General features: G+C 35.7%; 2 protein-coding genes and 1 long non-coding RNA gene across 3 annotated transcripts; 2 read left to right on the top strand and 1 right to left on the bottom strand.

Moving 5' to 3' along the window:
• Positions 1-42,963: 42,963 nt before the first annotated feature.
• On the bottom strand, positions 42,964-44,073 carry LOC128092466 (uncharacterized). Its single transcript, XR_008211795.1, has 2 exons — positions 43,427-44,073; positions 42,964-43,357 (listed from the first exon to the last, which is right to left on the bottom strand). It is a non-coding gene; the product is annotated as an uncharacterized LOC128092466 (long non-coding RNA).
• A 39,207-nt stretch (positions 44,074-83,280) lies between these two features.
• On the top strand, positions 83,281-286,487 carry LOC120432507 (protein sidekick-2-like). The gene is made up of 11 exons (XM_039597728.2): positions 83,281-84,568; positions 231,800-231,966; positions 239,721-239,847; positions 239,925-240,048; positions 252,382-252,563; positions 255,604-255,791; positions 274,189-274,303; positions 279,108-279,314; positions 279,373-279,767; positions 279,839-279,981; positions 285,475-286,487. Exons 1-11 carry the CDS (start codon positions 84,427-84,429, stop codon positions 285,695-285,697), a joined length of 2,013 nt encoding a protein of 670 aa, XP_039453662.1. The 5' UTR covers positions 83,281-84,426; the 3' UTR covers positions 285,698-286,487.
• Positions 219,797-221,432, top strand: LOC120432506 (uncharacterized). The gene is made up of 2 exons (XM_039597726.2): positions 219,797-220,798; positions 220,850-221,432. The coding sequence occupies exons 1-2, from the start codon at positions 219,935-219,937 to the stop codon at positions 221,177-221,179; spliced, it is 1,194 nt and encodes a 397-aa protein (XP_039453660.1). The 5' UTR covers positions 219,797-219,934; the 3' UTR covers positions 221,180-221,432.
• Positions 286,488-288,358: the final 1,871 nt, after the last annotated feature.

Genomic DNA, 288,358 nt, shown 5'->3' with positions numbered 1-288,358 from the left:
AAAACACTAAGTTTGTTTCTAATTTCAAGCAAAACGACACATCACATTTCTTTAAATTGTTTTTTTATGTGTTTTGACACATTGATTGTCACAATTTAGTTAATTTGACTGATTTTTGCATTTACCTAAAGTGAATTTTCACCTTTTCACATACCTTAAAAACAGAAAGAAGCAATTCTGCATTCATGGTAAATAATTTTAAAGTCCGGAATTGAATTGAGATTCTCAAAACCACTGTAATTAACTCCCTAAACGTTGTTGTTTTCCTTTGCTGAAACAATTCCGACAATGTTCTGAAAATTTCTATTTCTGAATTCTCGAAAAAAAAAAAAACAAACAAACAAACAAACAACAATACGCATTTTCAACACAAAAACAATCCTCCCCCTCTTGCCTACCTTCGGGCGTTCCCACCAAAGGCAAGTAATTAAAACAACCCCCAAACGTGGTGCTGTTGACGTGCACTTTTGGGAGACTCAACAAACCCAAAAACAGATCACTGTAAGCGATTTAAATGTTTAGCAACTAACTTCTTCGTCTTTTGTACCAAAAAAAAAGAAAAAAAAATCGTTTTTTTTTTCATTTCATCCAATCACCCAGGAAAAAAGGGGAAAGTTTATTATTGAATGGGAATCGTGGGGGAGGATTCTTGTATCGACCCTTTTGAAAAATTCAGTGCATTTGAAAAGAAGGGTGGGGGAAAAGTGACACATTTACCCAGTGAGAGAAAAAGGCAAAGCGAATGGTGCGTGGAAGCAATAAAGTATCATGTTTCACTAAATAAACATTACAAGAGGTGAAAGTGTTCTGTGGGTTTCTTTTTTTTTGCTGAGTAGCGAAAAAAGAAAGCAATTCCTGAGGGGGAGTGTCAGTGCAAAACACAAAAAGAATAGAACCTTAAGGAAGAAGGGTATCATATCTCAAAACGAAAAAGGTAGCAATTTCTTGGGGTTTGTTGGTTTTTTTTAGGGGACAATAGGGGATCCTTTTTTGTTCGCTGGCTGACAATCCTTTCAGGGAGGTTACACTGTTTGAGAAGATTGAGTATTTTTTTTAACATTAGGCTGTAGCAAATATTTTTTGAAGTTTATGTCCCTTGACTCCGGCCAAAGTCAAGGGAGAAACAAAAAAATAAAAAGAAATGTAAAAAATTAAATAACAAGCTATGGTATTCACTTTATAACAAAAAAAAAAACGCTTTAAAATGCATTTTACACCTCCCCAATTGTATTGCAATCATCATTTTTCAATATATCTAAGTATGGACTAACCTTTTTTCAGCCGTAAAAAACGCAGGAAAATATCTTTCAATATGTTTTCAGTTAATTAGACTTTTATTTCTTTAAAATTGGAAGTTTTTTGAAATAATATTTTTTGTCCCTTGATTTTTCAGACTGATTTTAAGGGACGGGGGAAGGGGCAACAAAACCTTTAAAAATATTTGCAGCGGCGTTACTATTGACACTTTTATTAAAATGTTAGAACATATTTAAATTTCTCAAAAATCTTTTTTGATCATATTTTTCCAATTTTTAAATTTTTTAGAATTTATGCAATTTTTAATTTTTTTTTCAATTATTCTGTTTTCGGTCGTTGCAAATATTTTTCAAAGCTTATGTCACCCTACTTTTTTTACTTTGAACAAAATAAAGGGATATAAACTTCAAAAAATATTTGCAACGGCCTTTTTATTTTTTTTAATTTTTTTTTCCATTTTCTCCATTATTTTTAATTTTTCCAATATTTCCGATTTTTTAATTTTTCTTATTTTTATAATAATTCTAATTTGTCTTTTTTTCCAATTTTTCAATTTTTATTCATTTCCGATAATTCCAATTCTACAATTTTCAATCTTTTAATTTTTTCAATTTTTTTTTTCATTTTTTCCATTTTTTTTTATTTTTCAAATTTTTGAATTTTTTCCAATTTTTACCAAATTGACAAAAAATCAACAATGAAAAAATGAAAAAAATGAAAAATTGGAAAAAATAGATTTAATGGATCTATGGAAAAACTGAAATATTTGAAAAAAAAAAAACGAAAAATGGGAAAAATTGGAAAAATTAAAAAATGGAAAAATTGGAAAAATTGGAAAAATTGGAAAAATTTGAAAAATTTGAAAAATTTGAAAAATTTGAAAAATTTGAAAAATTGGAAAAATTGGAAAAATTGGAAAAATTGGAAAAATTGGAAAAATTGGAAAAATTGGAAAAATTGGAAAAATTGGAAAAATTGGAAAAATTGGAAAAATTGGAAAAATTGGAAAAATTGGAAAAATTGGAAAAATTGGAAAAATTGGAAAAATTGGAAAAATTGGAAAAAATTGAAAAATTGGAAAAAATTGAAAAATTGGAAAAAATGGAAAAATTGAAAAAAAAAAATAAAAAAATGGAAAAATTGGAAAAATTGAAAAAATTGGAAAAATTGGAAAAATTGGAAAAATTGGAAAAATTGGAAAAATTTGAAAAATTGGAAAAAATGGAAAAAATGATAAAAATGGAAAAATTGAACTGGAAAAACTGGAAAAATTGGAGAAATTGGAAAAATGGAAAATTGAACTGGAAAAACTGGAAAAATTGGAAAAAAATGGAAAAAATTGGAAAAATTGGAAAAAATGGAAAAATTGGAAAAAATGGAAAATTTTAAAAATTGGAAAAATTGAAAAAATTAAAAAAAATAAAAAATTTGGAAAAATTGCAGAAAATGGAAATTTGGAAAACTGGAAAAATTGGAAAAGTTGGAAAATTTATTGAACTGTTCTAAGCTTCATCCATTTGACCATCAATTTTAAAATTTGATTTATGCCTTTTTGAAATGTGATTGTACTTAATTCAACACTATAAAAATTATACAACTTTCATTGAGTTTTTTTACACCTCATCTATTAGATTCAGATATTTAAATTCTATCTTCAAATTCACAGTGTAAACACACTTTTTTGTAACGTTGGTGAAAAAATATTTCGATTCCTATTAAACTTTCCACTGCTTTTCCTCCCCGCAAAAAAAAGAGTGCAAATAAAAAACGGACGAGGGAAGCACCACCGCAAAGTTTTAAAAACAATCTGAAATTTGATTGACTGCGGTGGATTTAGCGTACTTAGTATCGTTTACGGTGTAACTGAGACCCGAACCGGGAAACACAAAAAATGCCAAATGCGTTCCTATTTTATGGATCAATTCCGGAAGCACGAGCGTTCAAATTTCAGAAGGGAAAACTGTGCAGGCATTCCGGCGAAATTCTGATTTAAACTTAAAAAAAAACAAAAAAACAATTCAAACAATTTCAATTTCACTAAAACATCTTTTTTTCTGCTCCCCTCCCAGCAAACAGAGAGCTCACCTCTGACGCGTAGCGATCCCAACCAAAAAAAAAAGCCAATAAAACATTCCCCACCCCTGCCATAAAAGCCACGCATTCAAATCGAGCCAAAGGCCGTCCAATTTCCGGGGAAAATAACTCAACGTTGTCTCTGCAAACTCTTTATGGTGTTCCGTCATGAAAAGTACTGCAACCGTACGACCAAACCAAACAACACGTGACGATACAATTTTTGGAGAAACCAGTTGCCAGTCGGTGACGACTGCTCATGTCGAAACTTTTCCTGCACAGCGAGTCTTTTGGTACCTTTTGAGTGGCGGGGTTTGGCACTGTTAAAAAACAAGATTGAAAATAAGTTGAGCTGTTGAGTTGTTGAGTTGTTGAGTTGTTGATTTGTTGAGTTGTTGAGTTGTTGAGTTGTTGAGATGCTGAGTTGTTGAGTTGTTGATTTGTTGAGTTGTTGAGTTGTTGAGTTGTTGAGATGCTGAGTTGCTGAGTTGCTGAGTTGTTGAGATGCTGAGTTGTTGAGTTGTTGAGTTGTTGAGTTGTTGAGTTGTTGAGTTGTTGAGTTGTTGAGTTGTTGAGTTGTTGAGTTGTTGAGTTGTTGAGTTGTTGAGTTGTTGAGTTGTTGAGTTGTTGAGTTGTTGAGTTGTTGAGTTGTTGAGTTGTTGAGTTGTTGAGTTGTTGAGTTGTTGAGTTGTTGAGTTGTTGAGTTGCTGAGTTGCTTAGATGCTGAGTTGCTGAGTTGCTGAATTGCTGAGTTGCTGAGTCGTTGAGTTTATTAAATAAATCTTCCGACCCCTAAATGAAGTTTTGTTGTTTGTTGGTAATACAGTAAAATACAATACAATAAGGTCAAGTAAGTTGTTGAGTTGTTAACATTTTTCAATTATGCTAGTATTTTTTTTAGCGTGCACATATGTTGGCAGGAAACGTTGAAGATATCGAAAACGAGGAGGCTTTCGGTAAGAACTTGAGCACTTCATTTGGTGAGACATTGACTCACGGTGGGAGGGGTCGCCCTTTGTTGCGCCAACGGAACCCAACGGAATTGTTTCGGCGTCTATCTGTTTTGCCCACTTTGGAGTGTTGGTACGGGCGGGAAGGGCAGCAGTTGGTGATGGTTATGTTTCCTGCGCTGCAGAGGGTGATAACGAAAAGTGCTGAGTATTGAAATTCAATTTTATGAGGATTTGTGACTTTGCAAAATAAAAATAAAAAATACAACCGAGTGACGGCAGCAATAACAACAAGTACCAAAAGTTTGCTACTTTGAGGAAGTGGGTTTGAGTTTAGAGGCTTATCTGTTGGCATGGTAGATAATGCTTTAATTCAACTTGGCCGGCAACTTTTGTGGGATTTTTGAACAGTTTTGTTGTAATGATGTTCAGTCTTTCTGAAATTGCATTAGGTACGCAATTTAACTTGGTCCAAGCTATAAAAGCTTCTTATAATTTCTAATCGAGCCTTTACCAACAAAAAAAATGGCCAAATATTCCTTGTCAAAATGGTCCTCTCTCCAGCTTGAGATTTAACAACTCTTCAAACAAATCCCTTCCATGCTGCCGGGTTGCTTGCAGTAATAAACTTACACCAGGGAAGAACGGTCCAGGGCTCAAAGTTTATGATTGCTGCAGTGTACTGTTCTCACCCACGTGGGTGGAGAAAGCTCATCCTTAAATCCGGGCTGCCTCCCTTACTACTAGCCCATGTGAGGTGCGAAAGGCCATAAATCAGCACTTTTGGTCAGTTGTTAGGGCCACTCGTCAGGGGGTTTGGAGATTTTACGAGCTTTTGGAGCTCGGAAGTTTCCCAATATGGGTCAAGCACAACCGCAAAAGTAAAGTTTAACAACACTTGGTACAAGAGATGCTTCTATCCAAACACTTAGGAATAAAACTGAATTATGAGTTTCGTTTAGGGCAGTGAATCTGGGCTTGTTCTGGTGGCGGGAGTCTTTCGGCATGAAGTATATGTGCGGTAGAGGTATTATGTCAGAAAGTTGGAGCCAAGTTTTACGGTGTCTTAATAAGTAAAAGAAAAGAACATTTATTTAACTGACTACAGGAATGCAAATGGTTCCGATTTAGAAGAGCTGATTTACACATTGACTAAATGCAACATTGAAGTTTAAAGTCAATCAAGACGAATAAAAAACACATTTTAATATAAAATCCAGAACCCTTCCCCAAATAGCGCACTGAAAAGCAACAGAGTACACAAACATTATGAAAAACTGAACCAAAATAAAGCAAACTTGGAAAAAGAAGAAATGGCTATATTTCCCGTCACGTACATCTCGTCAATGCGATATAGTGCGTGAGTGATACGGAGGAAATAGATTTGTTGGGATGCGGGACTGAAGTTGACTGACAGATAGATACTACTACACACCCAAAAAGTTCTGCTAAAATGAACAGAATAAATCAACTGAACAATTCTCTCAGATTTCGTTCATTTTTTAATCCGGCTGAAACTTTTATGGTGCTTTCGTTATACCCAAAGAAGCCATTTTGCATCATAAGTTCGACCATATAATTTTCCATACAAATTTGGCAGCTGTTCATACAAAAATTAAATATGAAAATTCAAAAATCTGTATCTTTTGAATGAATTTTTTGATCGATTTGGTGTCTTCGGCCAAGTAGTAGGCCACGGTGTGTTTCCTAGAACAAACTTAAGATAAAAAAAATTCGGCAAGTCTGAAAGGGGCTCTTTCCCGACACTTATATTGATCTTTTTTATGGAAATTGTTCAGAAAATTATTCTCTACAATTTGATTGATTCGAATTTTTTTTTAAATATTTTAGTGTTGTTTGGCAGAGCACTGACATTTTTTTTGGGAACCTTTTGGGTAATAATTAGCTTTTTAATGAAATACTCTAAGTTTAGCAATGGTTTAAGCTTGAATTTGTATCCGGGCAATCTGTTGCTGTATTTTTATGACAAATTGTACAAAGAAAAGATTTTTATTTGGTCGTTTTGAGGTATATAGCTTTGATGTTGGGGTTATTTCAAAGAAAATTGGAAATCTGGTAAATTTGGGTTGGAAATTTTTGATTTGAAGTCAAATATGTAATTAAGAGTCGCTTGAGGCACTTTCATAAGAATTTTGATGTATATGAACATGAACCTATCGATTTCCATCGATTTTTCTGAAGAAAAAGTTGCTCTAGAACCCCGTTGAAATATTTCGCCGGACCCCGCAAAATGTCGGAAAAAGCCCTTCTTTCATGGTGCCAAATATCAGACTTGCCAAATTTTTTATCTTAATGTTCTCGGAAAAAATCACCGTGTGGCATCGATAAGGACTACACTGAAAAAATGATAAACGGTAAAAAAAATTTGATTTTAAATTTAACTTTTTGGAACTAAAACTAGATTTTTAAAAATAAATATTTTTTGCTTATGTGTTTTAGGGGTCATCAAATGCCAACTTTTCAGAAATTTGCAGGTTGTGCAAAAAATCATTTTTTTCTGATTTTTTCTCAAAAAATCAAAATATTGGTCGCAACATTTTTTCAATCTAATTTTTTTCATAAAATTAAATCAAGTCTAACACCTCAAAAGGGCGTACTATTGAATGATTGACCCTTTTGAAATGTAAGTCTTGATTTAAATTTTTGAAAATATTGTTTTCAAAAAGCTCGGAAAAGCTCATATTTTGACATTGTAAATCGGACCATTATTTACTGAAACATCGACGTTAGAAATGGTGGGCTGTTTGGGTGAGATTTAGAAAACATATTTTTTTGTTTTTAAAACTTTGCAAAGTTCATAAAAGCAAAATATAGAGAATTTTCTCAATTTTTGTTTGTCAAAAGTGGGCAAACATGTGCACCTATTAAAAAAAATGAAAAACTGCGACCATTTTCAAAAAAGTTGCCTAGAAATTGCCTTAACTTGAAAACGGTGCACTGTATCAAAATTTCACTTAAATACTTTTTAATTGCGAATTTGGTTTCACATCAAAAAATGAAGTTGAAAAATTTTTGCGACCAATATTTCGATTTAAAAAACAAATCAGTATTGATTTAAAAATTTATAATTCTGTCAAAGATTTTTTGCACACTCTGAAAATTTCTGAAAAGTCGATATTTGCTGGTCCCTAAAACATATCAAAAAATATAAAAATGGGTCATTCCAGGTCAACTGAGTACACTTTTGGACTCGACCTTCACCGATTTGGATCAAACTTGGAGAAAACGTTCATTTATTGTTAGTAAACAGAAATCCCAAGTTAGGTGCTCATTGGACCATCCCTCTATTACTGGGAACGCCCTCTTTATTGACGATTTTCTAAAAAAAACTTTTTATTCTTTTAATCATAACTTTGCAACTATTTGAGCAAAAGACTTTCTACAAGTTGCATTTCATAGGAAACTATCCAAGGAATTAGATAAAAATAAAGTTTTAACCCTTAAATGCCCACTAATATTATATTCTAACGTTTTTACTTTTAAAATTCAGTTTTGGCCAATTCTTTATATTTTTATTTGTATTTTTTATCACCATTGTATTCCCCGGACAATTTTACATAATAATCAATGTAGACCTCAAACTAAAGTGAACTATTGACAATATACAGCGATTTTACTGAAAAAAGTTTGATTTTGCGCTGCACTCTGTCCTATGAATTCAAGCCTGAAATAAGTTTCTCACATATAAACCGAACTATCCCTTTTGTTGAAAAGTACATTACGAACTTCCGAGTGGTGCGTAAAAGCAAACTTTTTTTTTAGTAAAACCGCTGTAATTTGCCCATAGTTCATTTTAGTTTGAGGTCTACATTGATTGTTATGTAAAATTGTCCGGGGAACACGATGGTGATAAAATAAAACAAATAAAAATATAAGGAATTGGTCAAAACTGAATTTTAATACTTAAAACGTTAAAATATAATATTAGTGGGCATTTAGGGGTTTAAATTTTATTTTTATCAAATTCCTTGGAAAATTTTCTATAAAATGAATCCTGCAGAAAGTCTTAAGCTTAATTATTTGCAAAGTTATGATTAAAAGAATAAAAAAGTTTTTTTAGAAAATCGTTAAAAAAGAGGACGCTGCCAAAAATAGAGGGATGGTCCAATCAGCACCAAACATGGGATTTCTGTTTACTATCAATAGATGAACGTTCCCTTCAACGAAGTTGACTTTATAGCTGTCGGCCACCATTGCTAGTACCAACCACTACTAGTGTCTTCCTTTTATCTACAAGGACTTCGCCGCCCTGGGCTCCTAAGTGTATGAAAGTATGGCACGGAGCGACGGCGCCGAATACCCATATTTACACAAAGAATTTTAGAGCGCCCGCCGCGGGATACGAACCGGCGACCTCTGGATTGTGAGTCCAGTGCGCGGTCCGATTGATCCACACGGGCGGGACGACGACGTTCCCTCCAAGTTTGGTTTATATCGTTGAAGGTTGAGTCCAAAAGTATACTCAGTTGACCTGGAATGACCCAAATAGTGTTTTCTCCAAATCTTTTTAGTAATAAAAAGGGAAAATAAAGATCACAACTTTTTTACAGCGTGTAATGTTTTTTCAGTGTTGTCCTTATCTTTACCTACAACTTTGCCGAAGACACCAAATCGATCAAAAAATTTCTTCAAATTATCCAGATTTTTGCATTTTCATTTATCATTTTTCTATGAACGGCTGCCAAATTACAGTATGTAAAAAAAGTATTTACACCCCTTGGGCACTATGCACATTTTGTGATGAAACATGTAAAAAATTTAAAGTTTGACAGGAACCTAGTACTACGTTTTGTTCAAAAACTCATGCCAAACATTTTGCTGCAAAAAGCTCATGAAAAGATGATTTCTATAAAAAGTTATATAACAAATACTATTACGGAAATAAAAAAGGCGCAAAAAAAGTATGTACACCTTTCAAAAAATTAACATAAATAATGTTTTTTGTTGACAAATCACCATAAATCCAGTCTCCCAACTCCAAATAGGCATCCTTGACTGATTAAAAAAAGAATTTGGATTGAATATAAAGTTTACTAACTACTTAGTGTAAAAGTTTATATAACTCTGGAAATTCTATATAAAACTTATCTAAACTTAATTTTGCAAACTTTTAATTCAACTAAATGTCAATATATTACCATATAATTGCTAAATAAACATTTTGGAGTGGGTATAACACCGTTTTGGGGGTATTTGTATCGATAGAATAGATTTTTCGTTGGAATTTCGTACCAACCCGGAATTACGTCGTAGGAAAATCCGCCGGCATCCGGACCGGTCCACGATTCACAAGTCAACCTATGTGTAATCGGAAAGGGCATAAAATTTCCGATCTTTTGATACCCATACATCTAGGTTTTCTTTAAAACCTACGTTTTTAAATACCTGGGCAAAAAGTAAGTTTGATCCACGAGAACAAAAATTACGAAATTCCATACATTTTTGGCAGGTTGCTCAAACGAAACCATAACAACGTTTTTGCTTAGGTATTTAAAAACGTAGGTTTTAAAGAAAACCTAGATGTTTGGGTATCAAAAGATCGGAAATTTTATGCCCTTTCCGATTCCACATAGGTTAACTTGTGAATCGTGGACCGGTTCGGATGCCGGCGGATTTTCCTACGACGTAATTCCGGGTTGGTACGAAATTCCAACGAAAAATCTATTCTATCGATACAAATACCCCCAAAACGGTTTTATACCCACTCCAAAATGTTTATTTAGCAATTATATGGTAATATATTGACATTTAGTTGAATTAAAAGTTTGCAAAATTAAGTTTAGATAAGTTTTATATAGAATTTCCAGAGTTATATAAACTTTTATACTAAGTAGTTAGTAAACTTTATATTCAATCCAAATTCTTTTTTTAATCAGTCAAGGATGCCTATTTGGAGTTGGGAGACTGGATTTATGGTGATTTGTCAACAAATAACATTATTTATGTTAATTTTCGAAAGGTGTACAAACTTTTTTTGCACCTTTTTTATTTTCGTAATAGTATTTGTTATATAACTTTTTATAGAAATCATCTTTTCATGAGTTTTTTGTAGCAAAATGTTTGGCATGAGTTTCTGAACAAAACGTAGTACTAGGTTCCTGTCAAACTTTAAATTTTTTACATGTTTCATCACAAAATGTGCATAGTGCCCAAGGGGTGTAAATACTTTTTTTACATACTGTATATGTGGGTCATTCCACCTGAAGTGTGCAAGAAAAAATGCAAATTTGAAAATTACCATCTCCGATTCTGCTCAAATTTGGCAGAGCTCTTAAGACTATCAAAACATGCAAAAATCCCGAATTTCATCCAAATCGGAGCACCCCCTCCATTTTTGTACCCTCCCAAAAAATCGACATTTTGGCGATTTTTGAGCAAAACCACTATCTTCAAACGACGATAACTCAGGAACCACACATCTTAGAGGGTCGGTCTTAGACTCAATTTTGAAGGAAATTGGACGTAGAATCCATTTCTGTGATCAAAATTTAGATTAAAATATGTTTTCTACCTGTATTGCGCAATTGAAAACTTCCAGATGGCCGTATCTCAAAACAGCCCTATTTATTTTTTGAATTTGACCTCGCCATCGTATTCCCCGTCCGATTTTACATAAGAATCACTTATCGACAGAAAGGAATATGTTTCGTTCCAGATATATCGAATTTTAAAGTTTTGAGTATTTGAGATTATCTACATCTGCTACACTCGCCGCCTCTGCTAGATGCACTCGGGCGTGCTGATTAATAACTGTTACCTGTTTTATTGAAATAAGATTTCATCCCAAATAATCATTAACAAAATAGGCAAATATTGAATGTACACCACTGTAGGAAACTGCTGTATAATCTTAAATTTAAAAAAAAAGTATACAGTGAATTTGTGTGCTAGCCCAATCGATAGCCCAAGAATTGAATTCCTGCAGAGCTAGCAGGAAATTGCAATTGATCTTGTAAGAAACACTTAAGAAAAAGTGTACGATACATTATAGTGTTAAAAGTTATAAATTAACATGATTAAAACTCTCGTGAAGCATGATTAAGCAAGAGGATTTCCGGAAAGTATAAAACTGAAAAATGTAAGTAGATCACAAAGATTAATCTGATTTATTAACTGATTAAGATCAAATTCAGTTGTGTTGATTTCGACACCGTCCGAACAATATTCTTTTTTTTTGTTTGTCAATCATTTAGAAATCTTGAAAGACGATAAAACTGCTGTCAATTATTCAGATGAAACTGGCTCACAATATAAAAATCGGATTAATATGCCTTTCAAACCGTAAGGCAGATTTTTTGAAGTTATTGCTGAATGGCAATATTTTGCTACCGCACAGAGTTATTTCATCTACCACAGCCAGCTCTACATTTGTTCTCACTTCAAATAAAAGAAATAATTTGATAAAATGGGAAGAAATGAGGAATTAGGAAAAATATAAAAATAATAGAAAAATGATATTTTTTTGAAAATTGTATTGTTAAAAATCTGTAGCATTTGCAAATAAATATTCAAAGTTCAAATTTTACTTAATATGGTTCAATGACTCTGTGATCAGGAAAAACAGTGCATTGAAAATTACCCAATAAATATTCCTTAAACAAAAAATAGGTTGTTCAAGGTATTGATTATCTCAAAATCGTATAAAATTATAAAAATGATTCATCTTACAGAATACCAGGTAGTAATTATTCATCAGCGCGCCTGAGTGCTTCTAGCAGAGGCGGCGAGTGTAGCTAATCTCAAATACTCAAAACTTTAAAATTCGATATCTCTGGAACGAAACATATTCCTTTCTGTCGATAAGTGATTCTTATGTAAAATCGGACGGGGAATACGATGGTGAGGTCAAATTCAAAAAAAAAAATAGGGCTGTTTTGAGATAAGGACATTTAAAGTTTTCAATTGCGCAATACAGGTAGAAAACATATTTTAATCTAAATGGAATGGATTCTACGTCCAATTTCCTTCAAAATTGAGTCTAAGACCGACCCTCTAAGATTTGTGGTTCCTGAGTTATCGCCGTTATAAGATAGGGGTTTCGCTCAAAAATCGCCAAAAAGTCGATTTTTTGGGAGGGTACAAAAATGGAGGGGGTGCTCCGATTTGGATGAAATTCGGGATTTTTGCATGTTTTGATAGTCTTAAGAGCTCTGCCAAATTTGAGCAGAATCGGAGATGGTAATTTTCAAGTGCTGTTCCGCTTCAGATGGAATGACCCATGTACAAACTCATGATGCAAAATGGCTTCTTTGGGCATACCGAAAGCACCATAAATGTTTCAGCTGGATTAAAAAATACAAAAAATAAAGATTGATTTCACAGAGAAATGCTCAACTGTAATCCCAAAATGCCCAAATCATATTAAAAAAAACTCAGCAAATCAACAAAATAACAACTTGACCAACCAACAAATTTAAAAATCTAAAATCTAAAAGAAAGGAAGTTAACAACTCTATAAATAAACAAAAAACAAATAAAATAAGCAAAAGAACAAATCAACCAATCAACCAATCAATAAAATACATTTTTCATTCAACTCGTGCACCCTCTGTCCAAAAACTGTATCGCTGCGGTTGGCAGTTATGGCAGAACCATGTGTGCGTGCGGTGTTATGTGTGTGTGTTCGTGAGTGGTTGATTCGAATTTTAAATTGATGTAGGATACATATTGGAACGCGTCACCCCTGCTGCGGTTTTGCGGACCGAATGAAACTAGCCAAAAAAAAAAAAAAAATGGGGGCCATTGTTGCGTGTGTGGATGGAGGGAGGGGTTGAAAATTGTGCAAACTCACTTTCCACATTATTGGTTTTTTGGGATTTTGCCGGAGGGAGAATATCTTACAATGGGGAGCTTCCCGTTCAATTCTCTGTTTGATCCCGGCACTCTATAAATACAAATCAAATTGGATGATATCTGAGCGATGAAATTGGTATGTGGAAAAAATCAAGCAATGTTTGGGTTTCAAACCTTCGGAGTAGCGATGATATGGGAAGAATTGAAATAATCGAGTTTATTTTTAAAGGACTTAAAATAACAAAGTTCAAGGAGATAGTTGAGTTTAAATGATGGTACTTTGTGAAACTTTCAATATTAATTTATTGCAGAATGGTCACAGAATTTTTGACATAAGGTAATTTAGAAATCAAATATCATTTTATTTAAATTAAGTGTCTTCAATTTAGCCCCATGGCTTCTCATTCTTTTAATTTGAACAATGAAGTGTTTTAAAAGATGAGGTCGATTCAGAAAACTTTCAACCATAAAACCATCACGTCACGCGGTTTGATGGAAAAGTTGCCTCTTCTCGGAAGCTTCCCAAAAACCACAAAACGAAACCACTTGTTAGTGGAAAGTTTAGAAACGGCCTTCCTCGGCCAGGTTTAGCTTTTCTTGCTTTCTCATGATTTTAAATTCATCCGCATTCAAGGTGTTTGTTTCGATGTGAAGTTAAGATCTGCGCAATTTGAATTGAACATTTTCAAAATTCAATTTCTTTTATGAAAACCTACCACACATTTTCTGAAAACAATCTTCAAATCTAATTAATTTCCAACCTAATTAAACCGCAACCCTTGACTTACCTTTCGGAAATTGCAAATCCTACGTGACTTTTCACCGCCTCCAAGCAAATCAAGCACTTCTAATGAGTTGGGTCGAAATTCAAAGATGAATAAATTTCAGCACTTTGTGCATTGTGGTGCGGCGCCGAATCTCCGAAGGTGCTTTTCGGGAAGCATCTAAGCGAAACGATAAAGTTTTGCATAAGAAAAGGCAAGGGCTGGGGGAGGGGGGGGGGGGGTGGTCAAATTTCCACCTTTCAAAGCTGAGCGTTCAAAGTTGCTCAATTATGGCTCGATCAAAGGGTATAGTGCGCCACGATTGGAATCGAATTATCGACGTCAGATTAGTTATTCAAATTAGTGCCGAGATGTGCGTGGGTGTGCTTTTGAGAAATTTTGGCATGGAGGGCGTCGGTTTTCGGGGGTGAGTAGGCGAAATTCTAATTAGAGTTTTTAGAATGATGGAAATTGAGCTGGAATGCCGCAATTTGCACTGAAATGGTTTGATTGGGAGGCAGAGCGAAATTTCATTCATGAAGTAGTGAAACGTGGTGAAGAAAATTTCATCATAGCTTTCGAATGAAAACATCTAGGAGTAAACGATATTATCATGAATGTCTTTGATATTTCATAATTGTCTAGTCACTTTTTAGATATTCGAGTGTTTTTCTCATATTTGAAATAAATAATTTTGATAATAATTTTGACCTTCGCCAATTACATATTTTTAAAGTTACCTTAACCACCGAAAGTCTTCCTCACATTCATAAATTGGAAACATTTAGTAAACATATCATCATTCCCCTTTAACATGCAAGCCCTCGGGTAGTCATTTGACCCCTATTTTTTCTTGAAAATCTCTTTGAATTGACAATTTTGGATGATTGGGTATTGTTCTGTGAAAAAGATATTGTTATGATGATTCGAAACACAAATATGAGGGTCGAGGCACCCCAACGGAATCCGGAATATCTCCGGTAAAAGTGGACCATATTTGTCAACCATCTGACAGTTCAAAATATAGACAAATCTGGATCTTCCCGAGCAGGGGTAAATAACACGGGAATACCAAATTTTGGTATTACTTGGGCAAATAACAGCGACCAAAATGTGCCCTTGGTTGCCCAGTAATAGATGGTAAAATACCATGAAATCATACCAAAGTCTTGTATGTGGAAGGGCACAACAATACCAAACCATGTTATTCCAAGGGTAAAATAATACCACAAAAAAAAACCATTTAAATACCAAGTCTTCTGGATTTTTGAACATTGCTTGAATACCAAAACTTGGTTTTGCCATGGTTTAATTTTTAGGTATTCCCGCGCCCTTGGAAAATCAGATTTTGTTATTCCTGTGGTCTTCCACATACATGATTTTTGTATGATTTCATGGTATTTTACCATCTATTACTGGGCAACCAAGAGCACATTTTGGTACCTGTTATTGGAGCAAGAAATACCAAAATTTGATATTTTCATACCATTTTTAGTGCAACAGTTGCAGTTAGTGAAAAAACGGAAATGATCCATATGCAACAGTCAAATCTACTCACCTGATGATTCCTTGTTGTTCTTAGTGATATTCTTCACCACATCGAATGCATTTGTCGTTGATGAACGGCCTGTGCTTGAAGTTCTTGAAGCTTCTAAAAAATAACAAGATTGAAAAATAAGTGTTATTAAAATGAAACTGGATTGAAATTCACCAAAATTCAATAAAATGTCGATTAACTCGTTTTTCAAAGTATTTGGTTATCCCAACTTAGACAAATTTCAACGTTTTAAAAAAATCTTAGTGGGTATATAAAAAAAATGAAAATCAGCTTTAACATTTTTGGGTTTCAAGTCATTTTAGCGCAAAAGTAATTATCTCATAAAAATTTATAAAAAAAATTCCCATAGTTTCAGAGGAATTAATTGAAACCTTTCAATACCAAAAAAATACCAAAATGTGGCATCCTGACTTAGAAATTTTTCCACAATTTCAAGTCATTTCTTTAGCGGGTATATCAAAAATGTTTGCAATCAAGTTTAAAATTTCCGGTTTTCAATGAAAGCATTTACTTTGAGACATCATCTTAGCGCAAAATTAATTATTTTGTCAAAATTGGTCCAAATTTTCCCATAGTTTCAAAGGAATTTTATAAAACAATTTAATACCAAAATAATACCAAAATGTGCCATCCTGACTTAGAAAATTTTCCGCAATTTCAAATCATTTCTTTAGGGGGTATATCAAAAATGTTTAAAATCAAGTTTGAAATTTCCGGTTTCCAATGAAAGCATTCGCTTTGAGACATCATTTTAGCGCAAAATTAATTATTTTGTCAAAATTGGTCAAAATTTTCCCATAGTTTCAGAGGAATTTGATAAAATACTGTAATACCAAAATGTGGTGTTCGACCATTGACAAATTCTGCAATTTTGCAATATCAAAACAATACCTCCAATTGGTATGATAGCACATTTTGCTCTTGCATAATCCTTAAGACAAATTTTAAAGGGTCCAGGAATAACAAAATTTGGTATTGATACCAGAGAAAGGTATTATTACGCATTTCCCTTGTTATTTACCCATGCTCGGGTTTTGCAACCGGAAGCATCCAAATTGATCAATTCTACCAAATGTTATGAGATTTTCAAGAAAAAAAATAAGGGTCTAACGACTACCCAAGCGTTTGAGTGTTAACAAGTTTAACACGTTAAATTATCACACATTTCTTTAAATAGGGTTGTCAGATCATCAATCATGTTGGAAATGTCTTTTGATTAGAGGTGGGCAAAACCGCTCTTTTTTAGGAGCCGCTCATTTTCGTTCGCTCTTTAAAAAGAGCCGCTCTTTTGAACGGCTCTTTCGCTCTTTTTAAAAATTTCGATGAAATGGGATTTTCAAGAATCGTGTGATTTTATAAGTTATTTCACGTTGGACTTTTAAAAAATTGGGCCGTACCAAATATTTTTTTAATTTTATGTCCCTCAACTCTGATAAAAAAAAACAAGCCATGGTATAAACATTTTAATGATAAAAGAGTTTAAAAATGCATTTTACATATCTCAGCTGTATTGCAATCATTAGTTTTCAAAGTATCGATATATTGATGAACTTTTTTTTTATGTCGAAAAAATACGTTTTGCCTTATTGTGCAACGGAATTTCACAAAAAATATTTCTACAAGAACTGAACTTATGATTTAATCGATAAAGTCCATAACGCTAAAGTTTAATCGAACAAAATGATTATTTTTTTACAAAATCTCTCAAATATTCAGTTGATTTTTGGTAATATTTGACAGATTATGCTTTTTGAAATGCTCAAATTTGCACAGCTAAAAAAGTAGTAATCCAGCTGCGTGTAAAAGGCCTGGGTGTAAAATAAATATTGCATTATTTTATGCATTTTTATGTGATTTTACATCCTGAAATATGTAGCCCATCAGTATGGAAACCTACTTGACCGAAATGTCAAACTCATATATGCGTTTATCCTTTCGTCTTTTCATCGGTCTGATGGCTGAGTGGGCTAAGGCGCCAGCCCTTACTGTTGGTGCTGGGTTTGAATCCTGTCGGTTGCAACTTTTTTTTGTGTTTGCAAAAATTGTACATGCAGTGTGTAATATTAAGTGTTTATTTTGACGAAGGTGATGTGCATGATTTTGCATGCGATTTTACCATCGGATTTTTTGCTGTGTGTATTCCAGTATTACTTTAATGTGCACTCAGTTGTACAATGAAAAGTTTGCTTCATTTTGCTTAGAAAATCATTTACTTTTGGAATTAATTTTTATGAGCATTGAAATATTTGAAATTGCATTTTCAACTCTCAAAAACAAATTTAAAACTATTTTTTTGGAAATTCAATCAATTATATTTATGACAAAAATCATGCCGTAGTGAAACGGTTCTTTCAAAAGACCGGAGTTTAAAAAGAACCGCGGTTATTTTTTTGTGAGCCACGGTTCGTTCGCTCTTGTCAATGAACCGGCTCTTTGAGCGGTTCGCTCTTTTTTTGCCCACCTCTACTTTTGATTACCCATCCAACAATGGGTCGCATAATAGACCCGGACAACGTTTTCATCAACATATCTGAGATTCAGCCTCTAAATAGTGTATAAACAACACATAAGTGCTAATAGCTATTGATAAGGTTGTTAGATCTTCTATGTTTTAGACTCGTTGGAAAAGTCTTTCAAATACCTTTCTAAAAATATGTACCTTGCAGGGGTATCTTACAAAAAAAAAACACTCTTTTTAAAATCTTGCGAATTTTAGCCAAAATTGTTTTGAACAGCCAGTCCGGAGATAATCGAATGACAATTTTTCGATCAACATCGCTACACACGCACAGACATTTGATTCTGAGTCGATATGTATACGTGAAAGTGAGGTCAAATTAATAAGTTCAATTTTCAAGTGATTTTATAGCCTTTCCTAAGTAAAGTGAGGAAGGCAACAAATAGTATCATCAGACCCAACATTTTCAAAAAAAATGGAAGAATTCTTCATTCCAATACTTTTTGAAGATTCAAATTTGGGTTTCAAGTTGATTTTTGGCGAGTTTCTAGATTGAAACTCATCTATAATTAAAAAATAAAGAAGAGTTTCTATCGCTAAGAATCGGTCAATTTTTTTTTATGGGTGGAGAAAACATTTTTACCTGTCGATGTTTGTCGTTAAATCTTAATATTGTTTGTTCAAGGCTATCCAAAATAGGTATAGCAATTCGCTCAAGGTTAAAACGTCCAAGCATTTCTTATACCTTTATTCAAACTACTAAACATGACTTAAATAGCACATTATTCCGGATGCGTTCAACAATACCAAAACGGCGTTTGTTGAGCGACCAAGCAAATAATCGAGAATCCACCTATCAACGTCATCATGCAGAGCCAGCCTCAGTGGATCGAGGGTTACGCCAACCTGCCGTTGCACATCTACGAGCGAATCTTCTGTCGGTTGAGCGCAAGGGACAAGATCGCCGCTTCATACGTCTGCAAACAGTGGGAGGAGGTTATCTTCGGTTCGGAGCAGCTCCGGCACGATCTCGCGATGAAGGTCGTACGGTACGACGACGACGGTAAGGTCCAGCTGATCGACAAAGAGGTGGTTGAGGGCAGCACGCGGGTGTTGTCCAACATTGTGTTTATTCCGGACATGAACTGGAGACGGTTCGACTGGAAGGACGTGACGGCTGCGGTGAAGAAGCTCAACGACAGATGTCACTTTAGGTCGGCTAGGGTTGAGGGTTCGCAGAAGACCAACTTGAACGTTCCGAGGGCGATCCATCTGTTTGGGGCGCACTTGCCGGATGTTCAGCACTTGGAGCTGAAGATCGACCTGTCGTCGGTCAGTGACACGACTTGGTTGACCGTGTTCCAGACGTTTTCGAACCTGATCAGCCTGACGCTGTACCACGGGCATGGGAGAGCACTGGCTTCAGCACAAACCTATTGCCGTAAGCTGGTAAGTCTCAAGCTGGTCAAGTACGCCTTCACAAGCCACCTGGCGAATGTGCTATCCTTCCCAAAGCTTGAAGAACTCATCATTGACGAGATGGACGTTCCGGCCAAGCTGCAGTCCTACCAGTGGGGCTACGGAGAAGTGTTCCTGCCCAAGCTGAAGCACCTGACGCTCCAGATCACCGATCACTCCCACATGCTCGAACTCATCCGACCTCCCTCCAACCTGCGCCTCCTTTTCCTAACTCCATCCCTGGAGACCCTCGTAGCCACCGACATGGCCCGCCACTTTGCCATCGTCCTGGAAGCATCCCGCCTGGAAAACCTAACCCTCACCTACGACACCAGCGTGGCCCGAATCCTGACCGCTCCGATTCGCTTCTTCGCGTCTCTACGGCTCACCCACCTGCGCCAGCTGACCATCCAAGGGGACAACGCGTGGTCGCTGGTGCCCAAACTGCTTACCTTTGCCCGCACAAACTGTCCCAACCTGCTGGAACTGGTCATCGAGCAGCGCATCTCCGAGCACAAGTACGAACTGATCAAGGACTTTGCCAAGCTGAAGATCAAGCAGGACCTGACGGTGCTCATGAAGGACGAGGCACGGCCGGACCGCCAGTGGCGCCTGACCCAGGGCAATCGGATAAGGTCGATGGAGTTATGCGAAGGAATGACGGAATGATTTCTGACTTGTATACTTTTGTAATTGTGAATATTTTTAAAATAAATTGAGTTGTTTAATCTCCATTGAAGAATATAATGCCAAAAAGGCTTCTTAACACTGGAACGCACAGTGAGCGAAATGGAACCCAAAATCGGACATAGTTGAACGCGGCTGGTTCCCTGGTATGAAAAATAGTGTTTCTTATGTAAACAAATCCGGGAAATCGATTAGTGATTGTTTCATCCACCGCACGAAACGGCAAAGGGTCCATTTTGCCCCAATTCTCCATTATTTTACATTATTTCTTGAAAATCGGTCTGTATTTAGAACGGAAGCTTTATGCGGCCATCCAAAATGTACTTAACTTATGTGAAAATGTCCTAGAAATCCAGTAAAAATAATCACTAATTCCGCTATAAAGCATTTTTGGCCGTTTTCAAATGTTAGGTCAATACGACCTCTTTCATTTTTGAACATGAGCAGTTCTCTAGGATTTCGGTCATTCGATTTTTTTTGTATTTTTTAATCCGACTGAAACTTTTTTGGTGCCTTCGGTATGCCCAAAGAAGCCATTTTGCATCATTAGTTTGTCCATATAATTTTCCATACAAATTTGGCAGCTGTCCATACAAAAATGATGTATGAAAATTCAAAAATCTGTATCTTTTGAAGGAATTTTTTGATCGATTTGGTGTCTTCGGCAAAGTTGTAGGTATGGATACGGACTACACTAGAAAAAAATAATACACTGTAAAAAAAATTTGGTGATTTTTTTATTTAACTTTTTGTCACTAAAACTTGATTTACAAAAAAACACTATTTTTAATTTTTTTTATTTTTTGATATGTTTTAGAGGACATAAAATGCCAACTTTTCAGAAATTTCCAGGTTGTGCAAAAAATCATTGACCGAGTTATGAATTTTTTAATCAATACTGATTTTTTCAAAAAATCGAAATTTTGGTCGTAAAAATTTTTCAACTTCATTTTTCGATGTAAAATTAAATTTGCAATCAAAAAGTACTTTAGTGAAATTTTGATAAAGTGCACCGTTTTCAAGTTATAGCCATATTTAAGTGACTTTTTTGAAAATAGTCGCAGTTTTTCATTTTTTAAAATTAGTGCACATGTTTGCCCAGTTTTGAAAAAAATATTTTTGAAAAGCTGAGAAAATTTTCTATATTTTGCTTATTCGGACTTTGTTGATACGACCTTTAGTTGCTGAGATATTGCAATGCAAAGGTTTAAAAACAGGAAAATTGATGATTTCTAAGTCTCACCCAAACAACCCACCATTTTCTATCGTCAATATCTTAGCAACTAATGGTCCGATTTTCAATGTTAATATATGAAACATTTGTGAAATTTTCCGATCTTTTCGAAAAAAATATTTTCAAAATTTTCAAATCAAGACTAACATTTCAAAAAGGCCAAACATTCAATATTACGCCCTTTTAAAATGTTAGTCTTGATTTGAAAATTTTGAAAATATTTTTTTCGAAAAGATCGGAAAATTTCACAATTGTTTCATATATTAACATTGAAAATCGGACCATTAGTTGCTGAGATATTGACGATAGAAAATGGTGGGTTGTTTGGGTGAAACTCAGAAAACATCAATTTTCCTATTTTTAAACCTTTGCATTGCAATATCTCAGCAACTAAAGGTCGTATCAACAAAGTCCGAATAAGCAAAATATAGAGAATTTTCTCAGCTTTTCAAAAATATTTTTTTCAAAACTGGGCAAACATGTGCACTAATTTTAAAAAATAAAAAACTGCGACTATTTTCAAAAAAGTCACTTAAATATGGCTATAACTTGAAAACGGTGCACTTTATCAAAATTTCACTAAAGTACTTTTTGATTGCAAATTTGATTTTACATCGAAAAATGAAGTTGAAAAATTTTACGACCAAAATTTCGATTTTTTGAAAAAATCAGTATTGATTAAAAAATTCATAACTCGGTCAATGATTTTTTGCACAACCTGGAAATTTCTGAAAAGTTGGCATTTTATGTCCTCTAAAACATATCAAAAAATAAAAAAAATTAAAAATAGTGTTTTTTTGTAAATCAAGTTTTAGTGATAAAAAGTTAAATAAAAAAATCACCAAATTTTTTTTACCGTGTATTATTTTTTTCCTGTGTAGTCCGTATCCATACCTACAACTTTGCCGAAGACACCAAATCGATCAAAAAATTCCTTCAAAAGATACAGATTTTTGAATTTTCATACATCATTTTTGTATGGACAGCTGCCAAATTTGTATGGAAAATTATATGGACAAACTAATGATGCAAAATGGCTTCTTTGGGCATAGCGAAGGCACCAAAAAAGTTTCAGTCGGATTAAAAAATACAAAAATTAAAATTGAAGAAAAAAGACCGATTTCGTAGAGAATTGCTCACATGTGAAAAAATACTTGTTTTTCAATAATTTACAGCCTAAAACGGTGATGAGATTGAAATTTGATGTCAAAGGGACTTTTATGTAAAATTGGACGCCCGATTTGATGGCGTACTCAGAATTCTGAAAAACCCCTATTTTTAATTTAAAAAAAAAACACTTAAAATATAAAAACTCTCCCATTTTCCGTTACTCAACTGTAAAAAAAATGGAACATGTCATTTTACGGAAATTTAATGTTCTTTGGGTCATTCTCCGCCAACTTACACAGCAGTTGCCCCGACCCCTCTTCGATTTGCGTGAAACTTTGCTCTAAAGGGTTATTTTGGTTCCTGATCACGAATCCGAGGTCCATTTTTCGATATTTCATGACGGTGGGGCGGTACGACCCCTTTCATTTTTCTGGTTTTTTACTAAGACACGTTTTTCAGTGATTTGTAGCTCGCAACCGTGAAGAGATCAACATTTGGTGTCAAAAGGACTAAACTGCCCAAATTCGCATAAATGTCCCATATGCAAAAACAGCAAGCTGAGAAAAACGCATTTGAAGTTTGTCCCATACATAAGGCTACGTGTTAAGTTTTCGTGAAAAAACTGGATTTCCTCCTGATTTCTAGAACAAAGTACTGGATGTTATAGGCTTTTCTGAAAGAGCACACGATTTTGAACAAAACTGAATTACTAACTCAAAAACGATGAAAATGCATATGAGACATTTATGCGATCATGAGCAGTAAAGGAGTACTCAAAATTCCGAAAAAACGTATTTTTCATCAAAAAAGTAAAAAAAAATGTTTTAAAATCGCTGCCCTTTCCCGTTACTCAACTGTCAAAAATCGTGAGATATGTCATTTTATAGAAAATTTAATGTACTTTTCGAATCAGAAATAACCCAGGAGGGTCATTTCTTCATTTAGAGCAAAAATTTTCATTTTAAATTACGTGTTTTTTCTAACTTTGCAGGGTTACATTTTAGAGTGTAACAATGTTCTACAAAGTTGTAGAGCAGACAAAAACAAAAAAAAAATTTACAAATATAAGGAATTTGTATGAATTCTTCACGAGTTATCAGAATTTTACAAAATAGTTTCTTGAAAAAGTTATGATTTGATGGCGTATTCAAAATTCCGAAAAAACGTATTTTTCATCAAAAAAAGTAAAAAAATAGTTTTGAAATCGCTGCCCTTTTCCGTTACTCAGCTGTCAAAAATCGTGAGATTTGTCATTTTATGGAAAATTTAATGTACTTTTTGAATCTGAAATAACCCAGGAGGGTCATTTCTTCATTTAGAACAAAATTTTTCATTTAATAATAACGTGTTTTTTCAAATTTTGCAAGGTTACATTTTAGAGTGTAACAATGTTCTACAAGGTTGTAGAGCAGACAAAAACAAAAATATTGATATACAAACATAAGGGGTTTGCATGAATTCTTCACATGTTATCAGAATTTTAATAAAAAGTTTTTTGAAAGAGTTATGATTTTGACCATTTTTGACCAGCTTTTCGAATTTTTAACCCCAAAAACTTATGTTTGCTTTTGAAAGTATTTTTTTTCGGAAAGTTCAGTTTTTTTTATTTTCGAAAAATCCTCACATACAAGCAGTCAAGGGGTCATTCTTATGCAAAATTAGCTGAAATTTCCGAAAAAATACTTTCAAAAGCACACGATTGATTTTTTGGGGTTCAAAACACGAAAAACTGGTCAAAATCATAACTTTTTCAAAAAACTATTTATTAAAATTCTGATAACATGTGCAGAATTCATGCAATCATTGCATGCCCCTTATGTTTATATATCGATATTTTTGTTTTTGTCTGCTCTACAACTTTGTAGAACCTTGTTACACCCTAAGATGTAACCCTGCAAAGTTAAAAAACACGTAATTTTAAAATGATTTTTTTTCTAAATGAAAAATGACACTCTTTTGTTATTTCAGATTCGAAAAGCAAATTAAATTTCCCATAAAATGACATGTCTCACGATTTTTTACAGTTGAGTAACGGGAAAAAGCAGCGATTTTAAAACATTTTTTTTCCTTTTTTTGATGAAAAATATGTTTTTTCGGAATTTGGAGTACGCTATCCAATCGGGCGTCTAATTTTACACGAAAGTCCCTTTGACACCAAATTTCTATCTCTTCACGGTTGCGAGCTACAAATCACTGAAAAACGTGTCTTAGTAAAAAAACCAGAAAAATGAAAGGGGTCATACCGCCCCACCGTCACGAGATATCGAAAAATGAACCTGGGATTCGTGATCGGGGACCAAAGTTACCCCTAAGAGCAAAGTTTCATGAAAATCGAAGACGGGTCGGGGCAACTTTTTCTGATTTCGTGTGAAATGGTGGAGAATTGCCCCTTTTCGAATATACACCATGCTTCTATATCAAAAGTTTTGTAATTGTCTGTTCTACAAATTTGTAGAAGATTGTTACACTTTACAACAACAATCCTGCAAAGTTAAAAAATACGAAATTTTAAAATGAAAAAAATGTTCCTAGCGAAGAAATGACTTTTCTGGGCTAATGTGTATTCGAAAAGTACATAAAATTTCCCTTAAAATGTTCCATGTTCCTGAAAATTTTACAGAGTTTTTAAAGCTTTTTAAGTACTTTTTTTTTGATGAAAAATACGAGTTTTCAGAATATTGAGTACACAATCAAATCGGGCGCCCAATTTTACAAAAAAAGTTCCTTTTGTCACCAAATGTCTATCTCATCACCGTTTCTGTAAATTTCTGAAAACTTGGTATTTGATGTCCCATAAAACATATTAAAAAAATAAAAAAAAAAATGTATTTTTTTGCAAATCAAGTTTTAGCGAAAAAAAGGAAATTTAAATCAATTAAAAAAATTTAGGGTGCATCATTTTTTTCAGTGTAGTTTTGATCCATGGAAAATGGCTTCTTTTGGCATACCGAAGGAACCAATAAAGTTTCAGCCGGATTAAAAAATACATAAATTAAACTTTAAAACGACCGATTTCGTAGATCATTGCTCAAGTATAAATTAAGGTGGTTCTAGCAGGTCGAATTAAAAAGTTCATTTTCCGAATGATCTTCTGCCTCTCCTCAGTGTGGAAGGCAAAAAAATATTATTTTAAATCTCGATCAGAAATATCAAGAGATATTCAATGTATATTATTCATTTGACTGTTTGAAAAATTATCAGTAACCAGGGATGGAATAATCGCGAAAAAAAACCATTTCGCTTGCAATCTTTCTTGACCCTCGAAAGAGAGAGGAGCAATTCTCTACGAAATCGGTCTTTTTTCTTAAATTTAAATTTTTGTATTTTTTAATCCGACTGAAACTTTTTGGTGCCTTCGGTATGCCCAAAGAAGCCGTTTTGCATCATTAGTTTGTCCATATAATTTTCCATACAAATTTGGCTGCTGTCCATACAAAAATGATGCATGAAAATTCAAAAATCTTTATCTTTTGAAGGAATTTTTTTATCGATTTGGTGTCTTCGGCAAAGTTGTAGGTATAAATACGGACTACACTGGAAAAAACTGATACAAGGTAAAAAAAAATTGTGATTTTTTTAATTAACTTTTTATCACTAAAACTTGATTTGCAAAAAAAAAAACACTATTTTTATTTTTTATATGTTTTAGAGGACATAAAATGCCAACTTTTCAGAAATTTTCAGGTTGCGCAAAAAATCATTAACCGAGTTATGATTTTTTTAATTAATACTGATTTTTTTCAAAAAATCGAAATTTTGGTCGCAAAAATTTTTCAACTTTATTTTTCGATGTAAAATTAAATTTGCAATCAAAAAATACTTTTGTGAAATTTTGATAAAGTGCACCGTTTTCAAGTGAAAACCATTTTTATGTTACTTTTTTCGAAATAGTCGCAGTTTTTCATTTTTTAATATTAGTGCACATGTTTGCCCACTTTTGAAAAAAATATTTTTGAAAAGCTGAGCTCTATATTTTGCTTCTTCGGAAATTGTTGATACGACCATTAGTTGCTGAGATATTGCAATGCAAAGGTTTAAAAACAGGAAAATTGATGTTTTCTAAGTCTCACCCAAAAAACCCACCATTTTCTAACGTCGATATCTCAGCAACTAATCGTCCGATTTTCAATGTCAAAATATGAAACATTTGTGAAATTTTCCGATCTTTTCGAAAACAATATTTAAAAAAATTTCAAATCAAGACTAACATTTTAAAAGAGCGTAATATTGAATGTTTTTAAATCTTTGCATTGCAATATCTCAGCAACTAAAGGTCGTATCAACAAAGTCCGAAGAAGCAAAATATAGAGAATTTTCTCAGCTTTTCAAAAATATTTATTTCGAAAGTGGTCAAACATGTGCACTAATTTTAAAAAATGAAATACTGCGACTATTTCGAAAAAAGTTACATAAAAATGGCTATAACTTGAAAACGGTGCACTTTATCAAAATTTCACTAAACCCGAGCAGACGTTAATAACTTTGGAATAACATTTCTTGATATTTGAAAATACTAGGCCAATAACATTTTATGTTATTTATAACAAGTTTTGTTATTCGCCGTTATGATTTTTTTGTTATTGGACTGTTTTTGTAATTACAGACTTATAACATGTTTAGTTATTCTTCGAACAAATCTTTGTTATTATTTTTTGTTATTTTAACAACTAATCCGATCATCCCAATAACATTTGGAGTTATTCTTCCATAACAAAAAATGTTATTCCCAGGTTGTGTTTGCTTTCAATCAATATCAGACCAATAACAAATTTTGTTATGATAACATAAACTGTTATTCAACTCTTATGCAAAAATGATTTTTTCAAGAAGAATCCATAACACTTTTTGTTATTTTAACAGAATTTGTTATTGAAATGGCATGAATTTTGTTATTACCGTCTGCCCGGGAAGTACTTTTTGATTGCAAATTCAATTTTACATCGAAAAATAAAGTTGAAAAATTTTTGCGACCAAAATTTCGATTTTTTGAAAAAAATCAGTATTGATTAAAAAAATCATAACTCGGTCAATGATTTTTTGCACAACTTGGAAATTTCTGAAAAGTTGGCATTTTATGTCCTCTAAAACATATCAAAAAATAAAAAAAACAAAAATAGTTTTTTTTGCAAATCAAGTTTTAGTGATCAAAAAATAAATAAAAAAATCACAAATTTTTTTTACTGTGTATCATTTTTATCCAGTGTAGTCCGTATCCATACCTACAACTTTGCCGAAGACACCAAATCGATCAAAAAAATCCTTCAAAAGATACAGATTTTTGAATTTTCATACATAATTTTTGTATGGACAGCTGCCAAATTTGTATGGAAAATTAAATGGACAAACTAATGATGCAAAATGGCTTCTTTGGGCATACCGAAGGCACCAAAAAAGTTTCAGTCGGATTAAAAAATACAAAAAAATCGAATGACCGAAATCCTAGAGAACTGCTCAGAGGAGACAAAAAACGCAAAAGAAAATCGCTCCAGAGTTTCACCAAGAAAATCAATCTGCTGATGATTTTTATGAATTTCCTTGTCAGCACCACTCAAAAATATTTTTTTCACTTTGTTTACACACATTGCCCATCTACAAAATGTGACAGGTCGTTTTTCGACGTGTGGCGTTACACTTGCAAGTGTAGTAGTGAAAAAGATGTTCCGCAGAATAATCAAGATTACCGTTCTTTCGTACGCGAGAGAGGAGAGCCGTGCTCCCTTCGGATTTTTTCTCTTGATGAACATCCAAAGATTTTCTTTTGATGAAGATTATTCCATCGCTGCCAGTAACTTTTGAGAATGAACAATGTACAAAATATAGAAACCATTTTATTAAACTTATGCCGGGACCGTGGTGTAGGGGTAAGCGTGATTGCCTCTCACCCAGTCGGCCTGGGTTCGATCCCAGAAGGTCCCGGTGGCAAATTTCGAGACGAGATTTGTCTGATCACGCCTTCCGTCGGACGGGAAGTAAATGTTGGCCCCGGACTAACCTAAAAAGGTTAGGTCGTTAGCTCAGTCCAGGTGTAGGAGTCGTCTCCTTGGGTCCTGCTTCGGTGGAGTCGCTGGTAGGCAGTTGGACTCACAATCCAAAGGTCGTCAGTTCGAATCCCGGGGTGGATGGAAGCTAAGGTGTAAAAAGAGGTTTGCAATTGCCTCAACAATCAAGCCTTCGGACACCTAGTTTCGAGTAGGAATCTCGCAATCGAGAACGCCAAGGCAAAGCTGTAGAGCGAATAATTTGTTTTTTTTTTATTAAACTGGTTGAAAGATCAAAATTTATTCTGAAAATCGTTTGTTGAACTAAAGCATAGTCGAGATAGGAATCGTGACTCGGTTGACACTTTAATTGCATTTCAATTTGCAAGAAAGGTCCAAAATTATTCAAGTCAATCCTAAGTAATTTCATTCTGATAGGAAACCATTTCCGGAAACTGCCGAAGGTAAATTGACTCACATAAATAGCAAACGCCAATTTCGTACAACGACCATAATCGGTCATAACTCGACCTGACATCGGAAAATTGCAATCCAATCCCCCTCCGGAAAGACGTAATGCTCCCCGATCCCAGCGGATCCGATTGCCTTGCCAGTTTGATCGATGGAGAGGGAAAAAAGGTACACCTTCGGTGAATTGCAAGCAATTTTCTAATTTGTCCAAAACTCTCAAAACCGGTCTTCTTTGGAGAGCCCGGAGAGTTCCCATGAAACTGATCGTTCCGATAAAAATTTAGGCTTAACTCCCCTCAAACTCAGCTAAGAGGACTTCTTTCGACCTCCCGTCGTCGCACGCGGCTCGGTCCCGGCCGTCCTGAACCAGATGGATATGGCCATAATCGGATTAGAATTTTTCCTATGAATATAAATGAATCCGAGCCAACGGGGTTGTGGTGTGTGGTTGGAAGCGTAGTTTGCCGTTCCGATGTGATGCCAGAAGAGTCTTTTGTTTGTCCAGTTTTGGCAGGGAAAATCCGAAGCATGTGGACACCCCGTAGATGTCGTCCCCCGCAGAACTCCGGGCTCTTCCGGAAGGCTCAACATTTGGAGACACAGCCGACAGAGAAAAGATTTATTCCATTTAGGATAAATATCTCTTGGAATATTTTATTGAAATATTTTGAGCAAATAGGATAAAGTTCATGATTGCCCCCCAGACGGTTGCACTGGAAAGTGGTCCGATTCTAATGTCCAGAGGAGGATTTCTCCGGATGACAGTGCAGAAGAAACAGTTTCCAAAGCTGTGGGATTATATTTTTGAATGGAGTTGAGTCAGTTGTGTTTCCTGGTGAAGGTACTGAAATCAAAATGAGAAAACTTTTTTTTCTGTTGAACACAATCACAATCCAGAGGTCGCCGGTTCGAATCCCGGGGCGGACGCAAAAAATTCTAAGTGTAAATATAGGTATTCGGTGCCCTCTCCCCATGCCCATACCTTCACACTTAGGAGACCCGGGAGGCGGAGTCTAGTCGCAAAAAGAACGATACACGCCTGTGGATCCGTTGACGAAACCGCAAGGTTTAAGAGGGCCACATTATAAGGTGTTACGTCGATTCCGTCGATCTTTAACTTATCTTCTGTCCATTAAATTCCCATGAAATCTTATACCGCGTATGTAAATCACAAGGATAAGTATCCCTCAAACAATTTCAAATGCGCATCCTTCACAGCTGACATACTTTCATGTAAATATCCTTTTGAGCAAGCATCCTCGAAGAAAAAAAACGTAAAGCAGAAAACCTTTTGCTGCTGGACTTTCATCATCCGTTTAATCCGGCTGACCTTTTTTTTCCCAAACTCTTCCCACCATTTTTTTTTGTATTTGTGTCATAACTCAAGCTGAAAAGTAGCCTCCCCACCCACCCCCACGTGGACCAGCACCCGAAAAGCAGATCCGAAGATTAAACGTGCGTGTCCAATAAAATACGCACGCATATCTCTTGTGGAAAATTTTCCTGCTTCTTTTTTTTTAAACTTGCAAAAAGAAAAACGAAAAACTAACTTAATCCACCTATGTGGTTGGTGCCTTCCTCACTCTTTTCCAACAATGGGTGATATGTAATATGATGGGTTTGGACACAAATTTGATCCAAAAAAACACACATATCACTCAAGGGCTCATAAGTGGCATTATAAGTGGTCAGAACTCGAGACAGGGTTGCCAGATCTTTAATGTTTTGGACTCGTTGGAAAGGTCTTTCGATTACCTAACCAACGATGGGTCGGATGATGGGTCCGGACATCGTTTACATACATTTAAGTGAGATCCGGCTTCAAAAAATTACATAAATATCACTTAAGTGGTCAGAACTCGAGACAGGGTTGCCAGATCTTCAATGTTGTGGACTCGTTGAAAAGGTCTCTCGATTACCTAATCAACGATGGATCGGATGATGGATCCGGACATTGTTTACATACATTTAAATGAGATCCAGCTACAAAAAAAGTACATAAATATCACTTAAGTGGTTATAACTCGAGACAGGGTGGCCAGATCTTCAATGTTGTGGACTCGTTGGAAAGATCTCTCGATTACCTAATCAACGATGGGTCGGATGATGGATCCGGACATTGTTTACATACATTTAAGTGAGATCCGGCTACAAAAAAAGTACATAAATATCACTTAAGTGGTCAGAACTCGAGACAGGGTTGCCAGATCTTTAATGTTTTGGACTCGTTGGAAAGGACTTTCGATTACCTAACCAACAATTGGTCGCATGATGGATCCGGACATCGTTTACATACATTTAAGTGAGATCCGGCTTCAAAAAAGTACATAAATATCACTTAAGTGGTCAGAACTCGAGACAGGGTTGCCAGATCTTCAATGTTGTGGACTCATTGGAAAGGTCTTTCAATTACCTAACCAACGATGGGTCGGATGATGGCTCCGGACATTGTTTACATACATTTAAGTGAGATCCGGCTACAAACAAGTACATAAATATCGCTTAAGTGGTCAGAACTCGAGACATGGTTGTCAGATCTTCAATGTTTAATACTCGTTGGAAAGATCTTTTGATTACTTAACCAACGATGGGTCGGATGATGGATCCGGACATTGTTTACATACATTTAAGTGAGATCCGGCTACAAAAAAGTACATAAATATCACTTAAGTGGTCAGAACTCGAGACAGGGTTGCCAGATCTTTAATGTTTTGGACTCGTTGGAAAGGTCTTTCGATTACCTAACCAACGATGGGTCGGATGATGGATCCGGACATCGTTTACATACATTTAAGTGAGATCCGGCTTCAAAAAAGTACATAAATATCACTTAAGTGGTTATAACTCGAGACAGGGTTGCCAGATCTTCAATATTGTGGACTTGTTGGAAAGGTCTTTCAATTACCTAAATAACGATGTATAACATGATGATGTTTGGTTCAGTTTACTGCCATTTATTCATCTTCCGAAAATATGCGAAAACACATTTTTATACATAACTTTTGAACTACTTATCAAAACTACAAACAATTCAATAGCACCGTATGGGACCCTAAACCAAGTCAAATGCGACTGGTTTGGTCAAAATCGGTTCAGCCAGTGCTGAGAAAACTGAGTGACATTATTGGTCACATACACACACACATACACACACACATACACACACACATACACACACACATACACACACACATACACACACACATACACACACACATACACACAGACATTTGTTCAGTTTTCGATTCTGAGTCGATATGTATACATCAAGGTGGGTTTTCGAGCTTTTAATAAAAAGTTCAATTTTAGAGCAGGATTATAGCCTTACCTCAGAGAGGAAGGCAAAACGGCTCTTTGATTATCAGGAAGAATTGCCCACTGAACGATGGAATTTGCCATGGACATGGAACGAGCTTGGGCAAAAGTCAGCGAGTTTTACGCCACATTAGGGTTATTAGGTAAAATTTATTGAATTTGATGGGGAATTTATCGGCCGATTGAAATTTGGCGGCTCGGAAGTCGTTTCAAGAGGGCCTTTCCGAATTGAATTGCGTGTATAAAATGGTCAAGATTTGGAGTGATACTTTTCGCCATCTTGATATAATTAATATTATATAGGTGAGGTGATTTATTTATATAGAAATAACTTACAATTTACAAGCATTCCACGAAACATAAATTAGGATTCTAGCTAAACAGTTTACTTGGGCAAAAAAATGTACTTTTGTTATAATTCTAAGTATACAGTAATTCCATTTGAAAAGAGCCTAAACCGAAAAACAGTTTTCCGATCGGGCTCAACATTTTTGTGGTGGTTCTTTGGCCAAAATAATAAGACACGCATTTTTTTTGGCCTTTAGAGTGGCCTACACCGTACTAGGGTGGTCCCAAAAACGACCATTTTCGTAATTTTTTAGCAAAAACCACATTTTTCAAACAATCATAACTCCACGCCATTTCAAGGGATTTTAGAAAAGAATGATATACAGAGCTTTAAACAATAAAAAAAACATTCCATCACAATAATTCCTAATTCCTTCTTCATCAATCTACGCAGCATTGTCATACACCATTCCACCCACAAGTTCCAATCAATTCCAAACTATCGTTCTCTTTGGACTGCACCGTGCAAAGTGATGAAAAAAAAATAAGTGAAGTGTTCAGAAAAAGGATGATACCATTTTAATCGTGACTGAAGTTTACATTTTGCCCTTGGATAAAACAATCTATGGATTTTTTACCGTGGCACCCTGGAAAGGCCACACATCCCGTAGAGCACGAAACCAGCAGTCCTCTCTGTCCTGGGCCGCTTTATCGACATGTCCCATGTGTGATCGAGGGGCGCGCAAATTGGTTTCATTACCAGCCTCGATGAGCCCTGGCCGGCCAGCCAAGGCTGGTTACAGCCTGCAAGCAGGCTTGGGCCGGCGTTGAGAAATTTTAAATTGAAAATATTTGATAATGTTATTCCAAAATGTTACGTAGAGTCGATTGACCCAATGAATTTTCCAATAAAAATTATTTTAACTGTTTGTAGATAAAATTGTCATATTTCTAAATAACCACTTAACCATTAACTTTTAAATTCAAAAGGCCACAACCTCAAAGAAATCCCTGACCAAAAACTAATAACTTAAACTACGTAGTAAGACCAAATTTTGAAAAAAAAAAAATACGAAACACCTGGATCGTTCTTAAAGAAGTTGTGGTTTGAGAACGTTTTGCTTTACTTTTTTTTTTTTCATATTTTTACAATCACTTTTTCAATATTTTGCTTGTTTTCACATTTTCTGCTAGATGGTGGCACCATTTTCAAATAAATTGTAAAAAAGCGTAGTGGGATTGTCTGGGAAACTAGAAAAATAACTGCATACAGTCATGCCTCGGTTAAGATATGGGAAATATTGGCTATAGTCCAATGAAAAATCATGCAAACATCAAAAATTGTAGATGACAGCTATCCATTGCAATTATAGCTACATGAAAATTTTCACAAAAATACCTATTTTCCTGTATTTTGAAAATGCAATTATTTACTCTAAAAAACCTCAAGATATTTTTATTGCAATATGGATATCAAAGCATGGTGTATTTGTCATACATTTCGTAAGTCACGCATTTTTTATAGAAAAAAAATACTGAAATTTTTCACAAAACTACGAATTTTCGAAGAAATACTCGAAATTTCAGTGTTAGCAATATTGATATCAAATGATTGGGATTTTTTCAAAAATTTGGAATGTAATAACATCATTTTTTGAAAATACTCAAAATTTTCAAAAAACTGCTTAAGTTCGTAAAAAATACTAAGCATTTTCGCAAAAATACTCAAAATCTCAGTTTATGCTATACGGCTGATCAGAATATTTTTCATACATTTCGAATGCGACAACAAGTTGTTTTTAAAAACTGAAAATTTTCACAAAAATACGTATTTTTGAGAAATAAAAAACACTCGAAATTTCATTTGGGTAACACATGATTGGAATTTTTTCAAATATTTTGAATGTAATACATTTTGAAACTTTGAGTATTTTTTAGAACATGCGTAGTTTTGTGAAAATTTTGAGTATTTTCATAAAAAAATGTTATAGTTTTGGAAATTTATTTAAGTATTTCGATCATTTGATACTCTGATATTGTGAGAACATAAATTTTGACCATTTTTTTTCGGAAATATGTATTTTTTTTAAATTAGTATTTTCAAAAAATTAATTTACAATTCTCGTAAGGTATGAAAAAATCCCGATCGTTCGATATCCATACTGTAAGAAACTATTTTTTTTAATAATAATCATTTTGTGAAAAACGAAAATGTTGACATTTTTTCTTAAATACATAGTTTTTTGAAAAATTTCAGTATTTTCAAAAAATTATGTAACAATTTTCGAAATGTATGAAAAAAACCCGATCTATACTGCAAGAAACTAAAATTTTGAATGTATTTCAAAAAAAAATATAACATATTTGAATTGTATGGAAAATTCCCTATCATTTGATTCCATATTGAAAAAAATAAAACTTTGAGTATTTTTTATGATAATACGTAATTTTGTGACATTTTTTAGTATTTTCACAAAAAAATGATACCCTTATTGCAAAAACATGAAATTTTGGGTATTTTTTTTTTCAAAAATACGTAGTTTTGTGAAAAAATGAGTATTTTCATAAATTTGTGTTATAACTTCTGAAATGTATGAAAAAATTCTGATCGTTTCATACGCATATTTAAAAAAAAACTAAAATTTCGAGTATTTTTTTTTTTCAAAAATACGTGGTTTTTTTTTAATTGTATAGTATTCCTGAACATTTGATACCCATATTGCAATAACAATAATTTTGAGTATTTTGCGAGAATCATAGCATTTTTAAAATACAGGAAAAATACGTATTTTTGTGCAAATTTTCATGTAATTTAAAGTGTAATTTTAAGTGAAATCGATAGATTTCAAAACAATATAATTTTTTGATGTTAGTGTGATTTTTCATAAGATTATAGTTAATGTCTCCCATATAGCCAAAATTACAAAAGCTCTGTGCTTCAGTTTAGCACTAGGCCATGCTTAATAGAGGCAGCTGAACGAATCAAAACCGGGACAGTGCAAAACCGAGGCATGACTGTGCTTCTTTTTACTTAAATATAGGAAATATTAGTGAAAGCACAGCCAAAGTTGACCCCTAAAAATACTTTTTTCAAACATTGGCAAAGTCACATAAAACAAGGTTAAACTTTTAACTTGTGGTTTGGTTGAGCGTTTTAGCAGAATGCGTTACTATGAATACAAAGAGACGAGATGTTTCTTTTAATTCCGCTATATTTTTTTTCAATTTTTTTTAATATCTTGACATATACGTATTTCGTCTACTACTTGCAGACTTCATCAGTGTTCTGTTCTCGACTCGAGTCGAGAACAGAACACTGATGAAGTCTGCTAGTAGTAGACGAAATACGTATCTGTCAAGATATTAAAAAAAATAAAAAAAAAATATACAGCGGAATTAATAGGAACAACGCGTCTCTTTGTATTCACACACTTTTAACCCTAAAACAGGGGTGCCCAAAGTATGGCCCGTGGGCCAAACGTGGCCCGCGAGGTGATATTTTGTGGCCCTCGGACCCATTTTGAATGATCATGTAAAATGGCCCGTTGACCAATTGTAAAGTGATTTTATACTTTTTCATAATTAAGGTTTATTTTAAGCTTTTTTATGCTAATCTTTTTTATTTTTTTTGTTAATAAAAAATATCTTATGATTTATCAATATTTTGATCCTCACTTTAGGATTATAATTATATTATTTAGGAAATAATTTGTTCCAAATATTTTGTAATTAAAACAATTTCACACGTTTCAATGTGAGTGAAACTAGTAAATATCGTCAAAACTTTTATCAAACATTTTTAGAAATATCAAAAAAACGTTCAAGTTTGTCTTAGGTAGAATTCTGTAATAGTTGCAAAAATATAAGTTTTCTTTATTAATTTGCAAGTCATATTGACCCTTTTATGAACTGACCCTCAAACTTACATTGTACTTCCTTAGGGATTCGAACTCATTACAGTTAGATAAAGAATCTGATTGACTATCAACTGATTCAGGCAGACAAAATGGGGAAATCTGAGAATCAAGTTTGCAGCAAATATTTTACAAAGCTTTCGTCGATCAACCCTCCCCTCCACCATTATTAAAAAATTGGCTCGAAAGCCAGGAGCAAAAATATATTTTCAAAAAACTTTAAAAAAATGAAATTTAAGTGCATTTAGCTGAAATTAATTAAATATGCATTCCTTTGCATTTAAAATCATTTAAGCGTGTTTGGGTTTATTAAAAATAATTTGAATTTTAGTAAATTTTCGATGAAATAAATAAATGTTGTTTCGCTTTTTTTTTTTTGAAAATAATGATTGCAGGTTAACTATACGGAAGCTTCAATCATTTTCTAAAAGTTTTTTTTCATTGAAATGTTGAAATTCTGGATCTCAGCGATTTTTCATTAGCCACACTTAACTTATAGATGAATTGTTCAACATGTAATGTCACCACCATTTTCGAAATATAAAAACAAAACTAACTTTTTTTTTAAAACACAAGTACATTCAGCTTAAAACTTTTTTTTTTTTCAAATACCAGAAATAACAAAATCAACAATACCGATAGAAACCAGTTATTTTGTGGTTTCTATTATTTTGAATACACTTTTTTTTTAATAACAGAAATGTAATCTTTTACATTAAAATAACGTAATTTATTTTTTTAACAACCTTTTTTGTAAATTTGGCCCGCAAGCTCATTTGAGCTTTAAATTTGGCCCGGCCTCCAAAAACTTTGAGCACCCCTGCCCTAAAACTTTCTTTAATTTTGAGATTCTTGATCTTTAAGGATCAAAATTTGTTTGAAAAATTGAATTTTGGCGATTTTTTAATTCAAAGCCCGTCTAGAGGCGGGATTGGGTTGTAGAGGGTTAAAATTACTTGGGATAGCTGCCAACATTTATGTTTTGAAATCTTTGCAGGGCATCGATTGTTAAAATTCTGAATCTTCCAATCCGGAGTCTCGAGTTATAATTACAAATGTTAACTGGAGCCTGGCATGTAGGTGTGTCAAACACATTCTGACCTGAAATCCCTTTGGCTAGTTGTCGCACTCACAGCTATTTTCAGGATGTGTCAATATAGTACGACTGAAACTTCTTTTATATGAAGAGTGTCAACAATGCACTGAGATTTTTCGATTTCTATTGAATATCTCAGGATTGAAATCAACTTGCACATAGAGGGTGACGATTCTCGAGATTTTCAATTTCCCGGGAATCGAGAGTTGAATTTGGCCATTTCCCGGGAATTCCCGGGACCCGGGAGTTTTTTTACTATGCCAATAGTGCTAAAATTTAATAAAATGAAAAGTAATAAATTTGTTTTTGTTTTTTTAATAAATTCAGTTACAATTGATTCATACTAATTCTATGAGACGGTAATTTAAGCAGCCCCATAATTTTAAGGAACTATATGAAACTTTTTGATTTTTTTCTGAAATACAAAATCGTTTCCTGAGCTTTTTAAGACTCAAAATTATAGTTTAAAATGTTTACGAATCTTAATTCGCACTGAGTCATTTTTCAAAAGTTGCACAAAGTTGTTATTAGATTTTTGTAAAAAAAAAACTAATATAACTAATATATAATTTTCCAGTATCGGGAATTTTGCAATATGATAAACATCGACTGAAAACAACAAATTCAACTTTTTTTGTTATTTTTTAGGTCAACTCTAAAGTTTAATTGAAGAAATATTAGAGTTATCAGGAAAATTCATATGTTCACAAAAAACTAGATTATGAGGATTGCTATGCTCAAGAGAAGATTATAGAAATAAACTTAACTTGAAAAATCTTTTCCCTCTTAGAAATAATTAAAAAAAATATATTTGAAAATAAAACATTTGATTTCATGTCTGGGGTGTAACTGGTAAATATTTTTAAAGGTAAATTTTGGGGTCCAAATTTTTCTCAATTCTAGCGTTTGGAATTTTTGACAAGTTAAAGTTTAAACTTTCTGGATAAGAAGATTAGAGAAGCATTGGTTTTTTCGAAATTGAACATCGAACATCGAACATTGAACATTAAATGTTCAAAACAATTTTTTCAAAATGTTTTTCTTATTAGTTTATCTATGTTTGCTTCAATATTTATAAGTTAAAAAATTCCCGGGAGTCTCGACCGAATTTCCCGGGAATCGAGAGATCCAAAAATGGTCGATTTCCCGGGAAATTTTTCCCGGGAATTCCCGCTCGTCACCCTCTACTTGCACAACATTGCGTTCTTAACAACGGCGATTTCGTGCTACGATGCGCCAAAAATGAACAGGTATTAATGAGAGAACCCATCATTGCTTAAACGTACGAGCTTTTTTTGGTTTGAAGTTAAGGTTTCGCGTTCAGTGTTTGTCGTCGTAATTTGCGAATAAAAAAGCATTTTATTGCAAAAACATAGCACTATTTCATTGAAAGTAAAATTAAACTTGCACATCTCTGGTCGCCAAGGCCACAACCGTTTCTGACACTGAGCATTTCCAATTCCCAAGTGCAGTACTGCACACAGAACGCAGTTATTGTATCAAATATTCGCGAACACCCCGGGAATCTGCGCGCTAATTGATAGGAAAATCGAGAACGAACATTTGCGCCTGATTTAGCCCCATTTCAGTGCGTCTGTGTGTGAGTGTGAGTGAAAACAGCGATATTGTGCATTTAAGAGAGAGCCAATTTGAAACACTAGCCTGCTTCGATTGTGTAGGTGCGCGTGATAACGATCTGATTAGGGAAGGATTGCAAGCGTTGGCTGCACTGCCAGTGACGGGACGCGACAATTGCGAAATTTCGAATCAGTGGGAGTGGGCGCTGCAATTTTGCGAAAATTGTCATCTAGATTAATTCGTTGATTAATGCGAGTGGGCTTGATTGGGAAAGGTTATCGATATTTTTGCGTTAGAAGATGTTTTGTTCGAAATCAAAACACTTTCTAATTTTGATGGAGTTTTCAAATTTTTTTGTACTTTTTTTTCAATAAATGTATTATTTTTTAAACATATGTCTAGCTCTTCATCGTCACTTTTTTTTTGAATGGATAAAAAATGCATCATCGTTTCAACAAACAAAAACTTTTTTTTCGCATTACTAAATTCCTCCATTGCAGCAGTCGCAACCAACCACATTTTAAAATAACAGGTAATTAGCATTTTAATGAGCGTCACATTATTCGCACATTAAAATTTCAAACCACTTTGTTATTTATTTTTTCAAGCTCACATGTCCCACAACTAATAACCCCTCAATCCGTAAAACGCACAATTTGTTCGCCGGGCCGAAAGGAAAACTATTTAACAATCATTATTATTCCACGTGCGGCGGCGGTCTGCCACGACGCCCCATTGCGGTACGTGGCTTTGAACCCCGGAACCTGCGGGATTCGTTGGGGACTAACCACACAGTAGTGACTCACGGAAACCGAGAAATGCACGTCATGTACTTCCACACTTGTACCCGTATGAATGGAGTATTGAAATTTTAGGTTTAAAACTATTATTTCAATACAATAGTTTTTTAATAAAATTCAATTGCTTCGAAATTGGAATATCAATATTATAACAAACAACTGAAAACGATTATTTAGAAGTTACTACAACGAGTTGCATAAAAAAGATTTTTCAAGCACAAAACGGACATTTTAAATAGTTGGATAAATATGACGAGCGCTGAGAAAACCATATTTTGTAACAAGTTTTGCGCAATTCCGGAAAGGTTATTTTCCATCAAGATAAGTATAAAAGTCCAATTGCTGAAGAGTTGAACTTTTCCGCACTCCAATTGATACTGAAAAGTCCCAATTATTTCAGCCTGTTATTAGTGCACTTTGTCTAAACTGCCAATCCGCTTTTCGCCCAGAACCAACCAAATTTACACGAACCCGGGCCCTAGTTCCAAGTCCGTTGATTGAACCCCGAACGCCAGACCAGGCCCTGGAACACATTTTGATGGATGTCGCACTCGCAAATGAATTGTTTATAAACGTAGAACCGTCGGGCGCACCGCCACCGGTTGGTGAACCGACCACTGACGGTTGGCCCCACTGAAGGGGACGACCCCGGAAGTCGCTGCGCCTCCGGCCACCGGAATCGGTACGCAACAAATTGCAAGCTTCGGGCTTCTCCTCTTCCCTGGCTTTGGCCGTCGATGGATTCGTGATGAAATATTGACGAATAAATTACAAACTTTGCAACAGGATTTTGTGGTTGTTGGTGTGTGTTTTGTGTGCATGGGGTTGTATGTGTGCACGAGAGTGATGTAGATTGGTTCGTGTGGTTGGATCAATTCGCTGACAATTGAGGGAAGACAGCTCGTTACTTTGATAGTGCGCTCTAGGGGATGGTATTGTTAGCAATGCTGAATGGTTTATGTTGAAGGTCTTTTGGATATTTTTTTCTATTGATTGGCTTGATCAATTGAGACAGCGGTTTCCAATGTTTTCTTGGCGAGGTATTACTTAACGTTGATGTTTAGATTATGATATTCCTTAGCAAAGCTTGAAAAGGAATCTGTCACAAAATTTACTGCTCGATATTTGATAGAAGTTTCTATCAGCGATCATTTCCAAAACGAAATTTGATCGCTGACACACAACGCCTGTCATGATCGTCATTGCTTGGCAACGATTGGTGAACGTAAACACAAAGACGAAACGAACGAAACTCGAGCACCATTTAATCAGCCGCCCGAACGAGACAAAGTGCTCTTTCTTTTTCTTTTGTGTTTCGTCTCTCTCTGCCTGCTGTTTGCTGCGTGGTGAATCTTGGTAGAATTTCAAACGACCGTTCTCTAAGCAATGATTTTCCTGAGGAAAGTCAATGACTGTGAAAACGAACGAAAGAAGAATATCAAATTCAGGCTGTCGTGCTGTTCTGTCACCAATCAAATACAAGGCAGAAATTTCGTCAGCACAGCTCCTTAGTTTTAGTAATATATTGCCGTAAACCAAGTTATCCTTCAAATGGAATAATAGAAAGACCACTTGAAATATTTTATTCGGCAGTTTTCCGTTATATTACCAAGTCTACAAATTACAACTATATTCAATATTCATCAGAAAAAGGTTTAAATTCTGTTTCAATCACACTTATTTGTTATTAAGAATTAAATTTTATCTGTATTTTTTTTATTTTGGATGGAACACTTTTTTGTTTAAGTTTGAAAATTGTGCTATTTTGCACTAAAATGCCAATATCTCCCTTTTTATTTAACCAATTGAGATGCTTCACCCCGCATTTTGTTAGATTTTTATGCCCTTTCAGATGCATTTTAAATTTTACAATTTAATTAAGGTTCGCCTAAGTTACAGGACTTTTGAGATTTTTGACGTTTTTGAGCCTTCAAACTTTGTGTCCCGATTTGCCCCACTTCCCGTTGACCTAGAGGGCTCATATTTTGGCCAGATGCTAGTTTTATATGTAAAAAACAACCCCTGAAACTTTCAGGCAGATTGGTATATATATTAGGGTGTTTCAGCCAAACAAAAAAGTTCTCAGATTACGGTAAACCGAGGTTCCCCTTGTAGAGGGTACCCATAGGGACTCTCATGCCAAATATCAGCCCATTTGGTTAAGAATTGGCCTGTCCCCAGCGGTTTAAAGTTTACATGGAAATTACTATGGGATTTTTGTGCTTTTCGTTCAATCGATCCTACAGGCCAGGGGACAACATGGATTCACTCGGAATAAAGACAGGTGTGTAGGGGATGGTCCAATGAACACATTCCAGAAGGAAAAAGGGTTGTCCGTTCTGTCCCCAAGGTGCGCATTGGATCGACGTCCGGTGTCTCAAAAACTACGAATGCCGACGCCAATTGAGCTTTTATTTTCAATGGTTACTACGTAGTCGTGATGTGTTTTGAATGGTAAACATGAAACAAATGTCAGAACGTCTCAATGGAAGCAGAAAGCTTTAGTTTGCGGTCCTGGAACCAGGTTTTCCTGGTGGGAAAACTACTTCGTAAAGCGAGTTCATGTGGAAAAGTCCTGGCAGATGTATTGTGCTTTTGTTTTTTTGCATCTGGGTGCCTAGAATAATTAAGTGTTACCAACGGTTTAAGACTAGTGTTGGTTGTTGTTTTACTGACCGATATGCAGGATTCTTGCTGGCTCCGTTAGACTATAACAAATAGCAAATATTTTCTTCAACTAGCCTTCCCGCCCTCTCTCCAAAATCAGGCAGCGGATGACCAAAAGTCTTCAATAGGCGAACAACCACTGCCTCCCATCAATATTGTACCTTATAAAAATACGAGAGCAATCTGCTCATAACAATTTAAGTTACATTTCCATGTTTGTCATAGTGGGTTCATCAATTTTTTAAGACCACCCCTCAACCCCCTTGACCAAATTAACGATTGCTAACTAACGTGCAAACGTTATATACAATGAATTTTCCAAGATTTTTTCTATTAAATGTTATACTCTTGCTTGAAATTTGTTTTTTTTTTAATTGAAAATTGTAATTGAAAATTGTAATTGAATGCACTGAAAAGAAATGGATTTGAAGACAGTATTTTTTAAATTCTGTGTTTTAAAAGAAGTGATATTCAATAAAATAATGTTTTAATATACGGTTAATGTAAGAAATTGTTAATCTTCTTATGTATTTGTAATATGAAGTAAAAACAGAAACACAACAATAAGTAAATGAAATTTTTTATTTGAGGCTGCGCTGGGCAGGACCAAGTCGGATGACGATTTCGAAGAATCATGACTACGCTGAATGGTGACATCGGACTTGCACATGACGCCAGGACCACGCTCGATGACGGGCTGGCGAGATCGGACTTGTTGCTGGACGTTGACTTGGACAGGACTACGCTCGATGGCGAGCTGGCGAGATCGGACGGGATGGCGAGCAGGCGAGATCGGACGGGATGACGAGCAGGAGATAGTTCCGTCCTGAAATGAGTTCTATCCTCCTCCGATTTCGAAGTGGTTCGGGATTGTTGCTTGTAAATTCCTAAAATTACTTTAATTTAGTAAACTGGAACAAACCATTCTGATAAAACCATATTGTTAAAATTTATACCTCTCCAAGTGTCGTACAAATCTTGCAAATGGGCATTGATCTTTCTTCGTGGTACATTTAAAGCACTTTCCGCCAACCGGGAGATTTCCAAGGCGGCATTCTTGATCGAAAGCTTGTCGTATCGATTCCGGTGCAAAAGAGCGCTTAAAAGCTCTCTGTTCGTCGGGGTGCGATGCAGGGGCAGATTTCACTCCAGATTTCCCACCAGGATAGCCTGGTTCCAGGACCGCAAACTAAAGCTTTCTGCTTCCATTGAGACGTTCTGACATTTGTTTCATGTTTACCATTCAAAACACATCACGACTACGTAGTAACCATTGAAAATAAAAGCTCAATTGGCGTCGGCATTCGTAGTTTTTGAGACACCGGACGTCGATCCAATGCGCACCTTGGGGACAGAACGGACAACCCTTTTTCCTTCTGGAATGTGTTCATTGGACCATCCCCTACACACCTGTCTTTATTCCGAGTGAATCCATGTTGTCCCCTGGCCTGTAGGATCGATTGAACGAAAAGCACAAAAATCCCATAGTAATTTCCATGTAAACTTTAAACCGCTGGGGACAGGCCAATTCTTAACCAAATGGGCTGATATTTGGCATGAGAGTCCCTATGGGTACCCTCTACAAGGGGAACCTCGGTTTACCGTAATCTGAGAACTTTTTTGTTTGGCTGAAACACCCTAATATATATATATATAATTTTTTTTAAAGGCGACTCGATCATGAATTAGGGTAGGGTAGTCATCAATGAGACACTTTTGGTTTTCAACTTTCAACGATTTTACTAATTTTTTCATCAGCATGTTTTAATGAGGTTTTAGTTGCATTATCATTATTTTAATGTGTTCTGGGTTGACAAGAATTTGCGCTCCGCGTTTTTTGGTTTCTCTTCGTTTCGAATTTTTCATCGTGACGTTTTACGGTTCGCGATTTTTAGACTTTCCGGCGGGATAGTTCCGTGAGAAGTTTTTTCGGTAGTGTAGTGTTTTGAGTGGTACAAGAATTCAGGCGGATTTTTGCAGGTTTTCATGTGATTTGGGTGTTGTGAAGAAGTGACACTTTGAGTAGAAATCTCGGTCACCGAACGGAGTTTTTTGAATCCATTTGTTACATTTTGGTCAGAAATTTCTGCCGATACAGGAAGTGGCCTTCAAAAGAAAATGGGTGGATTTTCCAAGTTTGTATTGTTGTAAAGTTGTGAAAATTGCTGAGGAAAATTTTGAAGGAGTTGAGTAGTGACTGAAGGGGGCGGGAGTAGGCAACGTTTGCTGAGATTGGCGGCTCGATTTCCGAGCGGCTCAAAATGCAGGCGGCTCGAGAAGTCGCCGGATTCGTGACGAAATAGTGAATGTAATCGCTGCCGGTTTGACGGATGATGCTGCTTTTCGGGTGAGAAACTTCCAATCGGAAATATGGAGCAGCCGTGACTGACTGGTTACAGTGTTCGCTTTGTAAGCGAATGATCCTGGGTTCGATTCCCATCTGCTCCAAACGAGAACGATCAGGAAATATGAATTTTTGAAACTCTTAACATGAACGAAACATTAAAGTCGCTCGAACCGGGGTTCGATCCCCCGTCCTTTGGATTGGTAGAATTAGGAATACTACTACTACAAACTAAATACGTGCTGGGTCTTTGTCCATTTGACAAGGACTCGGAAGTGCTAAATAACGTTTGAATCCGATTGATGCAAACGTTCTTTAGGGCGGGGCTTGTCGATTCAAGCTGAAGTACCTCGCGCACGGCTAGCCTGCGTAGAAATGGGTCACCGAAGCTCGGCAGAGCTAACACCTACCAAATGCCTATGCGAGTTATTTGCATGTATAGAATTTAAAATCTAAAATACATGGAAACAACTCAATTTGTAAGAAGCGACCACGTGGTCCCGTTTGGTTGGTTGCACACACACACACACACACACACACACACACACACACACACACACACACACACACACACACACACACACACACACACACACACATTATCATTATTATAATGTGTTCTAACATTGACAAAAATATGAGATCGATCCGACATCTACAGCCAGAGATATTCAACTGTCTCATTGTAGACGCACTTGGCAGGAACAATGAGACAGGTGGGGAACAATGATGCACTCTACGTTAATCAACATTTTTCTAGCAAAACATCATGTTTTTGTATTGTTCCATTGCAGGTGACTTGCCTTGAACATTTTAGAGCAATTTTGCCAGCATGAATCTTTTAGTAACAAAAGTTACACTAAAAAGTATTTCAATTTTGTAAAATCCATATATTAATACCAAATAACTTTGTATTTTTGGTTAAATGAAGTTTAAACTCTATAAATATGCCAAAAATCACTTTTAATTCATGTTTTGAAAGATTTCCATCGATTTTGAAAAGTTTATTAATGAAAAATCAAAGTGTCTCATTGTTACCCATTGGCTGAAATGAGTGGGGAACAATGAGACAGCCCTGGATTCTGAGTTTATTCTAAATTTTGGCCAAATCTAATGAAAGGACATTGTAGCCCAACTTAATCCCTTTAGAACGTCGAAAGAAATTTTAAGAAATATTAGTTTTGGTGTAAATGGCAGCCTACGAGCGAAAAAGTATTTTTTGTCCATAATTTACTTTTACACCCCAGAATCAAACATTTATGAATTACTTTTCAAGGGAGCGTCCATAACCAAAGCCACTAATATTGCAGACGTGTATCCAGTAGACACACCTTTCCCCCAAATATAAGCCTGATTGGTTGAAACTACGACTTGTGAGAGCCATTTTATCATTGTTCCCCGTGTCTCATTGATGACTACTCTACCCTACAACTTTGCTGATATGTGTGTGTGTGTTTGTGCTACCAACCAAACGTAGCCACGCGACCGCTTCTTACAAATTGAGTTGTTTCCATGTATTTTAGATTTATATTCTATACATGCAAATAACTCGCATAGGCATTTGGAAGGTGTTAGCTCTGCCGAGCTTCGGTGACCCATTTCTACGCAGGCTAGCCGTGCGCGATGTACCTCAGCTTGAATCGACAAGCCCCGCCCTAAAGAACGTTTGCATCAATCGGATTCAAACGTTATTTAGAACTTCCGGATCTTTGTCAAATGGACAAAGACCCAGCACGTCTTCAATAATCAGATTTTTAATTTATGTTTTGGATGGATCTCATCAAATTTCAGCTGGCAGCTGACTCTTAACTAGCTCGTGTAAACATAAAACAACGCAGAATTATTTACCAGAAACCAGTTCTTTTCATTCCTCCTGTTCCTCTTCTTGGCGCATTTTCGTCACTTTCTTCTTGAGCCCCAAATAAATCTTCCGATTCTTCAACTTCATGACATCTCCCGGGCGTTTAATTCCACGGTCACCAGATCTGATCTAGCCACCGCGCATTTTCAACCCGGTGCCCCACCGAATGCGTGCCACCGGTCTGGGATTTTGTGCCGCATTAATCAGCACTCCAAAACGTCCCTCAGCTCTTCTCGTTGAAACATAATAAAACTACATTTTCAAATTTCTATTATTAAATTAAGCAAAAAAAAACAAGCAACAAAGACTTCAGATTTTCTTTTTCCTCTATCTTGTCAAAACCATTGGCAGAGTTCGTCATTCACCAATGTGCCCGTACACGCAGAAAAAAGAGTTCCCAAAATCGTGAACAAGCGTTCATGAAAAGCGGAACCACGAACAAAGTGTTCAAATTTCATGGTACGTTTTTCAAAATCGTACCATGGGATTTGAACACTTTGTTCGTGTTTCCGCTTTTCATGAACGCTTGTTCACGATTTTGGGAACTCTTTTTTCTCCGTGTAATGCTTAATATTCCTTATGATTTTTGAAACAAAACAAAAAATATACACGGGCAGTGATTTTGTAACTTTGGCGCAACGAAACAGCAATATTTTAAATGTGTAAAACAAATGTGAAAATCACGATCACTCGTTTGACAATTTAGCCCTCAAGAAACGTAGCACTCGCGTACCGCTGTCTTCGATCTATGGCTCTGCGTACCGCTATCAACAAACTGGCTTGCTTTTCCTGTCATGGCAACTAAAACATTTATCACAAGCCAACAGTATTTTTGCGATTTTCTACGCATATCACTTAATTTATATTTTAATTTAACTTTTCCTTGCTAGCAAAACTTTTTCTTCCAGTGCTCCATCGTTTTTTTTTTTCGATTTTTTTCGCCGTAGTTTACCGTGATTAGCCGCGAGTTTGCTCCTGCAGCATGCCAAAGGTCGGCCGTGGCCGTGGCAGTTCGAGTGCGGCCTCGAAAAACCCGCGAAGTTCGTCCACCGGCCGTGTGCAAAAAGGTAAACAAACCAACGCCGTGTCGGCCGCCAACGCGCAGGGGAGCGTGAGCGCAGATGGAATCGACAAAAAGTATCTACATCACCAGTGCGAACCCGTTCCGGTACTTCCGGTGCCACGACCAGTGGCACATCAACATCCGCCAACATCCCCAACAGGAACGAGTTCCAGATGCTGAGCGACGACGAAGAAAACAACAACAACAACACCGACGGTAGCAGCCCTACTGACGACGACGACGACGATGATGGTCGTGCACGGAAAAAAGTGCCGTCGTCAAAAAAGAACAATTCTCCAACGGAACGAAGACCACCCCCAATTTTTGTTTTGGGCACGTTGGCGGACGATGTTGACGAGTTGCTGGAAGGCCTCGGATATTGTCTGAAAATCGGCAAGTCGGCAGTGCAAATGATCACACTGAACAGAAAAGATTTCGACCTGGTGCTTGAAGAACTGAAGCGTAGCAACTTCAACTTTTACACATATGACCCAGAGAAGCCCCCTGTTAAGGTCGTCTTGCAGGGTTACCAAGACCGTCCGATCGCCGACCTGAAGCGACACCTCTCGAACGCCGGAATAAAACCGCGGGAGATAAAAGTGCTCTCGCGCAAGACAACGGTAACAGGTACTCACACACTGTACCTGTTGTACTTCGACCGCGGCACCGTCAAGATCCAAGACCTGCGGCGGACTAAGACGTTGGTCGGTTTTTGGGTAAACTGGCGGTTTTACACCAAAAACCCGACGGACGTAGCGCAATGCCACCGTTGCCAGAAATTCGGCCACGGCTCGCGGAACTGCAACCTCCGGCCCCGCTGCGTGAAGTGCGGTGAGTCACACCTCTCGGAGGCGTGCGCACTGCCACGAAAGGCGGACTTGGGTGACAAGGCAGAACAAACCAAACCGCGCGTAAAGTGCGCGAACTGTGACGGCAACCATACCGGCAATTACCGCGGATGCGTCGCGCGCAAGGCCTACCTCGAGGAGCAGGAAAAGAGGAAAAATAAAGCAGCAGCGTCCCACCCTCCTCAGCGAAGTACGAGCGCAGCCGTTCCTGCAGTTGGGCAGCGTACGGTTCCAGCGGACAACCCAGCGATCCCTCCTGGATGGGGGCGGTCGTTTGCAAGCGTGGTCGCTGCCGGTAGCGGCGATGCGGCCCAGCAAGGAGTCACCGGGGAAGATCTCTTTACCCTGCCGGAGTTCTTTGCTCTCGCGGGGGAGATGATGACGCGGTTTCGCAGCTGCCGTAACAAGGCGGAGCAATTTCTGGCCCTCGGGGAGCTGATGATCAAGCACATCTATAATTGATTATTTTTGTCTGTGATCTAGTTTTAAGCTTTCTCTTTTTCTATCGTTTTCCCATTGCACTTTCTGTAAGTTTTTTGAAAACTTTTTCTTACTCTTGTCACCAAGAAGAGAGCGACAATAACGACGGTAGCAAGAAGGTTAAGAGAGCGAAAAGAAGAACTAGATTAGAGGCGTGGTTGTGCGATCAAATCTACAGCTGAACACTACTTTGGTGTCTTGGGACAACTAGAATCCCAAGGATCACTTAAGGGAGATGGCTTAAGGGTAGAGTACCCCGCTAGAGACGTGGGTGGTACGGGTTCGAATCCCGTCTGTGATCTGGTGATTTTTTTCGCTTCTTAACCACTTGATACTATCAGTTGTCGTTTCTCTTCGAATATCGTCTTCCAAGTCTATTCCATAGTTATAGGTAATAAGTTTTCGATTGAATTACGATGTAAAACACAGCTGAAAGTAACGCCAAAACTCTGTTGTGTACCTAAAGGAACTCATTGTAACTTGATTAGTCACAAATAAAACCGAATTGAATTGAATTGAATTGACAAAACTTTTTCTTTAACAGATCCTGAAACATTTTCCTCAATTGAGGTTTTGCAGCACGACTGTGTTTCAAATGTAGGTGGCGCCAAAATGAGGTTACTTGCCAAAAATCGTATTCCTTTCAGCTAGATTGAAGAACAAAATCGCTTATTTCTCATGATTCCCTGCATCAATCTTAATGAAACTGATTGCAAAAGACGAGAAAAATTTTTTGCTTTAAAATAATGAACATCAAATTTTGGGCGCGCAAAAAATTGTGACCTTTTTCTTTAAAAAACATGTTTATGAACACGAAAAAATGAGTTTCCCTGTATATATCAAGGAAATAACCAGTTATATAGTTGATAACAGATGTGTTAACGTATATTCAACAATTTTTATTGATTTTTGACAGACTTTCTTGCCAATAGTCCAGATTACTATCTTTTTCTAAATTTACAGTTTTCTCATAGAAAAATCAAACAAATATTGGAAAGTTATACACCAAATTGTTGGAAATAATTTTTCTCATCCGAATCCGGCATAAGTTTTATAAAAATGTTGATTAGGAAGGAAAAAACACATTTTTTCTAAAAATCATAGGTTTACGCTATTTGTTCATAGGTGGCGACACGTGTCTTTTAGCTTTGCTGCAAATTCTCTATCCATAGCAAAATTCACCACCAATTCAATTAAAAATTCGGATTCCTGAATTACAACTTTGTTGATGACACTAAATTAATCCGAAAAATCTTTTCCTAAGACAGATATACGAAAACATTCATTGCACTTGGCTGTGACCATCCCTTATTTTGATTGGAGGAACCAATGATACAAAGCAGTTAAATGTTGAAAGGTACTACAATGCTTTGCCTCATCAATGCTTACACTTCTTGATGGATTGATTACTTTTTTTAAGAAACCCATATCAATACTTCCCTCAGATTCTCTTAGTTTAACTAAAAAAACATGAAAATTAATTAGAGTCTGCGATCAGCAGCGAAACGAGTCAGACGTGCGTCCCTAACAAACCAAAAAAGTGCTAAAAAGTGCTAAAAATGCCTCACGGCAAGAAAAAGAGGCGGTCCTCACCAGCAGGATCGGCAGATTTGAAGAAGCTAAAGAATGCCGAAGCGCTACCTGCAAAGCCAGGCAGTTTGAGCAAGGACGCTCAAAAATTGTCTGGAAACCAGTTCGCTACCCTCCCTGTGGACGTGAGCGAGAAGGAAGAATTTGAACGACGGGAAAAGTTGCCACCCATTTTTGTGAAAACATCGTCATCGGATTCGGTGCGAAAGTGGCTGACCGGATTTATCAAATCTGGTGCTTTGCGAGCTTCCATTCGCTTGTGTGCTGATGGACTCAAAATTCTGCTACCTACCAGAAAGGATTACAACTACGTTCGGGATTTCCTGAACAACACAAAGATTGAATACTACAGCCATGACGATCCAGGTAAACGCCCCATGAAACAGGTCCTCCGAGGCCTGTATGACATGGATGTGAGTGTGCTGAAAGAAGAGCTCAAAACTCTTAAGTTAAACGTGATCGAAGTCTTCAAAATGACGAGACACAACAAGGACATCAAGTATCGTGATCAGCTGTACCTGGTTCATCTCGAGAAAGGATCGACAACGCCGTCTGAGCTGAAGGCAGTTCGGGCAATTTTCAACATCATCGTGACTTGGGAACGTTATCGTCCAGTGCATCGTGACGTGACGCAATGTTCGAACTGCTTGCAGTTTGGACATGGTGGAAGGAACTGTTTCATCAAGAGTCGTTGTGCAACCTGCGGAGGAGAGCACAAAACTCAAGCTTGCGAAACAATCAACGAGAACATTGAAGCCAAATGCTTCAATTGCGGCGGCGACCATTCGACCAAGAATCGAAGCTGCCCAAAACGTGCTGAGTTTGTGAAAATTCGACAGCAAGCGACGACGAGGCACCAACCAAATCGTCGCAAAACACCACCAACTTTCACGGACGTGGATTTTCCTGCTTTGGCGTCACCTGGAGCGGGATCTGTTCGAGTGGTTCCAAATCTGCAGCCATTGCCGTTGAATCAGCGGCAAAAAGTTGCAGAGAATATAACACCTCCTGGCTTTAGTCAGCAACCGAGGGAAAACCAACCAGCATCAACGGATGAAGGCAGTAGTGACCTGTTTTCACCACAAGAACTTCTGAACATTTTCATCGAGATGACAACAACACTGCGTGGTTGCAAAACTCGTGCGGAACAAGTAAGAACGCTTGGAGGATTTATCTTAAAATACAGTTCGTAGTTTACTCGTTCTAATGATTTTGAATATTTCAATGAATTTGCTTTTTTAGTTTTAAGTTAGGATTAGTTGTTAAAATGATTTTTTTTTCTTTTTTACCCAAATGTATTCGATTCAATGCAAAAATGTAAAACAATTTGAAGTAAATAAATGAATGTGAACAGTTAATAAGAAAACGAAAAATACAACAAAGATGAAGAGCATGTAGCCATACCACTTAGAATGTAAATGAAATGTAATTATTATAAGAAAGTTCAATAAAGACATATTTAATTTCAAAAAAAAAAAAACATGAAAATTAAATTCCGAGAAAAATCAGTTCAACCAGTCAAAGTAAGCTAATCTTAAGGGGTGCACCACAACACACCGGCCAATACAAGTTATCTAGCATGTCAAAATGACAGGATATCGATTTACTTCCCCAGTCAGTTCGCAGGAACTTTTGCTAATCAGGTTACTGGTGGTGTTCGATGAAACCCAAGTCGAATGAGATAAGACTGAGGTGATGAAGGTGCAAGGATTCCCTCCGGGAAGAAGATACTTCAGCAAGCACGTACAAAACCAGACGCCTAATGATAGTTATTAGAACGTTCTGACCACTTTTCTGCCTGTCCCTTTCTTTGCCTCAGAATCGAGTCTTTTGCTGCACTGGTAGAGGAGCCGGAATCCAGGTCAAGTAGTGTCGTTAAGACTCGTCATACCGTTAAGGGATAGCTGTGTGTGGGTTCCGGAAGTGGCCATGAGAGGGCGATGACGACGGCCAAGACCGGGGAGTGTGCAATTAAAAACCGATGTTTTCTGCACCCATTATAGTAGTGGCATGTTATCCTTGAGAAAATGGCGAACTGAACCGAGGAGGAGATAACAACCACTATACTAGCAAACCTACTTTGGGGGGAGGGGGAGGTAGTAGTCGTAGAGCATAAAGGGTTATTAGGGGGAAACGGACGCCTTTCGTCGAGCAGAACACACGCAAATACTTTGCTTAAAGCAAAACGGAAGGTGGATTCTCTTGTTTAACAACCAATTACGGGGAGCTACTACGACTACTGGAAGGACCAGAGTCTTTCGAAGAGGATTTTGGATATTACTTTTGAGTTAAATAAAGACAGACCAAATTTATTTTAAGAGACAAAAAATATATTAATAATTTAACAACGTTTACCCATACTAATGATTGCAAATAAATGATGAAATTTTCCTACCATCCAATGATCAGGTGTTCATTACCTGAAAAAAAATGAATATTACATCATATTTTAGAAAATCATGAAAACTTGTTTAAAAAACATAACTCTAGCCACATTACCCTGCTCCAAGCTCTAAATCGAACTCTTCGCGACCAGAGTAGCGTCAAACAAAGAAACGACTCTTTCCCACCGGCCGTTTAGCCTGACGACGTAATTTTACAACTTTGGAAATGCATCATTCCAAGTTCCGCCTTCTTAAAATGGTGCCCCGAAAGCTCACCATCACCGCGCGCTCCTTGAATTGCAACGTTTTGGGATGGAAAATTTTATTGTACCCCTCCAAGGGGCGAAAGGAAAACTTTACACACGACGACGACGACGACGACGGAATTTCATTCCGTTCCATTCGAATAAATATGTTTTGACAGCTGCAAAACTTAACCATTTTCACACAGGGAATGTTTTACCTCCTCCACTTTTACTCCCACCCACTCGTTGCTTCCTCTTTTGCTTTGAGGCTTGAGCGATCCTTTGTTTTACGACTTTTGGCGAGCAAAAAAAAAAGCTCTTGAAGCTTTTTTTTCGGCGTTCACCCTCTTCTTCCACTTCTGTTTCTTTTTTTTCGTCAAAGGTAGTTTTCATCAAACGCAAGTTATGAAAAGTTGCACCCGCCCAGCCCACACAACTCCACTCGTCGTTGAACACACTAAAGAGTCTCGGCGAAAGTCGTAAAAATTTTCATCACCTCAAACAATTTTTGGGTCGTAAAAGAACGAAAAACTTGAACAGGGGGCCTTCAGTGGTTCTCCTTCCGGCCACACTTGCAGTGACTATTTCGGGCAGTGGTTCTCTTTGAAGCTTGTCCTTAATAAATTTAATAACTAAAGGTCTAAGATCCGTCCACTGACTTCCTCGATTTTCATGAAAATGAGTTACAATTTTTGGCAGTTTTCAAGAGAACGAGATTCCACATAACCTTATTGATGACATTTCAAAAGGACATTATATTAAATGTTTGGCCCTCTTAAAATGTTTTCTTCGATGCCTGTTAGACAATTTTATAACAAATTTTATTAACAATGATTTTATTTTCAAAAATTAAAAAGCTGCAAATATTTTTTCAGTAATCAAACTTTCAGCTAAATAACGGGGCCCTTTATTTTGAAAATCGTTGAAGTACTTTTCGATTGCAAACTCAATTTTACATAAAAAATGTAGGTTAAAAAAAATTGCGGAGTTTTGTCCTCTTAAACATATAAAAAAAATCACGAAAATCAATAAATAAGAATTTTGGAAATAAAAGTCCTCAACAATACCTACAACTTTGCCGAAGACTTGGACTTGATCCGAAAGTTCAGTGAAAAGTTGTAGATTTTCGAATATTTCGTACCATTTTTGTATGGACAGCAGCCAAAATTGAATGGAGACTTGTATGGGTGAACCAATGACACAAAACGGCTTCTTTAGACATAGGGAAGGCCCCCACAAAATTTGAGCCAAATAAAAAAAAATACAAAAAATAAAATAAATAAATTGTTTTAACTTTTTTTTCTTGTTTTTCCAGTTTCTGATTTTCTTATTATCCTATCAAAATGCCCGATGAAGACACGTGTCAAGGAAGTCGGAGTAGGATTCGTATTCGAAGTCAGTTAATCTTTAAAAGCCAGCGCTGATTGAATAAATTTTGTTAAAAAAATGTTTCGTTCAAAATTGTCTTATTATTTAAGATACAAATTTCGAACAATTTTCAATCATTTGCGTTTTCAATTCAGTTAAAAATGTAACAATTTGAAACAAAATAGATGTTGATGGTCTCTCAATAGAATTTTATAAGAAAAATCTTCTTTCATTCTACTTTAAGAAATATACACTCGATATAAGGTTTTCATTAAATTCTGTAAAGTTTATTTTAGCATACGAAAAGGTTCTGTAATCTTTTTGCAATTCCGTTTTGCAGAAAACGTTCTTTTCTTGTCATTATATATTATTGAAATGGCCGATTCTTCACCGAATTAAACAATCCAAATGTTTATTGAAGCACTCATTTGAATGCTGAAAAGTTTAATTAATAATATTTTTCAACACTGTTTAAGTTTTTGTGTTGACCAAACACTGAAAAATCATATTCAAAAGTTGTCGTGTGCAACTCGTGACAAAACCCTTATTTTCAGCACTCGTAGGAATTATTGAACCTACTTGAATGAATGTAGGAACCTCATTTCGATACATGGTTTACAAACTACTATTTCTTTAATTTATACTTTTTGAATGGCCTTGTCTCAATAATCGAATGTTAGATCAACAAAGAAAAAGAAATTTTTTAAAAGTTTTTGCCATCCTCACCTTACTGAGGAAAAGCTATAAAATCACTCGAAAAATGAACTTCTTAATTTGACCTCGTAGACCCTCCTTCACGTATACATATCGACTCAGAATCATGTTCTGAGCAAATGTCTGTGTGGATGTGTGTAGGTGGGTGGACAAAAAAATTGTCACTCGATTATTTCCGGACTGGATGAACGGATTTTGACCCTATTAGTCTCATTCGATCCGTCTTGGGGTCCCATAGGTCTCTATTTAAAATCAGCAAGTTTAGTTAAGTACTTCAAAAGTTATGCTAAAAAAAACGATTTTGGCGTATGTCCGGAAGATTGTAAAAAGGGTGGTTTTTGCAAGAAACTCAATAATGTTATACATTTTCAGAAAGGTATTAAAAAGACCTTTCCAATGAGCCCAAAACATTGAAGATCTGACAACCCTATCAAAAGTTATTAGCACTTAAGTGTTATTTATACACTTTTTGGAGGCCGGATCTCAGAAATTTCAGTAAAAATTAAGTCCGGGTCCATCATGCGACCCATCGTTAGTTAGATAATCAAAAGACCTTTCCAATGAGCCCAAAACATTGAAGATCTGACAACCCTATCAAAAGTTATTAGCACTTAAGTGTTATTTATACACTTTTTGGAGGCCGGATCTCAGAAATTTCATTAAAAATTACGTCCGGGTCCATCATGCGACCCATCGTTAGTTAGATAATCAAAAGACCTTTCAAATGAGCCTAAAACATCAAGGATCTGACAACCCTATCAAAAGTTCTTAGCACTTAAGTGTTATTTATACACTTCTTGGAGGCCGGATCTCAGATATTTCATTAAAAATTAAGTCCGGGTCCATCATGCGACCCATCGTTAGTTGGATAATTGAAAGACCTTTCAAATGAGCCTAAAACATCAAGGATCTGACAACCCTATCAAAAGTTATTAGCACTTAAGTGTTATTTATACACTTTTTGGAGGCCGGATCTCAGATATTTCAGTAAAAATTAAGTCCGGGTCCATCATGCGACCCATCGTTAGTAAGATAATTGAAAGACCTTTCAAATGAGCCTAAAATATCAAGGATCTGACAACCCTATCAAAAGTTATTAGCACTTAAGTATTATTTATACACTTTTTGGAGGCCGGATCTCAGATATTTCATTAAAAATTATGCCCGGGTCCATCATGCGACCCATCGTTGTTTGGATAATTGAAAGACCTTTCAAATGAGCCTAAAACATCAAGGATCTGACAACCCTATCAAAAGTTATTAGCACTTAAGTGTTATTTATACACTTTTTGGAGGCCGGATCTCAGATATTTCAGTAAAAATTATGTCCGGGTCCATCATGCGACCCATCGTTAGTTAGATAATTGAAAGACCTTTCAAATGAGCCTAAAACATCAAGGATCTGACAACCCTATCAAAAGTTATTAGCACTTAAGTGTTATTTATACACTTTTTGGAGGCCGGATCTCAGATATTTCATTAAAAATTAAGTCCGGGTCCATCATGCGACCCATCGTTAGTTGGATAATTGAAAGACCTTTCAAATGAGCCTAAAACATCAAGGATCTGACAACCCTATCAAAAGTTATTAGCACTTAAGTGTTATTTATACACTTTTTGGAGGCCGGATCTCAAATATTTCAGTAAAAATTAAGTCCGGGTCCATCATGCGACCCATCGTTAGTTAGATAATTGAAAGACCTTTCAAATGAGCCTAAAATATCAAGGATCTGACAACCCTATCAAAAGTTCTTAGCACTTAAGTATTATTTATACACTTTTTGGAGGCCGGATCTCAGATATTTCATTAAAAATTAAGTCCGGGTCCATCATGCGACCCATCGTTAGTTAGATAATCAAAAGACCTTTCAAATGAGCCTAAAACATCAAGGATCTGACAACCCTATCAAAAGTTCTTAGCACTTAAGTGTTATTTATACACTTTTTGGAGGCCGGATCTCAGATATTTCATTAAAAATTATGCCCGGGTCCATCATGCGACCCATCGTTGTTTGGATAATTGAAAGACCTTTCAAATGAGCCTAAAACATCAAGGATCTGACAACCCTATCAAAAGTTATTAGCACTTAAGTATTATTTATACACTTTTTGGAGGCCGGATCTCAGATATTTCAGTAAAAATTATGTCCGGGTCCATCATGCGACCCATCGTTAGTTAGATAATTGAAAGACCTTTCAAATGAGCCTAAAACATCAAGGATCTAACGACCCTATAAAAAGTTATTAGCACTTAAGTGTTATTTATACACTTTTTGGAGGCCGGATCTGAGATATTGTGATGAAAATATTGTCTGAATTTTCCATGTGAACTTTCGTTGAATAAGTTTCTTTACCAGACCTTGCCGATGAGACAGAAAAATTGAAGGTCTGCGAACCCTATCAAAAAAAATCAGTAATAAAATTGATTTGTAAAACATGTTAAGGGAATGTTGCTATTTTTACTGAATGTATTGACTTTATGAATGTAAGGAAGGCACCAACCACCTGAAGGTGGATTGAGTATCGTTTTTTTTCAATTTAATAAAAACAAACATTTTGACACAAAAATAAAAAAATATAACTCAAAGATGGTTTACTTTATGAACGTTTTACACGGTTCTTTTTATGGCAGATTAAATTTTAATATTTAAAGGTTCTTTGTAAAACGTGAATCTCACCTAAAAGGTCCTAATAAAAAAAAAGTTATCAATTAAACAAAAATCAAACTACCTACAGATTTTTTGTCAAGAATATACAGACACCGCCTTTGAAGAAAATGGCAACTCTCAACATGGCTTTCCCGTGGCGATCAGACCGGGCCATTTGAGGTTATGTTGAAAATCACTCTTAATCTAAATCTAAATCAAACTGTACAATTTTCAATACCAAGTTGTGGACCAAATCCGGACAAAATTCGTTCAGCCAAAGTCGAGAAAATCAAGTGTATATTTTTGATCAACAGAACAACAAGAAATTTGTTCAAATCAATTTTAATTGTAAAAAAAAATATTATTAAGAATGCAACCTGTATGCTCTGTTTTTCTGTACTGCTTATTGCCTTTAACTTTTTAGAAGAATCAAGAAATAAATTTATAATATTTTAAAAGTAGTTTTGTGTAGATTTCTCCTCAAAATGATTAGAGTTTTGTATAAAATTCTCAACCACAATGTGTCATTTTTTCAATTCTCAAAAAGAAAAATATGAACTGGAACCCCCGCCCCAAGAGGACCATTTTTATGAGGCGGAAAAGAAAAACTGCACTTTTGCAGACCGGACCGGCCCCGACCCGGAGGAGTTTTGATCTTTCGCACCCGGATGTTGTGACCTGCAGGAGTTGGTACTAGAAGTTAGGTCAGCAGATGTCATCTCGTTTTATTTCGCTGGCAAAGTTAGTTTTGCTCTCCGTGCCGTTTCCGTTCCCTCTAGCCAAGACTTCATTATGTCTAACTAGCGGAGGAGAGCGTTTAGAACCGGAATCATTGACTCTTCGGACTCGTTTGGCTTGAAAACTCGGGGAAAGGCAACCGGAAGATGTTGCTAAGAAGTTCCACGAGGACATTAAAAGTGAGCTGTTTTGTTGGAATTAGGATTCTACAGTTGACTCTCTGGTTGTCAATATCCAAGGGACCATCGAAGAAGAGAAGCATCAGTTTACATAACGATGCAAAATGAAGACTCGATTGAAACTTGTTTTTTCTTGCTAACCAGCTATGGGAGCGAATCATGGCAACGTGCAACAAACAAAAACAAAGAAATGTCAAACACCCTTCAAAGCTTCGATTCTCAAAGAAAAATGTCTATGCAAGCCATGAGAAAGTGAAATTATTGACAACCGGAATAGATGTTTAAAGCAAACAGAATCCAAGGGACCGTCGAGGAAGAGATCCTTCAAGCAAGAGAAAATATCGAGGAATAAAGACAATCGAAGTAGGGGAAATCTACCCATTTTAATCCTAATAAGCGGTCGTGTTTGAATGATACTGGATAATCTAGAGTCTCCCTTGAATTTTACTAAAACCAAGTAAACCAACGAGTAGAGCAAGTTTTTGTTAACATTTCTGTTTATTTTCACTTTCACTAAAAGTTATTCTATTTCTTTACCAAGCATTTAACAAAAAAAATTCCCAATGGTATTCTAATCAAGGCGAATGCATTGGGCCACGCCCATTTTTCTAATATCGGCTTAGTTCTTTTTTCTTCCAACACTCTGTCGAGTGTTGCCATTTGCGCTGACAGTTCAAACGAACACTCACGAAAAGTGGCATTTATAGGGAAAGTTTCCTGGCATCGCTGGCTGTGCTGCTGGTGGTGTTGACGGCCAGCCTTTGTTCTTTTTTGCCTTCGTCTCTCGCTCGGTTTTCTTCAGCCTTCGGTTGGAATGCAAAGTGAAAATTGAAACGTCAAACGACTTGGCGCGTTTGTTTTTTTGATGGCGCTTGCTAATTTATTACATTTTTCGGGATTATTCTTCAAGTGAGTGCCTTACTAATGATCAAAAGAACATGTTGCCGGTAGTTGGAAGCAATTTCATATCTTAAGCGCCGTGAAAAAGTAAGCGAAAGTGAAAAGTTAATTTTGGCGATATTCATTAAGCGTTTGAGGGATTCTCGTGTGTGTCACTGTGTGTGCCAACAAAATGATGAGAAGTGGTCTCGCAAAATACAAATTATGATCAAAAGTGCATTAAATGTGATCTTTTTGGCCAGTAAGTGGCATACATTTGCGTGCTTACTCGAGGCGGTGCTGTTGCTGGTAAGTTTATAGCCCAAATAGTATTTTTGGAGCTTTAATCGAGCATCAAACTCTCCATATGACGAAGATAGGTGTTTGATTGGAAAGGGTAGATTTCCTCTATGCAGTTTGAAGGGACTGAAGAATTCATCGGTACATGGGGTAAAATGATATCGAGAAGATCGACAGCCAGAGAGCCGACTGTATTTGAAAGATAATAAATTGAAAGATAACACCGACCAACAAAATTCCTGCGCAGGCTCAACTCGAGGGGAAGCATGAAGGTTGGGGTGGTAATTCAAGGTAAAAGTGTTTTTGAGGACCTAAAACTTCATGCTTCCCCTCGAGTTGAGCCTGTGTAATTTTTGTACATTTAGTCAGTCAGTATAATGTGTTTGTTTTTACAAGGATTTTCATCAAGTCATAGAAATTATTTTGGAAACCAATGAAAGGTAATCATGTACGCACTTTGATTTTTTTAACCGAATTCGGTAGTTGAAAATCGGAAAAAGTTTAAATCAGCAAACCAACTGTCAAAATGAACAAAATTTTACCGAATTTCATTTGTGCAATGAAAAATAATGAACCTAATTTCCGGATTCCGGTAAGTTTTTGCTGAATTCGGTAATTTTCAGTTTACCGAACTGCTCAGCAGTTGAAAATTCGGTAAACTTTACCGAATTCGGTAAAAAAACATCTAAATATGTATGTGAACAGCTTCATCACTTATTAACGGATAAACACGACAATCAACACAGCACTCTTGAATCAACTATTAAACAAAAGTTGAACGTGTTGCATCATGTGACAAGTAGCTGTTATGGGACACACAACACGCTTGAACAACTTGTTTCTACCTTTATGGTACTGCTTTACTGAAGTGGTGGCATTGCGTACAGCCGAACAGCAGCCCGATTGCATATTTATGATTATCTCGTTCACTCTCCAACACCAGCTCGTAACTTATGAACCTTTATGTGTATGTGTTTGTTGTATGTATGCATGGAGTGCATTCAAGCAGATGTTTCTAGCCACGTGTGAGTGTGTGTGTGTTCAAATTAAGTGTTCCGTGCGTGTTCGAACGAGGTGTAATCGGTACGGATTATTGTTTTAATATTTGATTTAGTAATTAATAACTTTTCGGGAGCGTGCACACACAAACACACAATACTAATGAAACCCACACACACACGTACCGGGCCTGCTCATGGGCTGATTGGAATTCCACAGATTTATGGATATGGGTTTTCACTGGAAGTTGTTATCGAGCAGGGTGGGCTTGGAGCTTGTACAGCGGGTGGTTTGGGGCTGGTAATCTAGTTATAAGTTTGATTTTTATGGGCGATGAAATTAGTTATTGTTCAAATGAAGTTAGGCTGCGTTATTGGATTCAGGTTAATCTGTATCATATTACCCATGTGTAGGATGGGCGTGAATGAAGCCAATTTATATGGTATTTCTGTGTATTCTAGAAAAATCTCGTAACTAAGTCATGCTTTGTAAAATTTTGGCCACTTTGTAGGGTTTCCCGCGGTTTCGTGAACCTGGTTCCGGATCCGGATTGATGAGTAACAAAAGAATGTATTTGGATGCAATTTGGATGAACGCGTTTTGTTTTTTTTTTTCAATCCAAAAAGGCTTCAAAGGTTTTTTTTTATAACTGAGCGACTCTCTACGAAATCGGCCGATTTCGACCATTTTTATTTTTGTATTTTTTGATTTGGCTTAAACTTTGTGGGGGCCTTCCCTATGACCAAATAAGCTATTTTGTGTCATTGATTCACCCATACAAGTCTCCATACATTTTTGGCAGCAGTCCATACAAAAATGGTATGTAAATATTCAAACAACTGTAACATTTGAGTGAATTTTCTGATCAATTTGGTGTCTTCGGCAAAGTTGTAGGTATTGTTGAGGACCTTTGAGAAACAAATAGGTACACGGAAAAAAAATTTGCAGATTTTTTAATCGACTTTTTTTTTCACTAAAACTCAATTTCCCAAAATATGTATTTTTTGATTTTCGAGATTTTTTGATATGTTTTAGGGGACAAAAATCCGCAACTTTTGAGCTATAGAGAAACATGGTCAAAAAATCTGCCGCCGAGTTATGATTTTTTGAAAAAATAGTGATTTTTGGAAAAAATCGAAGTTTCATGCAAAAACAAGTTTGACATTTTTTTTAATGCAAAATTGAATTTGCAATCGAAAAGTACTCTACAGATTTTTTGATAAAGGGCTCCGTTTTCAAGATATAGCCACCGAAAGTTTGATTTTAACGAAATACTTGCAGTTTTTCAATTTTTAAAAATAGTGACCATAAGTCACCATTTCTAAAAATAATTTTTTTGAGAGGTTCAGCAAATTTGCTATAAAATTGTCTAAGAGACATTGAAAATTGGACCTCGGGTTGCTGAGATAGAGCCGCTTCAAGAAAAAGAAACACGAAAATTGAAGTTTTTTCTTAATCTCATCAAAATAACCCACAATTTTCTAATGACGATTTCTCAGCAACAAATACATGCAACATTCGTGAAATTTTCCGATCATTTCGAAAAAAACATTTTGAAAATTTTTAAATCAAGACTGACATTTTAAAAGGGCCAAACATTGAATAATACGCCCATTTAAAATGTCAGTCTTGATCTAATCTAATTTAATCGAACACAAGCGCAGCCTGTCCGAAGAAAGCATCCTGGAAGAACTTGTGGTAAAAAAATGCTAGACTTGATTTAAAAAATTTCAAAATATTTTTTTCGAAAATATCGGAAAATTTCACGAATTTTTCATGTATTAAAATTGAAAATCGGACCATTATTTGCTGAGATATGGTCATTAGAAAATGGTGGGTTGTTTTGGTGAGAAAACTTTAATTTTCGTGTTTCTTTTTCTTAAAGCGGCTCTATCTCAGCAACCCGAGGTCCAATCTTCAATGTCTCTTAGACAATTTTATAGCAAATTTCCTGAACCTTTCAAAAAAATATTTTTAGAAATGGTCATTATTTTTGAAATGGCCACTATTTTTAAAAATTGAAAAACTGCAAATAATTCGCTAAAATCAAACTTTCAGTGGCTATATCTTGAAAACGGAGCCCTTTATCTAAAAATCTGTAAAGTACTTTTCGATTGCAAATTCAATTTTGCATTAAAAAATAATGTCAAACTTGTTTTTGCATGAAACTTCGATTTCTTCCAAAAATCACAGTTTTTTTCAGAAATTCATAACTCGGCGGTTGATTTTTTTTACTATGTTTCTGTATGGCTCAAAAGTTGCGGATTTTTGTCCCCCAAAACATATAAAAAAATCTCGAAAATCAAAAAATACATATTTTGGGAAATTGAGTTTTAGTGAAAAAAAAGTTGATTAAAAAATCTGCAATTTTTTTTTCCGTTTACCTATTTTTTCTCAAAAGTCCTCAACACTACCTACAATATTGCCGAAGACACCAAATTGACCAGAAAATTCACTCAAATGTTACAACTGTTTGAATATTTACATACTTTTTTTTGTATGGACAGCAGCCAAAATTGTATGGAGACTTGTATGGATGAACCAATCACACAAAATAGTTTATTTGGTCATAGGGAAGGCCCCCACAAAGTTTGAGCCAAAACCAAAAATACAAATAAAATCCATTTCCGGTTTTGGTAGAGAATTACTCAAGATGCAAAACTGTTTTTTTACATCGCAATGTTTATCAAATGAATAAGGCGTCATCCATAAAGTACGTACGCTCTTAGGGGGGAGGGGGGGGGGGGGGGGGGGTTACCGTAGGTGTGACAAGATGTGACGAGGGGGGGGAGGTTTGCAGGACTGTGACGTCACACTAGGTTTTTTTTATGATTGCATAATATTTATTCGAAATGTACACAATTAAATTGAATCCTCTTTTCTAAAATTGTTTGCTTACTTTTATTCAGAAGTATCACATAATAATTTATTATATAGGAGCAGTTCTCTAGGATTTCGGTCATTCGATTTTTTTGTATTTTTTAATCCGACTGAAACTTTTTTGGTGCCTTCGGTATGCCTAAAGAAGCCATTTTGCATCATTAGTTTGTCCATAAAATTTTCCATACAAATTTGGCAGCTGTCCATACAAAAATGATGTATGAAAATTCAAAAATCTGTATCTTTTGAAGGAATTTTTTGATCGATTTGGTGTCTTCGGCAAAGTTGTAGGTGTGAATACAGACTACACTGAAAAAAAATGATACACTGTAAAAAAAAATTGGTGATTTTTTTATTTAACTTTTTATCACTAAAACTTGATTTGCAAAAAAACACTATTTTTATTTTTTTTATTTTTTGATATGTTTTAGAGGACATAAAATGCCAACTTTTCAGAAATTTCCAGGTTGTGCAAAAAATCTTTGACCGAGTTATGATTTTTTTAATAAATACTGATTTTTTCAAAAAATCAAAATATTGGTCGCAAAAAAATTTCAAATTCATTTTTCGATGTAAAATCAAATTTGCAATCAAAAAGTACTTTAGTGAAATTTTGATAAAGTGCACCGTTTTCAAGTTATAGCCATTTTTAGGTAACTTTTTTGAAAATAGTCGCAGTTTTTCATTTTTTTTAAATAGTGCACATGTTTGCACACTTTTGGAAAAAATATTTTTGAAAAGCTGAGAAAATTCTCTATATTTTGCTTCTTCGGACTTTGTTGATACGACCTTTAGTTGCTGAGATATTGCAATGCAAAGGTTTAAAAACAGGAAAATTGATGTTTTCTAAGTCTCTCCCAAACAACCCACCATTTTTTACTGTCGATTTCTCAGCAAGTAATGGTCCGATTTTCAATGTTAATATATGAAACATTTGTTAAATTTTCCGATCTTTTCGAAAACATTTTTTTTTTCAAATTTTCTAAACCGAGACTAACATTTTTAATGGGCGTAATATTGAATGTTTGGCCCTTTTGAAATGTTAGTCTTGATTTGAAAATTTTGAAAATATTTTTTTTCAAAAAGATCGGAAAATTTCACAAATGGGTCATTCCATCTCAACTGTGCACGAAAAAGTGCAAATTTGAAAATTACCCTCTCCGATCCTGCTCAAATTTGGCAGAGCTGTTGATACTATCAAAACATGCAAGAATCCCGAATTTCATCCAAATCGGACCACCCCCTCCATTTTTGTACCTCCCCAAAAAATCGACTTTTTGGCGATTTTTGGCCAAACCTCCTAGTTTCAAACGGCGATAGCTCAGGAACCACAAATCTCAGAAGGTCGGTCTTAGACACAATTTTGAAGGAAATTGGACGTAGAATCCATTTCCGTGATCAAAATGTTGATTTATTTATTTTTTCTACCTGTATTGCGCAATTGAAACCTTTAAACGGCCGTATCTCAAAACACCCCAACTTATTTTTTTTATTTGACCTCACCATCGTGTTCCCCGGCCAATTTTACATAAGAATCACCTATCGACAGAAATGAATATGTTTCGTTCCAGAGATATAGAATTTTAAATTTTTGTGTTTTCGAGATTACCTGCATCAGCTTCATTCGCCGCATCTGCTAGAAGCACACAGGCGGGCTGATCAATAACTGCTACCTGGTGTTCTGAGAGATGAATAATTTAATTTATATTTTTACAATTTTACGCAAATATTTGTTCAAATGGCTAATAGGGGAAATTCTCGTATGTTTGGCAGGTTAAGTCCTCGCTCCTAGTTTCGTCTAATTTGCTAATTTTCACTATTTAAAAAACACATTTTTCAAAACTTTTGATAGAAACTTGATTGTTCACTTCTTATTGAGCTATTTATCACTCGATTTCAGTTGAAAACGCTTTTAATCAGCTGTAAGTGAATGCCAAATCGCTGATATGGCAACATTAGAGGAACGCTGGAATGAGATGCTGTTCCCCTACCTTGATCAATCTATTTTTGTGAAAGGAATATTTATTGGGTTAATTTGAATGCACCGTTTATTTATTCCTCAACAGGCACTTTTTGCCCAAATGAACCTAATACTAAAACTACCAACTAATACAATCGTCTCAACACTGATAAAAACTTAGACTTTAACACATCGCGGGACAAACTAACATCAAAAACAGTGGACACTTTATTGAAGGCTCGCTTCAGTCCGACTACAGCTCCATTGGCGCTGTAGTTTGTACGTCGAAAAGGGATCTGCACGATTGGCGTATGGCGTAGCTGGCGGGCAGGTGTTGTTACGTTGATCTTTTCGCGAAGAGAGGGGCAGTCAATTCTATCAGTTAGTACATCTGAGGCAGTCAATGCACGGGCCAGGTCACGACGCAGCTGAAGTGAGTCGAGGTGCATGAGCTGACAGCGGTCTTCGTATGGCGGAAGCTGCTGGGGATTTCTCCAGGGCAGTGATCTCAGGGCGTAGCGGACGAACCTTCTCTGGATACTCTCGAGCCGGTAAACAGCGTTGTTGTAGTGCGGAGTCCAGACCGCGGAACAGTATTCCAGCGGGGAGCGAACTATGGAGCAAAAAAGAGTTTTAAGGCAGTGGATGTCTGTAAAGTGGCGTGTCATGCGGATCACCAAACCGAGCTGACGCGATGCTTTGGCGGTGATGAGAGAGATGTGTTGCTTGAATGTCAGTTTTGAGTCCAGGATGACACCAAGATCCTTAATGTGATCAACTCTTTGCACCAGTGTGTCACCCAGATGGTAGTCGAACGGAATCGGGATGTGTTTCCGGCTAAACGTAATCACTTGGCATTTCCCGGGGTTGAGAACCATGTGGTTCACCGCACACCAGTCAGCGAATTTATCGAGTTCACGTTGTAAGGCTTTGGCGTCGTCTAAACAGTCGACCTTGGCGAATTTTGAATGCACCGTTATTTACGTGTTGCTAACCGTTTTAGAGTACCTCCGAGGTCATGACTAGGGCCTTTATCATGGGCGGTAGCAAAATAGTGCCATTCAGCAAAAACAGCAGCCGTATTGTGTTCCAAGAATACAAGAATGAAAGAAGAAAAAAAAAACATTGTTGATCGGACGGTATCGAAATCATTGCAACTATATTTTGGGGAATTAGCCGCTTTGCAGCAGATCAAACTTTGCAATTTTCTTACATTTTCAGTTTTATACTTTCCAGAAATCCTTTTCCTTTGTGATCGTGCTTTACTAGAGTACAACGTATCAACAAATTTTATTCATTTTAATTCATATTTTTTACTAAATAATGCGCTGCTCGCTCCGTCGGAATCCAATTCTGCCCTTTACTGTGTGTCGTTATTGCTCTGTCCTGTGGGTTAGCACAGAAATTCACTTCATTCAGATAAACGGATAAAGCAGATAAACATTCGTGATTAAACTCCAGTTTCCTACAGTGTTATACAATTAATGTTTGCCCAATTTGATAAAGATTATTTATGATGAAATATTATTTCAATAAATGGCCAGGTAGCAGTTATTGATCAGCCCGCCTGTGTGCTTCTAGCAGATGCGGCGAATGAAGCTGATGTAGGTAATCTCGAAAACACAAAACTTTAAAATTCGATATCTCTGGAACGAAACATATTCATTTCTGTCGATAGGTGGCCGGGGAACACGATGGTGAGGTCAAATAAAAAAAATAAGTTGGGGTGTTTCGAGATACGGCCGTTTAAAGTTTTCAATTGCGCAATACAGGTAGAAAAAATAAATTAATCAACATTTTGATCACGGAAATGGATTCTACGTCCAATTTCCTTCAAAATTGAGCCTAAGACCGACCTTCTATGATTTGTGGTTCCAGAGCTATCGCCGTTTGAAACTAGGAGGTTTGGTCAAAAATTGCCAAAAAGTCGATTTTTTGGGGAGGTACAAAAATGGAGGGAGTGGTCCGATTTGGATGAAATTCGGGATTCTTGCATGTTTTGATAGTATCAACAGCCCTGCCAAATTTGAGCAGGATCGGAGAGGGTAATTTTCAAATGCTGTTCCGCTTCAGATGGAATGACCCAAATGTTTCATATATTAACATTGAAAAACGGACCATTACTTGCTGAGATATCGACAATAAAAAATGGTGGGTTGTTTGGGTGAGACTTAGAAAACATCAATTTTCCTGTTTTTAAACCTTTGCATTAGCACTCTGTGGCGCGTTGCGAGGGCCATGCGTAGAGGTTCCGTTCCGAACGAGAGTGTGGAAAAATCGGACAAGTGGATATTGGATTTCGCCAAGAAGGTGTGCCCGGACTCGGTGCCGACACAACCATCATTCGACGTTGTTGATGGGAGTGATTCTAATCCTCCCTTCTCGATGGTAGAGCTCTCCATAGCACTATTGACGGGCAACAACACTGCTCCTGGTCCGGACAAGATCAAGTTCAGCTTGCTGAAGAATCTTCCGGACGTCGCCAAGCAGCGTCTGTTGAAACTGTTCAACACGTTGGTGGAGCAGAACGTAATTCCACACGAATGGCGACAGGTCCGGGTGGTTGCCATTCAAAAGCCCGGTAAGCCGGCGTCCGACCACAACTCGTATCGTCCAATCAGCTTGCTGTCGTGTCTACGCAAGTTGCTGGAGAAGATGATCCTCGACCGCCTCGAACCATGGATGGAACGAGAGCACTTGCTGTCTGACACGCAGTATGGCTTCCGGAGAGGCAAGGGAACAAGCGACTGTCTAGCCTTGCTGGCCACAGGGATCGACATAGCCCGTGGTAAGAAACAGCAAATGGCTTCTGTCTTTCTAGACATCAAGGGTGCATTCGATTCAGTCTCCATCGATGTGTTGGGAGTAAAGCTGCGGCGGAGCGGTCTCAATCCGACGATGTGCAACTTCCTCATCAACCTGTTGTCAGAAAAACACATGCACTTTGTGCAAGGTGATCTGGCAATCACCCGGATAAGTTACATGGGTTTGGCACAAGGCTCACGCCTTAGTCCATCCATGTATAACTTCTACGTCAGCGATATCGATGATTGCTTGACCGGAGACTGCTCCCTTATACAGTACGCAGATGACGCAGTGGTTTCAATCGCTGCCAAGAAGGAAGTCGATCTGCTAGAACCCTTGCAAGATACCCTGAACAACTTGGCCCATTGGGCAGTTGAAAAGGGTATTGAATTCTCTCCGGCGAAGACGGAACTGGTCGTTTTTACGGGGAAGCATGAACCGGCACAGCTCAATCTTTCTCTCTCGGGAAAGACTATCGAGCAGTCGGATCACTTCATGTACATGGGTACCAAAAGGGAACATGGGGGAAGCACATTAACTACCTGAAGCAAAAGTGCCTGCAAAGAACTAATTTTCTGCGCAGTGTCTCTGGCAACCGGTGGGGTGCTCATCCTTCTGACCTGCTCCGACTGTACAAGACAACGATTTTCTCGGTGCTGGAATATGGCAGTTTCTGCTTCCAGTCAGCTGCGAAATCACGCTTGTTGGTTCTCCAGCGGATACAGTACCGAAGTCTTCGCATTGTCTTGGGATGCATGCACTCAACTCACAACATGACCCTCGAGGTCTTGGCGGGAGTGTTGCCTATGCGAACTCGTTACTACGAACTGTCTTACCGGTTCCTGATCCGGTGTGATTACAGGAATAAACTGGTAATTGACAACTTTGAAACGTTGCTGAACCTTCACGTTGAGTCTCGGCGCATGCTTCTATATTATGACTTTATGTCATCGTGGGAGTGGAGCCCGAGCACAACGGTACAGCGCACGCCTCCGTTAACCAGCAGCACCCTGATTGGTTTCGACACGTCCATGAAAGCCGATACTCGCGGTATCCCAAACCATCTTCTGCGGGGGGTTGTACCGTCGATCTTCGCATCAAAGTACAACCATGTTCCTCCAAACAACAGATTCTTCACCGATGGCTCCAAGCTCGACGGCTGTACGGGCTTCGGTGTTTATCATGAATCTTATCAGCTGTTCTTTAAGCTGAAGGACCCGAGTTCGGTTTACGTCGCAGAGTTAGCCGCGGTTTACTGCGCACTGCGAATCATCGAGACCATGCCACCTGACCACTACTTCATCTTCACCGATAGCTTTAGCTCTGTTGAGGCTATCCGGTCTCTGAAGCCGACCAGGGAGTCTGCGTTTTTCCTCACGGAAATACGCAAGACTTTAAACAACCTGGCGGCTCAGTCCTTCAGCATCACGGTGGTGTGGGTCCGCGCTCATTGCTCGATTCCGGGTAATGAGAAAGCGGACTTGCTCGCCAAGAAGGGTGCTGAGAGTGGAGACATTTTTGAAAGGCCAATTAGCCTACAAGAATGCTACGGTTTGCCGAGGCAGCGTGCGCTTCTGGATTGGCAAAAACAATGGGACGACGACACCAAGGGACGTTGGATGTATTCCATACGACCTAAGGTGCAAAGAAAAGCCTGGTTCAAGGGAATGGACTTGACGCGTGGATTCATCAGAACGATGTCCCGCCTTATGTCGAACCATTACTCATCCAAGGCTCATCTGTACCGTATCAACATGAGTGATACAAACTTATGCGACTGTGGGCAGGGTTATCAGGACATCGACCATCTCGTATGGGCGTGTCCAGATCACCAGGCTCACAGAATTAAGTTGAAAGATACCCTCAGGGCCCGAGGAAGACCACCAGAAATCCCGATGCGAGACGCGTTATCTCAACTAGACCTTGATGTTCTCTATCCGATCTATCAATTCCTCGTAGATTCCAAAATATCCATTTAGTTTTCTTCCAGTTATTTTTCCTTCAGTTAGTTTTCCTTTTGTTAGTATAACTCGCCTTCGCACAAAGCCGTCGTTTCTGGATTGCACCGGAAGCAAAGCAAGAACGCCCCAGCAGCTGGACACCGAGTTGCGGCTGAGGACACAAGCAAAGGCCAGCAGAGCCATCCAAGACCCCTACACAATCCCCCTTCCCATCCCACGCCTTGTCTTTAACATCAATCCCTTCCCTACTAACCCCGAGTAGGCCGCGGGTAATCGGCTCCCCTCCCACTAACATTTACACACAAGATCCTCTGTAATTATTAAGTTTTTTGTAATTACAAAAGCCGACTCGGTCCTAACCAGGTCCCAGTACCGAAAAGGACCTAATAAAAATAATTTTATGAAAAAAAAAAACCTTTGCATTGCAATATCTCAGCAACAGGTCAGGTCGTATCAACAAAGTCCGAAGAAGCAAAATATAGAGAATTTTCTCAGCTTTTCAAAAATATTTTTTCCAAAAGTGTGCAAACAAGTGCACAATTTTAAAAAAATGAAAAACTGCGACAATTTTCAAAAAAGTTACCTGAAAATTATACGGTGCACTTTATCAAAATTTCACTAGAGTACTTTTTGATTGCAAATTTGATTTTACATCGAAAAATGAAGTTGAAATTTTTTTGCGACCAATATTTCGGTTTTTTGAAAAAATCAGTATTGATTAAAAAATTCATAACTTGGTCAAAGATTTTTTGCACAACTTGGAAATTTCTGAAAAGTTGGCATTTTATGTCCTCTAAAACATATCAAAAAATAAAAAAAATTAAAAATAGTGTTTTTTTTTTGCAAATCAAGTTTTAGTGATAAAAAGTTAAATAAAAAAATCACCAAATTTATTTACAGTGTATCATTTTTTTTAGTGTAGTCTGTATTCATACCTACAACTTTGCCAAAGACACCAAATCGATCAAAAAATTCCTTCAAAAGATACAGATTTTTGAATTTTCATACATCATTTTTGTATGGACAGCTGCCAAATTTGTATGGAAAATTTTATGGACAAACTAATGATGCAAAATGGCTTCTTTAGGCATACCGAAGGCACCAAAAAAGTTTCAGTCGGATTAAAAAATACAAAAATCAAAATTGAAGAAAAAAAACCGATTTCGTAGAGAACTGCTCATAGTCTATTTTTTTATTCAGCTGGAACTTCAATATTTTGCAAATTTTAGCTCGATAAAAATAAATGCTTTGAAAGCAGGGTGTTCATAAGAAAACTGCTATAAATGGTTTGAACTTATTCAAGATTTTTTAATACTTGAATTTATACCAGGTCTTCTAATTTTTAAATGATACAAAACTGTTTTTATATCGCAATGTTTGTTGTTTATTTGAATTAGACAATTTTTTTTTTTCCTATTAAAATTGGCAAAAATACCAAAATTTTGAGAGTTTAAGGGGTTATATACATGTATATCACCAAAAAAGTCAGAGGTTAATATGAGCACACACATCAACTTATTTTTAATTCTTTTTTCATGGCATTAAAATATACCTTTTCACCTACTTTCAAAACAAATTTGAAGATATTTGGTTGCATCGATGCCGGGATATAACAATTTCAAGTGAGCAGTTTCAAAAAACGGGTGCCACGATATCTTAATATTGTCTTAACTAAATCGGCTCAAAATTTTGGTGAAGACTCGTTAAACCGACTCAGTATGCATGACGAAGCCCGATTTTCAAAAAGTTTATTTTAAAAAAAAGAGAAAAAACGCCTACAAAGTTTGACAGCCCGCTTTGCGCATGGCAAAATTTTGAACTTAAATCGTCTCTTACTCAGTTTAATCATGAAATATCTTCATAAAACTTTCAGGAGTGATTAATAATCATCTTCTGAGTGGATTTATCAAATATTCTGTAATATATAATTTTGTGATTTTCTACATGTATGTAACCCTTTAAAGAAATAAAAACTATAAAAAACCCATATAAAAGGAGAGGGGGGGGGGGGTCTGGCATAATGTGACGTACTTTTTGAGGCGGGTTCAACTTTGTGTGACAAAGTGTGACATAGTGGGGAGGGGGGGGGGGGGTTAATTTTGGCCGATTTTTGCGTGACATACTTTATGGATGACGCCTAACCTAGAAACTTATTTTCAGTTTTGTGATTCGAACTGATTTTCCTTCAGAAAAATATGATTCTTAGAAAGTATTTAAATACCGTCATTTTGGGCGAATCGGGACACATGGGGCGAAATGGGACAGCAGTTTAAGCAATGTTGCAGTCTAATTTTTTGCTTTTTTGAAGTGGTTCTGGTTAGACCAGATTCAGAGTAACAAAATTTGTTCATTCATTCCCAAATTTCAGGCTTTTAAGTGCTCTAAAACACAGCCTATTCAAACTGTAGTCCCGATTTGCCCCAGGTGGGGAATAAAATCTAATTTTGGTTTTCTGAGAGGATCAAGAGGTGGCGTGATTCACAAAATGGCATTCTTAACTAAACTTGGCCCAAAATCGACGTGCGAACAGATAGCACGATCACGACAACTTTATAAAGTGTGATTACGCACCCGAACCGCCAGTTGACTCAAAAATGTGACTATTCGAAGGCACTTCACCGCACGGTTAAACACCCTAAATTTGTAATCCTCTAACGTTCGCTCAACACAAAACTCACCTTGTAGCGAAACCCATGTTCGGACGTCCGTTCCAAGATTCCCATCAGGACAGGCTCCACCCATCCAAAGCATCCATCGTCCTGCAGTGCGGTACGGCGATGGTCAGCCGAGCGGACTTTGTGTAGCCACGGCTTAAGCTACAAGTGACTTTGTCGATGTCCATCTAGGTGGCCGGATCCGGTCCATCGTGGTCACGTTCCCCGGCTGCCAGGAATGTTTGCGTTCGGTTTTACCCGACGCTGACTGGTTTGCATTAATGAGCACCATCATCTCAGCCGACCGTTCAGGACTCGTTTCGAGCGAGATGAGCCGCCAGGATGCAACTGGCAGTTAGTGTGGGAAGTGTGTGTGTGTGTGTGTGTACTTAGTTGTTAAATCTTGACTCACTCCTAGGACCACTGTTACCCCGAAAGTGGTTCCAGAAGAGTACATGCCGTCTTAGGAATCCGTTGAGTCCTGTGCAAACAGTAAATCTGCTGCTTGTAGGAAAGTTTAATCACTTAGCATGTGAAGAGCATTAGTCTGGAGCTGCAGTGTTGCCAGCAAAATAGCAGTTATACAAATTGATGGTTTGACAGCCATAATGCTAAATATACAGCTTAATAGATTGACATATTGGCTGAATGATAGATTGACAGATGGACAGATTGAAAAAAATCCAGAGTATTTTTATTTATTCAGCTCGTAGATCGAGATGGCCTAACCACACAAAGTTAAACCGATTCTAATAATCTGCTAACACTGACCACCTCCCAAAAGATAGAGCATTGTCTTGTCAACGAGTGTATAGAGACTGTTTGCCAATGTTCTCAACATACTGGAAAACACATGTCTTTCCATCAAGTGCTTGCTCACACTCACTTCAAAGCTCAGAAACACACAGCCTGCCATGATCTGATTGCCAACCAGATTTCGTCGTTCGAAGCAACAGTAGTCAGTCCGACGTTGGCGTGCTCTGTTTAAAAATGTACCCTCCTTCGAATAGACCTAACCTCAACCGGCCTACTGCGTGATTGAGTTGTCTCCTTCTCTGATGAATGTTTCATTACAGTTCCGATACGGCATCGGTTGCTTCGTCATCGAGAACCGGGGCTGCCAAAATTGTCGAACGTCCCACGCGTTCGTTCGTTATTTAACGTTAATTAATGCAAAATTCTCGATGTTTCACAATCACTGCTCCGTGCACCAGGATGGCAGCACGACAACGAATGACAATTAGCTCGCAGGAGTCACTCGCCGCAAGGCGACCTCTTTCGGTTCACTTGCGCGATATTGACGACCGACGCCGCGGCAAGATGATGTCCCCGGAACGCGCCATTATAATAATGATTGGTCACAGAACACTGGAGCGCGTACTCCTCGCTGCGCGACGCGCCACCAATGGCACGTTTTCGCAACTACCAACTGTCACTCCGCTTGTCCGTGGCCTACTCGTTGTGGCCGACCAGCCAGAGAAGATAACTTTGCCTCGGGAGGAATAAATATGCTCGCGTGATTCATTGGCCGTGGACCAGGTCCCGGAACGATTTCGGGGTTTTTGGTAGAACTTTCGATGACACAAACACACACGCAAGCGGTTGAGCTTCGCCGTCGTTGATGTTGTGGCTCTAGCTTGCGGCTTCTAGTCCGGGGCTTCGATTTGGTTATTGTTTCAAATTTCTCGCTAATTGATAGGAAAATATGTTTCGTCGTAGAGCGATGATGGCAGCACGGTTCGTGGGAAAACGATGACGACATAGAGTGGTTTCCCTTTTAAACCGTGTTTGGGCATTAAAAACTTCCGTTTCAGTTCAGTGCCGTACTTGGCGACTATCGGCATTTTGGCCTTGAGCAAAAGATAAAAATAAATCAATCTTATCAAAGTTATGAGGCCGCGGAAATTGGTAGCTCTTGAAGCAAATCCGACTACAGCTCTAAAAAAATGAATCCACTGACTCCAACTACAACAATAACTCCGACTCCAGCTACTGTGAATTCGCCGACACCGACTCCGGTATTTCAAAACTTTTGAACTTTAAAGTGCACTGGTTTTTGGGAACCTTAAACTTCATGCTTCCCCTAAAGTTGAGCCCGTGGAGAAATTTTGTTGGTCGGTGTTATCATACTGACAGGTTCACAAATTGACAGATTGGTATATTATTACATCACTCATTTGTATCATTCCCTAAACAGAACGTCAACAGACATTTTACGCTGAAACATTGACCTTACGTTTCCGTTCCCCGTTTTACTCGTCACGGCAAACATTTCAAAAATAGACACAGATACATCAATCCAAGCCAGCATTTTTCCTCCCCCGGCCAGACTTCCGCCACGCCGGAAACGGAATCATATCCATTACTCACCATTTGTCGCACCGCAAGCCGTAGCGAGAACACTCCTTGCTCGCGGTGGCTTGACTGTCCCCGGACCGGGATCCGGAACCGAGACAAGCCACCCGTTTTTTGATGAATATTCATGCCAAAAACCGCACCACGGTGAGGCTCCTCACGGTGCGATTTTAGAGAAGCCGTCATGAGCGATAAGGGTTGCTTGCAGGGACCCGGTTTAGGGACAGTGTACTTAGTTTGGTCCTATTTCCGTCTCAACAAAACAAACCATTAACAACTGTCGATGCGACACGACGTTCGGGTCGGTTTGAATCTTAGTAGGCCAAACATAACCTCACCGTCATTAGGTCGGAGTTTGTCAGAAAACGGCTTATGTAGATTATGAAAAAAAAAAAAACGGAAGAAAAATGGAATAACACTTTCCAGTACGTCAAAATTTGCTGCAGGGATGACATTCATCCCCTTCTTTCCCCCTAACCCTACTCCTCCCGTGATCCTTTCATCTTGCTTTCTGACAGTTCTTTTTTTTTCATCTCCAGCGGTCGTTGCTACCGGGGATCCGTATTCCGTGTCCCTTCTTAAAACTCCTGATGGTAATCTGGGCTGGTTTGTTTGTTGTTTTTGATGTTTTTTTTTTCTTCAACCTGCGAGTGCAGGTTTCTATGTCGGCAAGCGTACGGTGACTTTTTAACTTTTCTGCGGTGGAGGCGTGTGTGTGTGTCATTGTTTATTTTTTACGGTGTCGACGTCGTTGAAAATTAAAAACCCTTCTCACCGCAGAAAGGTGCGAAACTTTGCTGAGGATGGGAGATTTTCGTAAATCTTTTTCATAATATTTGATCAGACAAATAATTAATTTAAAATAAAAACATTTGTAAATACAATTAACTATGAGTAAAATAACAACCATTTATGTTATTTTTTAAGAGAAAAAAAATACAATTTCAATCTTTTTAAAAAAAGTTAAGGTGAACCGAATGATACGCCCCAATTGGGTATTAAAGCCCTGTGTCAATTTTTATGTACAACGGTAAAAAATAGGATTAACAACCATTTCTGATCACTTTTTTTCATTTTAATGCAAAAAAATAAATAACAACACAACATTTTTTCAAAGGATAAACTATGGTCCCCTTGGAACGAGCTGTCAAGTTGGAGCTTTTCTTTCAAAAAAGACCGCGAAGATAATTTTTCAAAATTGATTTAAAAATCCATTTCTTTTTTTAAATTTTTTGGTCATCGGGTCATTGTTCTCAGAAAAATAAGCTTTATAGCTGTGAACAATAACATCAGCAATCTATCTTTTTCTGATCATTGAGTTTTTTTTGTTAACCCTCTACTCTCCAATTTTTTTTCAAACATTTTTATTGTTCCCGTGTTCAGGTGATCATTTTGAGCCCCTTTTAACCTACGAAAAACTTTGCTTTTCATGTTTTATATTTTTCTTGTTTAATTTTTAGTACCTAAATTTGCATTTGCACTTTTCCATTTTTTTTTTGCATGTTTTTTACATTTTTTACTCTAGAATAATGAAACCGTTATGTTTTAAATTCTTAAACATTCTTAGAAGCATATAATAAAAAACGCAGCCAAAGTTGACCCAAGAAAAAATGTAATTTTTTTAAACATTGTAAAAGTCACATACAACTTGTCACACTTCCAACCCTTTTTTATGTTTTAAAAATTCCTTTTTCCAATTCATTTTAGAGATCGAAAATTGATTTGTGGCGAATTTTTATACAGCAATTCCATTTGAAAAGAGCCTAAACCGAAAAAAAGTTGCCGATCGGGCTAATAATATTTCTGGGGGTTGCTTGGCCAAAATAATTAGACCAGTATTTTTTTGTTTGGTTATTAGGGTGACCTACATCGTGCTAGGGTGGTTCAAAAATGGCAATTTTCGTCAGTCAAAGGTGATGAGTTTGGCTATTTGGAAAAAATAGTAAGAAGTTTCAAAAATCCAGCTTAACATTTGAAAAGCCGCATGAAAACTTAAAATGGCGTTCTGACCCTGTCTGGACCAAAGAGCCTATGTCTGAAAATAGTTTTATCGGATTCCTCCGAAAATTTCACATATCATATCAAAAAACAACTAACTGCTCTAAAACAACTAATATTCTTTGTCATCCATGTGAAAAAAATTCAATCAATCATGCGGGGCAAAATGCACCACAACATTGGGGCAAAAGATTGACACCTTAGGGAGGCGACCTATGGAATGTTAACATTAACCTTAACATGTTAACATTAAGTTGAGAATGAAACTGCCACTGAATCCGCTTTGTAAATGCCGGCCCCGATACTCTTCAAGGGTGTTCCCCTCAGGAACTGCACAGCAAAAAATCCGATGGTAAAATCGCATGCAAAAGCATGCACATCACCTTCGTCAAAATAAACACTTAATATTACACACTGCATGTACAATTTTTGCAAACACAAAAAAAAAGTTGCAACCGACGGGATTCAAACCCAGCACCAACAGTAAGGACTGGCGCCTTAGCCCACTCGGCCATCAGACCGATGAATAGCTGTAAGGACAAACGCATGAATGAGCTTGATATTTGGGTCAAGTGGGTTTCCCATACTGATGGGCTACATATTTCAGGGTGTAAAATCACATAAAATTGCATAAAATAATGCAATATTTATTTTACACCCAGGTCTTTTACACGCAGCTGGATTACTACTTTTTTAGCTGTGTGGGAAAGATTTACTTTTTTTACTATTGGGACAAAATGCAACGGGTAAAAGCATTTTTAACTAGTCACCACTAGATGACACCGCTGTTTTTACAAAAGAGCATCACAGCGGTGCAATTTGTCCCAGCCACGCTTTTTGCCTAACATTCATTTAATAATTCGCGATTAAAAGCTCAAAAATTCTGACAGATGGCGCAAAGCATCGAAGAATGACGATTCAAATTTTCGCTGTTCGGTTACATAGGAATGCAAACTAAAAATTGAATTTACAGCTCTTAGATCAACTTTTGAGAAAAAATTCAAGTATTACGAGTGTAAACTTTTTGCCCTCTATAAATTAACGCAATAAAAAAAATGGAAAAAAAATAATTTTGAAAAAATATTTTTCATTTTTTTTATTGCGTTAATTTATAGAGGATAAAAAGTTTACACTCGTACTACTTGAATTTTTTCTCAAAAGTTGTTCTAAGAGCTGTAAATTAAATTTTAAGTTTGCATTTCTACACAGCAAAAAAATCCGATGGTGAAATCGCATGCAAAAGCATGCACATCACCTTCATCAAAATAAACACTTAATATTACACACTGCATGTAAAATTTTTGCAAACACAAAAAAAAGTTGTATTCGTCGGGATTCAAACCCAGCACCAAAAGTAAGGACTGGCGCCTTATCCCACTCGGCCATTAAACCGATGAAAAGCTGTCAGGATAAACGCATATGTGAGCTTGGCATTTCGGTCAAGTAGGTTTCCCATACTGATGGACTACATATTTCAGGGTGTAAAATCACATAAAATTGCATAAAATAATGCAATATTTATATTACACCCAGGCCTTTTAAACGCAGCTCGATTACTACTTTTTTAGCTGTGTATGTAACCGAACAGCAAAAATTTGAATCGTCATTCTTCGATGCTTTACGCTATCGGTCGGAATTATGGAGCTTTTAATCGCGAATACTTTTTTAATGTTTTTGGACTCATCGATCTATAGAATAATGAAAATTATGGCAAAAACTACATAAATCAACACTTACAATATCAATAAATGCTGATTTTTGGACCATATGAAAGGTCCAAAAATCATATTGAAAGTTCAATGAATATTAGATCAAAACACAACATTTTAAAGTTTTGCAAATAACTTTGGCTGTTATTACCCAACGATGCTCATTTTTTTCCAGCATGGTTTAGCAAAGTTTAGCTTCCAATTAGCGAGAAAAGTAGGGGGTGCTTTTTGCCCTGGGGGTGCATATTACCCCCTTTCCCCTTTTTTTAAATAGATTTTTCTGCAATAAGCGTAAAAAAGTAAATCTTTCTCAGTTCCTGAGGGGAACACCCTTGAAGAGTATCGGGCCGGCATTTACAAAGCGGATTCAGTGGCAGTTTCATTCTCAACTTAATGTTAACATGTTAAGGTTAATGTTAACATTCCATGGGTCACCTCCCTAAGGTGTCGTGATAAGGTCCAGTTTGTGACGATACACTACCTTCCCTTTACTAAGCAATCGATTCAGGGACACGTCTTTTTTCGAATTTTCAAAAATGGAAGGGTCGTACCACCCCTCCGTAACGAGATATTGAAAAAAGAATCCCCGATCCTGACTTGGACACAGTACTCAAATGAACCTAAAAAATGAGAATTTTTATTCCAAACATTTGTTTGTTTTTTTCTCTTATATACTTTTTTCAGATTTTCCCTGATTGAGCAATAAACTGAATTTCCACTAAATGAGCAAGCAATATATCTTGTCATATTGAGCCCAAATAATGCAATCATATTGATATTGATATTCACAAAAAGGAAATATTTTTTGAATTTATATCAACTTACTCATTATTTCAATCAATTTGCATAATGAAATTTGCTCGATAAATTTCTGTCGATGGTTAAACCACCATTGAGAGTATTTTTTTATCTAATATCGTCACAACCTTTTAAAACCAATTTCCCGAATGACTCAGCTGCGACATAACGCGAGCGACTCATAAATATGCATCAAACCATCAGTCAAAATAGCTACCACCCAGCTTCACCACCACCCTTAGATTCGTCACACTTAAATCTTCCGCTCCAGGATGGCCGTGCAGTAATCCTGTTTCGCCTAAAAGTCTGCAATTTAGATAAATCCCTCCATAACACCCTCCCCTTTATCATATCAATCGCTAACGCGACATCATTTCAATTGCAAACCATTTGATTTTGTCCCCTCGTCTCTTAATTTTTTCGTGCTTGCAGTAAACCGAGGGGTCGAACAGGCCGGAAGTGTGTGACGTTGCATTTTGTCGATTAGTAACACTTGACGGAAATTCCGAGGCAGAGAGGAGGGTTGTTGATGGTTGGTCTGCGGTTGTCACCCACGATGCGACGGGACAGGCTGTTTCCGATTTGATTGTTTGATTTCTTTTGACGACGACGACGACGAGGGGTGACTCAACGGAGGGTGAATCCTTCCGAGGGATGATGGGGTGGAATGTTAGTAAGTGAGCCCGCTTGGAATTGAATTATTTCCGAGTCGTGACTCTAATCCACTTAGCAACGACTTGGGTGGGAGTCGCAGGGGAGAGGCAAACACAATCATGATACCAGTCGCAACGAGGGGAGATTGACTAGCGAAAAAGTAGAAGAAGACTGCCGAGGGGTAAGCCACCAGTCGTTATTGTTATTGTGGTCGTCGCCGCTGCCCAGTAACCAATTATGGCAGCGATTTAATTTTGATCGAGATCTGCTGATGCATCGCAAACGACATTTATTGTATTGGCGCGCTCGGCGTAATGACGTTATGCTTTGAGTGGTGATTACAACATGAGGACAGGGGAGCAGATAAGACGCCACGTGGCCCCGGAAAGAAACTTGTTATGTTCGGAGGACCATGACGATAGCGATTTTATGACAGGTCGTTACAGCGCGGACAGTGTTTTTTGTGTTTTGTTACTTTAATTAATGCGAAAATTGATGCCTAATTGAAATGGTGCTGTGGTGTTGGAAAAATATAATGAGTCATTCCCTATAGAAATAGATTAAAATACAAGGTAAAATTATGCTCTAAAATAATCTGTATAATTCAGTATTAATTCATTTGCTTTTGCTTTTGCTTTTGCTTTTGCTTTTGCTTTTGCTTTTGCTTTTGCTTTTGCTTTTGCTTTTGCTTTTGCTTTTGCTTTTGCTTTTGTTTTTGCTTTTGCTTTTGCTTTTGCTTTTGCTTTTGCTTTTGCTTTTGCTTTTGCTTTTGCTTTTGCTTTTGCTTTTGCTTTTGCTTTTGCTTTTGCTTTTGCTTTTGCTTTTGCTTTTGCTTTTGCTTTTGCTTTTGCTTTTGCTTTTGCTTTTGCTTTTGCTTTTGCTTTTGCTTTTGCTTTTGCTTTTGCTTTTGCTTTTGCTTTTGCTTTTGCTTTTGCTTTTGCTTTTGCTTTTGCTTTTGCTTTTGCTTTTGCTTTTGCTTTTGCTTTTGCTTTTGCTTTTGCTTTTGCTTTTGCTTTTGCTTTTGCTTTTGCTTTTGCTTTTGCTTTTGCTTTTGCTTTTGCTTTTGCTTTTGCTTTTGCTTTTGCTTTTGCTTTTGCTTTTGCTTTTGCTTTTGCTTTTGCTTTTGCTTTTGCTTTTGCTTTTGCTTTTGCTTTTGCTTTTGCTTTTGCTTTTGCTTTTGCTTTTGCTTTTGCTTTTGCTTTTGCTTTTGCTTTTGCTTTTGCTTTTGCTTTTGCTTTTGCTTTTGCTTTTGCTTTTGCTTTTGCTTTTGCTTTTGCTTTTGCTTTTGCTTTTGCTTTTGCTTTTGCTTTTGCTTTTGCTTTTGCTTTTGCTTTTGCTTTTGCTTTTGCTTTTGCTTTTGCTTTTGCTTTTGCTTTTGCTTTTGCTTTTGCTTTTGCTTTTGCTTTTGCTTTTGCTTTTGCTTTTGCTTTTGCTTTTGCTTTTGCTTTTGCTTTTGCTTTTGCTTTTGCTTTTGCTTTTGCTTTTGCTTTTGCTTTTGCTTTTGCTTTTGCTTTTGCTTTTGCTTTTGCTTTTGCTTTTGCTTTTGCTTTTGCTTTTGCTTTTGCTTTTGCTTTTGCTTTTGCTTTTGCTTTGCTAGATATTATTTTTCTTGAAAATAGTTTCGATTTTTGTTATAAGATCATCCCTAGTTTAGATTCGATGCCGCCATCATGCAACAACGTGCTCCGTTATGGTCAACAAAGCTGCAGCTGGATGGTGAGACGAAGGTAGGGGTGAGAGGTTTTGACATTTGCAATCCCGCATCTGACCCGCCGCCTATTTCGATGGTTGTTGGGTCGACGGTCGTTTCCAACGACCGAGTCCAATAAAGAACTGACCGTACAATAGTCAAATAATAAGACTTCTTTTGTTAAAAGTATCGTCAAGACAGTTAAGATCAGCGCTTGACGATTCATGTTTAAAAATATGCCTTTCCATTCTGCAACACTCAATGAACAACATTCTTCAAAAGCTCTGTATAACTCCATCGCTCTTCTTTCCCCACCATCCACCCACCACCGCCCAAGCTTATTACGTAATTCCGTCACCCGATAAGGATCAAAACAAAAGAGGGAAAAACACCCCACGTGGTAAAAAAGCTCCCCCATTCATACTCTCATTGACAAACTGCAAACAGAACTCAACCTGGGTGAGTTCTCCGCCTTTGTTTCCACGTGAACACCCCACAGTTTGACAGTTCGAGCAGTGTTCCCATGTGACACCACTTCAGGCGAGTGGGGCAGCTCCTGCGCACAAGGGCTCGCACTCGCGAGCGCGAGCATATTCGAGCAGTTGGGCTCGCTCTCTCACGGGAGAGCGCCAGGACCCGAGAGCGTGGCGCCGGAAGACGAGGTCGGGATTCCTAAAAAATCACGGCCAGCCACCGGACACATCTCAGTTCCGCGTTATCCTCGGTTCGTGTTCGGTGTGTACTGCCGGGCCAGCGCTGGAGAGGTCACACACTTTTGCACTCTGTGCTGCTGGTGGCCTACCTTCAAGGCGGAGTCGCGTTTGACGTTTGAAGAAGTTTTTTTTCCCGACACGGGAAAAAAGTGAGGATTTTGTGTGCTTTAACGAGATTATTGTGAAGGATCCGATCACAGGATGTCACGAGTTGTGCTGGAGTGCTAGATCCGGCGTGTGAGTGTGCCAGTGGGTCACATTGCAGGAGCGAACAAGGTCACCGGAGCAATATGACAGCAGCAGTCTACTATTGTGTGCGAGACGCCCGCTAGATCCATACTGTTTGTTTGTGTGCCGGAAGCTGTGACAGATTCGCCTCGTCCAACCTTGGTGGGGAACAGTGAATAAAGCAATTACACCCACCCCCGGACCGGTTCCAGGATCTGATGGGTTGAGTGAGTGATTGTACGTGTGTGTACGCCACACTCACACCGAGCGCATAAAAAATTAATGATGATGATGTGTGACGTGATTTAAAACACTGTTTTACGGCGACGACGGTCCAGTGGGTTGTTCTGACCGACCAACGAGAGAGTGTGGGGAAGGGTGGGGGTTTGTAATTGCATTTCCCGTCATTTAAATTCCACCGAGAGCCCACCACCGCAGCAGCGCACCGGAAGTCTACTTTTGGGCGAAAGGAGGGAAATATTTACATAATTGTGGCATGTGTGTTTGTGTGTAATTACGTGAAAAAAACCAACAAAAGAATTTCACAGAAAAGCGATTTACACGCCACACACACACACTGACCGTGCAGCAGAGAACAAAAGAAGAGGACGGAGCGCGCAAACAATAGAAGCCCGAGATTGGCCGACCGATCGAAGCAGGCGAAAAACACACACAATCGAAATTCATTAGTGGGAGCGCGAGAGGCGTTCTATTGTGTTTGAAAGGCGAAGAAGAACCGGTTCGTGAAATTCACAATCGAAGCAGGCCAGCAAAGGAAGAGATAAAGAATAAAAGAGGCGAAAAGTTTCTCAACGGAAGAAATCGTGTTTGTAGCTCTGTGTGTGTTGGTGAATAGTGCAGTGGAGTGCGGTAAAGTAGTTTGTGAAAAGAAAAAAGAGAAAGCAGCAACAATGAGCTTTTGTCGGGAGTCGCCGTTGGCGTCGTCGCGGGTGGGGTGGGCTGTGGGTGGCGGCAGTGGCGCTAATCTAGGATTCATTTTCTGTGGATTAATTTTCATCCTGCTCGACGGTTACTCGGCGACGAGGATTTTCGGTAAGTGGGGGAGTAATGAGTTTTTTTTTATTTGTTCTGGTTCTGTTTCCGACTGGCTTTAGCCGTCTTTCACTGCTTGTATGGCGGAGTGGTTTTGCGATGGAGTTAAACACGAAAATTGGCTGAACTTAGGCTGTGTTTACTACAGCTTTAAGGAAATGTTGTTGTTGTTTTTTTAACTGTTATAACTTATTCCAGTAACGGTGAAACCGTCCAATATTTTCAACTGATTGAACATCACTTTAAAATGCTCTGTATTTTGTTCAATAATTAATACCCCTGACTCGAGGCGGTTTCAAAAACACCCAAAAAGCAAAAACTGGAAATATGGTTTATTGGACCTTTTCAAAAAAACTCCAGAATTTAAAAAAAATTTCACAAAAACTAATAAAAATACACGGAAAAAAAATCAATTCTCGAAATCGTGAATTTAATTCACGAATGCGAGAACCACGAGGGAATATATTCACGTTCATAGTGCAAATGCATCATACTCATGAATAAATTCCTTCGCGGTTCTCACATTTGTGAACTTAATTCACGATTACGAGAATTGATTTTTTTCTGGGTATGCCGGTTAAACCCTTATTGAAGGCACTGAAGAAATTCTTGTTCAACAAAAACTAAATTTTCACTCGATTTTAATCAAAAAATAGACATTTTATTCATTTTCTTAGCTGTCAAAACTCAAAAAGGCCCCAAAAACTTTGAGCCAAATTAATTAATAAAAATGCACAAAATCATTCATAAGCTTTTTTGTCTTGTATATACAAACATTTTAGAGAAAATGTTTTTTTATTAACTAAGCATAAATTGCTTAAGGTGAAGGCCGTTGATCATTTTTGAAGAAAATTGATCTTCACTCTAAAAATTTCTGTATTGAATTCAATTTAACGAATTTCTGCAACAAAATGAATAAGCATGTGCCGGTTGTTGCCTTTTTGAAGCCACTGAAGGAATTTTTGATCTAAATCAATTGTGTTTCAAAATTTATATAATTTTGTGGTACAATCATCGACGTCCTAGTTGGCAATCATTGTTTAATGACGTTTTCCATAACTTAACAAGGAATGGGATAATCGTTACCAAAAAGTATCAGCATGTGTAAGGCACTCTTCTAAACAATTTGTAGAAGAAATGTTGTCAAAATATTGACAGGGACGCAAAATTTATATCTTTGAAAGAAAAATCATGACAATGATGGAAGTCTTCACGTTAAATCTAATTAAAGTTTAACTTTTAAGATAAAAATGTTTCAATACTAGCATAAATAATTTTTTAGGTTCAATTTTGACAAGTGAACGATTTTTGAAGCAAATTGGAATCAATTTACCACACATATTTTTTGTGAGTTTGATTACACTGACCTACAAAAGTAAACAAAACTGACTGCACAGTAGGGTGACAGTAAAAATCGAAAATTTCGCAAAATTGGCGCGATTCCTTAGGCAAAAATAAGCAACTGTGCAAATTTTGAGCCAAATCAGTAAAAAAAGCACCCCCTATTAAACGTTGAAGTTTATATGGAGAAAATTGCAAAAATGTATGGGGAAAACATTGTATCAGTATTTTTCTGATAGGTGGCGCAAATCTCGCCTAAAATTGTCCAAGTGTGAACTGAGATTTTCCAAAATTTTCAATTTTACTTGTCACTGTGCATTGGATGTTCGATGTTCAAGTTTGAATAAACCAATGCTTCTATAATGTTCTTATTCAGAAAATGAAAATTTTAACTTGTCAAAAATTCCAATATCTATATTTAAGAGTAGGAAAAAATGAAAAACTTGAGTTTTTTGTATTATTTTTATTTTTTATTTCTAAGAGGAAAAAGCCTTGGCTTGAAATTGTATGAGAAAATTTCAAAATTGACTAAATCAATCAGAACAGGCATTTTCTGGTTCCATTTGGGCCTCCAAACAACCCTCTAAAATTTGGGAGCGATTGGATTTGACCCGGCTTTCCGCAAAACGATTTAAATGTGTATGGGAAAACCCTCATTTTTACATTTTAATTTTTATCATTTTCATTGTTCACTCAATTTAAAATCTAACATCGTAGCAGTATAGTCCTGAATGTCCGCTTAAACTTTCCCCAAGAAAGTATGGTCCTATCTTGCTTCTGGAAAAGATACAGAGTTTTTTTTATTTTTGCAATTCCGTCGTGAAACTACTCACTTTTCCTGTCATTCTTGAACGACGAAATAGCCTACTTTTCTGTACCAAAAATAACAGAATCGAATATCAACACTTTTCAAAATAAATGCTGAAAAGTTCTACTCTACTGAAAAGTTGACCCTTTAAAAAAAACTTTGATTCACATTTATTAAAATCAAATTCGTTTCCAAGGATACTAGATGACACCAAAAAAAAAAGCAGCTTCTTAATTTTTTTTTATCTTCCATTTTTTAAAGTGTTAAAATGGATGATAATATACATTTTTAGGTATGTTTCTATTGTGAAATTGTCTCAGGAACACGAATATGATAAAATTATCACCATAAAATGGGATCTAAGGGGTCCCCCGAGCAAAAATTTACAACCAAAAAATTCACTAAAAGTAAAAGTGTCTATTCAATATGTTAAACTGCCTTACCCAACCCGGTCTCAGTCTCAGATGGTAGTTCCAGTTGTCCACTACAAGCTGCAGGTCGATCCAAGTTGATATCTGGAGGGAACACTTTTTTATTTGAGTTTGAAAATTATGCTATTTTTTCACTAAAATGCCAATAACTCCCTTTAGAATTAACCAATTGGGATGCTATATCCTGCATTTTGTTGCATTTTTAAAGCCCTTTAAGATGCATATTGAATTTTGAAATTAAATTGAATTTTGCCAAAGTTATAGCCTTTTTAAGATTTTTTACGTTTTTGAACCTTTAAACTTTGTGTCCCGATTTGCCCCACTTCCCATTGACCTAGAGTGCTCATATTTTGGCCAGATGCTAGTTTTATATGTACAAACAACCCCTGAAAATTTCAGGCAGATTGGTGAGGTCCAAACGACGTCCCATACAAAGGGGTATGCCCTGTTCGTGGACTCGCTCTTAATGTTTTTATCTCTTTGAAAAAGATTTTTTTGGAAAATTATGTTTCAATGAATTAATTCAATAAAACTTTAAGTTTCACCTACACAAATTTAATGTTTGTTATATGCCAAAATCCATTAAATTCGCACAAGCAACTTTGACCCCGAGCCTCATTAGTTTTCATTCAGAACCATTTTAGAAAACGCTCCGCTGACCGGGGCGAAATTCCACGACGAAACAACGGCAAATGTTGATTTTTTGAAAAAAACACTGAGATATTTTTTTCATGGAATGATTTGGACTTTGCTACAAAAAATGCATTTTTGATTTTTTTTATTTTTTCACACTTTGAAATTTGACATGGAATTCCTCAGCCGCCCAATCCGCTGAGCCCGAATTGACCAGTCCTGAACGCCGGAAACCAACGATATCCATTGTCAAAGCGTGATAAAAATTAATGAAAGCAATGAGTTTTGAGCTCGCATGCATGTATTTGAATGTGTGTTTGTGTACGTGTGCACACTCTCGGGAGCGCCATTTTAAATTGGAGGATGGTCCAAACGAAGTATGGTGAGGAGGGAGGTACTGGAGAGAAGTGGGCCGAGCTCTTAATCGACTGTGCTTATGCTAGCAATTTCCACGTGCTTAAATTACGCTGAATGACACTGGCCAGAGTAATTCGCCAACCGGAATGTGAATATTTTAGAGCGTCAACAACTAAACAACAACTAAGCTTTGGTCGAGCCATGTTACTGGAGTCCTGGAAGTAGACTCATTTGCATAAATTTCAGCAGAAACATTTGTTTAAAGAAAAAACTGTAACGATAAAATTAGAAGTTTTTAAAGCTGAAAACACCAAAAAAGGTAAAACTTTTGTAAACAGCCATCAGGAACGAAAGTGACAAGGCAAATAAAAAATAAATCATTTTGTCTTGTGTCCAAGACAATCCACGTAGCTGGACCGTTTGGCCAACCTTTGATTAATCTTAAAAGCTATCGTGCGACGTGTCAATCATCGTGGAATTAAAATTCCTGTCCAACTGTCGGGATAGTTACAACCTCATAGAGCAGCGTGTTGTGCATGTTTACTTGCAAATTAGATTTTGACTTAGATTTGACCAAAATGTATTTTTCGCGTCAGTTACAATGTTGGAAAGTGGTCAAAGTCCTAGAAACGATTAATAAGTGAACGGAATGTTCACCAATCTTTGTTGAAAAAGTGACTTTGCAATTCTCTGAGATTTTGGTCATTCGAGTTTTTTTAGTTTTTAATCGTGTTGAAACTTTTTTGGTATGCCCAAAGAAGCCATTTTGCATCATTAGTTTGTCCAAATGATGTTCCATACAAATTTGGCAGCTGCCCATACAAAAATGATTTATAAAAATCCAAAAATCTGTATCTTTGAAGAAATTTTTTTATCGATTTGGTGTTTTCGGCAAAGATGCAAAGGTATGGAAATAAGTGATACACGGTGAAAAAATATTTGGTGATTTTTAATTTCACTTTTTGTCACTTAAACTTGATTTGCAAAAAAACTCTAATTTGAATTTTTTATCAAATGCACATCAAATGCCAGCTTTTCAGAAATTTTTAGAATGGGCAAAAAATCTTTGATCGAATCATGAATGTTTATTGAAATATTGGTCGAAAAAAAAATTTCAACTTCATTTTTCGATGTAAAATAAAATTTGCAATCAAAAGGTACACAGCAAAAAATCCGATGGTAAAATCGCATGCAAAAGCATGCACATCACCTTCGTCAACATAATCACTTAATATTACACACTGCATGTACATTTTATGCAAACACAAAACAAAAAAGTTGCAACCAACGGGATTCAAACCCGGCACCAACAGTAAGGACTGGCGCCTTAACCCACTCGGCCATCAGACCGATGAAAAGTTGTAAGGATAAACGCATATATGAGCTTGACATTTCGGTCAAGTAGGTTTCCCATATTGATGGGCTACATATTTCAGGGTGTTAAATCACATAAAATTGCATAAAATAATGCAATATTTATTTTACACTTAGGCCTTCTACACGCAGCTGGATTACTACTTTTTTAGCTGTGTACTCTAGTGAATTTTTCATAAAGTGCCCCGTTTTCAAGTTATAGCAATTTTTATGTTACTTTTTTGAAATGTGAAAAGTTGTAAGTCGCAGTTATTCATTTTTAAAATAAGTGCCCATGTTTGCCCACCTTCGAAAAAATATTTTTGAAAAGCTGATTCTTTATATTGTGCTTTTTTGGACTTTTTTGATACGACCCTTCGTTGCTGAGATATTGCCATGCAAAGGTTTAAAAACAGGAAGAAATATAATTTTTAAGTCTCACCCAAACAACTTACAATTTTCTAATGTCAAAATATGAAAAATTCGTAAAATTTTCCGATCTTTTCGAAAAAAAATATTTCAATTTTTTTTAAATCAAGACTTACATTTCAAAAGGGCATCATATTCAATGTTTGGCCCTTTTGAAATGTTAGTCTTGATAAAAAAAATAAAACTATTGTTTTCGAAAAGATCGGAAAATTTCAGGAATGTTTCATATTTTGACATTGAAAATCGGACCATTAGTTGCTGAGATATCGACATTAGAAAATGGTGGGTTGTTTGAGTGAGACGTAGACTGCCCACCATTGAAAAAACGGCTAATATCCACTTTTGGCAAAAACGAGATATTAGCACCAGGTGGTAGAGGATGTTCCAACGCATCTTCTGGAATTGAATTTCACAGAAATAGTGTTTAGACTTGGCTGCCGATGAGAAAAACTAAACGGCTGATATGCCACTCTTATGGGAAATTGCCTTGGCGGAGATTTTGTGACAAACACTATTGCGTAATTCTCACTAACTTGGACTTCGCACTAAATTATTGCTATCGATCGCACTATTGCGACTTGTCAAGCTGGCTTGGGAAATTATAATTTTCTCAAAAAATGATCAAAGCGAGCCGATGTTGCTCACCTGTCAATCGCAATTTTAAAGTGCGAATGTCCAGTTGGGTGGAAACTGCGACTGGAAATGTAAATAAACAACTGCTGGTTGCCTAGTTTTTAGAAATTTTGTTGTCAAAAGTGCGAAATAAAAGTGCGGACCAAATCCAAGTTACAGTGCAAGGATCAATAAAACGCGTTTTTCTCGGAATACTTGATTTGGCATAATAGCCGAATTTTCAAATATGGGCAGTAAGAAAAGATCAATTTTCCTGTTTTTAAATCTTTGAATGGCAATATCTCAGCAACTAAGGGTCGTATCAAAAAAGTCCAAAAAAGCAAAATTAATTCAATTTTCTCAGCTTTTCAAAAACATTATTTTATAGGTGGGCAAATATGGGCACTGATTTCAAAAAGTTTATAACTGCGACTATTTTCAGAAAGTTACCTGAAAATGGCTTTAACATGAAAAAAAATCTATCAAAATTTCACGTAAGCATTTTTTGATTGCAAATTTGATTTTACATCGAAAAAGAAGTTGAAAGATTTTTGCGATCAACATTGATTCAAAAATTCATAAAACGGTAAAAAAATGATCAAAAAAATCAAAATGTCCACTAAAACATATCAGAAAATAAAAAAAAAATAAAAAAGTGTTTTTTGCTGATCAAGTTTTAGTGACAAAAAAAAATATAAAATTAAAAATCACCAAATTTTTCAACATCAATATTTTTTTTCAGTGTAGTCCTTATCCATACCTACAAATTTGCCGGAGCCACCAAATCGATGCTGCCAAATTGCATGGAAAATTATATGAATAAACTTATGATGCAAAATGGCTTCTTAGGGCATAGCAAAGGCACCAAAAAAGTTTCAACTGGACAAAAAATTCACAAATTTAAATTTAAAAAAGACCGATTCCGCATAGAATTGCTGTTCTCCAAAGCACAATGATTCCAACACATTTTCATTTTTCAAAAACGGCCATCAGGAGTGAAAGTAACAGCCGCCCCAAACTGAGCGCACAGCGCTCGGAGTGTCCACCGGGGCACAACCCGTGCGCCCCGGACCAGGTGGCCAACAGCAAACCCCGTCAAAGCCGTACCGTGCGACACATCAAACTTCATGAAATTCAATTCTCTGCCCAACCATTAGGTCGGCCTAAACACTACTAATCGTTGCATTTGTCGACCCCGGCCGAGCCCGAGCTGGCCAAGATCCAAAGCCGCCCCCCATAAACACCTTCATTATGGGTGTGGCTCAACCGGAGAGCTTTCCTCGGACCATCATGGCCGGATTACACAGCCGGGTGTCTCAAGAGAGACATTTTTCACAACGTAGTCGGGGTTGCTTCCTCTCAAATTGGCTCATCGAAAGGATGCCGGGCGTCGTGACGCCCAAGGTAGAAGCATCATCACAGAGCAGTTAGGTCCAATTAAGCCTGACCAAGCTGTTGATAATATGTGGAATATCAATTAGATTGGGGCTGGCTGGCCCGCAGGGGGCGATGAGCCAAAAGTGAATTAATTATGTTTTCTCTGATTAAAACAGAGATTCCAATTTCCCCGGGTCGATCTCGGTTCGCTCAATGCGAGCGCCGGTGGTTGCTTGATTTGGGCAGTCAGCACTGGCATAAAACCAATTAGTGGAAGAGAAGTTTCGGGGTTTTCCCTCCGCCCGCACAGTCGGAAAATCGATCCGACGGCGTGGCAGCTGTCGACCGTCAATTATCGTGGCTTTTATCTCTGAACCTTTTACTCGGACAAAGGGGGTTTGTGGCGTTCAGTGCTACTACCAAATTAATGCATTGATAGACAGCTGGTTTATACTGGACGCCGAGTCAAAAGGTTTAGGAAATGATATTTAATCATAAAGCTTTGCTTCAAATCTCGGTCAAAGTCAAAGTTTTTCTTGTTGAGGCCAAATTCACCCCCGCGTCCGGTGTCCCTCCCCGAACCAAAACGGGTTAATCGAGGTTGGAATTATTCATGTGGTCACATGTTTATTCACATAAAACTATCAAAATTGTTCCCAGTTTGGCTCACATAGTAGTAGCGGAAGTTTTGATCCGTCCATCGCACGGAGGGCCGACCTGCCGATGGGATTGCAAAAATGACCCAGTAGCCCCGGACATTCGGAGGATGATGGGTGCCGGAGGGGTAGCCTGTTTAATAAAACATAAGAGGGAAAACACATCGAGGCAGCTCCAATCAACCGGTTGGCGTTTTCTGGGGACTAGCCGGCGCCATCGATCGGCCAAAGATGAGTGCGTCCTTGCGTTTGAAGCAAAATTTGATAAAGAGATGGAAAAGCGCAGTGAGCTGAGACTATTTGATTCAATGTAATCATTGATCAATAATAATTTTGATATATTTAAACAGCTAAAAATAACAGTCTTCATAAGGTCTATCAACTCTTAGTTCTGAAAAATGCGTTTTTCTTCTACAAAAAAAAACATATTAACGGGTTTTCTCCGCCAACTCACACAGCAGTTGCCCCGACCCCTCTTCAATTTGCGTGAAACTTTGTCCTAAGGGGTAACTTTTGCCCCTGATCACAAATCCGAGGTCCATTTTTTGATATCTCGTGACGGAGGGGCGACCCCTTCCATTTTTGAACATGCGAAAAAAGAGGTGTTTTTCAATAATTTGCAGCCTGAAATGGTGATGAGATAGAAATTTGGTGTCAAAGGGACTTTTATGATGGCCGTATTTGACACCATTTGATTTGATGGCGTACTCAGAATTCTAAAAAAAACGTATTTTTCATCGGAAAAAATACTAAAAAAGTATTAAAAATTCTCCCATTTTCCGTTACTCGACTGTAAAACATTTTGGAATATGTCATTTTATGGGAAATTTAATGTACTTTTCGAATCGGCCATGATCGATGACGACCAACTTTTTCAAAACTTTTTTTCGTAAAATCGCGATAACTCGTGATGTTCATAAGCAAACCCCTTATGTCTATATATCATTTTTTTGTAATTGTCTGCTCTACAACTTTGTCAAAAAAATATCGTTTTTTTCGATGAAAAATACGTTTTTTCGGAATTCTAAGTATGCCATCAAATCGGGCGTCTAAATTTACTTTTAAGTCTAATTTTACATAAAAATCCCTTTGACACCAAATTTCTATCTCATCACCGTTTCAGGCTGCAAATTATTGAAAAACACCTATTTTTTCGCATGTTCACAAATGGAAGTGGTCGTACCGCCCCTCCGTCACGAGATATCAAAAAAACGGACCTCGGATTCGTGATCAGGGACAAAAGTTAACCCTTAGGACAAAGTTTCACGCAAATCGAAGAGGGGTCGGGGCAACTTTTCCCGATTTCGTGTGAGTTGAGAATTACCCTTAGAAAATAACTCCATCTTTAAAGATCCTCACAGATTACACTGGGCTTGAAGACAGGGCCGAATTATTTTTCTTTAAAGATTGTATGGAGAATTCGGTGGTTCGTCGCTGTTGCATAACATCCAAAAATTGCATGCATTATGTGGGAGTAGCGAACTGGAGACCCAAAACTTCATGCTTCCCTTCGAGTTTAGTTGTTGTTGGACGGTGATATTAAACTTTAGGACAGGGATGACCGATCAGGACACAGTTTACATACAGATATGTGAGATCCGCCTACTGCATTGGGGTCCTTTTTGGCCTTTTTGAAAATTAAATTTTTCAGTTTAAAAGCTATAGCCTTGAAATTTTCATACAATAAATTTATAGTATATAAATAAATTTAGCCTTGACTCAATTATCCGATGGCCTCCAAAAAATCTACTTTGGATAATCAAAACATCGGATAGTCGAATTGCAAAAAAAAGCTTTTTCGCTATCTTATTGTTCAGCCTTGGTATGACCCATAAACTACTCTAAAGTGATTACGAATTTTTAAATCCTTTTTTTAATTTAATAGGCAATCAACTATTTAAATATAACTAGAGGGTGACGATTCTCAAGATTTTCAATTTCCCGGGAATCGAGAGTAGAGTTTGGACATTTCCCGAGAATTCCCGGGACCCGGAGTTTTTTTTTGACTATGCCAATAGTGCCAAAAATTCAAAATGAAAAGTAATATTTTTTTTTGTTTTCAATGAATTCAATTACAATTAGTTCATACTAATTCTATAAAATGTTAATTGAAGTAGCATCATTATTTTGAGGAACTTTATAAAACATTTAGATTTTTTTTCTGAATCTGCAAATAAAAAATCGTTTCTTGAGCATTTTAAGGCTCGAAATTGTAGTTTAAAATATTTACAAATCTTAATTCGCACTAATGATTTTTAAAAATTTGCGCAAACTTGTTATTAGATTTTTATTAAAAAATAACTAATACAGCTTATACAGCCTATATTTCATTTCCCAGTATCGGGAATTCAGCAATATGATAACAGCGACTCAAAACAACAAATTAAACTGTTTTTTATGTAATTTTTAAGAGTAACCGAAATATTTATTGATGAAATATTTCAGTTGTCAGGAAACCCCAAATATTCACAAAAAAATAGATTATGAGAATCGATATTCTCGAGAGATGATATGGAAATCGAAGTTAACTTGAAAAAGCTTGTCCCTCTTAGAAATAACTTAAAAAAATAATATTTCAAAATAAAATATTTGATATCATTTCTGGGTGCAACTGCTTAATATTTTTAAGGTAAATTTTGGGCTCCACATTGTTTTTGGCTTCTCTCAATAATAGTTATTGGAATTTTTGACAAGTTAAAATTTACACTTTCTGAATAAGAAGATTAGAGAAGCATTGGTTTATTCGAACTTCAACATCAAACATTCAATGTTCTAAACAATTTTGATTTTTTCAAATGTTTTTCTGATTAGTTTATATAATTTTGCATCGATGTTTATATGTTTAAAATTTCCCGGGAGTCTCGACCGAATTTCCCGGGAATCGAGAGGTCCAAAAATGGTCGATTTCCCGGGAATTCCCGCTCGTCACCCTCTAAATATAACTAAAATGGGGTCGCAAAATGTAAATTCCACGTTGAATGAGAAATTTAAAAAAAATTTAATTATTCAAATAACCGAAGTCCCATATAAACCTTTGAATAATCGAACATTGGATATTCAAAACATTGGATAATTTAGGCTTCGGATCAGGGTTGCCAGGTTGCCAGATTTTTCATATGTCTGGCAGAATAAAGATTTACCATTATCAGTGTTTGACATTCAGACAGAGTTTTAATTTTTTGTCAATTTCGAACATCTTTTTGATTGCAATGAACGAGTTTAATTAAACATTGAATATTTAGCAAATTTGCATTTTAATATATATGAAATTCAATCTTTTTGAGACCAAAAACTAAATAAACCATCAGAATTTTATAAGCTTTAAAATTAATTCATATCCTCCCTCCTCTTCTTATCATACGATTTATTATCCTACGTGCGTCCCATCTCAAGTAGGAATAATTGAGTTTTATTAAAGTTGCCTATTTTGTTTTGGGCCGGGAACCGTGGTGTAGGGGTAAGCGTGGTTGCCTCTCCCCCAGTCGGCTTGGGTTCGATCCCAGATGGTCCCGGGTGGCATTTTTCGAGACGAGATTTGTCTGACCACGCCTTCCGTCGGACGGGGAAGTAAATGTTGGCCCCAGACTAACCTAAAAGGGTTAGATCGTTAGCTCAATCCAGGTGTAGGAGTCGTCTCCCTGAGTCCTGTCCTGGTGGAGTCGCTGGTAGGCAGTTCGACTAACAATCCAACGGTCGTCAGTTCGAGCCTGGGGTGAATGGAAGCTGAGGTTTAAAAAGAAGTTTGCAGTTGCCTCAACAACCAAACATTCGGACACTTAGTTTCGAGTAGGAATCTTGCAATCGAGAACGCCAAGGCAATGCTGTAGAGCGAGTAAATAGCGGGGCAATATGCACCGAAACATTGGGGCAAAATGCACTACAACAACGGAGCAAAGTGCACCACAACATGGGGTAAAATGCACTGGGTAAAAGCAGTTTTCACTAGTCACCACTAGATGACACCGCTGTTTTTATAAAGGAGCTTCACAGCGGTGCATTCTGCCCCGACTACGCTTTTTGTAGAAAATTGAATTAAAAAGGCTTTTTTGATGTTTTTGGACTCATCTATCTACAGAATAATGAAGGTTATGGCAAAAAATATATACCTAAACTCTTACAATATCAATAAATGATTTTTATATTGTCCAAAAATTATAATGAAAGTTCAATAAAAATTAGATAAAAACACAAAATTTTAATGTTTTGCAAATAACTTAAGCTGGTTTTATACTGCGAGTTTTACAGCTCTGGCATGTTCTACAAAATTGCAGAGCATTAAATTTCCAATGAGAATCTCACTTTTGGGAGTATTCGGTTGTAAGTAGCGCATCGTGCAGACCAAACCGTAAAAACATTGGGTTTTCCATACATTTTTGAGATTTTTCCCATACAAACTTCACCTTTGAGTATCAATGGGTAAATGTTGACCGATTTTGTTCATATTTGACAAAGAGTCCTAACAAAGCTCAAGGAACAATATTCAGCTTGTTCAAGGTTTTGAAAAATTTCCCATATTCTGGGCACCGTAGTGAGGAAACAATTATGTTTTCTTTTAAAATAATTTTTCAGTGTAATAGTTTCTATTTCTTTAAAATCAAAATATAAAAAATAAAGTCACATGGTTTCATTAAAATTTTATGAATAATTTTAGCAATCGATCATTTTATACAAATAAATTTGTTGCTCCTAATTTAAAATAAAATTAGGACCGTGTGGCAAAATTGTACGTTTCACAATTATGAGACCACAAAAAATTGATGATATTATTGTTCACAATGGTAAAGCTTATTTTTCTGAGTACATACCCCTTTGTGCGACCACGAAGGACTTAAAATTGATTTTTTATCAATTCATAGTCCATTATAAAATGCTGTCTTGTCAATATAATGTTTTTGCATCAAAATAATAGAAAGTGATCAGTGATGGTTTTGAGAATGTTTTTTACCGTTGTACACACAATTTCGCTACAAATTGTAGGTGTAGAGTGTACGGACACTTCGCATAGACGCCCTTGCTACCATCACGTCTCTAAGAATATGAAGTGACGAATCATCAGTTGAAATAATCCGGATTTCGGTTTCAAGCCCCTAAAATCGCACACAGTTTGATTAAAATTTAATGAATAAATTTATCCATTTTTTTTTTTTGACAAAATTGCAAACAAAACGATCCCAAACACACATTTTTAACCAAACGTCTTAATTTGCAAGAAAAAAAAACACAAAGGTCACCTAAGTCTGCACCACTCTACTAAAAGGCCATTCAAGATTGTTTACAGTTTGTGACTTTGAAAATTGAATAACCACGCGAGGAAACAAACCCCAACTAAACCGTGTAGGCAAATGAGCCAAAAAGGGAAACAACACAAAGTATTAAGTACAAGGCAAACAAACAAAAAAAAAGGCTAAGAAAAAATTGATCATAGGTAAAATGAAGATTGCCGCAAATATTTTTAAACAGATAAGAAATCGCATCATGAGTCAAGAAATCTGGGAGCAACACTGTATTCTTTTCATAAATTTTTAAATTCAAGGAATAACGAATTAAAAACTATTCAATGTATGAACAATTTTATTTTTATTTTTTTTTAATTATTGTGTGTTTTAAGGTAACTTTAAAATATTTTGTAAAATATTTGAGTAAAGATGCACAACAACGCATAACTGTGTTTTTTAAAGAAGATTTGCATCCTTATTTCGCTTAAATATTTTTTCCATTAATTGTTTTTTTACATTTTTGGGTTAAGGAAATTAAACTTTAAGAAACTTGCAACGACCAATTGAATTTGAATGTTTCTGAAAAGTTAATGGTATCAGGTTATTTAATTAAATTTAAAACAAATAAAAAAAAATAAACCAACACCAATTTTTGAAAGTTATCTTTTTTTCTTTCATTGAATCAAAATATATTAATCATATTTGCAACACTGTTTATTAATTTGTTCACCAAAAAATTATTCAAATAATTTTATGAGAAATAATTGTTTACTTTTTCAACTATTACCAAACATTACTTCCGGCCCGACACAGCTTCAGAAAAATCGGATACGGCCCGCAGGGCCCAAAAGGTTGGGCACACCTGGGCTTAACTTGTACGTGCGTCAAACGCGTTCTGACCTGAAATCCCTTTGGCAACTGGTCGCACTTACATCAATTTTCAGGGAGTGGCAGGATATCACGACCATATTGAAACTATTTTCAAATGTAAAGTTACAAAAATGCACGGAGTTATTTCGGATTTCGTTGAATATCTCAGGATTGAAATCGAATTTTGATGCATTGTGAGCTCCACAAAATGGCGTTCTTAACTCAATTTGGTCCAAAATGCACGTACGACAAGTTAGCACGACGGCGACGACATGGTTTTCTTCCCTGTGGCCACAAATCCACCCAACTTCACCGCTTCAATTGCCTCCCAAATCCGCAACTCATCCTTAAATCCACAAAAATCCCGAACCTTAAGTACAGAAAAAAATAACGCCCTCATAACTCTTTCCTCCCACCGTAACACGAAGAAACGCTGTCTGCCTAATTTGTCTTTCACTTGGCAGCCACCAACGCCGCCCAACTCTCCGCCAGGTTGGCGCCTCACCTTAACACACTGAACGCCGCCGGAATCCGACACCAACAAATTACGCCCTCCGCAGAGCACACTTCTTTGCTAAACCCATTAAAGGCCACCCTGTGGAAAGGGGACCGGTATTGGTTAAGGAGTGGACCGGGGGTGAGGCAGTTTCTTCCCACGACTTAACTTCACGTGTATACTTTCAGGCGTCGTCTGGCTTTCGCTCATTCACCAAGTCTAAAGATAAAAACATTTCCACATCCCCGCTTCACCGGGAGGGGGGGAAACCGGAAGCAAGGTTGGCCAACTTTGCGCTAAAGTTGTAATGAAAATTTAACGAGTACGCGAATTTTTATTAATTTCATTAAACATTCTGGCTAAAGTTGGGGGGCGGCTTCGTGTGTTCTCTCGCCGTGCCCCACCCACCCTCCACAAGGGCTCTTGGGGTTGGTGGTAGCAACGACGCAGACACTCGAAGGTGGTGACGCATTTTTCTTTCGGGAAAGAAAGGAAAGCTTTCGAAGTGAACGTGAGAAAAGCAATATTTTCTCGCGAAGCTGTCAGTTTACTTTTGTTTGCGCTGTGAGATGGAAAATTTGTAAGAGTTTGGTTGAAAGGATTGCAAATAAATTCTTTTTGTTGTGAACTTAACTTGATTTAAGTAAAATTAATGTTAAAAAGTTCACTCGTACACTCGAAAAATCCGATGGTAAATTCGCATGCAAAAGCATGCACATCACCTTCGTCAAAATAAACACTTTTAAAATATTACACACTGCATGTAAACACAAAAAAAAGTTGCAGCCGACGGGATTCAAACCCAGCACCAACAGTAAGGACTGGCGCCTTAGCTTACTCGGTCATCAGACTGATGAAAAGCTGTAAAGATAAAAGCAAGCTGATATAGCTTGACATTTCGGTCAAGTAGGTTTCCCATAGGGACGTGGCGTTACATCGTGCTGCCACCTGGTTTTTTTAAGCGCAAGAGTGTAAAAGTGCTGAGTCATCGTCTAAAAATAGACGGCGTCCTATCTCGCCCAGCAAAATGAAGTCGATAAAGTAGTCGGTTTCGATGAGAAAAAGTGGAAAATGTGGTCTAAAAATAGCGACGCCATCTCCCTATACTGATGGGCTACATATTTCAGGGTGTAAAATCACATAAAATTGCATAAAATAATGCAATATTTATTTTGCATCCAGGTCTTTTACACGCAGCTAAATATTACATTTTTAGCTTTAATAGATCAATATTTCTAAGGATGAGCAATACCCTGCTTGGGGGGGGAATGCGGATGCCATAAGAATCAAATGATCAAATGTTTTAAATTGTTTTCGTAAAAATTTAAATCTTACAAGAAAGTACCAGATTCTTTGAATGACTTATTACAAAACCTTTGGAATATCTTTGATAACTCATATTTCATATTTTAAGGGGTTAAAAATAGGTAAATCGGCAAAAATATAGGAGGTTGAGCACAAACTTAAACTTTTTTTAAATCTGCTTTCAGTATATAAAAATATGCATTTTCTACTTTCATCAAAATAAATTTGAAGACATTTGGTTGTATCTTTGCCGAGATACAGCGATATAAAGCATTTTCAAAAAAAACGAGTGCCTCGATATCTCAACACCGCCTTGATAAAATCGGCTCAAAATTTTGCTAAAGACTCGTTAGACTGGTCCTGTGTGCATGACGAAGGCTGATTTTCAAAAAACCTTTTTTTTAAGTTAAAAATATTTTTGTGTTTCTCATATAAAAAATCGTCAGTTTTTGATTTTTGTATTTTTTTAAAGCAAAATTTCATAATCGGGCATCATCATGCACACGGGATATGTCTTGAGAGTCTTCACCCCGAATTTCAGTCAATTTGGTCAATCCCATCTCGAGATATCGTGGCTCCCGTAAATCAACTTGGTGTTTCGAGAAAAACGCTCAGAAAGTTTGACAGTCCGCTTTGCGCACGGCAAAATTTTCAGTTTTAATCGTCTCTTACTTAGTTTAATCATGAAATATTTTCATGAAACTTTCAGGAGTGATTGAAAATCATCTTTTAAGTTGATTTAATAAATTTTCCGTAATATGAAATTTTGTAATTTTCTACATGTATGTAACCCCTTAATTTGTTTATAAATATACACAGCTAAAAAAGTAGTAATTTAGCTACGTGTAAAAGGCCTGGGTGTAAAATAAATATTGCATTATTTTATGCAATTTTATGTGATTTTACACCCTGAAATAAGTAGCCCATCAGTATGTGAAACCTACTCGACCGAAATGTCAAACTCATATATGCGTTTATCCTTGCAGCTTTTCATTTGTCTGATGGCCGAGTGGGCTAAGGTGCCAGGCCTTACTGTTGGTGCTGGGTTTGAATCCAGTCGGTTGCAACTTTTTTTGTGTTTGCGAAAAATGTACATGCAGTGTGTAATATTAAGTGTTTATTTTGACGAAGGTGATGTGCATGCTTTTGCATGCGATTTTACTATCGGATTTTTTGCTGTGCTGAAAATATAAAAATAAAATATTGAAACAAAATAAGAATTTCAGATGAATTTGAAATGGATACAAGTTTGTTTTATTATTAACATAAACAGTTCTATAAAAACAAACATGTTTTAAATATTGTTTACGACTTAGAGCAATCCAATAGGGAATCGATTGTACCCGACCCTCTCCGATTTCAATGAAACTTTGTAAACATGTTATCCTACGCTTATATAAGCCATTTTTGTGTGTGTTTTAAATATTTTTGTATTTCGTAATATAAATATTGCTGTATCTTGAAGCCGTTGCATCGTATCAAAAAGTGGTCAAAGACAAATTTGTAGGAAATTTGATGGGCTTTCCGAAAAAAAAGCACTGAAAGAAAAAAAAACACTCCACTTTTATGAGATTTTTGGATTTTTAAGTTTAAAGGTCAAATTTGGAGATGAGCCCATGATTTTTTTTTTCTTTCAAAATTTATGTGAAAATAGCCTGAGATGTTACAAAAAGACTCACTAAAAATGCGAAATGGATAAACTCACCTAAAAAAATAATAAAATCGTTTACTGGAACTGTTTTTTTAAAGTTCTCTAAACATCAATATTTTCAAAATCCGAACACAAGAGTCGATTCTCCAGACAATTTAACATAAAAGTCTCCATATTGACCATTGTCCTAAGTCCAATCCTTGTGAAGTTACAGCGGTAAAGCGGTTTTAGAAATAAAATTGTTGAGAAAAAAGCGTTTTTGATGGTTTTTGGGAATTTCTATATGGCAGACTTGATTTTTTAATCTCGAAAATATTTCTACCAGAAAGCTCGTCCAACTTCCCATAAGTTTGTCTTTGACCACATTTTTCAACAATTTTTTTTTCATTCCATTACAACAGGTAAAAAATTAGGTTAAAAGAATTTGATTATTTTTAAGGTGAAGCCGTTGATCATTTTCGAAGAAAATTGATCATCACTATAAAATATTCTGTATTAAATTCAATTTAAAGAATTTCAGCACCAAAAGGAATCAGCATGTGCCGGTTGTTGCCTTCTTGAAGCCGCTGAAAGAATTTTTGATCTAAATCAAATGTGCTTCAAAATTTATATAATATTGTGGCACAGTCATTGACGTCCTAGTTGGCCATTACAAGGAATGGTATTATCGTTACCAAAAGGAATCAGCATGTGTAAGGCCTTATTCTAAACAACTTGTTGAAGGAATTTTGTCAAAATATTGAAAGCGACGCAAAATTTATATCTTTGAACGAAAAATCATGACAATGATGGATGTCTTCACGTTAAATAGATGCGAAAGTACAAAAAACTTCTATAAACAGTACAGTTTTGATTTTGACAGGTGTGCATCGATACCAATTTGTTGAAAATTCGAAGGAGGTTGAGGTTCTTGAAAACTAGCCAAGGGGGAATGAATCGAATAAGGTTGAGAATCACTGGCAGTGTTGCCAATGAGTGATAAAGCAGCTATCAATTGATTATCTCTGCACCAAAAACATCCGAGAGTATAGCGATCATCACTATAGCTTGTGAGATCTCTTCTTGTGTCTCGTGATTCCCAGCGATGGCATTCTCTCTCTTTCACTGCTTCCCTTTTCCTCAACTCTGCGCTCTTACCGCTGAGTTTCTCAATCTCTCCGGCGACTAGGAGCCGACCACGCAAGACGTCCCGCTAAATTGCGTTTGCGAAATTGGTTTTGTGGCGGCTTTTGTGGTTAAACGCTGTTGCGGTAGGATGATTGTGGAAGCGGGAATGAGAGAGAAAAGGAAAAATGTCACTTGCGAGTGTGCAAACACGAACACGTGTTCGGCTTCGTTCGGCGCTGAGCGTTTCAATAAGGAGAGATGAGCAGTTGTAGTTGAGGCATGAACATTCAGGCGGGATAATTGTAGTTGCTGAGAGCTGATCACTGGGCTGGGTTATCACATTTAATATTTAAATAGTAAACATTTAAAATGAATGGGATTCTGTATTTTTATTATAGCTTTTATGTAATAAAATGTGTAATTAAATTAATATTGACGTTTGTATTTTCAAGATTTTTATTCTAAATTTTTGATAAAGAAAATATCACAAATTTCACATTAGCTTCTCACTTCTAATTGAACTCCGCAAACGAAGATTCGTCTGGTCCCAGATTTTTTCACGTGCTTCTCACTTTCCTCTCAAGATGCCGTGTAAATTTGCTGCCAGCCTTTTTCTTTCCAAAACCCACGCATCCGTGAACTTTTCCAAAGCTTCTCGAGACACTTCTTAACCGGAAGGCGGGGGGGGGGGGGAGTTCTAAATACTTATTCTTCTTCCTCTTGATCTGCCTTCTTCTTTTCCATCGGTCCCCGTTGGCTGGAAAGCCCCCCTCTTAAACTTTCGGCGTCGTAAACAGTGCATGTTTGTGGCGCAATCGATAAGCAAATTTAGTGGGACTTTAAGGCCCCTCCCCTAGTTGTTTTTATTGTACAGAAACAACAGGGTCGTTTCTCGGCTGTTGCTGAATTGCGACAACAGGCTGGAGAAATTTGGTGTGCAACCTACGTAGCGATCGGTGGGAAACGGGTCTTAGTTTGGACTTTGGAAACTAATTTCGCCCGAAAATTTATGCTCGGCCACCTTCGATCGATTTTCAAATATTTTGAAATGGCTCGAAAGTTCACTTGGTTCCATGATTTTAGGTTTTGTATTTTCCTGTAACAAATCAAACTACATTTCAATTAACTTTCAAATGTTACTCACATTTCAAGCCAAATTTGATTTATTTTGATGAAAATGTTTTTTATGAAACTTTGTCTCTATAACTTGAACATATGAAAAATTTCTAAAATTGAAAACTGGGAACTTTTAATTTTTTTTATGAAATAAAATTCATTTTTAAAACGTCAAGCATTTTTTTTTTCTGTACTTTTTTCACGATTCTTATCAGCATCTACAACTTTGCTGAAGGTACCAAATTGATCAGAAGATTCCTCCACATGATAAAGATTTTCAAATAATTACGTACTATTTTTGCATGGAAAGCTGCCAAAACTGTTTGTTGAGTTTGAAACTATAAGTTTTGAACCAAAAGGAGATTTTTTAATTGCTCCACGTTTTAAAGGGATATGGGAAATTCTCCAAAGCATCCAACAGTTAGTTTCGCTTGGAGTTGGATAACGCCTTGTTTTATCAGTTATTTTGGTATAAGTTCGCATAATTATTGTCAAAACTGTGTTTTCATTTCGAGTATGTTTGGAAGCTGCAGGTAATGCTAAAACAATTTAATCAAATTAAAAACATGAGTTTACCAAAACTGTGAAACATTTCAGTGAAATATTTCATAGGCGTTCGAAGCACCGGGAAGGCAAAGCAGAAATTTATGGTTTTGATTTCCTTAATTCTGGCGTTTTTTTTTTATAAAATATCGATTGTTTTGATGTTAACAGCTTATTTGAGATTTAACGAATGCCATTCACTCAGATTTCAGTTTTTGTGAAGGTGAATGGACCAAGGAGCAACTTTAAGCATGGGGTAACGACCGTTTGCATAGTTGTTCAAATTCTTCGTGTGGTGTTCTAGATTCGTCTAGGCATATTCCGCGATGTCATGAAGATTCATTACAATGCACTATAATGTTATGCGATCTTGCTCTCTTATTATTTAATTGCATTTAACTTGTATGCTAGAACGCCACAGACGCTAATCAATTCCATGACCATTTAAGTCTCTGATTTGACATAGCTTATTTAGAACAAAGTTGAAAACGTCTCTAAATTACCTTAAAGACCATCTATTCTTAAAAGCCCCTTTCGCGCTAAAAGCATTCAACTACATGACCACACTTTAGCTAATCCGGTAAATTCCCACACACTCCCAAAAGCTCCACCTCAAATCACCCCGAAATACTTTTCTCAATTGCGACACGTGCCACCTTTTATTATCTCTACTAATGCCCATTTCCCAAAAAGCACAGCGGACTCTCAGAAATTGAACGGACCTCTCGCCGTTTCAGCCCACGTACGTCCTGTCGAGTCGTGTCTTGTATCGAAACCAAGCATTGCATACATTGGGGCGCGCTGTGGTCTCTGCGCGCCATCTGTTGGTCGGTTGGATTCAGTTCGGTCCAAAACATGTTCACTAATGTCTTGCCCAAGATCCGGCGATCCGTCTGCTTGGTTCGGTAATTTTCTTTGAAGGATGCTTCTTCTTGTAGTTATTTTTCCTTCCTTGATGAGTGACAAGTTTGCTGGCCAAACTCCCCGGTGTGTGTCCTTCCCGGGAGATGCCGCCACACCCAGAGGCTTGGAACTGTCCCGGACACATTAAGCCGACCTTGCCGAATGACGAAAACGAGCACAGACAAAGAAGAAGGCTCGAATTTTGTTTGTGGAACTTCTAGGTGAGTGAGTGAGTGAGAAAAAAGTGAGTTAGTGAGTGAGTGAGTGAGTAAATGAATGATTGAGTGAGTGAGTGAATGAATGAATAAATTAATGAATGAATGAATGAATGAAAGGTGAGTGAGTGAATGAATTAATGAGTGATTGAGTGAAGTGAGTTTGATAGTTTTATGATTTGAACTATTTTTTTTTCTTCGACTGGACCAGCCTAGACGAGCATATCTGTTTATCTCTGACCCATAATTCGTTTCCACGGGAGACACCAATCTCCGTGCGTGGGCGTGACACGCCACACAAACACATTGACACATCACCCGTCGTGTGAGAGCACACTGTCACGTATCGTTTTGAAGGGCAGAACGAATGATACGTGGCAAAGTTTTGCTCGCCAAATAAATAGAAAAGTAGCGAGAAAACTTTCGTTTCTAGACGAGCTGTTCTTGAGCGGATCTTGGGCTCGGGCGCAAAGAGTGGGAAGACATGCGTGTGACAGAACGAGATTAAGTTGTGTTGTGGGGGCGTGTGTGTGAGTGTCCTTTTGATTCAGACTTGGCGACGAGTTTATTACATCCGAATGAGTTTGTTGGCCGAGTTTGCAGATTCCGAGAATTTAATCATTCCTCATTAAAGGTATCGGAAAAGTTGAAGATGAAGTGAGCAAATCATTGTTGAGCGTATTTTGAAGCATTGTCATCAAACGAAGTTTAACTTCGACATCACCACGTAAAAAACGATAAAAATAAAAAAAAGGAGACAAACAAAATGTACCAACCTTACATTTTAGCAACCTTGTCCATAGAAAGCACGAACATATCCTCCGACAGTTTGGCCGAACTTGTTTTGGCGAGAGATTTGCTTTGATGGCCAATTGATTGAGTTGTCGGCAGTTTTTTTTTTTCGTGTACGTTGCTGTTGCGAGACGTGTATTTACAGCCTCGCTGCTGTGAGTGGTAATTGGTTTCTTTTTTTCTGCTGATGTCACTTTTGTACCAAATCGGTCACGCGTTGAAGACGTTTTGCTAACACAATATTTGTTTTTGACAGTTTGGCAGCTTAAAAGAAGACCTGACAAATTTGGCAATTGCCAAATGAGTATATTTTTCAAATTAATGGCTAGAAAATCACAAATTTGCAAAGGGCAGATTGAAATTGTCACGAAGGCAGATTTGTAGATTGTCAAATTGACAGATAGACGGACTGGCAGTTAGACAGATTTTATAATAGGGCACACTTCCGAATTGGCAGATTCAAAATTGACAAATTGCAGATGGAAGATTAACAAATTAGCTGACAATCTGGCAGTCAGCTAATATGTTAATCTGCCGGACGGACTGACGGACTGGCAGTTAGGCAGATTTTTAAAAAGGGCAGACTTCCGAATTGGCCGATTCAAAATTGTCAATTGGCAGAAGGCAGATTAGCATTAGCAGACTGGCAAATTGGCAGACGACACATTGGCTAGTTGGCAGCTTAACATATTCTAGAGTTTTTTTAAAGGTCCAATAACAAAAATATGTTTTGCTTTCTGGGTGTTTTTGAATACTCCTGACTCAAGGCGGTTCTGAAAACACGCAAAATGCAAAAATTCAAAATTTTGTTTATAGGACCTTTAAAAAAACTCGAGAATTGATGGACTGGTAGTTTGGCAAATTGATTGAAAAATCGTCAGATTGAGTAGTTGACAAGTTGGTGAAAGTTCAAATTAAAAACAGGCAGATTGGCAGATAAAATAAAATAAATGGCAGATTAGCAGTTCATTTTATAAATTGGAAAACAGATTGACATTTTTACATTGGCAGATAACAAACTTTCAAATGGCAGATGTTAGATTGGCAAATTAAAATACGGCAGATTGGCAGATTTGAGGAAAGGCAAATCATCTGATGGGCAGCTTGTCGGTTGGTTGATAGATTTGCTGTTTTTTTTTTTTGGCAGATAGGCAGACTGGTTGAGTGTCAGTCTGCAGTATTGGCAGATTGCAAAATTGGCAGAATGGCAGATTGGATGATGGACAAATGACAAGTCCTAAACAAATCATTAATAAATTGACAGGAATATAAATTAATAAATAGCAGATTGGCAGATAACAAAATTTCAAATGCCGAGCTATCGTGGCCGAGAGGTTACGGATTTCGTCTTGTAAGCGGAAAGTGATGGGTTCGATTCCTGTCTGGCTCGGCAAGTCAGATCCTTTCAGATTCCTTCGAGCATTGAGCCTGTGCTAAAAAATCTGCAAATCTGGCATGCCTGCTTTAAAGAGTAAATCTGCCGCCTGGGAATACTGACCGGTAGGGGATGAGTTCGGTTCTCATACCGGGATGATGAGATTGACAAACTGGCACACGGTAGATAAGAAAGTTGCCAGATAGGTTGATTTGAGAATAGGCAGAATGGATGATTGTCAGTTTGTGATATTTCCAGAGAGAGCGAGATTGGCAGAATGGCAGATTTGTAGATAGGATGGCAGATTGGCAAATTTTCAGCTTAATAAATCATGGATAAATTGACAGAAACATAAATTAATAAATATCAGATTGGCAGATAACAAATTTTCAGATCGCAGACGGCAGTTTGACAAACTGCAGATGGTAGATTAGAAAGTTTCCTGTTGGTAGATTTGAGAACAGGCAGATCAAATGATTATCGGTTTGGAATATTTACAAATTGACATATTGAAAGATTGCGAGATTGGCAGAATGGCTGATTTGTAGATAGGCAGTATGACATATTTTTAGATAGATAAATGGCAGGTTGGCTACTTATCAGCTCAATAAATCATTGATAAATTGACAGGTACATAAATTTATAAATAGCAGATTCGTAGATAAATTTTCAAATCGCAGACGGCAGATTGAAAAATTGATAAACGGTAATTTGATAAATTGATGATGATTGTGAGTTTGGAATATTGGCAGATTGGCATATTGGTAGATTGCGAAATTGGCAGAATGGCAGATTGACAGTCTTGCAGATAGGCAGAATGGCAGATTAGGTAATTGGGTGCTTGAGAAATTATTGATGAGTTGACATTGTGATAGATGATTAAATTAATGAGTGGCAGATTGAGATGTGATCAGATTGGCAGTTTGGCAGATCGACAGATAAATAAATTGCCAGGTTGTCATATGGGCAGTTTGGAAGAACAACAGGTAGGCAGGTACGCGGATTGGCTGTTTGGTAGATAGGTAGACTCGTTGATTGGACGATTGGTTAATCTAAAAATTGAGGACTGATAACAATTAGACAAACAGTAATCAGAAAATTGGTGGAATGTCAGATGGGCAGAATGGCAAGCTGACAAATTTTCAGATTATCAAAATTGGCAAAAGAACTGCAATGGAGACAATTTAGTCACAAAATATCATGCCAATCCCATAATTTACGCAAATGCCATTCCCGATACCAACCTTCAGGGGCCACCGTCGTGTCAGTCAAAAACAGGAGAAAAAGGATCTGCCTTGAATTTGCGTTCCTTTTTTTGCGCCCAGTTTACCGTCACCGACCATGTGGCACCATTCACTGTCAGTCAGTCATTGGGTAATGTACCAGGCCGGGTTTTCCGAGTGGCTTCCCGCAGCGTGAATCTTAACCGGGCGGAAAAAAAAACTCCATCATTTCTGAGAGGATAAAGCGAGTAAAGGCTTGCAGAACAGCTTAACACCCTTTGGTTTTAACAATTATCCCTTGACTAGACAGTGTTTTTGCAGATTTTTCAAAACACCACTTTTAAAATTCAAGAAAAACAAGATAAAATAATTTTAAAATGCTTGAAAAATACTTTCTGGGAAAAATCAAACCAACTCCACTAAGGGTTAACCGAGCGTTCTCCAAGGGGATGAAAATGCTTCATCGAGCATTGCACTGGCGTGGCAGCTAGGGCGTTCTGGCGCTGACATCTGATGGAATTTGCTGGTGGAGCCACCATTTGTTCGCTCCCTTTTTTACTTCTTCGACGTTTGTCCGCCATTTAACTAGGTTTTCCGGTTTGGCGGGTCCACCGTCCAATGCTGCCCCGGATGGAGCAGCTTTCGAAAGAAGACCAACGGTTTGCCTGGGCCCGAAAGCACACAGTGAATGAATAGTTGATGAAATGTTAATTTTTTACAGACTACCAGAGACTGTAAGAGGGGCCTCTTTTCCACTTTTTTTTACCGAAACGCAACGAGAATAGACTGTTGGTTTTTGCAGGTTTTTTTAGAGCAGTTATCAAATTGGAAGAAATGCAATTGTTGATAATATAGAAAATAAGTGATTTTAGATATTAAACATGAGCTTTTTTTGGTGTTCTCAAGGTGCCAAAGATTTTTAAGTTTATTTTAGAGACAATGCCTTATAAATAATCATTTTTCATTTTTGAGAAATAAAATTGCAAAAACCATAGGAAAAGGATTGTGACATTTTATTATTTCTTTCTGGCAATTTTATTTTAAAAATTTACGACGTTTTCACAAAGAATACAAAAATATCAGACAGATTTTAATCAATAATTTGAATGATTGCAAAAATGTGATAAACCTGTTAAAAGTTACAAGCATTGCGTGATATTTACATGCATCAATTCATGACCAGATGTTGTTAATCTCGATTTAATAAAATAAGTTTTCTTGAGTCATTTAAGTTGAGTCGAGTCTTTTGAGTGAAATTTATTTAATTCTTCAAAGTTGGTTGCAGAAAATGGGATTATCAAAACTAACATTTCAAAAGGGCTAAACAGTTAATATTATGTCCTTTTGAAATGTTAGTCTTGATAAAAAAATTAAAATATTGTTTTCGGAAAGATCGAAAAATTTCTAGAAAATTCCATATTTTAACATTGAATATCCGACCATTAATTGCTGAGATATCGACATTAGAAAATTGTAGAATGTTTGAGTGAGACTAAGAAAATAAGAATTTTTCTGTTTTGAAACCTTTGCATGGCAAAATCTCACAAACTGAGGGTCGTGTCACCAAAGTTAAAAAATGAGAATTTTCTCAGCTTTTCAATTTTTTTTCTTCAAATATGGGCATACCAAAATTTCAATAAAATATTTTTTGGATTTCAAATTCAATTTTACATCGAAAAATGAAGAAGCAAATCCAGCTCAAATCGGGATTTCAATTAAACTTTGTAGACATGTTATCCTAGGCCTATACAAGCCATTTTGTGTATATGGAGCCAATTGTACTCGGAAATAACATTTGAGAAGGGTTTAAATTATTTAAACATTTTTTTTTTGTAATTTTAAAATTTCTGTACCTCGAAGCCGTTGCATCGTATCTAAAAGTAGTCAAAGACAAACTTGTAGGAAATTCGTCGGGCTTTCTGAAAAAATACAATGAACTAAAAATACATGCCTTTCTACGAGATTTTTAAATTTTTAGGTTTAAAACTTAAATTTAACGGTGATGTTACGATTTTATTTTCGTTTAAAATTTTTGAGGAAATAGCCTAAGATGTTACAAAAAGACTCAAGAAAAATGCAGGATGGTTTGTTTCTTCTGAAAAAAAAAAATACAAAAATCATTTACTAAAACTGTTTTTTTAAGTGGTCTAAATGTCAACATATTGACCATTGTCCTTTGTCCAATCCTTGGAAAACACAGCGGTTTTAAAAATAAAAAAAATGCTGAAAAAATAGGTTTTTTGATGGTTTTCGGCAATTTCTAAATGACAGGCTTGATTTTTTAAGCCTCGTAGGTATTTTTAACGGAAAGCTCGTCCATTTTTGTAGGAGAGACATACCATCCCGCATTTTTCATGATTCTTTTTGTAACATCTTAGGCTGTTTCCTCAAAAATTTTGAGCGAAAAAAATCGTGACATCACCTTAGAATTTAACTTTTAAACTTAAAAAAATTAAAAAATCTCGTAGAAGTGTTTTTTTTTACTTGAGTGTATTTTTTTTTTCAGAAAGCCCGTCCAATTTTCTACAAGTTTGTCATTGACTACTTTTTGATACGATGCAACGGCTTAAAATACAGAAATTTTTAATTTCAAGGTACAAAAAAAAAAAAAATATACCCTTCTCAAATGTTATTTTCGAGTACAATTGGCTCCATATACACAAAAATTGCTTATACAGGTCTAGGATAACATGTCTACAAAGATTCATTGAAATCGGAGAGGGTGGGTACAAAAGTACCAAAAATCCCGATTTGAGCTGGAATTAGAATGTTGAGACCAATATTTTGATTTTATGAAAAATCAGTATTTTTTCAAAAAATCATAACTTGGTCAAACAATTTTTGCACATTAATGAAATTTCTGAAAAGTTGATTTGATATCCCCTAACACATAAAAAAAGAAATAATGTTTTTTGCTAAAAAAGTTTTATTGGCAAAAAGGGAAACTAAAAATCATCTCTTTTTTTACCGTGAATCATTTTTTTTCAGTGTAATCCTTTTCCTTAAAAAAATCCTTCAAAAGATACTGGTATTTGAATTTTCATATTTCATTTTTGTATGGACAGCTGCCAAATTTGCACAGAAAATTATATGAACAAACTAATGATGCAAAATGGCTTCTTTGGGCATACCAAAAAAGTTTCAACCGGATTAAAAAATATTAAAAAAATCAAATCATCTCAGAGAATTGCTCCAGTGATGAAAGCCACAACACTTTAAGTGATTCGCTCACTGTTGCATCCACTTTGTTTCACGAAAAGCCATTTCTCGCCAATTCCCGCTGAAAATAAAACCATTGGAAATCAACGGAAGGTTCCCGGAGGTTCCATCAAACAGCGAGACGATCGTTCATTTTTGGAAGCTTTTTTGTTCCACCGTGGCCGCCACCAGTTAAGCCGGACCATTTTTTTTTTGACTTTTGCAAAGCCTTGTTACCGCAGAAGGGGGATGGAGGGAGTTGGTGGTCCAATTTTTCCAAGCCAGCTTTGACCTTTTTTGCCTGTCATCTTTTTTTCTTCCACATTGCCTTTGTTTACACGTGTGAGCTTTTGTGGGGAGTGGGAGGAGGGAGGGGAGGCGTTTTTCACGAACAAAGGCACCAGAGAACGGGCCCGGTTGTCACGGGAGAATAAACTGTTATTGAACTTGATGGAAAGCTGGCTTTCCCGCCTGGGATGGCGGCGGGCTTAACTTTTGAGCCCGATGAAATCAATGAGGGATTTGCGCTGTCAGGCCCCGTTTCAATAAAGTTATGAAACGGAGACCCGCGGAGACCGGATCATTTGCGATGCGAACAAAGTGAAGCTTATTGAAAAGTTTAAGTTTACTGCTTTCAGAGCTGTTTCAATTAAAAAATAATTAACATGTCGTAAAAGTTCATCGAGGAAACAACTTTCTATTTAAAGCTTGTCTGGTTTGCATTTATTTGGAATTTATATATTTTATCAACACTCACGGTGCACAAAACTGCAAAACTTTCTGGCTTCTCTAATTGGGTTGAGTTTAGAATACAACGATAAACCATGAAAAACTTTGTTTCGTGTTGTGCTGCAGCCATTTGGATAAACCATTTACGTAGCGCAAATTCAATTCAAATTGGGTTCTCTGGTCATTTTCATCCGCAAAGTCCTAAGTTATAATTAGGCCTACTTAGAAAAATCAGTAATTTCTGAATGATGAATCACTCTTATCAAAATTCGAAAATCTCATGTTCACGTTTTCAAAACTTCGCCACACTTCCCATCCTTCTTGATTGTTCATCAAACAGTGAAAGCCATAGCTTCCATCAGCGTAGTCCAATTTCACTCATTTCCGGTATACTCACATGTGCTACAGTGTCTGTACTTCATGGAGCTTCACAAAGTTCCAGCGCACTGCAGCATTGGATCCACTTCCAGTTTTCTAAACATGTGTTCTCTCCTCAAGATTGCACAAACACAAAAACTCCCACTCTGGAAGATTTTCCTCCAACTCAAGAGCTCACTTGTGCCTGAACAACAACAACGGCAACCTCTTTTTTTCGCTCGTAGATTGTAGATCTCGTCGTCGACTTTGTCAACGATGCTGTTGTTGTCGTCCACGAAGGAGCACCATACAAGGTACTTCCTTCCACCAGTGTGGAATAGCCGGAAGCTCCAACCCCCCTCTCGTGGGAGATTCGTTTGATCTGATCTTATCTAAACTTGCGCTTGCAAAGCTGCTTTCGTCGGTTGAGTTGTGTACTACGGCTGATGGTATCACAACCCTGGAGCAGCAGCAGCAGCAGCAGCGAGGCTTCCAGGCATCGTTTCCTTAAACAAAGACAGCGGCATCTCTGCGACGAGAGGAGTTGTGGGGAGGAAAAAAAAGGTTTTTGAAGTAACCACCAGTCCCACCAAGGATAAGTGATTTCCTCAAGTTGTTACGGAAAGAAAAAAATTGAAAATTTGAAACATAGAGAATCTATCAATCACTAGGTCCAGACTGTCGAGGGATCTTTTGTTTAACTTTTCATGATTTCTAGTCTAAATAAATGATTTAAGAAATGTGCAAAATACGAAAGCTAAAATTTTAACCAAAGCAAATTAGATCAAAGAATATATTAGAATGTAAAAATTCACAAATGTTTAGTTCTCTTGTCGATTTTTTTATTTTTCCAAAATCTTATACATTCCAAGCAACAACCCACTACTTCTACAGCTAATTTTAAAAACATTTTAATATTCTCGTGTTTATGGGTCATTTATTGGCAACAGTTGTCATGAGAAAAAAAAATAGTTTACATTTATCTGGTTTAGTTTGAACCTTAGAAATGAATCATAAAAGGAATGCTTTAGTTAAAAGTTATCGATTATAATTATCGATAATTATGGATAATAATTTACTCAATAAGATCAAATCAAATAGTTGAATTCTCAAAGCAAAAACCTTTAAAACAAGCACAAAAAATCATTGAAAATATATAGAAAATCACAAAGTAGGCAAAAGAAATGATCAGTGGTCAGTGGTCCAGATCGCAAAATTAAGTGGAAAACGGATTTTCCGAAAAATGGTGAAGTTTTGGAGCTTTGGTGTCTTTAGAAGAGTTATTGCAAATGGAAAGTAGCAACTTTTGGTTTGGTTGAAAGTTAGGGTGGTTCACGATTAAGGTGATTTTGAAAATTTAGCTTTACAGGATTTTTTTTGGGATTTTTTTTTGGTCTTCTAGAAAGTTGTTTGGCTTGCGTCTGAACAAAACTTCAAAAATCAGTTTTTTGAACGTGGCAATTCAGGGTGAAGTTTTAGAGAAAAGTGATATAAAGTATCGCAAAATCGATTTTTGGTCATATTTTGGGTTTCCATGTAAAATAATCATTTAAACCCAAATTATTACCAAAAATCGATTTTTCGATACTTTGGCTCAGTTCGGAAGGCAGATTCAGATTTAGCGGGCAAAGTTACATGGAAAAACATATATTTGGTAAATCTTCGAATTTCGTTAGGGTGGTCCCATATGGTTTTCCCTTGAAAAATAGAATTTTTCAAATGAAGATTTCTCGAGTTTAAAAAAAAACCTTTGAGATTTTTCAGCATTTGAAGTGCTAGTGCTTTCCCTAAAACATAACCCTGAATTGCCACGTTAAAAAAACTTATTTTTGTAGTTTTTCTCAGATGCTTTCTATAAATTTAGTCAAAGAAGGCGATTACGAGATAAAATTTTGTTGTCTTCGAAAAAGTTGCTTGAATTTGCAAGCCCAACAACTTTCTAGAAGACCAAAAAAAAAAATCCTGTACAGTTAGATTTTCAAAATCACCTTAATCGTGAACCACCCTAATTTTCAACCAAACCAAAAGTTGTCCCTTTCCATTTGCAACAACTTTTCTCAAGACAACAAAGCTACAAAACGTCACCATTTTTCGGAAAAAAAATTTGCAATCTGGACTATTGTGGTTGTTAAAACTAGCTAAGTTTAAACATGAATAAAATCAAGATAAAGGCATATCAAAAAAATAAAATTAAAATAAAGAGAAACATTAAGTATGCAACACAACGAATAATGGTTTCAACATTTGAGAGAAAAAAGTGTTTCAAATGCAATGCAATCCCGAACAGACGGTAATAACTAAATTCATGCCATTTCAATAACAAATACTGTTAAAATAACAGAAAGTGTTATGGAATATTCTTGCAAAACCCATTTTAGCATAAGAGTTGAATAACAGTTTATGTTATCATAACAAAATTTATTATTGGTCTGATATTGATTGAAAGCAAAAACAACTTGGGAATAACATTTTTTGTTATGGAAGAATACCGCCAACTGTTATTGGGATGATCAGATTAGTTGTTAAAATAACAAAAAATAATAACCAAAATTTGTTCGAAAAATTACTTAAAATGTTATTAGTCTGTTGCAGCGACCTCAAATTTAAATCATTAAATTTGTCCATTTTTCGAACCACACCACAGTTCTGACCATGCGCGCTTACGCAAGCATAAATAATTTTACCCGTCGACTCGCGTTGCGCGACAAATAATTAAGCTTATGTACAGGTGTGGATCATGAGTCATCCTCACCTGAAAAGCCCTTTATTAAATTTCGCCAACTGTTAGGCAATCAATAAAATGGTTAAGCTTTCAATTATGAATGTGCGATGTTATTTCACAGGGGAAATTGAAGGTGTGGCATGTTTGTTCAATGGAGAATTCGACCTTCTCATTATTGACCAACATTTTTGAGAATGTTTGAGGAACATAATTTTGATATTCCAATAACATAATTTAAAGTTTCACGACAATGGTTCGAACCCATGACTTCCGATTTTGAGGTGTACTCACTACACCATACGGAAAGTCATGAAGAATTGCAGAGGTCTGCACAATTTAATTCATGAGGTTCATCGATGCTTCTCATCGGAACGGACAACTTTTAGTAGAACAAAATTTAGTAGAGTTTTCGGGGACTGACTATAAAAACCCCAAAATTCTTGAGGAGGGCAGTTCTAGTTCCAGAATTAGTTCCAGTCAGTTCCAGCCAGCTCAACTCCAGTCCAGTTCCAGTTCCAGAAGACGCCCCTGACCAGCCAGACCCGCCAGCAGCCACCAGTAGCAGAGGCCCCAGTCCAGCCGGACTTAGCGGTGGAGGTCGCAGTCCGCCGGGACTTAGCCGCCGTGAAGAGTCCACCCGGGACTTAGGAGTTCGGGGTCTGGCATGGCTCGGCGAAGAGGTCTGGAGGACAAGTCTGGCTTCAACGTAGAGAATTGGCTCGACGAAAGTCTTAATGAAATTAGCAACAAAAGGTTGAGTGATGTGATCGTGCGCGTAAAAGTCAAGAGTGTTACCGGAAAAAAAATTAATCTTTAAAAAGTGTAATATACAAATAAGTGAAGTTTACTGATCTGTTTTGACTATACAAGTAAATATCACAAAAATCCTGAAAGCCTAAACCGCTCGGGCCGTTCACTGTTATTACAATAACAATCCAATAACAAAAAAATCATAACGGTGAATAACAAATCTAGTTATAAATAACACAAAATGTTATTGGCCTGGTATTTTCAAATATCAAAAAATGTTATTCCCACGTTATTTCCGTCTGCTCGGGATGTTTTTCAATCATTTGTTTTCAAAATACTTAAATATCGACGGAAAGAAAAACTTCAGAAACTTTTAATTTTTTTCCAAAATATTTAAAGTTTAGAATTTGATTCTGAGTCGATAGGTATACGTGAAGGAGGAGGAGGAGGTGTATTTAAGAAGTTCATTTTTTGAGTGATTTAATAGCCTTGCCTCAGTGAGGTGAGGAAGGCAAAAAAAGTGTTTTTTTAGAAAATCGTCAAAAAAGAGGGCGGTGAAAAAAATCCCAAAATAGTTCAAAATTTTATGAAAAAAAAGACTTCTTTTTTCATAAAATTTTGAACTATTTTGGGATTTTTTTCACCGCCCTCTTTTTTGACGATTTTCTAAAAAACCTTTTTTTTTTGCCTTCCTCACCTCACTGAGGCAAGGCTATAAAATCACTCGAAAAATGAACTTTTTAAATACACCTCCTAGATATACCTTCACGTATACCTATCGACTCAGAATCAAATTCTGAACAAATGTCTGTGGGGATGTGTGTACACGGAGAAAAAAGAGTTCCCAAAATCGTGAACAAGCGTTCATGAAAATGAGAACCTCGAACAAAGTGTTCCAATCCCATGGTACGATTTCGAAAAACGTACCATGAAATTTGAACACTTTGTTCGTGGTTCTCATTTTCATGAACGCTTGTTCACGATTTTGGGAACCCTTTTTTCTCCGTGTAGACATGATTTTTTGGCCACACGATTATCTCAGATCTGGCTGAACCAATTTTGGCCGGATCCGCCAATTTTAATCTCAAACTAAAATGAACTATTGGCGAGATACAGCGTTTTTTCTGAAAAAAGTTTGAATTTGCGCAGCACCCGGAAGTGCATGCTGTACTTTTCATCAAAAAGGGTGGAATACCGCATAATTCGGTTTTTATATGGACAAAGTGCTACACAAAATCAAACTTTTTCAGTAAAATCGCTGTTTTCGACAATAGTTCATTTTAGTTTGAGATTGACATTGAATATAATGTAAAATTGTCCGGAGAACACGATGGTGATAAAATAAAACAAATAAAAGTATAAGGAATTGGTCAAAACTGAATTTTAATACTTAAAACGTTAAAATATAATATAAGGGGGCACTTAAGGGTTAACATTTTATTTTTATCAAATTCTTTGGACAATTTTTTATAATATACAACATTTAGAAAGACTTTTGCTCAAATAGTTGCAAAGTTATGATTAAAAGAAAAAAAAAAGTTTTTTTGAAAATCGCCAAAAAGAGGGTGGTGTCAAAAATAGAGGGATGGTCCAATCAGCACCAAACTTAGGACTTCAGTTAATTATCGTTAGATGAACGTTCCCTCCTAGTTTGGTCCAAATCGGTGAAGGTCAAGTCCAAAAGTGTACCCTGTTGACCTGGAATGACTCACATAGATTATTAACGAAAAGAAAAATTTACTATTTTATTTATTAAACTTTTCTTACCGTCATCAGGGGGTACATTGGATTTGGGGGGTGAGATTGGGTCATGCAAATTTCAGAATTTTTGTATGACCCAATTTCACCCCCCAGACCCAATGTTTAAGATGTCCACGACAAGCTTCAGGTCAAATCGAGTTGATATCCAGTTGGACACATTTTATTTGATGCCTTTAAAGTGCTTTTTGAATTTTGTAATTTATATAACCCGAGCAGGGGTAAATAACACGGGAATACCAAATTTTGGTATTACTTGAGCAAATAACAGCAACCAAAATGTGCCCTTGGTTGCCCAGTAATAGATGGTAAAATACCATGAAATCATACCAAAGTCTTGTATGTGGAAGGGCACAACAATACCAAACCATGTTATTCCAAGGGTAAAATAATACCTCAAAATAGAACCATTTCAATACCAAGTTGAGGTCTTCTGGATTTTTGAACATTGCTTGAATACCAAAACTTGGTATTGCCATGGTTTTATTTTTAGGTATTCCCGCGCCCTTGGAAAACCATATTTTGGTATTCCTGTGGTCTTCCACATACATGATTTTGGTATGATTTGATGGTATTTTACCATCTATTACTGGGCAACCAAGATCACATTTTGGTCGCTGATATTTGCACAAGTAATACCAAAATTTGGTATTTTCATACCATTTTTAGTGCAACAGTTGCAGTTAGTGAAAAAACGGAAATGATCCATATGCAACAGTCAAATCTACTCACCTGATGATTCAATGTTGTTCTTAGTGATATTCTTCACCACACCGAATGCATTTGTCATTGATGAACGGCCTGTGCATGAAGTTCTTGAAGATTCTGAAACATAACAAGATTGAAAAATAAGTGTTATTAAAATAAAACTGGATTGAAATTCACCAAAATTCAATAATCTTTCGATTGACTCGTTTTTCAAAGTATTTGTTTTTTTTTTTCAAGTCATTTTAGCGCAAAATTTATTATCTTGTCCAAATTGGTAAAAAAAATCCCATAGTTTTAGAAAAAATTGATGAAACCTTTCAATACCAAAATAATACCAAAATGTGCCATCCTGACTTAGAAAATTTTCCACAATTTCAAGTCATTTCTGTAGGGGGTATATCAAAAATGTTTAAAATCATGTTCGAAATTTCCGATTTTCAATGAAAGCATTCGCTTTGAGACATCATTTTAGCGCAAAATTAATTATTTTGTCAAAATTGGTCAAAATTTTCCCATAATTTCAGAGCAATTTGATAAAACACTTTAATACCAAAATAATACCAAAATGTGCCATCCTGACTTAGAAAATTTTCCACAATTTCAAGTCATTTCTGTAGGGGGTGTATCAAAAATGTTTAAAATCAAGTTTGAAGTTTCCGGTTTTCAATGAAAGCATTTGCTTTGAGACATCATTTTAGCGCAAAATTAATTATTTTGTCAAAATTGGTCAAAATTTTCCCATAGTTTCAGAGGAATTTGACAAAACACTGTAATACCAAAAGAATACCAATATGTGGTGTTCGACCATTGACAAATTCTGCAATTTTGCAATATCAAAACAATACCTTAAATTGGTATGATATCACATTTTGCTCTTGCATAATCCTCAAGACAAATTTTAAAGGGTCCAGGAATACCAAAATTTGGTATTGATACCAGAGAAAGGTATTATTACGCATTTCCATTGTTATTTACCCATGCTCGGGAAATTGGCTGTTGTTACGCAGTGTTTGAGCTGTAAGAAACACAGTGTTTATCAAAATCATCCGGTTTTTTAAATAACAATTTTCAACAAAAAAAAATTTAAGGCTCTATTAAAAAACTTTATTGAAAATACTCACATGGAAATGGTTTACGTGAACAATGGCATGCGCCATTTCACTTTTTTTTTCAAATCGAAACGCAATATCATTTTATAAACTTCCACAGCTTAAAACCATTCTCCTAACTCCTTAAAAATAATGAGACTGTTCTCCTTATCCAGTGCTCAGCTTAAGAACTGCTTTACGATTTGCTTCAAGACATACTTTCGCTAAACTTCTTCAAGTACATTTCCCTCTCCGCTTAAGAAACCCATTGAAGTAGTGTTCCTAACAGCTCAATTTCGCAGCAAATCTTCCTCTCTCTCTCTCCCACTGTCTGATCCACTCAGATGTGTAACCTTGAGCTGTTGATCCTTCCACTTGAGAGAGCTGCAAACGTGGAAAACTCGGAAAACTCCTCTAAAGTGCCTTATTTGGCCACGTGTGCCGAGCCATGACTGACAGACCCTCGTTATATGTTTGTGTCATTATCATTTCACGTATCACGACGACGACGACGACGTTTGCCTGCCTTGAAGCCATCACAAGGGCCAAAAAAGAGGCGCTTTCGACGAAACTTCTGTCAAGCCCCCACCACTTTTTTTTGCGAGCTTTTGATTGTTCAGTCGTTCGTGTAATCGCAACCCCGTCCGTGAGATGGCGACCCTCCTCCAAATTTAACTGTTTTTTTTCAGTGTGCGACGAAGACAGCCCATGCAAATATGTGCTTTTTGCTGGAAAATTCTCATTTTCCCACCGTACATTTTGTTAAATATTTATTTTCGCGGACCTTCTTTAATATAAAACAATGTACACTTGTTCCGTTGTACTTCAACTCTGCTCGTCCAAGAACGAGCTCACCTTTATTACGTATTTCCATGTCGGTAGATCAACTACCTCCCTAGTATTATAATTGACTACCTATCGACTTAACTTCTATTAACCTCCTAGATTTAGTCATTGCGTTTACCTGTTGACGTATATAAGTTTTATTGTCTTATATCGCCAAACAGAGATGGTAAATATGGGTAAAAGGGCGTGTTGTGGTTCAGGCCACAACATCACTATCCCCCTCGGAAAAGGTTTTTTATTATCTAAGAGATATTTTTTTATCTTATCATTTAATGTTGTCAATAGTGCTACAATACTTTGAAACCTATTTATGTGACATTTATAGATGTGTTGTCTGAATTTGTAGAGGTTTTGTTTTATGTAGATTGTTGTCATTTGTTTCATACGTTTTCATGATGTTTTTGATTTTTTCTGAAATACGGTATTGTTTTGTTTGGTACATATTGTTTACAAAATTTACTTAAACTAATGTTAGTTGATGGAACCGATTACCCGCGGTTTACTCGGGATTAGTAGGATACAATAAAAGTAGTAAATCAGTGATAATTCTTATGGCTAAATAATATTTTTTTTTTATGTTTACTGATTTTGAATGGATTCGTTTCATATTTTTGTTTACTGTGCTATTATTAATTTTACTTTTAATTTAATATGTTTTTTTCTAGACAGCAAAAATAATGTTTTACAATTGAAAGACGCGAAAATTATGCTAGTTACATTGATTACATTTCCTAAAATTTGAAAGATTTCAATAAAATATATTTGAAATGTGAAATGTGCAGGATGACTGTAGGCGTTGAAAATGTGTGAATACACTTTGTGATGATGGTGCTGAAGATGTCTTGATGTTGTTGTTTTGGAACCGTTTCGATTATTAACGATTTCGTTTTCGTGAATCTTTTGATGACGACCACGATCTCGACGACGATTAGATGAAGATGAAGATGAAGATGGCAAACAAATAGAATTGTTTGGTTCTGAAGATTTGAACGTGGGGGTCTCCTTCCCCCTACAAAAATAAGTTTTGTCTTATGCAGATTTTACTTATTTACTTTGTATTTATTTTACTTAACTACAAATGTATTTTATAAAATTTCAAAACTATGTTTAATGATAATCAAGATATTTGTTTGTGTGTTTTAGTGTATTTATGTATTTTATAATTATGTTGTATGTTGAATTGTGTTTATAATGCATGTATTTTTGTGAATAATTATTTTTGAACATTTTTTTTGTTATTCAGTTGGTACATCTATAATGTTTATATTTTCATGGATAATAACTGATTTTTCCCTTTTATACATTTTTGGTTACGTTTTTTAAGGGATCTATATATTCATATGTATCTACGAAATTGTTTGTTGTTCCTTTTTTAATACTATCATTCAAATCATGTTCATTGAGTATAAAGTCACAATTTGTAATCTCCTTATTTTGTTATGAATTAACTTACAGTAAAATAAGTAAAATAAGAGAAATTGCTATAAAAAATACTTCAAACTAGTTATTATACTAAATGAAGTGAAATTATGATGTTTGTGTTATGACAGCAATTAGTAAACCTATTTGAAAAGATTTCGATGTATATTGTTCGCTTGATTTTTTTTAACTTTAAGATTATTTCTTGTGTCTGAATTGAAAGTGTAAAATATGAATCAATCTTGTGTGATTTTTTTTGATTAGTACATTACATTATATTGCAGTGTTCTTAATTGAAATTTATTCAATATATGATGGTTGGTTTTTTTTAAGTTTTAAAATTAAGATATGAAATTGATTTTTACAAACCAAATTAAATCAATCAAACTTAAATCATATTTACAATATCGATTGATTAAATTTAAAGTATTAAAAGGTTGATTTCGATATCTTTGATTGCTCGTCTGTTTTTTTCGACATACTATGATTTTAAATTAGGAAACTATGTTGCTAGTTTTGAATTATTTGTAATATTTGTATAATATATATAATGAATTGATTTACTTTTAGCTTTTTGCATTGCATTTTTCTTTGTTTAATCTGTTATATGTTCTGAACCATTTATTTTTATTTTTTACGAATAATTTGTTTTGAAAATGATTTTGTATTTAGCAAAAATATTTGCTTTGTTTCATTGATTTTGTATTTAGCATAAATATTTGCTTTGGTTCATTTTTGTGCACGCTGAATGCTTTTCTTAGATTTTTGCTTGATAGAATTTTTATTATACTTTCGCTGAACATATATTTAAATCAGATGTATTCTCCGGCAAAATATATATGATTTAAAATAATTTGCTTTTTCGATCAAGGTAGAGTAAATCATTAACATTCATTGATATTTGATATTGGCCAGATATCAACATAATTGATTGTTAAATATTTAAATATTTCTATCATGATTGTGTGTGTGTGTTTTTTTTTTTTTTTTGTTTATCAGTAAGAATACTGATTACTTAGATCATCTAAGTATTCTATAAATTGTTGGTAGAAGTGATCATTTTTATTTAAGAAAATATTTTTCTCGTTTTCAATGAAATAATTTTTAAATTTGTTTTGTTGGTAATCTAGTTTTTGACATTGTTTTTTATCTTCATTTTTTATAATCTTAATTTGCTCATTATGTTTTTCGTTAAGCTCGAAAATTTTTGAATTATTTTTGATTTCCCCATAATTTTCATATTCTGCTGTTTTTTGATTTTTATGTAGAATTGGATTTTCAGTATTGTCACAAAGGTTTTCACTGATATTTGGATTGTTGAAATTTTCAGCTTGAATATACGAGATTTCATCATTTGAATTGTTTTTCGCTAAATAATTTTTATTTTTTGGCATACTGTTTTGCCAGTAATGATTATTCTTTGTGTTATAGCTGTGGCAATTATTTGTGTTATTATAACCATTGTTGCGAGAGTTGTTATTTTGAAAATTACCATTTGTCATATTATTATTATTGTTGTTATCGTAATTGTTTATAAAATAAGGTCTATTGTTTTTAAAAAATGGAACGAAAGTTTTACCCTTATAATCAGGGTTAATTTTTGTATCTTTATAATGAATGTTTTCCCTTTTAGGAGCAAAATTTTTCCAATTATATTTACCGTGATAGTAATTCATGTTATTTTGTTGTCGGATTCTATAAATATTTTCTTGTTTTGCATCATTATTGTTATTGTGCAATGGATTAAAATTGTTACCCTTATACCTGGGATTGAAGTTTTGGGGACCTGTTTTCCCAGAATTTAAACATGGTTGAAAATGGTTTTTGAATTTAAAATATTGAACTCCGTTGTTTTGAGCTGTAGATTGTTCTAAATTTCCTGCTCTGTCAATTAATGGTAGAAATTTACCATACATTTTTTTGTCACCTAAATTTAATTTTTCCAAAGTAATTTTGATTTCGTCTAAAGTAGACGCTTGGCCTAAAATAATAATTGTGTCGATGGACAACAAATCTTTTATTTTCCATACAGCTTTACCCATGGCATGCTGATGGAATAATTCAAATTCGGAGCCACAATTGTTTTTTATTTTTGTCAGAATATAATTAAGTCTAGCAATGAAATCAGTTAAGGTTTCATTTTGCTTGATTGATGATGCATTCTTTTCGTCTAATAATTCCAACATTAATTTTAAACTTGGTTTAAATCTATCTTGCAAAAAAGATTTAAGTTGGTCCCAAGTATCAATTTTTTTGTTTTTGAATTCGTATTGTACATTTTCCGAAAGTTTACAGTATTTAATCACTGTAAGAAAATGTTTCTCATTTATATTTTTTGTTTTATAGATTTCGTGAAAAAGATCCACAATTTCTATAAAGGATTTTAATTTTTGCACCGAACCGTCAAATAGTTCGATGTGTTCAAATTTCAACCAATTTTCCATGTTTGTTAAAGTATTTTTTATTATATGTTACCAATCGTGTCCGTGTTTACTGCAGGGTTCCTGGCCGATGATCCTTTTTTTAATCACTTTACTTCAGCTACATTTTTGACTTCTGACACCAAATGTTAAATATTTATTTTCGCGGACCTTCTTTAATATAAAACAATGTACACTTGTTCCGTTGTACTTCAACTCTGCTCGTCCAAGAACGAGCTCACCTTTATTACGTATTTCCATGTCGGTAGATCAACTACCTCCCTAGTATTATAATTGACTACCTATCGACTTAACTTCTATTAACCTCCTAGATTTAGTCATTGCGTTTACCTGTTGACGTATATAAGTTTTATTGTCTTATATCGCCAAACAGAGATGGTAAATATGGGTAAAAGGGCGTGTTGTGGTTCAGGCCACAACAATTTTTGGTCGGCGAAATTTCCTCTCACCAAAAAAAAAGAAGGAAAGAGGAATGAAATGTGAACAAATTTCGACAAATTTAACCTTCTTTCGTTGCACACATAAGACACTCACAACTCGCTGTGATGATAATGATACTGCGGGTTTTGTGTCAGGAAAAAAAATACGAGCGGCAAAAAGTGAGGAAACAAAAGGAAAAATCGCTACGTTTTGTGTTTGATCCTCTCTCTGCTTATTAAAGTCAGCATTTAAAGCCACCGGGATTTCCCCCGCGGGAGGGAGAGGGAAGATGCTGAATAAAAAAGTTGGAAAAACAACCGAGCCAACTGTTACCACCTAAGGAAAAACAACAGAAAAAAAACAGTGGATCCCGACTTGACCTATTTTTTGGATTCTACCGTGGTAATCTGGAAGAGGGGGAAAAAGACAGGGTGGCCAACATAAACAATTTTTAGAGTGGATCGAATTTGAACTTTTGCTGACTGTTACAGGACGGAATGGTTTGGTTATAAACGAAATTGACTTTATAGCTGTGAGTGTAACAATAATCTACAAAATTGTAGGAGCAGACTATTACAAAAATTTTGATAAATAAACATAAGGGGTTTGCTTTAAAATATCGCGAGTTATCACAATTTTAAGAAAACAAGGTTATAGAATAGTTACTTTTTCGTTGCTCTTCGTGCAATTTGAATCAGCGAAACATCCAGAAATAGTTGTTGGGAGTTGCCATATTCGGTGCTAAAGGAACGCTTCCACTTCATCCTACCGGTCTGTGTCCTGTCAAGATCCTAGGGTCAGACTATCAGGAAACCAACTTGCTGTGTTTGAAGATTTGCTTTTTCTTGGTGAAAGCTTTCCATCATTATTTGATTATATTCCCCTATATTATAAAATTATAAATTAAATAAAATCTCCTCTCCTTTTCCCCCTTTTCCATTCCCCAATCCCGATTTTCCAACCCCAATTTTTCCATTTCCCCTTCCCCCATAAAAATATAATAATCAACCAATTTACACTTACACACCACACCTAACTGATTCGGAGCGTTTGGTACGGTATGTCCACGCATCCTTCCTCCCCTGATTATTCTGTGAAATGTGATCCGTTCACAGAATCTGTCTCTGTGGTTAATGCAACGCAGTAGGCCTGGCCACTTTAATTTTTGCTATGCATTTTCGGGGGTAACTCGGATGTACTGCAATTATTAATATTGACAAAAAAGGACTTGGGGCGTAATCTAACCGCAAGTTCTTCCAGGATGCTTTCTTCGGACTGGCTGCGCTTGTGTTCGATTAGATTAGATTAGATTATTATTCTTATTCATTATTTCTAAGAGGGAAAGTCTTTTCAAGATAAGTTCAATTTTTGTATCCTCTCTCAAGCAAAGCAATCCTCATAAAGAATTTGCAGGAAAGCTAAAAGATACATGTCGCCACCTATGAACAAATAACGTAAACTCATGATTTTTTGAAAAAATATGCTTTTTCCTTCATAATCAACATTTTTATAAAACTTATGCTAGATTCGGATGAGAAAAATTATTTCCAACAATTTGGTGTACAACTTTCCAATATTTGTTTGATTTTTCTATGAGAAAACTGTTAATTTAGAAAAAGATAGTAATTTGGACTATTTGGCAAGAAAGTCTATAAAAAATCAATAAAAGTTGTTGAATATACGTTAACACATCTGTTATCAACTATATAACTGTTGATATCATTGATATATACCGGGGAACTAATTTTTTTCGTGTTTCAAAACAGGTTTTTTAAAGAAAAAGTTCACAAATGTTTGCGCGCCCAAAAAATGATGTTCATTATTTTAAAGCAAAAAAAAATTCTCGTCCTTTATAACCAGTTTCATTAAGATTGATACAGGGAATCATGAGAAACAAGCGATTTTGTTCTTCAATTCAGCAGAAAGGAATACAATTTTAGGCAAGTAACCTCATTTTGGCGCCACCTACATATGAAACACAGTCGCGCTGCAAAACCTCAATAATCTAGTATTTTTTTTTTAAATTTTAAGTAAGTTAATTTCGCTGTATCAAAAAAAATAATATTTTGATGACAGTAAGTAATTTTTCCTCAACCTCAATATTAAATTAAATTTTGGAAAAAAAACTCTGACAATCTTTGTAAAGTTATGGTTCGCCAATTGTGATCATTCGGATTTTCCTGATAACTGTAAATATTTCTTCAATAATTATGTACAGTTCGCTTGAAGGAGTAAAAAACAATTTTAAATAATTCTGATTAGTTTTTATCTTATTACAAAAAATCCGAGACTAGGAAATTATATATTAGCTATTTTTTTACTTCAAAAAAATCTAATAACAAGTTCATGCAACAAATTTGTGCCACTTTCAAAAAATCACTCATTATGAATACAGATTCGTAAACATTTTAAACTTCAATTAAAAGTCCCAAAAAGCTTAAGAAACCATCTTTTCTTTGCAGATTTAGAAAAAAAAAATCAAAAGGTAGAAATAGTTATTTAAAATAATCAGGCTACTTAAATTAACGTTTCATTGAATAAGTATGAATTAATTGTAACTAAATTCATTGAAAAGGAACAAAGGAATTATTGGCACTATTGGCACAGTAAAAAAATCCCGGGTCCCGGGAAATTGTCAAATTCAACTCTCGATTCCCGGAAATTAGAAAATCTCGAGAATCGTCACCCTCTAGTCGCGACTGACCATGAACGGCCATGATCAAAGACGACGAACTTTTTCAAAGTTTTTTTTTCCGTAAAAATGCGATAACTAGTGATGTTTAAAAGCAAACCCTTGCAAAACATTGTAACACTCTAAAAAAACCCTGCAATGTTAGAAAAACACGAAATTTTGAAATGAAATATTTTGTTCTAAATAAAAAAATGACCCTTTTGGGTGACAAAGGTTCGAAAAGTACCTTAAATTTCCCTAAAAATGACGTGTTCCAAAATATTTCACAGTTGAGTAATGAAAAATGGCAGAGTTTTTAAAACTTTTTGAATGTTTTTTTTTCGACGAAAATTACGTTTTTTTTTCGGAATTCTGAGTACGCCATTAAATCGGGCGTATAATTTTACATAAAAATCCCTTTGACACCAAATTTCTATCTCATAACCGTTTCAGACTGCAAATTACTGAAAAACACCTGAAAATTGAAGGGGTCGTATCGCCCCTCCGTCACGAGAAATCAAAAATTGGACCTCGGATTCATGATAAAAAGTTTCACGCAAATCGAAGAGGGGTCGGGCAACTTTTCCCGATTTCGTTTTAGTTGGTATAGAATTACCCGTACTCTATATAAATAAATCTGGAGTTTTTTTTTAAATGGTTCAATAAACCAAATTTTCGGTTTTTGCTTTTTGGGTGTTTTTAAATACCCCTGACTCAAGGCGGTTTCAAAAACACCCAAAAAGCAAAAACTGAAAATTTATTTTATTGGACCTTTTAGAAAAAAAAAACTCCACAAAAGTACTTTTTAAACATCGTTTTTGTTTTCCCCTCCTTTCTGTGGTGTCACATTTTTTTCATGGGTAGATTGAAAATCATTTTCAAATTGTTGCTTTACAAAAGAATATTGTTATCACAATGTTTTCCAACGGACCACCCTAGCAATCCCAATCGCCTCCCTAGGCACCTACTTTTCTTCAATCATCGTGACGAGGGAGGACAGCACCAAGGTAAAAAAAACCCTCACCCACACTGGACTGGACCCAAAAGCTCAACCGGGAATCAGTGTCAACCAGCAACAACACCAAAAATACGCTTAAAAGAAGAGGAAGAAAGCATCCAATCTCATTACCACCCTCGACAACGGCAGTGTGACCCCTCGGAGGAACGCTGAGACGAGGGTTACAACGATCACGGTTGTCAACTGGGGGGGTCACGCGACGACACGAAAAAGCTCTCGTTCATCCTTCCTGTATATTTGTGGTTTTCTCTGTCAGGGTGGCGTGGCGTTTGTTACCTGGGACCAGATTTAATAACACCTGGATGACTTCTGAAGTTTGCTCTCGAGATAGTTGGGAAACTTTGGTCACTTAGCAGTGTCACAAAGAATATTTTTGAAATCTTTAAGAACAAAGACAACCCAGGATTGACATTTTCTCCCCCGACAAACAACACAAGCTTTTGCTCACTTGGCTCAAACTTTCGAAGGAGTTCGTCAAACTTTTACTCCTTGAACACAGTGACGTGCAAGTAACGTTGAGAGGTTATGAATATGGTGATGAAAGTCTGCAGCACACTGTCTTGGGATCTTCTTCAGGACCTGATTACATCGGCACGCCATCCTGTGGGAATCTCTCAACGAGTCGAGGTGCTGATTGAATTTTGAAACCAAGCTACTACCGATTGCGTTCTTGTGCTCGCTCGGAATCGAGGGAAGCCAGAGATTGATTTTTTCATCACTCATTCTGGTGGGAGAAAATGTGATTTTTATGTCACACTGACATGACATGCGTTCATAAAATGTTGTCACAAAAAAGAACGTGAGCGAACGAAAGACACAGCTGGAGATTGTTCGTCGTGTGTGAGAATGATGACACCTGAATAAATTAAGTCAACCAGGCAGAACGTCATGAAGCTTGGATGTGTATTTCGAGATTAAAGCTGTTGCATAAGATTTTATGAAGTTTAGTTCCAAAATCTAAAATTTTAGTTGTTTCACCATTTTTGGTATGTTCAAGGGAACTGAGAACCTGCCATTAAAGAGTACAAGCAAAAATGTATTATCAGGTTTTGAGTTTTGACAAAAAAGTGAAAATCCGAATTCTACATCCAACTTTTTTTAAATCAAAACTGAATTTTATATGTCTTGCTGGGTAACAAATAATTAAGCTTTGAAATATTTATTACTGAATAAGTTTGAAATTTCAAATATTTTTAAACATGCAATGCAAACTTCACTGCGGAACGCATCAACTGCATCCGGCGCATTCTGCGACACGAACTTTCCCCCTATCCCATGGGACACAGCGTTACTCCCCACTAATTGGATCACGTTTCGGTGGAAAAACGCATTTTGGCCACTCCTCCGTGATGGGACTGGCCCAAAAGTGCACAAATTTGTGCACTCCACGGGGGCTAAGAACAAACGGGCAAAAAAACGTTGCTTTCCACCAAAAAACTGTATACACAGTAGAGTGCCCAGAATATGGGACTTTTCCTCAAAACCTCGCTCCACAAGCTGAATATTGTTTCTTGGGCTATTTTAGAACTCTCGGCCAGATATGAGCAAAATCGGTCAACATTTACTCATTGATTCTCGAAGGTGAAGTTTGTTTGGGAAAAATCTGTAAAACTCGATCCTGAAAAGTTATTAGCGATTTAAAAAAGTCATTTTTGTATGAAAAACATTTTTTTCACCAACTGTAGGCTCGATACTAACTCATTGATACGGGTTAATTTCAACCACTTTCGCTCAAAATTTGCACAGATGCTTAAAATAACCCAAAAAACCAATTTTGACTTGTGGAGCAGAGGGTCATTTTTTTCTGGGCACCCTAATACACAGTGGTACATGTCAACCTAACTTTGACTGCCAGTCTGCGGCAGGTATGACAGATCTGTTTTATCTTTTTTTTTGTTGGTTTTCACGATGCCAAGTAAAACAACAACAAAAAACGAAATTCTGTCGGAATATGGACAGCGTCATGGCCCCACGGGGCTTTCACGTTTACTGGGAAAATGCGTTTCGGTTTTTTGTGCTGTAAAACAGTGGAGTGTACCGGGAAATTTATATGACTAGCGTTGGAACTGCAGTGGAGGGTGTTGCGGATTGTTGTTCTAATTAACTGCAACATGAGCAGATTAATGAATATGCTAACGAGGGTTTTGCATAGTTGTGCTGGTCATTTGCACTTAATTGAAACATGAGCTGTTAATTGATTTTCTGAATTGGCACTTGCCGTAGTTTACGAGTTTCTGATTTCAAGCATTATGGGTGATGAATGATTTTACTGTAATTTTTATAAAGGAAGATGTTTTTTTTTTACAAAATTTCAACAACAATATAGTTTTTCAAAAATTCAAAAATACAAAAATACAAAAATACAAAAATACAAAAATACAAAAATACAAAAATACAAAAATACAAAAATACAAAAATACAAAAATACAAAAATACAAAAATACAAAAATACAAAAATACAAAAATACAAAAATACAAAAATACAAAAATACAAAAATACAAAAATACAAAAATACAAAAATACAAAAATACAAAAATACAAAAATACAAAAATACAAAAATACAAAAATACAAAAATACAAAAATACAAAAATACAAAAATACAAAAATACAAAAATACAAAAATACAAAAATACAAAAATACAAAAATACAAAAATACAAAAATACAAAAATACAAAAATACAAAAATACAAAAATATAAAAATACAAAAATACTATTCTTTTGAAGTTTGTACTTGAAGCATCGTTTACCACAAAAGTAACAACATTCAAAATGTATAAACTTACCCTTACCACCTGACCTCGTGTCACTTGCCCTGCCACTTAATCCATTAGAAAGTCAATCCAGCAAGGCATCACTCACAGCCTTCGCCCAGCTAAAACCGTCCTAATTTTGACATCACAAGATGATGATAAAGATCCCATCTCTCCGTCGTTCCGTCCCTCGGAATGTGGTCCCGACAAAATGAAATTCCTCCGCTCGCACCCAGCATCCGCCGTGTTGCGTCAATTTTTGACATTTATTTTTAGAGCCGTCTTGAGCTCGAGAGGGTGTCAAGCCCATATCACTTACGACACATCAAATTGCATTGTGCCCCCCTCTCGTTTGGAGCATATCATCTTAGTTTCGAACAAAATTTGCTCTTTTTTGTTCGCAACAAGCAGCGTTCTATTACGGTTGCTCGTGTTGGTTCCAAATCGGTCCCGACGAGTTTAATCAACTTTTGTGCTGCCCGCCCACGTGGTGCTTGCTTGGGAGTCGTGACAAATATCGTGACGAGTGAAAGGAGCGCACACGTGGCTGCCTCCACCACGAAACGGTTTCATCACGCATCCAATTGAAGTTTGGTTTTGTTTGATGGCGCACGACACGGCGGCGTTGAAATTTGCGTGAATTTCTATTCCTATCCGTGTCGAATTGAACCCAGTCACGTGGGATTTACTCGTTAGAACGATGCCGGCAGCAACAGCGGCGCGTGTGCGGTGTTGGTGCCGATTATGCAATCACATTTGCAGTTTGTCGAATTTCGATGCTAGAAGAATTGCTTTTTGTTGCCTGCAATAGACCGAGGAAGCCAGGGGTGTGACGTGATACAATCAAACCTATGTTATAACAGATTTATTTTTTTTTCTTTTTTTCAGGTACGTACAACCACAGGAAGCTAAATCCTATCATAAGTTAAGTGAATCTTCGAAATCAAACATCAAATCGCTATACTTCAACCCTGTCCAAACGGAAGCACCCGAGCTTTGCCAAGTGTGTCGTAAAATCAATTCAATACTCACGGCGAGGCTTCACCCGGCTTCTATGGAGGACTACCGGAACGATCTACCTAGCTCCTGATACTACAGGAACCGTGTGGCAACAGCCGGCGAAAATGGCAGCTCGATGTGGCCATTACCAAGTCAAACCACGATCCGAACGCACCGGCGGGTGCCATAGAGAGCCCATCCATTCACACTGCGAGAGCGATATTTTGTACCGTTCTATCGTGGGCTCGTGGCACGTGAACGGACGAGCTCGGGAAAAAATGGAGCAATCAGCAGAGTTCAGCGAAACTAGCTGAATTCTGAAGATTTTCAGCTCTAGTTTGACAGAACTGACAGAAACTGCTTCGCAGGAACCACTTCTTAAGATGGACTGGAACTCTGGATCTAACTTACCTTATTCATTTTTTTTACTGATTATTTCATTTACAATCTACAGCACACACTTACCTGCGTACGAAGTTTACCACGACCGTGATTTTATGATTTACTTTTTGAAGTCCGTACTTGAAGGCTCATCCACTAACACATTCCAATTTTTGTTTGAAATCTTCGCTTTGAAGTCCGTATTTGAAGCCAGCAAACTTCCCATGGACCTTTAAGTGTTGCCAATCCGCAGTACACGCTACAGCTTTCCACCGGGTTCTGCGTGCGATGTTTTCTATGATTCCCACCTTCACCACCATCGACGGCACTTCCCTAGTTTGGCGCCCACCCTAAAAAAAGAGGCGTAAAATGCTTTCGCCAATAAACACGCACACGCAATCGTTGCTCGGGAAAGCTCACTGAAAGTTAGCTTTTTTTAGCTGTTTCGTTCGTTCGCTCTCTCTCTCTCTCTCTCGAAAAACCATTTCTTTGAGTGCATAAACACGCGGCGGCACTGAAGTTCACTGTACTGGTAGTGCTAGTGGTAGTGTGGTGTTGTTTTTATTGTTATTATTTTTAGCAGAACATAAAATGAAACAAAATGGTCGTTGACGTTGTGGTTCTCGCGGCAGTAAAAATCTAACTTGAGGGTTTGGGTGTTGGAGTTCAAGTTGAAATATTTTCTCTTTTTTTAAATAGTTTGAAAGTTTTGCCTTCCTCACTGAGGTAAGGCTATAATCCTGCTCTAAAACTGAACTTCGTATAAAAACGTCGTAGACCCATCTTCATGTATACCTATCGACTCAGAATCGAAAACTGAACAAATGTCTGTGTGTATGTGTGTGTGTATGTATGTATGTGACCAACAAACTAGCTCATGTTTATCGGCACTGGCTGAACCGATTTGACCCTAACTTGTTGCATTCGACTTGATTTAGGGTCACATAGATCGAGTTTTATACAGATTGAAGTTTCGATAAGTAGTTCAAAAGTTATGTATAAAAATGTGTTTTCACATATATCCGGATCTCACTTAACTGTATGTTAACTATGTCTGGGTCCATCATCCGACCCATCATTGGTTAGGTTATCAAAATACCTTTCCAACGAGTCTAGAACATTGAAGATCTGGCAACCTTGTCTCGAGATATGGCCACTTAAGTGATATTGATGTACTTTTTGGAAGCCGGAACTCACTTAAATGTATGTAAACTATGTCCGGATCCACCATCCGACCTATTGTTGGTTAGGTTATCAAAAGACCTTTCCAACTAGTCCAAAACATTGAAGATCTGGCTACCCTGTCTCGAGATATGGCCTCTTAAGTGATATTGGTGTACTTTTTTGAAACCGGATCTCACTTAAATGTATGTAAACTATGTCCGGGTCCATCATCCGACCCATCGTTGGTTAGATTATCAAAAGACCTTTCCAACGAGTCCAAAACATTGAAGATCTGGCAACCCTGTCTCGAGATATGGCCACTTATTGACATTTATGTACTTTTCTGAAGCCGGATCTAACTTAAATGTATGTAAACTTTGCCCGGATCCATTATCCGAACCATCGTTGGTTAGGTTATCAAAAAACCTTTCCAACGAGCCCAAAACATTGAAGATCTGGCAACCCTGTTTCGAGACATGGCCACTTAAGTGATATCGATGTACTTTTTGGAAGCCGGATCTAAAAAATAGATGAAACTTGTGTACAGCCATTGTTGTGAGGAAGGCCCAACCACATAGGTGGATTAAGTTAGTTTTTTTTTTTGAAAAATGGATTATTCTCGCTAGCTTTGTTCCTTGTTCAGAGAAAATCCCCTAATTATATTTGATGTTGATTTTAATTTGCAAAATTTGGCAATCAAATGACATCCAACTTCAATTTATTCTTTTTTAAGACTTGTGAAATAGTTTTCTTTTGTACATTAACACATTTACGTCCATGGTAACATCAGTGCTTTACGTTAAAAATACATCAAATTGAAATTTATCGAAAACTATTAAATGAATGAACTTATTTATCTAGCCCAGTTCTATTAAGGGGTTACATACATGTAAATTGGCTAAAATGTCAGAAATTGATATGAGCAGACATTTCAACTTTAAAAAAAACCTGAAGGTTTCAAAATATGCATTTTCATCTATTAACAAAATAAATATGACGACATTTGGATGTACCATTGCCGAGATATAGCTATTTTAAGTTAGCAGTTTCAAAAAACCAAATCAGCTCAAAATTTTGGTGAAGACTGATTGTCAAAAAGTTTATTTTAAAAAAAGATAAAAATATTTCTCTGTTTTTCATATAAAAAATTAACAGTTTTAGATTTTTGTAATTTTTTAAAAACCTGAATTTCTAAATCGGGCTTCGAGAGTCCTCACTCCAAATTTCAGCCAATTTGGTCCATCCCATCTCGAGATATCGTGGCACCCGCAAATCAACTCGGTGTTCGTCGTCTTCGACTCACTTAAATCATGAAATATCTTTATGAAACTTTTAGGAGTGATTGTAAATCATCTTTGGAAAGGATTTAATAAATAATCGGGAATATGATTTTTTTTTAGAATTTTTAACCCCTTAAGAATGTTACTGCACATATAAAGAAAATCATGCAAATATATTTTTTAATGTGCAATATTGTACGATCAGTACCTTGCTGGACTCGGTCGTTGCAAACGACCGTCGCACTATGGTACATTGGGTGGCCAAGTTTCAAAAAAGTGACCTTCTCCAAATATTTTTTGGTATTTTTTTCTCGAAAGTAAACATTCTAACTAAGAAAAATCCAAATTTTCAAAGCTCTAAGTTTGTTCATTACGGAGATACGCAAGCTGAAAGTCAAAAAATGGAGTAAAAAACTAGCGTTTTTCGTAAAAAAGGCTGATTGTTTAATTTTAACATAGCTCAGCCATTTTAAATGTTTTATTAGGACAAATATACATCGTTGGAAAGGTAATGAGATATGCTTTGAAACTATTAATAGATAAAATGTTGTTTCCAAACCAAAAACTGAAGTTTTCATCGAATAACTGGAGCATTTTTTTGACAAATCATATTTTTTTTGTGTTTGTTAATCGAGTACTTTTTTTGCTAACCGATGCTAAACATGAAAGATTGGATTATAATCTAACATTGCTGAAATTTCCAGCCTGCGATTTTTTGCGTTTTCGGAGATATGCCATTTTGAACATTTACGTTTTATCAAAATTTGCTGCAATCTACATATCGATAGCGGTGTGCTCTCTTATACTAACTGACATTTTGGTAGTTGCGAGAAAATCGATTTTTAAACTTTGAATTACTGTTTCTGGAAAACTATTCGACAAACAATTGTTCTAACAATGTTAAAGTATGCACCTGACATTACTTAAAGACATTGTGAAATATAAAAACTTTTGAAATGCTAGAAAAATTTTGGCAGAGAAAATACGAAAAAAAATCATGCTTGCAATTGGCACAAGTGTGTTTTGGGAGGTAATTTGTATGAGTTAGCACAAACGTGCACAGGGCTTTGGTACAAAAGCGTGCAAAGTAATTTTATTGTTAAAATAGTTCAAATTAGTTGTTTCAATGTTATTTTTTCACGAGTTGGTTAATTTAAGCGTAAGAAAAACATTTTATATCAAAACTTTTTTCAAACACTTATTTTAGTTTGAATTTGGTAGGAAAATTAACCTTTTGAAAAAAATAGCATTTAAATCAAAAATTTTGTATGAAAAAAATAGTGAAATTATATTTTTTATGAATATAATTGTAAAACCATCCATAATACATCAACTATGACGAATACTAGGTTGATGTATTCCTAAAAACATAAGAAAATGATGTTGTAAAAACTTTTAGCTAGTTTATTTTATTTCAATTATATCATACGACCTTTCAAAAACGAATGGTATCCAAGGCACAAACCGTTAGATTTATGGTGAATTGCAGTTGGAACAAGTGTGTCTCATGCAATGGAATCGATGAATGTATTGCATAGAACAAATGTGCCCTAAATAAATTAAATACGTAATATTTTTATGTATGGACGACCCATACAGTTGTGCCAAGTGTGCACATCAACTATGGGAGATGTTGTTACGTAGTTTTTTGCATGGACGACCCCTGCAGTGGAGCTAGGAGTGCACAACGACTTGAATAATATTAAATTGGACTTTTGGGTTGGGCTAAGTGGGTAATGGGTTGGGGGAAAATGTTGTTACGTCGTTTTTTTTGCGTGGACGACCCCTGCAGTTGTGCTAGAGTGCACAACGACTTGAAGAATGTTTCAAACTGGGCTTTTGGGTTAGGCTAATTGGGAAATGGGTTGGGGAAAATTGTTGTTACGTCGTTTTTTTTGCATGGACGACCCCTGCAGTTGTGCTAGAGTGCACAACGACTTGAAGAATGTTAAAATTTGACTTTTAGGTTGGGCTAAGTGGGTAATGGGTTGGGGAAAAATGTTGTTACGTCATTTTTTTTTGCATGGACGACCCCTGCAGTTGAGCTAGGAGTGCACAACGACTTGAAGAATGTTAAAATTTGACTTTTAAGTTGGGCTAAGTGGGTAATGGGTTGGGGAAAATTGTTGTTACGTCGTTTTTTTTTGCATGGACGACCCCTTCAGTTGTGCTAGGAGTGCACAACGACATGAAGAAAGTTTCAAACTGGGCTTTTGGGTTAGGCTAATTGGGAAATGGGTTGGGGAAAATTGTTGTTACGTCATTTTTTTTGCATGGACGACCCCTTCAGTTGTGCTAGGAGTGCACAACGACTTGAAGAATGTTTCAAACTGGGCTTTTGAGTTAGGCTTATTGGGAAATGGGTTGGGGAAAATTGTTGTTACGTTGTTTTTTTTTGCCTGGACGACCCATTCTGTTGAACTAAGAGTGCATAACGACTTGAAGAATATTAAATTGGATTTTGGGTTGGGCTCAGTGGGTCGTGAATTTTTTTTAATCTTTTTAAGTGCTTTGTATGGGATTTTGTATGAGCTTTATTGTGCAGGAAACATGTAAGCAAAGTTTCGGCTACGTAACAACATTTTACAAGTGGGTTCCTACCCAAAAGACCAAATTGAAAACATTCTTTAAGTCGTTGTCCACTCTGCAGCGTTCGATTATGCAAAAAAATACAACGTACCGTTAGTGGGGGTGACACTGGGTCTGGGGGGTGAGATTGAGTCATTATTCATGTCGTTGTGCACGCTTAGCTCAACTGTAGGGGTCGTCCATGCAAAAAAAAAACGACGTAACAACAATTTTCCCCAACTCATTGTCCGCTTAGCCCAACCCAAAAGTCCAATTTGAAACATTCTTCATGTCGTTGTGCACTCCTAGCTCACCTACAAGGGTCGTCTATGCAAAAAAAATGACGTAACAACATTTTTCCCCAACCCATTTCCCAATTAGCCCAACCCAAAAGCCCAATTTTATATTCTTCAAGTGGTTGTGCACTCCTAGCACAACTGCAGGGGTCGTCCATGCAAAAAAAAACGACGTAACAACATTTTTCCCCAACCCATTTCCCACTTAGCCTAACCCAAAAGTCCAATTTTAAACATTCTTCAAATCGATGTGCACTCCTAACACAACTGAAGGGGTCGTCCATGAAAAAAAAACGACGTAACAATAATTTTCCCCAACCCAATGCCAACTTAGCCCAACCCAAAAGTCTAGTTTGAAATATTCTTCAAGTCATTGTGCACTCCTAGCACAACTGAAGGGGTCGTCCAGGCAAGAAAAAACGACGTAACAACAATTTTCCCCAACCCGTTTCCCAATTAGCCTAACCCAAAAGTCCAGTTTGAAACATTCTTCAAGTCGTTGTGCACTCCTAGCACAACTGAAGGGGTCGTCCATGCAAAAAAAAACGACGTAACAACAATTTTCCCCAACCCAATGCTAACTTAGCCCAACCCAAAAGTCCAGTTTGAAATATTCTTCAAGTCGTTGTGCACTCCTAGCACAACTGAAGGGGTCGTCCAGGCAAAAAACGACGTAACAACATTTTTCCCCAACCCATTTCCCACTTAGCCTAACCCAAAAGTCCAATTTGAAACATTCTTCAAATCGTTGTGCACTCCTATCACAACTGAAGGGGTCGTCCATGAAAAAAAAACGACGTAACAATAATTTTCCCCAACCCATTGCCCACTTAGCCCAACCCAAAAGGCCAATTTGAAACATTCTTCAAGTCGTTGTGCACTCCTAGCTCAACTGAAGGGGTCGTACATGCAAAAAAAAAACGACGTAACAACATTTTTCCCCAACCTATTACTCACTTAGCCCAACCCAAAAGTCCAATTTGAAACATTCTTCAAGTCGTTGTGCACTCTTAGTACAACTGCAGGGGTCATCCATGCAAAGAAAACTACGTAACAACATTTTAAACTAACCTACTGAACCTAAATACACTAATCCTAATCAATGGGTCGTCCAAACAAAAAAAAAAACTACTCCGCTAAACCATTTTAACACACTACACCTAACTGATAATTCCTTCTCGCTTCCAAATGTGCACACTTGTGCTATTTGCCTTCCAAAATAGTACTCCATAATATTGCTCAAACTAGTAAGGACACCTGGCAATTTACCATAATATTATAGTATAATCGTATTTTTATGGATTTGCGTGTTTTCAAAAGGTCAAGCCATGATGGAAAATAAGAGAGCACATCCATGATGCGTTCGAAAACGTCAGTTAGTACAAATGGTTGCAGGGCGATATCTCCGCGTAGGAAACGAATTTTTCAGATCTGTTAGAAGCGTTTTGTAGGGAATTTAATTAGCTAAAAGATGGCATCATTAACTCATTTTGGCCCAATTTTCAGTTAGAACATTAGAGCACACCGCTATCGATATGCGCCCGTTTATTTCACTTACTTTGCTACCTACTTCGTGGGCATCGTCGCTTCAAAAATCAATACCTGGTTTCAAGAAGTTCGAAATGACTTTATTGGAATTTTCTGTTGCCTACATTTAAAATTGAGTACCTTAGTCAAAATAAGGTATTCGTACCGAAGTTTCTCAAGCGAAACTGGAGAATCTCAGTTTGATACCGAAAAAAGTGTTCATCAAAATGTTGACTTAGCATGATGAATTTCTGCGATCAATCCTTGAAACTGATCCACATTTAAGTTCTATGTTGGTTAGTACAAAACATCATAAAAAGTACCTTTAACATATCCTGAAGCTGTCACAAACTCTATAATCAAATGAATTTTAAGAATATGGTTTGTATTTTATCGATTTACTTCATAATTAATATTTTGAATAAAATTATTTTTTCTGTTATTAGATTTAACAATTAAAATTTTCGCATTTTATGCCCGTAAGGGTGGGGGGGGGGGTCTCAAGTTATATGGCATGGACTCACAAAAAGAAACACACAGCAGTAAATAATAAATATTTGACTTAAAATGATTTTATTACGCTTAACAAAATTTTGTTGGAGGGAAGGAGGAGAGGGGGGGGGGGGGTGAAAGAAAGAGGAGGGAGGGGTTGTGTCCTTAAAGTGGGGATGTATTAGATTATCCATAATTTAATAATATAAACTTGCAATACAATATATATGCAATTCTGTTGCACTTGCAAATGTATGAAAAGACTATTTATTATAAACAATCAACTATTGCAAAACATGAAAAGTCATAAAAATCGACGTATATCATTTCAATACCATACAATTACCCAAATTTGTATGAAAAAACATTTAAAAAGCAAAAAAATAATTTGGCCGCCTGTTTGTATGGAGATGGCCCATAGTGCGTCGGCTCAACGGCCGACAAAATAAGCGGCGAGCCAGATGCGGGCATATAAATGTCAAAACCTCTCCCCTTCTCAATTCGTCTCACCATCCAGCTGCAGCTTTGTTGACAAACAAACAGAGCACGCGGTCGCGTGATGGCAGCATCGAGCCAGAATTAGGGGTGATCATGTGGTTTAAAATGAAACTTTTTTCGACAAAAATAATATTTTTCCGTCTGTTTGAAAAATTTGCAAGCATGTTCAAACAATTATTCTTAATGTCGGAGAAGTGGTTGAAAATCAAAATTTTAATCCATATTTTTTCTATAACTTGAACTTTTTCACTCTAATTGAGAACCCCTAGGTCTATCCACGACCGTTTCCAATTACCGTGAGAAGATGCCAGAAAATCCAGCTACCAATCAAATCCACAATATTTACTTGTCAGGATGAGACTCAATGAGACAGTTGAATAAGTCTGGCTGTAGACGTAAGATCGATCTCATATTTTTTTCAATGTTAGAACACATAAAAATGTATAAAATGCAACAAAAAAAACATGCTGGTAAAAAAAATACAATTTCGTTGAAAGTTAAAAACCAAAAGTGTCTCATTGATGACTACTCTACCCTACCGCACAAGAGTATAACTACCTGTCTCTCAACGATTTGTTCCCCAGTGAAAACAAGTGTTCATTCTCAATTTAGACGCCATAATCAAATAGTGCTCCCAGAGATCTGCAAACAAAGTGCCACTTCTCCTGGCTCTATCTACCTTTCTTTGCCAATCAAAACCAGTCAATTTGTCAACTTCATCTTCTCTCAAATCTCCGAATCTCAATTCCGCAGAAACTCCCGGGGCAAAATTTAGGATTAACGGAGGTAGGCAAAACTGCTTCAATCCTCAAAAGGAGTCATCGTCGCCGTGCAGTAGAACTCTGAAGAAGGTGCTCCTCTGCCGGATTGCTCCGAGCATTTCAATTTTAATTGAACGACATCCAATCGCTCGCAAACAGCTTGCTGCTTAAGCTGGCAACACTGACTGCTGCTACGATTACCCGGTGGTGGTGCTGGAAGAACTGGCGAGGGGCCTAAAAATAATTGTAATTGGATTGGCTGCCGGAACAACTACTACTGCTGCCGCTGCTAGTTCGATCGGTGGTGGTTCTGGACGGCCATTAGACTTGGCCAAATATTCCCAGCTCGGCAATAAAAAGTCGTAAAGTGCTCTCTGATGGCGCTGGCTGTACAGTGCTGGCTTTGGGCCACAATTTCGTAAGTCGAACGACCGATGGCCATCAAAAGCCGCTCCGAAGCGAGGTTCCGGGAGGAATCGAATCGTTTATTGCATTTTGCAGCACGGAAAAGTGTAGGACACACTGTACGTACAGAGACACGGAGCACCACAAGTACCTGCTCTTCTACAACTAGTGCCGGAATAAACTGCTTGCGGCCACCGGGAGTGCGCCCGGAGCAAATTGTCTTTGGATGGAAGGATTTGGCCTAGCAGGGTGGCTACCCTGCACGGAGAAAGGTCGATTCGTAAAATCGTAAACAAACGTGAGCAATTCTCTATCAAAACCGAAAATGTATTTTATTTATATTTTTTATTTGGCTCAAACGTTGTGGGGGCCTTCTATATGGCCAATTAAGCTATTTTGTGTCATTGATTCAACCGTACAAGTCTCCAAACATTTTTGGCAGCCGTCCATACAAAAATAGTACGTAAAACTTCAAACATTTGTAACTTTTGAGAAAATTTTCTGACCAATTTGGTGTCTTCGGTAAAGTTGTAGGTATTGTTGAGGACTATTGAGAATTAAAGGTACACGGAAAAAATTGAAGATTTTTTAAATGACATTTTTTTTCAAAAATTCAATTTCCCTAAATACGTATTTTTGATTTTCGAGATTTTTTTTATGTGTTTTAGGGGACAAAAACTCGCAACTTTTAAGTCATAGTAAAAAATATTTGAGCCTTGGTAAAAAAATTTGCCACCGAGTTATGATTTTTTGAAAAAATAGTGATTTTTGGAAAAAATCAAAATTCCAAGCAAAAACAAATTTGACGTAATTTTTTTATGTAAAATTCCAATCGAAAAGTACTTTACAGATTTTTTGATAAAAGGGCACTGTTTTCAAGATATAGCCACAGAAAGTTTGATTTTAGCGAAATATTTGCAGTTTTTCAATTTCAAAAAAATGGTGACCCTGAGTGACCATTTCTAATAATATTTTTTTAAAGTTCAGAAAAATTGCTATAAAATTGTCTAAGAGACATTGAAGATTGGATCTCGGGTTGCTGAGATACAACCGCTTTAAGGAAAAAAACACGGAAATTGAAGTTTTCTAAGTCTCACAAAAAAAAATACTTAAAGCGGCTGTATCTCAGCAACCCGAGGTCCTATCTTCAATGTCTCTTAGACAATTTTATATCAAGTTTTCTGAACTCTTTGAAAAAAATATTTTTAGAAAAGGTTACTCATGGTCACTATTTTTAAAAATCGAAAAACTGCAAATATTTCGCTAAAATCAAACTTTCGGTAGCTATATCTTGAAAACACAGCCCTTTATCAAAAAATCTGTTAAGTTCTTTTCGCACGGTGGGTAAGAAGGGGATTATTATGCAACTTGCATGCACCTCGGAAATTCCTTCTGGAGGTTGTTGGGGGGACTATTCTGAGTCAGAAAAATCGATTCCCAAAATATTCTGTCGGTGAAAACTGGTTTTATCTCGATTTGAAGTTAAAAAACCTGATATATCACCTAAAACCTTAAAAATACGTCTAAAATCCCGGTCTAACTCTGGACAAAGATGCACATTTTCATCAAGATATCAATTCTTAGTTCCCAAAATATATTCCTGATATAGTACACCTTAAATCGATCCATTACTTGAGTCCCAGCGTCATCAGGAGGTGTAAAATAGTGTTATTTCTAAAAAAATATTTTCAATTTGCTCTGGTAAATAAACTGTCATGTCTGAATTCAAAAACTAATGTTGTAGCATTGTTGCAAACAAAATGAAGAACAATTTTGCAGAAAAAAGTATGACATTTTATCCATTTTCAGTAAAGTTATGTCTATTTTAGTGGGAAAATTGTTGCCAATTTTCAAAATTCATCGATATTTAACTCATTTCTGTTATAAACAGCTACTACGATCATACTCAGTACGATGTAACAAAAATTACATTTTGGCGGTCATTCAGGGGCTGGTTACGGTGGGCATACTGAGCTCAAATCCCAAATATGAGCTTGATTGAACTTAACAGGAGCTGGCGTTTTGCATTTGAATTTTTAATGGGATTTAACCCGTAGAAAACATTTTTTTTTTCAAAAATGAAGATTTTAAAATCATTTTGGCCACTGAAGCGTTTATTTTCAACATCATTGGCGTGTAGGACAGATCCTTGCGCATGTTTTGGTATATATAACATTGAAGTTTTGAGCAAAATGAAATGGCGCGACGCCTATCTTTTCTGCTGAGACGTTTTTTCGAAAAATTTCAAAACTTTGAAGGCCTGTACAGAGCTCCAGAGTGCTTCAATTCAATGTTATATATACATAAACATGCGCAACGATCTGTCCTACACGCCAATGATGTTGAAAATAAACGCTTCAGTGACCAAAATGATTTTAAAATCTTCATTTTTGAAAAAAAAAAAAAATGTTTTCTACGGGTTAAATCCCATTAAAAATTCAAATGCAAAACGCCAGCTCATGTTGAGTTCAATCAAGCTCATATTTGGGATTTGAGCTCAGTATGCCCACCGTAACCAGCCCCTGAATGACCGCCAAAATGTAATTTTTGTTACATCGTACTGAGTATGATCGTAGTAGCTGTTTATAACAGAAATGAGTTAAATATCGATGAATTTTGAAAATTGGCAACAATTTTCCCACTAAAATAGACATAACTTTACTGAAAATGGATAAAATTTCATACTTTTTTCTGCAAAATTGTTCTTCATTTTGTTTGCAACAATGCTACAACATTAGTTTTTGAATTCAGACATGACAGTTTATTTACCAGAGCACATTGAGAATATTTTTTTAGAAATAACACTATTTTACACCTCCTGATGACGCTGGGACTCAAGTAATGGATCGATTTTAGATGTACTATATCAGGAATATATTTTGGGAACTAAGAATTGATATCTTGATGAAAATGTGCATCTTTGTCCAGAGTTAGACCGGGATTTTAGACGTATTTTTAAGGTTTTAGGTGATACATCAGGTTTTTTAACTTCAAATCGAGATAAAACCAGTTTTCACCGACAGAATATTTTGGGAATCGATTTTTCTGACTCAGAATAGTCCCCCCAACAATCTCCAGAAGGAATTTCCGAGGTGCATGCAAGTTGCATAATAATCCCCTTCTTACCCACCGTGTTTCGTTTTCAAATTCAAGTTTTATAACAATTCCTGTAATTGTTTTTGTAAAATATCGTTTTTTCCCGAAAATCTCTTTTTTTTTCAAAAAATATAACTCGGCGGCAGATTTTTTGACCATAGTTCTGTATGGCTCAAAAGTTGCGGGTTTTTGGTCCCTAAAACATATAAAAAATCTAGAAAATAAAAAAATATGTTTATTGGGAAATTTAGTTTTTGTAAAACAAGTTAATAAAACAATCGGATTTTTTCACAATACAATACCTTCAACTTTGCCGAAGACACATTGATCAGAAAATTCATTCAAAAGTTACAGCTGTTAGAATATTTACGTACCATTTTTGTATGAACAGCTGCCAACATTGTATGGAGACTTGTATCGGTGAACCAATGACACAAAATAGCGTCATTGGTCATAGGGAAGGCCCCCACAAAGTTTGAGCCAAATCAAAAAATACAAATAAAATCCATTTCCGGTTTTGGTAAATAATTGCTCATGGGTCAAATCACGATACACCGCTCGAAATTTCTAAATACAAAAAAAAGCAGTTTGAACAATACCAATGAACTATTTACGAGGAAATCTCGGGTGAGTTTTCAAAAAGCCGTAAGAGCCATCGCACTATGGGGTATTTCCATATAAGCGAGCGGCCAAAAATATTTTTTTGCTTTTTTGTGACTTTTTTGTGTTGTTTGTACTTAGTATAATGAAAACAAATGAAATTTGATATTTTTCCAAAAAAAAGTTTAATTTTCGATTTTTTCATATATTTGAGGCCACATGCATTAAAGTGGTGAATTTTAATATTCTTGCTCTGTCTATTTGATGCACGGAATGGCGGTTTATGCTATGTTAAAGTTTCTGATTTACGTTCAATCTCCCTCCCCTTTTTCTTGAGTTAAAATCCACCTCTCTTTGAAGACACCCCCTCCCCCCCCCTCCCCTTCCAATTAAAATTTGATTTTTGCGGTGTTTTAAAATTTTAGACGGTTTATTTTATGGAACATTGTATGGATTCTCGTCCACGTTTTTGGTTGATCCACTTGCAAAATTCACGTTTTCCACGTAACCTATTGTCGTTAGATTACTTAAAATATGAACTTCTTCTATGGGCTTTTGTATACCTCGTTTTGAAGCTACAGAACAACGTGCGTAGTTTTTCCTCTGTGGTTTTTCCCTGAGTTGATCATGTGATGGTTCTGCAATGTTGTAATTCTTACAAATATACTCGAAAGCAGTTCTCACGTTTTCAGAATAGTGCTTCGTTATATCGTACAGGGACACTACGGTATTATTATCCATATATGAAAAATAATCATTTTTTTGTCAAAAAACATGTTTTTTCTTACCATTTTCGCCTTTGAAGGTCTGCAATTCAGTGAATTTTGAACCTACAACTTTCAAACTCCGGATTTTTCTTAGTTAGAATGTTTATTTTCGAAAAAAATACCAAAAAAATAATTAGAGTATGTCGGTTTTTCGATTTATGGCCGCCTGAAACCCCATAGTGCATCGTGACCTCTGACACTAGTTTTCGTTTTTCTCCAAAATTAAACAAAATTGCATTCATTTTTAGTTTGGGGCACTTGAAGGACGTGTAGATGAGCAAAAATCCGTACGATATTACTGCATGGTATAACAAAAAATGTCAAGGAATTATTTATATAAATGAAATTAAATAAATTTGAGAAATTCGAGAAACTGAGTTGTTTTTATAGCTAACAAATTCACAAAATTCTATCAGAGTGCTTATGACTTGCACGTTTAAAAATATTCATGAAATAAATCGTGGTTTGGATCAAAACATTATGTTCTTAATTTTTTTAAGTTTAATTCAAATCAATTCATTTTATTTACCGAAATAACAATTTTACAATTTGAGTGAATAACTGGTTCATAGAGATTTCGTGTTCCTTGCAACTATTTCCTTTTCAATAACCGTTTGGTAACAGAAGGTTCTTCAAATGCAATTAAACAAAAACTAGGGAAAATTTGGCCAAAAAATCTAGTGAGATCGAAACTTGGGGTTTCTTAGAACTAATATCACAGACGAGTGGATTTTTTTTAGTTTAAAAGTTTACGAAATGTCAAGTTTGCTTTAAAGAATAGTATCGTTCCCAGTGTTTTCACGAACACATTTTCAAAAAAATAAAATGAAAAGGTCCTATATCATGTGAAACACAACAGCACCTTTAAAAAAACTCTAGATTTGTTAATTCAAATGTTCAAAGGTTTTCACAAGTATGGCCTTTGGATCTTTTAATGGATAAATATATTTAGTAAGGAATTTCTAAAAGAACAATTCGATTTTTTTTAAAACATCCTATCAACATATGAAAGACAATAGTTTATAGGACCTTTAAAAAAAACTCTAGACTTATTGATAATCAAGTTTGAATTGAGGAAACCCGAAAACTTTCCCTTTTTTAAATCAAACTCACAGTAAAATAAAAATTAAAATGTCTAGTTAACAAAAGCTTTGACCAAATAAAAAAAGCAATTCAATGTTCAAAAAGTTGTTAAAATTCCATACAAATCCGTGTTATGCGTGAAATTCCCTACAAAAATTCCGCCCTGTTAAAAATCTGCGAAGAGGGTCGAAAATCCGTATGGTAAGGAAAAAATCCGTACAGTTGGTAGCCTTAGTCATAGGGAAGGCCCCCACAAAGTTTGAGTGATTTCAAAAAGTCATTTTTGTATGAAAAACATTTAACTTTAGTCTCGCTCAAAATTTTTTGCGCTCAAAATTTGCACAGATGCTTAAAATAACTCAAAAAACTGTTTTTCGCTTGTGGAGCAGGGGTCATATTATCTGTGCACCTTACTGTCGCTCTAATCTGGTCCGTCCCATATGTAAAAAAAAAGTGCTGAGATAACGCTGTGAGAAACTCAAAAAAAGTTTCACCATTTTTCCCATTCTAAACTAAATATTTCTATATAATTATTAATACAGTTATTTCAATAACAGTCTTAAAAACGCAACTACCACAAATTGGATTAAAAAAAAATAACAATTTGGAGGTAAATTTGAGAAATTTCCAGCAAGAGACCAACTTGACTTTATTTGTCCATAAATAAAGGCAAGTCAGTTATGATATCAAGGTAGGCTTGAACATTTACAACACAGTTTCAACCTGGTTCAACTGTCATTTCTAGGTTTGTTTTGGTAGTTTTCTAATTAAATAATTATAACCAAATAATAAAAAAAAAATTATTTCAGATTTATTTGCTTTAAATAATGTATTTAATAAAGTTCTTGGATATAAAAACATGATCTGCAACGACACCATAAATTGTCAATATATTAAAGAGGCAAATTCTCAACTGCTGAGCTCTTGAAAATAATTTTAAAAAACTACGCTTATCGTTGGTGGAGTCTCTCCCAGAATCAGGATCAACCTTATTCATTCAAGAAAAAATATAACTAATTTTATGGTTTAGATATTAGCCGTAACGGTATGTATTTTATATTTTCTTTCCGTGGTTGTACATTTCAAAAGAAAAAAGTCTCTAAAGGATGGAGTATCTTGTTTTTAAATTTTTGAAATAATTCTTCAGAAATGAACAATTAATGATATTTTTAAGTTATACGTACTCTTAAAAACATACTCTGTTGATTTCAAATAATTTCGTAGTCATTTAAACGATTTGCGAGACATTTCTATATGAGGTACTGACTTGCCTTTATTTTGCATATGGGACAGCACGAAAGTCATATTTATTTTGGATTTTTAGAACAAACACTACTTTTTTATTCAATAGGCTGTAAAATTAAATCTTTTGTCAAGTTTATCTCTATTTTGACAAAAATACATATGGGACGGACTTGATTAGAGCGGCAGCTTAATCTCTATACAAATTTGGCAGCTGTAAAAACAATGGAGGAATTGCTTGATCAGTTTTATGTCTACAGTAAAGTTGTAAAATGGCACACGAAAAAAATCAGATTCTTTTTTGTTTACAAAAAAAAAATATCTCAAATTCGTTTTTTTATATTTGTTTTTTTTTTTTTATGTTTTAGTGAACAAAACAGGCATCTTTCGAGCCATAGAAAAGCACGGGCAATATTTTTTAGTTGGAAAAAATCAAAACTTTTCAAAAAATATGCTTTTGGAAATAGTCACCCTCTACGCAACCCACACCGGCACTGCTCAATATTCTCAAAACGTTCCGGTACGTTTCGCACTATAGTTTTGATTCTCGAGAAAGTGCCGTGCCACGTTTATACTGCTGGGGCTGCTATCGTGCAAATCTGTCAACCCCTGGAGCTGATTTATGGCTCCGGGACCTGCCGCTGCTTCGACCGAACTTCGACTTTGTGACCAAAGTGAGACAAACTAGTTTTCAATTTGTCCTGCTGCTATTTCTCTCTCTCTCTCTCTGCACTCGCAAAACAATCCGCGATAAACCCGGTTATCGCCCCTACGCTTATGCAATCTGCAATGCTCCTACTCATCCCGAAAGGTAGGCAACCCCCTCGCTCACACTCTGTGTTTGTGCTGCGAGGTTTGCCTACCTTTCGGGGGCAATAAAATTTCAAACGACTCACACATAACGGCTTCGGGTTTATCGAGAGCAGTGAAAGAAGGAAAGTTTTGTGGCGGCGTGTGACCGAAAAGGGGCGACAAATTTTCGGAGCGGAAAAGTAACGGCGACGTCGATTTGAAATAAGGAAACAACCACGAAAATGGTGACGGTCACGTCCTGCAGAATGGCTTTTCGTCGTCGTCGTCGTCGTCGTCCCCGAAATTGGAACTGCCGGAATGGGCCCGGTGTGACTGGAATTAGAATTTTTAGCAATCGTGAAGACTTGAGTTTGCAACTTTCGTGCGATAAATTTTTAATTTGTATCGTGCTTTATTTTGGCAAAGTGTCAAATAAAAGTAAATTGAAGACAAGCAACAGTTCTGTGGGGGGAAATTTCAACTGACTGGGAAGTGGATCATGGTTCATTCAGGAGCAAATGTCGTAGAGGTTAATACAATCTTCTTTGAAAGGGTAAGAAAATTCCACAAATATTTCTTTCTGTTCAATTTTGATCCCGCAGTTATATTCGATTTCCCCTCAAAGACAAATATGGTACATTATAACATTAACTTTGGTCCTAAATTTCCCTTGCAGCAAAACGCAGGATGGTTCAATATTTAAAAATCAATTACTTGCCAAAAAATCTCTATCCAACCGTTGAAAAATTTGTATCTTGAGAAGAGATTTTATGATCGAACTGACGGCTGCTGCAAAGTTGTAGGTGGAAAAAAAATCTTGGTTTTTATTTGACTTTTTATTACTCAATGTTGAATTCCCAAGATACTTATTTTCATTTTAATTTTTTTTTTTGCTTTTTTTGTTTTAAGGGAACTCAAAAAGACGCTGGTGTTAAGGCGCAAAATCTGGTACCGGAGATATGAATTTTTAATTTTTTAAATTTTCAAAGATCATTGCATTATGTACATTTTTGTTTAAGTGCATGGTTTTTAAATGATTTCCTTTTAAAGGTATTTTTTGCTATTTAAAAATACTTGATGAACAAAAGCACCCCGGCAAAACATGTTTTCGAAGAGCTGAGGAAATTTCCTACAATTTTCCTTTGTTGTTATTGTTCATTGGACTGCTAGTGTCACCATCGTTCAACTAATGGTTTGTTTTAAAATGTTAAAAAATAAAAATGTTGTGGAATTTTCGGACCTTTTCGATTACAATGATTTTTTGTCATAGATCTAAGGTTTTTCTCAAAATTTATTTTCCCCAAAAAAGAGCACTCGACTAGCAAAATCTAAACTTCGAAACATGGCACCCTCCACGTAAAGGCTTATGAATTGATCTCAGTTGAAAGGTTCTCCAAATCTCTGAATTGCAAATGTAACATCTTGGAGCAGAACTGTCAAATTCTAATGAACACTAATTGAATTGGAAGAAAAAAATGATTTGAAAATTTTGACAAAGAACTTTGTCCTAAGGGCTCTATTCTGGTGAGGTGTCAATCCAGAAAAACGAAAAATGTCGCGCGTTACGAAAATGTTGCATGCTTGGTACTGGGGAAGGGGTCTGCAACGCAACAAGGCACTGTTGCGTGGAATTTTCCACACAGTTGCAACAAAAAGCGAATGATGAGGCCAATATAAACCCCGCTCGATCAGCCCAGGGAAATCATTCTATCGTTGGACGCCGAGGAGTAAACAACAACCTGGACCTGGAAGCAGATGGCCTGGAGGCCCAGAAGCAGTTGGCCGAAAAGCAGCTGGCCTGGAGCAAGGAGCAGCCCAAGCGGAGGCAGGCAGTCGGAATATTCTGGCCACAAGACCCGGAGTGGCCAGAACCCACAGGGGTGTTCCGATGGAAGGCCATATGAGACTGGACAATATGGGTATCAAATTTCTTGGATTTTGATACTGGAGATGAAAATGGCCATTTCGCCAGTATTGGCCACAACCTGGAGTGGTCGGTGCCCTCAGGGAGGTTGTCACGGGTGGACATTCAACGAACTAAACGATTTTGGGCAATATGGGTATCAATACTGGTAATGCAAATGGCCATTTTGACAGTATTGGCCACAACCTGGAGTGGCCGGTGCCCCCAGGGAGGTTCTCCCGGGAGGACATTTACCGAACCATACGATTTTGAGCAATATGGGTATCAAAATTCATGGGTTTTAATACTGGAAATGATAATGGCCATTTTGACAGTATTGGCCACAACCTGGAGTGGCCGGTGCCCTCAGGAAGGTTCTCCCGGCAGGACATTTACCGAACCATACGATTTTGAACAATATGGGTATCAAAATTCATGGGTTTTAATACTGGAAATAATAATGGCCATTTTGACAGTGTTGGCCACAACCTGGAGTGGCCGGTGCCCTCAGGGCGGTTCTCCCGGGAGGGCATTTACCAAACCATACGATTTTGAGCAATTGTTCAAGGCCAACTGCGATCGTTTGACGTTTGAAACTTGCAAGCGAAAATTGTTAATATTCGTTCAATTTTTTTAAAATGAAAATTTTGGGGGAAATATTTAAATTAATTTAAAGCCAGGCGTAAAAAGCTTCAAAAATGCACCAAAAGGAGTGCATGAATCATTTGAAATCGTGATTTTTTCGTTGGCCCTGAAAAGCGCCATTTTGTTCAATTGCAGCAGAAGTTGATTCTTGTGGCCATCTTCTCGAGCGTCCATCCAAGTAGGCCTTGTTTTTCTCCTTCAACGTCATCTTGGCAGCATTCTCACGCACACACTGGCGTGTTTCTTCTTCTAAGCTTGCTCTTGATTTCCTCCAGTTGTTGTTTTTTCCGCTGCTGCTGCTGCTGCTGCTACGATGTTGTCGGTTCGAACGATGACGACGAAATGAAAATCGTTGGCAAAAATGCTGCCTCACGACTGCACGGCAAAACAAAACAGCCAATCAGAGAGCGGAAAGATTTTTTGCGTGGGTCAAAGCACGCGCTTGCTTGTTCAAGGCCAACTGCGATCGTTTGACGTTTGAAACTAGCAAGTGAAAATTGTTAATATTCGTTAAATTTTTTTATAATGAAAATTTTGGGGGAAATATTTAAATTAATTTAAAAGCCAAGCGTCAAAAGCTTTAAAAATGCACCAGAAGCGTTGCATGAATCATTTGAAATAATAACTCTTTCGTGAATTTTTTGTTGGCCCTGAAAAGCACCATTTTGTTTAATTGCAGCAGAAGTTGATTCTTGTGGCCATCTTCTCGAGCGTCCATCCAAGTAGGCCTTGTTTTTCTCCTTTAACGTCATTTTGGCTGCAATTTCGTGCACACGCTGGCGCTGGCGTGTTTCTTCAATATGGGTATCAAAATTCATGATTGTCAATACTGGTAATTGGTAATGCAAATGGCCATTTTGACAGTATTGGCCACAACCTTCTCCCGGGAGGACATTTACCGAACCATACGATTTTGGGCAATATTGGTATCAATAATCATGGTTTTTGATATTGGTAATTAAAATGGCAATTAAGAAAAAGTTGGCCAAAAGCTGCAGTGGCCGGTGCCCTAAAGAATAGTTTTCCCGGGAAGACATCTATTGAACCAACGAGTTTTGGCACTATGGGCATCACAACTCATGGTTTACAATACTGGCCATTTCGAAAAAGGTGGCAACAATCTGGAGAGGCCGCTACCTCACGATTGTTCCGATTGGGGGACAAACATCAAACCATAGAGATATCATGGTTTTTTATACGGAGCTTAAAGAGAATTTGAGCGAAAAACTAAATCCAATAATGTTTTGATTTTATCTGACGCATAATTCAACAAAATGGCTTAATTTTAAAAGCTTTTCTTCTAAGTTCTTTGTCATACTGGTCATGTGTAACATAACCACCTGCACCTTTTTTAAAACGAGAAATAACATTTTGAAAGAGTCTAATAAAGTAGTTTATGCAACAAGTGGCGAAAACAAGATTTTTCAGCATGGGTTATACATACGACGAGTGCTGAAAAAATAAAATTTTGCAACGAGTTGCTTACAATATTTTTTGCAATACCGAAAGGCACCTTTTGAATGAAATTTTGTGTCAAACATTCATGTGTTAGGTAAATTTACCGTTCAAAACAAAACAATATTGAAAAATGTTACTTTTCGACACGAGTGTTGAAAAGTTCAACTTTTCAGCACACATTTCGATGCTGAAAAGTAGGACTTTTCGGCACTGTTACTAGATATTAATTTTCAAATCTGTTTTTTTTGTAGTTAAAAGTAAGCCGTATCGTTTCTCCAGAAGGACAGCAAAATTTTCAGTTTCACAGCGGGATTGCCAAAATATCGTTGCAGTGCTGGATTATAGAAATTTGAAATGTTTTTTATTGAAATATGCAAAAAATGGTACAAATTTGAAAATTAAGTCGGTTGGTTAATTTTTTTTCACATTAAGTTTAGTATACAAAATACCTCATAAAATCAATGTTTTCGCATTAAATTTGAGAAATTGGTTAAAGTTTAAATGCGATTAATCGCTATTCAAATGAATGAAATTTTTCTCGCAATCAGCTTGTAAATTGTGTTGAATTATCTTGTAGGTAAATATTATGAAACACTGAGTCAACATTGAGCAATAAAAAAAGTTTATTTTTTGGTGGGTGAAGAAAAAATGCATGAATATTACCTCCTCCCCATCAAAGTCGACCGAAAAATCAGGGGGCAATTTTTTTCTCAAAATAAATCAAATTTGAATACAAATTCAAGTGCCAACAACTGATATCAATTTAAAATGCATTCCCCTGTTTCTAGAATAAATTTTAGTATGTTTTGGTTAATTCAAAAACATTTTGAGTTTTCGTAAATTTTCGATGCCGGTACCGCAAAAAGTTTTTTTCTTCAGCTCAAATTTATGTTTTTGTCAATTCTTTCATATTTAGCAAACTTATGTTTGCTAATCAATGGAACTTGTATTGAATATATTTGAAACATTCTTTTCATGCAAATATTTTCTTTTTTGATTAACTTTACCTAACCAAAAAATGAGATGTGAGCAGGTTAAACTTTATATTTTATCTTAGAATATGGCCAGAATTTGTGTCAGAAAAAAAAGAAAAAAAAACGAATTTTCTGATCGATTCGATTTTTAAAGTTAGTTGTTAGTGATACTTTAAGTATTACATTTTTGGTGAGAAAATCGTTATTGATGAAAATATTTATGAAATTAGGGGAATTATACCCTTTCTCAGCCTATTTCTATTATCGGCCTATCAGCACTTTGATCACGAATAACAGCTTAAATAAAGTGTTTTTGACTGTTCCAAAGTAATAAATAGCTCAAATAAAAGTGAGCAAGCAACTCTCCATTGTTGATACATTTGAAAATGTTGATATAATAGCGGAAAATGGCAAAAGAGATGAGAATTGGTCGAACGGCTTAGTGTGATTAAAATGGGTATATTTCCCGTATATCTTAAATAATTTTTTATGAAAAATTTTCAAAACATAACCAAATTTGCCAAATAAACATCTGAAATAATAGCCATATATTTTTTTTAATTTCAGATATTTTTTATTAATACTGTCTTTGTGTGTCCATTTTAGAACAAATATTTTTTTAAGGCAACAAAAATTCATCCTTATACCTAGCTGGGTGCTGAATAGTCGTTCGCAAAACGGCCTTAATTTTGAACTGTCAAAGAGGAACCACAAGTAGATAGTATTGTTATCGATCATTAAAAATTGTGTGTTTTTTTTTTTGCAAGAGTGAAAAATGTGTGGTTTGAAGGTTGTAGGCGAGATCATCATTTTTTTTAATAATTATTAGGCCGTTGCAAATATTTTTAAAAGTTTATGTCCATGGACTCTGGCCAAAGCTTGTATCCATCCAGAAGCTGTCTTTATTGTTTGATTCCATTTGAAACCCTGCTGATTTAGTGAAAATCTGCTATGTTTGTTGGATAAGCTTCGCTAGAATTAGCGAACTTTTTTCGCTGGACCAGGAAGAACTGCAGGATTCCAAAATTAGCCAGGGAATTTATCCACGACTTCGCAGAATGACCGCAGTTCTTGTCACCCGTTAAAAAGAAAAAAATCTTCAAACCGATCGAAACCTGAAAACACACACAATTTTCAAGAAAAAGATGACAAAAACTAGACAAAATAGAACACATACTTCTGATTTACTACAGCTCATTTGCCAGTAAGAAAAAAGTCATTCTTGTGCTTGTACAGCCTCCTACTTTGTAGATGTAAACAAAGTGGGATCATTCGAAAATCACGTTACACATTCTCTCTATTCATCACTTCGATTTTGAATGTTGGAATATGAACTCTGTGTCGATATTTCAAATTTCAAAATCATGTTTGATGACGGTGCTTGATTTGAGTAAAAAGCCTAAATAATTCCAAATTCATTATTTCTATAAAATGTCAGTCTTCTAAATTTGTTGATATCTTGAAAATTCTTTTGTAAATTTTAGGAATAAGTTTGATTGAATCCAAATATTGATCAAAAATATTTTCCTTTTATTCACGGTAAACACACTTCGAAAAAATCGTGTAATTTTCTGTCTTATTGATGCACATAACTGGAGCGTCAAATAAGACAGAAAATTATATCTGATTTGGAAATTACACGTCCCAAACTATCAACCGATTCGGTCGTGTAAAATTACACTGAACGCATTTCAGTTGGAATATTTCCTGTTGGAATTGGATATTAGGGTGGGTACGTTTTTCAAAAAGTTCTCGGATCAAGTTTTAGTATGGTTCCCCTTGTAGGGCATGCCCATAGGGACTTTCATGCCAAATATCAGCTCATTTGATTGTAAACTGGCTGCGCGCATCAGGGTTAAAGTTTACATGGGAATTACTATGGGAAATTGGAACTTTTTGTTCAAACGCTCCTACAGGTCTGGGAAAATCACGCGCCAACTTCTGGTATTGTCAGGCCTATGGGGAATGGTCTGGAGAACACTTTTCCCGAAGAGAGCATATGGATTCGTTGTCCCTAGACCTGGCGCATTGACAAACAATCCGATGTCTCCGGAATCAACGGTTTTCCCTCAAAAAGCATCACATTTTCCTTAGCATGCTATGAAAGCTTGATGAACACCGCGACGCCATATGTCAGACAGCTACCACGTGGTTGAAATATTTGCAAAAAAATACAAATTTGCTAAGCAAACATTTTGAATTCGACTAAATAATATCAGGATTACTCGAAATGATCATTTTCTAGTTAAAAGAAGGTTTGCAATTAAATATTCCAGCCGTTTCTCACCCACGTGGTAGCTGTCTGACATATGGCGTCGCGGTGTTCATCAAGCTTTCATAGCATGCTAAGGAAAATGTGATGCTTTTTGAGGGAAAACCGTTGATTCCGGAGACATCGGATTGTTTGTCGATGCGCCAGGTCTAGGGACAACGAATCCATATGCTATCTTCGGGAAAAGTGTTCTCCAGACCATTCCCCATAGGCCTGACCATACCAGAAGTTGGCGCGTGATTTTCCCAGACCTGTAGGAGCGTTTGAACAAAAAGTTCCAATTTCCCATAGTAATTCCCATGTAAACTTTAACCCTGATGCGCGCAGCCAGTTTACAACCAAATGAGCTGATATTTGGCATGAAAGTCCCTATGGGCATGCCCAACAAGGGGAACCATACTAAAACTTGATCCGAGAACTTTTTGAAAAACGTACCCACCCTATTGGATATTCTTATTAGATAGGAAAAACACACATTTTGATGAAATCATTGAAATTTTTTAGTTTTTATTTCCATTTCAACACAATATACAAAGTTTTCTCTTCATGTCACTTTTTATCAATTTGCCTCTTCGTTTGCGGGTCTGTTTGCACTGAGCTTACTTTGCCGGAAGATTTTCTCAACTCGTTTACTTCCCCCGGATCTTTCATAAACTAGTTCACCTACGGAATGCTCTCAGTCGCTGTTTCTGGCTGGACTCTGACCGGAAAACTTGCTTGGCCACCGGAATCGATTAGACGACTGGTTCTGCACACGGTGTCTGGCTCCCGGTGATGTGTGGGCGAACATTCTCCACCAGATCTTTTGTTTTTGTTGTGGTGCATTTCTCCAATGTCCATCGGAACTGCGATTGTCGATGGTGGTTTGAGCTCCGTACGGTATTTCTTCTTCCGAAAGGGGAACCTATGACCAGCGTAAACATCCGGAACCGGATCGGATAACAGAATAATCTGCATGTTGGAAACTTGAGCACCTGCAATGAACAGTCAAAACAGTTCGATTACTTTGGATTTCAGTGGAAAATCAATCAACTTACCTTTACTAAACGCTTTTCAATGTTCTGCTGGTTCTTCCCATAGATTTCTTCTATTTTCTGCAAAGATCAAGAGAAAATAAAAACTTTTCGCACAAACAAAACATCCGTCTGCTGATTCCAACATGGCTGACGTTTCACTGCACGCTCAAGTGATAAAGCTGAATACCCTTAAAATTCGGTCTAAATTGCAGTAAAATTACATCAAAGAACACGCTCTAGATATGTGCATCAAGGATGATTGAATATTACGATTCGTAAGACGTAACATTCTGTTTTGTTTTATTAATTTGAAAATGTATGCAATTGCGTTGAAAACACATAATTTTACGCTTTATTTTAAATTACATGGATATATTTTGAGTTAGATTTGCAATTACGTCTAATGTAATTTTAATTATTTTTTAGTGTGAAGGTTTAACAAATCAGTCACGCAAGATTTGATCAAAAGATCGATACGATATCGAAAGCGATTCAATAAATTCTAAACAAAACTTAACCAAGCTTACAATCTGCCTCCCTTTTCTAGGTCAAGCGATCAAATCATCGTTTCAATCAATCCATTTCTAATCCTTTTATAAATTTCCCCTCCCAAAAGCACGCGTATTCGGACGCGCAAGTCGGACAAATTGCAACACTCCAAATCAATCCAGAGACGAAATGGCGCGATGCGCTTTTCACGACCAGCGGTTAAAACATCCTCTCTTTTTTAGCGATACAAATGTTTGTTGAAATATAATTTGCATGTTCTTTTTTTCATTTTTGATGGAAAGAAGTTTATTATTTTAAACAACTCTACACATGAAACAGAACCTCAAAAACATCAAAAACTATAATTTGGACAGTAAAGGGTTAAAATGACGCCAGTTTGCATTGCTAACGTAAATCCCATCCAAAATTGATGTCCTTCAGAAAGCGCCAACCCCGGACAACCGGACGGATTGATTACCCGGAAAGACTGCGCTGGATTGTGCCATAAAACTCATTACCGGGGGCACGTTTTTGCGGAGGACACTGGACGAGTCTGTGGCAGGAACCTCCTGAAACGAGGTGCCAAGCCCATTTGCTCATTATTTCCGGAACGTGCCAGTCCGGGCCAGTTGGCAGGCAGATCAGATCCGGACAACAATGACGTGCCGGACGGGTCCGTTCTGGATGCCATGGTACAGGCTGGTTGGGGCTTAGTTCTTGTTGCGAGTCGTAATCGATGCACCAGCAGTGCACTGTTCGAAAATGTTCGAGACGATAATTTCAGCGGTTCGCATACTGGATTTCGTCATGTAATGATTATCCGAGTTGGCCAGGGATTGAGAATTGGTAGAGTCCCTTGATCCGTCCAACCTCCACCGGGACCAGGACTGGGGATTTGGAAGACGGAAATTGTTGATGCTCTTATGAATTTCAGTCATTTCAGAAAAAAATTCAAATATATTGTAACAGTGTCCTCCCAGTAGTCACTGTTACGACCTCGGCTAGTTCGCGGTAGCCAGTTCGTCAGAGAATAAGCGTGAATATGTAAATTGTTACCCGCGAGAGCCCATTCCAGTTTTAATCCGAGCACCGGGGCTGCGGTCGCTGGCCATGCAATTCCAGCAACGAGCCCATGCATTCCGTTGCCTTGGCCTGCGTTCACAACGGGTAATCTACGCACTACGAGTGTACACCGAAAGCATGTGTGGACTCAAACTGGGCTAAACCAATATGTGAATTTGGTCAGGGGTTCCAAACCAAGTTATGAAGGCTCAAGTCTTTTCTTTTTTTCAATTTGAATTGACGATTTTTGAAGTTTCTCCCAAATTAAACGCCCTTTGGAAAAATGTGTCTTTAAAATTTACCAAAAATCAAGGGGAAATACTGTAACTGAAACCACTGCCCCGAATCTCGCAGCCACTGCGCAGCTGGTCGAGCCTGGTGAACGAGCCCCGTAAGGACAGGGCTGCGTCCGCGTACGGAATGATATGTGTAACCCAAGTTTCAATTACTGAGCTGGGATTAGCGTGTTTGTGGCACGCACTCACACAATTCACAGCGGACGGAGGCCCTGCTGGCCGGGTCTGGGCATTTTGCTGGGATATTTGCATAGATTGCATTTTGTGACAATAAGTTGCCCTCGGTCGGTCGATGGAGGGACGCGTGCATCGTTTCATCTTCCAGCGGAGGATTTCGCTCTACACCGGGAGCAGATTAGGAGGCACCAGGTTCGTCGTGGGTTTGGTTTAGGTTAGGTTTGGCGTTTTGCGATGGTTTGCGGAAGATTAGAGAGCCTGCGCCTCATGAATGCAAACCGGTGATGGATTCCGGCAAGGTTGAGCAGGACCCGGAGTGGATAACTGGCAACTTTACTGTGCCTTGTGGATCGAGGTGGAACATCAAAATATACACATTATAGTAAGATATCACGCAAAACAAGAGGAGAATCAACGTGGTTTGGTGGTTTTGTGGTCATGGATAAATAAACGAGCTTGGGATTGTTAATTACTGTTGTGGTCATTTCAGGGTAAACACACAGTACTTTTATTTGAATTTCAGCTGACTGATTCTGTATCGAAATAAAGCGTTTTTCAGAAAAAAAATATAATATAGACAATTAGAGCGAGTTTTGGCGCCATAACTACGGCAAATAGTATCAAAGGAATTAGAGTTTCAAATTATTTTTATAACCTGCAATACATACATATTATGTACTTCATCATCGCCGGAATAAAACCTGGCAAAAGACGTTTTTTTATTCATAACTTATTTTTATTAGGTCATTTTAGGTGCTGTTGGGACCGAGGATGAAACTGACGAGAGTTACTTGGTCCAAGCGGGTCTTGCAGGTCTTGAACCTGCAGATGAACTCGGAGAAAATGCCCCACAGCTCAGCCGAACTGAAGAGTACCTCCCCGGCTTCCTCCTCCGTTGCTCCACCGTCTCGGGAGCCACCTTGGCTGCTTCCTGCGGCTCGAGGGCGATCCTTCGATTTTCCATCTGGAACTGAGCCCGGCATCGGAGGGGACTCCGCCAAAGGTGGTTCCTTTTGTTTACCTGCCGACTGGCCGGGTGCTAGAACCGCCGGGGCGTCTCCTCCTTCTGTTGGGCTGGCAATGTTGTTGTTTTTGTTTTCCGCTAGCGGGCTGAACTTGTTGTTGAGCAGATTCTGCTCCACTTTGCCTTCTCCAACGACAGCTCCGGTGACCTCAGGGGACTTCTTCCGCTTACGATTTCCGGGGATGAGTTGGAAATCATCCGTCTCGGAGGTCTCTTCCACCTCCATCCGTCAAACAACTCAAGGCAAGCAACGTTGCCTTTAGCGCGCACGTCACAACACGTCTACCCTCTCGAAGCTGTCGTAGCCAAGTGTGTTGGCAAACAGACGAACCCTAAGATGACAGTTATTCGTGAGTTACGCGTATTCGCCGACAGATGGCCAGTGGGCCTCGTCGGAGTCCGCCCATTGAATGCGCAACTCAAAGTGTTAAGGCGCAGGTCAAATGTGACCAACCAGATTTTCTCGTGTCCAACAAATCGATCAATGATCGCGATCACGCACACACTAGTTAGCACACATTAGCCTACATAATTGGCCTGCAGCCCCTTTGTCTTAAGATTTCTATCATACCTATAAAGCCTATCGAGGAGAGTACATCGAGAACTCTATCGCGAACAATAAAGTCAAGTGCACATCTCGTCGCGCCTTTTTTGTACTACCCAAGCCGTACTTTTTTCGTAGTTTTTGATCGCGACTAGAACCGCGGAAAGAAATGGAACGATCACTTTAAGCCACCTACAATCCGGCGAATCAGTGCACAAACATTTTTATGGTGATTATTATTTATGCTTAACTATTTTTTCGTGACGGGTTTCGCGGCACGCTCACTTCAGCTGTTCTAGACTAATATTTTAACTTGGTGTATCTCTAAACAAGTTTTTTAAGAAAATGATTCCAGACTGCTTATTTTTTCGTTTTAAGCAGAAACAAAGCAAAAACTTTATTTAATTAAAATATTCGCCATTTTCAAAAAAATTGCGAGATAATATCGAAGGCCGCCATCTTAAGCCCACTAATTACAAATTTCCCGGGAAATGGGAAATATTTTTTTCCGGGAAATCCCGGGAATTCCCGGGAATTTTTTTCCCGGGACGGGAAATTGGACGCTCTAGCTGATTTTCACTATTAAAACATCTAATTTTGCAAAACTTTTGATAGAAACTTGCTTGCTCACTTATTATTGAACTATTATCACTCGATTTCAGTTGAAAACGCTTTTAATTAGCTTTAATTGAATGTCAAAGTTCTGACCTGCCAACATTAGAGGCACGCTGGAATTATATGCTGTTCCCCTACTCACTTTTATTGTCAGTCTTGAACGACGAAATAGCCTACTTTTCTGTACCAAAAATAACAGAATCGAATAGCAACACTTTTCAAAATAAATGCTGAAAAGTTCTACTTTTCAGCACTCAAATGGGTGCTGAAAAGTTAAACTTTTCAGCACTTGTTTCGAAAAGTAACGCTTTTCAACATTTTTTTGATTTAAACGATTTATTGACAAAATACATGAAAATTTGACATAAAATTTCACTCAGTGTGTGTTTTTTGGAATTGCAAAAAATGTTGTATGGAACTCGTTGCAAAACTTGAATTTTTCAGCACTCTTCGTATTTATCCAACTCGGTGAACCTCGTTGGATAAATGTACGACTCGTGCTGAAAAAATCCTCTTTTTGCCACTTGTTGCATAAACTACTATTTCAATTTGTCTCAGTGACCATAAAGTTAAAATAAAAAAAAACAAGAAAATTCAACTTATGAAAAAATATATTATCATTGAATTTACCTTAAAAATCTTTTTTCTAGCGCTTTTTAACTTGAAACACTATTTTTTAACTTGAAAATTTGATACGAAGCTGTTTTTTAATGGTTTTTCATGGTTTTATGATATGACTTTAGTTATATGGTATTCAGCCTAATAAATCAATTAGATTAAAATTATTTTGAGCATTTAAAAGTGGTTGAAATTCAACAATATTTTTTCATATATAACCCTCTTACGCCCTTGGTAGCTCACGCGCTTCATAAATTTATAACTTCAATCTGTAATTTCTCGAATACTTAGAAACAAATTATTCTTACACAAACCTTTTTTAAAAATTTAATTATATCAATTCAATTTCCATCCAACATGTTCAAGGTAAAAAAAAGTCAAACAAATCTCAATGTTGATCTTGGTCGGAAGATGTAAATATCTTATTTTCAAATGATACTACAAAAAAAAAAAAACATTAAAAAAGGTTGTCAAAAATAAAATAGTTTATATTCATTCCATAAAAGCGTAAGTATTGTTGTCCAACATATAAGCATACAATATTCCTAGTGGTGAATGTTTCACAAATAAATATTATCTGACTTAAACCTTGACATGAAATTTACAGACAAGCTGATTAGAAATAAAAAAATCAAATCTCCAATTATTATTTTTTGTATGATTTCAAAACATTGGTGCCAAAAAGGTAGGAAAATGTCAAGGAAAATGTATAATTCTGCTTGTATTTCGGGAATTCCCGGGAAATATTTTTTTCCGGGAAATCCCGGGAATTCCCAGAATTTTTTTTTCCCAGGACGGGAAATTGGACACTCTAAATACTGCTCAAAGTATCAAAAGACAAAAATGATTGAAAATATGATTTAAAAAAAAGTTCAAGTTAAATAAAACAATCTTATTCTAAGTCATTGTCTTGAAATAATCAGGAGTCATCCAGGACCGTGGTGTAGGGGTAAGCGTGGTTGCCTCTCAGACGGCTTGAGTTCGATCCCAGACGGTCCCGGTGGCATTTTTCGAGACGAGATTTGTCTGACCACGCCTTCCGTTGGACGGGGAAGTAAATGTTGGCCCCGGTCTAACCTAGAGGTTTAGGTCGATAGCTCAGTCCAGGTGTAGGAGTCGTCTCCCTGGGTCCTGCCTCGGTGGAGTCGCTGGCAGGCAGTTGGACTAACAATCCAAAGGTCGTCAGTTCGAATGCCGGGGTGGATGGACGCTTAGGTGTAAAAAGAGGTTTGCAATTGCATCAACAATCAAGCCTTCGGACACCTAGTTTCGAGTAGGAATCTCGCAATCGAGAACGCCAAGGAAATGCTGTAGAGCGAATAATTTTTTTTTGTCTTAACATAAAATAAATAATATAACATTAAAAACAACTGCTTTGCTCCGCATGATCCAAAGAAACGTCACCTTTCATGGCAGTCACATAAACACGCTTTCAATGAAAACTTTCGGCAAACGACCTTCAGCCCCGGAACAAAGCTCCCGAAACTAAAACAAACAAAACTCACTCACTCAGCGTCAACGTCTGCGCGAGGGTTTTGTGTGCAGAGAGTCTCAACGGACAATCAACGGTCTACACTCTGACAGCAGCAAAAGACAGAGGAGGTCTTTCCTTTCCAAAGGTGGTGGCGGTGGCAGTACACTCTAATTGAAACTTGGCATTAATTTAAGTTTATTTCTATTTGCCTTTGGATAAAGTTTTTCGGCATGCCGTTCCCCTTAAAACTTGGGCTTTTCCCCTTATAAAGAGAGCCGAGCCGTGAGTTTGTATGGGTGAGATGTTGTCGTGCTGCCGAAAGTTTTTCTTACATTTTTTTCTTCTCTTAAATTTTTTGCAGAGAAACTTTCAATGAGTACAGAAAAGCCCCCCTTCAACAACAACAGCAAAAAATGGACTATTTTCGAGTGCATTAATTTTTGTTGACATTGCCGAAATGGCGCCTCGGTCTCGGCTTTTCATGCGGCATGTTTTGAGCAATTCGAGCCAAACATTTCATTAGGGCACAAAACCAAAAACCGCGATTCGAGAAAATCGCTTGCAAAAAGTGGACAACTTGTTTCAATTCCTATTTAAAAAAGAAGCTTGACTGATAGTATTTTTACTGATGGTACGATAAAACACATCATTATCCTCAACTCTGCTTAAATGCTTCTTAATTTTTGTTGATTTTCGCAATTAAATTCATAATTTAAAAAAAAATCGTTTTTGGGCCCTTTTAACTTTCCAACTGTTGTTCATAATGGGCCCTTTCTAAATGCAATTTCGAAGAGAGCTGAAAGGGCACTAAAACGCTGCCACCGGATTGTTGTTTTGAATGATGTTTACGGGCCCTTTTGTTTAGTTAGAAATAATGAGTAATTCAGTAGAAATTTTGATTATTGGTGAAGTTTTGTGATTGAATGATGTAGATAAGGTATGTGAAACATAAAAATTCTTCAAAAGTGTACTGAACAGCAGCCGCGGGACCGTTTTAAGTATTGTTTTTTGACGAAGTTTTTCTCTGCAGAAATCCTTGGGGAAAAGTAAACCAAACTTTTTTTTGAAGTGAATTAGTGTTAAGAATGTATGAAAAGTTCACTTTATAACACAAAAAGTTCCTCAAGTACGAGAACTTAACGAAAAATAAAAGGGCACATTTGAACTTTTTTTTTTTGGTTTGCAGTGAACATGGTTATGTGCCCTTTTGTGTTTTTTATTTTTTCAATAGGAAATTGTTTGTTATTAATCTGATTCTTGGAGGGCATGTAGGGAGTGTACTAATGAATGGAATAGTGGAATAATCCCGAATGTTTACGTTTTGGTTTTGTGCCCTAATGAAATGTTTGGCTCGAATTGTGATTTTTAGTGGACTTTTTTGGCAAAAGTTTGAAACTGTTTATGGGAGGGAGAGTGCTTTTTCCTTATAGTGCTTTGTCCAAATCGTTGGAAGTGGGCCTTTTGATGGAATAGAAGGTTGAGCAACCAGTAAGCAGTTTTTGAGTTTGAGGGAAAGCGATTATGGAAAAAGTTTCTGAGAGTCGTTACAAAGTGTTTTGTTTTGCAGTTAGAACGGTTTATAAAAAGAATAACAACGTTGGCACGTTGGTCGACATTTTAGCGCATTGTATGTTTTTGTCTTCGAAAACATTTTTTTTGCATGGCAGCTTTCCCACTTTTTTTTAAATTGGAAAAAAACTGGACATTTTTGGAAAAACTCAACCTTCTAATACCTTGAATTATGAAACAAAGCACACGTAAATTATATTTTTAGCGATATTCCAGATGTTTTCCGAAAATCACCATTTATTCAAAAATGAATAGCATTGGTACCTGATTTTGCATCATTCTTGACCGTAACGCAAAAAATGCTTGTTTTGAGAATTCAACTTTAAATGATATAAAGTAAAATAAAAAAGAAGGGGTTTGCAATTCCTGCAATTATTATCACTTAAACTCAATTCAATGTCCGATAAGTTTAAAAGCTTTTCAATGTTGAGGAACGTTTTTGGCCAAAAACTACCAAATACCAACAATATTGGCCGATTTTATCATGACGGATGAATGGATGGATGAATTCTTACTGGGGTAGCACACACGATGTCCATATCCTTTTTTTCATAAAATGTGTTTTTAATGTTACTTTAAAAAATTGTTAAGCTTAAATTTTAAATTTTGGGTCACTGTGTTACTGACTAATTGAAAACTAATAAAAACCTGTTAAAATTTAATTGATTACGCCAACCCGAGCAGACGGAAATAACTTGGGAATAACATTTTTTGATATTTGAAAATACTTTTCCAATAACATTTTATGTTAATTTTAACAAGATTTGTTAGTCGTCGTTATGATTTTTTTGTTATTGGATAGTTTTTGTAACAGCAGACTAATAATATTTTTAGTTATTCTCCGAACAAATCTTAGTAATAAGTTTTTGTTATTTTGACAACTAATTCGATCATCCCAACATCAGTTGGAGGTATTCTTCCATAACAAAAAATGTTGTTCCAAAGTTGCTTTGGATTTCAATCAATATCAGACTAACGACAAATTTTGTTTATCTGTTATTAAACTTTTATGCAAAAATTGATTTTTCAAGAAGATTTCATAACAGTTTCTGTTATTTTAACAGAATTTGAAATGGTATAAATTTTTTTATTACCGTCTGCCGGGAATTGAACCATTGCCAAGGCTGCTCATTCGATCCATCTAAAAAAATTACAGCTGAATTTGTTCAGTTTATTTTAAATCCTTAAAAAAATTGGATTGGGTAAATAAACATTCAAAAAATTCAAGAAAAAACAATAGAAACATATTTTTTCTTGAAATTATCGCCACAAAAATCGAGATTTCTCTTATTTTGGATTGTTTATCAAATATGGCCCGTAAAATGCTATGAAGTGCTTTGGAAATTCTAAGTCGAAACTAACAGATTTGGTATAATAAAACATGAAATTGATAGCAAAATTACCCACGCAGACAAAATTCATGCCATTTCAATAACAAATTCTGTAAAATTAACAAAAACTGTTATGGAATCCTCCTGAAAAGTCCATTTTTGCATAAGGATTTAAGATCAGTTTACATTATCATAACAAAATTTGTTATTGCTTTGATATTGGTTGAAAGCCAAAACCCCTTTGGAATCCCGGGCAGACTGTAATAACAAAATTCATGCCATTTCAATAACAAATACTGTTAAAATAACAAAAAGTGTTGTGGAATTTTCCTGCAAAATCTATTCTTGCATAAGAGTTTGATAAAAGTTTGTGTAATCATAACAAAATTTGTTATTGGTCTGATATTGGTTGAGAGCCAAAACAACTTTTGAAAAACATTTTTTGTTATGGAAGAATACCTATAACTGTTATTGGGATGATCGGATTAGTTGTTAAAATAACAAAAAATAATAACAAAGATTTGTTCGAAAAATAACTAAAAATGTTATTTGTCTGTTATTACAATAACGATCCAATAACAAAAAATCATAACGACGAATAACAAATCTTGTTATAAATAACATAAAATGTTATTGGCTTAGTATTTTCAAATAACAAAAAATGTTATTCCCAAGTTATTTTCGTCTGCTCGGAATAACATTTTTTTGTAATGGAAGAACACCTCCAACTGTTATTGGGATGATCGAATTAGTTGTTAAAATAACAAAAAATAATAACAAAGATTTGTTCGACTTTAAATTTTATGAGTCTGTTATTATAATAACAATCCAATAACAAAAAAATCATAACGACGAATAACAAATATTGTTATAAATAACACAATATGTTATTAGCCTAGTATTTTCAATTATCAAAAAATGTTATTCGCAAGGTATTTCCGTTCGCTCTGGTAAGAATTTTTTTTTTCCATGATTCGATGGATCATCAAAGCTTGGATAATCGAAACTTCGGATAATGGAGGGTGGAATAAGCCACGGCTGAAAATTTCAAATTTGAAGACCACGTAGTAAATGCTGGATCCCACGATATCTCGCGATTTGGCTGAAAATAGGAGTAAAGACTTTCAAGATATATCTGGTGTGCATAACGAAGGTCGATTTTGAAATATTTCTTTTGGAAAAAATACATAATTCTAAAAACAGATGACTTTTTTTAAGGTAAATTTTAAAATATGCTTATTTTTATTTTCAAATGAACATTTTTTTTTTAAATCTGCTTTTGTCATGCACAAGGGACGGGTTTAACGAATCTTCACTAATTTTTGAGCCGATTTTTTCGAAGCAGTGTTGAGAAATCTTGGCACACATTTTTTAAAATTGCAATCTTCAAATAGCTTTATCATTGTCAGCATAAAACCAAGTGTCTTCTGTTTTGTCCATTTTATTTTTTGAAAATGTATATTTTATTATCCTGAAACAGCTGAAAAAAGTAAGTGTGTGCCCATACCAACTCTTGGCATTTTTGCCGATTTACATGTAATTATATTTACATTTTGAGGTTTACAAGTTTCATTTGAAAATGACTTGAAAACTTTTTAAATTACAAGCCAGAATTTCAACACTTCAATGAAACACTGTTGTAAAATGCATTTTACACTCGTACAGTTGATATGCAATCCTTTATTTTCAAAAAAATGAAAAATTATTCGAAAATTTGTTAAAATTGAATTGAATTTTTGAACTAACCCAAAGATATTAAACATGATTCTAAACGCAGGGGAATGCATTTGAAATAGATTTCAGGTGATATTACTTAAATTTCCATTGAAAATTTTACATTTTTCAGGAAAAACACTTTATTTCTGTCCCCTACTTTTATCGACAAACACTTAAATTGTTATCAGGTTTATCGTTTATTGAAAATAAAACATTGTTTTGTAAATTATTCGCCTAATTCTTGAATTGATACACAAAAATATGCTAACTGAACTTATTTTTTTTTCTTTTCAGGTAAGACGAAAAGCATAACCCGGCTTAAGGTGACTTAGATTTAAGAATAACAAAAATAAAAAAAACCGTGTCAAAAATCTTCATATCACAAGTACCCTACAAGTTATAAAAGTTTTGAAAAAATAAAAGGTATAGGTATCTACGGCCAAAAACGATATAATCGTCAATGTGTTAGCCAAGTTATATAAGATAAGCTTCTTAACCACACATTCTACTGCTCTTTAAGTGCCACTTCCAAATCCTTCTATTTCACCGTTTTGATTGAATTCCCCTCTCCCTTGCCTTTTCCACTTCACGCAGCAACACCTCTCTATTTCCGCTGCCTTTCTAAACGAACCTGGGCTTCCACTTCCGCTCCGAAACCTGTCAGTGTCATCAATTCGTAACGAGGTTGTGTGGGTGTGACACATACAGCCGCACACACACACACACGCCGAAGACAACGTGTCATCCACACACATTTGGGACGCAATCTATGACGGGAGGGTGGGTGGTGTGACATAACTTCCTGTTCCTGTTTTCTCTTTTCCTCTCTTTGTGGGCTTACTTTATCACCACTTTGTCACACTGCAAAAAAATGGACTTTGGGTGCGGATTTTTTGGTTTCACTTTGGCTACTATCTTCGATAACCCCTTAAACATTTTAAAACTAAAAATTTATACATTAAATTATAATTTCGCTTGAAAATTCATGAAAACTTCCATAAACATGTGTCAAGATTCAAGTTCCTTTTTTTTAAAAAGCAATCTTTGGACTTTTGAAGCGTTTACACCCTTTAACCGAGAATTTATGAAGGAAAATTGATAAAATTTTATTACCTCGTTTGGTCCCCTCACCAACCATGCATAGCGCCATCTTCCCCTCAAAGTCTCAAAGCATGCATTCAGGCGCAACTTGTCTTGTCTCGCCCTGGTTGACGTTTTCGGTCCCACACAAACACACACGACAGATCGTCACTGGAGCGTGTGTGTGTGTGTGTGTGTGTTGCTTGGGGATGCCATCAGCCGGCAGCGCCTAAAAGTAGACATGCACTCGATGGACTGGAAGACGTTGGATGGCAATATGTATTTCGCATAGATGGTGCTCAACATTTTTGCACGGGGAAACAGAACGGAACCGAAGCAGGGTGTCAAATTGGTTCGTATTTCCGGTTATTTGCTTCTAAAAGTGGGGTTTGGATCGATAAACTGCAATGTATGGAAGTTTGTGATGAATGTTGCAAATAGTTTGCCAGTGATGTATGATCAGGTTTTGAGAAAGAAAAGACTTTCACTTTTTCCACTCTTGGAAATTACGTAATTTGCAATCAAACAAATTGAACGAATTAAAAAAAATCACTGTTCAAATAGTTATGTTTCAAACAAAACTTAAATGACAAAGATCGGAAAATTTCACGAATGTTTCATGATTAAACATTGAAAATCGGACAATTATTTGCTGAGATATTGTCATTAGAAATGGTGGGTTGATTTGGTGAGATTTAGAAAAGTTCAATTTTCGTGTTTCTTTTTCTTAAAGCGGTTCTATCTCAGCAACCCGAGGTCCAATCTCCAATGTCTTTTAGACAAGTTTATAGCAAATTTTCAGAATTAAAAAAAATAGAAATGGTCACTCATGGTCACTATTTTTAAAAATCGAAAAACTGCAAATATATCGTTATAATCAAACTTTCGGTGGCTATGTATTGAAAATGGAGCCCTTTATCAAAAAATCTGTAAAGAACTTTTCGATTGCAAATTCAATTTTGCATTAAAAAATTATGTCAAACTTGTTTTTGCATGAAACAAAATTGTATGGAGACTTGTATGGGTGAACCAATGACACAAAATAGAATCTACATTGACTCAGAAGGGTAATTTTTTCATTTAGAACATTTTTTTTTCCTTTTTAGAATTTGGTGTTTTTTCTAACATTGCACTATGGGGTATTTCCATATAAGCGAGCGGCCAAAAATATTTTTTTTGCTTTTTTGTGCCTTTTTTGTGTTGTTTGTACTTAGTATAATAAAAACAAATTAATTTTGATATTTTTCAAAAAAAAAAAGTTTATTTTTTGATTTTTTCATATATTTGAGGCCACATGCATTAAAGTGGTGAATTTTAATAATCTTGCTCTGTCTATTTGATGCACGGAATGGCTGTTTATGCTATGTTAAAGTTTCTGATTTACGTTCAATCTCCCCCCCCCCCCCTTCCTCTTGAGTTTAAATCCACCTCTCTTTGAAGACCCCCCCCCCCATCCCCCTCCAATTAAAATTTGATTTTTGCGGTGTTTTAGAATTTTAGACGGTTTATTTTATGGAACATTGTATATATTCTCGTCCACGTTTTTTGTTGATCCACTTGCAAAATCCACGTTTTCCACGATAAATTCTTCTAAATCAAAATCACAATGTAACCGATTGTCGTTAGATTACTCAAAATATGAACTTCTTCTATGGGCTTTTGTATACCTCGTTTTGAAGCTACAGAACAACATCGGTAGTTTTTCCTCTGTGGTTTTTCCCTGAGTTGATCATGTGATGGTTCTGCAATGTTGTAATTCTTACAAATATACTCGAAAGCAGTTCTCACGTTTTCAGAATAGTGCTTCTGCTTCGTTATATCGTACAGGGACACTACGGTATTATTATCCATATTTTCAAAAGAACACAACAACGAACTGATATGAATATTCGACGAATCGTTTCTGTAAAATACTTAGAATAGGAATTTTTAATTTTATTAAACGTACCTAAGTACCAACAAAGTCATGAATATCAAATCAATTTCAAAACATGCATAGCAGGTACGTCATTTCTGCCTCCGCAGGTAAATAATGCGATTTTAACCAAGCGTATACGCGAAATCATTAATTTTCTTGCATGAATCAAAATGTTCAAAATGGCATAACTCAAAAAATGCATATAAGTGCACTTTGAAATTTAGAGACAAGTTAGGACATCGTTCAAATTTTAAGCTGCAAAATTTTCAGATCGCACAAATGCACACAAAAAAAGTACTCCATTAACAAAGTTGAAAAAAACTAAATTTTGAATAAAAATCCATCGTTTTTGATTTTTATTATTTTTTTAGCCTGTAAAAGTGTGTTTTGTAAAATGTTATTGAAAAGTTGAATCAATTACCTTTCTGAATATATTTAATGATGCAGGAAAAAATACATAAACAGCTACAAAGTACAACTATGAAAAATAATCATTTTTTTTGTCAAAAAACATGTTTTTTCTTACCATTTTGGCCTTTGAAAGTCTGCAATTCAGTGAATTTTGAACCTACAACTTTCAAACTCCGGATTTTTCTTAGTTAGAATGTTTATTTTCGAAAAAAAAAAATACCAAAAAAATAATTAGAGTATGTCGGTTTTTCGATTTATGGCCGCCCGAAACCACATAGTGCATTGCAGGGTTATTTTTTTAGAGTGTAATAATGTTCTACAAAGTTGCAGAGCAGACAATTACAAAAAATGTGATGTTTAAACATAAGGGATTTGCTTATAAACGTCACGATTTATCGCGATTTTACGAAGCAATGTTTCGAAAAAGTTACTTTTTGCGTTTCTCTTTGTTTCGTCGTCCGTGTCTGTCGCGGGTACGATGAACGGGATGACGATGTATAAACATAGAGTTTATACATAATTTTTTTCTAATTGTCTGCTCTACAACTTTGTAGAACATTTTTTAAAACTTCATCATTCCGGTACGAGAATCGAACTCACGACCTCTGGATTGGAAACCCAGCACGCCGCTAGTCGAAACCCATCCCCTACCGGTCAGTATTCCCAGTGAGCATATTCACTCTTTTAAGGGATCTGACTTTGCCGAGCCAGACAGGAATCGAACCCATCACCTTCCACTTACAAGGCGAAACCCGTAACCTCACGGCCACGGAAGCTCTACACTCTAAAAAATAACCCTGCAGAGTTAGAAAAAACACGGAATTTTAAAATGAATAATTTTGTCCATAGATCTAGGGTTTTTTCTCAAAAATTATTTTCCCTAAAAGAACACCCAGTTAGCAAAATCTAAACGTAGAAATATGTATCCTCCCTGCAAAGGCTTATGAATTGATCTCAGTCGAAAGGTTCTCCAAATCTCTGAATTGCAAATGTAACATCCTGGAGCAGAACAGTTAAATTCTAATAAAAACACTATTGAAAATTGAAATAATTTTGATCTAGGTAAACAAATGACCCTTCTAGGTTAATGTTAATTCGAAAAGAACATAAAATTTTCCTTAAATGACATGTGGGTAATTCTCTACCAACTCACACGAAATCTGGAAAAGTTGCCCCGACCCCTCTTCGATTTGCGTGAAACTTTGTCCTAAGGGGTAACTTTTGTCCCTGATCACGAATCCGAGGTTCGTTTTTTGATATCTCGTGACGGAAGGGCGGTACGACCCCTTCTATTTTTGAACATGCGAAAAAAGAGGTGTTTTTCAATAATTTGCAGCCTGAAACGGTGATGAGATAGAAATTTGGTGTCAAAGGGAATTTTATGTAAAATTAGACGCACGATTTGATGGCGTACTCAGAATTCCGAAAAAATGTATTTTTCATCGAAAAAAACACTTAAAAAGTTTTAAAAATTCTCCCATTTTCCGTTACTTGACTGTAAAATTTTTTGGAACATGTCATTTTATGGGAAATTTAATGTACTTTTCGAATCTACATTGACCCAGAAGGGTCATTTTTTCATTTAGAACAAAATTTTTCATTTTAAAATTTTGTGTTTTTTCTAACTTTTCAGGGTTTTACGGAAAAAAGTTTGGAAAAAATTGGTCGTCGTCGATCATGGCTGTTCATCGCCACCCGCGTCAGACACGGACGACTAAACAAAGAGAAACGCAAAAAGTACCTTTTTCAAACTTTTTTACGTAAAATCGCGATAACTCGTCATGTTTATAAGCAAACCCCTTATGTCTATATATTTTTGAAATTGTCTGCTCTACAACTTTGTAGAACATTGCTACACTCTAAAAAATAACCCTGAAAAGTTAGAAAAAACACGAAATTTTAAAATGAAAAATTTTGTTTTGAATGAAAAAATGACCCTTCTGGGTCAATGAAGATTTGAAAAGTACATTAAATTTCCCATAAAATGACATGTTCCAAAATTTTTAACAGTTGAGTAACGGAAAATGGGAGAATTTTTAAAACTTTTTTAGTGTTTTTTTTCGATGAAAAATACGTTTTTTTCGGAATTCTGAGTATGCCATCAAATCGGGCGTTTAATTTTACATAAAAGTTCCTTTGACACCAAATTTCTATCTCATCACCGTTTCAGGCTGCAAATTATTGAAAAACACCTCTTTTTTCGCATGTTCAAAAATGGAAGGGATCGTACCGCCCCTCCGTCACGAGATATCAAAAACGTACCTCGAATCCGTGATCAGGGACAAAAGTTACCCCTTAGGACAAAATTTCACGCAAATCGAAGAGGGATCGGGGCAACTATTCCCGATTTCGTGTGAGTTGGTAGAGAAATGCCCATGTATTTTTTTTTTTTTGAAAATAGAATGTTCTTTTTGAATCTGCAATAACTTAGATTGGTATTTGTGCATTAAAATCAAACTTTTTCATTTTAAAATTACGTGTTTTTGTGACTTTGCAGGGCTATTTATCAGGGTGTAACATTAATCTACAAAGTTAAAGAGCAAAAAAAAAACAGAATTCAAAAGTGGCAATTTCGACTATTTTTTACTAGTATTTCGAATTTTAACCCAGTAACCTCAACCGTGTGCTTTTGAAACTATATTTTTGAAAGTTCAGCAAATTTTGCATAAGAATGACCCTATGGACGATTTTTGTGGCTCTTTTTTTTTTTTTTTTTTTAAACTTATTTTTATTAGGTCCTTTTAGGTGCTGTGACCAGGTTGGGACCGAGGATCGTTAAATAACTTATATATAACAAAAAAAAAACAACTCCTTAAACTCCATACTTGGAGATCATTTAACTGATCGGGGTTACTTGGTCCAAGCGGGTCTTACAGGTCTTGAACCTGCATTTTTGTGGCTCGTAAATTACTAGAATCAGACTTTTCCCGAAAAACGAGAAATAACAGTTATTTTAAAACTATTTGGTAACTTTTGGCAAAGAACTTTGTCCTAAGGGCACTATCTACGGGTGGCAATCCAAAATTTCGCGAAGCGAAAGTATAACGAAATTGTGTAATCGTTCAAATGCTTATATCTCCCCTCCATTGAAGCGAAAGGGGAAGCCTTAAATTACAAGTAGATTACCTCATAAAGTTGGTAAAACTTTGGTAAAGTACTTAGAAGTTTTGATGAAAAAATAAAAAAATGCCGGGAAATTACGGAAATGATAATTTTTATTGCCACAGTGGAATTATTAAAAGATTAAAAAATAAAATTTATTATTGATGAAATATCAGCTAAGATTAAAAAATAAATAATGTTAACTTTTTTAAGAGCTTTGCTTTGTTTTTACTTTTTCATGGGTTATTTGATGTACAACCCTTTTTTTAATCGGTTAACGTAACTTTTGTAGTTATTAACCATTTTTATTATTTTTGAAAAGGATCGAATGACACTGAATCCGACAAGCTAGGTCAAACTAGTTTCGAGACACACACACAGACAATGGCTCAGAATTTTATTCGGAGTCGATAAGTATACGTGAAGGGTGATAGATATTTTTTTTAGTAGTTCCTTTGAAAGTGTAACATTAAAGCTCCTTTGTTTTCGCTCTCGTTGAATGCGACGCATAATTTACTCCTCCCAAAATGACTGCTGTCAAAAGTGTCAAACCCCGACCATTGTGGCGGGCCTGAACAATCTAAGATGATTATCGTTTATTAATTTTCCAGCAATTGTGTAAAACTCCGTTTCAAAAGTGACTTTGAAAAGCCTTAACCAACTTCCTGCAAGCTGTTCATCACGCAGCTTTTCATCGATCGTGCCCTGGGAGCTGTTGTCCCCCCTGAAAAACCCGAGACCACCTCGGATCTGGAACAAAACAACCGCACAGCATGTTTCGTTTGCGTTAGAAAGAGAGCTTTGGGCAAATGGTCGCTCTCTCGGTGTGAATGCCATTAGCCATTAACATCTGGTGCGGGAACCATTAATAAATCGTTTAGATCGCCGTCTTTCATCGCCGCAAGGTTTTTCATGGTCGAAATTCAAGGAAAAGCGGAGGGGGGTGGGGGGTGTTACCCATTATTCATCAAAGTCAGGTTCAGCCCCCAGCTCGGAACAGTGGCCAAAAGTAACACTCCCCCACTCACACATCCGTTCCGACGGCGACTTTTGTTCTCGAAGATTTTTTCCGGACTCAAGGGCACCGGGGCCTTTTCCACATCCGTCGCAGGATGGTTTCCCGAATAACAATTGATACTTTATGTTCTAAAAAGAGATTGCTCGGGAACCATTTGTTGGCTTTTCAATGTTAAAAAAAGAAAAAAATGTGAAATTTTAAAATCATTCTCAGACAAAAAAAAAAACGATTTTTTTAACTAACTAGTTATCGTACCCACTTAAACCACAATTTCAAAATAATTAACTAATTTGTAGTCAAACAATTCAAAAAGTCTTTTAAAATTAAACAGTAGCAGGATTTAAAAACCTTGAAAAATCTTTTTAAAGGTCCGGAAAACTAAACTCCCATTCGATTTTTTTTGTATTTCTTAATCCAGCTGAAACTTTTTTGGTGCCTTCGGTATGCCCAAAGAAGCCATTTTGCATCATTAGTTTATCCATATACTTTTCCATACAAATTTGGCAGCTGTCCATACAAAAATAATATGTGAAAATTCAAAAATCTGTATCTTTTGAAGGATTTTTTTTTATAAATTTGGTGTCTTCGGCAAAGTTGTAGGTATGGATATTAGGGTGTTTCAACCGAACAAAAAAGTTCTCAGAATCAGGCAAACCGAGGTTCCCCTAGTAGAGGATACCCATAGGGACTCTCATGCCAAATACCAGCCCATTTGGTTGAGAATTGGCCAGTCCCCTGCGGTTCAAAGTTTACATGTAAATTACTATGGGATTTTTATGCTTTTCGTTCAATCGTTCCTACAGGTCTGGGGACAACATGGATTCACTCGGAATAAAGACAGGTGTGTAAGGGATAGTCCAAGGAACAAATTCCAGAAGGAATTAGGTTTGTCCATTCTGTCCCCAAGGTGCGCAATGGATCGACGTCCGGTGTCTCTAGAATCAACGATTCACCCTTCAAATGTACGCATTGTCCTTAGTATGCTATGACGGCTTGCTGAAAATTACGACGCCCCATGGCAGACGGTGAACACGTGGCAAAGCAGCCACCCAAGTTTTGGCTCAGAAACATACAGTAATAAAATTATAATTTTTGATGTTCCTGTAACAATTTGAACTATTCCAAATAACGTAACATTATGATTTTGTAATAATAATGCAATCGATGCTTCCCCACGTGTTCATCGTTTGACATGGGGCGTCATAATTTTCAGCTAGCCATCATAGCATACTAAGGACAATACGTACATTTGAAGGGTGAATCGTTGATTCTGGAGACACCGGACGTCGATCCAATGCGCACCTTGGGGACAGAATGGACAAACCTAATTCCTTATGGAATTTGTTCCTTGGACCATCCCCTACACACCTGTCTTTATTCCGAGTGAATCCATGTCTTCACCAGATTTGTAGGAACGATTGAACGAAAATCATAAAAATCCCATAGTAATTTACATGTAAACTTTGAACCGCAGGGGACTGGCCAATTCTCAACCAAATGGGCTGGTATTTGGCATGAGAGTCCCTATGGGTATCCTCTACTAGGGGAACCTCGGTTTGCCTGATTCTGAGAACTTTTTTGTTTGGATGAAACACCCTAATGGATATGGACTACAATGAAAAAATGTTACACGGTTAAAAAAATTGGTGATTTTTAATTTTACTTTTTGTCACTAAAACTTGATTTGCAAAGAACACTATTTTTATTTTTTTATTTTTTGATATGTTTTAGGAGACATCAAATTCCAACCTATCAAAAATTTCCAGGACCTGCAAAAAAAATCTTGGACCGAGTTATGAACTTTTGAACCAATACTGATTTTTTTCAAAAAATCGAAATATTGGTCGCAAACATTTTTCAACTTCATTTTTCGATTTGAATTCAAATTTGCAATCAAAAGTGCATCGTTTTCAAGTTAAATCCATTTTTCGGCAACTTTTTTGAAAATAGTCGCAGTTTTTCATTTTTTTTTTATTTAGTACACACGTTTGACCACTTTAAAAAAAGAAGATATTTTTGAAAAGCTGAGAAAATATCTATATTTTGCTTTTTTGAATTTTGTTGAAATTAGTTGCTGAGATATCGCCATGCAAAGGTTTAAACACAGAAAAATTGATGTTATTTAAGTCTCACCCAAACAACCCACCATTTTCTAACGTCGATATCTCAGCAACTAATTTACAATATTAAAATATGAAACATTCGTGAAATTTTCTGATCTTTTCGAAAACATTATTTTCAAATCAAAACTAACGTTTTAAAAGGGCCGAACATTCAATATTACACCCTTTTGAAATTTTAGTATTGATTTTTTTTCAATTTGTTCAAAAATTGCAATTTTTCTATTCAATTCAATTCGGTTTTATTGGTGAAAAATTAAGTTACATATGTACTTTTGAAATACAAAACAGAGTTTTGAAGTTCCTTTTAACTGTGTTTAACATCATAATCTTTTTGAAACAATTATTACTGCTAACTAAGGTAATTTTCCAATAGTACGAAAAAATGTTTTAAAAAACGTGCTAAAACTGCAAAAAATAGAGATAGGAAAAGAGAAAGCTTCAAATAAATTGTTTTTTTTTGTACTCTAACCTATCGATATTTGTTTTTCAATTAAGTAATGTGAACTTTGAGAAAATAATATTTTGTGAAAAAATAATTTTTGAAAAATGGGCAATTGATTTGTTAGAATACTTACAACTTTGCCGAAGACACGAAATCGATCAGAAAAATCTTTCTTAAGGTACAAATTCTCGAATATTTACGTACCAATTTGAATGGACAGCTGTCAAAACTGTATGGAGACTTGTATGAGTGAATCAATGACACAAAATGGCTTCTTAGGTCTTAGGGAAGACCCCTACACAGTTTGAGCCAAATAAAAAAATAGATTGTTGAAATTTGACGAAACAATTTTTCAAAGTTGTAAATATCTGAAATCACCAACTTTTTTTTCTCTGCCGAAACCTTCATCCTTTTCCGTCAAAAACCTACCCAACTTTTGCAAAGGCATATTGGTTCAGGGTGCGAGGGAGCTCCGCAAAAAAAAAGGGTCTCTCCCCCTTCGTGGCAAAAAAGAAGAAATAACCCGGTTATGGCACCCGCAAATATTCGTGTTATTTATGTTACGTGCCTCGCCCGCCAAATCCCCACCGACTTGCACCCATTCAAATCATCACCGGCCACCATTTTCCGTAACTTTGAGGGGGGTCTTTTTTTTTGCTGCTGTTAAGATTTCAAAGCATAGTTTTGGGATTTTTTTTTGGGTCAAATAGGGTTTTGGTTGTTTTATTTTTAAATTTATTCAAGGAAGCTTCTCTTAAAATTTTCCTTGTTTTGTTCGAAAATATTTAAAATATTCCATAAATCTCTGTAAAAAAATGTGTTACAAGAAATGCAAACGTCTCAACATGTTGAAAGGACTTCATTACGGTTTGCGGCCAGGTATTGCTCCGTAATAAAGAAATTTATGACTTGCACAAGAGAAATGTTTCTGGCTGGCTGATTTGTTTTTTTCTTTCTTTCAGTAGGAATAACCTTAGTAGATCGTTATGTGTTATGACTGCGTTCTGGATTTATGGCTGACCTTTGGTGGGAGTGTCAGGCTTGATGGTGTGCTTTTGTGCTAGATTGTAGTAAACTAACCAAATATTCCAAAATTTATTCTGTCAGAATCTTTTCCATAAAAAAAAAACTTATAAATTACTCTTTCATTTAAACAAAATATTTGGAGAATAAATGTTTAAATTTGCTGTGTGTGCGACAGTAGGCTCGCCCGTCACCAAACCAAACTAGCCAACGCAGCTGTATTCGTGAGTAGCCCCTGTCTGAAACTGGTCCATGCGTTAGTTTTTGTGAGTAGCCCCTGTCGAAATTTTCTGGTGTTTAGTAGTGTTGGTAATGTTTTGGTTTCATTAAAATGGAGCACCCGCAGTCGAGCAGTTTTTGCTTTTTTCTACAATGTATTTCTTATGGAGCGAACTGTCAAAAACTGCTCGACTGCGGGTGCTCTATTATTGACAATACAGACTGCTGTTAGCTGGTATTGAGAAACAAAATCTTAACAGAACGAGGATTGACCCATTAACTTTTTGGTTGTTGTTCCGTCACGCTACCACCGCGCCATGGACGCTTGATGAATTACAAGTGTTTGAGCACCAACATATCCTTCTCTCTGAAATGACGCGCCAGCATAGGGACGTAGCACATCGTGCTGCCATCTATTTTTTTTAAGTGCAAAAGTGGAAAAGTGCTGAGTCATCGTCTAAAAATAGATGGCGTCCTATCTCGCCCAGCAAAATAAAGTCGACTAAGTGGTCGGTTTCGATGGAGAAAAAGTGGAAAACGTGGTCTAAAAAAAGCAACGCCATCCCACTATGTTAACACACGGGCAAAAAATGTTACAAAATGTAACGTTTTCTGCAGAAAATCCACTGCTGCAGATTTTGATATATATTTCTCCTTTGGGTGTTGGGTGTAGGGGAAATATACCCATTTTAAGCCTAATAAGCGGTCGTGTTCGAATGATGCTGTATAATCTGGAGTGTTACTTGAAATTTACTAAAACCAAGTAAACCAACGAGTAGAGCAACTTTTTGTGAACATTTTTGTTTATTTTCACTTTTATTAAAACTTATGCTATTCCTTTTACAAGCATTTGAAAAAAGAAATTCACAAATGTATTCCAATCAGACGAGAATCCATTGGGCCACGCCCATTTTACTATTTTCAGCTTAGTCATTTTTTTTCAGCGCTCTTTTGGGTCTGCTAAGTGCTGCCAATTATGATGAAATTTTAAGTGAAAAGCATTTGTGGAGAATGTTTCCTGGCATCACTGGCTCACTCCAACAGGCACTGCTGGTGGTGTTGGTGGCCACCCTTTGTTCTTTATTTGCCTACGCTCGGTTTTCTTCAGCCTTCGATTGTAATGGGTCGTCAAAAGTCAAATGTTAAAAGACTTGGCGCGTTTGTTTTTTTTTTATGGCGCTTGCTAATTTTTTACATGTTTCGGAAATATTTTTCAAGTGGGTGACTAACGAATGTTAAAATGAACATGTTGCCAGTAGTTGGAAGCAATTGCATATCTTAAGCGCTTTGAAAACGCAAGTAAAAAGATATTGATGGCGACATGGGCTAGCAAAATAGAAATTATGATCAAAAGTGCATTCAATTTGATCTTTTTGGCCAGTAAGTGGCATAAATTTCCGTGCTTACTGGTAAGTTTATAGCCTAATTTTTTTGAGCTTTAATCGAGCATCAAACTCTCCATATGACGAAGATAGGTGTTTGATTGGAAAGGGTATATTTCCCCTAGAAATCCCCATTTCGAAATTTCCCATTCACAATGACAATGAAGTCGTAACTCACTTGTTCGAAAGAGTTGTTTTCAATCTGACTTGTAAAAATTACGAATCAGTGTATATTTCCAGGGAATTGATATCTGTTTTTGCTTAAAAGCTTTTAGTATCGAGACGATTCAATTATGGAACCAATGTTGCCCTCCATTCTTGATTGGCCAAACAATAGAATTCCATCAAGCCATTTACTACTGCACCATTCTTCTGTGTTCTGAAGTTGCAGCAGGTATTGGAATTCATTGCTTCTTGGATTCCATCATCCATCCAACCATTAACAACAACCAATTGAGTTTGAGTCAGTATCCCGCTAGCAATTTAATTCGAATCGGATAGAGTGGCCCTCCCCGCCATAACCACATATTTCATGCATACTTGAGCTTGCTCAAGCCTCAACCAATCTCGACCATCGCCGAGACGAGAAATCGAAGATTTTGCCCTTTCGTTCAACAGGCGACTCAAGAAAGTCTGTCCGATGTCAACCCTCCCCCATCCCACATTTCCAATGGTAAGAAAGGATGTAACTTCAACCTGGGAAAAAGGTACAAAAGTACCCAAGAAAGAAATGCAGTACAGTAAGTCTCATAAATCTGAACCCCAGAGCCGAGGGCCAGACTGGTTTGAATGTAAAACAGTACCGAGAACGAGGACCTATTGCTCGAACTGGCCTCAGCACCACAGTGCAGCACAAGATTTGCATTTTCTTTCTGCGAAATCCTTACCTGATGGCACGTGCACCCTTTTCAAGGTGGATTGCAAATGTATCGGATTACGAGGTTTGTTTTGCAGGGAAATGGATTGCAGGGCAGAAATGAATGATGTTTAAAAAAAATGAATTTTTTGAATCATTTCAATTGGTTCAAATTCTAATACTATTCTGATTCTGAGCTCAAACGTAGCAAGAGGTATTGTTTCTGTGACTAATTTATTCGGAAAAATCGCAACATCTGGACCTTTTACAAATTGCATCCCATGAATAAAACAATCAACATGCTTTAGAATAACCTCTTCTGTTGACATTCGATTTGCAAGCACAACTCGTTCACAAATCAAAGATGGTCCTTCTCCCTAGAAACGGATCACAAACTACAATTAATTTTCAAATTGGCCTTCCAGAGTTTGGAGCTCACTTTTGAAGGATTCGATTTCCAATCAATACGGACTGTGCCAATTTGTGGCAAAAAAAACTTCAAAGAAGGGTCATTCATCAATCACAATCTCCCAGCCAGTAACTTCACTGCCCTGTTAAGGCCAAAATCTCAAAAGAGTAGCCCCTTTCCCTGTTGCGGCAAAAAGTGTCTGCCAAACTCACCATCTGGCAGAGTTGAGATACAATTTCAAACATGTATCTCAATTAAAGAAAATGGAATAAATTTCCCCTCCCATTCCGCTGTTTTTCCCCTGACACCCCAACTGGTGCGGTGGGTACCCTTATTTCATCGTGCACTCGAAAGGAAACGGAAATTTATGGAAATATTTGCCGTGTTCCATGTCCTTGCCGATTGGCAGTTTCCATTTGGCTTTCAAAACCCAGCATGACATTCCCCCACAGTCGTGTGGTGACATATGGGGCGAAATGCACTTTTCATCTCTCCAGCTGGGAGGTGGTTTGCAAAAGTGGAATTGTTTATAAGAATGCTGAAATGAAAAAAAAAAACAATTTATCAATTTGTTCTAGTCAATCGTATGAAAAATGGTAATCTAAACAGGGTTTTCCTTGAGTTCTACAATAGATAAATCAAGCACCCGCTTGTTAAGTTCTATATAATTAGGCAGGGATGGACAGTGCCCAATGACCTCTGAGTCATGACCATACAGTTCCCTGACATTCCGAAATGAGGAATTGGAAGCAGCGCTTAGCAGCGGGACTAAGATAGGCTGCATCTGTATCAGCAGTATAAAGCAAGTCTGATGCAGATTATATACTTTCCCATAACATAACATTCAATATTACGCCGTTTTAAAATTTTAGTCTTGATTTGAAAATTTTGAAATTATTGTTATAGAAAAGATCGGGAAATTTCACAAATGTTTCATATTTTAACATTGAAAATCGGACGATTCGTTACTGAGATATCGACATTGAAAAAAGGTGGGCTGTTTGGGTGAGACTTAGAAAACATCAATTTTTCTGTTTCTAAACCTTTGCATTGCAATATCTCAACAACTAAAGGTCGTATCAATTAAGTCCGAAGAAGCAAAATATAGAGAATTTTCTCAGCTCTTCAATAATATTTTCTTTCAAAAGTGGGCAAACATGTGCACTAATTTAAAAAAAAATTAAAAACTTCGACTATTTTCAAAAAAGTCACCTAAATATGGATTAAACCTGAAAACGGTTCCCTTTATCAAAATTTCACTACAGTACTTTTTGATTGCAAATTTGATTTTACATCGAAAAATGAAGTTGACAAACTTTTGCGACCAAAATTTCGATTTTTTGAAAAAATCAGTATTGATTCAAAAATTCATAACTCGCTCAAAGATTTATTGCACAACCTGGAAATTTCTGAAAAGTTGGCATTTGATGTCCTCTAAAACATATAAAAAAATAAAAATAGTGTTTTTTTGCATATTGAGTTTTAGTGATAAAAAGTTAAATAAAAAAGTCACCAAATTTTTTTTACCGTGTATCATTTTTTTCCAGTGTAGTCCGTATCTATACCTACAACTTTGCCGAAGAGCAATTGTCTACCAAAACTGGACATGGATTTAATTTGTATTTTTTGATTTGGCTCAAACTTTGTGGGGGCCTTCCCTATGACCAAATAAACTATTTTGTGTGATTGGTTCATCCATACAAGTCTTCATACAATTTTGGCTGCTGTTCATACAAAAATGGTATGTAAACAGCTGTAACTTTTGAGTGAATTTTCTGATCAATTTGGTGTCTTCGGCAAAGTTGTAGGTATTATTGAGGACTTTTGAGAAAAAATAGGTACACGGAAGAAAAGAATTGCAGATATTTTTTATCAACTTTTTTTTCACTAAAACTGAATTTCCCAAAATACGTATTTTTTGATTTTCGAGATTTTTTTGATATGTTCTAGGGGAAAAAATCCGCAACTTTTGAGCCATAGAGAAACATGGTCAAAAAATCTGCCGCCGAGTTATGAATTTTTGAAAAAACAGTGATTTTTTGAAAAAATCGAAGTTTCATGCAAAAACAAGTTTGACATTATTTTTTAATGCAAAATTGAATTTGCAATCGGAAAGTACTCTACAGATTTTTTGATAAAGGGCTCCGTTTTCAAGATATAGCCACCGAATGTTTGATTTTAGCGAAATATTTGCAGTTTTTCAATTTTTAAAAATAGTGACCATGAGTGACCATTTCTAAATTTTTTTTTTTGGAAAAGTTCAGAAAATTTGCTATAAAATTGTCTAAGAGACATTGAAGATTGTACCTCTGGTTGCTGAGATAGAGCCGTTTTAAGAAAAAGAAACACGAAAATTGAAGTTTTCTCAATGTCACCAAAACAATCCACCATTTTCTAATGATGGTCCGATTTTCAGTTTTAACACATGAAAAAATCATGAAATTTTTGGATCTTTTCGATAAAAATATTCCGAAATTTTTTAAATCAAGACTAGCATTTTAAATGGGAGTAATATTCAATGTTTGGCCCTTTTAAAATGTTAGTCTTGATTTAAAAAAAATATTTTTTATTTTTTTCAAAATATTTTTTTCGAAGAGTTCGGAAAATTTCACGAATGTTTCTTGCATTAACATTGATAATCGGACCATTAGCTGCTGAGATATCGTCATTAGAAAATGGTGGGTTATTTTGGTGAGATTAAGAAAACTTCAATTTTCGTGTTTCTTTTTCTTAAAGCGGCTCTATCTCAGCAACCCGAGGCCCAATCTTCAATGTCTCTGAACTTTTCAAAAAAAATATTTTTAGAAATGGTCACTCATGGTCACTATTTCTAAAAATTGAAAAACTGCAAATATTTCGCTAAAATCAAACTTTCGGTGGCTATATCTTGAAAACGGAGCCCTTTATCAAAAAATCTGTATTGTACTTTTCGATTGCAAATTCAATCTTGCATTAAAAAATAATGTCAAAATTGTTTTTGCATGAAACTTCGATTTTTTCAAAAAATCACTGTTTTTTTCAAAAATTCATAACCCGGCGGCAGATTTTTTGACCATATTTCTCTATGGCTCAAAAGTTGCGGATTTTTGTCCCCTAAAACATATCAAAAAATCTCGAAAATCAAAAAACACGTATTTTGGGAAATTGAGTTTAGTGAATAAAACGTTGATTAAAAATGCATTTTTTTTCCGTGTACCTATTTTTTTCTCAAAAGTTCTCAACAATACCTACAACTTTGCCGAAGACACCAAATTGATCAGAAAATTCACTCAAAAGTTACAGCTGTTTGAATATTTACATTCCACAGACAGCAGCCAAAATTGTATGGAGACTTGTATGGGTGAACCAATGACGCAAAATAGCTTATTTGGTCATAGGGAAGGCCCACACAAAGTTTAAGTTAAATCAAAAAATACAAAAAATAAAAATGGTCGAAATCGGCCAATTTCGTAGAGAGTAGCTCCGAAGACACCAAATCTATAAAAAAAATCCTTCAAAAGATACAGATTTTTGAATTTTCATGCATCATTTTGCCTTCCTCACTGAGGTAAGGCTATAATCCTGCTCTAAAGTTGAACTTTTTATTAAAAGCTCGAAAACCCACCTTGATGTATACATATCGACTCAGAATCGAAAACTGAACAAATGTCTGTGTGTATGTGTGTGTGTATGTGTGTGTGTATGTGTGTGTGTATGTGTGTGTGTATGTGACCAATAATGTCACTCAGTTTTCTCAGCACTGGCTGAACCGATTTTGACCAAACCAGTCGCATTCGACTTGGTTTAGGGTCCCATACGGTGTTATTGAATTGTTTGAAGTTTCGATAAGTAGTTCAAAAGTTATGTATAAAAATGTGTTTTCGCATATTTTCGGAAGATAAATAAATGGCAGTAAACTGAACCAAACATCATCATGTTATACATCGTTATTTAGGTAATTAAAAGACCTTTCCAACGAGTCCACAACATTGAAGATCTGGCAACCCTGTCTCGAGTTATAACCACTTAAGTGATATTTATGTACTTTTTTGTAGCCGGATCTCATTTAAATGTATGTAAACAATGTCCGGATCCATCATCCGACCCATCGTTGGTTAGGTAATCAAAAGAACTTTCCAACGAATCTACAACATTGAAGATCTGGCAACCCTGTCTCGAGTTCTGACCACTTAAGTGATATTTATGTACTTTTTTGTAGCCGGATCTCACTTAAATGTATGTAAACAATGTCCGGATCCATCATACGACCCATCGTTGGTTAGGTAATCAAAAGAACTTTCCAACGAATCTACAACATTGAAGATCTGGCAACCCTGTCTCGAGTTATGACCACTTAAGGGATATTTATGTACTTTTTTGTAGCCGGATCTCACTCAAATGTATGTAAACAATGTCCGGATCCATCATCCAACCCATCGTTGGTTAGGTAATTAAAAGATCTTTCCAACGAGTCTTAAACATTGAAGATCTGGCAACCCTGTCTCGAGTTCTGACCACTTAAGTGATATTTATGTACTTTTTTTGTAGCCGGATCTCACTTAAATGTATGTAAACAATATCCGGATCCATCATCCGACCCATCGTTGGGTAGGTAATTAAAAAACCTTTCCAACGAGTCTTAAACATTGAAGATCTGGCAACCCTGTCTCGAGTTCTGACCACTTAAGTGATATTTATGTACTTTTTTTGTAGCCGGATCTCACTTAAATGTATGTAAACAATGTCCGGATCCATCATCCGACCCATCGTTGGTTCGGTAATTAAAAGATCTTTTCAACGAGTCTTAAACATTGAAGATCTGGCAACCCTGTCTCGAGTTCTGACCACTTAAGTGATATTTATGTACTTTTTTGTAGCCGGATCTCACTTAAATGTATGTAAACAATATCCGGATCCATCATCCGACCCATTGTTGGTTAGGTAATTAAAAGACCTTTCCAACGATTCTCAAACATTGAAGATCTGGCATCCCTGTCTCGAGTTCTGACCACTTAAGTGATATTTATGTACTTTTTTTGTAGCCGGATCTTACTTAAATGTATGTAAACAATATCCGGATCCATCATCCGACCCATTGTTGGTTAGGTAATTAAAAGACCTTTCCAACGAGTCTTAAACATTGAAGATCTGGCAACCCTGCCTCGAGTTCTGACCACTTATGAGCCCTTGAGTGATATGTGTGTTTTTTTGGATCAAATTTGTGTCCAAATCCATCATATTACATATCACCCATTGTTGGAAAAGAGTGAGGAAGGCACCAACCACATAGGTGGATTAAGTTAGTTTTTGTATGGACAGCTGCCAAATTTGTATGGAAAATTATATGGACAAACTAATGATGCAAAATGGCTTCTTTGGGCATACTGAAGGCACCAAAAAAATTTCAGTATGATTAAAAAATACACAAATTAAAATTGAAGAAAAATGATCGATTTCGTAGATAATTGCTCAGATGATTTTTTATTGAATAATTTATAAAATATATTTGAAAGAATGAAAAAACTCACAAAACAAAACGACAGTCATGGAAAGGTTGCTTAATAAAAATAAACTTAGAATATATTATAGAAGTCAACCTTTTTTCAAAGAACTGTAATAATATTTCGTAATAATGGAAGTTATCCTGTTTGAATCCTATTTGAAAAAAAAACGATCTTATTTAAAGGATGGATAAGCTCTCACTAAAAAAAGCAAATTTGCAGGTAAGACAATATTTTTTAAGAACATTTAGTTTAATTTTTCACATTAGACCTTTTGTTCTTTCAACGTTTTGTCCATTCGACCTTTTGTCCACTTTCGACCTTTGTGTCCATTTAACCTTATGTCTTTCGACCTTTTGTGCATTCGACCTTTTGTCTTTCGACCTTTTGCGATTCGACCTTATGTCTTTCGACCTTTTGTCGCACATGCCACGTATACATGTCGTCTCAGAATCAAAATATGAGCAAAAGTCTGTGTGTGTGTGGTGGGATGTTGATCAAAAAATTGTCACTCGATTATCTCCGCACTGGCTGCCCAAGTAACATTTTTTCCAGGAGTTCTACAAGAGCTCTTCAAGATAGCTACAGCATAGCAGTTTGGACCGCGGTAGGATAAAATTCCCTTCAAAACTTCTTCAGGAGTTTGAAAGAGTACTTCAAGAGAGTTTTATCCTACCGCGGTCCAAACTGCTATGCTGTAGCTATCTTGAAGAGCTCTTGTAGAACTCCTGGAAAAAATGTTACTTGGGTGAACTGATTTGGATCGTCTTGGTCTCATTCGATCTGTCTTAAGATCTCATAAGATCTGACAAACCTATCAAAAGTTATAAGCACCTAAGTGTAATTTATACACTTTTTTGAGGCCGGATCTTGAATATTTTGATGAAAGTGATGTCCGGATCTTTCATGCAAGCCATCGTTAGATGGGTAATAAAAAGATCTTTCCATCGAGTTCAATAGATCTGACCACCCTATCAAAACTTATAAACAAATAAGTGTTGGCTGGATCTCAAATATAATGATGAATGAATGTCAGGAAGGCACCAACCACCTAAAGCTGGATTAAGTAACGTTTTTGATAAAAAGTTATTAGCTGCCGAAAAAGTCCGCTTTGTACGGTCGGTTAAAAGGGGCAACGTAATAGGTGCAATGACAGGTAGGCAATCTAACACACACGTGATTTGAAAAAAAAATGTTTCTAGGTAGCCCCTTAGAGTTGTCTACGCAAAAGTTGTCATTTTTAGAAGCTAATAATTTTCCTCAAAAAACCCTAACAACACGGTGTCTTCGCAAAAGTTGTTCTAGATTTAATGAAGTTCCTACATCTGAGAGTTGATAAAGTTTGAACGAAAATTGCGCCCTCCACAGGTAAAAAGCTGAATCAGATGCTTTTCCCCAAACATTTTGTCGATTTTTCTCATACAAACTTCAAGCGATTAGAGGGAGAGGGTATCCCCGAGAAAACGCGGATTTGGATCACCCTAATCACACTTTGTAATGACACTTGTATTCGTAGCCAAAACACTTGACTTCCGAAAGGTTAAGGCTAAACATAACTTAAGGCTGAGGTGCAGATTATTTCAATTTGTCATTGAAATTTAAAAAAATCCACTTGAGTCGAAGAATGATAATTTTTTACTACATTCAACAGGACAATTCAACACAACACCAACAGTTCAACACATAAGCTTTAGTGTGGGCACAAACATTACACAGAATCATCAAACGATTTGCAAAGGTCCTTTCAAATCGATAGATTTCTCTTCGACGTTACCTTCCCAACAACAGTATCTTGTTTTCCCCAGAACACGCGCACGCAACAAAATGCAACAACTTTCCACCCGAGAGTCCCTTCTCCCCATATCGTAATGGAAAACGAGACGAGGCGCCAAGTGACAAATAATTCAATGAACCGGAAATCCAATCGATTGATCATCGTTCCAAGTCTTCTGACGGCGTCGTCGTCACCGTCCTAGGTCGCCTTCGTCCTGTTCTGCCTGACTAGGTCTGGACCTAACCTCGTACAGTGCCCTCCTCTGCTCTAAGTAAGTAGGAAAATACCCTGAAGAACGTCGTCGAAGAAGAGGACACGACATGCCTAGACCTTAGACACAGCTTTTGGTCTTCTCCAGTTCAATTGGAAAGAGTGTCGTCCTGTGTCGTCTTCTGGTTTTTAGTGTGTGTGTGAGTGAATGTAAAATGGCGAAGGTCTTTCTAGGTTGTTTAAACGTAAGGTTGGTACAATTTTTGAAGAAATTTTCCTTAAAACTATTCAAAAATTGCAAAAAAAAGATCTTATTCATTTCTGCAAAGATGTTCAACAGAAGGTTGCCATATCATCTTTTCCAAAAATGTTCGCTTATTAAATCATCAACAACACTCGTTCCTTCCAACCTTCCTAAAGTCCAAGCTCCTAGAAGATTCCGAACGCAAACCCGGATGTCGACGGCACGTCGATGATGCCGCCAAGTCGTCCCAGCGTGGATGGCTGGCCCGTAGAGTTGGAATAATTGATTTTTACGGTCTATCGGCAACGATTTTCAAGCGATTTAGCTGACGGTTGGCTCTGGTCCTGGTCCAGGGTTCTCGTTCCACCGGGTTGGGGCCAAACTGGCGTGTTTACTTTTCACAGCACAACCAACAAACCAACGGGGAGGTGGAACACTGAGTGAGTGTTGACCCGGTTCACCTCTGATGCCGTTCAGCTATACGGCGGCGGGTGTGACTGTTGATTGGAACGTGATTCTTTCTTTTTTTGTTGTGACGAGGTTTGTGTGTGTGTGTGAGTGGTTGGGTTAGATTGGGTCTTTAAAGCCATTAAGCAGATACTTTCGTGGAATTGAGGTTAGGTTAGGTCGAGGTAAGCTTTTCAAGGGGAAAAAAGAAATTTTTTGATATTTTTGCTTGTTTTCCCCAAAAAACTGGCCAGCACTCGGACGAGAGAACAATGGCCTCGAGTCGGAAAAATGATGATACCCTTCACGGTTATTCCCTCGAGGTTCAGTTTATTGCAAAAAAAGTTCATCTGTCAAGACAAAACAAAAAACCAAAAGTGTCTACTACGGGAATCGAACCAAAGACCTTTGACAGCCTAACCCAATGACTTAACCGCCTCGGCCACCACAGCTTCCCGAAAAATAAGTGGCAGTTTACATTTTTTTTTAACTTTTTGGTATCATTTTTTTAAGATGCTTTGAAAAAAATCAATAAATTCAACATAATTTTGAACAATTCAATGTATTTTTAAGTTTCAGGTGCTCAGAAAATTTGATATCAAGATTAATTTCAGATAATATAAATTTCTGAAGCATCAGGAAATAGATCTAGCCTCATGAAAACAAACAATTTCAATTAAGGTTAGCTTTCTAAAGAATAACTGAAGATCATTTTTTGATCCATAACGATTTAAGCTTATATAATTAACAAAAATATACATTTACTTGTGGTTGTATGATTTTAAACATGTAGTCAAGCTATTAATTGTTCTTCACACTTCGAAGTCGCTATCCTATACAGTTATGTTGCATCGGAGCTAAGATCAGAACAATTATAATTATCAATAAATTTGATTCGCTTAAAACCAGCGAATGAAGGAAAAAAAAACGAGAAAATTTGACTTTGATCTGTCATCTCGCGCAGCATAATCGATATACAGTCGTGCCTCGGTTAAGCACCGCATATGGGGGATGCAAAACTGAGGCGTGCATAACCGAGGCACAGAGCTTATGGGATTTTGGCTATATGAGAGACATTGGCTTTAATCGTACGAAAAATCATGCAAACATAAAAAAATAGTGTTTTGGAATCGGGATGATGTCAGCTATCAATTAAAATTATTATTTCATGAAAGTTTTGAAAAAAATACATAATTTTCCTGTATTTCAAAAATGCATATTTTTTTCTATAAAGAAACCAAAAATATATTGTTATTGCAATATGCAATAACATTTTTAGAAAATACTCCCAATTTTAACAAAACTACGTATTTTCGAAAAAAATTCTCAAAATTTAAATTTTTACAATATGGGTATCAAACGATCGGGATTTTTTCATACATTTCGAATATAATAACAACATTTCTAGAAAATACTCAAAATTTTCACAAAACTACGTATTTTCGAAAAATCATACATTTTCATACATTTCGAATGTAATAACAACATTTTTAGAAAATACTCAAAATTTTCTTAAAACTACGCATTTTCGAAAAAAATACTCAAAATTTAAATTTTTACAATATTGATATCGAACGATCGGGATTTTTTTTATACATTTCAAATGTAATAACGACATTTTTTGAAAATACTCAAAATTTTCACAAAACTACCTATTTTAAAAAAATACTCAAAATTTCAATTTATCCAATATGGGTATCAAACGAACGGGATTTTTTCATACATTTCGAATGTAATTACAACTTTTTTTTAAAGTACTCCAAATATTCACAAAACTACGTATTTAAAAAAAAAAACTCAAAATTTCCGTTTTTACAATGTGGGTATCAAACGATCGGGATTTTTCATACATTTCGAATGTAATATAACAAAATTTTTAGAAAATACTGCAAATTTTCACAAAACTACGTTTTTTCGAAAAAATACTCAAAATTTCCGTTTTTACAATGTGGGTATCAAACGATCGGGATTTTTTCATACATTTCGAAAGTTATTAAAAAAATGAAAATGCTCAAAGTTTTCACAAAACGACGTATTTTTGAAAAAATACTCAAAATTTCCGTTTTTCACAAGAGGTATCAAATCCAGAGCAACATTTGAAAGGGGCGGTACGACATTGCTCTTACGGCCTTTCATTACACGCGTTTAAATGGGACGAAAGGCCGTAAGAGCAATGTCGTACCGCCCCTTTCAAATGTTGCTCCAGAAATGTTCGGGTTTTTTTTTATACATTTCAAAAGTTATAAAACAAATTTGTGGAAATATCCAAATTTTCACAAAACTACGTATTTTTCGAAAAAAATACCCCAATTTTCAGTATTTTTCAATATGAGTATCACATGGTTAAGATTTTTAATTAATTGTTACTTTGTATCGTCATGTGTCCGATTTTTCTAAGGGACGATGGGACTTGAACCCGCAACCACCTCATTAGTACTGAGACGCACCGCCAATTATACCACTGAGGCCCTTGAGATTTTAGATGTCTCAAACCACCGTAGTGCTACGTGTGACAGTTTGTAATCTATTCAAGCCTGAAAACAGTATATTTAGATCGCTTTGTGTTCATTTGGTATCGTGATCATCGACGTCTCCTTCTGGCGAAATCCGCTGAGCAGGAAGATTGAATTTTGAATTTTGAATTAAATTTTGAGTATTTTCTAAAAATGTTGTTATTACATTCGAAATGTATGAAAAAATCCCGATGATACCCATATTGTAAAAATTGAAATTTTGAGTATTTTTTTCGAAAATATGTAGTTTTGTGAATTTTTTTAGTATTTTCTAAAAATATTGTTATTACATTCGAAATGTATGAACAAATGCCGATCGTTTGATACCCATAATGTAAAAAATTAAATTTTGAGTATTTTTTTTTCGAAAATACGTAGTTTTGTGAAAATTTTGAGTATTATCAAAAAATGTAGTTATTACATTCAAAATGTATGAAAAAATCTCGATCGTTTGATACCCATATTGTAAAAATTGAAATTTTGAGTATTTTTTGTATGAAAAAACCTGATCATTTGATACCCTTATTGCAATAGCAATATATTTTTGGATTTTTTAGAGAAAAAAATGCATTTTCATAATACAGGAAAAATACGTAATTTTGTGAATATGTTCATGAAATAATAATTTTAATGGATAACTGACATCATCCCGATTCCAAAACACTATAACTTCTTGATGTTTATGATTATTCATAGAATTATAGCCAATGTCTCCCAAACAGCCAAAATCCCATAAGCTCTGTGCTTCAGTTAAGCACTGGGCCGTGCTTAACCGAGGCAGCTGAACGGTGCAAAACCGGGGCAGTGCAAAACCGAGGCATGACTGTAAACAATAGCATAACAAGAATAATCTCAAGTGAAATACGAACAATCGCGAGATTCAGTTCACGTTACAGACTAACATTTCAAAAGGGCGTAATATTGAATGATTTTCTCTTTTTAAATGTTAGTCTTGATTTGAAAAAAAAATATCGTTTTCGAAAAGATTGAAAAATTTTAATGTAAGACAATAGGTCGAAAGACACAAAGTCGAATGGACAAAGGTCGAATGCCAAAATGTCGAATTTGAACAAAAGGTCGAATGGACAAATCGTTGAAAGGTTTAAAGGTCGATTGTAAAAATTACGAACTTTTTTTTGGAAGAACTGCTCATGTTTGAAAGAATGGAAAAACTCACAAAAATATGTTGACAATCAAGAATAGGTTTGTTATTAAAAATAAAAATAAAATTTCAAAATATATCAGAAGTCGAACATTTTTTTATAGAACTGGTCATGTTTGAAAGAATGAAAATCTTCTCAAAAACTGGTTTGGAAATTATTCTGTTTTTAAAAAAAGGTCATTACTAAAAGAAAGGATAAACCAAGGATTCAATCACAAAAAAATCAGACTTGTTTGCGAGAACATATTTTTTTCAAGTTTTTTTTAGAAGTTTATAATTATTATTAATTTGTTTCATTTTTTAACATTCGACCTTTTGTCCACTTTTGACCTTTTGTCCATTCGACCTAATGTCTTTCGACCTTTTGGCATTCGACCTTATGTCTTTCGACCTTTTGTCGCATATCCGAAAAAAATCACGAACGTTTCGTTTTTTAATATTGAGCAGTTCTCTACGGAATCGGTCGTTTTTCTTTAATTTTAATTTTTGAATTTTTTAATCCGGCTGAAACTTTTTTGGTGCCTTCGGTATGCCCAAAGAAGCCATTTTGCATCATTAGTTTTTCCACATAATTTTCCATACAAATTTGGCAGCTGTCCATACAAAAATGATATGTGAAAATTCAAAATTTTTAAAAAGACCAAAACTGCAATATTACGCCCTTTTGATATGTTAGTCTTGATTTAAAATTTTTGAAAGTATGTTTTTCGAAAAGATTGGAAAATTTCACGAATGTTTCATATTTTTACATTGAAAATCGGACCATTAGTTGCTGAGATATCGACATTAAAAAATTGTGGGATGTTTGGGTAAGACTTAGAAAACATCAATTTTCTTGTTTTTAAACCTTTGCATGGCAATATCTCAGCAACTAAGGGTCGTATCAAAAAAGTCCGAAAAAGCAAAATATAGAAAATTATCTCAACTTTTCAAAATTATTTTTTTCAAAGGTGGGCAAACATGGGCACTTAATTTTAAAAATGAAAAACTGCGACTATTTTCAAAAAAAAAAATACCTAAAAATGGTTATAACTTGAAAACGGTGCACTTTATCAAAAATTCACTTTAGAACTTTTTGATTGCAAATTCGATTTTACATCGAAAAATGAAGTTGAAAAAATTTTGTGACCAATATTTCAAATTTTTGAAAAAATCTGTATTGATTCAAAAAATCATAACTCGGTCAAAGATTTTTTGCCCATCCTGGAAATTTCTGAAAAGTTGGCATTTGATGTCCTCTAAAACATATCAAAAAATTAAAAAAATTTAAAAATAGTGTTTTTTGCAAATCAAGTTTTAGTGACAAAAAGTTAAATAAAAAATCACCAAAATTTTTTTTACCGTGTATGATTTTTTTTCAGTGTAGTCCATATCCATACCTACAAAAAAATCCTTCACCAAATCGATCAAAAAAATCCTTCAAAAGATACAGATTTTTGAATTTTCACATATCATTTTTGTATGGACAGCTGCCAAATTTGTATGGAAAATTATGTTGACAAACTTATGATGCAAAATGGCTTCTTTGGGCATACCGAAGGCACCAAAAAAGTTTCAGTCGGATTAAAAAATACAGAAAAAATCGAATGACCGAAATCTCAGAGAATTGTTCTATTGAAAATCGGACCCCATTAGTCGCTTAGAAAACATCAGTTTTCTTGTTTTTAAATCTTTGCATGACAATATTTCAGGTACTAATGATGGTATCAACAAAGTTCTTTAAAGCAAAATATTCAAAATTTTCTCAGTTTTTCAAAAATATTGTTTTCAAAAGTGGGCAAACATGGACACTTATTCAAAAAAATTAAAAACTGCGACTATTTTTGAAAAATACCTAAATAAAACTTGAAAACGGTGCACGTTATTAACATTTCAATTAGGTACATTTTGATTGCAAATTTGATTTTACTTCAAAAATAAAGTGAAAAAATTAAAAAAATCAGAAAACGGAAAAATTAAAAATTGTTTTTTTTTGCAAATCAAATTTTAGTGACAAAAAGTGAAATTAAAAACCACCAAAAAAATTACCGTGTATTTTTTTTTTTTTCAGTATAGACTTTATCCAAACTTAAAATTTGCCGAAGACATACCGAAGGCACGAAAAAAGTTTCAGCTTGATTAAAAAATACAAAAAAAATCGAAGGGCCGAAATCTTAGAGACTTGTACACAAATGAAAATAACCAAAGGGTGATTTCATCATTCAAATTCCCATAAAAAATTAAATGCATTGTGGAAACCCACGTCTACACCGAATGCTCTCAAATTTTAGGGGGTTGATTTGAGGCTAATTTACGATCTGAAAATAGCTGTTCTGATTGAATAGGAAGATTTTTGAAGATTTTCCATACAAGATAAATTTTCTAGTGTTTTCATTTGTTCATTTATTTCCGAAAATTCAAAAGTGCTTTAGATGTGCTACAAATTGCTACTAATTTGTTTGCTATTTTTTTTTTCAAATAACATTTTAATAATTTCGTAATAGTTTTTGGCTTGTTTTCCATAATTAGTTCATGCTTTTTTAGAGCTGAGAAAAAACTCAAAAACATAATGCTATTTCTAAAAGGCATATTATCCTGCATCCTGGCTTATTCTTCTCAACTCACCAAAGAGCAGAGACGTTCCTATCATGTACTCACTATCGGCCATGTTTGTCACACAATTAAAACTCTCCGCTTGAGCAAACTTGTTCGTTCCGAGGTCTGGTTGGTGGTCACCAGGCAAGCGTGAATGCGTGAAGGTTAAACGGGTCGGAACTTTTACCTGTTTGAGGGAAAACTCCTCCTCCTCCATTCCAGTTTGCCACCAGTTTTTTCCCCTGGACTCGTTTAAAGTTCGATGCAGCAATCAATTGGTGAGGGAGAGGAAGGCGGTGCACCGGGGGCAGAGGCGGAGGTACTTGAGGGTGAGAACTTGGTTGGTTGTGTTTGCAATCAACCAGCGTGAAACGAGTTGAGAATTTTTCTTCTATTGAACTTTACGATTAGCAAACAAGCGTGGAAAAATCCAAGAAGAGAGGAAGTAGGGTGAGTGAGAGGGAAAATCGGAACGTTTAGCCATCGGAAAGCAGGGATGGATTTAACAAAAAACGAAAAAAATGTAAATTTATGAACCTGCCGATTTTAAATTAAAACGACTAATTTTAATTTGAAACATAACGTTAAATTCACCTCAAAACAGCCCTTTTAAATAATAAGAATATTCGCTTCAACCCTGCACACAACCTTATCCCTTTCTCGTACCTTCTGGACTTCCCAACCCGGTTCCAATCGCCAATCTTCGCCACCGTATCGACGACACGCTTCGGTTAAAGTTCCACAATCACGAGTTCTTCTACTCTTTTTCTTGCTCGCCCTGCATTCCCTGACACCACTCGCAGGATTTGCTTTGAAATGAGAAAAAAAATCGGAGTGCACTTCAGGTCCTGCCTGTTTTACCTGGACCCCGAATCCAACGGGGACTCCGCTTCAGAATGTAATCAGTGGCACAAAATGGCGCTGGCTCCACCACTACGAAGAAAAGTGGCAAGAGTTCTGAAATACGGGGTTTGAAAGTTTTTCACCAAGCGAAAATCTCCTTATGCTTGATCTGAAGTTTGCCTGGTGAAAAAAAATACGAATCCCAATCAAGAACTTTCGCGAAAGAAAAAAGTTTAAATTTGCTTCGACACGAAGATCTTTGAAGTTGCGCTGACAAATTAACACGTATGACCAAGAGGTAGGGAAAAAGTTATAAATTGGAACGGCAAGTGATCGGCATACTGATTTGGCACTTTTTCAACGATGGATGAATTTATTTGATCTTGGGTGCAAACCCTTTTATCTCACAAAAGCAGTAAGGAATTTTCATTTTATTTTTATGTTTCAATAAGTTAAATTTCTATAAGCCCATTTTCCTTTCATCAATCAATCAAAGCTGTTTCATGTTTCATGTTTCATGTTTCATGTTTCATGTTTCATGTTTCATGTTTCATGTTTCATGTTTCATGTTTCATGTTTCATGTTTCATGTTTCATGTTTCATGTTTCATGTTTCATGTTTCATGTTTCATGTTTCATGTTTCATGTTTCATGTTTCATGTTTCATGTTTCATGTTTCATGTTTCATGTTTCATGTTTCATGTTTCATGTTTCATGTTTCATGTTTCATGTTTCATGTTTCATGTTTCATGTTTCATGTTTCATGTTTCATGTTTCATGTTTCATGTTTCATGTTTCATGTTTCATGTTTCATGTTTCATGTTTCATGTTTCATGTTTCATGTTTCATGTTTCATGTTTCATGTTTCATGTTTCATGTTTCATGTTTCATGTTTCATGTTTTTTGTTTTTTGTTTTTTGTTTTTTGTTTTTTGTTTTTTGTTTTTTGTTTTTTGTTTTTTGTTTTTTGTTTTTTGTTTTTTGTTTTTTGTTTTTTGTTTTTTGTTTTTTGTTTTTTGTTTTTTGTTTTTTGTTTTTTGTTTTTTGTTTTTTGTTTTTTGTTTTTTGTTTTTTGTTTTTTGTTTTTTGTTTTTTGTTTTTTGTTTTTTGTTTTTTGTTTTTTGTTTTTTGTTTTTTGTTTTTTGTTTTTTGTTTTTTGTTTTTTGTTTTTTGTTTTTTGTTTTTTGTTTTTTGTTTTTTGTTTTTTGTTTTTTGTTTTTTGTTTTTTGTTTTTTGTTTTTTGTTTTTTGTTTTTTGTTTTTTGTTTTTTGTTTTTTGTTTTTTGTTTTTTGTTTTTTGTTTTTTGTTTTTTGTTTTTTGTTTTTTGTTTTTTGTTTTTTGTTTTGTGTTTTTTGTTTTTTGTTTTTTGTTTTTTGTTTTTTGTTTTTTGTTTTTTGTTTTTTGTTTTTTGTTTTTTGTTTTTTGTTTTTTGTTTTTTGTTTTTTGTTTTTTGTTTTTTGTTTTTTGTTTTTTGTTTTTTGTTTTTTGTTTTTTGTTTTTTGTTTTTTGTTTTTTGTTTTTTGTTTTTTGTTTTTTGTTTTTTGTTTTTTTGTTTTTTGTTTTTTGTTTTTTGTTTTTTTGTTTTTTGTTTTTTGTTTTTTGTTTTTTGTTTTTTGTTTTTTGTTTTTTGTTTTTTTGTTTTTTGTTTTTTGTTTTTTGTTTTTTGTTTTTTGTTTTTTGTTTTTTGTTTTTTGTTTTTTGTTTTTTTGTTTTTTGTTTTTTGTTTTTTGTTTTTTGTTTTTTGTTTTTTGTTTTTTGTTTTTTGTTTTTTGTTTTTTGTTTTTTGTTTTTTTGTTTTTTGTTTTTTGTTTTTTGTTTTTTGTTTTTTGTTTTTTGTTTTTTGTTTTTTGTTTTTTGTTTTTTGTTTTTTGTTTTTTGTTTTTTGTTTTTTGTTTTTTGTTTTTTGTTTTTTGTTTTTTGTTTTTTGTTTTTTGTTTTTTTGTTTTTTGTTCTTTGTTTTTTGTTTTTTGTTATTTGTTTTTTGTTTTTTGTTTTTTGTTATTTGTTTTTTGTTTTTTGTTTTTTGTTTTTGTTTTTGTTTTTTGTTTTTTGTTTTTGTTTTTGTTTTGTCGATTTTAATTCAAACCCATATCAATATGTTCCCTTCGAGGTCATTGCTGGCGCAGCTGTTTGCCAGAATTACGGCCCAATCCGTCACCACCGTTACCAAAAGAACTCAAAGGCCAACCAAATGGGAGTACCTTTTCCCTCAGTTTTGTCCTGCCAACTCCACAAAATGGCCTATTACGCACGACCATGTGACCTGCAGAAAAAAACACCCTCTGACGCCACAAAGCCATAAAAATCAACGCAACAAAACAAAAGCTTTGGTAGGTATATTTGCCAGTGCTTTCATCATTTCCGGAGAAAGGTGATTGACATATCCACCACCCCCAGGTTTTGGGATGGTCAAGGAAGGAAGAAACGCCTGAGGTTCGGAAAATAAATAAAACTTCCATTTTCTTTTATGCCGTCGTTGAAATGCGCAACGTTTGGATTTTTCAGGACAAAGAATTTCAGATTTATCCACTTATCTGATTTAAGATTTTCTGTACTTAAAAAGAAGTAACATATTTTGTTCGTGTTTCATGAAATTTAATACCTGAAACTTACTAAAAGTATAGCTTTTTCGTTATTTTTATCTTTTGCTGAAACAAGAAAAAAAATCCCATCAAAATCATCTGAAAAAAAAACACAATCGTAAAAATTGAGCCCGTTAGCAAAGACACATTGCCACGGGGGACACATCACCACACACTGCGCCCCCTTTCCCGAACGACAATCAACGTCATCACCATCATCATCGGTGTGCGGTGTCGTCGTCATCAGGAAAATTGCTTCGAGGAAGAAGATTCGCTTTCGACACCTCGTAATGTGTTCACTTTGGCAGTCTGGGAGAGTCCCTCTTTTTTCTTCCGAGAAAAAAAAACAGGAGGAAAGTAATGTGCAATTTTCGGTTGAATTTAGGTTATGTTTGGGAGTCCCTAAATGCAATAACCGTCCGTGTTAGGGGCAGCCGGGCATCTTTTGGGGGAGGTGAGCCATTATGACCGACTTCTCATCTTTCGACAGACGGACGGACAGTTTTCCTGACAGTGTGTATGTGCTCATAGATCAGTTTGGGGTCGTAACAAATAACTGAAAAGCAACTTTGCTAAAAGTCTCTGGACATTACGGCGAAGGGGAGTGTCGTCCATGATTTTTAAGTTTTATAACTTTTAAGTTTCACAAGTTTCTTTCAAACGTAGAAAGATAAGCTAACAAAAAGGCAAAGCAGCTTTTACGACCCCCGGGTCTTTTGTGGTATCTGTTGCAAGTTTCTGCTCATTTCTATGCGTCCGAAGGTTATGTGTGGTGAGTCACCCAAAACCTCTTTAATTCAAATGGACCGACGTTTGACTTCCCCATCCGATAGAAGGCCAGACCCGAGCATGGGTAAATAACAAGGGAAATGCGTAATAATACCTTTCTCTGGTATCAATACCAAATTTTGGTATTCCTGGACCCTTTAAAATTTGTCTTAAGGATTATGCAAGAGCAAAATGTGGTATCATACCAATTTAAGGTATTGTTTTAATATTGCAAAATTGCAGAATTTGTCAATGATCGAACACCACATTTTGGTATTCTTTTGGTATTACAGTATTTTATCAAATTCCTCTGAAACTTTGGGAAAATGTTGACCAATTTTGACAAAATAATTAATTTTGCGCTAAAATGATGTCTCAAAGCGAATGCTTTCATTCAAAACCGGAAATTTCAAACTTTATTTTAAACATTTTTGATAAACCCCCTACAGAAATGACTTGAAATTGTGGAAAATTTTCTAAGTCAGGATGGCACATTTTGGTATTATTTTGGTATTTAAGTGTTTTATCAAATTCCTCTGAAACTATGGGAAAATTTTGACCAATTTTGACAAAATAATTAATTTTGCGCTAAAATCATGTCTCAAAGCGAATGCTTTCATTCAAAACCGGAAATTTCAAACTTTATTTTAAACATTTTTGATATACCCCCTATAGAAATGACTTGAAATTGTGGAAAATTTTCTAAGTCAGGATGGCACATTTTGGTATTCTTTTGGTATTACAGTGTTTTATCAAATTCCTCTGAAACTATGGGAAAATTTTGAACAATTTTGACAAAATAATTAATTTTGCGCTATAATGATGTCTCAAAGCGAATGCTTTCATTCAAAACCGGAAATTTCAAACATGATTTTAAACATTTTTGATATACCCCCTATAGAAATGACTTGAAATTGTGGAAAATTTTCTAAGTCAGGATGGCACATTTTGGTATTCTTTTGGTATTACAGTGTTTTATCAAATTCCTCTGAAACTATGGGAAAATTTTGAACAATTTTGACAAAATAATTAATTTTGCGCTATAATGATGTCTCAAAGCGAATGCTTTCATTCAAAACCGGAAATTTCAAACATGATTTTAAACATTTTTGATATACCCCCTATAGAAATGACTTGAAATTGTGGAAAATTTTCTAAGTCAGGATGGCACATTTTGGTATTCTTTTGGTATTACAGTGTTTTATCAAATTCCTCTGAAACTATGGGAAAATTTTGACCAATTTTGACAAAATAATTAATTTTGCGCTAAAATCATGTCTCAAAGCGAATGCTTTCATTCAAAACCGGAAATTTCAAACTTTATTTTAAACATTTTTGATATACCCCCTATAGAAATGACTTGAAATTGTGGAAAATTTTCTAAGTCAGGATGGCACATTTTGGTATTCTTTTGGTATTACAGTGTTTTATCAAATTCCTCTGAAACTATGGGAAAATTTTGAACAATTTTGACAAAATAATTAATTTTGCGCTATAATGATGTCTCAAAGCGAATGCTTTCATTCAAAACCGGAAATTTCAAACATGATTTTAAACATTTTTGATATACCCCCTACAGAAATGACTTGAAATTGTGGAAAATTTTCTAAGTCAGGATGGCACATTTTGGTATTATTTTGGTATTTAAGTGTTTTATCAAATTCCTCTGAAACTATGGGAAAATTTTGACCAATTTTGACAAAATAATTAATTTTGCGCTAAAATCATGTCTCAAAGCGAATGCTTTCATTCAAAACCGGAAATTTCAAACTTTATTTTAAACATTTTTGATATACCCCCTATAGAAATGACTTGAAATTTTGGAAAATTTTCTAAGTCAGGATGGCACATTTTGGTATTCTTTTGGTATTACAGTGTTTTATCAAATTCCTCTGAAACTATGGGAAAATTTTGAACAATTTTGACAAAATAATTAATTTTGCGCTATAATGATGTCTCAAAGCGAATGCTTTCATTCAAAACCGGAAATTTCAAACATGATTTTAAACATTTTTGATATACCCCCTATAGAAATGACTTGAAATTGTGGAAAATTTTCTAAGTCAGGATGGCACATTTTGGTATTCTTTTGGTATTACAGTGTTTTATCAAATTCCTCTGAAACTATGGGAAAATTTTGAACAATTTTGACAAAATAATTAATTTTGCGCTAAAATGATGTCTCAAAGCGAATGCTTTCATTCAAAACCGGAAATTTCAAACTTTATTTTAAACATTTTTGATAAACCCCCGAAATTTGTTTAAAAAAAAACTTTACGAGTTAATTAATTTAGCGCTAAAATGACTTGAAACCCAAAAATGTTAAAGATGATTTTAAAAATAAGTGTGATATACCCACTAATATTTTTTTTCAAAAACGTTGAAATATCTGTGTCAGTGCGTGGCCGAATGGTTACGCTGTCCGCTTTGTAAGTGGATGATTCTGGGTTCGATTCCCATCTGCTGCAACCTTCCATCGGATGGGGAAGTAAAATGTCGGTCCCGGCCTTGGTTGTTAGGCCGTTAAGTCATTCCAGGTGTAGGAGTTGTCTCCATGCCATAAGTACAAACAACACACCAAACCAAGCCTACTCCGGTGGAATCGCTGGCGGCGGTTGGACTCACAATCCAAAGGTCGTCAGTTCAAACACTGGGGTGGAAGGTTCCTTGGAGTAAAAGAAGTTTGGGTGCTCTCCCCATTCAAGCCTTCGGAGTCCTAGGTTCGAGCAGAAACTTGCAATAGAGACCACAAAAGACCCGGGGGTCGTTAATGTGGATGGTTTGATTTTTTCATTGAGGTGAGGAAGGCAAAATGATTTTTTGCCAATTTCGTCATTCTCCGGTTTTTGCGCACGGCGCGTCGAAAAACACGAATTTTATTTTCAAAAAATCATATCTCGGAATCCTGTTAATGAACTCTTCCCATTTTCTAGTAAATTATGTAAAAATGTCCGGGGAATCCGATAAAAATATTTTCAGACATAGGCTCTTTGGTCCAGACACCGTCAAAACGGCATTTTAAAGTTTCATACGCCCTTTTCATATGTTAAGCTAGATTTTTGAAACTTCTTACTATTTTTCTGTGAAATGCCAACTTATCACCTTTCATTTGCGTATAAGACAATTGAAATCGGTTAAAATGGCGAGGAGTTATGATTTTTCGAAAAAAGTGGTTTTTGCGAAAATCGACGAAAATGGCCATTTTTCAGACCACCCTAACACTGCGTAGGTCACCCTAATGGCCAAACAAAAAAATACGGGTCTAGTTATTTCGGCCAGGGAACCCCCAGAAAATTTTTGAGCCCGATCCGAGCACTTTTGTTTTTTTTTCATGCTGTTTTCGTGGGGAATTGCTGTATACGTAAATAGAATACCCAGTTTCTTAAAAATATAAAGTAAATTGATAAAATTTAAAGCGCTAGGCATTTTGTTGAACTGTAAACTAACATTTTAACTATATTCCCTGATTTGCCAAATTAATTGATAAGCCAAATTAATTAATTGATATCTGGAGTTTCCTATTAACAAAGTGTTGAATGTTTGATGGGTGTTTTTAAAACCGCCTTGAGTCAAAAATTAAAAAAAAAACACGCAAAAAACTATTTTTTTAAATTTTGTTTGTAGGAACTTAAAAAAAGCTCCAAATATTTTTATGTGTTTAAACATTCTTATCGTTTACTAAATACGCAACTTATCATCTATTTCCACAATAAAATCTGAATTTGCAAAACAATTTTTTTTCAAGTTCGGGAATTCCCGGGACAAATTATTAAAAATTCCGGGATTCGGGGATTCCTGGAATTGGAAAAATCCCGGGAATTCCCGGAAAGGACGCGCTACTATTCATCTTTGTTTTACTTGTCGTTTTATTATTAGAGCAATTCAAGCCCAAAACAAGAATTTTTTATGTACTTTTTTCTCGACTCTCTCTGATTTCAATGAAACTTTTGATACATGTTATCCTAGGCCTATATAAGCCATTTTTGTGTATATGGAGCCAATTGTACTCGAAAATTACATTTGAGAAGGGCGTTAGGATTTTAAATATTTTTGTATTTCGTAATTTAAATATTGTTGCATCTCAAAGCCGTTGCATCGTATCAAAAAGTGGTCAAAAACAAACTTTTAGGAAATTTGACGGGCTTTTACACTGAAAGAAAAAAACACGCCATTTTCGTGGATTTTTTTTATGTTTAAGTTTAAAAGTCAAATTTAAAGGTGAGCCCTCGAATTTTTTTTCGTTCAAAATTTTTGTGAAAATAGCCTAAGATGTTACAAAAAGATTCACGAAAAATGCAGGATGGAGTAACTCACCTTAAAAATTCAAATATCATTTACTAAAACTGTGTTTTTTTTTTCAAAAGTGCTCTAAATATCAAAATTTTCATACAACCGAACACGAGAGTCAATTCTCCAGAAGTTGCAGCGGTTTTAAAATTAAAAATGTTGAAAAAATAGGTTTTTTATGGTTTTTGACAATTTTTATATGACAAACTTAATTTTTCATTCTCGAAAATATTTTTACCGGAAAGCTCGTCCAATTTCCCATAAGTATGTCTTTGACCACATTTCAGCTTCATTCAGGAGCTAATATCGAAGAGTAGGTACCTCCCTCGTTGTTTTTTATTCATAACTTTTTTTTATTATGTCCTTTTAGGTGCTGTGACCAGGTTGGGACCGAGGATCGATAAATAACTAATATATAACAAAAAAAAACAACCCCTTAAACTCCATACTTGGAGATCATGTAACTGACGAGGGTTACTTGGTCCAAGCGGAACCTGCAGGGTTGAACCTGCCGAAAATCTCTCGTTGTTGGTTCCCAGAGGAATTTTCTTCCATTTGCATTGGAGTTTACTCAAAATAGTACTGTTTCTGCCCCCTGATTTTTCAAGCCAATATTGATTAGTAACCTTCACTTTTTTGATGAAATGATTTATTCAGAGTGAAAAATATGTTTTATTTTGTTAAACAGGAAAATTTTCTCACCTCTTAAAATTCAATATCAAACGAATCATTTCAATAGAAACGAAATTTGTGTTCCAAGCTACAAAATTACAACATTCTATGAAATGAAATGGAATGCAGAAATTTTACTTTTTCTAAAACATTTTTCTTTTTCTTTACATTTTATTGACCACTTTCCCCTACAAAATTCCAAAACCATAACCAAACCGTTCAACCACAAAACCGGAAGGTCCGGTCCCCGGGTCCCATGTTCCGACATTTCGGATACGATAGATGTCACTAGCAGCAGCAGCAGCGGTGCTCTCCAGTGCACATAAACTCCAAGCCAGCCAGCGAAAAGAGGATAAAGATTTTGGCCTGGGACAGAACTTCCGGTGGGATCTAATCTGGACGGGGATTTGATATTTCCACCTGGTTAGATGACGGACGACGACTACGAGCTGAAACGACGACGTCCGGACAGTTTTCGAGATTTGTGCCGGGTTCTCTGGAGGGAAACCCAGCTTTGTGAGAGCCTCGTTGACCAAGGGGCTGGTTCGGAGGGTTGAAAACTTTGAGCCTCTTCGGTGATGACACCAGCAAAAGGACGACCCAGGCCAGGTGGATGGGAAAACTTTTGACAGTCGTGTGTCCCTTTCTTGGGTCGGTCGTCGTCTTCGATGGCATCCTCATCTAATGGGCACCCGGGGATCCGATATCGTGCCCGAGAGTTGGACATTTTTCAAGAGTGATTTTCCTGGGGACCAACTTTTGGTAAATGTTGTCGGTAGTTTAACGACAGTTTGCGTCATTTGCACGTAGCTGCTGGGTGGAGGTGGCGACCAGGTTGGGGAGAGCAGCTTGAGTTTGTGGGTGCTTTAATGTTCTCGAGTTGTAAATTTGGATGATTTAAAACGTGAAGTTATGACTTGGGGTTGGTCAAATTTTAAGAACATTACATTTGTTAACGAATCAACGAATAGACTCTCCTTCTGGTCTTTTTGGAAAGCTTTAGTCGGATTCAGAGTTGAAGTCTCCGGGAGAAGTAACTCGACTCAACAGCCCTTAGGAATAATAGCTTAAACTTAAAAGTTCCGTCAAAGGTGAAACCGTTCCAAAACTTTAGCAATTACTGGTCATTCAACCAGTCGACTAACAAATTACAGACAAACTACCTGGTTGAATCCTCCTCTTTCGTGGCTCCTTCAACTTGTGAAAGTCGCTTCCGAACCACCGCCAACCACGGCCACCAAATTATCCGTGTTGGGAAAATTACTATCCGGACACGAAAAGTTCAAGTTCCGTTCATGTTCGAAGCCATTCGAACATGCCCTCCTCCTCCTCCTTCTTAATTTTTGGCGAGGTGGTAATTTTCTTCCACCACTCAAGACTTTGGCAACGAGTTTCAGCGCGCCGACATTCAGACAGACAAACCGGCTGGTCGGAACACGTGGCATTAGTGACCTAATAAGGTCTCTTTTCCTTTTCTTGTTTTGATCTTCAGGATAATTTATGGCTGCGGTGGCCTGGATAAAGAAGAAGCCAACTCGGAGAAGAAAATATAATAAAACGAGGGCGGATCCATAAATTTTTGGGCCGACCCTGAGGGAGGTCGGTGGAGAGTGGTGGGTGACCAGGGGAATTCCTGAACGGAAGGGGGAAGGGGTCTGCTACGGCCTTTTGCAAACTCAAGACCGTGTAACCAATCGATTTGGCCGTAACCAAGGTTGACCGATGAGAGTTGAGTAAGTGGATTTTGGGGATTTTTTTTTAAGAGATGTTTTGTGGTTGAATCCGGGATTTCTTGGAGCAAAATAAAAAGAAAATAATAATATATAAAAAATACTAAGCAAATGGATAGAGATATAAGCGAGAAGAAACGGAAAATGAAAGAAGTCATTTGATTTTTTTTTGTATTTTTTAATCTGGCTGAAACTTTTTTGGTGCATTTGTCCATATAATTTTCCATACAAATTTGACAGCTGTCCATTAGGGTGCCCAGAATACGGGACTTTTTCTCAAAACCTCGCTCCACAAGCTGAATATTGATCCTTGAGCTATTTTAGGACTCTGGGCCAAATATGAGCAAAATCGGTTAACATTTACCCATTGATACTCGGGGGTGAAGTTTGTATGGGAAAAAACGAAAAAATGTATGGAAAACCCAATTTTCTTACAATTTGGTCTACACGGTGCGCTATTTTAATCCAAATATTCTCAAAAGTGAGATTCTCATTGGAAATTTAATGCTCTACAACTTTGTAGAACATACCAAAGCTGTAAAACTTAATCCTGAAAAGTTATTAGCGATTTAAAAAAGTCATATTTGTATGAAAAACATTTTTTTCGCCAACTTTAGGTTCGGGTATCAATGGGTTAATCTCAACCAATTTCGCTCAAAATTTGCACAGAAGCTTAAAATAATCCAAAAAACCGTTTTCCGCTTGTGGAGCAGGGGGTCATTTTTTCTGGGCACCCTACTGTCCATACAAAAATGATGAAACAGCAATTCCATTTGAAAAGTGCCTAAACCGAAAAAAAAGTTCTCCGATCGGGCTCAAATTTTTTCTGGGGCTTCCTTGGCCAAAATAATTAGACTCGGTTTTTATTTGTTTTGCCATTGTCGTGCTAGGGTGGTTAAAAAAAATTGAAATTTTCATAATTTTTCGCAAAAAAAACACTTTTCATATCTCCACGTCATTTCATCCGATATTAGTTGTCTTAGACGCAAGAGAAAGGTGATTAGTTTGGCTATTTGAAAAAAATAGTAAGTAGTTTTAAAAATCTAGCTTAACATTTGCAAAAGTCGTATGAAAACTTAAAAATATAAGAATTAAAATAACAAGCCTAGAATTCAACATTTGGATGAAAAAAGTGTTTTAAAATGCATTTTACAGGCGTACAGTTGCTTTCCAATCATTAGTTTTGAAAATATCGAGGCATGGACGGATTTTTTTTTTCGCAAAAAAAAAAAACTTTTCGTGGGACTGTACATTGGTGTTTCATGAAAATTTAAAATGTTTGCTGAATATGATTATAAACGCGGGAAAATGCATTTTAGCTGGTTTTCAGTTGATTAAACTTAATTTTTCATCAACATTTTGTAGTTTTTCGAAAAAATATTTTTTTTGCCCCCTGATTATTCAGGCCAACTTTGTAGGGAGGGGAGACATAAACTTTGAAAAATATTTGCAACGGCCTTACTGCCCATAATTGAAAATTCGGCTATTATGCCAAATCAAGTATTCCGAGAAAAACGCGTTTTAGTGTTTGTCACAAAATCTCTGTCAAGGCAATTTCCCATAAGAGTGGCATATTAGCCGTTTGGTTTTTCGCATCGGCAGCCAAGTCTAAACACTATTTCAGTGAAATTCAAGTTCCAGAAGATGCGTTGGAACATCCTCTACCACCTGGTGCAAATATCTCGTTTTTGCCAAAAGTGGATATTAGCCGTTTTTTCAATGGTGGGCAGCTTAGTGAAATTAAAATAAAGTGCATCGTTTTCAAGTTATTGCCATTTTCATGTTAATTTTTTGAAAATATTAGCTGTTTTTGATTTTTTTTTTAATTAATGCACATGTTGGCCACTTTTGAAAAAAAATTTGAAAAACTGACAAAAATTCTCTATATTTTGCTTTTTTGAGCTTTGTTAATTCGACCATTAGTTGCTGAGGCATGCAATACAGGAAAATTGATGTTTTCTAAGTCTCACCCAAACAACCCACAATTTTCTAACGTCGCTATCTCAGCAACTTATGGTCCGATTTACAATGTTAAAATATGAAACATTCGTAAAAATTTCTCGATCTTTTCGAAAACAATATTTTCATAAAGTTTAAATCAAAACTAACATTTTAAAAGGGCGTTATATTGAATTTTTAACTATTTTGAAATTTTTATCCTGATTTAAATTTTTTGAAAATATTATTTTCGATAAGATAGGCAATATCTCAGCAATTAATGATCGTATCATCAAAGTTCGAAAAAGCAAAATATAGAGAATTTTCTTAGCTTTTCAAAAAAACATTTCCAAATGTGGGCAAATTATGATTTAAAACAAATGAAACACTGCTAATATTTTCAAAGAAGGTTACCAAAAAATGGCTTTAACTTGAAAACGATGAATATATCTTAGTTAAACTATAGCACTTTTTGATTGCAAATTTAATTTTACATCGAAAAATGAAGTTGAAAAAATTTTGCGACCAATATTTCGATTTTTTGAAAAAAAAATCGGTGTTGATTTAAAAATTCAAACTCGGTTAAAGATTTTTTAAATAACCTGGAAATTTCTGAAAAGTTGGCATTTTATGTCCCCTAAAACATATCAAAATATTAAAAAAAAATAAAAATAGTTTTTTTTTCAAATCAAGTTTTAGCGACAAAAAAATAAATAAAAAATCACCAATTATGTTTAGCGTGTATGATAATTTTTCAGTGTAGTCCTTATCCAAATCTACAACTTTGCCGAAGACACCAAATCGATTAAAAAATTCTTTCAAAAGATACAGATTTTTTGAATTTTCATGCATCACTTTTTGTACAGACAGCTGCAAAATTTGTATGGATATATAGACAAACTAATGATACATAATGGCTTCTTTGGGCATACCGAAGGCAGCAAAAAGTTTCTGCCGGATTTAAAAAATTCAAGAGTTCAAATTAAAAAAAAGAACGATTTCGTGGAGAATTGCTCAGATGAAAGATGGAAGATGAGAGATGAAAAACATTAAAAGTAAACAAAACCATTAAATTAAAGTCACCCTCAACTGAAAGGATAGTAAAAATCTTTTTTCCCTAGCAGGACAAAGACCATTAGAAAGCTTAAAAACAAGAAAAGTCCAAACTGGAAAAAGAAACGAAAAAAAAAAAACAAACAAACAAAAAAGCACGTTCCCTAGCCAATAAGAGACCCCACTTGTGCTCGCTGAAGGAAGCGAAAGTCCGTGAAGTTGCAAACAGCGGCAAAGTGAACTGTTTAAAGTTATTAGCTCGCAAGACCAACTGGCCGGCCAGCCCAGCTGCCAGAAGTGGACACTCTGGAGCGCCGGCGAACGGAAGTGGAGCGCAATTTATTGCCGGCGATGGGTTCGGCTCTGCCTCTCTCAAGTGGTGGACACTGCAAAAGCCAGCTGCCAGCTCATTTGGAAGAGCACAAGCAGCTTCTGGCGATGGAATTATATCGATTTTTGACTTCCTGCAGGAGGTTTTACACTTGAGAGATCTACTTTTCTTTTCGTAAACACATGCAGGCCGTTGCAAATATTGTTTTGAAGTTAATGTTCCTCAACTATAGCCAAGTTCGATCACTCGTAATGGTTACGAGCAAACCCCTCATGTTTAAACATTAAAATTTCAGAAATTATCTGCTCTACAACTTTGTAGATAATTGTAATTCTCCAAAAAGGGGGCCGTACCGCCCAAAAATTTTCCTTAGAACAACTCAAGTCGAAGAAGGGCCGGGACAACTTCTTCCGATTATTTGTTAGTTGGCAGAGAATCACCCATTTGTTTTCAACTGATAAAACCACATGTTTACATTATTCAAACATTAATTAAAGTATTGCAAAAGCCACGTGACCAATCAACAAATTGAAAAAAAGAATTATACAAAGAATTGTACTCGTCATCTTGTTTTATCAATTATTTAAATATAAGTTCGCATTTTGAATGTCAAAACTGTGTTATTTGATGAATTCTTACATCAACATTCATTATTAAAGTTTGTTCGATTGCTGCAGTTAATGCCAGAACAATTAAATAAAAAAAAATTGTGAAACATTTCACTGAAATATTTCATAGGCGTCCTAAGCACCGGGAAGGCAAAGCAGTTATTTATGGCTTTGATTTCCTTAAATTATAGAAATTTTTATTTAAAATTTCGACTGTTTTCATGTCAACAGCTTATTTGAGACCTAAATAATGCCATTCACTACCATTTCAGACCAAATTTGTGCGATTCATAAGCAAAATCGAGTGTCCGGATTTCGAATCAGCTTTTGTCAGTGGCCTGGATTCTCAGCACAACAATTCATTTAAATTTTAAGATTATGATGAAACTAACTGTTTATACTACAGTATGTAAAAAAGTATTTACACCCCTTGGGCACTATGCACATTTTGTGATGAAACATGTAAAAAATTTAAAGTTTGACAGGAACCTAGTACTACGTTTTGTTCAGAAACTCATGCCAAACATTTTGCTACAAAAGCTCATGAAAAGATGATTTCTATAAAATAATATATAACAAATACTATTACGAAAATAAAAAAGGTGCAAAAAAAGTTTGTACACCTTTTGAAAAATTAACATAAATAATGTTATTTGTTGACAAATCACCATAAGTCCAGTCTCCCAACTCCAAATAGGCATCCTTGACTGATTAAAAAAATAATTTGGATTGAATATAAAGTTTACTAACTACTTAGTTTAAAAATTTACATAACTCTGGAAATTCTATATAAAACTTATATAAACTTAATTTTGCAAACTTTTAATTCAACTCAATGTCAATATATTACCATAGAATTGCTAAATAAACATTTTGGAGTGGGTATAACACCGTTTTTGGGGTATTTGTATCGATAGAATAGATTTTTCGTTGGAATTTCGTACCAACCCGGAATTACGTCGTAGGAAAATCCGCCGGCATCCAAACCGGTCCACGATTCACAAGTCAACCTATGTGGCATCGGAAAGGGCATAAAATTTCCGATCTTTTGATACCCATACATCTAGGTTTTCTATAAAACCTACGTTTTTAAATACCTGGGCAAAAAGTAAGATTGATACACGAGAACAAAAATTACGAAATTCCATACATTTTTGGCAGGTTGCTCAAACGAAACCATAACAACGTTTTTGCTTAGGTATTTAAAAACGTAGGTTTTAAAGAAAACCTAGATGTTTGGGTATCAAAAGATCGGAAATTTTATGCCCTTTCCGATTCCACATAGGTTAACTTGTGAATCGTGGACCGGTTCGGATGCCGGCGGATTTTCCTACGACGTAATTCCGGGTTGGTACGAAATTCCAACGAAAAATCTATTCTATCGATACAAATACCCCCAAAACGGTGTTATACCCACTCCAAAATGTTTATTTAGCAATTATATGGTAATATATTGACATTTAGTTGAATTAAAAGTTTGCAAAATTAAGTTTAGATAAGTTTTATATAGAATTTCCAGAGTTATATAAACTTTTATACTATGTAGTTAGTAAACTTTATATTCAATCCAAATTATTTTTTTGAATCAGTCAAGGATGCCTATTTGGAGTTGGGAGACTGGATTTATGGTGATTTGTCAACAAATAACATTATTTATGTTAATTTTTCGAAAGGTGTACAAACTTGTTTTGCACCTTTTTTATTTTCGTAATAGTATTTGTTATATAACTTTTTATAGAAATTATCTTTTCATGAGCTTTTTGTAGCAAAATGTTTGGCATGAGTTTCTGAACAAAACGTAGTACTAGGTTCCTGTCAGATTAGTGCGCTGACCACGCGGACGCGCTGTCTTGTTTTTGCATGCTCATTTTCATTTCTATTGTTTCGTTGTTTGTGTGCTTGGGTGAGTGGTTATTATAATTAAATAATGGCATCATTAGTGCGCTTACCACGAGGACGCGCTGTCTTGTTTTTGCATGCTCATTTTCATTTCTATTGTTTCGTTGTTTGTGTGCTTGGGTGAGTGGTTATTATAATTAAATAATGGCATCATTAGTGCGCTGACCACGGGGACGCGCTGTCTTGTTTTTGCATGCTCATTTTCATTTCATTTGTGTCGCTGTTTGTGTGCTTGGGTGCGTGGTTATTATAATTAAATAATGGCATCATTAGTGCACTGCCCACGGGGACGCGCTGTCTTGTTTTTGCATGCTCATTTTCATTTCTATTGTTTCGTTGTTTGTGTGCTTGGGTGAGTGGTTATTATAATTAAATAATGGCATCATTAGTGCGCTGACCACGGGGACGCGATGTCTTGTTTTTGCATGCTCATTTTCATTTCTTTTGTGCCGCTGTTTGTGTGCTGGGGTGCTTGGTTATTATAATTAAATAATGGCATCATTAGTGCACTGCCCACGGGGACGCGCTGTCTTGTTTTTGCATGCTCATTTTCATTTCTATTGTTTCGCTGTTTGTGTGCTTGGGTGAGTGGTTATTATAATTAAATAATGGCATCATTAGTGCGCTGACCACGGGGACGCGTTGTCTTGTTTTTGCATGCTCATTTTCATTTCTATTGTTTCGCTGTTTGTGTGCTTGGGTGCGTGGTTATTATAATTAAATAATGGCATCATTAGTGCGCTGACCACGGGGACGCGCTGTCTTGTTTTTGCATGCTCATTTTCATTTCTTTTGTGCCGCTGTTTGTGTGCTGGGGTGCTTGGTTATTATATATAGGTGAAGGGATTTTATTAAATGATCATTATATTGCATTATTATATTTATTTGATTATATAACCACACTATATTTTACACTTAACACATCATACAAAACACAAATGAAACTGTAAACAGGAGCGTTTGGTACGGTATGTCCACGCATCCTTCCTCCCCTGTAGATTCTGTGAAATGTGATCCGTTCTCAGAATCCTCTCTGCGGTAAACACAACGTAGTAGGGCTGGCCGCTTTAATTTTTGCAATACATTTTCGGGTGTTCTCGGATGTACTGCAATTATTAATAATGACAAGAAAAGTGCTTGGGGCGTAATCTAATCACAAGACTTTCCAGCATGCTTTCATCGGACTGGCTGCGTTTGTGTTAGATTAGATTAGATTAGATTAGATTAGAAAACGTAGTACTAGGTTCCTGTCAAACTTTAATTTTTTTTTTAATGTTTCATCACAAAATGTGCATAGTGCCCAAGGGGTGTAAATACTTTTTTTACATACTGTACATCCTGATGATATTTCTACATTTCCAACTTATTAGGGGAACTATACGAGCAATTCCAGCTCAAATCAGGAATTTTTTTGGTACTTTTGTACCCGACCCTCTCCGATTTCAATGAAACTTTGTAGACATGTTATCCTAGGGCTATATAAGCCATTTTTGTGTATATGGAGCCAATAGTACTCGAAAACAACATTTGAGAATGGCGTAAGGTATTTAAATATTTTTGTATTTTGTAATTTTAAAAATACTGTATCTAGAAGCCGTTGCGTCGTATCAAAAAGTGGTTAAAGACAAACTTGTAGGAAATTGGACGGGCTTTCTGAAAAAAATACACTGAAACAAAAATACACGCCACATCTGTGAGATTTTTTGATTTTTAAGTCTAAAACTTAAATTTAAAGGTGACGTCACGATTTTTTTTCGTTCAAAATTTTTGAAGAAATAGCCTAAAATGTTACCAAAAGACTGACGAAAAATACAGGATGGTATGTCTCTCCTAAAAAAATACAAAAATCATTTACTAAAACAGTTTTTTTTGAAAAGTGGTCTAAACGTCAAAATTTTTGAAAACCGGTAAAGGCAATCGATTCCCCAGACAATTTTACATAAAAGTCTTCATATTGACCATTGTCCTATGTGCAATCCTTGGAAGATACAGCGGTTTTAAAAATAAAAATTTTTTTTTTTTTTTTTTTTTTTTTTTTTTTTTTTTTTTTGGTTTTTGGGAATTTCTATATGACAGACTTGGTTTTTCAGTCTCGTAAATATTTTTACCGGAAAGCTCGTCCAATTTCCCATAAGTTTGCCTCTGACAGCTTTTTGATTTGACTCGTTTTTATATTTACGTAAGCAAATTTACTATCTAGGTTTCTACCACACTGAAAAAAATATTCTATTTTCAGTTATTAGCAATGTAGTTAAGCTTATATCTGTAATCCTTTACATCCAATTGAAATGCTGTCAAAGACAAAATTATGGGAAATTGGACGAGCTTTCCAGTAAAAATATTTACGAGACTGAAAAACCAAGTCTGTCATACACAGCTAAAAAAGTAGTAATCCAGCTGCGTGTAAAAGTGCTGGGTGTAAAATAAATATTGCATTATTTTATGCAATTTATGTAATTTTACGCCCTGAAATATGTAGCCCATCAGTATGGGAAACCTACTTGACCGAAATGTCAAGCTGATATATGCGTTTATCCTTCCAACTTTTCATCGGTCTGATGGCCGAATGGGCTAAGGCGCCAGTCCTTACTGTTGGTGCTGGGTTTGAATCCCGTCGGTTGCAACTTTTTTTTTTTGTGCTTGCAAAAATTGTACATGCAGTATGTAATATTACATGTTTATTTTGACGAAGGTGATGTGCATGCTTTTGCATGCGATTTTACCATCGGATTTTTTGCTGTGTATAGAAATTCTCAAAAACCACCAAAAAACCCGCTTTTTCAACATTTTTATTTTTAAAACCGCTGTATCTTCCCAAGGATTATACATAGAACAATGGTGAATATGGAGATTTTTATGTAAGATTGTCTGGGAAATCGATTGCCACTTTCGGTTTTTAAACATTTTGAGGTTTAGAGCACTTGTCAAAAAAACTGTTTGAGTAAATTATTTTTTTTTTTTTTTTTTTTTTTTTTAGCAGTGATATACCATCCTGCATTTTTCGTCAGTCTTTTGGTAACATTTTAGGCTATTCCTTCAAAAATTTTGAACGAAAAAAAATCGTGACATCACCTTTAAATTTTAGTTCAAGACTTAAAAATATAAAAAACTCAAATAAGTGGCGTGTATTTTTGTTCCAGTGTATTTTTTTTTTTTTCAGAAAGCCCGTCCAATTTCCTACAAGATTGTCTTTGACCACTTTTTGATACGACGCAACGGCTTCTAGATACAGTAATTTTTAAATTACAAAATACAAAAATATTTAAATACCTTACGCCATTCTCAAATGTTGTTTTCCAGTACTATTGGCTCCATATACACAAAAATGGCTTATATAGGCCTAGGATAACATGTTTACAAAGTTTCATTGAAATCGGAGAGGGTCGGGTACAAAAGTACCAGAAAAAATCCTGATTGGAGCTGGAATTGCTCATACCTGTTTTAATCACTCTAAGCCGTTCGACCAATTCTCATCACTTTTGCCGTTTTCCGCTAGTGAATTAACATTTTCAGATGTATCAACGATGTGGAGTTCCTTGCTTACTTTTACTTGACTTACTTTATGATAGCTGTAATTCATAATCAAAGTGTTGATAGGCCGATAATAGAAACAGGCTGAGAAAGGGTATAGTTCCCCTACATGACTTTTTGCCAGCTATTACAGAAATGAGATGCTACTAAGTGTCCGGATTACGAATCATGACGTTAAAACATAATTTTAACATCTCTGAATTCCCCGTGGAACAAATTTTAAGTGGTTTTGATTTGATTTGATGTGATAACCAACAGGACCACAAGGATGAGCTATGTAGCGTTTGTCTAGAATTAAAAATAAAATCATGTTCATGCATAAATTTTTTCGGCCATTTGAATTGAAAATTTAAAAGCCTTGTTCATATGGGCAATATTAAGAAATACCGTTTTGAAAAAATAGTTTATGAACGAACGATGAAGAAACTACAATTCGTAAAAAGCCATTTTCGGCAAAGGTGTGCAAAAACAATAAATGAACATGCAAGAACTGAAACATTTTATATTTATTTTGTAATGTTTTGTTTTTTACAACAATACATACTTATTCCGAGATTTCCTTTTAATACAGCGATTCCTTTTAAAACAACTGAAAAAAAATATTCATCCACAACCGGCTCCGTGGCTTAATGGTTACGGCTTCTGTGTCCCAAGCAGAAGGTTCAGGGATCAAATCCCGGTTGGTACCTTTGAAAATTGGAATCAGGAATTTGAATATGAATAAAAACTAAAATGAATCAGGTGGGATTCGAACTCACACCTTTGGATTGGTGGTGGTCTGGGACGCTAAGCAGTCGGCCATCAGAAGGTTTACACTCTAGCAGTGAATTGATCCGTAGTGTTGAAACATGTTATCTCTTCTTCTTATATTATTAAATACGCGCTGATCCCTGATTTGCCTGAGGAGATTGGAAGTCTAAATATAGATCGAGTTTCCTTCAGATGCTTGCTTCTATGTTTAGGCGGGGCCGAACAATGCCCAGCGACCTCGGAATTGGACCGCAAGGAGCTCTGTCATTCTGAAATGGGTCGTTGGAAGCAGCGCGAGGGCTATCACCACCTAATACCCGGGACTGAGATAAGCTGTATCAGCATTCGGCATGTACACAGTCTGATACAAATTATACTTTCCCATAATTTCGCTACCGGTTAGCGGGTAATGGATTGGACCACACACACACACACTGAAAAAAAAAATTCATCCACCATTCCTGACAATATTTTCTATTCATGAAATGTATCAATGGAAAATATTTCAAAGAAATTCAACTGCAACGGCATCCGAAACTGTTAGCATTAGCATTAGCATTAGCAATAAAGGTCGCACAATTCCGGATGGCTGCACAACGCTTATCTTGCTGTTTAACTGTAATTAATAGCACTAGACTCTCATCCGGTTACAATATTCCAACACGGGAGATACCATGTTTTCATCTTTAGATGAGCGTGTAATACTATCCAGTAAGATAAGGGGCTCCTGGCCGGTACCTTGCTAACCTCGGGGATTGGAAGGCATGTTAGTAAACATCTATCTAGAATGCGCAGAGATCTCTACGTCACCTAGTGGTATAGATGTTTGTAGGGAGGTTTTGGACTCAATGTTAGTAAATTGAATGTTCTTATTATTTAACACCATCACCACCACCACCAAAAACAATTCCATCACCACAAAGAACCAAGCTACTGCTGCTCACACGATACTGACGCGCAATAATATTCATTAGCATAATGACCCCCCACTGTATGCATGGCTTGAACATGAATCAACTAACGTCAGTTCGCTCTTGGACTTCGGAGAGTAAAGTCACGTTTCTCGAAGAGTGCGCGTACAAGCAGATTATTGGTGGTGCACACAGGGTGTGTTACCCATCTATCTCTTTCTAACAAAGCGGAATTAAACCAACGGAAAGATCAAAATGGAGACTCGAAAGAACACGCTGAAGATCCTGTTTGCGACCGGTGCCAAGGTGCCGTCCTACCTCGAGGTCTTGAAATTCATGTCGACCGGTGTAAAGATACCAGCCACTGACGTACATTCGGTGTACAAAGATGAAAACGACCAGAAATTCTACATCAAGTTTATGGACGAGAACAGCTACAACAGGTTCTGCAACTCGGTAGAGGATCAGTATTGGTTCCGGTTCGATGACGGGTCAAGGTCTCCGGTGCAACTGGAGTTGGCCAGCAGGCAGTTCAAATACATCCGGCTTTTCAACCTGCCACCGGAGACGGAGGAAAAGGAAATCGCTATGGCGCTGAGTAAGTTCGGAAAGATTCGGCAACACGTACGGGAGAAGTATCCTCAAGACCTGGGTTACCACGTGTTCAGCGGCATCCGTGGCGTTTACATGGAGGTCGAGAAAGAAATACCAGCCAACATGTACATCGCCCATTTCCGAGCAAGGGTGTATTATGACGGATTGAAAAATCGTTGCTTCTTCTGCAAAGCTGAAGGGCACATGAAGGTCGAATGCCCTAAGCTGGCCAGTCTCAGGGTCAACGCTGAAACTGGTGGTCAGCGTTCGTACAGTAGCGTAACAGCAAATTTGGCGATCGCAAACAGCAGTACGATCGAGCCAGACAACACGCTCACCATGACAACGCTTCCGCTTACATCACCACCAGCACGACCCAAGATGCCAATGCAGCCGCAAGAGGGAGATGGCGCAAGCTCAGCGAAGATCAGTACACCAGCAAACAATCCATTTGTAACACTAACACCAGCGGAAGTTCCGATGGAGACGCCAGTACCACGACCAGAGGAGACGACGAACAACCAGGCGTCGGCAACGACGACGACGGAGAGACCAGAGGAAACGACGAACAACCAGGCGTCGGCGGCGACGACGACGGAGACGCCGAATAAGCCGGTGGATGCGACGGCGACGGTAGCGACGCCGAAGGAGACATCGGCTGCTGAAGCAGAACGATCGGGACACGATGGGATGATTATCGACGGCGAGCAGTTGATGGTGGACGAAGCCATCAAGGGGACAGCGGAAGGGGAGGGAAAACTGGAGTTGAAAAAGCGACCGATAGAAACGAGTTTGTCGCTCGGCAGCAATGATTCGGATCTAGGGCAAGGTAAGGGAAGCAATAGTAAGAAAAAACGTGGCGCTCAGGGCCAAGGTAAGGGCAAGGGGAAGGGAAGGGGGAAGTGAGGAGGGCTAAATGTTGAATATCTTTTCACACTCGACTTATTTCTTCCTTTGATGGACATCTATGAGTCCAGCCATGAATACGTTCAAGAAGTGTTCTTTGCGTTTGATTACGTTTGACATGATAGTCTTGATATTCATGCACTCTACTAAGATTAATCCATCCTTCTAATGCCTTTTATTCGAAAATTTGCAACCGTTAACCTGAACGCTATTAGCAGTAAATTAAAATTGTCTTTGTTTAAAGATTTCGTTTGGAATAACGACCTAGATTTTGTATTTGTTCAAGAAGTTGCTGTTGAAAATTTTAATTTTTTATCTTCCCACACTGCACTTGTTAACATAAGTGTAGATGGTAAAGGAACTGGAATTTTAATTCGAAAAAATATTGACTATTCAAACGTCATTATGAATAGCAATGGCAGGATAACATCTGCAGAAATTGATGGAATTAATTTTATTAATATCTATGCACACTCGGGATCCAAATTTAAGAAAGAAAGAGATAAGCTGTTCACAGAAGATATTTTAATTCATTTATCAGAAACTAAAGAAAATGTATTGTTGGGAGATTTCAATTGCATAATTGACAAAAACGATTCAAACAGTTCCATAAAAAATGTGAGTAACGGACTTAAAAATATGACTTCATCGTTAACTTTGATTGACATTGAATTAAATCACAATAAAAATAGAATATTTACTTTTGTTCGAGGAAACTCAAAATCTAGGTTAGATCGCATCTATGCTTCAAAAGAATTTGCAGAAAATGTAAGATCTGTAGAAACTATTGCTGTTGCTTTTTCGGATCACCACAGCGTAGTTTTGAAACTTGAAATTGGTCATCAATTTATGAATTTTTATGGACGTGGATACTGGAAAATAAATTCTTTTTTACTAAATGACCCAGATATAATAGACAAATTTAAAAAAAAGTATACTGAATTGAAACTGAGAAACTCTTATTCAAATTTAAATTTTTGGTGGAATACCGTTTTTAAAAGTAATGCAAAATCTTTTTTTAAAAAAGAAAATTTTCTTTCAAATCAGCAGTCGGCACGAGAGAAAAGTTTCTACTATAATTGTTTGAATGAAATAGTACAGAAGCAAGAACAAAATATCGATTGTTCAAATGAATTATCGGTAGTTAAATCCAAATTAATGGAACTCGAACAACGGCGTTTGAGTAAAATTAAATTCAAATTAAAAGCGGAAACATTACATGCCGATGAAAAACTATCACTGTTTCAAGTTACATCTTTTATTAACCGTTCTTCAACATCCAATCTGATTAAACTTAGAATTAATGATGAGATAACATCTGATATTAAAAAATTAAAGAATGAAATTTATCACCATTACTCTCAAAAGTTTCAAAATCAGCACGTTAACAACACTGATGCAGAAACGGTTTTAGGATATTTAAATAAAAAACTTGAAATCAATGACAAAATCCATCTAAACAGACCAATAGAAATTTATGAAATTGAAAATGCTTTAAAAAATGCTTCTAGCAGAAGTTCACCAGGACCAGATGGCCTAAGTTACGAATTTTATTCCATTTTCTTCGATGTTGTGAAAGATGACCTTTTAAATTTATTTAACGATTATTTAGTTAATGAGGAATATCCACCTGCGTTGTTTACAGCGGGGGTGATAACTCTCATCCCTAAAGTAGGAGATAAATATGATTTACAAAACAAACGTCCTATTAGTATGCTGAACACTGATTACAAATTGTTCACTAAAATATTGTGGAACCGGATACAACCCATGATGAAAAACGTTTTGGGTGCGGAACAAGCAGCTTGTGTAGAAGATAATTCCTGCATTACAAATTTACGTTTATTGAGAAATATTTTAGTAAAAGCGAATAAGTCAAAAAAGTTTAAAGGAGCAATTTTAAGTCTTGATCTTGAAAAAGCGTTTGATCGCGTAGATCATGATTTCCTTTGGAAGGTGTTGAAGAAAATTGATTTTCCTGATGAATTCATTAATTGTCTAAAAAAACTCTACAAAAATGCAACCTCAACCGTTTTGTTCAATGGTTTTTTGACGGAGCCGTTCCAAATTTTAAGCTCAGTGAGGCAAGGGTGTCCTCTTAGTATGGCGCTTTTTGCTTTTTATATAGAACCGCTGATTAGAATGATTGATCAGAATATTAATGGTGTGTTAATTGATAACAGATTTCTTAAAGTAGTAGCATATGCAGATGACATCAACATTTTTGTTAAAAATGATAGCGAGTTTGATATTATACTGCAACTTGTTCATTATTACAGTTTGTATTCAAAGATTAAACTTAACTTGTTTAAATCACAGTTTTTAAGATTCAACAGTTGCATGATTGGCCCTCAACAAATTAAAGAAGTAGATGATTTAAAAATTTTAGGAGTACATTTTTCACAAAGTTTTGATAAAACGATCGATCAAAATTATAACGGAATTATAAAATTTATTAATATCAGCTTATTACAACAATATTCTAGAAGATTGAATTTATTCCAGAAAGTTTATGTGCTAAACACATACATTTTATCCAAACTATGGTATGTAGCGCAAGTATTTCCTCCTGATAATAAACATTTGGCTTCTTTGCGGTCCATATGTGGGAAGTTTTTATGGAAAGGACATTTTTACAAAGTTGAAAGAAATGAATTATATTTACCGGTTTTGAAAGGAGGCATTGCTCTTTTGGACGTAGAATGTAAAACAAAATCACTTTTTATTAAAAACATATTATTTGGTAAGTCAGATGAACTTGATACGTTCATGATAAACCAATTAGTTAACAAAAATTTAACGCGAAATACAAGAGAGTGGCTTCAAGAAGCGGAGGTTCTGAAAAATGAAAATCATTTGAACACTAGTAAGAAATTATATGATTATTTTATTGAAAGTAAGAAGATTGAAATTAAAAAGCAAAAAGAAAATCCCCACTTGCAGTGGAATACACTTTTTGAAAATACCAACAAGAACTTCTTGTCAACTACGGCGAAATCTTATTTATTTATGGCCTCACGAGATATAATTCCATGCAACTCAAAATTATTTCGTCATGGAGTAAAGGGTACAGAATCACCTTTTTGCGAATTGTGTGGTGCCCAGGATACTGTAGAACACAGGTTTAAAGACTGTGTACATTCAAAAATAATTTGGACTTGGTTAAATAATATAGTAATTAACAAATTAAAATTGAAAGTTAAAGATGCAGAAGAGGTTTTGTGGTGTGATTTCAATGATCAAAATGTAAAATTGAAAGCAGCGTTGTGGTTAACTGTTGAAAGTTTAGCGTATTGTTTGCAGACGTTTGGCGAAGGAACGTTGGATGAGTTGAAAAGTAGATTGTGTGAATCGCGGTGGAATAGTAGAGAGATTTTCAAAAAGCACTTCAAACATTTTTTGAATGTATTCTAGGTAGTAGTGTAAAATAACAAGTTGTTGAGTGTGGGGAGATATTTTTGAGTCTGTTTGAGCCACAGTAGGATAATAGAGAATAGATAGTCATGTGATTGTAAAATGTATTTTCATTGCTGCCAATAAAAAGTTACTTCATAAAAAAAAAAAAAAAAAAAAAAAAAAAAAAAAAAAAAAAAAAAAAAAAAAAAAACACGAACACAGCACAAAGAGAACACCACAAAAATCCATCTTCCCATCACTACTGCTTGCACGATACTCTGCAACGGCATCCGAACCTGTTGTAACAATAATGCATTGTTCAATAATGCAGAAACAATGAAATGAAATACTTAAATTGCGTGAAATTGCACAACTCACCACAAACCGAATTAAAGCAAATTTCTGGAAAATTTAACCCACACTTCAAAAGGTTCTCCGCCCATATTGGTGCAACAGTCATTACGAGCGTGCGAACATCAATTTTCCGCACAATTCCCGAGGGCTGGAATTGATCTCCACGGATGGGTGGGCCGGTTTCCAATTTCGTTTGATGACACTTGGGCGTTCTGTGGCTGTGTAAATCGCACATCAAATGCAGTGTGGAAAATTTGCAATGGAATTTGCCGGCGCGAAAATCCAATAGATGGTGCCGGGGAATTGTCTGGTTCATTAAGAATTTCGCGAACTAGAAACAAAGAGATCCTCCAGCGAAGAAGAATCTCATAGAATTTTGAGCTTTCGGCTAAACGAGCTTGAAACATTTCTCTCATCAGTGGTGCCAGTATTTGGTAAACCATGAAAATGTGCCAATATGTGGCAATTTCCCTCTAACCAAGACTTGTAATTTTCCCACGGGATTTGGTCGTAAACCTGCCTCGAACGACTCAATTTGATAGCAATTTTCTGAAACAAAACCCTGATGAAAGAATTAAGGCAGCGGCAGCAGCATCCAAAATGCCAACCCTCCCCCGCGAGACCCTACATAAATGACTCGGCAATATTTCTTAACGTCCAACTCCCGGGGGGAGCCACGTGGTCATTAATAAGCCGTTTTAAAGCCCTATAAAACACCCCATTTGGCGCGCTCCACTATCGGCTCGAAATGGCTTTGGAAACGCCCCTGAGCTCGTTTGGGTGCCCTGCTCGGATGGTTGGATGAATTTTATTTTACAGTGTAGTGATTGTCATTGGTTGTTTCGTTCGTAAAGCAGAACGCCAAATCAACTTTTATTAGCATGGAAAGTTAAACACCCTGTTTTTTCGCCTAAGGGCCATATAATGGCTGTTATTTTAATTAAATAAAATTTTCTTATAAAAAAATAGGCAACAGTCAACAGTGAAACAGCGCTTAAGAAATTCGACGTTGTTTGTGATAGGTGACAGAACACCCCAATCGCCTTCACCACGACACACAAACGAATGAGTGTCACGCTAAATCACTCACACAGTCCCCTCTAGAAATACATTCGCTCAGAGAGCGGTCGTTCGACATTCTCTCCCATGATTGCATTCAAATGACATCTATCAACACGTTGCTGCGTGTTGATAGATGTCATTTGAATGCAATTTGAATGAACGAAGAGAGAGAGAGAGAGAGAGAGAGAGAGAGAGAGAGAGAGAGAGAGAGAGAGAGAGAGAGAGAGAGAGAGAGAGAGAGAGAGAGAGAGAGAGAGAGAGAGAGAGAGAGAGAGAGAGAGAGAGAGAGAGAGAGAGAGAGAGAGAGAGAGAGAGAGAGAGAGAGAGAGAGAGAGAGAGAGAGAGAGATAGATAGAGAGAGAGAGAGAGAGAGAGAGAGAGAGAGAGAGAGAGAGAGAGAGAGAGAGAGAGAGAGAGAGAGAGAGAGACGAAAACGAGAGGAAGAGAAAGAGCGCGTTGTCTTGTTCGGGCGATTTGAATTCATAGGACAGAGTGCAGCGCAAAATCAAACTTTTTTCAGTAAAAGCACTGTATCTCGCCAATAGTTCATTTTAGTTTGAGGTCTACATTGGTTATTATGTCAAATTGTCCGGGGAACACGATGGTGATAACATAAAACTAAAAAAATATATGGAATTGGTCAAAACTGAACTTTAATATTTAAAACGTTACTACATAATATTAGTGGGCATATAAGGGTGAAAATTTCAAATTTATCAAATTCCTTTGACAATTTTCAATGAAATGCCGCCTGTAGAAAGTCTTTTGCTCAAATAGTTGCAGAGTTATGATTAAAAGAAAAAAACGTTACTTAATCCACCGATGGTGGTTGGTGCCTTCCTCACAATTATGTACATATTTGTTTCTGTAGTAAGGATGTCAAACCTACAAATTTTATCTAAATTTTACTTCTTACAACATGTCTACATGGAGTATGGGGTCTAGAATCCCAAAAATTATTGGACGTAATAATAGAACAACACCTACACGGCTGTTTCATGAAAATTGTTCACTTTCAATAGTTATATTACTTTAAAAATTTGTAAGCCTTTAGGCAGTAAAAAAATATCTGTTCATTTTTCCAGGGAGATTCAAATAAGCTTGGTAGATAAGTGTTCGTTGTTCTATGTTACATGTTTTTAGCGTTATTGAAACAAAAATCATAAATATCTTCATATTTAAACGCATCTTCTGCACAACAATTTTCTAAATAAATTTAAAAAAAATTTACTGAAAAATTGGAATTTTTTATTTAACTACTTTAAATTTACATTCTTTTTTTTAAGTTTATATGCTAGCTACACTATTTTTTAAATGTACTTTTTTAAATGAAACACTAAAAGAAAGTTAACCTTCATGATCGAATTGATATATAAAATTATTTTGGATAATTTTGAGCTCAAATTTTAAAGAAACACAGTAAGTATCAAAGATATGCTGGTTTTGCGATAGACAATTTTCAAAGTCACTATTTTTTAAAGCTATTTTGAATTTATTTCAGAGGACGTACATGAAAATTGTGTTATCCAGCCCAGTACACACTTTAAACATATACATCATGATAAAATTATTATATTTGAAAAAAATATTAAATTTACATCAATTACTTTTTTACGGAAATTGTCATAACTCTGAATAGAAAACAGTTAGAGTCCCACTTTTTGTATTAAGTCCTTCAGAAATGTTATGCAAAGTTAACAAGATTTTCAACAAGTTTTTTTTTGCCTTTTGAAAAAACTATTGAAACAATCAGATCAGTTTTGGTCTTGTTAACTTTGCATAACTTTTCTACAGGACTTAAAAATACAAAAAGTGGGACTCTAACTGTTTTCTATTCAGAGTTATGGCAATTTCCATAAAAAAACTCGAAGCAAAAAATGTTTGCGTGTAGTGGATCTTTAAGTAATATCGTTGAACAAGTCTGATTTTTTTAAATACCTTAAAACGGGGTGATATAATTGATGTAAATTCAATATTTTTTTCAAATATAATAATTTTGTCATGATATATGTTTAAAGTGTGTACTGGGCTGGATAACACAATTTTCATGTACGTCCTCTGAAATAAATTCAAAATAGCTTTAAAAAATAGTAACTTTGAAAATTGTCTATCGCAAAACCAGCATATCTTTGATAGTTACTGTGTTTCTTTAAAATTTCAGCTTAAAATTATCCAAAATGATTTTATATGTCAATTCGATCATGAAGGTTAACTTTCTTTTAAAATTTCATTTAAAAAAGTACAGTTTAAAAATAGTGTAGCTAGCATATAAACTTAAAAAAAAAGAATGTAAATTTAAAGTAGTTAAATAAAAAGTTCCAATTTTTCAGTAAATTTTTTTAAATTTATTTAGAAAATTGTTGTGCAGAAGATGAGTTTAAATATGAAGATATTTATGATTTTTGTTTCAATAACAATAAAAACATGTAACATAGAACAACGAACACTTATCTACCAAGCTTAGTATGGTACCACATCATTCTGTTTGTATAAATAATTCGTATGTATAATTTTGTTAAAAACCCCGAACATAAATGTCACCCCGGTATTATTCGCGCAAGTGTGAACTGAAATATGAGTGATGTGATTAATTGAAATTTTTTAAATATTTAAAATACAGATTAGGTGTCGGAGTCGGAGTCGGAGCTGGAGTCAACAATTTGTGGAAAGATGGAGTCGGAGTCGGAGTCGGAATCGGCTAGAGTTGGAAGGCCGGAGTCGGAGTCGGAGCCGGAGTCATCAATTTGTGGAAAGCCGGAGCCGGAGTCGGAGTCGGAGTCGGCTTAACTCAGAAAGCCGGAGTCGGATTCGGAGTCGGAGTCGCTTGAAATATGCCCGACTCCGCAGCCCTGCCTCCAAGTTTGATCCAAATCGGTGAAGGCCGAGTCCATAAGTGTACTCAGTTGACCCATATGTTTTGCTATAGAATTGAGATATTGACAGGAATATTTTTTTAAACAGTTTGTTCACTATTCCATTTCACGAAGGTTAACTTTTTCGAAATTTTGCTCCAGTTTTTCATCGCATTTGAAACGTTCAACAGTGCATTCCAACAACAAAAAAACATCAAGCATTTTATCTCCTCAACTTCAGTACCACAGTTCATAGAGCTACAAAACTAGTTTGGCAAACTATTCATCAAAAAAATAACTCCCCAACTGTGGTGGTGACCGCATTTTCGCTCTGTTTTCGCATAAAGTGTTAAATGTAAATGATGGAGTTAAACATTTTACGACGAATGCGAAAAGCATAACATGGATTACGGGTTTTTATGTTACAGTCAGTTTAGTTGTAAAACTAGGTTGGATGGTAGTTTGAAAAACTCTTCAAAAAGAACTTTGTTGGTAAATTCAAATCTATTCAAATCCAGAGTTAAAACTCTTTTGGAGTTTGCCTTTCATAAACCAAATAAAGTGATACAACAACTACAATTTCATGCTCTGCTCAAGTCAATCCAAAATAATCAACTCTAATTTGATTCCAATCGAGATTTCGCCAAACCCTAACAGCAATAAGAAAGGGTAAATGAACTCTACCCAAAACGAAATTCCCCCAATTCTGGCTGGCCTTCGGCAATAAACTGGTCGGTTTTTTTCCCCCAGCTAGACTGGCCAAAAAACAACACACGTGAGAGTATGTTGGACCCAGGTTCGTGTCCGGCAATATTCCACCCAAATTTTGGGGCAGGGTAGAAAACAAGAAAACTGACGATCCTTTTTATCATATTTTTCCCGGACCACTTTTGTTACGTAGTCGGGAGAAAAACAAAACCCCTCCAAGAAGTAAGGCAAACAATGGTCAAATGAATTCATGTCATGATTTACCGTCAGCTTAAGTCATCCCTTTCAAAACGTGGGGAGCAAAACAGTAAAGTTTTTTTTCAAGGTTTGTTAATAAAATGTGGTTTGAAAAAAAAAGATTTAAAAAAGCCAAATCGATTGTCATTTAGAATCTTCAAACTTCAAATAAAGCTCATAATTAAAGGAAAAAAAAAAAGAATTGCGTGAAATGAGCCAAGAATGGGTTCAGCAACCTTAAACATTCTTGATTTGGGTCAGCACAGTTGTGTGTCCCTAGTAATAATAGCAAAAATGGAACCATAGGAGGGGTCGTTTCCGGCAAAAAAAAGATATTTTCGTGTGAAAAGTCCAACATTTCAAATGTCATTTGACCTTGATAAAAAGAGGGTAAGAACAAATAAGAGCCGGATTTTCCTGGAAGATCTTGTTGTTGGTTTGTAAAATGAATTGGTTCAAGGCTGTCCGTCAATTTCGATGTATCGGGACAGCAGTCCGAAAAGGGACATGCTGTTTTTTAGTGTTTTCTTTTCTGGAAATCATTTTCCTCTTTTATTGATCATCTATCATCATCTTTATTTATTCTTTTATAATTTTTTGTACTTTTGACCCTCGGTCCTAACCTGGTCGCAGCACCTAAAAGAACTCAATAAAAATAAGTTGTGAAAAAAAAACTTTTCCTTAAATTTTTATTTTATTTTGATGAAACATTGTTGGTGTATTCCATTTGTCAAAAAAAGCACTTTTGAATCATAAGTTTTCCAAATATTAAGTCTTCTATCTCTTGAAAAGGAGGTTTCCAATTCCGAATGTTTTATTGAAGAAATAACTTCATGTTTTTAAAGTTTAATAACACTTAACCCTCTACAAACCAAAATTAAATGTTTCGAAAAATAATTGGGCAACAGAGGGTTAGCTTTTTTTTGACGACATTTTTTACGGATGAAATATTTTTTGATTATTTTTTTAAGTAAACTTAAGACAATTGCTAAATTTCGTTACTGAAATAAACTGCAGAACCCGAACAGGCGGTTATAACTGAATTCATGCCATTTCAATAACAACTACTGTAAAAATAACAGAAAATGTTATGGATTCTTCATAAAAAATTCATTTTTGCATAAGAGTTTAATAACAGATTATGTTATCATAACAAAATTTGTTATTGGTCTGATATTGACTGAACAACTTTGGTATAACATTTTTTGTTATGGAAGAATACCCCCAATTGTTATTGGGATGATCGGATTAGTTGTTGAAATAAAAAAAAAAGATTTGTTCGAAGAATAGCTTAAAATGTTATTAGCCTGTTATTATAATCACAATTCAATAACAAAAAAAAATCATAACGACTAATAACAAATCTTGTTATAAATAACATAAAATGTTATTGGCCTAGTATTTTCAAATATCAAAAAAGGTTATTCCCAAGTTATTTCCATCTGCTAGGAAATCCTGTTCTGCCAGGATACAACTGTTTACAAAATCAAGATTTGCGATAAAAAAATCGCTGAAGAAAATCGTTCCTGGAAGAGTGTTTCCTTCCATCAAGATATTAAACGTTAGCTTTCGTCCTGTTTCACGAACGTGGCACTCAAAATTGAAATTTGCCAAAGCCTTCAGGCAAGACCCGGTTCCAGTACGGTTGATTCAGTGGAGTCGTTCTTTAAAAAAAAAAATAAAAAAAATAAAAACATAAGCAGCACTCGTGGAGTTTTTTTTTGCTCATGTCGATATGGTTTAGTACTTTCGCAGCTCAAATTTTCCCCCTCAATTTCCCAGCAGGCACGAAAAACAAACCCAAACATGTTTTGTACACGCGCGGAGGGAAAAATCAATGTTTGCATTGTGAAGAGAAAAAAAAGAAGCGGCGAGTAAATCAAGCAGACGAAAAAAAAAACCGTTTAAACTGATTTGCCCTCCTCTCGAAAATGTCGATGCTAATTTATTTGGCCCCAATTTGAATAATTTATTTAATTTCCCCCCTCTCTCACTGTTCTCTAATCAACAGATATCGAGAGCATCCCGATGGTGCGGTACACGGCGGTCGCCGGCCGGAACGTCACCCTCAACTGCCCGGGCGTGAACGAGCACTCGCTGGTAGACGCCCTCGTCTGGAAGACGTCCCAGACGGTGGCCGAGTTCGTCAACGGGCTGCCCATCGTGCGGAACCCGCGGGTGAGTTATTTGATCGCAAAGGTTTATCAGTTTTTAAGTGAATTATGGTTATTACAATATTTGTTTGAGGAGATTTCAACTGATATTTAATCACAAAAAAAAATGCAAGACATTGAATTTCGACTTAGCATTAACAAAACATTCTTGAAGAGAACAATAATTCCAAAAATACCCCTGAAACATTACATTTACAAAAAAGCAATTATCGTGAATCACCCAAATTTGAAACCAAACCAAAAGTTGTACCTTTTAACTGGCATCAACTCTTCCAGACCCGGGCAGACGGTAATAAAAAAATTAATAATATTTCAATAACAAATCCTGTTAAAATAACAAAAAGTGTTATTATTTTATCCTTAAGTTCAACTTCAAGAAGAAAAAATAATAACAGTTTCTGATAAAATAACAAAATTTGGTATCGAAGTGAAATTATATTGAAAATGTTTAATAACACGCTAATAAGAGGAAATGTTATACATTTGAAACACCCTCCTAATAACAAAATGTGTTATTCGTTTGGTATACTGATTTAGAAATAAAATTACCATAAATCGCACAAATGGAAAAGTTTCTTAGTGTCCATAACACAATCTGTTATTATTTTTTCTTTTGTTAAATATGTTTAGATCTTTGGGATAATTTTGACCAATTTCGTCAGGGTTATTTTGGCCATGAAATGGGGTCCTTAAGCTAAAATTATTCTTAAAAAGTTGAAATTTTGAAAGTTGATTTTTTAAATTATTTGATATACCCCCTAAAGGATTTTGTTTAAAATGGTTAGAACTATGGGATAATTTTGACCAATTTCGTCAGGGTCATTATTTTGGCCATGAAATGGGGTCCTAAGCTAAAATTATTCTGAAAAGTTGAAATTTTGAAAGTTGATTTTTTTAATTATTTGATATACCCCCTAAGGGACTTTGCTAAAATTGGCTAGAACTATGGGATAATTTTGACCAATTTCTTCGGGATCATTATTTTGGCCATGAAATGGGGTCTTTAAGCTAAAATTATTCTGAAAAGTTGAAATTTTGAAAGTTGACTTTTTTAATTATTTGATATACCCCTAAAGGGCTTTGTTTAAAATGGTTAGAACTATGGGATAATTTTGACCAATTTCGCCAGGGTCATTATTTTGGCCATGAAATGGGGTCCTTAAGCTAAAATTATTCTAAAAAGTTGAAATTTTGCGAGTTGATTTTTTTACTTGTTTGATATACCCCCTAAGGGATTTTACTAAAATTGGCTGGAACTATAAAATAATTTTGACCAATTTCATCGGGGTCATTTATTTCACCATCAAATGGGGTTTCAAGCTAAAATTAATCCGATATAATTAACTTTTGAGAGTTCATTTTTTTTAAATTTTGTTATATTCCCTAATGGAATTGATTTATTACTTTTTTATTATTGACCCTGAGTTAGGCCATGACTCTTTTTACTTGGAAGACGATATTCGAAGAAAAACGACAACTGGTAGTATCAAGTGGTTAAGAAGCGAAAAAAAATCACCAGATCACAGACGGGATTCGAACCCGTACCACCCACGTCTCTAGCGGGGTACTCTACACTACCAACTACCCTCGATAAAGCAAATGGCCTATCAAACACTGCTCAGCGATGTTCACCAAGAAGAGAGCGACAATAACGACGGTAGCAAGAAGGTTAAGAGAGCGAAAAGAAGAACTAGATTAGAGGCGTGGTTGTGCGATCAAATCTACAGCTGAACACTACTTTGGTGTCTTGGGACAACTAGAATCCCAAGGATCACGGTGGCTTAAGGGTAGAGTACCCCGCTAGAGACGTGGGTGGTACGGGTTCGAATCCCGTCTGTGATCTAGTGATTTTTTTTTCGCTTCTTAACCACTTGATACTACCAGTTGTCGTTTTTCTTCGAATATCGTCTTCCAAAGAATTGATTTATTTATTGAGAATTTTTGAAGTGTGAATAACAAAAACTGCAACTTTTACTTGGAGTCAGAATCTGTGAAGTCGGGTATTTTTGGAGAGCTAAAGTTGTCGTTGACGTCATATCCTACATCCAGAGTCGGAGTTGTCTTCAAAGTATGGGTTCAAAGTCGCTTGGAGGTACCCGACTCTGCAGCCCTGACTAGTACAGAGGAGTTATGGCAACTGCAGATTTATTTGCAAATTACAAATAAACCAAAACAATAACTTTGTTTTTGTTATGGAGACATACCAGTTCAATAACATTTTTTGTTATTATGCTGCTCCACCTCTCCGCACAAAATAACAAATCTTGTTATTCCTTCATGATTCCTTCTGTGTTATTGGTTTGTTATTGCAATAACAACATAATAACAGTTTAAATTATTCTTCGAACAAATCTTTGTTATTGATTTTTGTTATTTTAACAACTAATCCGATCATCCCAATAACATATTTCGATCTTCTCACAATATCAAAAACTGACCTTCCCAAGTTATTTCCGTCTGCTCGGGTCGAGACACTAAAGCTCTAACGCTTCAAATTAAATTTCCCCTAAATTTACGCTCCGGACCACTGCATGACAAAGTTGACCCAAATAAAATATTAGTTTTAAGCAATGATAAAGTCACGCGATAAAATGAAGATAACAATTTTCTCAGTATTCTTCAATTTGGTTTTGCATCATTATTTAGGAATGTATTTGTTTTTAAAATGATTCAATACCATTGCTTATGTTTTGAAAAAGCAATGGTATTCAGTCATTTTTAAAACAAATACATTCCTAAATAAATTCTTTTTTTTTTGTGTGCAGAAAGAGGTCTCTTTGTTTCTTTTTATTTGCAAAAAAAAATTTCTTAGGCCGATACCAATATTTTTTTTGAAGTTTTTGTCCCACGGTTCTAGCTGTGGAAGGGAGGGCATAAAAATTAAAAAAATGTATTTATAAAAATTGAAATAACAAGCCACATTCTCTACATTTGAATGCAAAAAGTGCTTTAAAATGCATTTAATACTAGTTCAGTTGTTTTACAACCAGGCCGTTGCAAATATTTTTTGAGGTTTATGTCCCTCGATTCTGGCCAAAATCGAGGGGGGGGGGGAAGCAAACAAATAAAAAAAACATTTCAATGAGAAAGGTGTTTCAAAATGCATTTTACACCTGTCCAGTTGATTTGCAATCTTTTATTTTCAAAATATCAAAGTATTGGCGAATTTTTTTGTCGAAAAAAAAACATGTTGCGGTACTAATAACAGAATTTCACAAAAAAAAAAAAAAATGTTGACCGATTCCAAATAAGTAATAATATGATTTTAAACGCAGGAAAATGCACATTTCAAATTATTTTCAGTTAAGGGGTTACATACATGTAAATCGACAAAAAAGTCAGAGGTTGGTGTCAGCACACACTATATTTTATTTAAAATCTGTTTTCAGGGCATTAAAATATACATTTTCATCTATTATCAAAACAAATTTGAAGACATTTGGTTGTATCGTTTCCGAGATATAGCTATTTGAAGATAGCAGTTTAAAAAAATGGGTGCTTCGATATTTCAACACTGCCTTGACAAAATCGTCTCAAAATTTTGGTGAAGACTCGTTAAAACGGTCCTATGTGCATGACGAAGGTTGATTTTCAAAAAACGCCTTAATATCAGCCAATTTGGTACATCCCATCTCGAGATATCGTGGCACCCGTAAATCAACTCGGTGTTTCGAGAAAAACGCTCAGAAAGTTTGACAGTCCGCTTTGCGCACGGCAAAATATTGAGCTCGTCTCTATCTCAGTTTTATCATGTAATATCTTCATTTAACTTTCAGGAGTGATTGAAAATCATCTTTTTCGTGGATTTAATAAATTTTCTGTAATATGAAATTTTGTGATTTTCTACATGTATGTAACACCATAATTAGATTTTGACTTAAAAAAAATAATATATTATTTTTGCTACTGATGACATAAACTTCCTGCAAGTGTGGATCAATCTGACCGCGCACTGGACTCACAATCCAGAGGTCGCTGGTTTGAATCCCGCGGCGGGCGCTCTAAAAATTCTTTGTGTAAATATGGGTATCCGGCGCCGTTGCTCCGTGCCGTACTCAAACACTTAGGAGCCCAGGGCGGCGAAGTCCTTGTAGTTAAAAGGAAGACACTAGTGGTTGGTACTAGCAATGCACTATGGGGTATTTCCATATAAGCGAGCGGCCAAAAATATTTTTTTGCTTTTTTGTGACTTTTTTGTTTTGTTTGTACTTAGTATAATGAAAACAAATGAATTTTGATATTTTTCCAAAAAATAGTTTAATTTTCGATTTTTTCAAATATTTGAGGCCACATGCATTAAAGTGGTGAATTTTAATATTCTTGCTCTGTCTATTTGATGCCCAGAATGGCGGTTTATGCTATGTTAAAGTTTCTGATTTCCGTTCAATCTCCCTCCCCTTCTTCTTGAGTTAAAATCCACCTCTCTTTGAAGACCAAACCCCCCCCCCCCCCCTCCCCCTCCAATTAAAATTTGATTTTTCCGGTGTTTTAGAATTTTAGACGGTTTATTTTATGGATTTTCGTCCACGTTTTTTGTTGATCCACTTGCAAAATTCACGTTTTCCACGATAAATTATTCTAAATCAAAATCACTATGTAACCGATTGTCGTTAGATTACTTAAAATATGAACTTCTTCTATGGGCTTTTGTATACCTCGTTTTGAAGCTACAGAACAACATGCGTAGTTTTTCCTCTGTGGTTTTTCCCTGAGTTGATCATGTGATGGTTCTGCAATGTTGTAATTCTTACAAATATATGTACTCGAAAGCAGTTCTCACGATTTCAGAATAGTGCTTCGTTATATCGTACATCAATTACCTTTCTGAATATATATAATGATGCAGGAAAAAAATACATAAACAGCTACACAGTACAACTATGAAAAATAATCATTTTTTTGTCAAAAACATGTTTTGACAAAGAACTTTGTCCTAAGGTTTCTATTACGTGGTGTCAATCCAAAATTTTCGCGAAGCGAAAACGTTACGTGACGAATTCCCCTCTCGGCAAATTTCCCCTCTTTTTGGTGCACGCTGGTTGGATGAACAAACGTTTCCCAATCAGTCAATCGAGAGACGTGAGATTGATGTATCTAAAATCACCCCCACTCCACCTCATAATTTTCGGATCGTCGACGAGGCAACAAAACGATGCTCAGTCGGTCCCGAAAATTCATTCTATTGCTGGACGTCGACGAGAACACATCAGTAGCAGATGGCCTGGTGGCCCGGTAGCAGACGGCCTGGAGGTCTGGGAGCAGATGGCTTGGAGGCAAGGACCATGCCAGTCGCGGGAGTCGATCATTGGAATTGGCCACCACCTGGACTGGAGTGGCCGGAGGCCCCGCGGATGTTCCGATGGGGGGACATTTGCCGAACCGTAAGAGTTGGGGCAATATGGGTATCAAACTTTATGGTTTTTGATACTGCATCTTGGTAACTTTCGAGTGGTGAAGGAAAGTCAATTGATTTCACTTCGATTTCTATTTCAGCTCCACTTGCAAGTCCCCCTAGTTCGATAGGACGGTAATTATAAGGGGGAAATTTGGACCGGACATTCTAATCGAAAATTTCAACAATCATCTTGCAAAGTTCTTTGTCATACTGGTCATGTGTAACATAACCACCTGCACCTTTTTTCTTACCATTTTTGCCTTTGAAGGTCTGCAATTCAGTGAATTTTGAACCTACAAATTTCAAACTCCGGATTTTTCCTAGTTAGAATGTATATTTTCGAAAAAAAAAAAATACCAAAAAAATAATTAGAGTATGTCGGTTTTTCGATTTATGGCCGCCTGAATCCCCATAGTGCAATGGTGGCCGACAGCTATAAAGTCAATTTCGTTTTCGATGACATAAACTTTGAAAAATATTTACAACGGCCTCATTAGTTTTCAAAAAATGTAAGATTTGACGAAAACAAAAATTTTAGCACAAAAGAAAACTATTTGCGATACTAAACATCGAAAATTTTCAAAAAATCAAATGATTTTTTAACCAACCCAAACATGCTAAAAATGATACTAAACAAAGAAGAATGCATTTTTAATTGATTTCTGCTGATTGTACCTAAATTTCAATTGAAATTTTGAAGATTTTTAAAAAAAAATATACTTTTGTTTCCTGATTTTTGGGGCATCTGGAACCGGTCACAGTAGGTCGGAATTGATTGTTTTACTAATTGGACATCGAGCTTACTCTATTCAAACCATGACGTTTGAAATGTAGCATGCCATGTAAACATGTAAACTCAGTTAATTAAAAGTGGGATTCGACGTAAACAGTTGAATCACACGTAAAATCATTTTTTTGTTGTTGCAAATTTACATCGAATTGCATTTAAATTTAAATGTTTTATGACGTGCAAAAGTGTTACATCATAAATGATGTAACATTCGGAAATATTTTTTTGTTTCTGAACTCTTTTATCTTGGGGGATCTTAACTTGTCGTTTCATGTCAAGAGCGACATTTTTCGTTGATGTTTGGAATATGAGTTCCGGTGAAAATCCGGCCATATCTCGGTTCCCCGTCGTCCACCTTTGATGAAACCCCTTCCAATCGATTCCCAGGACTTTTTTTTACATATTGTGTATGCCACTGTGCATTACATTGGTTGTTTTGAAAAAATAATCTAATTAAAAAATCGTAAATCGGGTGTAAATTTTATTCCACACATTTTTATGTCTCAAAAGTTGCAGGGTTTGTTCTTCAACACATTAACATTTTTTTATAGGACAAATTGGGGTTTTTAGCAAACAAAAAGTTGATAAAAAAATCAGCAATTTTATAAACAACTTTGCCGAAGATACCAAATCTTTCAGAAAATTTATCAAGAGATACCGTTTTTCGAATATTTATGGGCAAACCAATCACACCAAATGACTTGTTTGTTCATAATGAAGGCGCCACAAAGTATTAGCCAAATAACAAAAAATGCAAATGAAATCCATTTTCGGATTGCTGGGAGAACTTCTGGAATACTTTATTTTACATATTTGCAAAAATAATTTTAATTTTCTAGATTTTGTTGACTGATGTTGTCAGCGATGGAATAATCATCATCAAAAGAAAATCTTTGGATGTTCATCAAGAGAAAAAATCCGAAAGGAGCATGGCTCTCCTCTCTCGCGCACGAAAGATCGGTAAGAAGAATCTAAAAAAATCATCATCTTGATTATTCGGCAAAACATCTTTTTCACTACTGCACTTGCAAGTGTAACGTCACACGTCGAAAAAAAACCTGTCACATTTTGTAGATGGGCAATGTGTGTAAACAAAGTGAAATAAATATTATTGAGTGGTGCTGGAAATTCACAAAAAATCATCAGCAGATTGATTTTCTTTAAGAATTTCGGGAGCGATTTTCTTTTGCGTGATTTACCTCCTCTCTCTTTCGCGGGTGAAAAAGGTTCGCAAGCGAAATTGATTTTTTCGCGATTTATCCATCCCTGGATGTTGTTAATGTGTTATTAAAAAATATTGTTTAAATTCAAAGAATTTAATTAGAGTTGTTTTTAATTTCCTGTTTGTAATCACAGGTTTCCTCGCTTCGACGACAGAACAAATTAAAAAAAAAAAGTGCAGAATTCTATTCGCAACAGTGTCGTGCCAGCACGTGTTCCAGTTATAATGTGAAACCCGTCATAAATTATAATTATTGTAGCACCATAACCAGCAGCATCGTCATCGTCCAAGTCCACCACTAATTACTAACCCCGGTTTCTTCATCATTTTTTGTTCTCTTTTTCCCTGCAGGTTACACTGCTACCTGATAATTTTAGTCTCCACATCCGGCCAACGGTGGCCTCGGACACGGCCGAGTACAGCTGCCTGGTGAACGACCGCCACAGCCCGGAAGCCATCGTGGACTTGCTGGTGCAAGGTGAGGTCCCTGTCCCTGCAAAGAAGCTCCAAGTTTAGCTAATGCATGTGTTTTGTGTCTTTTTTTTCTTGTGGTAGACGTTCCGGATCCACCGGGACGACCGCTGGTGGTCAGCTTCACGTCACGTTCGGTCCATCTATCGTGGGCCCACTCGCAGGACTCCCGGAACGCACCGGTGTCCTATTTCATCATCGAAACCAGGTAAGCGAATGTGGGGTTTTTTTTTGTCTAAGGGGAGTGTAACATTCTTCACTAAGGTAGTGACATCCAATGAGATTGAGCGACAGCTAAACCTATAACAAGAATGGCCGTCGGACCCAACGTTAGACGCAGAAGTTTGATGTTTCCTAGATCTGTCAGCCCGACAATCTATTGGTAGCTTTGTTCAAAAGTCACTCGTCAGCGAATCTTTCAGACAAAAATCAAGATCAATATGTATTGAGTCTGATGTATATTTTATAATTTCCATCGAATAAAACACTGATTCAACAAAAAATCTCAGATGCGTCAAGGAGCCTCTTACAACTGCTGATGAAAGTATGCCAAAGACAAACTACAGCAATTCCCGGTACGAAAATATCCCAGCAATTCGCAACCATGCATAATACATTCCGGTTTGTTTTGTCTGTCAATTTACAAATAACCTCAGGCTTTTCCATGCATTGCGAATGATTCTGTGACGATGCTGCTTGGGAAAGTTCAGGAGATGAAAGACTTTCCCACGAATCGTCTCATCATGAGAAAGATTACGTGTCCAAGCTGGTCATTGTGTAATTACAAACCTCTGCTCAAAGTGTGTTTGAAGAGCCACTCTATATGCAGGTTGACAGATAATGTTATCATGATGAGTACCCCTTCTCACTCCTTTCTTGAAGAATAAATACTAGTCCTTCAAAGGAAGGGAGTCAGTATTTATCTACTGAACCGATAATGGATGACAAGCAGGTATCATAAGTTCTTGTTAGCTCAGGTGACTCTCTTAGACTTTTTGTTATTTAATCAACCCTGGCCCGAGCAGGGGTAAATAACACTGGAGTACCAAATTTTGGTATAACTTGGGCAAATACCAACGACCAAAGTGTGCCCTTGGTTGCCCAGTAATAGATAGTAATAGTAAAATATCATGAAATCATACCAAAGTCTTGTATGTGGAAGGGCACAACAATACCAAACCATGTTATTCCAAGGGCAAAATGATACCACAAAATAAAACCATTTCAATACCATGTTGAGGTCATCTGGATTTTTGAACATTGCTTGAATACCAAAACTTGGTATTGCCATGGTTTTATTTCAAGGTATTCTCGCGCCCTTGGAATATCTGATTTTGGTATTCCTGTGGTCTTCTACATACATGATTTAGGTATGATTTCATGGTATTTTACCATCTTTACTGGGCAACCAAGAGCACATTTTGGTCGCTGGTATTTGCACAAGTAATGCCAAAATTTGGTATTTTCATACCATTTATAGTGCAGTAATTGCAATTGGTGAAAAAACGGAAATGACCCATATGCAACAGCCAAATCTACTCACCTGATGATTCCATGTCGTTTTTAGTGATATTCTTCACCACATCGAATACATTTATCATTAATTAACGGCTTGTGCTTAAAGTTTTTGAAGCTTCGGAAAAATAACAAGATTGAAAAATAAGTGTTAACTTGAAACTGGATTGAAATTCACCAAAATTCAATAATCTGTCGATTGACTCGTTTTTCAAAGTAATTGGTTATCCCAACTAAAATAAAATTTCCACGATTTAAAAAAAAATCTTAGTGGGTATATCAAAAAAATTAAATCAGCTTTAACATTTTTGAGATTCAAGCCATGTTAGCGCAAAATTAAGTATCTAGTCAAAATTGGTAAAATTTTCCAGGAATTTGAAAAAAAAAATTTAATACCAAAATGACTTAGAAAGTTTTCAACACTTTCATGTAATTTCTTTAGGGGTTATATCAACAATGTTTAAAATCAACTTTTAAATTTCCCGTTTTCATGAAAACATTCGCTTTGATACACAATTTTAGCGCAAAATTAATTATTTTGTCAAAATTGGTCAAAATTTTCCCATAGCTTAGAGGAATTTGATAAAATACAGTAATACCAAAATGTGGTGTTCGATAATTGACAAATTCTGCAGTTTAACAATATCAAAACAATACCATAAATTGGTATGATACCAAATTATGCTCTTGCATATTCCTTAAGATAAATTTTAAAGGATTCAGGAAAACCAAAATTTGGTAATGATATCAGAGAAAGGTATTTTTACACATTTCCTTTGTTATTTAACCATGCTCGGGTCGACAGATGTAGGATGCTCAATCTTTATTTAGAGATATTTTCCTTTCCAGAGGTTGTAATCAATTGAATGATTTGTCCCTACTTAATTGGAAAAGCAATTCGTGAAGTAGTTTTAATTTCAGTTTAATTCAAAATAATTTATTCAACAATCCAAATACAGATTCATTTACAATTTTCACTTTTTTGTACTTTTACCTAGTTTGCAACTATAGTTTTAGGAAAAAAATCTATTTCATTATCCAATTAACTAGATTTATAAGCTTTTAAGCAAGGCTGGTACAAATTTTATTTCGAGTTTTTGTCACCCCCTTCAATGTTGGTCCGAAAAATCATGGGGCATTTTATTTTTCCAAAAAAGTTCATATTTTCAATGGAAATTAAAGAGCAATCAATTGAAATCAATTGCATTCTTCTACGTTTGAATTTTTGTTTTGCTTGTTTGGGTTGATTTAACATTTTTTGATTTTATTTAAATTTAAAATGTACAGTACCGCAATTGATTTTGCTAAATTTTATGTTTTCAAATCTTTTTTTAAACTAATGATTGCATATCCATTGTACGGGTGCATAATGCATTTATCAATTGTTTTCTCATTGAATGGTTGAAATTTTGGCTTGTTATTTCAATTATTATATTTTTTTTATTATAATTAAGCCCCCACCCCCTCCCCCTTTGAAAAAAATGCATCGGCCTAAATTCAATAAAAATTTTGATGAAATTGAACGGAAGTCTAGGGACCATTCATAAACCCTCCCACCTCCAATTACCATACAAAACAATTTTTTTATGGAGGATGGACAATACCTGATCCCCCTCCCCTAAGGTGTCCATGGATTCTTTAAAATAAACCTTGAATTTTAAAATATCGTTGCCCAAATCAAAAATTTCCGTGTTCTAGATGTACATTCTTTTTCTGAAAATGCTAAACTAAATTAATCCACTGAAGTGGTTAGTGTCATCACCTTTTTTCCTCACTCAACTAATATATTTTAGATCTGGTAATAAAGGACATAAATATCACCTAAGTGGTCATAACTTGAGACAGGGTTGCCAGATCTTCACTGTTTGAAACCCGTTGGAAAGGTCTTCGATTACCTAACCAACTATGGGTCGGATGATGGATCTGGACATAGTTTATATACCGTAACACGGGGTGACTTTGATAGGTTTGAGATTTTCTCGCAAAATGAAGAGTGCAAATAAAATACGTACGGAATTGTTTGGAATCATACTGACCGGCGTAGAGAAAGGTTCAAGGTACTTCTAGAAGAGGTTTTCATTAAATTTTGAAAAGTTTTGAAAGTATGTTAACTTTAATTAAAAAAACGTTTATGAAAAGCATTATTTTCTCATTCTCAAAGTGTCACTATTTTATCAGTGAACATGTTTTCAAATCGGAAAACGGAATGCATTTTTGGATTCTTCGGACAATTTTCCACTTGGAGAAGGCAAATAAATCTAGTAAATAGAATGGTCTGTTTTTGAAACATAATTAAATAAAATTTTCCAAATTTGAAGGCATTTTCAGAAGAACAAATTCTAAACAAAATGTGAAAACTTTTGATTTGTGCTTCGAATTCAGTTTAAAATGCAATATAAATTGATAGTTTCACAAGCAAAACAATTTCTAACAAATTCCAGGCAAAATTCTGACTTCTTAACCATTTTACCTAAAATTCATATGTATTTTGTTTAAAAGCTTATAAATTAAGTTAACTTAATATAAAAATTGTTTTTTTTTTTTTTTTGTTAAAAAAATATAGAGGTGGGCAAAACCGCTCTTTTTAAGGAGCCGCTCATTTTCGATCGCTCTTTAAAAAGATCCGCTCTTTTGAACGGATCTTTCGCTCTTTTTCAAAATATGGATGAAAAGGGTTTTTTCAAGAATCTTGTGATTTTGTAAGTTATTTCACATTGAACTTCTATAAATTAGGCCGTACCAAATGTTTTTTGAAGTTTATGTCCCTGAGCTCTGACCAAATCGCAAAAAAAAAATATATATACGTCCCCATCAGTTGCATTCATTAGTTCTCAAAATATCGAAGTATGATGAATTTTTTTTAAGCCAAAAAGTAAACTTTTGTTTTCAGTTGATAAGACTTCTATTTCCATTGAAATTTGATAGTTTTTTGAAAAAAAAAAAAATACTGTTTTGCCCCCTGATTTTGCGGACCGATTTTAAAGGGGAGGAGTGACATAAACTTTGAAAAATATTTGTAACGGCCATATTTGATAAAAAAATAAAACTGAAAACGAGAAGATGCCCTTGAAAACCATTGGTCTTGGTGGTCTCTATGTCAAGATTTCTACTCAAAACTGAACATTCGAGTAAATGAATGACATCCAAACTTAAATCTAGGATGCTGAAAAAATTGCAATTCATTTTAAAATTGCGTTTATTTCTGCAAGAATTGAACTAATGCAGATATTTTATTTGGAGAAAATACTCTGTGAACTCTTCTCTACATTCTGATTTAATAGATAAATGCTATAAACGATAATGTTCAATCGCACAAAATGATTATTTTTCCAAAATCTTTGGAATATTCAATAGATTTTTGGTAATATTTGACAAATTATGCTATTTGAAATGCTCAAATTTGTATTCCGGCATTACTTTGATGTACACTCAATTTTACAACGAAAAGTTCATTCCATTTTGTTTAGAAAATCATTTACTTGTGTATGAATTTTTATAAGCATTGAAATTTTTGACATTGCATTTTCAATCCTCAAAAACAAATTTAATACTACATTTTTTGGAAATTCTATGAATTATATTTATAACAAAATCATGCCATATTGAAACGGTTCTTTCAAAAAACCGGAGTTTAAAAAAGAACCGCGGTTCTTTTTTTGTGAGCCACGATTCGTTCGCTCTTTTCAGTGAACCGGCTCTTTGAGCGGTTCACTCTTTTTTTGCCCACCTCTAAAAAAATATATCAGCAACCTAAGTACACAGTAAAAAATATGTAAATTTGGAAGTTGTTATTTTGGAAAGTTTAATATTACCTCATTTATGATGTAATTTTGCAAATATCGCTTAAGTGGTCACAACATGAGACAGGGTTGCCAGATCTTCAATAGTTTGGACTCTTTTGATAATGGATCTGGACATAGTTTACATGCATATTAGTGAGATACGAATGTATGTGAAAACACATTTTTATACATAACTTTTGAACTACTTCAATAGCGATGTATGGGTCCATTAACCAAGTCGAATGCAACCGGCTAAATCAAATTCGGTTCAGCCAGTGCTGAGAAAACTTTGTGAGAATTTGGGTCACATACATACCTACACAGATACACACACACACACACACACACACATACGAACATTTGTTCAGCTTTCTTTTCTGAGTCGATAGGTATACATAAGGGGGGGTCTATGAGCTTTCTGTGAAAAGTTAATTTTTAGTGCAGGATTAAAGCCTTACCTCAGTGAGGAAGGCAAAAAAACACAGACATTTAATTATTTTAAACTTATTTTACCTTCTCTTAGTAGTCAAAACAATCCGAAAATACATTCCGTTTGACGATTCAAGCTTATTTTCTTTGATAAAATATTCCTGTTAATTATCAATTTATTCCTGAAAGTTAACTAACTTTACAAAGTATTAAAAAAAATGTTAAAGCTTCTTCTAGAAAAACTTTGAACATCAAAGTGGAAAAATCTCAAACCTATCAAAGTCACTGGAAATCATAAGACATTCAGACTTTCTTGAAACTCCTGAATAATTGAAGGTCGTATCGCCCTCAAGTTACGAGATATCGGATGCCTTTGTCACTGTCCAAAAATACCCCTTAAAGCATTTCGATTTTCGTGAAACTACAATCAAATGTCGATGTCGGAATAGCTGCTGTGTGAGTTGGCATAGAATGACCTCTTTACATTTTCTTCAAAATCCTTTACAATTAAACTTTTAACTAATTTTTTAAATCAGCCGTTACATTTATCAGGGGCAAAAAAAACACGAATTAAAGACATTTGAATGTAAGTTATCCCGTGGTAAATACTTTACAAAGTTTGTCTTGCCAGGTTAAAAAAAAAATCATGATTCATCAAAACTTGCTTTAAGATACTGATCCAAAAAAAGCAACTGTCAACAAAATTTGCAAAAAAATATTTCATAAAATCAGCTTTGTTCCACAATTGTGGCGATATTTAAAAGGGAAGGCAGGGCTTTGAAATTTAAAAAAAAAGTGTCTACGTCGTTTATGGATGGATGACATTTTTACATTTCAAGGTCTCAAATTCCAAAACATTGATGTTCTACTCGTTAAGCTCCTGTTTGCAGCCATGTCCGACATGCTGTAGCCAACCTGCAAAATTTACAACATCAAACCGGCAGCTTCCAGTGCCTTCAGCCATTTGCAAGTGCAACGGGAGTCAACCTCGAAATTCCCCAAGCTCACCAGATTTCCCATTTGGAATGCCATTGCCAGCACCGTCATCATCCCTTAGGAGACGAAGCGGTGCGGTCAAGGCAAATATGAAACTTTCTGCCTGCGGCCAGGCAACGATGCTTCTGCATTTGTGCCACGTTTCTAATCGATGACTTTTCCTTCGATTCCAGGGCAAACCCCCGTAAGCTTACACCCTCACTCTTGCCTTCGCACCACAGACTGAGAGCGAGGAAGGGTACTTTCAGATTGATGGCTTTGTGCTTCCGACCTTCCGGCAAATATACGTTATGGTTACAGTGGATTTTGTGAAACATTTTCATGAACATTATTAAAATTACTAATTGTCAATGCAACATTGCTGTCGCGAGTTCATTAACAAATAGAAAAAAACTCTGAAGAATAAAACATTAGCCTTAATTTTGTGACCTGGTGTAACCCAGTGTGTAACTGACTACCGCAATTTACTACATCGAGAGTAGAGAGCCTAACCTAAGTGCATTGGTCCTGCACTGCTCCTGGTGATCTGGTTTTGAAATCCAAACCACTCTGCACCAGAAACAGAAAGAGAGAGAGAGATATATTGGAGCTGGGATGCTGAGAGGCCTTGTGTGGGGTCACGTGGGTGGTGCCAAAGATAAACAGGAGATTGTCTCGCAGAGGGCTTTTTTTGGGGAAGGGAACGCGAGCAGGAGGTTGTGGTTTGAATCGGTTCAGGTACTCTCGACCCAGGAAATGGAGTTGGAATGTCGGACGTACTTCCAGTGTGTGTGTGTGTGTGTGTGTTTGAACATTTGTCCCTATTGTCAGTACTGGGAGTTTGTATTTATGGGGTTATAAATTTAATATTGAGCTTTGTGCCCGAACTCTGGAACGGGTTGTGGGAGTATTTGATAAATATCAAACAAACCATCAATGAAACTTGCATCGTTCCAGCAAAGTGTGGTTTCATTGATTCTTGACCATCAGCCAACTTGTGGCAAAGCTACCAAAAATTTACGATCTGATAAAGTATCACCACAGTTTTGCTTAAAAGCAGGGAGTGGCTCCCATTTCGAAGCTCCAAACCGGAAAGGCGGAAATAAATTTCCACAATTTTTTCACACGTCGCACTGCTGCACCCAAAAGCGCTCAGAAATTTTCCTCCCGCCTTTTGGGTAGTAGATAATAGCTAAAAGCTCCATTTTTAAGCTTCTGTAATCAAACACAGATATTTTCCCGGAACGACCACCAGCCAGCACTGTTTCGGACGAAGCAACTAGAAAGCACCGAACAGTTAATCCCTTCTCGAACATCGGTCCGGAGAGTGCCTCCGGGTGTTGGCTGGGAACGTTGCCTTGCGACGGAAAAACCAACTGCCACAGCTGGGAAAATTTATTCATTTCACTGCTGATTTATGCCGAGAGGGCTGAATCGAGCTGAGCAGGGTTGCCAGTTTTGCCCTGTGGTTAGATTACTGATGTTTTGGGCAATGTCGGATTGAAAGAGTTTGACAGTGCTACTAACCCATGATGATGAAGATTTATTTAAACTAAAAAGTAAAAACTAAAAACTAAAAACTAAAAACTAAAAACTAAAAACTAAAAACTAAAAACTAAAAACTAAAAACTAAAAACTAAAAACTAAAAACTAAAAACTAAAAACTAAAAACTAAAAACTAAAAACTAAAAACTAAAAACTAAAAACTAAAAACTAAAAACTAAAAACTAAAAACTAAAAACTAAAAACTAAAAACTAAAAACTAAAAACTAAAAACTAAAAACTAAAAACTAAAAACTAAAAACTAAAAACTAAAAACTAAAAACTAAAAACTAAAAACTAAAAACTAAAAACTAAAAACTAAAAACTAAAAACTAAAAACTAAAAACTAAAAACTAAAAACTAAAAACTAAAAACTAAAAACTAAAAACTAAAATCTAAAAACTAAAAACTAAAAACTAAAAACTAAAAACTAAAAACTAAAAACTAAAAACTAAAAACTAAAAACTAAAAACTAAAAACTAAAAACTAAAAACTAAAAACTAAAAACTAAAAACTAAAAACTAAAAACTAAAAACGAAAAACGAAAAACTAAAAACTAAAAACTAAAAACTAAAAACTAAAAACTAAAAACTAAAAACTAAAAACTAAAAACTAAAAACTAAAAACTAAAAACTAAAAACTAAAAACTAAAAACTAAAAACTAAAAACTAAAAACTAAAAACTAAAAACTTAAAACTAAAAACTAAAAACTAAAAACTAACAACACTGAAATTGAGGCTTATTCACTGCCAAATGATAAATTAATAAATTGATAAATTGATAAATTGATAAATTGATAAATTGATAAATTGATAAATTGATAAATTGATAAATTGATAAATTGATAAATTGATAAATTGATAAATTGATAAATTGATAAATTGATAAATTGATAAATTGATAAATTGATAAATTGATAAATTGATAAATTGATAAATTGATAAATTGATAAATTGATAAATTGATAAATTGATAAATTGATAAATTGATAAATTGATAAATTGATAAATTGATAAATTGATAAATTGATAAATTGATAAATTGATAAATTGATAAATTGATAAATTGATAAATTGATAAATTGATAAATTGATAAATTGATAAATTGATAAATTGATAAATTGATAAATTGATAAATTGATAAATTGATAAATTGATAAATTGATAAATTGATAAATTGATAAATTAATAAATTGATAAATTGATAAATTGATAAATTGATAAATTGATAAATTGATAAATTGATAAATTGATAAATTGATAAATTGATAAATTGATAAATTGATAAATTGATAAATTGATAAATTGATAAATTGATAAATTGATAAATTGATAAATTGATAAATTGATAAATTGATAAATTGATAAATTGATAAATTGATAAATTGATAAATTGATAAATTGATAAATTGATAAATTGATAAATTGATAAATTGATAAATTGATAAATTGATAAATTGATAAATTGATAAATTGATAAATTGATAAATTGATAAATTGATAAATTGATAAATTGATAAATTGATAAATTGATAAATTGATAAATTGATAAATTGATAAATTGATAAATTGATAAATTGATAAATTGATAAATTGATAAATTGATAAATTGATAAATTGATAAATTGATAAATTGATAAATTGATAAATTGATAAATTGATAAATTGATAAATTGATAAATTGATAAATTGATAAATTGATAAATTGATAAATTGATAAATTGATAAATTGATAAATTGATAAATTGATAAATTGATAAATTGATAAATTGATAAATTGATAAATTGATAAATTGATAAATTGATAAATTGATAAATTGATAAATTGATAAATTGATAAATTGATAAATTGATAAATTGATAAATTGATAAATTGATAAATTGATAAATTGATAAATTGATAAATTGATAAATTGATAAATTGATAAATTGATAAATTGATAAATTGATAAATTGATAAATTGATAAATTGATAAATTGATAAATTGATAAATTGATAAATTGATAAATTGATAAATTGATAAATTGATAAATTGATAAATTGATAAATTGATAAATTGATAAATTGATAAATTGATAAATTGATAAATTGATAAATTGATAAATTGATAAATTGATAAATTGATAAATTGATAAATTGATAAATTGATAAATTGATAAATTGATAAATTGATAAATTGATAAATTGATAAATTGATAAATTGATAAATTGATAAATTGATAAATTGATAAATTGATAAATTGATAAATTGATAAATTGATAAATTGATAAATTGATAAATTGATAAATTGATAAATTGATAAATTGATAAATTGATAAATTGATAAATTGATAAATTGATAAATTGATAAATTGATAAATTGATAAATTGATAAATTGATAAATTGATAAATTGATAAATTGATAAATTGATAAATTGATAAATTGATAAATTGATAAATTGATAAATTGATAAATTGATAAATTGATAAATTGATAAATTGATAAATTGATAAATTGATAAATTGATAAATTGATAAATTGATAAATTGATAAATTGATAAATTGATAAATTGATAAATTGATAAATTGATAAATTGATAAATTGATAAATTGATAAATTGATAAATTGATAAATTGATAAATTGATAAATTGATAAATTGATAAATTGATAAATTGATAAATTGATAAATTGATAAATTGATAAATTGATAAATTGATAAATTGATAAATTGATAAATTGATAAATTGATAAATTGATAAATTGATAAATTGATAAATTGATAAATTGATAAATTGATAAATTGATAAATTGATAAATTGATAAATTGATAAATTGATAAATTGATAAATTGATAAATTGATAAATTGATAAATTGATAAATTGATAAATTGATAAATTGATAAATTGATAAATTGATAAATTGATAAATTGATAAATTGATAAATTGATAAATTGATAAATTGATAAATTGATAAATTGATAAATTGATAAATTGATAAATTGATAAATTGATAAATTGATAAATTGATAAATTGATAAATTGATAAATTGATAAATTGATAAATTGATAAATTGATAAATTGATAAATTGATAAATTGATAAATTGATAAATTGATAAATTGATAAATTGATAAATTGATAAATTGATAAATTGATAAATTGATAAATTGATAAATTGATAAATTGATAAATTGATAAATTGATAAATTGATAAATTGATAAATTGATAAATTGATAAATTGATAAATTGATAAATTGATAAATTGATAAATTGATAAATTGATAAATTGATAAATTGATAAATTGATAAATTGATAAATTGATAAATTGATAAATTGATAAATTGATAAATTGATAAATTGATAAATTGATAAATTGATAAATTGATAAATTGATAAATTGATAAATTGATAAATTGATCAATTGATAAATCGATAAATTGATGAATTGATAATAAGATTAATTGATAAATTGTGTTGTTTTTTATTAGTTTATTGTTTTATGCTTGAAATATTTGATATGTTAATATTTTTTCTAAACATAGAACTTGTTTTGTAAACATAAAATTTTTTCTTTTAAGATTCAAGTTGTACTGAAACCAACCTGATTCGTTAAAGAGTCAAAACGTCATACTTTAAAATTTCACTTCAATATTTCTAGTACCCACTCAAAGTCCGTAATAGAAACCCACTTTTCTCCGATTTCAAAGCTCAAACTTAATCCTGACTTTCCGCAACAATTCTGACAACCCTTCCCATAAGCAAAATTGCTCAACATTTGCTCCGAGTGGAGAGCACTCCTTCAGGGAACGAGCTGAGAAATGCACACGTGATAAAAACATTCAATTTAATGTGTTTGGTTTTCCTTTTCCGGTGCTAACCCCCCATCTTGCACTTGCACTAGCTGGCAGTAACTGTACTGGGATCGAAATGAGTGAGTTCAAGTGTTCGTCGTGTGTATGCATCATAAACAATACGGGCATTGTTGAAAAGTGAGCTCTGCCAGACGACCATGTCTTGTTCTAGAAAACAATGGGGGTCGTATTCTTGTGCCGTGTAGATGTGTAATTAATTGCATTCATCGTGACAATTCTTCCCAGGGGGGGTGATTTGGGCAAGAATCAAGCAAGCTGGGGATCTTCCCAGAGTTTATCAGATAATTGACCCAGGCAGCTCCATTGTTGTTTGTCGACATGAGTTATTAATGTGTGATAATCAATTCTGGCCGGGCACAAAGGATTCGCTGGGATCGATTGGATTTGAATTACTTGAGCCGGGTCTCTTTAATCAATAATTCTCGTGTTTGCTTGCAGGGTTGGAGAAAACGGCGGCTGGGATCAGGCGGCCACCATCCGGACCAAGGACAACGCGACCACGTTTCAGGTCAGCAATCTGTTGCCGTTCACGGTGTACAGCTTCCGGGTGATTGCGATCAACGAGCTGGGACGTAGCCCGCCGTCGAAGGAGTCGTACTACTTTGTGACGCTGCGGGAAGGTGAGTTGTAGACTTGTGGACTTGTAGACTTGTAGACTTGTAGACTTGTAGACTTGTAGACTTGTAGACTTGTAGACTTGTAGACTTGTAGACTTGTAGACTTGTAGACTTGTAGACTTGTAGACTTGTAGACTTGTAGACTTGTAGACTTGTAGACTTGTAGACTTGTAGACTTGTAGACTTGTAGACTTGTAGACTTGTAGACTTGTAGACTTGTAGACTTGTAGACTTGTAGACTTGTAGACTTGTAGACTTGTAGACTTGTAGACTTGTAGACTTGTAGACTTGTAGACTTGTAGACTTGTAGACTTGTAGACTTGTAGACTTGTAGACTTGTAGACTTGTAGACTGGTTAATCAACTCTACCACCATTCACCTGACGTCCGTGATTGAAAAGCTATTTTCCAAAGGCATTAGAAATGCGGTCAAAAAACTTGTTCAACAATTAACAGCAAAATGGCTCAGTGGCGTTCCACACCCTCAAAATTTACCCCCCATAAACCGAAACATTATTATCTCATGAGCATACGCACATAAATTTCCCAATTTCCCACTTGGAAACTTGTGCTTTCCTTCCCCTCGACTTTTTCGTAGCCACCACACCGAACAATGAAGAAAATTATCTAATCGTAATTGCTGACTTCATTTGCATTTCATTTGCGAACGAAAAGAGCAACCCAGCTCGTGCGAACTGTTGCTGTGTCGTTTTCAAATAAATTATGGCAACAGTTCATTTTGTTGGGGTGTTGCGTGTAATTGTCATTTTTTATGTTGAATGTTCACTTACCACCTTTAAAAAAAATGAATTTCAATATTTGATTAGATTTTATTTTAATTCAAAACTAGTAATAAAGAAAGCAAGCCTCACATTTCCCCACCCCTCTAAAAGGCAACTTCACTAATGTAATTTGTTGGGTTGCCTTGTGGCAAGAACGCTTAAAAATCAACGCAAGTGCAGCATCCAAAATTGCTGCCCTACTGGAGGAATCTGGAGCAATTTTGATCGAGTGCATTTTCTATAGCCTGAAGTGAACGGTAGCATGCGAAGCCGTTGATGGAAACTGTAGAAATGTTGCACTATTTGCTGATGGAAAGGAATTTGCTACAAAGTATGCCATCGGTGTGGTTCGCTTCGAGAACGGCTAAGTGGTTTCCCTAGTTGGTACGATTTTTTTTAAGATTGTGGAGTTTTGATGAATATAAGCCTTTTGAAGACTTAAAATTTTGAAGACTTGATGACTTGACGAAATCTGAAGACACTGGAAGACGGGTAAATACACTTTTAGACATAAATACATAAAAAAAACATTCAACAGGATTTTGATAGAATTTTTAAGAAATTCTAAGGCAGTTTAAATCATGACAAATGTTTAGTTCGAATAAATTTTAAGACGCATTACAAATTAGCTTTGAGGATCTCCAAACGTCAATTTGAAGATAATTGAAGTTGAAAAGAGTCGAAGACAGTTGGAGACATTCGAAGTTATTTGAAGTCAATAGGATACAACTAATGTCATTAGAAGACAGTTGAAGTCGTTTGAGGACAAAAGGAAGAAAAGAAAGACACTTGAGGATGTTTGGATACATTTGAAAACATTTGAAGACAATTTAAGTCATTTGAAGACAAGAAGACACATCTAAAACCTGAATCTGAAGACAGTTGAAGACAATTGAAAACAATTGAAGACAACAGGAAAAAGTTGAAGTAATTTGAAGACACTTGAAGACAGTTGAAGACATTTAAGTCACATTTAAATTCATTTGAGGACATTTGAAGACATTTGAAGACATTTGAAGAAAGTTGAAGTTGAAAAGAGTCAAAGACAATCGGAGACACTTGAAGACATTTGAAGTCAATAGGATACAACTAAAGTCATTTGAAGACAGTTGAAGTCGTTTGAGGACAAAAGGAAGAAAAGAAAGACACTTGAGGATGTTTGGATACATTTGAAAGCATTTAAAGACAATTTAAGTCATTCGAAGACAAGAAGACACATCTAAAGACTGAATCTGAAGACAGTTGAAGACAATTGAAAACAATTGAAGACAACAGGAAAAAGTTGAAGTCATTTGAAGACACTTGAAGACAGTTGAAGACATTTAGGTCACATTTAAATTCATTTGAGGACATTTGAAGACATTTGAAGACATTTGAAGAAAGTTGAAGTTGAAAAGAGTCAAAGACAATCGGAGACACTTGAAGACATTTGAAGTCAATAGGATACAACTAAAGTCATTTGAAGACAGTTGAAGTCGTTTGAGGACAAAAGGAAGAAAAGGAAGACAATTAAGGTCATTTGAAAACATTTGAAGACATTTGGAGACATTTGAAGACATGAGGACACATCTAAAGCAGTCTGTGTCTAAAGACTGAATCTGAAGACAGTTGAAGACAATTGAAAACAATTGAAGACAATAGGTCACATGTAAAGACATTTGAAGGCAATTGGAAAAAAATTAAGTCATTTGAAGACACTTGAAGACTGTTGAAAACAGTTGAAGACATTTGAAGAAAGTTGAAGACATTTGAAGACAACTGAAGACATTTGAAGACAATAGGACACATCTAAAACATGTGAAGACAGTTGGAGACAATTGAAGGCATTTGAAGACAATAGGTCACATCTAGAGACATTTGAAGACAGTTAAAGACATTTGAAGGCATTAGGACACATCTTAAGTCATTTGAAGACAGTTGAAGAAATTTAAACAGTTGGACAATTGGAGACAATTGAGGACATTTGCGGAGTTAAGACACATCTAAAGACATTTGAAGACAATAAGACTATCCAAAGTCATCTGAAGACATTTCGATCCCTCTTATGAATAGCATAATAGGAAAACCAGCAAGCTTAGTACAAGATAGCACAGAAGCATCGTTTTGAAGACACTTGAAGACAATGACCAAATATACAGATTTTTAAAGACATTTGAAGGCAACAGAATACATCTAAAGTCATTCGAAAACATTTGAACACATTTGAAGAAACTAAAAATAATAGAAAGAATAACAACCGCAAATTTTCTCTTTTCATTTCAGCACCCACCGGCAAACCGGTCACCACGATCGCCCACAACACGTCCGCCACGTCGCTGTACATCTCGTGGAAGCCACCGCCGCCGGACACGATCCTCGGCGAGTTCCTCGGCTATCGGATCACGTACCGGACGCGGGACCGCAACCCGGACGACGTCAAGGAGATCTACATCCGGGACAGCTCCGTTGAGGTAGGACTTTTAAATAAAATTTGAGGTTTGCCATCCTCGTGAAGAAATTTAGGACGTCGAAACGTCAAATATTTTTTTTTTTCTCAAAATCAAATTTTAATTAAGAAAATCATAGAAAAAAAGCTGAAAAGTTCGCCATCATTACCCAGATCGGGTTGAAACCCCAACCAGGGCATGATAAATCTAGTTCCACCGATTTGTACAAACAAATCAGTTCCGATTCTAGCGGCGGAAATCCGACAGGACGCCAGGTTTGAAGTATATACCAAGGGGAAAGCAGTCCATTAACTGGCACACATCTGACTGTTCGGGTTGTACGTGCGGAAAGGTGAATCAATTTCGATTAATGGGAGGTCATTTATTCCCGGGGCGGAAAGTTTCCCGACTCTTTTTTTTTCTCTCTCTCTCCCTCGAATTTGGTGGAATTTGCCTTTCAAAGTGGTGGCGCGCGAAGAAGGTGGGTGGGAAATGTTTCATTGGAGCAATTTATTACCAAACGAGTGAATTGACTTGAAAGGGCAAGAATGTCGAAAAAAGCTTGATTAGTGACAGTTTACTCGTAAATTATAAGGTGACTTTTAAAATACTCGTTTTTCGAAATTATTAAAAACTATGGTAATTATAATGAAGTACCTAGTTCACCGCCAACTCCAAAAATTTTCCAAAACTTTTTTTTCGTAAAATCGTGATGGTTATAAGCAAATCCCTTAAGTTTATGAACCAAAATTTATGTAATTGTCTGCTCTACAACTTTGTAGAACATTGTTACACTCTTAAAAAGCATGTAAAATTATAAAATCACGAAATTTTGAAATTAAAATTTTTGTTCTAATTAAGAAAATTACCCTTGTGCAGATTAGAAAAGTACATTAAATTTCCCTTAAAATGACATGTTCAATTTTACATAAAAGTCTCTTTGACACCAATTTTCTATCTCGTCACCGTTTCAGACTGCAAATTATTGAAAAGCATGTATTTTTTCGCCTGTTCAAAAATGAATAGGGTCGTACCGTCCCTCCGTCACGAGATATCAAAAAACGGACCTCGGGTTCGTGATCAGTAGGGCTAGTGATTTTTCACGGCAAAAAATCGAAATTTCGCGGCATGCCAATTACAAAATATTGGAATTTCACGGCAATTTCACGGTACTCTAAAAACTGCTCAAAATAAATGTAAAAATGAACTCTTTTAGCGTAATTATGAACAGAAAATTGTTTTAAAAGTAAGTAGCAGATAGAATCTCCTGACATAAATGATGATTTAAAAAAATATATACTGGATTTATTTTAATTTTTTTGGGAAAATTTCCGTCACTCCGGGGTCTCGTGGCACAGGGGTAGCGGCTTCGGCTGCCGATCCCGATGATGCTATGAGACGCGGGATCGATTCCCGCCTTATCCACTGAGCTTCTATCGGATGGTGAAGTAAAACGTCGGTCCCGGTTTCTCCTGTCTCGTCAGAGGCGCTGGAGCAGAAATCCCACGTTAGAGGAAGGCCATGCCCCGGGGGGCGTAGTGCCAATAGTTTCGTTTCATACTGGATTTATTTTGAATTTTTTTGGGAAAATTTCCGTCACTTTAATTTATGGTTCAGCAAATTTAATTTAATTTCATTGAGATAATAAGTAGTAAAACAACACAGAAAAAAAATAATGTAAATTTGGAAGCTGTAATTTTGGAAGGTTGAATATTACCTCTTTTATGATGTAATTTTACCTCAATTTAGACTGGAAAAGTGACATTACACCAGAAAAGTGGTAAAATTACACATTTCCGGAGGTAAAATTACACCTTTTTTCTGACATAAAAGATGTACCCCTTCCCAGATGTAATATTACCATCATTTTTTTCTGTGAGGTGTTATAAAACTAAAAATATATGAAACATTATTTCTTTTCCTAGGTTCAACAATAGAGGAATTCGAGTATTTGAATAACTTTTAGGCAAAACTCATAAAAGCAGTTGATAATTGCAGAATACTATAAACCATTGCAAATGCTCAACAAATACCTTTTTTGCGTTCTTTCATTGTAGTGTTAAATAATGTTCTTTTACAATCTTTTTGGAATTTTAAGGAATAAATAAATTTTGCTGGAAATGTAGAATCAATTTTTGCGTTTCATACAATATTTTAATGAACAATATATTTAAAAAATAGTTCTTAATCTGACAAGCAATATTTGTTTGGTTTGAAAACTACATTCAAAATGCTTGTTAAAAATCTTGTAAAGTATTTAGAATAAAATAAATAATGCTTAAATGTACTGAGGAGCGATTTATCAATGAAATACATAAAATTTCGTGGCATTTCACGGTACTTACAAAATTTCACGGCCAGGGAAAAATTTCACGGATTACGCGGCTTCCGCGAAATCGCGAAAAATCACTAGTCGTAGCAATCAGGATATGGAATAATATAATTGAACAGAATTGATTTTAAATATCAGGCCATTTTAGAATATTAATTTTTTTTTCAGAACCCCGTGAAATTTTCACTTGATGACATGATGATTTGGTTGATTGTTTTCTGTGGAAATTTTAATTTCAAGGCCTATTTTGTATGTATTTTATAGATTTTGTAACAGATTATATTCTTGCTTATTTATGGTTTGAATTGAAAAAAATAATGATTTAAAATACCGTATAAAATGAATTTTCTGTAAATTTAACACAACATTTTCTAGGTTTTTAACATTTTTTCACATTCAGATTGATGAACAGAACAATGCTCCTCGTGGAAATTGCAAGTTTTAGCGTGTTAAATCACGTTGCAAAAATCTAACAGTTTTTGCAAATAAAAAAATGCTTAAATTACGTCAGTGAATGATGGTTTCTTCACAAAGTCAATTGCAAAAGCATCCTGTTTATATTTGAAAGCGCCCGAATGCTTGCAAAAAAGCCTACCAAAAAATCTTTGTAAAGATTTTTTTTCATTTTTAGTCGCAACTGGTCAAAAGTTGATTTTTTTTGTAGAGCCTTGTACCACTGCGACCAAATTATAGGTATAAGTTGACTAACGGAACTGTTGAGATCAGGGTTGTTAAAATATCAAAATACAGAGAAACCTCTTTTTACGCGGTGGCGTTACGCTATTTGTTTCGTCGATTTCTCTTAACGTGAAGACTTCCATCATTGTCATGATTTTTCCTTCAGAGATATAAATTTTGCGTCGCTTTCAATATTTTGACAAAATTCCATACATTATTTTTGCTAGCTTCAAAAAGCGTTTTGTAGTTCTGAACAAAACCTACACCCAAAGTTAAAGAACGAGGGGATTGTCCTCACGAAAAGAAACGTGAGGAAAGTGCTATATTGCGAGAGTATAGTCCTCTCGCGTGTTCATTCGTTCATTGGAACAGTTCATCCTATGAGTGGCTTATATGGACAAACGACCACCACTTAGTCACCGAACCATGGTGGCCCATACGGCAAAGGCACGGTTCAATGTGCCGAAGGTCTTGGGTTCGAGTCTCGGTATCGGTACTTTTTTTTTTTTTGATAGATGAATTTTTTGTGGAAAATGAACCATGAGTAAAGTACTCTCGGTAATTTCGGGATTTATCCTCTCCGTCCGCACACAGTACCATTTTACTACCGAATCGTGCTATTTATCCTCTCGTATGCCGATGCCCAGTTCTAGGTGTACAAATTGCTTTTAAAAGATTGTGAAAATGTTGTGTCGTTCCAGAGAAATCGACAAATTAGAAAAACGTAACGCATCGCGTAAAAAGAGGTTTCTCTGTATCAGCTCTCAGCAACTACAATTATCTCGCCTGAATAATCATTGAAACTCTCAGCGCCGATCATAGCCGAACACGTGTTCGTGTTTACACACTCGCGATTGACATTTTCCTTTTTCTCTCTCATTCCCGCTTGCACGCTCATGCTAACGCAACAGCGTTTAACCACAAAAGCCGCCACAAAACCAATTTCACAAACGCAGTTTAACGGGACGTCATGCGTGATCGGCTCGTAATCGCCATCTCGCGTTCTTTCATTGCAGTTTTCGTTGAGATTGAGAGACTCAGCGATGAGAGCGCAAAGTCAAGGAAAAGGGGAGGAGTGATAGAGAGAGAGAATGCCTTCGCTGGGAATCACGAGACACAAGAAGAGATCTCACAAGCTATTGTGACGGCCGCTATAATCTACCAAAATTATTTGTTTGCATAACTATTGATCAACTAATTCAAACATTACCATTTTTAATACCAAGGTATGAGATCCAACACTGGACCGAAAGAAACAAATCTGGACTATATTCGTTCAACTAAAGCCGAAGCTTATTTGAGAAGTTAATTTTTTGAGTGATTTTATAACCTTTCCTCAGTGAAAAATCCAAATATATTCATTAGCCAACGGCTCTGTGCTGGTTTGGTGATGGAGAGATCTATGTAGAGGTGGGTAAAAAAAGAGCGAGCCGCTCAAAGAGCCGGTTCACTAAAAAGAGCGAACGAACCATGGCTCACAAAAAAAACCGCGGTTCTTTTTTAAACTCCGGTCTTTTGAAAGAACCGTTCCAAGATGGAATGATTTTAAAACTTGTTATAAGTATAATTATTTGAATATCGAACAAATTGTAGCATCAAATTTGTAATAAAAATTGTAAACGCAATTCCACATTAAACAATGATTGCATATAAAAATAAATCCCACACCCAAAGTTAAAGAACGAGGGGATAGTCCTCACGAAAAGAAACGTGAGGAAAGTGCTATATTGCGAGAGTATAGTCCTCTCGCGTGTTCATTCGTTCATTGGAACAGTTTATCCTATTGAGTGGCTTATATGGACAAACAACCGCCACTTAATCACCGAACCTTGGTGGCCCATACGGCAAAGGCACGGTTCAATATGCCGAAGGTCTTGGGTTCGAGTCTCGGTACCGGTACTTTTTTTTTTTTTTTGATAGATGAACTTTTTTTGAAAATGAACCATGAGTAAAGTACTCTCGGTAATTTCGGGATTTATCCTCTCCGTCCGCACACAGTACCATTGTACTACCGAATCGTGCTCTTTATCCTCTCGTATGCCGATGCCCAGTTCTGGGTGCAATATAGCTTTGCTGCCAAATACTACTTAACAATTTTCATTAAACAACTGATCGCACGTTAAAGTATTACCCGAATACTAATTTGAGCATTTAAAATTGCTTAACATTTAAAATTGCTTAGCATTGTAAAATATTAATAAAAAAACCTACTAAATAGTTGAGAGATTTTGGAAAAAAAAACTCTCTTGTCCGATTAAACTTTAGCGTTTATGGACTTTATCGATTAAATCAAAATGTAGAAAAGAGTTCGCAGAATATTTTCTCCAAATAAAATGTCAGCAAAATTTAATTTTGGCAAAAATAAACGCAATTTTAAAATTAATATCAATTTCTTCAATATCCTAGATTAATGTTTGGATGCCATTCAATTTTTTGAAAGTTTAGGTTTGAGTAGAAATCTTGATATAGAGACCGTCAAAACCTTTGGATTTTAAGGGCATTTACTTGGTTTTGGATTTTTTTCAGATGATTTATAAAAGTCCAAAGTGAAATAACTTTAAAAATCACACCATTCTTAAAAATAACATTTTTATAAAAAGAATGAAAAAGAGCGAAAGAGCCGTTCAAAAGAGCGGCTCTTTTTAATGAGCGAACGAAAATGAGCGGCTCCTAAAAAAGAGCGGTTTTGCCCACCTCTAGATCTTTGAAAAAATGAAAACTCATCGATGTTTCTTGAGAGGACTAAACCCACAAAGTCGTACAAGAGTCCTTGTCTTTATTTTGTTTTCTTTTCTTGTTTGGATTATTCGGGTGGTTTGTTGCTACTGCTACTATAGTAGTCAAACTTTTTACGGTACTATATATTTAAATTTTACAAACATTGAAAATACAATCAAATGAGCTTAAATATGACTTAAATTAAAATCAATTCAAGAAATTTGAAATGTTTTTAATTCAAATACCAGTTTTAATCGATAACACTATTAAACTTTAAAATTTTCAAAGGGAGGTTTAGTTTTTCAAACTTTTCAACCAGAAAATAATTGCGGTAAAGTTTTAACCAAAACATAACAAAACATAAATCAATTCATTAGAAATAGCATCAAGAATATGAAATTCATTTTTTTTCTCGCAACAAAGTGTACGGTATTTTGAGAATGGCTTAACGGATCGTTACATTGCTACATTGCGATAGCGATCGATGTAATTTATTGGCTTTCGACCACCACACCGAGACCGTTGAGTAGAAATAGAGAGCGGCCAAATGAGACAGAAGAGTCGAGTTGTGATGGGTACCTGTAGATATCGGATGACCTCGTTGGCGGAAGTGAGCAAGAGAGAGAAAGGGTGTCGCGGTTTGGCGGCAAGGTTGGAGGTGAATTCCAGGGCGAGATTTTATCTTTCGTGGTTAGTGGTTGTAATTGTAATTGTGTACGTGATAGTGTGCTACCGAGACAGGATAACATGTTTGTGATGGGAACAACCCTTTCCCTCACCCCTCCCCCATTGTTTTGGCAGTGGTTTTGGGCTATGATTGTAGCCAGGACTGCGAACTTTTTCGGACGAGTTGTCGAGCAGTTTGTAATTGAGTTGGAGTTGTTGTCACTTATGTGTCCAATCAACATTGAATGAATGTAAATTGTGCGACAAAACTTTTTCGATTATTTACGGATAAATTTTATGTGAAGCAATTTTCACTTAACCAACTTCAGTAGTGCAGTCCAGAGAAAATTTAAAGGCAAACTTGCCTTCCTCAATAAAGCTATAATGCTGCTCTGAAAATGAACTTTTTATAAAAAGCTCGGAGACCCACATTCATGTATACCAGGGGAATGCATTTTCAATTGATTTCATCTGATTGCACTTGAACTTGAAGTTTCTGAAGTTTCTTGAACAAATATTTATTTTTGACAAATCCTTTTGAAAATTTATGTAATAGCCTGAATAGTCAAAAATTTATATATAAAAATGAGTTTGCGAAAATATCCGGATGTCACAAAAGTGACCAAAAAACAACTCAAGTCCCAGTGTATTATACATCGACGGTTAGGTCATCTGGCAACCCTGTCTTAAGTTATGAACACTTTAGTGATGTTTGTGTTACTTTTTTTGTACTGATTCCGAATTAAAAAAATAAATAAATCAAGTTTGTGTCCAAAATCAGCAATTCTCTACCTACCAAAACCGAAAATGGATTTTATTCGTATTTTTTTATTTGGCCCAAACTTTGTGGGGGCCTTCCTTATGATTAAGGTAGCTTTTTGTGTAATTGGTTCACCCATACAAGTATCCATACAGTTTTGGCAACTGCCCATACAAAAAATGTTACGTAAATATTCAAATAGCTCTAACTTTTGAGTGAATTTTCTGATCAAATTGGTGTTTTCTTCAATGTTGTAGGTATTGTTGAGGAATATTGAGAAAAAAATAAGGCAACGATATTTTTTTGCCCATGTTTTGGTTAACTTTTTAACAAAAACTTTTGATCTTCGAAATTTTTTGACATTTTTTTGGGGCCAAAACCTCGCAACTTTTGAGCTATAGAGAAGTATGGTCAATCATTTTTCCGTTTAGTAATATTTTTTTGAACAGTGTTTTTTGGAAAAATCGAAATTTTATAAAAAAAAATCGTAAAATTTTCCGATCTTTTTGAAAACAATATTTTGTTTTGTTTTTTAAAAAAAAATGAATATTGATTTCATATTTGTTCCATATTTTAACATTGAAAATCGAATCATTAGTTGCTTAGATATCGACATTAGAAAATGGTGGTTTTTTTTTGAGCCACTGTATCTCAGCAATCAGAAGTCCTTTTCGATCGCAATTTCAAATTTACAATTAAAATTAAGTTAATTTTTTTTGTATGTAATTATTATGTTTCAGAAAATCACTATTTTTTCAAAAAAAATCATGACTCGGTGGCAGAATTTTCGACTCTACTTCTATATGGCTCAAAAGTTGCAAGTTTTTAAATGCCTAAAACATACAAAAAAAGTCGAAAATCAAAAAATACGTATTTTGGGAAATGTAATTTTACTTTATTTTTATAGTAAAAAAAGGCATTTTTTTTCGTGTATTTTTTTCAAATTTCTGAATAATACATACAACTTATCTGAAGACACTAAATTGATCAGAAAATTCAGTCAAAAGATTTTTGAATATTTAACTACCGAGCAGTTCTCTCAGATTTAGGTCTTTCGATTTTTTTGTATTTTTTAATCCGACTGAAACTTTTTTGGTGCCTTCGGTATACCTAAAGAAGCCATTTTGCATCATTAGTTTGTCCATATAATTTTCCATACAAATTTGGCAGCTGGCCATACAAAAATGATGTATGAAAATTCAAAAATTTGTATCTTTTGAAGGATTTTTTTTATCGATTTGGTGTCTTCGGCAAAGATGTAGGTATGGATATGGACTACACTGGAAAAAAATGATACACGGTAAAAAAAATTTTGGTGATTTTTTTATTTAACTTTTTGTCACTAAAACTAAATTTGCAAAATAACACTATTTTTTTTTATTTTTTGATATGTTTTAGAGGACATAAAATGCCAACTTTTCAGAAATTTCCAGGTTGTGCAAAAAATCTTTGAGTGAGTTATGAATTTTTGAATCAATACTATTTTTTTTTATCGAAAAATTGGTCGCAAAAATTTTTCAACTTCATTTTTCGATGTAAAATTAAATTTGCAATCAAAAAGTACTTTAGTGAAATTTTGATAAAGTGCACCGTTTTCAAGTTAAATCCATTTTTAGGTGACTTTTTTGAAAATAGTCGCAGTTTTTCATTTTTTTAAATTAGAAAGAGGTCCGGATGCTCTCCCCATTCAAGCCTTCAGCCATCAAAGTTCGAGCATAAACTTGCAATAGAGACCACAAAAAAACCTAAAGTTCGTTAAAGTGGGTGTTTTAAATATAAAAGCGGTCAAGTAAACCCCCTTTTTCACCCTTTTCCTCAATTTGATATGAATCTAAACGGAGCTCACCACCAAGCAAACAAGCTTGAAAATTTGCTCCACCGAGAAGCATGTCGAGCCCAAAGTCGCCCCCACGTCAACAGGCATCCCACTAAACTCTTGACGAAAATAGCTCACTTTTGGTGAATTTCCAGCTCACTCGACGTCGCTCTATTGCTCTGCCAAACTCCAACTTGTGGCAAAGAAACACGCCCTTTCTTGGGCAAAATTGATATTACTGGCAGCCACGCCACATTTTTCCGTGACTTTGGCACACTTTGCCTCTCGCGGTGAATAATGACGTTCTGGTTGGGATTGGGAGTGCTGTTTAGAGGGCACAGAACTAAAAATAAATTTAGGTATTCTATGCAAAATCCAGCATTGTGTATGAATGTTTTGGTAAAGTTTATCACACAAACGAAAGATTTGATAAACTTCATGCATCAGATTTGGATTGGAAGTTTATCATGTACGATTATTTATTGAATAATTTCCTCAAAAATGTATTATTTCATCAAATTTGAAAAAAAAATCTTACCACAGCTCCACATTTGAGCAAACACTTTTCCGACAGATTGACAGTTGACACGACGACACACTTCAAACAACCGCAACGCCTCACAGAAAAGTAGAAAAGCTCGTTTTTAGTTTCGCCCTGCTGCGTCGAGCCCGTGTCACACGATTGATGTACCGGAAAGAGAGAGAAAAGCTCAAATTAAGCTCTTGCTTCCGCGCTCCCTTGAGCACATCATCTCCCCGTGTGTATGTGATTTCTTCAAACAAAGTTCTTCAACGGAAGTTTCGCTCTGCTACACCGTTAATTAGATTTGCCCCAAAAGTACACGCGGATAATACGTTTTAATTGAACCACGCGAAAGGCGGCTCAGAGATACGTCAAAAGCAGCAGCACTCACGTGGCAGGATGCTGCTGCTGTCATCGTCGTTGATCTTGTCGTTCCGTTCCAATTCCGTCCATCAGCGGGAATTATGACGTTTCGAGCAAAGGAGCAACGTATCTCGTGGCCCTCGTGGGAGACAGGCAAACATCAAACAGCAGCTTCGAGGACGGAACTTTAGAGCAAAACAGCTACCCTATTTCGGCTCGCAGGCGAAGGTGGGTTCTGATATATTTCACGAAGCCAGGAGTTGAAGTGGGCATCAAGGTGTAAGATATTCGATTAAGGAATACAAAACATAATTTTTCATAATTTTTTTTTTAATTTTTTTTAATTGGATCAAATTGGATTAAAAACTATGATTTTATCAAAATAAAAAGCTCAACAAAAGACCCAAAAATAACAATTTTTTATGTTTTTTAAGCTAACTAGAAACTGCTGTTCTTGTTTAGATTGAAGTATAGATTATCACTAATTAACAGTATTCAGCTAATTGTATGATTTAAAGCTTGAAAAACAAAAAAAAATAATGAAAACGTGAATTTTATGGCTGTGTCAAAAATTTCCCGAGATGCCATTAATTCCTAGGATTTGGAAAATATTTTTCCCGTTTTCCGGGTTATTCAAAACCCGGGAGAATTGGACGCCCTAACTGTGTTTTTCTACACATTTATTTTATTTTGCTGAATTGAGTGCGCTGACCACGAGGACGCGCTGTCTTGTTTTTGCATGCTCATTTTCATTTCTTTTGTGTCGCTGTTTGTGTGCTTGGGTGAGTGGTTATTATAATTGAATAATGTCATCATAAGTGCAGTGCTTCTGGGAACGCGCAGTCCTGTTTTTTTTTTCGCGATAATTTTCGTCGTAAATGATCGTACAAATTTATTCCAACTGGCAGTTTTAATATTAACTCATCAAACTATCGATTTTATGAAGAGTAAAGCGTTATTTATTTACTATTTTTGAAATTTGCTCGCGTTATCTAAATTGTAAAACAGTAAAAATATACTGATAAGTCCAGCCCATAGCACTACTGCTCGGCTGGCACGCGTTCGATAAAAAAAAAAAAACTTTTTAAATAATCAATTATCTATCTTTCCGCAGCCGGCTGCCTAAGATTCAAAAATTTCAACCGATAAACAAAATGCTCATGGTCACATCACTGCCACTCGTGAATCCTGAACTCATACCCATCTACTAACCCCCTCAAAACTCATGTGATACTTTGTCGGAGATGCAGTCGATTGGGCGGTCTCTATCACTCAAGTATCGGACTAACATTCCCATCCACTTCCCCGTGACCCTACCACTGGTCGTGGCCGGCGCCGGTATTGATTAGCATGATAGGGGCCTTTGAGAAGTTGCGAAGCGAGGAAAGATAGCACCCACTCATCTTCCACGGCTCGTGGATGTAACTTCTGGAGGTCCTGGTCAATAACGGAGTAGCAACTGCGGGTGGGCACCTATGCTTATGCTTATGCTTACATTCATTTTATTTTGCTGAATTCGTTGAAATTTTACTGAAATTTTCAAATAATAAAAAAAGTCAAAGTTACCTGGCAAGATTTTTTTCAAATTTGTTCTGGCAACACTGCCAGTGTTGTCAATATGAAAAACTTTTTTTTAAACTTTGAAAAAACGGTTGAAATTTGTTGTTATTTTATTTTTCAAAATTGGATTAAAACTCAAACAGTACTTTACAGAAATTAAGGAATTTTGAAAGTTTACCGATTCCGAGACAAATTCACCTAAAGTCTTTTTGTTTAAATAATAAAAGTATTTCCACAATTGAGCAATTAGGCCGTTGCAAATATTTTTAAAAAGTTTATGTCGCCCCCTTCCCTCCCCCACCCCTTCAAATTCAGCACAATAAACCATGTATATAAAAAAAATCAAAAAACTTCAAAATTTTAATGGAAATAGAAGTGAAATCAATTGAAAACACTCGAAATTGGATTTTCCTGCATTTAAATTATATTTAGCATGCCAGGGCTCGAACAAAAATTTCAATATATTTTTTTAATTCCGAGGGTACAGTTCTGCAAAAAGTTTTATTGCCGCGAAAAAAAATTTCGTGCTAAGAGTTTTAAAAATTTGTGATTACAAAACAACTAGACTGGTATAAAATGCATTTTAAAACACTTCTATCATTGAAATGTTGAAAGTATTGCTTATAGTTTTAATTTGGATACGAGCAATTCCAGCTCAAATCAGGAATTTTTCTGGTACTTTTGTACCCGACCCTCTCCGATTTCAATAAAACATTGTAGACATGTTATCCTGGGCCTATATAAGCCATTTTTGTGTATATGGAGCCAATAGTACTCGAAAATAACTTTTGAGAAGGGCGTAAGGTATTTAAATATTTTTGTATTTTGTAATTTAAAAATTACTGTATCTCAAAGCCGTTGCGTCGTATCAAAAAGTGGTCAAAGACAAACTTGTAGGAAATTGGACGGGCTTTCTGAAAAAAATACACTGAAACAAAAATACACGCCACATCTATGAGACTTTTTGATTTTTAAGTCTAAAACTTACATTTAAAGGTGATGTCACGATTTTTTTCGTTCAAAAGTTTTGAGGAAATAACCTAAAATATAACCAAAAGACTGACGAAAATGCAGGATGCTATGTTTCTCCTAAAAAAATACAAAAATCATTTACTAAAACTGTTTTTTTTTTGAAAAGTGGTCTGAACGTTAAAGTTTTTGAAAACCGGTAGTGGGAATCAATTTCCCAGACAATTTTACATAAAAGTAGCAATCCTGGCAAGATACAGCGGTTTTAAAAATGAAAATGTTGAAAAAACGGTTTTTTGGTGGTTTTTGGCAATTTCTATATGACAGATTTGATTTTTCAGTCTCGTAAATATTTTTAACGGAAAGCTCGTCCAATTTTCCATAAGTTTGCCTTTGATAGCATTTCAATTGGATGTAAGAGCTTACAGATATAAGCTTCATTTCATTGCTTATAACTGTAAATAGAATTTTTTTTCAGTGTGGTAGAAACCAGGATAGTAAATTTGGACGAGCTTTCCGGTAAAAATATTTACGAGACTGAAAAACCAAATCTGTCATATAGAAATTGCCAAAAACCACAAAAAAAAACGTTTTTTCAACATATTCATTTTTAAAACCGCTGTATCTTCCCAAGGATTGGACATAGGACAATGGTCAATATGGAGACTTTTATGTAAAATTGTCTGGAAAATTGATTCCCACTACCGGTTTTCAAAAATTTTGACGTTTAGACCACTTAAAAAAAAACAGTTTTAGTAAATGATTTTTGTATTTTTTTAGGAGAGACACACCATCCTGCATTTTCCGTCAGTCTTTTGGTTATATTTGAGGCTATGTCCTCAAAAAATTTTAACGAAAAAAAAATCGTGACATCATCTTTAAATTTAAGTTTTAGACCTAAAAATCAAAAAATCTCATAGATGTGGCGTGTATTTTTGTTTCAGTGTATTTTTTTCAGAAAGCCCATCCAATTTCCTATAAGTTTGTCTTTGACCACTTTTTGATACGACGCAACGGCTTCGAGATACAGTTATTTTTAAATTACAAAATACAAAAATGTTTAAATACCTTACGCCCTTCTCAAATGTTATTTTCGATTACTATTGGCTCCATATACACAAAAATGGCTTATATAGGCCTAGGATAACATATCTACAAAGTTTCATTGAAATCGGAGAGGGTCGGGTACAAAAGCACCAGAAAAAATCCTGATTTGAGCTGGAATTGCTCATACACTTTTTTTTGCGCACCCCTCCACCCTCCCCTTCGACTTTGGTCAGAGTCGAGGGACATACATTTCCATAAATATTTGCAACGGCCTTACTAACGACAAAAAAGCTTTAAAATTTGCATTTTTTTTTTTGTAAAAATCAAACCAGTTGAATTTACCTCGAAAAATAAAACTTTATCGCAATATCAATAAAGTAATTTTCGATTTCAAATCAGATTTTCATCTGTGAATGAGGGGTTTATTTTCGATCGTTTTTTCAAAGTTTTTCGAGTCTCTCTGGCTATTGACCTTCAGGATATCAATCTGTCAATTAATTTTTCAGCCCCTTCTAGAGCGTCCAATTTCCCGTCCCGGGAAAAAAATTCCCGGGAATTCCCGGGATTTCCCGAAAAATATATTTCCCGTTTCCCGGGAAATTTGTAGATTTCCCGGAAATTCCCGAAATACATGTGGAAGTATACATTTGCCTACCTTTTTTGGCGCCAATGCTTTGAAATTATAAAAAAAAAAAATAATTACAGAACCTGATTTGATTTGATTCCCTTCAATCTACTGTTCATATTGAACTAATCAGCTTGTCTGTAAATATTGAATTCAGAATTGAATGGTTGAATTCAGATAATATTTATTTGTTTGCTTATATGTTGGGCAACAAAAACTTCGCTATTATTTTGACAAGGTTTCATCCATAAAGTATGGATGGTATGGATGACGCCCAACCTATTTTAACGAATTTTTTGTTATATCATTTTAAAATAAGATATTTACCTCTTCCAGCCAAGATCAAAATTGAATTATTTTCAGCATTTTTGTTTACCTTGGCCAAATTGGATGAAAACTGAATTGATATAATACAATTTTTCAAAAAGGGTTATGATAGAAGATATTTGTTTGAAACATTTCGAGAAATTACACTTTGAAGTTATAAATTAATGAAGCACGTAAGCGTCCAAGGTCGTTTGACCCGAGCATACGGAAATAACGTGGGAATAACATTTTTTGTTATTTGAAAATTCTAGGCCAATAACATTTTATGTTATTTATAACAATATTTGTTATTCGCCGTTATGATTTTTTTGTTATTGGTTTGTTATTGCAATAACAGACTAATAACATTTTCCGTTATTCTTCGAACAAATCTTTGTTATTCTTTTTTGTTATTTTAACAACTAATCCGATCATCCCAATAACAATTGGAGTTATTTTTCCATAGCAATAAATGTTATTCCAAAGTTGTTTTGGCATTCAACCAATATCAGACCAATAACAAATTTGGATATAATAACATAAACTGTTATTAAGCTCTTATGCAAAAATGGATTTTGTATGAATATTCCATAACTTTTTTTGTTATTTTAACAGTATTTGTTATTGAAATGGCATGAATTTTGTTATTACCGTCTGCCCGGGGAGGGTTAAATATGAAAAAATGTCACATAATGTCAACCACTTTTACACTTTATGAAGCCATGAAAAATCATTTATAAAAACGTCGTATTTTATGAAATTTACCCAAAGAATGCAACCGTATTTCAAAAACTCGCTACAAATACCTGAAAACTTTGAGTTGTGATTGTTTTTTTTTTTCTTTTTAACTGTATGGTCACTGAGACAAATTTAAAAGTTATTTTATGGTTGTGGAGCATAGATTTTTACTGTCCAAGCACTTTGACTAAAAAAATCTTCTTAACAAAATATTTTTTTTGATTTGATACGATTTGAAAGACAGCATCAAAAAAATTTTTTTACACCCAAACGAAAAATATATCTCAAAATCTGCAACAGTGAATTTGCTGCAGAAAATGTTATATTTTATTACTTTTTTTGCAGCAAGCACATAGATCATTTTTGCCCGCGTGTAAACACGTCAGCGATCTGCAGTTCTCACCAACACATAGAATGCTGGCGCGTCCCCGAGCAACAATCTAGAGAGAACATTATGTTCGCGCTCTGTCCCTCACCATTCATCAAGCGTCCATGGCGCGGTGGTAGCGTGTCGGATCAGCAACCTAGAAGTTGATGGTTCAATACTCGTTCTGTTAAGGTTTTTTTTCTGCAATACAATCAATCTGCCGTCGGTAATGTCGATAATTGTCGGTAACGGGCAAAAATGTCATACCCCTATATCGCAAAAAATGCATGAGGTCAGTTTTCATGCAGATTCTGATATACTTTCATGCTGCCATGCATCAAAATCATGCGACCGCCGGTTGGGTGTATATATTTTCTTAAAGTTGTATGATTTTTTACAAGCAATCAAGCCATTAATTGATCCTCACACTCATTTTGAAAGTTACTGTTCTACAATTTTGTTGCAAAATATTGATCAGAAACAGGATCAGAATAATTTTCGTTAAATTTAAAATTTCCCGGGATTTCCCGGGAAATTTATTAAAAATTTCCCGTTTCCCGGGAATTCTGTAACCCCGGGAAATTTGACGCTCTAGCCCCTTCAATAGCATGCTTTGATTTTTCGTTCTATAAATTGATACCTTCCGCTCTTGACGGTCCCTTCTATATCGACACACAGAGGGAGAGTCGACACTATGATCTTTAAAAAAATCTAACTCCGCCAAATATGATTTGCTCTTAGTAGGTCACAGTTTCAAAGATCTCTTTTTTGATCTTCTAGTACAGCGTTTTTGAATGAAAGAATTCCGGAGAATTGCTCAGACAACATGAACATGAATTCTTCCCGTTATGCACGTCTCTTAATTTTACTTAGTCGAACTCTTAATCGCCAAACTTTCTCGGTGCAAATATTTCCGGTCAACTTCTCTCTCGACTCAAGTTTCCATGGTGACGTCGCACACAATTCCAACCCGGGGTAACAAACACATAGCAAAGCTGCACTGCATTGAGCTCGTTAGTAGCATTAAGTGGGACGATTCCAATTTTCCCTGTAACAGGTCTATCTGAAAGCTCGCCCCGATCGTGCTATCTTGTCGCAGGTCGAGTTTGGGCATTTTGACCTTCGCAGATCTTAAAAAATCGATTTTAATCCTGAGATATTCAACAAAAATCCCCGTGTAATGTTGTCTGCAGGTGCAACAAATTGCCACAGGGAATTTTAATCAGAGACCGATCTGCGACAAGATAGCACGGGCACGTCCTGCAGAGTATCCGACTGATGGAAAACAAACAGGTCAGCGGAAAGGGATCGATGCTAATCAATCAATTATGCAGCTAGCCAGGTTTGGTCCATTGAGTATGGCTCAACCATATGATGCGCGATTCTACCGGTAATGAAGGTTTTGTGTTGGTTTCTTTCTGGAAATTTGATCCTAGAGCATCCGCACACATTTTTTTATTTGGCAATTTTGCGCTGAAACTTGATCCAATTTTCAAGTGGACTATAATTAAATAATTTAATATTTTCCATCAGGATAATAAAAATAAATTTTAACATTCAGTTTAATGCTGAGCAGCTTAAATTTCAGACTTTGTTTTAGTACTGGACTTTAATGCCAATTTTTTAAATGCCATTTTACGCCTATTTAAAGAGATTCCGTGTTTAAATAATAACAGTGCAGACTCGATTATCTTCGGATAATCCCCATATTCAGGCCACCCATCTTGTAAAATGTGTACAATCTATTACTTTTACTATTAACATTAAATTGAATACCGTTTAATTTTGTCTTTTTAACCAAATAGTGCACTCTAAGGATAATTAAAAAATAATTACTTTCCGGCCAAAAGTTGAAAAAGACCAAAAAAAAAAATAGTTTTTTTTTCTTTCAGGAATTCTTATATATTTTCACAACTGCAACAATGAACAAATTATTTGTGATACTTTTTTAAAAGTATTGAAATCAGGCATCTTTTTTCAAATTTTTACTAGACCTAGATTTTTGAAAACTAATGGTGCTATAAGAGGTGGACAGGTGTATAATGCATGTTACAACTTTTTTGCCTTCCTCACTTTAATGAGGAAAGGCTATAAAATCACTCGAAAAACGAACTTTTTAGTTAGACCTCCTAGACCTACCTTCATTTGTACATATCGACTCAGAATCACCAGCTGAGCAAATGTCTGTGTGTTTGGCTGTATGTAGACATGTGTACCAAATCAATGTCACTGGAATATCTTGTCACAGGCTCAATCGATTTTGGCCGGAATGGTTTTAATCGATCCGTCTTAACGTCCCTTAAGTTGCTATTTAAATTCATGCAGTTTTATCATGTATTTAAAAAGTTATGTTAAAAAAACTGTTTCATATTGAATTAAAATTATGGTAAAAAGGGTGGTTTTTTCATGAAACCCTCACATGTTATATATTTTTAGAAGGCATATGAGAAGACCTTTCCTGTGGATTAAGAATTTTTAAGATCTGACTTACCTATCTAAAATTACAAGCAGTTTTAAAAATGGTCTGAATTGACATAACCTCAAATGGTCCCGTCTGATCGCCACGAAAAAAGCCTTGTAAAGGGATGCCATTTTCCTGATAGGCGGTGTCTGTATAATCTAGACAAAAAGTCTGTAGGAAGTCTATTTTTTTTTACTCGTCACTTATTTTTATTAGGACCTCTTAGGTGCTGCGATCACGTTAGGGGAGATCCATAAACCATGTGGACACATTAGGGGATTGTAATCACTCTATAAATGATAGGAAGGCACCAACCACCTAAAGGTGGATTAAGTAACGTTTTTTTATTGAAGTGTTGAAACCATGGTTTGCAATTTCTTTTTTCTACCACCAACCTCGATTTCAGCCAGATTCAAGGGACATAAACTTAACCAAATAGCCTAACTATTCCAAACACTTTCTTCGTTCCTTTCTCCCCCGCCACCATCACAGAGCCACGAGATTCACAACCTGGAAACGTACACCCAGTATCTGGTGTCGATCCAGGTGTTTAATCCGGAAGGGCTCGGCCCGCCCACCACCGTCCTGGTCATGACCGACGAAGGAGGTAAGTTCTGATTTATAGCGCCCCTTCCTCATCCAACTCTTCCCAACCCAGGGGTGAACGACTACACCGCGCGGTGGAATGAACCAAGATTTTATCAGACGCTCGTAGAAAATTAATTATCTGATAAGACTCGTTCATCATTGATGACCATCTTCGGGGTGTCTTTGCGCAGAGTAGAGTGAAACAGCAAGAATTAGAGCCCCTCTCCACGAGAGCTGGACTGAGGATCACATTGCGCTGTTTCCAGTGGAAATCAACATTGTTGCTTGTCATTTGTTGAGTTGTAATAGTAAAATTGTGAAAATTATAACAATTTAACACCAATTTCTAAACTTGCCATAACATATTTTGGTCTAGAATATCTTTTAAAACTTTAATTAAAAATTCAGCATGTTCGAAAAATTTATCATTAAGGGGTTATATACATGTAGAAAATCACAAAATTTCATTCTATAGAGAACATTTATTAAATCCACTTAAAAGATGATTTTCAATCACTCTTGAAAATTTCATGAAGATATTTCGTGATTAACTGAGTTAGAGACGATTTAATTTCAAAATGTTGCCATGTGCAAAGCGAACTGTTAAACTCCTAGTTGATTTACGGGTGCCACGATATCCCGAGATGAACCAGATTAAATTGAAATTTTAAATTAATAGATGTAAATCTGTATTTTAATGCCCTGAAACAGAATTTAGAAAAAGCTTAAAATGTGGGATCCAATCAACTTCTGACATTTTTGCCAATTTACATGTATGAAACCCCTTAATTTGTATATAACTGTTTTTTGAAATAATAAACATAATTTATATCTGGAGTTTTTTTTTTTGAAAAGGTCCAATAAACCAAATTTTCAGTATTTGCTTTTTGGGTGCTGGAAATTTGGTTTATTGGACCTTTTCAAAAAAAAAACTCCAGATATGAGTTCTTTGATTTTTTTTTTCAAGAATAATAGTTTTTGTATTCTTTCGGATTTTACCAGTTCTTTGATATAAAAGTTGCTATGAAGAAATATTTTTTTATGACATTTATACAGTTAAACCTTGTTTATGCCTTGTTTGAACCTTGTTTCACGCGTAAAAATTCTATTAAAAAAGTTGGCGCTATTTTGAATTTGCTCACGTAAAATAAGTTTCCAATATTTTTGAGTTTTATAAAGAATTATTATTTTGTTCAATTATAGTAATGAAATGCCAGATTATTCAAAATATGACCAAAATGGTTAAGACTCTCAACCGCTCAAAATTGGTTCGCGTTATTTTGAATTTTTCGCGTACAAAAAAAAAACCGAGTAAAAAAACTCCACAACAAATAAGGTCGCGTAAAAAGAGGTTTGACTGTATTCATCAATCTTCAGCAGCTTCTCAAACGTAAGCTTTTCAAACACTAGCAGTTTTAGGAAACAACATAGATTTTCAAAAAAAGATTTCAATGAGTTTTTGCACTCTTTTTTTTCTCTGAACAATTAAAAAATATAATGATCATTTACTGCTCATGTTCGCATAAATTTCCCATGTGCATTTTTGTCGATTTTGACTTAGATATTGGAATAGCTTCGTTTGTTGTGTTACTTTAACCTACACTAATAATATTTACCACTTTGTTCCAAAAATTCAGTAATCAACGACACATTTGTTTGTCCCATCAGAAAAATGTTGAAATATGAGTCCCATCGTGATAATGTTCACAAACCTGTCCCCATCCTTCCCCACCTTTATTTTGCAGTTAATTGTTTTATTGCACAAATATAATTTCAAATTTCAGATGTTAACAGAATGATTGCAATTTTCATGACAAGTTGAAGTGTAAACTACGAAATAAACTGAAGAACATACAACGCAGGTTTGAATTTTTAAAATGTGTGATTTACATTTGCTGTCCATTTTTATAAGAACGCAAATTTCACTTAAAGATTTCTAAAGATTTGTTTATTTTCAACGCCTACATTTTTTTTTATGAATTAAAAGTTGCTGAAATTTTTAATAATTAAAATCTCACAAAACATATCTCATGTCAGTTTTATTAAATTTGTTTCTGTTTATTTTCTCTTGTTAAATATGCAATTAAGTGTTCTGCTAATACCTACTTTGATTCATAATAAAAATAATAATATATGAAAAAATGCTTGGAATGTTTGGAATGAGGCAATATCCCACAAAAAAAAATTACTTGAAAATTACATTTTTAAGCTTGAAGGTTGCAAATGTCAAACTTCACAGTTGAACTAATGTCGTTCTTACTAATAAATGAAACTGATATTTGCATAGAAACGTCAAATATTGATTTATGTTTTTTTTTTTGCAAATACGTTTAAAGTCATTGAATTTTTTTTGAATCCTCATTCCCCCCTAGAATGACAAAATTTCTCACCGGTTGAGAAACACTGGCTTTGAATCATTTTTAGCATGTTGGGTTGGGATTGATTTAAAAATTATTTGAATTTATAAACATTTTCGATTTTTGCTATCGCAAATATTTTTTCACTGAAATTATTGCTTTCGTCAAATAAAATAAATATTGCAAAACAAAAGTTTAAAAAAAATGTATGTAGCCCCTTAACATTCATGTAAATCGGCAAAAATTTCAAAGGTTGTTTGAGCACACACTTCAACTTTTTTTAAAAACTGTTTTCAGGCCATTAAAATATACATTTTTGCAATTCCGCTGTGAAACTGTCAACTTTTCCTGTCCTTCTGAAGAAATGAAACGGCCTACTTTTTCCTACCAAAAATAACAGAATCGAATAGCAACACTTTTCTAAATAAATGCTGCTCCTCTTTTTGCAACTTGTTGCATAAACTACTATTTCAACTATTAACAAAACAGGTTTGAAGACATTTGGTTGTATCATTAGCGAGATATAGCTATTTGAAGTTAGCAGTATCAAAAAACGGGTGCCACGATATCTCAACACTGCTTTGACCAAACCGGCTCAAAACTTTGGTGAAGACACGTTAAACTGGTCCCGTGTGCATGACGAAGGCCGATTTTCAAAAAGTTTATTTAAAAAAATAGATTTTTATACAAAATCGTCAGTTTTTTATTTTTGTATTTTTTGAAAATTCAAAATTTCAAAATCGGGCTTCGTCATGCACACGGGACCGGTTTAACGTGTCTTCACCAAAGTTTTGAGCCGGTTTGGTCAAAGCAGTGTTGAGATATCGTGGCACCCGTAAATCAACTCAGTGTTAAGAGAAAAACGCTTACAAAGTTTGACAGTTTGCTTTGCGCATGGAAAAATTCTGAGCTTAAATCGTCTCTAACTCAGTTAAATCATAAAATATCTTCATGAAACTTTCAGGAGTGATTGAAATTTATCTTTTGAATGGATCATGTGTGTAACCCCTTAAGAAAAATATTTATGCGTTTTGAAAAACATTATCAGTTTCTTACTTAATGATCAGTAGTACACTGCAAAAAATTTGAGATTTTAAAATAATTTAATCAGCTCAGTTTCTGAGTACTTCAATTAGTTTTGACATAAATTCCTTAAATTTTGTTTAACTGAGCTGTTGCATTCTTAAAAATGCGACTAATTTTGAGAAAAAATGTTTTCGACAAAAGTTTTTTGATTCTTTGCATTATTTTAAGGCAATTCAAACATATTTCGGAAAAATAAAAATTAATGAATAAATTAATTTAATAGTGTTTAACAGTCAAAAATAATTAGAAAACTGCTCTTTTGAAGTTTGAAGCAAAAAAAATCGGTCCAATTTTTTGCAATTATCAATTGGTGTTTTTCTGTACGCAGCAAAAAATCCGACGGTAAAATCGCATGCAAAAGCATGCACATCACCTTTGTGAGCAAAAGCATGTAATATTGTATGAGAAAACGTGTTCACAAAAACCATGTACCGAAGAAAAAATCAGGTCCGCTCATCCCAAAAATAACATCAATCCGACAAGAGTGATTACTGTCGCTATTTTTAGACCACGTTTTCCACTTTTTCTCCATCGACACCGACTACTTTATCGATTTCATTTTGCTGTCTATTTTTAGACGATGACTCAGCACTTTTCCACTCTTGCACTAAAAAAACCAGATGGCAGCACGATGTAACGTCACGTCCCTATTGGTCTAATGGCCAAGCGGGCTAAGGCACCAGCCCTTACTGTTTGTGCTGGGTTTTTGAATCCCGACGGATGCAACTTTTTTGTGTTTGAAAAAAATGTACATGCAATGTGCAATATTTAGTGTCTTTTTACGAAGGTGATGTGCATGCTTTTGAATGTGATTGAATGTGATACAATAAATTTTCTTTATTGTATCCAATATGACTACTGTAATAGTTATGTTAAATCAATTTTAATAACTTGATCCTTCAAAAAATAAGATATTTTTTTTAGGTTGGTTGATATCGCTCTGGATTTCAAGAGGAAATTGTCTCTGTTCAAGTATCTTTTCCCTCTCATCCAGCTTGGCTGTAGTCTATATTCGTGTCTGTAGGTAGAGGCCTAGAAATTATTCCTCCTCCTCATGCTCAGCAGTACAATTCCTCCAACAAAGACACCACGCCGGGGTGGACGCTTCACAACTAGTCAGTGATTATTCATATTTGCATAGATAAAAATCAATTCTTGCCTTCCCACCTCGTTCTGGTCGTTCCATGCCTTGTTGAATAATTTGAATATTCATTAACATTCATAACCTCCCCCAGTCAAGAACTACCGTAGTCGGTCGTTATCGCCAATTCAATTAACTTGTTCGCTTCATCTTCCGGAGTTTTTCGGTTTTCTTCTTTTTTCAAAAGCGCAAAATTTACGACTCTAATCAATCTATCTTCCCACCCCCACACTATACAGTCCCGAGCCGGCCCCGCAACTTGAGCATCCTGGAGGTGACGTCGACGACGATCCGGATCAGCTGGCAGGAGCCGGAACGGAAGAACGGTGTAATCCACGGCTACCGGGTGTACTACGTGTACCAGAACCAGACGCTGCTCCACCTGCCCATACTGAAGAGCGATGCCATCCAGAACTCGATCTACTACTACACGCTGTCCAGTTTGAGTATGTTTCGCTTAATTTGTTTGAACTCATAATTCCTAATGATAATAATATCCCCCAGAACCCTTCACCGACTACCGGCTAATCGTGGCAGCGTTCACGCTCCGCTACGACGGTGATGCGTCCGAGGCCGTCATCCGAACGGACATTGGTGGCCCGAGTGCGCCCAAGTTCGTCAACCTGACGTGCTACTCCGAGGACGCCCTGTACCTGGCGTGGCGAATTCCGGCCTACTACTACAACTCGGTCAACCACTACATCGTCAACTACCGCAACATGGACTACACGCGCTCGCGGGAGATCCGAATCTCGGCGAACGCGTCCATCGTGGAGACCTCGGTCGTGCTGCAGAACCTGAGCATGGGCTCGAGTTACGAGCTGAAGGTGCGGGCCGCGTCCATCAGCGTGGTGAACCCACACAAGGTCATCCTGGGGCCGTTTTCGGACGTCAGGAAGGTGAGTCCGATCCGAGAAGGCCGAAAGAAAATCGAATGACAGTCGAATTCTTTTGCTTTTCCATTTTACAGATTACACTGCTGGCCAACTGCGATCAGCACCAGCCACCGTCGCTGTACCATCACTACGCCGACTACGACCTGATCGTGCTGGCCGGAGCGGTCATCTGCTGCTTTGGCCTGCTGCTGGTCATTCTGGCGATTGTGCTGTGGAAGTGAGTACCATTTATGTAATTGTTGTGACAATTCTACCACGAAGTAGCCCAGAAAACAGTCCGAAGAAATGTCATTTCATTTCTTGGCTCCATAAAATTTGCTGGTACAGTCATGTCCCGGTTTTGATTCGTTCAGCTACCTCAGTTAAGCAAGGCCCAGTACCCAATTGAAGCACAGAGCTTATGGGATGTTGGCTATATGGGAGACATTGGCTATAATCGTATGAAAAATCATACTAACGTCAAAAAATTATTGTGTTTTGGAATCGGGATGATATCAGCTATCGATTCCACTCATGAAATTTTTCACAAAAATACTTATTTTTCCTCTATTTTGAAAATGCAATGTTTCTCAAAAAATACTCAAAAGTATTGTTAAAGCAATATGGGTATCAACGAAACGAAGTTGACTTTATAGCTGTCGGCCAGCATTGCTAGTACCAACCACTAGTGTCTTCCTTTTATCTACAAGGACTTCGCCGCCCTGGGCTCCTAAGTGTGTGAACGTATGGCACGGAGCGACGGCGCCGAATACCCATATTTGCACAAAGAATTTTAGAGCGCCCGCCGCGGGATTCGAACCGGCGACCTCTGGATTGTGAGTCCAGTGCGCGGTCCGATTGATCCACACGGACGGGAAATTTTTCATTCGATTCGAATGTAATATTTTTTTGAAAGTACTAAACATTTTCACAAAACTACGTATTTTTTTACAATATGGTAATCGAACGATCAGGATTTTTTCATACATTTCGAAAGTTATAACACATTTTTTTGAAAATACCGACAATTTTCACAAAACTACGTATATTTGAGAAAATACTCAAAATTTATTTTTTCACAATATTGGTATCAAATGATCGGATTTTTTTAAACAATTCGAATGTAATACAACAATGCGTGATGTTGATGCTGATGCATACAACACACGTCATAGTATATTTTTTTGAAGAAAAAAAACTACAAAATTTCACGAAAATACATATTTTTGAAAAAAGGACACTCCAAACTTCAGTTTTTTACAATATGGCATCAAACGATAGTAATTTTAGCAAACATTTTAAAAGGATACAACTTTCAAAATGTATGAAAAAATCCCAATAGTTTGACAACCACATTGTTAAGAAACTGAATTTTGTTTTTTGAAAATGCTTAAATTTTTCACCAAACTACATGTTCTCGAAAAAAAAAATGCTCAAAAATTCAGTTTTTCACAATGTGTGTATCAAATGATCGATTAAATTTTGAGTATTTTTTTCGAAAATACGTAGTTTCATGAAAATTTTTAGTATTTAAAAAAAATGTTATTACATTCCAAAATAAATGAAAGAGTCCCGATCATTTGATACCCATATTGCAAAAAAACTGAAATTTTAAGAATTTTTTTTTTTCGAAAATACGTAGTTTGGTGGAAACTTTCAGTATTTTCAAAAAAAAATTTACGAAACTCGAAATGTATGACGGAAACACGATTAATTGATACCCATTTTGCAAAAGGCAATATTTTGAAATTTTTTAGAGTAAAAAATTGCATTTTCAAATTACAGGAAAAATACGTATTTTTGTAAAAAAAAAATTCATGTAACAATGATTACAATGAATAGCTAAAAAATTCTCTACCAAAACCAGAAATGGATTTTATTTGTATTTTTCGATTTGGCTTCAACTTTGTGGGAGCCTTCCCTATGACCAAAGAAGCTATTTTGTGTCATTGGTTCACCCATACAAGTCTCCATAAATTTTGGCAGCTGTCCATACAAAAATAGTACGTAAATATTCAAAGTTTGAGTGAATTTTCTGATCGATTTGGTGTCTTCGGCAAAGTTGTAGTTTTTGTTGAGAACTATTGAGAAAAAATAGGAGGAGCAGCCGTGGCTGACTGGTTACGGTTCTCGCTTTGTAAGCGAATGGTTCTGGGTTCGATGCCCATCTGCTCCCAACGAGAAAGTTAAGAACACATAAATTTAAAATTGAACAAAAAATCATAGTCGCTCTAGGCGGGGTTCGAACCCCCGTCCTTTGAATTGGTAAGCAAAAATGCTAACCACTAGGCCATGACGACTTGGTGAGCGTGGACTGGATTTAGGAATACTGTTACAGAGAGCGAGTTGTGGCGCTATAACCACGGCAAAAAGTGTCCAGGGCATTCGGGGAAATACAATTTCCCATCCCAGAGGGTCCCGGAGTACCAAACCTTCTTAGCAAGGTGCTCCCAACGAATACAACCAAAATCTCGGAGCGTATGGTGGTGTGTCCCCACGCTTCTTCCTCCTCTGTCGATTCAAAATTGTGTTGTTGTTCGAACACTCAGTGCTCAAACTCAACCCAATTACGAGTCATCTCTGCGATACGGCTTTACGCAGTAGGCCTGGCCGCTTTAACGCTTGTGATGTTTCAATGCATTTCAATGCAATGGCCCACTACAAATGTTAATAAATGACAAGAAGAGTGCTAGGCGTCATCTAACCTAAGGCACTCTCCAGGATCCCTTCGAAAGATTGGCTGCGCTAGGGTCTGAATAGATTAGATTAGATTAGAACTATTGAGAAAAAATAGGCATGGGAAAAAATACCGATTTTTTATTAACCATTTTCCTTAAAAACTCAATTTTCCAAAATACGTATTTTTTGATTTTCTAGATTTTTTGAAATGCTTAAGGCGAAAAATATCCGCAACTTTTGAGCCATAGAGAAATATGGTCAAAAATCTGCCGCCGAGTTATGATTTTTTGAAAAAATATTGAGTTTTGAAAAAATTGAAATTTCATACAAAACATAATTTAACGTATTTATTTTATGTAAAATTGAATTTTCAATCGAAAAGTACTTTACAGATTTTTTAATAAAGGGCTCCATTTTTAAAATATTGCCACCGAAAGTTTGATTTTAGCGAAATATTTGCAGTTTTGAGATTTTTAAAAAGTGACCATGAGCGACCATTACTGAAAATATTTTTTTTAATAGCTCTGAAAATTTGCGGTAAAATTTACTAAGAAACATTGAAGATTGGACCATGATCAGAAAATTCATTCGAAAGTTACAGCTGTTTGTATATTTACATACCATTTTTGTATGGACAGCTGCCAAAATTGTATGGAGACTTGTATGGGTGAACCAATGGCCCCGACAAAGTTTGGCTAAATCAAAAAATACAAAAAATAAAAATGGTCGAAATCAGGCGTGCGATTTACCGGCGATGTTAAACAAAAAATCATGAGGCAGTGTTAACTCTGTGTTGGTCTATGATGCTACTCTCTACAATAGACCTGCTCAAACTCCGGCCTGCTACGGCTTTTAAAAATAGTTCGATGACTGGGCCTTTAGGCTGGTCATGTAATATTAAATAAATAATTTTCGGAACTAGGTGTCCGAAGTCTTGATTGTTGAGGCAATTGCAAACCTTTTTTTACACCTAAGCTTCCATCTACCCCGGGATTCGAACTGACGACCTTTGAATTGTGAGTCCAACTGCCTACCAGCGACTCCACCGAGACAGGACTCAGTGAGACGACTCCTACACCTGGATTGAGCTAACGGCCTAATCTCTAGGTTAGAAATCTAATCTCGAAAAATGCCACCAAACCTTCTGGGATCGAACCCAGGCGGACTGGGTGAGAGGCAACCACGCTTACCCCCACACCACCGGTCCCGGCAAAGAGATTTATTTGAGCAACTCTCTACGAAATCGGCCGATTTCGACCATTTTTATTTTTTGTATTTTTATATTTGACTCAAACTTTGTGGGGGCCTTCCCTATGACCAAATAAGCTATTTTGCGTGATTGGTTCACTCATACAATTCTCCATACAATTTTGGCTGCTATCCATACAAAAATGGTATGTAAATATTCAAATAGCTGTAACTTTTGTTTGAATTTTCTGATCAATTTGGTGTCTTCGGCAAAGTTGTAGGTATTGTTGAGGACTTTTGAGAAAAAATAGGTACACGGAAAAAAATTTTGCAGATTTTTTTGTCAACTTTTTTTTCACTAAAACTCATGTTCAAAAAATACGTATTTTTTGATTTTCGAGATTTTTTGATATGTTTTAGGGGACAAAAATCCGCAACTTTTGAGCCATAGATAAACATGGTCAAAAAATCTGCCTTCGAGTTATGAATTTTTGAAAAAATAGTGATTTTTGGAAAAAAATTGAAGTTTCATGCAAAAACAAGTTTGACATTACTTTTTAATGCAAAATTGAATTTGCAATCGAAAAGTACTCTACAGATTTTTTGATAAAGGGCTCCGTTTTCAAGATATAGCCAACGAAAGTTTGATTTTAGCGAAATTTTTCCAGTTTTTTAATTTTTAAAAATAGTGACCATGAGTGACCATTTCTTAATTTTTTGTTTTGAAAAGTTCAGAAAATTTGCTATAAAATTGTCTAAGAGACATTGAAGATTGGACCTCGGGTTGCTGAGATAGAGCCGCTTTAAGAAAAAGAAACACGAAAATTGAAGTTTTCTAAATCTCACCAAAACAACACACCATTTTCTAATGACGATATATCAGCAATTAATGGTCCGATTTTCAATGTTAATATATGAAACATTCGTGAAATTTTCCGATCTTATCGAAAAAAATATTTTGAAAATTTTTAAATCAAGACTAACATTTTAAAAGCGCCAAATATTGAATATTACGCCCATTATTGCATTAAAAAGTAATGTCAAACTTGTTTTTGCATAAAACTTCGATTTTTTCTAAAAATCACTGTTTTTTCAAAAATTCATAACTCGGCGGCAGATTTTTGGACCATGTTTCTCTATGGCTCAAAAGTTGCGGATTTTTGTTCCCTAAAACATATAAAAAAATCTCAAAAATCAAAAAATACGTATTTTTTGAACTTGAGTTTTAGTGAAAAAAAAGTTGATAAAAAAATCTGCAATTTTTTTTCCGTGTACCTATTTTTTTCTCAAAAGTCCTCAACAATACCTACAACTTTGCCGAAGACACCAAATTGATCAGAAAATTCACTCAAAAGTCACAGCTGTTTGAATATTTACATACCATTTTTGTATGGACAGCTGCCAAAATTGTATGGAGACTTGTATGGGTGAACCAATGACACAAAATAGCATATTTGGTCATAGGGAAGGCCCCCACAAAGTTTGAGCCAAATCAAAAAATACAAATAAAATCCATTTCCGGTTTTGGTAGAGAATTGCTCATTTGTCCATTTTAATTTTTGATCGCGTTTGTTTTGCGGATTTGTGATTTTCCTTGTTCTATCATTCCCTTGATAATCGATGGCCGTAATTATGGAGAATTGCTCTGAGGAACTTTTTATCTTGTCAAATTTGTGACCTGCTGTCCTGAAGTTGAACCGCTGCACTATTTTGCCCAACTATAAAACTCTAATTTAGTCAGCGACGGCAGTCAAAAACTTTGCTCATTTATGAATTTTGATTGCGAGCTTCATCAGCTTGTTTCCCGAATTAATTATTCTAACAAAATTTCCCTCCGTTCTCCCTTCCCTTTCTTCCCACCCAGAAAATGCTTCAACACGAGCTACACCCACGAGCCGGACGCCATCAACGGTCACCACCACGACCAGAAGCTCGCCCAGCAGCAACAACTGCAGCAACAACAGCAGGCCCAGCAGACCCAGATCGACTGGAAGCCGGACACGAACGGCGTCATCCAGACGACGGTGCCGGTGACGAAGCTGATGCAAAACGGCAACCATCGCCACATGGCCATCGACGGGGACTGATAAAGGGGCCTGCTGCCGGGTGGTCACCGGACCAGCGCCGCCACCGGAGGGGGCACTGTCTTTGAGGAGGAGGAGGAGGAGGAGGAGGAGGACGAGCAGCAGGTCCACCGGTGGCCAACCCGGATCGAGTGTCGTCACTCATCTCCCTACGGCGGCGGTGGGCTTCCGCTGGAACTGGTCATCAATCCGGTGGCCTGAGGGAACGAAACCGGTCCGTTTGGCTCAAATCTTGTACAGGTAGAACAATTAATTAACTCTAGAATGCAAAGTGGGTGCGGAGAAGGGGACAGCGAGAAGCCACGTGTCGTGTGTTTGCCGCGCCAAGGCTTGCTAGGATTAGCTTTGGGCGTCGTGTTTCCATAGAGCGTTGGTTGACTGGATGATGATTTTGTTTAAGCGGGTGAACGAAGCAAGCGACGAATGAGTGTGAGTACAAAAAAGCGGTCTGAATCGTGAGAGCGTGGGCGCGGGTAGAAGGAATTGCTTCGAGCAGGCTTGTTGTGGTGACAAGTGTTTTAAAAAACAAATCTAGATGAATCGTGAAGGAAAAAGGAGAAAACTATGATCGGTTTAATGCCAATACTTTTGATTCTTATTTTAAAAGAAATGTAATTAATTGCCGAAAAAAGACAAATTATGAGAAAGGAAAAAAACTGACTCCCATAGAGAAATGAAATTGACGAAAACAATGAGGGGAAGATGTGTGATATTTTTATACATATTTTCGGGATGTTCGAAAAAAGTACTAAGTAAATTATGCAAATTAAGGTGGAAATAAATTTTAAACCAACGAAAATTTTTGTAAGTTGCTGATTGATCCGAAATGTCCATGCTGTCCAAAATATATACTTTGTAATTTGGCCTACATAAGGGTGTGCGATAAAAAATTCGTTGCGTTGTATTAAAATAAACCCTCACATAAATCAGTTTATCATAAAGGGGACTGGATGCCCCCCACGTGATTATTTTTTTGATAGTTTTAGAATTTTTTCCCATTGTGAACATCGGTCTATTTTGATTTACTCAACAAGTTTTATAAAATACCTACATTTTTCGAGTTGCCACAAACCTAAGTGACGGAATTTTTGAATGACTCATGTACAATTTTTCTGCAAATAGGCTCGGAAACATTATATAAAACATTTATAATATTTATTATCCTTTGATCTCCAACAACCGGTTCCAAGTACCCCAGCGGAACTCGGAATATGGCCAACCACGCAGTTATTCTAGAATTATTTTTGTTCGAGTAATATGCCAGGTTCGATCCAAAAATGATGTTGGACAATATAAATGATCTTCTTGTTAAAAATTGTGAACTTTGACACCCATATTACTTGAACAAAAATAATTCTGGAATAACTGCGTGGTTGGCCATATTCCGAGATCCGCTGGGGTACTTGGAACCGGTGCCAAATTGGCCAGGTCGGTCCGATATCGGTTCTGGTGATCATAAATGAAAATGATTTTGGATGCGCTGTAATTTGAATCCTGTTTGGCTGGTTTTTGTTTGATAAAGTATTGACCACTCCGTAGGTTCCCCGGAATTCTCCGGAACCGGTTCCGGGTTGGCCAGTGGCCACCAAAGCATTGCCAAAGACCAGTTTTGAGTTGGTGCTTCAAAATCATGAATTTTGATATCCATATTGTTAGGTTCATAACGGGAAACTTGCGTTACAAAAGCAAAATACTCTATTTTTCAAAACTACGTTGTTATTGGACCACTCAGTTTTCCTAAAAACTATCCAAATTGCATCAAACTTTCTCTAAATATTCACAAACATGTACACAACAAGCTTACATTCATGGATTTTTGATATCCATCGTTAAAAAAATCTAAAAAATCAAAGCGTAAAAAATACTGGCAGGGTTGCAAAAACCCCTTAAAACAAACCCTAAGCCTTATTTTATTTCATACTGGACATAACCAAAATTGTAAAAATTACGGACGTACGAACGATTGTTCTTCTTGCCCCATATGGTCGTCTTGCCCCACCTTGCCCTATTTATAGCCACTTTAAAATTTAATTTTCAGTTTGTTCTCATTCAAGTTTTTCCAACTTACATGCAAGTCAAATTCTGCTGGGATATCAATAGTCAAAATCAAAAATGCTATGCAGAACTTTAAACAAGTTTATCTCGGCAATCTTATTGATCAACTGATGTAATTTTATTCTGCTGAAGCCATTCCCATCAGAGCAATTCTCTACCAAAACCGGAAATGGATTTTATTTGTATTTTTTGATTTGACTCAAACTTTGTGGGGGCCTTACCTATACCCAAATATGCTATTTTGTGTCATTGGTTCACCCATACAAGTCTCCATACAATTTTGGCAGCTGTCCATACAAAAATGGTATGTAAATATTCAAACAGCTGTAACTTTTGAGTGATTTTTTTTATCAATTTGGTGTCTTCAGCAAAGTTGTAGGTATTGTTGAGGACTTTTGAGAAAAAAATAGGTACACGGAAAAAAAAAATTGAGGATTTTTTTATCAATTTTTTTTTACTAAAACTCAATTTCCCAAAATACGTACCGTCAGTGGGGGTGACTATGGGTCAAAAAACGAAACACCTCTCGAAATTTCTTAATAACAAAAACAATTTAAATAATATCGAAAATCTTTTAACGTAGATTTGTTCTTAGATAGTTTACTAACA

This window comes from Culex pipiens, chromosome 1 (assembly GCF_016801865.2).
Source record: "Culex pipiens pallens isolate TS chromosome 1, TS_CPP_V2, whole genome shotgun sequence".
Lineage (NCBI taxonomy): Eukaryota > Metazoa > Arthropoda > Insecta > Diptera > Culicidae > Culex > Culex pipiens.
Note: the sequence above shows the minus strand (reverse complement) of the source record. Positions and strands in the feature narration are given on the sequence as shown.

What these genes read in the sequence shown, in the direction of transcription:
- LOC120432507 (XM_039597728.2), top strand. Translation starts at nt 84,427, where the DNA reads ATGAGCTTTTGTCGGGAGTCGCCGTTGGCGTCGTCGCGGGTGGGGTGG. An exon ending in CTCGGCGACGAGGATTTTCG is followed by an intron (nt 84,569 to 231,799) that starts GTAAGTGGGGGA and finishes TCTAATCAACAG; the next exon opens with ATATCGAGAGCATCCCGATG. An exon ending in CGTGGACTTGCTGGTGCAAG is followed by an intron (nt 239,848 to 239,924) that starts GTGAGGTCCCTG and finishes TTCTTGTGGTAG; the next exon opens with ACGTTCCGGATCCACCGGGA.
- LOC120432506 (XM_039597726.2), top strand. Translation starts at nt 219,935, where the DNA reads ATGGAGACTCGAAAGAACACGCTGAAGATCCTGTTTGCGACCGGTGCC. An exon ending in AGGAGACGACGAACAACCAG is followed by an intron (nt 220,799 to 220,849) that starts GCGTCGGCAACG and finishes ACGAACAACCAG; the next exon opens with GCGTCGGCGGCGACGACGAC.